Source organism: Heterocephalus glaber, unplaced genomic scaffold (genome assembly GCF_053883595.1).
Source record: "Heterocephalus glaber isolate CG9 unplaced genomic scaffold, H.glaber_assembly_v1.0 deba00001561, whole genome shotgun sequence".
In the NCBI taxonomy this organism is placed as follows: domain Eukaryota; kingdom Metazoa; phylum Chordata; class Mammalia; order Rodentia; family Bathyergidae; genus Heterocephalus; species Heterocephalus glaber.
In genome coordinates this window covers 1,852,840-2,119,905 of record NW_028258349.1, presented here as the reverse complement: position 1 = coordinate 2,119,905, position 267,066 = coordinate 1,852,840, and the positions used below count along the sequence as shown (strand labels likewise).

Below are 267,066 nucleotides of genomic sequence, written 5' to 3'. Positions count from 1 at the left end.
GCCTGTGAAATCTCAGAAGAAATCCTCCTTCTTTCCTCGACACATCAGTGACATTTAGGGTAACAATCTCGAATGTTTTAGACCTCACCTCACATCTTTGCACCTTTGACCTATTGCTCTCTATCTTCTTATTTCCATACCTTATCCCTCTTTTATTTTTAACAAAGGGGAAGATCCAATGCAAATGCCACCTACTCTGAAAACATTTCCCTGATTCTTCCAGCCAAAATAAATTCTTTCTTCAGCAGGGTCCCCAAAATACTTTTATAAAAATACTATACTGGGAATTGAGCCCAGGTCCATGGCCTTCACAGCTGAGCTATGGCCCTAGCCCTTTTAATTTTTTATTTTGAGACAGGGTCTTGTTTTGCTGCTGAATTGTACCAAGATGGGCTCAAACGTGTGATCTTCCTGCCTCAGCTTCCCACAGTGCTGGGATTATAGGTGTGTGCCACCATGGCCAGCTTGGTACTTTGTTTTGACTGTCAGTTTTGGGTTCAGAGTACCCCTGTGCACACTGTGGAAACCTGAGGCGGATGTCCTCTTAGTCTGTGCTGTATCTTCAGCACACTGAGCAAGAACTAAAAAACTGACATAAAATCAAAGGGGGTTTCCTTTAAATAATTTTTTAAAAGATTCATTGCTTTGCGATTGGGTAAAGGGGTTCTATTTTTTTTTTTTTTTTTTTTTTTTGGTGATACCAGGGATTGAACGCAGGACCTTGTGCTTGACAGGCAGGTGAGGCGCCAGTGAGCTAAATCCCTGGCCCAAAAGCTTCTATTCAACTTCCAAATTTAGGGGTTTGTTTTTCCTTCTTTGTTGGACAAATTTCAAATTCTGCATCTTGAATGTTTGTTAATGACTCATCTCTAATTTTTAATTCTCATTACTAGGGATCAGGGCAAGTAAATTATTAGCGGGAAGTGAGTCAGAAGGAACGAGAAAGAAAAACTTCTTGGAAGAGGCAAGGTAGTGAATATGAGGAAGAAGCGAGAAATAGATCGTTTTGAAGGATTTGGAAATAATCTGCAGATTGACCCATAGTTTAAAGGATTTCCAATTTGCATAGTTTAGTGTCCTTAGGAAATGTGAGAACAGACATTATTGGATGGGGACGCTGAAGGCCTGAGGGTTAGGGTTAGGCTTGGCCATGGTCATTCAACCAACACACAATAGAACCACAACTGAGGTCCAGGACTTGTGCATGTACGACCACAGCTCTTTCCACTACAACACGCTGGAGTCCGAGAGACAGTGGGAAAGTGGCCTGTGGCTATTCCCTGCATATTGTTTACGTGACAAAGCATGGAAGGAGAAGGGTTGTGCAAAAGGCAACCCAGCAAACCAGATACGGAATGGGCAACATCCATGGTCTCCCTAGCTCCACTCATCTGACTCCCTGTTTACCAGTTTCTCCTGTAGCCAAAAAAGGAACTGAGAGCACGACGTCCATGTCACCAGCGGGTTCCTGCTCCAGCAGTTCTCAGAAAGGCACAGCACGGTGTGATGAGTTTGCAAATATTGGGGGGTGGGGTGGAGTGGGGGGATGGAAATTAGGCAGGGAGAGGGGTCTGATTGCACTCTGGTCAGTCACCTCTGGTCCCAGGGTTCTGTGCCGCTGAAGCTATTTCCTCAGAATCTTGAGAACAGGTGCCCTTCCCGGGAAGGATGACACATCTTACAAACACAGGCCTCTGCATTAGTAAGTGGACTTGCAGATGTGGCCATGGCAAGCTAGATGGTTAAGATCTGCTCACCCTGGTTTTCACAGTTGTTGAGTCTTTGGACAGGTTGTACGCAGTGATTCATCTCCTTCACCAGCTTCTTCATTGAGTTATTTGAAGTTACCTCTCCGGGCCACTTCTACTCCTCTGCAATCGTTCTGAACTGCCTTTGGCACAGTGGTGTAGCTTGGAATTTCTTTCTCCCACTAACAAGTCACATTAATAAGCTACTTCTTATTCCAATCCCCCAATGGGGCCACACTTATTTTTCAGAAGAAGGAACTGAGACTTGGAGAAATCAATTAACTTGGTAAGAGCACACGATCACACAGTAGTAAGTAGCAGGGTCAGAAATGGACTGAGATTTAGGCCTAGTTTTTCTCTGGCTTCAGGTAATGTCCTTCAAAGACCATGCTAACTCTAACTAATCACCTTCCTAGGTACCTGCTGTTCACTCACAAACACATAAAATAATAGAATTACATTATGATCATCCATTTATGTTTTTCTTCAACATTGCTGTTTGGGAGCCTCACAGTACATTTTATGTGCATTTTCATTACTGTTCAAGATCTTAGGTTCCATTAAGAACAGAATCGTAGCTGGGTATGGTGGTGCACGCCTGTGATCCTAGCACTTGGGAAGCTAAAGCAAGAGGATCATGAGTTTGAGGCCAGCCTGGACTACATGGTGGAAACCCTGTCTTAAAAAATCAAAACCAAACCAAAGAGGGAAAGAAAGAAAGAAAGAAAGAAAGAAAGAAAGAAAGAAAGAAAGAAAGAGAAAGAAAGAAAGAAAAGAGGAACATAATTATGAAAATTGCCATTTACTGATACCTCTTGGATCAGGAGCAACAAGCTGGAAACAGAAAGAGGAACTTGCCTTCGGACCATGGAGGGGAGGTAATGGGACAAAAGAAGGGAATCTCCCTGCTCATTGTGCAAAAGAGATGTGCACTTACAGCAGATATTTTGAGAGGAGATAATTATAAATTGTACATGTGATTGTTCTCAAAACTAAAATAGTTTTGAGAAGTAACCAAAGAGAAGGTTGGATGAAGCCATCACACATTTGATCTCATAGTAGTTAAAGAAAAATTTTCTTAATCAGTATCTATCAACATTGCAGGTTCCAGGACATAAAGTCAATACATAAAAATCAATTGCATTCCTGTACATCAATAATGAACTCACCAGGAATGAAATCAAGAAGACAGTTTCATTCAGAATAGTTTAAAAAATTAAATACATAGGAATCAACCTAACAAAGGAGGTGAAGATTTCTTAAAAGAAGATTACATAACTCTGAAGTAACAAACTGAAGAAGATTTTAGAAAATGGGAAGATATCCCTTGTTCTTGGATTGGCAGAATTAATATTGTGAAAATGGTTATATTACCAAAAGCAATCTACAAATTCTTCGCAATCCTCTATGCAACAACATTCTTTAAAGAACTAGAAAAATCAACATTGAATTTCATCTGAATTAGAAAAAAACCAGAATAGCCAAGGCAACCCTGAGCACAACAGACCAGTGCTGGAGGCTGTACTATACTGGACTTTGAGCTGTACTATAAAGCCATAATAACAAAAACAACACGGTACTGACACGAAAAAAGAAATGTAGACCAATGGATCACTTCTTGGCCTTTTGGCTAAGATCAAGTGTAGAAATGTAGACCAATAGAATAGAAGACACAGAAACAATCCAAGTGCTAACAGTCATCTGATTTTTAACAAAGGGGCCAAAAAATATATGTTGGAAAAAAGACAGGTTCTTTTACAAACAGTGCTGTGAAGACTGGAGAGCCACATGCAGAGAAGTGAAACTAGATCCATATCTCATCCTGTATGAAAATAAAATCAAAACAGATCAAAGACCTGGATATAAAACCAGAAGCATTGAAACTGCTGGAAAATAACACAGGTGAAACACTTGAAGTCACTGAAGTCATAGGCACAGGCAAAGACTTTTTGAACAGGACCTCAAAAGCATAGGAAATAATTTCAAGAATCAACAAATGGAATTACATCAAATTAAAAATTTCTGCACAGTAAAGAAAACAACTGAGTGAAGAGACAACCTACTGAATGGGAAAAAACATTTGCCCGCTACTCTTTTGACAGAAGGTTAATATCTAGAATATACAAAAAACTTAAAGAAGTTAATCCCCACAAAACAATGAATCCAATAAAAAGTAGGCTAATGAACTGAATAGATACTTCTCAAAAGAAATTACAGTGGCAAAAAAGTACACAAAAACATGTTCAACATCTCTAGCCATTACAGAAATGCAAATTAAAACTACATTGAGATTCTACTCTTACTTGAGTCAGAATAGCTATCATCAAGGAAACAAAAACAATAAATGCTGATGAGGATGTAGGGGTATAGGGGTTCCTTCTTACATTGTTGGAATTGGTACACCGCTACGGAAATCAGTATGCAGATTTCTTAGAAGACAAAATGGAGAAATACCATTTGACCCAGTCATTCCATTTTTTTTTTTTTTTGGTACCGGGGATTGAGCTCCGGTCCTTGTGCTTGCCCGGCAGGCGGCGAAACCACTGAGCTAAATCCCCGGCCCGATTCCACTCTTGGACATACTCTTTTTTTGTTTTTGGGGGGTTTTTTTGGTACTGGGGATCGAATTGAGGACCTTGCACTTGCGAGGCAGACGGCAGAACCACTGAGCTAAATCCCCTGCCCTTCTTGGACATACTCTTGAAAGAATGAAGGTTGCATACTATTGATACATCCACGACCATGTTTACAGTAGCGCAATTCACAATAGCTAAGATGTGGAAATAGCCTGATCCCCGTAAACAAATGAATGGATAAAGAAAATGTAGTATATACACACAACAGAATATTACTTAGTCATGAAAAATACTGAAATCATCCCATTTGCAGTAAAAATGGATGGAACTAGAAACCATTACATTCAGTGAAATTAGCCAGAATCAGAAAGTTAAGTATCACATGATTTCTCTTGTATACAAAACCTAAAAATACATCAATTAATAAATAATGAAAATGAGGAGAGGAAGCCAGGAGGTAGAGTTCTGAAGATGGGGGAGAGCTTAAGAAGGAGGGGGGAAATGGGAAAGGGAGGTAATGGGATTGAAATTGATTAAGATACATTAAACACTTTAACTAACTTCCTCAAATAAACCCCATCATCATGTAATATTAACATACACTAATAAAAAAGGGCTATCACAAAAAAAATTAAGAAGAGAAGATTGCAAGCTCATAGCTGATGAGGGAAATTAAATTATGGCTGTGCATACATGTATGTGCGTGTACCTATCAAATCTAAGACTAGCGACCTCTTCTTTTTTCTTTTCTTGGCCTCTCTGAAGACAGTATTTCCTTCCTTGAGCCCAACATCTTGCTTTTCTTGCAGGATGACGTATTTTCATTTTTCCACAAGACAACAAATGTGCAGATAGCTTGCAAAAGGGCAAGTAGCGCCATCTAGTGACTAAGAACACAAATACAGAAGCTGTTCAATCCTCTTTTCCCTTTGGGAATTGGGGCACAACTCCTAAGCGGTGAATCAGCCTCTGCAGATAGTAACAATCCAGATGTACGGCTTCTCCCGCATCCATCCTCGAAGAAGCTTCCAGTTATTTAAGGGAGTTGAGGAAAGAAAGATCGCTTCCAGGAGAAGACTAATAAAGATAAGGAAATGATTAGGATAATAAAAAGGTCAGTACATGAACCCTTTTCTCTTCCCAGAATGTAAATACTTGTATCTGTAAGTGCTAACAGTGAATAACCTTAGTAAATAAAAATAAATAAAATATGCATATAAAGTGCATTATTTTTAATATGTAAGTGTCCCTCAAGTCCCAGAAGTAATCACTATTAACAGTTAGATATATATCTTTCAATAGTTTTTTATATATAAAGATATACATGTATATATACATTTCAAATAAATGAGCTCAGCTATAGTTGCTTTTGTAAAGCAGTCTTTTAAGAAACTTTATAATATAGGTAGCACAGATCACTTCCTTAATAAGTTTGTGTGTGTGTGGTACTTGAGATTGAACCCTGGGCTTTCGCTCTGAGCTACATCCCCCCAGCCCCTTTTATTTTTTATTTTGAGACACTGTTTTGCTAAGTCACTCAGCTGCCTGGACTGGACTCAAACTTGTGATCCTCCTGCTTCAATCTCCCAGAGTGCTGGGATTACGGGTGTGTACCACCACACCCAACTCTTCATAAATTCTTACTAGTTGGCTAATATTTCATTGAGAAGGAAAACAACCTTTTCAGCCAATTTATTACTTGCACTGTTTCCAGTTTTTCATTATTACAGACAAGTGATGCTGAACTGGTGGTTATCAAGATCATCCTCAAGCTCCCTCAGGCTCACTGATTCCCCAGAAGGACTCACAGCCCTCAAAAACGGTGTTTTACAAAGTTATGGTTTATTCTAGCAAAAGGACACATTAAGATCAGCAATGGGAACAGGTGGGGGTCTGGGATGTAGCTCAGTGGCGCACGCCTGCCTGGCAAGTGCAAAGTTCTGAGTTTGATCCCTGGTACCAAAAAAAAAAAAAAGGAAAATGTGCATGCTAAAGTCCAGGAGAAACCAGACACAAGCCCCCAGGTATCCCTTCTCAAAAAGAGTCATACAGGGAGTGCTGAATTCTCCCAGCAAGGATGTGTAACAGCATGTAATAGCACGTGTGAAGTACATACACAGGAAGTGCCCCACACCTGGTGCCCAGGGTTTCTACTGTGGGGTGGAGATACGGGCTTACATCACCTGCATGACTGCCTTAACTGCTTAATCTCCAGCCTCTCAGAGGTCAAACTGATACCAGGTGGCCCAGCATTTCAGCACGCAGGAGTAAGCCTTTACTGTAAGTCACATCATTAGCATACATGATCTAGTCAAACTGATACAGCCTGACCCAGGGCTTGAGCACAAAGAAATAGGCCTTAACCGTAAGCCAATTTATTAGCATAAACTATCTAGTCAAACTGATGGACTGTGGGCCAAGAGGCAGCCCAGGACCAGTCCCCCTGGACACAGGCCTCTCTTGGGAAGGTGCAGGCTTAAGTGACAGGAACCAGCAGAGTTGACCTTTTCCTGCGCAGATGCCCTTTGTGTCTGATCTGACACTGCGCAGGCCCTCAGCTGCCCGCTCCCACGGGTCAGCTTCCACGCATAATCTCCAGCGCCTTCTGGCAAGTTCTCCTCAATCTTCTAGCCTCATCCTGTGCATATAAACTAGGTTTTCCTTTCACTCAGAAAATGGAAACCATGAGAAAAGAATGTGTTTAACTTCTCAACACCAGAACAATGAGCTTCCCCGAAGCCCTGCCTGTTCTTTCTCCCTTCCTCTGGTTACCACGGAAAAGGCCAATCTTCTACCTGCTGGGGATCACACCCCTCCTCCATTTTATTCAAGGACCCCTGGGCTGGGGATGTGGTGGGAGAGCATGTGCCTAGCACGTGACAGACCCGGGTTTGATCCTCAGTACTGGAAAAAATTATTAAAAAGAAATTCCTTTTCTCTTGTATCTTTAAATTCACCCCCTCCCTGTTGTACTTCACCAGAACTTTGTTTTGTTGTTTTTTGAGACAGGGTCTCACTATGTAGCCCAAGCTGGCCTTGAATTCACCGATCTTTCTGCCTCAGCCTCTCAAGTGCTGGAAATACAAGGATGAGCCATCTGGCCTCACCAGAACTTATAAAAACCTTGTCTTTCATATCTGTATTTGTATCTACATCTATTTGAAAGAAACACCACCCTCAATTTCACATTTCCCTTTGACTTTGTCTCTCCTTTCTTCTTGAAGTACTAGTCCACTCTTGCTCCTCCTTTTTCTGCTTCCCACTTCTCCGTGTCCCCTGCAATCAACCCACCCCCAACAGCTCCACTGTATCTACTCTCACTCAGGATGCTTAGACCTTGCGATTAAGTCTAACAGCAGCTTTTAGTTCTCACTTTACATGACCTCTCTGTCGTATGACTTCACTTCTGAGATACCAGCTTTTCTTATTATCTCTTTGACTATGAGGCAGTTTCCTGATGTTTGGGGGGTTTTTTGTTTTGTTTTATTTTTTTGAGCCAGCATCTCATTATCTAGTCCAACTTGTAGATCCTCTTGCCTCAGCCTCCAAAGTGCTGGGATTACAGGTGTGTACAATTATGCTTAGCTTCTCGTAGGTTCCTTTTACTTACTTGTCCGTTAAATCTTATTTTTCTCCAGCAATCTCTTCATTCCTTTGCATTTTATACTCTCAACCCTGACAATCTCATCAATCCTAGTCTATTTATAAATATCACTGGCTTGGGTCTGTGGTCCCCAAGGCTGAAATAAAAAGCTAAACCCATCTTTTAAAAATAAATTTGTAGGTTCGCTGATTTTCATCGCTGAAAAAGAAATTTCAGGACACATCAGCAAAAGAAACACAAGTAGAGCAAAAATGTGTATCATGCAATGAAAGCAGAAATCAGCTTTTAGTGTAAAGCAAAGCCAAACAGCACCCAGGAGGCCTGAAAGGGACTCCCAGTTTAGGGCTTTTATACTAAAAAAAAAAATGACTACACTGCTAAAATTATCCATATAAACACAACAAGGACATTCTTTAGAAGGGTGAAGATATCTTGTTCCTGGGCAAGAAAATTCTCCCAATCTATGAGGCCTTTGGTTGTTGAGCCTCCAGGTGCCTGGCCCTGGTCATCGCCCATCTGTGTGAGCTTCACCGCACCTTTCTGACTCCTTCTTTGGCCCCTGTAACACCCTTTGCCAGGACCCTGCTCACATCCTCCACACATATGCAAGCTGCCAAGCTCCAAACCTTACTTTCTTAATCGAGTCAGTATGGCTTGGGCAACTTCAGCTGTATCCTGCAGGTTGCAGTCTTCTTACGAAGTACAATTGTTAGTTATGATATCCTTGTCTCCTTTCTACCTTTTATTTCTTCTATCCTACCTCATAATGACTGGACATCTTTCCTAAGTGTCACAGCTCAGTATCCAACCAGCCAATGGTCACCCTTACTTGAGAATTAGGATGTCCGAAAATGGGTTTGCTTTTCTTCATATGGACCCTCCTTTATTATTCCCAGTGTTGTGAATGAAACCATCATCTGCTTAATTACCCAAACCACAAACAGTCATTTTTTATTTCTCCCTCTTTCATCTCCCATATCTATCTGGCCTCAACATCTCTCTTCTGCTTTGTATAGTTCTTGAACACATTCCCTTTCTCTCTGTTACTTCTGCCAGTTCCCTAGCCTTTGTCATGAAGGACTCCATAACTGCCCAATCTCATAACTGGACCCTGCCTCCAGAACTGTCCTCCTCAATCCATCCCCACACACTGTGGTCAGGGATTTTTCTTAAAAAGCAAATCAAGTACAGTACGTTATTCTGCTATTTTAACTTCTTTAATAGTTTGCATAGTCTTTAAGAAAAAGGTAAAACTTCTTAAGAAGGCATCGTGTTGCCCTCATGATCTTGCCATGCCTATCTCTCCATTGTCCTATGGACAACGTGAATACCATCTGCGCCTCCTTCTTCCTCTCCAACAACACATTTATCTTTTGGTGGGGGCTTTCTGGCCATTGTAGGTAGATGCTGGTCCTTCTGCTTAGAATTTCTTTCCTCACCTCCCTCCTTTTTGCCTGACAAATTTCGATTCACTCTTCAAGATATAAATCAAGCATTACCTCCTCTGGAAAGCTATGCCTGATTACTCCCTTTCGTTAGGGTGGAGCCCTAATGTGTTCCCTTAGTACCTTGCTCTTATCTCCTTCCTGTTTTAGTCCAGGAACTATATATTTAAAAAAAATCTCTAACCCATTTTGAGTTTTTTTGGTGTATATGGTAAAAGGTAAAGATCTAACTTCATTCTTCTGGATATGGGTCTCCAATTTTCCGATCACTGTTGAGACTGTCCCTCTCTCTTGCTGTGGTCTCTGCATCCCTGTATAAGTTCATTTGCCCACGTATGTGTGAGAGTGTATTTCTGGGGTCCGTATTTTGTTTTTGGTCTGTATGTCTGTCTTTTTGCCAGTTAATTTGTGACCAATTACAGATTTAGTACCTCTCTAGCCTGCCCTCCCTGTAGATAATTTATTAAGACACCTGTCACAGAATGAAACCCATTTCCTGATAGCATCCTAGCTACAGCAAAGCCCTGATTTCATACACTTTTGTTCAAATTACCTACCGATTCAAATCACCCAAATCCTTCAACAGGCCCTTCCCGACATCTCTTACTAAGAGGGTCTTAAATTCTCCATAGCTCTCGACTGAATAATAAAACTAACTCGTTCAACTACATTCCTGGTGTTCTTTGGCTAGAGAGCAATGGCATACAAAAACATGAAATTAGTATACACAAACTACATAGAACAGTGAGCAGCAAGAAAAGAATTTACATCCCAGTAGAAAACGGGGGGGGCGGGGAGGGCAGTCAAGGGAGAAATACAAACGGCTTCTTAAGCACTGAAAGAATGCTTCACTCCAAATACATGAAATGATTCGGCTGACTACAAATTTGCAATTGTTCCTGCTGCCCCTATAAGCCTCATAATTCATGTACTTAGGGAAGCTTATCCTCTACCACGAAGTTTGGAGGGTCGAAGGGAACATGCGTAGACAGGCCGCTCTGAACCGGCTTAGCGTACCTCCCCAGCAAGCTCGCATTCCCGGGGTCGGGGTGGTCCTCCGAGGGCCAAGGCGGGCTGGCGCAGGGAAAGGACGTTCTAGCCAGCCGCTCACGCGGAAGGACGACGTTCTAGCCGGCCGCCCACTCGGTGGAAGGCCCGTGGCCGCCTCGCCTCCGGGCGCCGCCATGTTGGAGGCGCAGGGCCCGAGCCATGGCTGCCAGCGCCGGAACCCAGGCGGGGACCCAGCCAGCTCCACCGAGAGAATGCTGGAAGTGCGGCCGGGGCTGTACCTGGGTGGGGCGGCGGCCGTCGAGGAGCTGGATCATCTGAGGGAGGCTGGCATCACCGCCGTGCTGACGGTGGACTCGGAACCTGCTTTCAAGGCGGGGGCTGGGCTCGAGGGTCTGCGGAGCCTGTTCGTGCCGGCACTGGACAAACCCGAGACCGACCTGCTCAGCCACCTGGACCGGTGCGTGGCCTTCATCGGCCAGGCTCGCGCCGAGGGCCGTGCCGTGCTGGTGCACTGGTGAGTGCCGGGTTTGGGGGCGAGAGGTGGTGCCCCGCCTCGCTTGGAGCCTGCGGTGCTCGTCCTCGGTTTGTACCGCGGCCCCCCAGGACGTGACGAGGGGCAGTCACACCAGGGCCCCTTCCGCCCGCTCCCGCAGGGGGCCTGTGTCCCAAGGAGGGACAGTGCCTGGAGGCTGGCTCCTGCTTTCATTCGTTAATGTTTTGGTTGGTTCGCTCTGGAGCAGTTGGTTGGTTTTTGGGAGGCGTGGGCGGCCAACAGATGAAGGACAAGGTCTCTACCCCTTAGGTAGTTTACAGCTCTTTCGGAGAAGCCACCCACCCCAAAGACTGTACTGTAGATTAGATGCCTAGGAATGGAAAGCTAGACACCTTTCCTGTGATACTCCTGTAACAAAAGACAGGTTAGCAAGAGAAGAGCATGACAGATTGGATCAATCGAAGTTTTACATGATAGGGTAACCTTCAGCAATGAAGACCCATAGACTCAGGGAAAACCGCCCGTTTTTATGTTTGGATGCATTTAGCAATGGGCAGTTGTATAGAAATGTGGTCGGAGAAAAGGGGTAGGACCTGATGGAATGGATGGAGAGGGATAACCTAGGAAGGCCTGTATTCGGTTTCTTCTTGGCTTGTGTAGCATTCCTTCCTCCCAAGTGTAGTGCAGGACCCCTTCTGGAGCGAGGGTCTTAGCATCTATCAGACAAGATAGGTGAAAGAATGCCTTTATAGACAGCTCTTAAGACAGAAAGGTGAAGGAAGTTTGGAGTGGTATTTCTAGGTTTTATGACTGGTTTTGGAAGAGAGGGATTCTAGCTTCTGTGACCTGCCTTGGGGGAGAAAGGGAAGCAGGAGAAAAGATTGATTAGAAGACAATTTGTCCAAACGATTCTGTGCATGGAAGCAGTCACAAAGTAAAATCACCCCACTGGCTCAACATGACTCAAATATTTATATATCCCTTTTTTTATAGGGGAAGGGGCAAATGGGAAATGTAAAACAATTTTAAGGGACTAGTGAATGATTTTTTAGGAGAATTCACTGGGCTTGAAGAAACAGTGGCCTGTGCCAAAATCTGCTGGACCCACAGAACAGACTGTAAATTGTAAATGATTCTCTTTGGAATATTGAGTAGGACCAAATAGATGACAGGGTGTGTGACAAAAATCTCTCAGCTCATCCAGACAGACACTCAACAGTCTAGGTTTGTTGACGGACTAGGCTTTCTCCCTAGTGTATAAATTTAGTTAATGAGAAGTCAGAAAAGAGACCAGAGGTGGTTGTTTTCTTCTTTGGTGAGGCTGAACTTTAAGCAAACAAGAAGATACCAGAGTAAAGCCTCTTCTAGTATCTGCTGCTAAGTTCCTTTACTTAAAAATAATCAGCATGCCATACTTGGAGGTGATAGCCCTTGAATTCCTTCAGTGCTATAGTGGCCACCCATTGGCATCCAAAAGGATAAAACCCTTAAGAGCTAAGTGAATGCCCTTAAAGCTGTCCCAACAACAAAGCAACTCCAGTTAAAGAACAAGAGCCTCCTCTCAGTAGGTGGTCCCAAGATGCTCAGATCTTTTTTGTTGTTGTTAAATTCTTTTATTGGTACATTTTAGATATACAATACAATTACATTTCTCTTTACATAATGCATCTTGGTTCTTATTTTTCCCCATTCCCGGCCCTCCCTTCACCCCCTCCACCCTTCCCTATTTACAAAGACTTTATTTCCATTTTTCATCATTTTTCCTTTCCCTTCTTTCCTTTCCCCTGCCCCTCTCACTTCCCCTACCCCTTTGGACCTTTTCTTCCTATTTTGCATTATCGATTATTCATTCTAATCATTGGTACATTTTAGGTATACAATATAATGACATTCATCATTGGAAATTTGCACCTTTACATAGTCTCTCTTAGTTCTTATTTTTCACCCTTGCCCAGCCCTCCCTTCAACCCCTCCATTCCTCCCTATTGACAAAGATTTTGTTCCTATTTTTCCATTTTCTCATATTAATCCCATTCCCTTCTATCCTTTCCCCTAGTCCTCCCACTTCCTTCCCCTTTGCCCCTTTTCTTCCTATTTCACGTTACCTATTATACATTTTAGTCCTTATTTACACTTTCAGTTTCTTACACCAGAGAAACTATTCGGTATTTATACATGTGTATCCTATTTATTTCACTTAAGAGTATTGCCTCAATGTGCATCCACTTAGCTATAAATGTCTCCAATTTCTGATTTTTTATGGCTGAGTAGTATTCCATTTTATTAAAAAACCACATTTTCTTGATCCAGTCTCCAGTTGATGGGCATTTGGGCTGTTTCCAAGTTTTAGCTATCACAAACTGTGCTGCTATGAACATGGATGCACATATATCACTGTGGTATGATTCTTTTAATCCTTTGGGGAAGATCCCCAGCAGTGGAATAGTGGGGTCAGATGGGACTACCAGTCCTAGTTCTTTGAGGTATCTCCATACTGATTTCCACAGTGGTTGCACCAGTCTACACTCCCACCAGCAGTGGAGCAGGGTTCCTCTTTCCCCACAGCCCCGCCAGTATTTGTTATTGGTTGATTTCATGATAGCAGCCATTCTTTCTGGAGTGAGGTGGAATCTCAGCGTTGTTTTCATTTGCATCTCTTGAATGACTAGTGATGTTGAACATTTTTTCATGTATTTATTTGCTATTTCTACTTCTTTGTCTCAGAAATGTCTGTTCATTTCAGATGGCCATTTTCGGATTAGGTCTTTAAATTTGGGAGGTCTGATCTTTTTAAGTTCTTTATAGATTCGAGATAGTAGACCTTTGTCTGAGGAAGAGCAGGTGAAGATTTTTTCCCACATTGTGGGTTGTCTCTTCACACTGCTGGTGGTTTCTCTTGCTGTGCAGAAGCTTTTTAATAAGAAGAGATCCCACTTGTTGATTATTTGTGCTAGTTCATGGGCAACTGAGGTTTTGTTCATAAAATCTTTTCCTACACCGATGTCTTCAAGAGTTCTACCTAACCTCTGTTCCAACTGGTTCAGAGTTTCTATTTTAATATTTAGATCTTTAATCCATTTCGATTTTAGTTTAGTGCCTGGTGAGAGATACAGGTCTAGTTTTAAACTTTGGCAAGTTGAAGCCCAGTTTTTCCAGCACCATTTATTAAAGAGGCTATCTTTCTTCCAGTGAGGGTGTTTGGCTCCTTTATCAAAGATGAGATGGCTGAGTGTGTCTGGCATTGTTTCTGCATCTTCTAATCTGTTCCACTGGTCCTCAGGTCTGTTTCTTTGCCAGTACCATGCTGTTTTTATCACAGTAGCTTTATAGTATAGTTGCAGGTTGGGGATTGTGATACCCCTTGCCATGTCTCTGTTACCTAGAATTGCTTTTGCTATTCTGGGTCTCTTCTTGTTCCAAATGAATTTTTGGATTGTTTTCTCAAGGTCCATGAAGTATGCTGCTGGGATCTCAATTGGAATTGCATTAAATCTATATAGCAGTTTTGGAAGTATGGCCATTTTCACTATAGATAATCCTTCCTACCCGGGAGCAGGGGCTGTCTGTCCATTTTCTGATATCATCTTCAATCTCTCTTTTCAGAGTGCCATAGTTTTCAGAGAAGAGGTCTTTGATTTCTTTCGTTAGGTTGATTCCTAGGTATTTCAGTTTTTTGGATTCTATTGTGAAAGGAATTATTTGCCCTATTTCTCTCTCAGTGAGTCTCATTTGTGTGGAGGAAAGCTATTGATTTTTAAAAAATTTTTTTAAATTTTTTAATTTTTTTTGAAAGCTATTCATTTTTGTGTGTTGACCTTGTAACCAGCTACTTGAGTGAATTTGGTTATTAAGTCTAGAAGACTTTTGGTGGAGTTCTTGGGGTCTTCTATGTAGAGTATCATGTCATTGCTGTGGCCAATGTTTCCAGAACTATATTGAACAAGAGTGGTGATAGTGGACATCCTTGTCTTGTTCCTGATTTGAGTGTGCAGGATTTCAGTTTTTGACCATTTAGTATGCTATTGGCTGTTGGTTTTTCATAGATGGCTTTTATCAGTTTGAGGTAGAGACCATCTATTCCAATTTTTTCTAGGGTTTTTATCATAAATGCATGTTGGATTTTTTCAAATGCTTTTTCTGTGTCTATGGAGGTAATCATGTGATTTTTTTCCTTGGCCCTATTGATATAGTGTATTACATTGATTGATTTTCGTATATTGAACCATCCCTGCATCCCTGGGATGAATCCCACTTGATCAGGGTGTATGATCTTCTTGATGATCTTCTACATTCTGTTTGCCAGTATTTTATTAAGGATTTTTGCACCTATGTTCATTAGTGAGATTGGCCTGTAGTTCTCCTTTTTGTTTGGGTCTTTCTCTGCTTTGGGGATCAAGGTGATGCTTGCTTCCAGGAATGAATTTGGGAGTATTGCTTCCCTTTCAATTTCATTGAAGAGTTTAAACAGTAGTGGCAGTAGTTCCTCTCTAAATGTCTTGTAGAATTCAGCAATGAAGCCATCAGGGCCCGAGCTTTTCTTAGTTGATAAGTTTTTAATTACGTTTTCAATTTCATTGGTTGATATTGGGTTGTTCAGGATTTTTAGGTCTTCTTCATTCAACTTTGGTAATTCATATGTATCTAGGAATCTGTCCATTTCTTCTGTGTTGTCCATCTTATTGGCGTATAGGTTCTGGAAGTAGGTATTGATGATCCTCTGGATTTCTGCTGGGTCTGTTGTCATTTCACCCTTTTCATTCCTAATTGCATGGATTTGGGCCTTTTCTTTCCTTTTTCTGATAAGGTTGGGTAAGGGTTTGTCCATTTTGTTGATTCTTTCGAAGAACCAACTCTTAGCTTCATTGATTTTTTGTATCGTTCTCTTAGTCTCCATTGCATTGATTTCTTCTCTGATCTTTATAATTTCCTCCCTTGTATGAGCTCTGGGGTTGTCCTGCTCTTCTTTTTCTAGAAGCTTGAGGTCTGTTTTCCTAATATGCATATTCACTGCTATGAATTTCCCTCGTAAGACTGCTTTCATTGTGTCCCATAGATTCTGATATGTTGTATTGTCATTGTCATTTAATAGAAGGAACTGTCTGATTTCTTCTTTAATTTTCTCCATGACCCATTGGTTATTCAGAAGTGTGTTGTTCACTTTCCACGTGTTTATGGAAGTTTTTGAGTTTCTTTTGCTATGGATCTCCAATTTCATTGCACTATGGTCTGATAATATACAGGGGATAACTTCAATTCCTTTGCACTTACTTAAACATGTTCTATGTGTGAGTATGTGGTCTATTTTGGAGAATGACCCATGTGCAGCTGAGAAGAGCGTGTATTCTGATTTTGTGGGGTGGAAGACTCTGTAAACATCTGTTAAGTTCATTTTTTCAAGAGTTCGATTGAGTTCTAGTATTTCATTACTTATTTTTTGTCTAGTTGATCTATCTATTTGTGACAGTGGGGTGTTGAGGTCCCCCACTACAATTGTTTTAGTGCATATATGACTTTTCATGGCCGTTAGTATTTGTTTTATATAGTTGGGCACACTAGTGTTTGGTGCATAGATATTTATGATTGTCATCTCTTCCTCTTGGATTGTTCCCTTTACAAGGATGTAGTGTCCTTCTTCATCTCTCTTAATCAGTATTGGTTTGAAATCTACTTGATCTGCAAAGAGGATAGCTACTCCTGCTTTTTTTCGGGTTCCTGTCACATGCAGTATTGTTTTCCACCCTTTAACTTTCAGTCTATGAGTTTCCTTTTGAATTAAGTGTGTTTCTTGTATGCATCATATTGTTGGATTTTGCTTCTTGACCCATTCTTCCAGTCTATTTCTTTTGATTGGTGAATTGAGACCATTACCATTGATGGTTATAACTGAAATGTACTGACTTGTCATTGCCATGACTTTTTCTTTTAGTTGGGTTCTCCCCCTTTACATTTAACTTCTTGCCGTGCCAGATGGGTTCATTCTGCTTTGCTTCCTGGGGTTGTGATCCTCAATGTCTGTTCCTAGGATATTGTGTAAAATTCTTTGGAGTACTGGCTTGGTATTCACGAAGTTCCTAAGGTGCTCTTTGTCATGAAAGTATCTTAATTCTCCATCCATTTTGAAAGATAGTTTTGCAGGGTACATCAATCTGGGTTGGAGGCTGTTTTCTTTTAGGGCTTGGATTATGTCACTCCAAGCTCTTCTTGCCTTGATGGTTTGTGTTGAGAAGTCTGCTGTGATTCTGATGGGCTTTCCTTTGTATGTGATTTGTTTCTTTTCTCTAACTGCTTGTAGAACTTTGTTCTTCTGTTGAGTTTCTGGAATCTTTTTTTTTTCTTTTCTTTTTGGTACCAGGGATCGAACTCGGGACCTTGCGCTTGTGAGGCAGACGCTGGAACCACCGAGCTAAATCCCTGGCCCTAAGTTTCTGGAATCTTAACAATTATATGCCTATGTGTAGATTTTTTTTGATCAAGGCTATTTGGAGTCCTATATGCCTCACTTATCTGTATGTCAAGCTCTTTTCCCCTGCTTGGGAAGTTTTCTGCCATTACTTCTGTGAAGAATTTTTTTATGTCATCTGCACTCTCTCCTGTTTCTTCATTGACTCCAATCAGTCTTATGTTATTCTTCTTTGCATCATCTAGCAGCTGCTGGATTGATTTCTCATGTTTCCTTATAATTTAAAGCAGTTTTTCTTTTCCTGGTCATTAATTACAATCTTATCTTCTATATCTGAAATTCTGTCCTCACATTGGCTCATTCTGCAGTGTCAACTTTCAGTGGAGTTTTTCATGTCCTGGAAATCTATTTGCATCTGTTTTATGGATTCCATTTGCTTCCTATGTTGGGATTCCATCATGTTCCTCAGCTCCTCTCTAGATTTATTAATCATGTCTTGCACTAGGAGCACAATTTCTCCTGTTATCTGAGAAATTATTTCTGATTTCATTTTTTCCAGATCCCCTTTGGTTGCCAGTTCAGTGGGTCCAGGTGGTTGAGTATCAGAGTGTTCCATCTCATTTCCCTTTGGGGTTGCTGTAGGTGATCTGGAAGTCTGGTTTTGAGACTTAAGTGTTTTCTCATTTCGACCGGGGGGGGGGGGGAGGTGCTGTTGGCGCCTGCAAGGATTACTCTGAGCTGGGAGAGGTGGGACAGGGGCCAGGAACAGCGGTAGGGATGGTGGCCCAGAAGCCCTTTCCTCTGGGCTGGGAGCAGCTGGAGGGATGGTGGCCAGGAAGCCCCTTCCTCTGGACCAGGAGCAGTGGGATGGTGGCTCAGAGGCCCTTACCTCTGAGCCGGGAGCGGCGGGACTCAGTACTGTGGTCTGGTGGTCCGGTGTCCTCTGCGTCTTTGTAGTGTGGAACCAGGTGGCTGTACAGAGGAGCGGGGCGGGGCGGGGCCGGTGTCCAGTGGATTGTTGCCGGGGCACGGGCTGATTCGACGTGTTCCGTGAGACTCGCTACCTCGCTGGTCAGATCTTTTGATGTAAAGCCCCCATCTTCTCTAAAAGAGATATATAGGCTTTCCTGTCTAAAGCTGAGGAAATGATAATGTCAAAGTTGCAACTGTAAACATGTAATTTTAAACTCAATGCACGTGTTCCTGAAAGATCTGTAGGTTGCTGGATGATAGAGAAAAGACTTTCTTTGGTTACAATAATTTGTTGTCTAGACCTTTGTCAAAGTTATAAAGGCCCCAAAGGTTGAGGTTATTGAGATTGAAGGGTAAGAGCAGGTTATTTTTAATGTTTTGTTTAGGGTGAGGGAAGGTGGTTCAATGTAGTTGAGAATTAAGTTTGGATCTACAGGAGGTAAATGGGGTGTGTTGCAGCAAAGATGAAAAGATAGAAAATCTTGATAGGTATTTGGGAATCCCTGAGTAGTCATGAAACCCTGTTTGGTTAGATTGAAGTATAGTAATAATTTTAATAATTTTATGGTACAGTACTGGGAATTGAACCCTCCTTTTTTTTTTTTTTTGGTACCGGGGATCAAACTCGGGACCTGTGCTGGCAAGGCTGGGAGCGGCACCACTGAGCTAAATCCTCAGCCCTCTCACTCCTTCTTAATTCTGACACAGAGCCCTGCCAACTTGACCAAAGTGGCCTAGAACTTCTGATCCTCCTGTCTCAGCCTCTTCAGTAGTGAAGATTATAGGCATGTAGCACCATGCCCAGCGAGTATTTTAAATTTATAAGCACTTATTGTATACCAACACTTGTTCTAAATGTTTACATGAAGTAGAGAAGAAAACGATCAAGTCAAAAGAAGTGTGGTATTAGATCCAGAAGGGGTACTAAGAGCAATACTAAGAGCAAAAGAGCTTGGATTTGTTCTGGAGCCATTAGAAAAGTTTTAAAAATTAGTGTAATTACTTTTTTTTTTTTTTTTGGTACCGGGGATTGAACTCGGTCCTTGTGCTTGTGAGGCAGGTGGCAGAACCACTGAGCTAAATCGCCAGCCCCATGTAATTACTTTTGAGTAGGTAGTCCACTCATGGTTCAGAATTCAAAAGAAAGGAAATAAAGTAATAATTCTTTTGTACATTGGTAATATTTCAGACACAATAGGGTTATTTGAGTAGAAGTAGAGATGAAGTGGACTTAAACTTTACCATTAATAGGTGGCTGGGTTTTGTTTTATTTAATTGTTGGTATTTGCTGTTTTATTTTGAAGGTCTCTTTTTCAGTCACGCAGGAATCAGTCGAAGTGTTGCTATAGTGACTGCTTTTTTGATGAAGACTGACCAACTGACTTTTGAAAATGCATATGAGATCCTACAGACTCTCAAGCCAGAGGCTAAGTGAGTTCTTTGTTACAGTAATGATTCTGCTTGGGTGATGTGATTTTTATTTAAAGAAAACTGAACTTTATGTTTTGTCATTACAGGATGAATGAGGGGTTTGAGTCGCAGCTGAAATTATACCAGGCAATGGGATATGAAGTGGATATCTCTAGTGCAATTTATAAGCAGTATCGTTTACAAAAGGTTACAGAGAAGTATCCAGGTAAGAATAATAATTGTTAGTATGTACTGGACTTTTTCTAGATGTCACTTACACTAAATGCATTATGTCACTTTTCCTGTAACTGCCTCACACAAGTACAGTGGCTTCTCTCTCTTTTTTTTTGTGGCACTATGGATTGAACTCAGCTCTACCATTGAGCTATACCGACAGCCTTCTTTATTTTGAGACAGGGTCTCCATAAGTTGTCCAGGCTGGCCTTGAACTTAAGATTCTTGTGCCTCAGCTTCCCATGTATATGATTTCCTTTTGAAACTGTGGCTTAGTCAAAAATTTACTTAAGGTCACATGGTTTATAAATGGCTTTAATTTGGCAGTCTGTCTCAGAACCCAAGACTTACTCATTGTGCTCTCCTACCTCATCCTGATTTCTCATCACGGAGTTCTATTTTCTGTTTTTTAAATTTCTGAGTTTAGCACTTATTTCTTCCATTTGACATTACTTGAATTTTGTCTGAAAATGCAGAAAGGTGATTTTGAAAAATAGTTACATTTTAATTATATCATATAGAATTGCAGAATTTACCTCAAGAACTCTTTGCTGTTGACCCAACCACCGTTTCACAAGGAATGAAAGATGAAGTTCTCTACAAGTGTAGAAAGTGCAGGTAAAATATTTTGTATCTTCTGGAGATTTTTATCTTGTTTCAGTAACTGAAAAATACTTGACGTTCTATTTTCTTATATCTCTGTGGGAAAATCATTTAATTGAATAATATAGAAATTTCTGATTCAAATCTGCTTTCAAGAAGAATATAACATTTTAAAAGTAAAGGTAGCTGGCTGTGGGGTGTACACCTGTAATCCCAGCACTCTGGAAGTCTGCGGCAGGAGGATCCCAAGGTTGAGCCCAGCCTGGTTAACTAAGCAACTTAATGAGTCTGCCTGAAAGTTTATAAATGGCGGGCATGTAGCTTAGTGCAAAGGCCCTGGGTTCATCTCTAGTAAAGCCAAAAAGAAAAAATAAAATGATAGGGTAATTTAAGTAGCATAATCAACATTATCTTATCTGGTATCTAAGAAATATTGCACATTCCATATATTTTTTTCCATCCTCTTGAAAGTCAGTAATGTTTTTGTTTGTTTGGGAGTTGCAGGCGATCCTTATTTCGAAGTTCTAGCATACTGGATCATCATGAAGGAAGTGGGTCTGTAGCCTTTGCTCACAAGAGAATGACACCATCTCTCATGCTTAGCCCGGGGAGTCAGGCTCAGTGCACCTCCTACTTCATTGAGCCTGTGCAGTGGATGGAAGCCACGCTGCTGGGAGTAATGGATGGACAGGTGAGAATACATTTTATTTTCTATAGTTTCATTGTGTCATCTATATTTTGTTCATTTTTGCATTTTCAATCTTATTTTTTCTGGTATCAGGGATCGAACTCAGGACCTTGCACTTTCTAGGCAGGCAGTAGCACCACTGAGCTAAATCCCTGGCCCTATTTTAAATCATTTTAACCAGTGTTTTACTCCATCTTAAGTCCTTTCTTCCTGAAGATTATACTTTGCTTGTGTAAGTAAGGCTATCAAAACTAAAGATGTTTTAGAGCCGGGGATTTAGCTCAGTGGTTTCGTCGCCTGCTGCTCAAGTGCAAAGACCTGAGTTCAATCCCCGGTACCAAAAAAAAAATTAATAAATAAATAAAGATGTTTTTCGTTTTTTGGTGCTGGGGATTACATCCAGGGCGAAGTACACACTCTACCACTGAGCTATACTTTTAACCTGAAAATAAAATATTTTTAAAAGAATTAGCTGATCCCTAAATAATGAACTACATTTGGTTAAGAACCACTGGTCTAAATTAACACATTCCTTTTGATGCTTTTGTTATATTTTTTCAATGTATGACTACATTATGGGAGGCTAAGGCAGGAGGATTGCAAGTTTGAGGTCAGCCTGGGCAACTTAGTGACTTAATCAGACCCTATTTCAAAATAGAAGAGGTCAGGGATACAGTTCAATGCAAAGGTCCTGGGTTCAATCCCAAGTGCCACAAACAAACAAAAAAGACCAACATTATTTATTTTAAATTGATTAGAATATGTTGATAAATCAAAGAATCGAGAATTTTAAAATTAGGTTTAAAATTTGTCTGTTGGCTTCGTGTCTCTCTTTTTCCTGATCTGTCAGTTTAGTATGTTTGCTATGAAATTCTTTTTCATTTCTTGTTAATTTCTTGTTAACTAAGATAAACATCTTGTGGCAGCTCCTTTAGGTATAATCTGAAGGTATCCCATACATATATAAATACAGATTTTATTGTGGAGGTTGAACCCAGGGAAGGCCTCTAACATCATAGAATAATAATCTTAATGAATTTGAAGGTTCCTATGTGGTTTGAATAAAAGTTCGTGCAATAGATAATTTTGTGAAGCCCTTTCACTATATTATTTCATTTAAAGAATACAATAGCTTTATAAAGTAGAGACCAGAAATATTTGCAATTTATGCATGAGGAAATGTAGTTTACATTAGTTAGCCTGGAAAGTGTGACCTTATAGTCAAACCCATATGTTCAGATAAAGCTGCTTTTTGAAAAACAAGGTATAAAGCTGGTGTGGTGGTGCACACTTGTAATCTCTGCACTTGGGAGGCTGAGGCAGGAGATTGCTGTGAGTTGAGTTCAGAGGCAGCCTGGGCAACATAGTGAGTTCAAGGCCAGTGTGAACCACATAGTGAGACCCTATATCAGCAAAACAAAACAAAACAAAACAACAAAATAAAGTTGTGACAAAACAAGGTATAATGCAGATACCATATAGTTCAGCCACTGGGTGTGTATGCTTCAGTGGTTTCAGTATATTTACAGAGTTGTACATCCATCACCATTCTCATCATGCTCAAAATAATGAACCCAGGAGCAGTCATGCCCCTTTTATTTTTTCTGGTATTAGAGATTAAACCCAGGGCCTTCAAACTGAGCTATATCCCCATCCTTTTTTGTTTTTTATTTTGAGACAAGGTCTCACTGAGTTGCACAGACTGAACTTGAATTTGCAGTCCTCCTGCCTCAGCCTCCCAGAGTGCTGGGATTACAGGCATGTGTCCCCATGCCTGGCTGCTTCCCCTCCTTTGATGGTAGTATTTGAAGCAGTTGGAGTTTGTAATTTTGATGAAATCCAGTTTATCTTTTTCTCTTTTGTGCTTCTGGTATGCTGCCTTTTTAATCTGAAAAATACGTGTACACACAGGAAAGATTTTTTTTTTTAGGTACCAGGGATTGAACTCAGGACCTTGCGCTTGTGAGGCAAGTTGCAGAACCACTAAGCTAAATCCCTGGGCCCTGGAAAGATGTTTTTGTGAAAGATTCCAAATCATATTTGTATATACTTCTTTGTACACATAGTTGAATTTTTTTGTAGAGTCTGTATAATGTATATATTTAGTAGTAGAATTCCTGGTTTGAATATTAGTAATATTTCGAGTTGACATTCAAAATGCCCATGTAAACTTGCTTTCCACTAAGTGAATGCATGCACCCATTGATACTATAAAGCTGGTAAAGTTCAGGATGTCTGTAGGATGAAAAATGTTAATCCTAAAATGTATACTTGGTATTTTCATGATTACTACTGAGGAGCAGTATGTTTTTTAAAAAAAATTTAATTTTATCCCCCCTCCCAAGTTCCCTCTCCTCCATACGTACAAAAGCTTTGTTTTCATTTTTTCCTTCTATTTTCACTTTTTCTCTTGTCCCTTCCTTCCTTTCTCCCTCCCTCCTCCCTTGTTCCCCTCCCCATTTGAACACTTTCTTCCCATTTCCCAGCATCCATTATACATCTGAGGAGCAGTGTCTTTACTAGCCATGTATACTTCCGTTTTCTGTAAATTGATTTCATATTCTTGGCTCATTTTACTGTAGGTTTTTGTCTTCTTCTTATTGATTGGTAGGAGCTTTTTACATATTCTAGATGTTTCATTTAATATATTACAAATAGTTTTTCCAGTCTATTGCTTATCTCAAATTTGTGGAATATTTTATCAACCTAAAATTTAAGATATTTATATTATCAGATCTGTTAGTTTTTTCATTTATGTTTTCTCAGTTTTATCTCTACATTTTTTGTAGCTCAAGATTAAAAATAAAAAACCCTATCTTGTACCACACACAAATTAAAGTTTTAAAAGAATAATGCTGGAAGGCCAGGGATGTAGCTCAGTGGCACAGCGCCTCCCTGGGAAGTGTGAGGTCCTGAGTTCGATCCCTGGTACCAAAAAAAAAAAAGAAGAAATAATGCTGTAACTACATTAGGCAAAATACAGTGAACTTGTTAAGCATTTTTAGATTTACCTATTTTACTGGAACATCAGTTTGTTTTTAAATAGTCAGGAATCTCACATGTATGCTATCAATATCAATTAGTAATAGCACATGAAAATCTTAATATGCTTTTCTATCCTTTAGCCATGATGTTATTTGAAATCTTAAATTACAACCTGATTAAAAGCCATGTACATATGTCACATTCATAGAAGTTTCCTTAATTGAATTGTAAGCTTCAGCTTTTCTCCCTTCAACTTGGAATTCATCTTTTTCTCTTGAGTACAAAATGCCTGTTATGCAATAATTGTAGTCCATCATTGATTACAGTAAATTTCCAATGCATTTCTTATCACTTATTAGATTATAAGTTCCTTGAAAATATGAGCCATGTCCCATGTCTTACTATTTTTATATCCCATATTGTTAAAAATAGTTATTTGTTTTGAAGTGAATGAAGGAAGTAACACATTTGCTTTATTTCAGCTTCTTTGCCCAAAATGCAGTGCCAAGTTGGGTTCCTTCAATTGGTATGGTGAACAGTGTTCCTGTGGTAGATGGATAACACCAGCTTTTCAAATACATAAGAACAGAGTGGATGAAATGAAAATGCTACCAGCTTTGGGAACACAAACAAGAAAATGATGAACTTGTGACAGTTGGTAACTTGGAAAGAAACCTGTTGGTGATTCATGTTACCCTTACTTATCATCATTCATGGCCAAATAGCTAATTTTTAGGCCAATATTTCATTTGGAATTGAGAAGATAAAAATCACTTGATGTAATGTGGAAATTATTCTTCATTATATATATTATATAATATAAGTAGAATATATGACAAAGCTTTTTAATCATGTAAATTTTATTTGATATTAAAATCTTTTATAAACTAGATACTTTGTTTCATATATTTTTAAAAGTTCTGATTTTTGGCATGTTATGTTATTTTAAAGTCAGGGTGGACAAAATTGTATACTAAAAAATTTGAAATTTTGAAACTGTTATGTTTAGGTAGGTATTCTTTGATTTCCAGAAATGTAATGCAGGTTTACTTGAGCACAGTGTTTCTTTTTTTCTCTCTTTTAAGGGACATTAGTAAACCTACTTGGGTCTGGACTTTTCTTGGAAATGTGAAGGAAAGGCCATTGGTAAAACATGAGATTAAAATGTGTTTTTCTGATTACTGTTCAGAAATCCAGTTGTCTGCAGTTTTAGAAAAATGTGTTTGAGAGATCTTTTTTTTGTGGGGGAGTAACTAGGGATTGAACACAGGGCCTTTTCTCTGAGATGTATCCCAGCCCTTTTTATTTCTGAGACAGTTTCGCTTAGTCACTAAATTGCCCAGGTTGGGCTTAAACTTGTGATCCTTCTGCCACAGTGTCCCAGAGTGCTGCAATTACAGGTGTGCATTACCATACCCAGTGAGATACCTCTTGAAGTAATCTATGTGAAGAAATGTATTCATGCTAATATGTTTCTAGTGATGAAGAAAACATATGTAGAGTTGTTATGTATCAATTACTTTTTTAGCCTAATATATTTGAGTATTGAAAAACATAATATGCCTAGGTTAGCTTTTTAATCTGATCTCTAGAACTAGAACTAGAACTAGAACTTATTTTACCCAAGTATTAGAATTGGAGCCAGGCATGGTAGCAGATGTTTATAATCCTAGCACTCTGAGAGACTGAGGATTGCAAGTTTGAGTCTAGCCTGGGCAATTTAGTGACTTAGCAAGACCTTGTCTCAGAATAAACAATAAAGAGATGGGGGATGTAGCACAGTTTGAAGGCCCTGGGTTCAGTAACCTGAAATGAAAAAAAACCAACCAAACCGCAAACATGTTAGAATTGGACATGCTAATTAGCTGGGCAAACATGTTAGAATTGGACATGCTAATTAGCTGGGCATGGTGACATGCCTATGATTCAGCATTTAGGAAGCTCAGGCAGGAGGATCACAGGTTCAAGGCCAGCCTAGACTGCCTAGTGAGTTCAAAGCTACCCTGGACAATATAGCAGGACCCTGTCTCAAAAAAACAACAAAAAAAAGAATGAATTTGACCTAATTAGATGTTTGAGCATTTGCATGAAATCAGAATTAGCTAATAAAGAGAAAGATAGTCTGTGTGTCCTAAACACATTTTGCTTATTTACACATCTGCATATTATAATAATCACCAAAATGGAAATAATTTTAAAAAGCAAAAATATATATATACATAGTGATCTTTAAAAATTCCTCATTGATGTGGTGGAGCATGCTTTAATTTTGGCACTCTGGGAAGCTGAGGTAGGTGGATCACAAGTTGAAGCCCAGCTTGGGCAGTTTAGCAACTTGGGCTGGAGATGTAGTCCCATGCAGAGGCTCTGTGTTCAATTCCCAGTAGCACAAGAAGACAAAAAAACCTAGATGTTTTTGACTTATATGGGAGCTACTGTTGATTTTTTTTTTTTTTCTACTGGTGATTCTTGAATCTCAATATAGGGCTGGACGTCTTTGGCAAGTTATTTCATATCATATATATTTTTTTCTTCTGAGGAAAAGTTTTTTCATTTCTATCTTAGCTTTCACAAAATTTGTTAACTTTTTTTATACCATTCTTTTAAAAACAGGTTGATCCATCTGAAAGTGCCCCTTTTTGTAGGTGAAAAGTAGTTGAGCAGTTTTATATGGCTCAGTTTAATGCCTGCCCTTCCTGCACTGTAGCGTATACCACAGAGAAAACATTGATACTATATGAATTTAAGAGTTGTCAATTCAGTAAATATTTACTGAAAAGGTACCATGTGCATGGTTCTAGATGACACAGGGAAAAAACCACGTAAACCTCCTGCTTTTTTTTTTGCAACATATTCTAGCTGAGATAGACATAATAATTTTTTATGTAAATTTTGTGAAATATCCCTTGAGCAAAATTTTCACATTTAAAGTCCTTTAATGCTTTACTTGAGAAAAATCTATTACACCTTTGTTCTTTAGAGAAACACTAACAAATAGGGCCTTTTTTATATTTCACGTAGGAATAATTTAGGACATCTCGTTTTTCACATTTGTTGAAGGAGCAGTATTAGACTTCTGTCAGGGACAGGGTGACACCGAGGAGACTGGTGAAGTAGAAGTCGGTTTGCTCTAATAATGGCTCTGCCAGTCACATTACCACCTTCCAGAAAGTGAGCAGGTCTTTGGAAACTGTGAGTCAATTTTCTCCTGCACAAAATGGGATTAGTAAGTGCTTTGCCTTTCTGACAAGCTTGGTTTAAAGGTCATTTTTATTTACCTTAATTTGTTCTTATAGAAAATGGAGATAATAGTATCTATTTGATTTAAAATTAAGATTTTTGTGATAACAGTGCAGATAAAGAACTTGGTATAGTACCTAGCTAGTTTTTCCCTTAAAATAGCTCCAATTTATTGTTCACATACCATATGCTAGTCACTAAGCTTAGCACTTAATGTGTATTAGCTAGTTTAAATGTCCAACAGTCCTATGAGGTGGGCCCTGTTCTCTTTCAACACTCCTCCCCTCCCATTTGCTCGTGTTTGCCATGCTAGGGATTGAACCCAGGGCCTTAACACTGAGCTACATCACTAGCCACCGAGTCACTAACTAATCGTCCTACCTCAGCCTCCCAGAGTGCTGGGATTCCAGGCATGTGCCATCAGCCAGCTCTTACTCTTAATATTACAAGTGAATTGAAGTTTAGAAAGATTAAGTTACTTCCTCTGATTACAGTGCTAGCAAACGGTTGAACCTAGGGTAAAATCAAGACGTGACTGACTGAAAAATCCCTCTCTTAACCTCTGTATTCTAATGTTTGGGTTCACTGTTTAGGGTGCTATGTGTCTTAATAGATGTTACACTGTAAATGCTGACCAGATTATAAAATCTAATAGTACTGATGAAATACAATTTCAACTAAGTTCTAAATTCAGTAGTCAGGCGCCCAGCCAATATTTGTTTGGTTTCCACTAAAGTATAAATTGAAGCCCAACATACGATTTGCCTTATATTTGAAAGTTATAAATCAAGCTATCTGTTAAATAAATGGTTTTATTCTCTTACCTTGACAAACATACCTTCATAATAACCTGGGATGCCAGGTTTGAATTTGGAATTCTATACTAAAACATGGCAGTGGCAATGCAGGAAGAGTTGGTCTCTGACCCACAAGCTGCCCCTTTTCTCTCCCCATGTATTGATTTGCTCTGCATCATGAGGAACTGGTATATATGAACTCCCATCTCACACGTCTTAAGTTCTGCCTACACCTCTGATATATATTGTTGGCTCAGTTCACCTGTTAGGAAGTCTGGGGCCTAAGCAGGCCCTACTATTAGGGTTGCAGTTGTTTGGGCTATTTGGGTGTTAGAAATGTGTAGAAAGAGCCACCTATTCTATTTGGATATGTCACCTTGATGCAAGGATTCTTACACTGAATGGAGAGAGCCAGAGGTCAGAATAAAGTTTTCTGAAGTGTGAGTCCAGGGCAGGGGCTCCTCTTGTCTACATCAAAGAGTGGTATTGTCTCTACAAAAGTTCTCTTCAAATTTTATTTCCATTCCAAGGGTTTAAGTTGAAAACTAATGAGGAATAGATTGAAGAAAAAGGACTCAGTATCACTCAATTGTTAAAAGATTTTTTTTGTTTTAAAAGCTTGGTGTCCAGAATACTTAATTAGAATGCATATGAAAAATCTCCACACAAAAAAATTTAATGGTAAGACTTTTTAAATAGTCACATTAAAGTTAGGAACAAGTTAAAAGATACATATGCTTGCACATACCTTCATTTCATATTGTACCAGAGGTCCTAGACATTGCAATAAAACAAGGTGGGGTGGGTAGGAATCTAAACTCACTGATAAATCTTGTCTCTAAAACAGGGATAACATACTTCCTGTAAAAAAGTGCTGTGAAGTATTCTTGTAAAAACAAGCAAACAGAAAAGCAGAAGTTATCCAATCAAACCATTAGGTGGAACTGGCAATGTAAGGAACAAATTAAGCATCACTATGAAGATAAAATTACAAAGATAAAATTACAAATCACAAAGGGAAATTCTACAGGACAGATGACTTAGATTCTTTAACAAATGGCATGGAGACAAGAAAGAGAAAAGAAACTGTATGAACCAAATGAATGTGATGGTCTTGTTTGGATCCTGGTTTTTACAAACCAATAGTAGATTCCATTTTTGAGACAGAAAATTGAACATGGAACAGGTATTATGGTATTATGGAATTATTTTTGTTTGGTATTATATAGCACTATTGTGTTTTAAAATATAAGAAAAGGCTTTGTTTACGGCTACATTGGAGTATGTATGGGTAAAATTTGAAATAAAGAAAAAAAATTCCCCAGCAAAATGAAAAAAGTTGTAATGAGGATAGATAAAATAGGAACAGGAAATTGTTAGAGCTGGGTGCTAAAAACAAAGGGATTCACTATATTCTCTCTTTTTTAATAGCAAAACATTTATTGGTACATTTTAGACATACATAATGATAACACTCATCATAGGGAATTTGCACCTATACATGATACATCCCACCTTTTTTCCCCCTTTCCCTCTCCCCTCCCTATGTACAAAAGCTTTATTCCATTTTTCCTTTTATTTTCACGTTTTTTCTTGTCCCTTTCTTTCTCCCAACCTCCTCCCTTGTTCCCCTTCCCATTTGAACATTTTCTTCCCTATTGTCTCTTCGGTTTAAAAATTTCCATATTAAAGTTTTATCATTTTTAAAGATCAAAACAGTCAATAAAACAGAAAATGTTAGTGCTTTTCTAAATAGAAAATCCTAAAGGATTTAGACAATATTAGAATAACGGAATTTAGCAAGGTTTTTGGATGCAAGATTGCTGTACAAAAATCAATAGTGTACTATACTCAAATAACCAAACAGAAAAAATGTAAAAACAACTACAGAACTATGAAAAAAAATGAAAATCTTAATAACTGCAGGAAAGGGAAGGATTTCTTAAGATAAAAATAGCAGAAATCATAAAAGATTGATAAATTTGATTACATTAAAATTAGAACCTAGAGGACAAAGACAAGTGTCAATCTGGAAGAAAGTATAATATATATAACAGTTCAGTGAATAGAGTAGGCTATCAAAAGATCTATACATTGAGAGAAAGAAAATAGTAAACTTTATAAAAGTGGGTAGTTTACAGAAGAGGAAATAAGGTTTCATAAACACAGGGAAACATAAATTATAATCACACCCTTCACTGTAACAAAAATTGTAAACATCTGACCATATCTACTATTGGTGACAATGTGGAGAAAAGAACTCATCACTGCTATGAGGGTATATAAGTCAGTATAATTTGGCAAGTGACCCAACATACATATTAAAGACATTCTTTTATGTGGAGAAGAGATCTATATCTATATAAGGACACATTTTATGTAGTAATAAACAATTGAAAGAGCCCAAGTGTCCATCATTAGGAAAATGGAAAATGAAATTTTTATATATGTATTCAAGGAAAACATCATGTAACAGTTAAAACATGGGTAGATCCTCAAAAAATAATGGCAAATGAGAAAGTGGTTTGGAGAACTTTAGAGTATGATACAGTTATGTAAAAATAACACATAATGACACTAAATATATGTATCTACAAACACGGTAAAAGTATAAAAATGGACTAGATTGATGCCTATAAAATTCATGATAGAAGTTGCCCATATGGGGGGAAGGAAATGAAGTGGGGGGAAAGTGTTCAATTTATTTATAATGTTTTAATTTCTTTAAGAAAATGATACAAACATGAAAAATGTTAATATTTAATATTAACATCCGTTAATTCATGTTAATATTTTAAAATTCTTGATGATAGGTATACAAGCGTTTGTTTCATAATTATCTGATATTTTGGAACAAAAATCTTAATAAAACAATGTTCAATCATGATTTTCTTAAAAGACTTAAGATGTTTGGTGGATAGAGAAGACTGGCTGATTTTAGTTTTCATGTGAATTTTTGAATTTGTAGCTGGGCCAGAATTAAAGTTATAAATGTCCCCTTAAGTGAAAACTTGTTAGTAATTTGATGACAGAAGAAGGAGTCACATTTAATGTTAAGCGAATTTCATAAATTTTTTCCTCCGCTTCGGTCCCGATGCTGTTTGGTCTTGTGTAATCTGTAGTAAGATCCAGGCACGAGGAGTCTGGAGGATTCTGGGAAGCATTTTTGTTTTGTTTGTAACTATGGGAAAGATTTCACTCGGTCCTAGAGGGATACATGTTCTTAAGGCCGAGTATTTTAAATAGTCCCCGGCTGGGGACACCAAGGATGAAAAATCATTCTTTGAAGTAGCATTCTCGAAACTTTATTTTTATCAAACTCAGTTTACATCTTTCAGTTAGTTTCTGATATGTGTAAATTTCTTTAAAGTAAATCTGCACCTTAAAATTTCAGCAACAAAAAGATTGAGAACTTTATTATTGCTGGTTTTAGGGTAAGCTCGCTCGCACTTTAGTAGCTTTAGACATTCATCGTCAGGACAGAAGTATGGGCATGGGGAGTTTATCTTACATATTTGTTTTGTCTCAATTTGCTTCCATAAAGGTGAGGTTTCTAGAAAGCATAATTTTAAAAATTGCTTACCTCAGATAACTGTGCATGCCAATCAAGAGGCAATGCTAATGAATGTGGAAAAATAGTTTTCTTTCTTTCACTTGTTTATACGGAGAATTTTTACATCGCTGGGAAATTATTCGTAAAAATTATATCAAATTTACTGTTACTGTCTAATTTTGTTCTGAGATACCTTCACCGCGATATTAAGGAGAATCAGGGACCATACCAGGATGTTCAGAAAGAAGTTTTACTTTTCGTTTTTAACATTATCGATAAATTTTGTTTAACCTAATTGGTGTCTTTCTCAACCCACCTCCGCCCAGTTCCCTTTAAAAGAGCGAGTCAGAAAGTGCTGAACCTCCAGAAGGGAAATAATTACTCAGAGACCTGTTTAGTTTAGTCACTGAAGTTCTTTCGGCTGATTTTCACACGTTCCGCTTACGATAGAAAGTTTGTCTTCCTTCGGCCACCGTCGCGCTAGCGATTGGAGTATTTTGTCCGCCTAACGCCGCCGTCCCAGATACTGTATTACCGAGTTCCAGAGCACTGGGACGTGTATTTCGGGGAGCCGGCTGGCGTTGCCGGCAACATGGAGTCACCTTTTAGCCCCGGACTCTGTCACAGACCAGATGAAGGTTGGGGTGAGTAGGAGCTGCGAATGTACCTGGGAGGCTCGGGTCCGCTTCTACGGGTTTTTTCCTCCCTACTTCCGCCCATTTGTGGTGACAGGTGTGGGCAACCTGACCTCGGGAGTGAGGCCACTCGTCGCCCCAGTCCACGGTCCTGGAAGAGCCTAGTAAAACCGTTCAGCCTCTGTCCCGGCCACAGGAGAGTAAAATGTATTAATTAGAATTACTATCGTGTTTCACTGTTTTTCCTCTGGGGAAGTACCGTACCAGGTGACCTTTTTGTGGGGCGAAAGGAAGCGTGGGGAGGGTGACTGTGACTACGGAAAAGACCGCAAGCTATTTTCTCAGACTGTAGGATTTGAGCAGTGATCGTAGCGAGAGGTTGTGTGTGTGCGTGTGTGTGTGCGTGCGTGTTTGCGCGGCAAGGTTGATGTGTACAAAAACTCATCTCTCAGCTTTCACTATTAGTTTAACTCATTTTGGCGGAGAAGCAAAGTCCAAGAACTTGACCTCGCCTCTCTTATTACTTTGATCTAACATTTATAAACTGATTATGTTCCTGGCTGCTCTCCGGATACAGCTCTGAATTTTCTTGTCATAGATATTTTGGTTTTGGTGGTCAGGAAGGATAGAATAGAACAAAGCTTTGTCATCTAGGTGTTTATAGTGTTTTATTCCCTTCTTGATTGCAAGAGATGTTACTAACACATTTTTAGGTGCCAATATGAATTTGGGAATGTGTAGGTCCCTGAATGGGTCCTGTTGTAAGCCCATACCATTCTCCAGTTTTGGAATTTAGGGGGCCCTCAAACTGATATTTATTTTTTTCCACAGACCAACATTCTCATCCTGTTGGTGAAGTCTCAACTCCATTTATTGAACTGACATCCTTATTTAATATTTCAATAGCAGATGCTCTCTAAAAATTTATTCTATAAAAGGTTTTTTTCAGTCTTTAGATTTTTCTGGAAAAACTTCAGACTGTCTATTCCCAGTATATTTTTCATGCCAAATATATTAGTCATAGTGACAGTTACCATTTATTTATTTATTTATTATTTTTTTTTTTCTTTTAATGCTTGGCTTACATGTTTTGTTTTTTTAAATTCTTTTATTGGTACATTTTAGATATACAACACAATTACATTTCTCATTGGGAACTTGTACCTTTATATGATGCATCTTGGTTCTTATTTTTTCCCCATTAGTTACCATTTTTTTAGCACTCTATTTTTGTCTAGTACTCTGCTAAGCTCCTTACATCTGTCATTTTATCTAATCTTTTTTTTTTTTTTGGTACCAGGGATCGAACTTGGGACCTTGCGCTTGCGAGGCAGGTGCTGGAACCACTGAGCTAAATCTCTGGCCCATTTTATCTAATCTTAATAGCCCATAATATTGTTATTTTACAGATGAGGAGACTGAGGCTGAGAGTTTGTTCTCAGAGTCTTAGAACTATTAAGTGGCAGAAGGAGAACAGGTTTGTTTTTTCCCACAGCCTTTGCCTCTAGTCTTTATTCTGTGATGCTTTCCTAAAATAATTTCTACAGATGTGATTCTTCCTAAGAAACCTAGATTATTAATAAGACTATTTCAGTATGTCAGATAGTTATGATTTGCTTTCTCAGATAGTTGACTCTTGGGCTGGGGATTTAGCTCAGTGGCACTATGCCTGCCTTGAAAGCACGAGGTCCTGAGTTTGATCCCCAGTACGATAAAAAAAAAAAAAAGAATTCAGATAGTTGACTCTTAATATTTTCAATATATTTTGATATTCTTAAACTATAACTGTGCCACACTTCTAGGTAGCATTATTATATTTTGTTTTCTGATACCCATGCTGCATTTTCCTGACTTTTAATATTCTTTAACCAGTTTTTTGTAGTGCTTGATTGATTCTCGGGTATCCTGCCCTACCCGTCCCTGAATGTGCTCCATTCACACTGTTTTCCAGATTTCTCTTTTCAGTCTGTTAATCTTCTCTTAGTTGAACACTTTAATTTTTGTGTTCAGTAAGTAGGCTTTGCAAGCACTATAGTGTAACACTGTTGTATGCTAGTGTTTCTCAGTAAAATATGGATTCTTTCTTTGGGAGTTGCTGTTTAGGATATTCAGGTATTTTGCTGATGTATTTTATGTTTTAAAAAAAGATTAGAAGGTATCCAGTTAAATTTTAGAAATTATATTATGTAATTAATATTTCTTGTGACTCTAATAATTTAAAATAATTTAAATAAAGTGTTTAGCTCAGAACAGCCTAAGATGGGATGTGCTTTTTTAAAACTTGGGTTGTAAAATTTACATCAGGGCACTGCAAACATTTTTTGAAAAGATTCAAATAGTAAATATTTTAGACATTGTGATTGTGTATGTGGTTTCTGTTACAGCTCCTCAACTCTGTTGTAGTGTAAAAGCATCCATAGACCATATAAATGAGTAAGAATGGCTGTGTTCCAATAACAGTTTATATAAACTGAAATTTGAATGTCACATAATTATTTTTAATTCAGTACTTAATAGTCTTACTTTTTTGTTGTTGTTTTTGGTACCAGGGATCGAACTCGGGACCTTGCACTTGCGAGGCAGGAGGCGGCACCACTGAGCTAAATCCCCAGCCCTAAAACTATATTTTAAAAAGTAAGACTATTGGGCCAGAGATTTAGCTCAGTGGTGCCGCCACCTGCCTCGCAAGTGCAAGGTCCCGAGTTCGATCCCCGGTACCAAAAAAAAAAAAAGTAAAATATATTTTTAGATTTACAGAATAATTGAGCAGGTATAGTACATATAATTCCATATACTTCCTGGCTGTCCCTCACAATTCTTGCATTGGTAATGTCTTGCATTAATGTGGTACTTTTGTTACAATTGATGAGTTAGTATTGATAGATTAATGGCTAAAGTTCATAGTTTACATTAAGCTTCATCCTTAATGTAAATACTAAAGTAAAAGTTGTTTTTTTTTTTTTTTCCCCACCGGGGATCGAACTCAGGACCTTGCGCTTTCGAGGCAGGCGCTGGAACCACTGAACTAAATCCCTGGCCCAAGTAAAGGTTTTGATAACTGTAAAATTCTATAGGTTTTAACAAATATGTAAAGACATATATCCATCATTGCAGTATTGTACAGGGTAGTAGTTCCACTACCCTAAAAATTCCCTGTGCTCCACCTATGTATCCCTCCTTCCTCCTGAGTGCCCTCTCACCCTATACCCACTGATTTTTTTTTTTTTTTTTTTTTTTTTTAGTTTCTTTAGTTTTACAGACTGTCATATAATTTTTTTTTCCCGTACTGGGGATCGAACTCAGGACCTTGTGCTTGCAAGGCAGGTGTGACACCACTGAGCTAAATCCCCGGCCCTGACTGTCATATAATTGGAATCATATATAACCTTCTTAAACTGGCTTATTTCACTTAGCATTATGGATTTAGGATCCTCCTGTGTCTTTTTGTGGCTGTGATAGTTTATTACTTTTTAGCACTGAATAGTATTAAGTTGTATGGATGTTGCATAGTGTATTAGTATGCTCAAGCTGCCATAACAAAATACCATAGCCTGGATGGTTTAAACAACAGAAATTTAGTTTCTCACAGTTTTAGAGGCTGGAAGTTCAAGATGAGGATAGCAGCATGCTCTGATTTTGATGAAGGTTCTCTTCCTGGCCTGCAAATTACTTACTCCCTTTTACCTGTGTCCTCATGTGGCACTGAGAGAGAATCTTCATCTTTTTATAGGGCCACAATTTTATTAGATTAGGGTTCCATCTTTATGACACCATTTAACCTTAATTACCTGCTGCAGACCCTTTTTCTGGATGGTCATAGTGGAGGTTAGGGCTTCACATATGAATTTTGGATGAGGAGTACAGTTCAGTCTGTAGCACAGTTTGCTTATCTGTGTACCTATTGAAGGACACATTAATTGCTTCCAAGTTTTGGCAGTTATACATAAAGCTGCTATAAACATTTGTGTGCATATTTTTGTGTAGATATTCATTTTCAAATCATTTGAGGGGAATGGGACAAAAATAACCAAGATGGATTATGTAAAGGTGCAAATTTCCAATGATGAATGTCATTACATTGTATACCTTAGATGTACCAGTAAAATTAATAAAAGAATCATTTGGGCATATTGCTGGATCAAGTGGCAAGAGTATGTTTTGTTTTGTAAGAAGCTGCCATACTGTCTTCCATTGCAATCCTACCAGCATGAAAGAGTGTTCCTGTTGTTGCATGTCCTAGCTAGCATTTGGAATTGCCGGTGTTTTAGAGTTTAGCCATTCTAATGTGTGTGTGTTTAGTAGTATCTCATTGTTATTTGAGTTTTCAGTTTCTGATCACATGTGGTATTGAGCACCTTTTCATATGCTTGTATGCCTCTCCTTTCTCCATCTCCTTACTCCTCCCCTCCCCTTTTGCATTTATGCAAAAGCCACTTTTTAAAAAAAATCCACATTAGATGTATGTACCAAGATCAGAGGCTTCCTGCCACTGTGGTTTCTTTTTATGTCATCAGCCTTTTCTGTGAAGGTTCTCTTCCTTTTCTTTGCTCCCTTGATGACACAGCTTTCTTTAAATCCCTGGTAAGGGGTGACTATTTTCATTCTCAAAGCCTTTTTACCATCGGGCCTTTCAAGATGGCATGGGTGTCTTCTTTGTCCTGCTACTTTCAGATCATTTTTCTTGCCTCCTCCCTCAAAATACCCTAGGCATTAATTTCATTTTGTTGCAATTTTCCATCCTCTGCCACATCCTGTTGCAGTAATCTGCTGATTCCTGAGTCAATTTCACTCTTTTTCTGAAAATTGTAGCTATTACCTTACTGTCACTTTCTCCAATATTATTACCATAATGATTCTTAGATATTTCAGTATCCTTTGAGAAGATTCTTCAAATATGCTCATTTTCTGGACCTTCTCTCCACCAGCAATCCTGCTTTTTACTCTCTCTTGGCCGTTTGCTCCTCTGATCATAACTCCCTGCCTTATCATTTCCTACAACGTAATCTCACTTTTAACCATCCCACTCTGACCACTGTCTCCTGTCTTACTAGCTTACTCCCTTTAGCATTCTAATTCCAGCAATCCTTCAGTCCTACTGAGATTTTCCCATCTTTTCTTTCCCTTCATGTCATCACTTTTTAGACAATTATTGTAATGCTTCTCTTGCTATACCCTTAACATCCTTGTCAACTCTTGTGTTGTAGGTCTCTTGTGGAAAAACCACAACCTTAGTTAAGTCACATTGTCCATTCCATGACTGTAGCTGAATGTAGCTGAAAAAAAATTCAACCATGTTGTAGTGTCACTTTAACTTTATGATACTGATATAGGTGGAATAGATATAACTCTCAAACCTTCTAGATATCTGAAACGCGAGTTCGTGTTCTCTAAAATTGAAGAATGAATTTTAGGAACAATGGAGGTTAAGAGTAGGAAAATTTATTGAGAGAAAGATAGCTTCTGTCTAAGAGACACAGAAGGGGGACCAGAAAGTGGGTTGCCTGCTTACCCAACTTTTCGAAAGTGTTTTATGGGATAAAGCCACGAGGTGAGGCAGGTTTAAGGTGGGACAAAACTAAGACAACTGGTAAGATTGCAAGTACAATCGCTTCTCGGCCTTTTGGCTAAGATCAAGTGTAAGATTGCAAGTACCGTTGCTTAGGTAATACTGATCCAATGAGAAATCACAAGGTGGACAAAACTATGAACAACCAATAAGATTATGACAAGTATAGTTGCTTAGGTTATATTGATTAAATGGGGATCCAGTTAGCAAGCATATAAGGAATGAGCAAGGCTTTTTGGTGGTAAGGGGTGGGCCAGGGATCTTTCTTAGAAGATCTTGGTCCCCTACCCAGGTGATTGATACCTATTTAGAATACTAATCACTGTTATTTATCCTGTGTGGGTGTGGTAGTTTCTCTTCTTTTACAGTGCTGGCCTTCAGTGAATGTGTCTTGATTGGCCTCCATGTTGGCTCCTTGTGGGCTGGCCCTGTATAACTGCCTACAAGATATCTAATTAATTTACCTATCTATAATAGTACCAACCTGACATAGGCCAGGTTGACCATATTTCTGTGGTCTTCCCACTCTCCCATTCTGATGATTGATTTATAAAGTTTCTTCAAACTTATAGCACCTCCTCTCCCATTCTTCAAACGAGAACTTCTACAAGCTCCCACTAACTCATCTCTGCACCTCCCAGCATGTTTGCCTTCTCTTTTGTTGCTGAGAATGAATGGCCTCTTGCTCTTGGCTAGAGCCAGTCCTTCTTCGATGGGTTTAGACCCCTTCCTCCTTACTCAAAAATGTCATTCAAACTGTTCTTCCATTTCTTGCATCATCATTTCCCTCTGTCTGCCAGATCATATCTGTTGGTAAACATGTAGTTTACTTATCCTTTTAGAGAAGAAAAGCAAGAAAAAAAATGCCTAAGTCCTCCTTAGATGTTACTTCCCTTTTTGCTGCCACCACATTTCTCTTTATTTTACATAGAATTCCTTAAAAGTCCATAGTTAGTGACTCCAGTTTCTCTTCTTTCATGTCTTTTTTTAATGCTGGGGATTGAACCCAGGACCTTTACACTGAGCTATGTCCCCAGCCCCTTTTTGTTTTACTTTTTTTCGATGCCAGGGATTGAACTCAGGACCTTGTGCTTACCAGGCAGCCATGGGACCACTGAATTAAATCCTGGCCCCCATTTTGGTTTTTTATAAACAAAGCCCTTATAGAACAGGAAATATTACAAAGAGTCAACAGGAGGGATTCTAGAGTCTGACTTAGTTGCTAAACTGCCCAGACTGGGCTTGAATTTATGGTCTTCCTGCTTCAGCCTCCCCAAGTATTGGGATTACAAGCATATGCCACCACACCCAGCTCTCTCATGTCTATTAAACCCACTCTAGTCAGATTCTACCAGTTCACAAAGATTGCTATTTCTAAAGTTATCACTAATTTCCACATTGCTAAACCCAGTGGCCATTTCTCAGTACTCTTGAGGGAAGTCTGTAGTGGTGTGGAATTGGTGAAAACAATATGGAGTAGGCAATATGTTTTAGAAATACTTTAGAAGTAATCAGTGCCACAAGTTTCTTATGGATTCCTCTAGAATATTCTGTAAATATATATTTATCAACCACCCCCAGTTTTTTTAACCACAGTAAAGTTAAAAGATCAGTCAGTACATTGATAACCAGTATTTCCCTTATCTAGATTTATCAACTCTTAGAACCCTGCCACACTTAACTTGTCTCTCAGTATTACCCACATTTCCCTCTTCTTTCACCGCCTGAAAGTGGGTGGCAGATAATATGAAACCCCTAAACACTTCACCAAGTAGTTCCTAAGAACAGGAAATATTTATTTTTATGTATGTGTGTGTTTTTTGTTTTTTTTTTTGTACCAGGAATCGAACTCAGGACCTTGTGCTTGTGAGGCAGGTGGTGGAGCTAAATCACCGGCGGAAATGTTTATTTTTAAAAAGCATGAAATCGGGGCCAGGGATTTAGCTCAGTGGTGCCACGGCTGCCTGGCAAGCGCAAGGTCCTGAGTTCGATCCCCACACCAAAAAAAAAAAAAAAGCATGAAATCATTCTTAATGCAGTTCCAAGCAAAATCACTTTCCCCCCCCCACCATCTCTTATTAGATGCAGTCCTACACGGCTTAATAACAGGGACACAGTCTGAGAAGAGTGTTGTTGCAAACATCATAGAGGGTGCTTACACCTAGATTGTACAGCCTGTCACACACTTAGATTATATGGTATATGGGTGTATGGTGCAGCCTGTTGCCCCTAAGGCTGTAATGAACCAAACAACAGGACATTAAATCAAACACAAGAGAAAATAATACAGTTGAGACACAGTAAACGTGACATGTATGATGCAACTGCTGGTGTAACACTGATATTATTTTCCAGTACTTTTTTTTTTGTGAGGTGCTGGGACTCAAACCCAGGAACTCACGTGTTAGCTAAGTGTTCAACCACTCAACTACACCCCCCAGCCTTAAACTTTTTTTTTCATAAGTAGAAGTTTCACACCCTAATAATTAAAAATATAGTAAATACTAAACTAGTAGTATAGTTGATGATTGTCATTATCAAGTATTATGTATTTATTATCTCTAATTGTGTGTGCTGTATACTTTTAGGATTAGCAATACAGGTCTGTTTACAGCAGCATCACCATAAACACAATAATGGATCATGCTAAGATGTCACAATGACTATGCCATCCCTAAGTGTTAGGGATTTTCAGCTCCATTATAATCGGGTTTTTTTCCTTTTTTAAAAATTTTAAACAGTTTTGAGTTTTAATAAGTAGAACTGCAGCATACTTGTAAAAAGGAAAGGTTATTTGGAGGTTTAGTTAGTTACATTTTACCATACTTCTTCAGTTTTTAATTTTGATAACACATATTCAGGAGTTTTGTTTTTGTTGAAGTACCTGTGTTTGACAATGGCAAATCATAACTGCTTCTAAGTTATTAGAGCCTAAAACTACACTAAGACTTTTTGAATACCTTGTATGATTCCCAAGTCTGATTTCAGTTCTAGCTCATTTCACCTGACTACTGACACTTGAACTCTGAAATGGCCCATTTCCTTTAGAAGTGAGATCTTTTCTTTTGCTATATCCTTATGAGCAGAGCTGATCAAAAATTTCTCCGACTTAGTTTCTTAGCTGTGAGTGTGAGTAGTTTTGTGACAAATACAAAGACACATGAGTAACCCAACCTTTATGTCTGATGTCAGTTGAAAATGAATTGGGGCAGTACTGTGATAGCAAATATTCCAGTGGTCATATTTTAATAAATTTCCAGAGATTTATCCAGTTTAAAAAACCTGTCTTGACTCCAGGGGTTTTCTCTTCTCTCGGATTAATGTCATTTGAATTTTTTTTTTTTTTTGGTGCTGGGAATCGAACTTGGGACCTTGTGCTTGTGAGGCAGGTGGCAGAACCACCGAGCTAAATCCCCGGCCTTCATTTGAGTTTTTATCTGTGATTTGTTTTGTTAAGAGTCTCATGTATTTTCTGGGCCCTGATAATTTCTTTCTGTACATCAAAATGGACTTTTTGCCTGGTCAGGATGGGAACAATTAAATTAAAGTCATTAATTTGCTTGTTTAGTTTTCTGATGTTTTCTTCAAACTATTCACAAACTTGGTTCCACTGCCTCTGTTCTGTTGGCATCATTGGATTCCCAAGTTTTTTTCTAGACTCTAAAATTGCCTCTCGGAGTTGCTCAATAGTATCGTTTATTTCCTTTTGCATTAGGATCCATTCTGGTTGGTATCCGTCATCTGTCAATATTCTGTTGAGGTTGTGGGTCATGGGGTCAATATATGAACAGACAGAAAACTTTTTTAGAGGTCTTCTCTTCCCGCTGAGATTGTCAAAGTGTCCTTTTGCCATTGATTCCTGAATGAGGTCCTCCACTAAATGCTCTATTGCTTGAGTTATCTTTTGTTCTCTGCTGTGTCTTACATCTTTGACAGTTACGCTCTTAGCAAAATGCTGCTTTTGCAGTTTCTGCTTTTGATATTACATCACTTACGCCATTGCACGGTCTGCCCTGAATTGTCTGTATTGCTTCTTTTGCTGACTCAGAGTCCCAAAACCAACACCTTCAAAACTTAAATAGTGCCGGTGTTGGGGTGTGTTATATTTGAATTTTTCTTCGTCTTCCTCCTCCTCCTCCTCCTCCTCCTCCTCCTCCTCCTCCTCCTCCTCCTCCTCCTCCTCCTCCTCCTCCTCTTCTTCTTCTTCTTCTTCTTCTTCTTCTTCTTCTTCCTTCTTCTTCTTCCTCTTCCTCTTCTTCCTCTTCTTCCTCTTCTTCCTCTTCTTCCTCTTCTCCTTCCTCTTCCTCCTCTTCTTCTTCTTTCTTCTTCTTTCTTTCTTCTTTTTCTTCTTCATTCTGCCTGGCATTTCTTTGCTCCATCACATGGGAAAGCACATTCCTGTAGGCTTCTTCGATCCTTATAAATGTTGCAGAGTCTGCAGCACTAGAGCTGTGTCTGGGTGGTATTGCTTGGTAAGCTTACGAAAAGATTCCCGGACATCTTCTACAGAGCATCCTTCTTCTAGATTCAGCAGCCTATAATACTCTCTGATCTTCTTTTTGGATTTATGGGTCGATATTATTCTATTTCTAATGGCACCAGGACAGGAAATCATTTTCACTTGATCCATAATCAGTGAAGAATTTATCAGATGAGTTCTTAAGAGCCAAGCCATCATTGCACACATTGTGTTCATTATTATACCAGTATTTTTAATGATCTTAACCGACCCAGGAGAGGGGCTTGGTGGCTTCCGCCCCCATGCTTCGCTCTCAGCTCGATTATAATCTTATGGGACCATCATTGTATGTGTCTGTTGTGTGTGGGCTACTGAAATGTCACTGTGTGGCACATAACTGTACTTGTATTTCTCTTCTCTTCCCCTGAGAATCCTAGTTCTCAGTAACATCCTTTTTTCTGTAATCTTGCATTAGCTGCTCCATTGAACATAGTTGAAAAAAGTCAAGAGCAGAAGCAGGGAGACTGTCAGGAGGCTTCTGTAGCATCCCCATGAGTTATAATGGTAGCAGAGTGGTTGGATTATGGATATATACACCTACACATACACACATGCATACATAAACACATGTATACATAACATGCATACATATACACATATGTATATACACTTACGTTTTTTGAGACAGAGTATTGCCCATGCATTGCTGTATTGCCCATGCTGGTGTTGGACTCATGGGCTCAAGTGATCCTCTTGCCTCAGCCTCCCAAGTAGCTGGTTTCACAGGTGTGTGCCGGTGTACCCAGCTTGACACATACATTTTAAAATTCTGAAATAGTTTCAGACCTACAGAAGGATTGTAAGAACAATACAAATAACTTTTACATGCTTTTCACACAGATTGCTCAATTTTTAAATTTTACTGCATTTACTCTATTTTTCTCTTTCTTTAAAAAGGGAGGCAAAGAGAGGAGTTGATCTATCACCCTTAAGCACCTACAGTGTATACACCCTTCTGCCCATGGCCCAAAAGCAAACAGCAAACCAGAGATACTTTCTGTGGTACTATAATATATAGTACTTCTTCCAGTCAGGAAATAAATATTGATACAACACTCCCATCCAATTCATAGACAGCATTCAAATTTTGGCATCTACCTCAATAATGGCCCTTTTTTGTTTCTAGTTTAGGATCCTTCTTGTACTTACATGTTGCTTTTACTCATCATGTCTCATCAGTGTCCTTCTATCTGGAATAGTTCCTTAGTCTTTTCCTGTCTGTTGTGCCCTTGACAATCTTAAAGAGTGCAGATCTTTTATTCTAGAAGATGATTCTAAACCAGTGGATCTGTCCTCTGTTTCCTTGTGACCAGACTCAGGCCATGCATCCAGGGCAGGAATGCTGGATAAATTATGTGTGCTCTTCTTCATGCATCACATTTGGAGACACACTATGCTAACCTATCTCAGGGCGATGCTTAAGTTGCTAAATGCCACTGTAAAGTCACCATTTCTCCTTTTGTATTTTATTACAATTTGGGAGTAGGAAATATGACATGACACCAATATCCTGTTCTTATTAAACCTTCACCCACTACCCTTGCCCCATTGATAACTCCATCCTGTATCAACTACCACTCTAATGGCTGCCATTTAGGAATTATGTCACTATCATTTTGTATTCATTTATTAATTCACAGGAGAACTCTTTCACAAGAAAGAGTTCAATTTGTTTCTTTCATTATGGACTCACTGATTCCTTTTTGGTTCAGTGGGCTGTAATCTGATAATCTTATTTTGATTCCAGATTATACCACTGGGAGTCTACATTGGTGCTTTTGGTTTTTTGAAATGTTCCTATCATTTGCTGCAGATTTCCTTCATTTCGGATGCAAAATTTTCCAAGCTTATTTTGCACTTTCTCTGCTTCAGCTCTTGAATCAGCCATTTCTCCAAGGAGCATTTTAGTAAATTTCCATTTAGTGGAGGATGTTATTTGGTATTGAAGATCTGGGCACACAGTATTTTCATTGCTGTTGGGATGCCATTGCTGCTAAAACCTCTCAGCAGACAGAACTAAGAAATTTATCCATCCATCCATCCATCCACTTACTAACAATTCTAATTTAATACCTTTTTATTCTTTTAACCTCCTCCCTTGGTGTGTTTTTAAATCCTATATATTGTTAAAATTTAATCTCATAACTTCTCAGGCTGCCTCTCCCATCTGGCGCTCTGTTTTCCCTCCCACTAATCTCATTTCATTGGTGGCTGGGCATGCAGCCGTCTCCACCAGGCAAACCTTTCTTCCCTAGCATCCCATTTCTTTGGAATCCAAGTACATTGCTGCAGATGATTGCACTCTGAACACCAGCATCTTCATTGTTCTGCTTTCCCAGAAGCTGACCTCTCAGTGTGCTACCACACTGGCTATTATTTTAAGTTGGTAAAATGTATCTGTTATTGGCCAAGTTAGTAATAGACTGGCAATATAGTTCATGAACATGCGTAGTGAGGAAATGACCAAAGCAGTTTCAGTGGGATGGTACTGAAAAGTATTAAAGAAGACTGAGATTTAGAAAACTCTTGAAAGCCCTTGAATTTCTAAATGTGTTAGAGAAAAATAGAAACTTTACAGATTGTATGATAATCAGTAGAAGAAGTGAGCCTTGTCAGCACTGTGACCTTTCTTTACAAGAAGTATTTCACCTTGGGCCGGGGATTTAGCTCAGTGGTGTTGCTGCCTGTCTCGCAAGTGCAAGGTCCTTTGTTCGATCCCTGGTACCAAAAAAAAAAACCCAACAAATTATTTAACCTCGTTTACTGAAGAGTGTTCTTGTCTATGTTTTTCTTGGTTTCTAAGGAAATCTTATTAGGAAATTAGAATATAGTTTGATTTGTGGAACTGAATTTAGTAGTTTAGACGAGTAAGTCCTTTACTGTCTAGATAAAAAAAAATTATTTGTCCCCTTAATTTAAGACATGGATGGCAAATACTTGTACACAATACATGTATCTTCTCCATAGTCCTCTCTTTTCATTGTTGCTGATCAACCGTGTTACTTTTTTGTGTGGTGAGCACAGATGTGCCATCAACATTCTTGTTAGTGATATTCCAGAAAGTCACCACCAATGATTGCAACATGACATATAACATAAAACCTTTTAAATCCCTGGGGTAAGGATTTAGTTTGCAGGATAAAAATTATGTGGAAAACAACACATATATTAAAAAGCCACTTGAACTGCTTGTCATTCACACTGCCTGAGCTCATCAGTAGTACCAGTGGCTAATGAGAAACCCTGATGGAGCTGGCATAGGAATATAGTGCTTGTTCTTGTGTCATATCATTGAATTGACAGTTAACCTCTCTTCTTTTGTTCAAAGATTCTACACTCTTTGCTGAACTTGGTTATTTCACAGACATGGATGAGCTGCAATTGGATGCAGCAAGTGAAACCTTTGTAAGTACTTATGAGAGGAGAAAAACTGAATGAATACTGAATTTACCCTAGTTATTGTAAAGTTTCAGGACAATAGGTTTAGGCTAATAATTTAAGTTTAATTGGCTTTGAATATTAAGTATAAAAGGTAGTAGCCATTATGTGGTCAGTAAATGTAGCACCATAGAATTGCATTGGTCTTGGTGTGGGAAGACTTATATTCTAAGCCCATTTTTTTGCCTCCAGATGAGTGACCTTGGAAAAGTCACTAAACTGCCTACTTCTTGATTTTTATAGATATTTGCTGCATAAGGGAAATGGTGTGATAGTAAGGGGTATATGTGAGTCATGAGTTCAGTCAAATAGAACTTACCAACTTCCTTTTTGAAAAGTTATGTCTTCTTAATGTAGAAAACTCTGAAAATTAGGTTTATCCTTATATTTTTTGCTTTTTATTGTTTAGAGATCTATGTAAAAGCTGTTATTGTAACACTGATACCTCAAAAATATCTTAGATTTTCTTTTTGGTTTTTCCCTTTTGTTTGGTTAGTACGTGTGAAACTGATTGGTTTATAGAACTCTTAACTTTGTCTTATTCTCTAATAGATGAAGTACTGTTTCACATGGGAAGTAACTTAAGTGTGAGCAATTTATCAACCAAAGTAATTTATCAACCAGGTTGACAATTGCTTATTTTTAAAGCTCTTAGTAACTTGAGTGTAAAGATATATAACTTTGGCTTGAGATTCAGATATTCTCAAAGAATGATTTGGCAGCATTTTACTATGAATCAATAGAAGCTAGTGAAATCCATGTTGTAGTTTTTAGATCACCACATGGGATTTTAATGATTTCATTTACTCTGTGAGATGCTTTAGAATGTGACCTCTTGGTTAAATTGGCTTTTTTATATTGGCTGGTGTACTAAGCAACTGATATTCTTTCATAACCTCTAGATTGTACAAGAAACAGTATTTTTTTTAAAGTGTCAAAAAACAGTGTTAAATTTGTAAGACTCAGGAAAATATGGTCCTGGTTTTTTATCTGACGTTCTGTTACTTTTTATGTTACTCAGTCTTTTAGCGCCTTAGTTTTTCTATTATAACATGAAGGGGTGATGGTCCCTGAGGGCTCTGGTGTCTGTCTTCCTTCTTCTACATGTGGGAGAATTTCCCATAACACATCCTTGAAGAGCCACACTATACAAGAGCCACTGTGCTTCACTTTATATAAAATGGACCTGTTAAATTTCCAGCCAGATAAAATTCTTTAGTTGTAGAAGGTATTTGACTGGTTAGGCTGAGGATTGAGTCAGAAGCATCCTTGGAACAGATCACATCCACTGTTGTACATGTTTTAAAGTATCACTAGCCCTCAAGCAAGCAGCACTGTTAAGTTTACTTAGACAAAGAAAGTTAAAAGATTTTTTTGGTTGCTGAAAGTACAAGACTACTAAATTTTTTGAGGCATTGATTCAAACAGAAAAAAGAGATTGATTTTTAAAAGTGGTTCTTTTGTGATTTAAGTCTTTTTTTCCATGGGAACTTCTACACATTTTCTTTATGTACTTTGTACCTAAATTTACTTAAGAGCAGTTTGATAAGAAAAGTTTCTCTTCTCTCTGTTACATTCCCACTAAAAATAAACCATATAATAGATATTTTGAAACGAAAGTACTGTCCTAGAAATTATTAACAAATAGTTATTATCAATTATGAGATGAAGTTTTATGTTTCGACTAAGGCTTACTGTGTTGTTGCTGTTTTATAATCTGTCACATTAAATTATTATGGCCTGCCTTTTGACTTTATTGAATTGTTTACTTCTGTTCTTGTCTCTGTAACTCCAAACACTTTTACACAGTACTGTTTGAAGCTGGCTGTGGTGGCACACACCTGTAATCTCAGCTACTCAGGAGGCTGGGGCAGGATTGCAAGTTTGAGGCCAACCTGGGCAACTTATCAGAACCTGTCTCACAGTAACTAAAAAGGGCTGGGGATGTAGCTCAGTGGTAGAGTGCTTGCCTAACACGCATGAGGTCCTCGCTTGAATCCCCAGCCGAGTGTTGGAAAAAACAAAAAGCAGTAATGTTGGGAACTGTCTTGATGGCAAACCCACATGAAGGCTCTGAAATCATACATTAGTTCTGTATTTATGTACATAATAGAAGGTGGCCATCTGGATGAGCCACAATATGTTCTTTTTTTTTGAGACAGGGTCTCGCTATTAGTTCAGGCTGGCCTTGAACTCGTAGAGATCCTTCTGCCTCAGTCTCCTGAGTGCTAGGATTACAGGCATGCACCACCATACCCAGCTAGAATATGTTCATTTTTAAGTAAAAGAAATTAAAACCTAAATGAAAGGAAATTAATGAAGATCCTCTAAAGGAATTTTGTTGACCCTTCTTTGAGAAACTTAATTTTTATATTCTAGGACTAAAAAATGTTTTTAAAAAAATCATAAAAGTTTTAGAAATTTGAAAAGTATAGCACAGTAGAAAAAAAGGAAATTACCCTGTGCTAGTTACCCTTTTTATGACTCCTCCTACATTTTTATTTGGATATATCTGTATTTCTTTTGTATACAGAGATGATATTATGAATAGCTATTTGTTTGGACTTATTTTCCCTAATGGCAGTGGGAAAACCTATTTTGCTGGTGCTCCTCTATGGCAAAAGACACATTTTGTGACTCCTCTAGTGATCTATTCCCACAGAAAAGAATGAGCCCAGCTAAATCTTTTAGGTATTGACTTCATTACTTCCTTTCTTGTTACTGCTTTGCTTCAAGTAACTGAATTAGTTTATTTCTCAGTTCTCTGTGATGTATTCTGGAGATGAACCACTTGACAGAGATAATTCTTTTTACTTGTTTGGACCCTAGCAATTATTTATGGCAAATTGTGTCTGGCAGTTTGATTTCAAGATATATATATATGTATACATATATGTATATATATGTATACATATATATGTATATATATATGTATACATATATATGTATATATATAATTTTTAAAATCTTAATATTCTTTTGTCAATTTGAAACCTACAGGAAAGTAATTTTGATCATCTTGATTTTGATTTTGATTTGTTGCCTTGGGAGTCAGACGTGTGGAGCATAAACAGCCAGTTCTGTACAGGTAATAATATGCTTCATTGCTGAAAGCTTTAACCAGATTCATTTTATTTTGTAGTTTGGTAATACTCAGAATGAGGCTATTGGACTGTTTTGGTAGGTTAAAAGATTTCAGGAACTATATATCCCATTTCTGGAATAGCAAAGCATAAATAAATTTCTTGCCATAAGGAATATAAAGAATTTCATAGTTATGTTCAGAAGTATAACAAATGAATAGATCATATTAGATATAGAAATATTGATTTCAGATTATGAATAATACCTCTATAGGAGACTCACCTATCTGGGAACCCAATTGGGATTAGGGAACCAAAAGGAGGAGGTTGGGGTTACCAGAAGCTGGGAGCTTGGTAGAAGGGCTCACACATTTGCTGTGCATGCTTCTGAGGAGGGGCACTGTTGGCTGATGGTAACATCTTTAATGGAGCTTGATGAGGTGAAGTTTGGGTGTGCTGGAAGAAGCTGAAACCTGGAGAAATTACTGCTGCTGGGCTAAAGCTCATGGGAGGAAAAAGAAATCCTTTCTCTTGTCTTCTACCATCCTTCTAGTACTCCCAGTTGACAGGGCCTAAAAGGAAGCCAGCTAGGAAATAAGGTCATGATTTGCATCACAGAACATAGCAGAGAGGGTAAACAACCAGAACATTCCCTCATCTAAGTTCCTCTCTGTTCCCTTCGTATTCCCCTTCGTTTTATGTATTTAATTATCTTGCTCAATTCCTGTCTTCCCTTGTAGAATTTGGGATATACAAGGCCAGTGTCCTGGTTACTGTTGTGTAATAAACTACGTAATAAACCTGTGTAATAAGCCCACCTAAATTCAAGGCAAGGGAGAATAGACTCCACTTCTTGATTGGGAAGTGGCATCATAGAAAATCATGAGGGATGTGCCGGGGATTTAGCTCAGTGGTTCTGCTGCCTGCCTCGCAAGTGCAAGGTCCCAAGTTCAATCCCTGGTACCAAAAAAAAAAAAAAAAAAAGAGAAAGAAAAAAAAGAAAATCATGAGGGATGGCAGATATTCTGTGGCTTTGGAAAACACAGCCTGCTACTCCTGCTCAGTTACATCTTTGACAGGAATACTGCCTGGGCTGTAGTTGCTCATAAATTTTTATAGGATAAATTAATAGTTCAAAAGATATGAATGTTTTTTGTGGTTTTAATTATATCATTAGAAATGGTTTCCAGGATAATTCTTTTCCTGTTTCTTATATTTAAAAAAATTGGGATGAATCTGTAATTTTTTGCATATGGTATAATATTCAGAAGTCTCAGAAGTTTATGGAATAGAAAAATGTCTCTTTCTGCGCTTATTCCTCAGCCAACAAGTTCTCCTCCTCACAGTCAACAACCATTGTTACCATTTTCTTTTGTTTAAACCTCCTAAGAATCAGGGAAGATGTCAGCAGTTGTAGACACATACACAACTTATAACACAAATGGAAACTTAGCTAGATATACTGTTTTCTGCATCTTGCATGTCCACTGAATGATATATTTTGGTGACCTTAGCTCCCATAAGAGTAGTTCTTACCTTCTTTCTCATTCATTTTATTATGAGTTTATATTGTCCAGTGAGAAGAACCTTTATTCCATATTTTTCAGTTAAAGATATTAAGGCAGAACCTCAGCCACTTTCTCCAGCTTCAAGTTGTTCGGTCTCATCTCCTCAGTCAGTGGAGTCTTGTTCTTCAACTCAGCATGTCCCTGTAAGTAGCCAGTCTTTTCCAATGATTTGGGTTATAATGCTGCCTGGAAAGTATGTGCATGGGGAGGTAGTTACCTTTAATGAAGTAGGGTCCTCACTAGTATGTATCTCCTGAGGAAGCTGAGAAGTGAGGAAGGGCCTGTTGGGAGCTAGAAAGTTGTTAGTGTCTTTGGTTTTGACTTTTTTCCCCTATGCTCTTGCCTCCATAATTTTATTGTTCATTCTGTTTTACCACGATCTAGTTTTTTTTGCTGTTGTTGTTTACTAGCTTACTGCATTTTCTCTGTATCTTTTTCTTCTTCCTATTAGAATATACATTCTTTAAGGACTTGGAAGAATGATAAGATTGTTAGGTTTTTTGTTTTTTTGGTTTTTTTTGACAGAAGGTCTTACTTTGTAATGTAGGCTGGCCTTGAACTTGCTATGTAGCCCCAGTTGACCTCGAACTCTCAGCGATCTGCCCCAGCCTCCTGAGTGCTAGGATCACAGGAATATGCCACCATGCCCCGCTAACATTGTTAAGTTTTGTAACTCTTTAGCCGTAGAACCTAGAATGATCTCTTTAGTTCAGGAATGCCTAGCTCTATCTTTTGAGCATGCAGTTTTTAACTAAAGTCTGTTAGCTCCTTAAGAATGCTTCTGCTTTTCTTCTCTTTCTTTTTTTTTTTGTGGCACTGGGGATTGAACTCGGGACCTTGCACTTGCAAAACAGGCGTAGTATCTGCTTTTCATTAAGACAAATCCCTGAGGTCAAGAAAAGGAAATCCTGGGCCAGGGATTTAGCTCAGTGGTTTCGCCACCTGCTGCAGAAGTGCAAGGACCCGAGTTTGATCCCTGGTATCAAAAAAAACAAAAACAAAAAAGAAAAGGAAGTCCCTGATTTAGGTAATAGGGAAAGGGAAAATACAAGAAGAAAGTTCAAATTAGTGTTTCGACATATTTATATCTACTGCAAATTGAGACATCTTCATTCTCGTAGGCTCTACATTTAGTCAACTAAATCCTGGTGATTCTAGCTATTTAATGTCTCTATGATTCTTTTCTGCTCCTTCCAGGCCAACATTATCTCATCTGGATTAAGTCAATAGATTTTAACTGGTACTTAAGGAGCTATAAGACTTTAGTAAAACCTTAGCCCATCCATCATGGGGAGTTGGTACCTATATGTAACACATCTTAGTTCTTTTTACTGTCCCTTTCTCTCCACTCCCTCCCCCATCCCTTCATCTCTAGGTCTCCTTCCCATTTGCAAAAATCTATCTTCCTGTTTCCTATTATCTATCATTTACTTTGGTCTTTAAATTATTTATACTTTGGGTTTTTCTTATAAGAGAAACCATGCGATATTTAAGGTGATGTGTTTGATTTATTTCACTTAACATTATGGTTTTCAAGGTGCATCCATTTCCCCACAAATAACTCAAGTTTATCCTTTATGGTAGAGTAGTACTCTATTGTGTTAATTTATATTTTTTTTCTTTTTTTTTCGATACAAGGTCTCGCTATGTAATTCAGGCTGACCTTGAACTCAGGCTGGCCTGGAACTTGAGGCAATCTTCCTGCCTCAGTCTCCCGAGTGCTGGGATTACAGGGGTGTGCCACCATGCCTGGCTTAATTTGTATTTCTTTGATAACTAATTATTTTAAACATTTTTCTACAGTCTTGTTGGTTTCTTGGACTTTTTCTTCTATAAATTATTCTTGTTCTTTGATAATTTTTTCTGAGTTATCTTTTTCTTGTTTATTATATTTCCTGAGTAATATTAATACATTTTCATAGTCAGGTATTTTTTGAGTTGATTTTTGTGTGTATTCCAAGCAAGCAGCATATATCACCTTGCAGAAAGACACTTCTATCTCTTCTATTTTAATGTTTGTTCCATTCTTCATATTCTAGTACAGCTATATTTCCTAAAATTATAGGAAAAGCAAGTATCTTTCTTATCTTGACTTTAATGGTAATGATTTCAGTGTTTCACCAGTAAGTATGGCTTTCACAGTGTCATAATTACACATAGCATTTAAAAAAATTATGTTAAGAAATCATCCTCCTAATCTCTATATTCTAGGACTTTTATGAGGAATTCTTGCTAACTTTTATCAAATACCTGTTAAGCATTTAAGGCTGTGAAGATAATAGTCTCCTTCTGTGTTGTTGTCTTGTACTTTTTGGTTTCTTACAAATAAGTTACAAGTATTTTACAAGGTTCAAGTAGGACAGCTCCTGGCCACGTGCTGAGTAGATGTAAAGGATGGATGAATGAAGTAGTTCTCTTACCAGTGAGACTGAGTGGCCATTTCTCCCATATAATCTCTAGGTCATTTTTATTTTTTCCTATGATAACAAATAAACTTTTAAATTTCGCTTTGGCTGCCATTTGCATTTTTGTTCAGTAAAATGGCTGCTCCTATCCTTTGTCCATTTTTGCAAATATTTTCTTCCAGCATCTATCTTTTAACATTGGATCTAGTTTTTGCAGTTAAATATTTTGATTATTAGTTGTTAAAATCTGTTTTTTCTTTCTTTATGGCTTACGAGTGTTCTGATTTAATAGAGCCTACATCATTCTGAAACTAAACAAGTATTTTTATAAATTTTCTTTTAATAATCTTAGGGATTATTCTGAATATGATATGAAGAGTGTGCCTATTCTGTTATCACACATAGCATCTTTTTCTCTGTGGATTGAAAAACTACTTTTATCCTATGTTAAACTTCCTTATTCTAACAAAGTGAGACAGATCTACTGACTATGAAAAGACTTGGAAAATATTAAGGTTACTTTTATATATCTCTGTATTAGCAATTCACACATTAGAGAAAATAGCCCTGTTCCTTTCAGTGTTTGTCCTTCCTTTAAAACATTTGGGACAAAGATAGTGTTAATAGATAGGAAAGGATAAAAATAGTAAGAATTATTTTGTGCTTGAGATTCTTTTAAGAGTGAATAAAAGAGATTATGGAGAAAAGACTAGCATTTTAACTGTAGCCTTATAATGAGACTATATGTTTATATAATTAGGAATCAAGTAGATATGTTGATTAATCCAGTCATGTACTTAATCTATAGATTAATATATCACATAGATTTTCTAACATATGACATCTTTGCCTTGAAGCTGCCTTGAAGTATTTTTCTGTTTATATATGGGTTTTGTCATCTCTCTTTGTAAGTAATATGCTGCTCAAATATGTTTTTCTGCATTAATTAATTCATTAATTTTTTGTTATAGGAGGAGTTGGATTTGTCTTCTAGTTCCCAGATGTCTCCTCTTTCCTTGTATGGTGAAAACTGTAATAGTCCATCCTCAGGAGAGCCACTGAAGGAAGACAAACCTATTATTGGTCCTAGAAACAAAACTGGTATTACTCTGTGTCCTAATTTCTGTTGTTTCTATTTCAGACAGAGCTTAGGTTCTATTTCTTTAAATAAAATGTCAGTTTAAACAAGTTTATTAAACTGGTTTGCTGTTTTTAAATTAGTAGACCTTTTTTTTTCTTATGAGTGATTACTGTTGTGAGGTAAGGGAAGAAATAATTTGGTGGTTTCTGTCTTTATAGGTTAAAAATATTTGAAAATAGCCTTAGACTATCTCATTTTCAAGAGAGATTTCAAAGTTTCAGTTAAAGATACTGAATGTGAGGCCATTTGACTCTGATGTTTATTACCTCATTAATCTTCAGGCTTTATTCCATGATTTTAGCTCTTCTTCTTTACCAGTTCATGTGTCCCCTTCCCAGAACTGCAGCTTGATCAGAAAGATCTCAGTTAAGGAGCTTTTTTAGTCCATTTAGATATAGAGTAGCTATGCTTAAACTCCAGTTACCCAGAAGTCAAAATAACATATAAGAAAAGTGTGTAGCAGACTGTTTCCTAATTGTGTTCAGAATGATTTGTGGTGTATTTGTTTTTTTCTTTAGAAAATGGAATGACTCCAAAGAAAAAAATTACATTAAGTTCAAAACCTTCAATTCAGCCCAAGCCTTTATTACTTCCAGCAGCACCCAAGGCTCAAACAAACTCCAGTGTTCCAGCAAAAACCATCATTATTCAGACACTGCCAACACTTGTGCCACTGGCAAAGCAGCAGCCAGTTATCAGTATACAACCTGCACCCAGTAAAGGTACCTGCATAGAATGTGAAGCTGTTAATGTTCATTTGGAAGACAGTAAGGCTTATGTCACATGATTTGTTTTAATGCACGTTATAATTTCTGTGCATGTGCTGTGTGTCAAGAATTGTCCTTGGCTCTGAGGATCTTTCAGAGATGACTAATACATGGTTCTAGTTCTGACAGAGATAGCTCTCCAGATTAGTTACATCTGATACTGCTTTTTTTGAATTATGCCAACACCTGTCTTCAAATGTTTTACATAATGACTTTTGGTTTTGTAATGAAGAAGAAAATCTTGGTGCCATTTTATTCAGAGATTTTTGTGGCTATGAACTTTTTTTTTGTTTTTAAAGAATAGTCAGTATTTAAAATATGGCCCAGGGCTTGAAGGGGGGAATGGGATAAAATAAAGTTTATTTAAAAAAATAATGTCGTCCATTTCAGGTCAAATGGGTGTGTTTTAGCAATAGAATCTAGTAATTCTGTAATTTCTGAGGAGACCTCATATTTAGTATTGAACTGGGCATTAGGAGAACTGAACTCTGCCTTCAGCTAGCTGAGAATTTGTGTTTCTGTGTTTTATCCACTAGATGTCCTCATATACTTGTGATTCTGCAAGAATTTAGGTCATATTGAAAGAAGTTGAAGTTTGAGAATTTGCACTCTAGATATGGATTATTTGCTCATGGAGATCTCTCAGCAACTTAGCCATCATTTTGCTCATATTGACATATGTACATGTGAATATGAGAAAACTTGCATAGCATTTTTTTCTCTGCATTTAGCTTGTTGGTACCAGTAGTACTGGATGTTAATTAGGTATGAGTTATAAATAAACACCGATGTACCATTTGTTTTTATGATTCTATTTATAGTTGTGAATGGTTAGCTCATTTCTTTGAAGCATGGTTTTATTTATTCATTTGGTACCGGGGATTGAACTTGGGACCTTGCACTTGCAAGGCAGGCAGCAGAACCACTGAGCTAAATCCCCGGCCTCTGAAGCATGGTTTTAATGAGGACAGAGTCAATAATTGATTTCCTTTGTTATCTTTATTCTAGTACATGCGCATAGAAAATAGGACATTGATAAAAAGAACCAAATTAAAGAATGGATGGATAAGTGAAAATCCATTAATCAATGCCTAGCAACAAAAGAAAACAAATAAAAACAAAAACAATTTGAAATGCCTGTATAAGGTCAAAACTGCTACCTTTTTCTTATGAAGAATAGATACTCTTGTGACCTGTAAATGGGTGTTAAACATTCACAACCTCCTTGAAATAAATTGCATGATTTCGTGTATGTTCATATATGGATTTTTCTAGGGATAATCTCAAATACTGTCATCACGATCTCAGAAAGATCTGTGCCTTTCTAAAGATTAAAAATTTTAACTCATGAAGAACCTTATTATCATTCCCTCAAACAAAACACATCCATTAAAAATAAAAGTGATATTAATATGATAGTGTATAAAGGATGATAGGTATTTTGAAGTGACCATTAGCTATGAGTGAGTGATAGAAAATCTTACCTATGGCAAGAAAAATAATTGTTCTTTTCTGAGCAATTTATCATTTCCAGAAACCTAATCACACATTATTCCATACTTCACTGATTTCCCATGATCTGAAGACTGTACTTATTTTTTGTGAGCATGTGCTAATATGAGGCACTGAAAATTGTTTTTATAGTGCAATCTAGAGAGGTAGTATTTTTATAATATACAGATTGAAGTGTATGTCTTTCATTTATTTGAGAGTGGGACAGGAGGGAGAGGAGAAATATAGGCAAAGTACTTTACAGTTAATCAGTGTCTGTGTGAGTAGTAGTTTACCACTGAAAAAGAAGATGTAACTTGTAAAGGGTTAAAATTTTGTAGCATAGAATATAAAGTCCTTCACAATTTGGCTCTATTTTAGTTTTCTAACTTTATTTTATAATATCATTTTTTTTCTATAAGCCCCTTCTTCTAGTTCAACAAATCTGGTATTGTCATTTGAATTCTTTTGGTTTTTCTAGTTTCTTGATTCTTTCTTAGCTCTTACTATTCTACCAACCCAGAACATTTTCTACTTTTTTCTGCTTCTAAGTCCTGTATGTCCTTTAAGATTGTTATAAGCAGTGCAGGTAGGAGATAATACAAGCCTGGAACACCAGTGAAATGGAAGCCCAGGATGGACAGTAGAGGTCTTAAAAAGTATAAAAACACAGGACTTGCTAGTTGGATGGTATGATAGGAGGATGAAGGATAGAAAGGAAGAATTTCTGTCTTGGGCTTTTTAGATGATAATGCAAATCATTGAAATAGGAGATAGAGGTAAAACAACTCCTAATAAGAAATGGAGCCAACATTTGAGCCCAGGTGGTCTGGCTAAGTCTTTGTAATTAATCATTATTTTGCCTCTAAAAGAATGAAATGTGATTTTGTTCACAAGAATTCTGAGGAATTCTACCATTTAACTAGGAAGTTAAACTATATAAATAGTTAAATAATACTCAATGTAAGAACTAATGAATTGCCAGGTGTGACAGTGCACACCTGTGATCCCAGCACTTGGGAGGCCGAGGCAGGAGGATTGCCTTGAGTTCAAGGCCAGACGGGGCTACATAGTGAGTTCAAGGCCAGCCTGAGCTACAGAGTGAGACCCTGTCTCAAAACAAAAGAACTAATGAATTATTAGTACATGCAATGTCCTTATGGAAACTGCTGTTATGCAGAAATGTTAATGATGCAAGCCTGATATGGTGGTGCACAACTGTAATCCCAGCACTTGGGAGGCCAAGGCAGGAGGATCACTGGGAGTTTGAGGTCAACCTGGGCTATATACTAAGTTCAAGGCCAGTCTAAACTACATAGCAAGACTCTGTCTCAAAAAAAAAAATATTAATGGTGATAAATGGTATTTCAAACTCTTATGTGCTGGATACTCTTAAGTGCATTGTCTTATTTAATCCATATATCTGTGTGAGGATAGGTGCCAGTATTTCCACTTTATGGAGATAAAACTGGACACAAAGAATTTATTTGCCCAAAGTTTCAAACAGGAGTTCTATTTTAGACAAAGTAGGCATTCAGTAAATGTTTGATACATAGTTTGAAATCTTTGAAGAAAGTGGAAAAGAAAGAACTGACCATCAAAACCAGTGAGTCATACATAGCCACAAGTATCCAGCTGCCTTCCATTAAGGGGATTTGCATGTAATGCCAAAGAGGATTTTGAGCACGTTGAAATGGATAAACAGCCTTTTTGTATGTCCTTTTTATCTGTTCCTACACTAGAAACAGTAGTAACTATGTTCAGCTGCTAACTATTTGAGGCCCCAAACAGACCTTCACATTATATTTTATGGTCTGGTCAGCATTTAGCAAGTCACCACCAGAGCTTTTTGTTCTTGAACTTGTGGTAATAGAAATTTAGTTGTTTTCTCTCTACTCTGTCCTGAACTCAAATGTGGCTAGACTATTCAGGGGTTCCTTGATTTAAATGCTGAGTAATTTGAGGATAGTTGGGCATGTGGGGATGAAAGAGCTTGGTGTGTAGCATGGGAAAAAGGAAGTAGCAGCGGCCTGCTTGGACTTGAGCCACATTTGGTGCAGACCTTGCCTTGGTGACCCTCCATCTCCTCTTCATCATGAGCTTCTCTCAGCAAGGGGATGGTGATAGCTAGACAGAGCAGGCAGATTGAAGTATTTTTCTTAATTAGTTTAAAAATTCTATAAATCCATCTGCATGTGTTACCTAATGCTTTAAATTTATAACTGAAGCTAGAAGTCTGATCTTTTCTTTAAAGTGACTTAATTTTATGTGTTCACCATCTCCTCTGTTTTTTGAATATTCCCCAAATTTTGAACAGTGTTTATTTTAGGAATGGGGAAGAATATATTTGTATTGTAATTCTTAAGTTTAAAGGATATGGAACATTGCTTTCTATAATGTTCTTCTCCAAGTATTGGGTTAATTTAGTGGTTTTCAGTCTGTAAACTCTGGACCCTGAGAATGGATGAGGGGAGTAGTAGCCTATGGTATTTTGCAAGGCATCCTTAAATCCATATTTGTAGCAAGCATTTTCTGTAGAAAAAATAGTTTGTTTCATATATCATTTACAAACATTTTTCACATTTCTGTGGCTATACTTCAGATTAGTAAACTAAAGATTCACTTTAAGTTATTACTGAATAGCCTTTCCTCATTACATATTTTCTCAGTCTGTAGGACTGAAAGGTCAACCATGATCATTTTGGGTGACTGTGATATTTTTGATATTAGAGAAAAATTCTTACATTCAGGGTTGGTAACTCTTGGTTTAAGTTTTAAATTATGATGAGTATATCTTTTCATAATGCTAAATTGACTATAATTTCTTATTAATTAAAAGCCCAGACCATGATCATATGCTGTTTATTTTAGGTACTAATTCTTTTTTATTTGCATAGTTAGCCTAAAATATTTATATCTGCTTATGAGCTATTTCCACAGTCTATGTTTTTACTTTACAGTAGAAGTTAATATAAAGGAAAACGAGAAGGTAAAAATGTTTTCATTTATGCTCAAGTAAATTGTATGTATTTCAAAGCTTTGAAATTATTTTTAGATCTTCTTACTAACTTATCTGGAATAAACTTTTAATTGACTTCTACTTTTAGTATGCTTTTTGCGGTCATCTGAAACAAACACTTTGACTTCATAAAAGAGATTTTTTTTTAGCCAAGACAGATGTTTCCAACAAACAGGTGTTCTGAAGGATTATTTTAAATTTTAATTTTTCCCTAATCCTTTGAAATGCCAAGCTGAGTTTGATGTGAGTCATGTTAAGCTGTCTGAAAGTATAATGGTTCTTTTTGGTTAAAAAGAATTATAAATTTATATGGAATTTTAGTTCATGGTTACTATAGTACCTTTATTTTGCTAGATAGGGCCAGGAAGCTGTGGATATTGAAGGCTTTCAGCACCATATAAAATTGACCAGATTTGGAAAGAAACTCTTAGCAGGAAAGAAACATTTTTAATAGATCACTTCTTTGAATTGTGTAAGTCTTCAGGGTAATGATCTCAGTTGTCTTTGGATAAACATGTTTAAAATAATAATAAAAGACTAGAAGGGTATTTCTTTGGCAAGGGTTGGAAGGGTTGGTTATCAGAGGCTGATTTCCTCCAACTGCCTAGAAAGGGGGACTGCCTAGAAAGGAGGGTGGGGGCTAAAGAAAAAAAAAGACAATAGTATATGGGGGGGCCTGGGAGGCAGTGCCTCAGAGTGGGCAAAGACAAGGACTCTCTGAGCTAGCCAGTATTTATTGGGTACACACCATAATTGGAGGGAGTACTGATGCAAGGCTCATGTGATGAGGGTGAAAGGAGAGCGTTCCTAAATCCCTAGGTGGGATGAGCTGGGCTGATAAGGAACTCGCTCCTCCCCTCCCCAGGTGAAACCTTTCTCCTTTGTGTTACTACTGAGTTCTCAAGGAACCAGGATGTCTTCAGCTGGTGTCACCTTGCCGTTGAGCGCCACAGCTTCACAGACCATTGAGGCCTCAGCTGTGACCGGAGGCAAATGGAGTTATGTTTCCCCATGCCATAGCTGGCTCTCAGGCAAGGCAACATTGAGCCTTAGCTATAGTCATACTTTTAATTATGAAATGACTTTTCCCGAAAATTTATGTAGAAATGCTCCCGATAGTTGGTATTATCTAGAGGATGTTTAAATTTACATATTTATGTTTACTGTGCTTGTTAGCTAAAAAGTCATCTCAAATGGTTTTAAGATTTTTGGTATTTATAATCCCTTGTCCTTCCATTATTGAGTTACTGAGTGTTCACATATTTTTGGTATCATATGCCTTTGTTCAAGTTGTATTAATTTAAAGTATATATGCTTTCTCTCGAGGAATCTTAAAAATGATGACATTTAAAAGTAGTAGAGAGACTAACAGGAAAGGGAAAAGGGTAGGGGGGAAGGGAGGGGAGGCCAAGATACAGTATCAGGGAGGGTGGATTTGAACAAAGTACGATATATGTATGTATGGAAGTAACAGACCTATTAATCTGTACAGTTAATATGAATTAATAATAAAAATAAAATAGCTATTTCTGTATCCTAAAAAATACATATATATATATATATACATATATATATGGTTTTCTGTGTTTGGTATGAAAAATTTGTTATCTATAGTAAGCAAAATCCTTTTAGCAGAAATAAATTTAAGAGGAAATCTATGTATAACAGCAAATTTGATATGTGTGTAGTTGAGAAATATAAATATGGAGATATATTTTTTGTTATTGTTTTGTGAGATTGAATCTCACTGTGTTGTCCAGGCTGCGCTGAAACTACTTCAGTGCGTCAGCTTCCCTAGTAGTGGATCTACAGGCATGTGCTACTGCACCCAATCTGGAAATACATTGTTATTTATAATTCAGAGAGGATGAACTTAGTTGATCTCATTACAAAACAAAGCAGCAGAGTCACCATAATTAGGTGCTGCTGTGGTCATGTTTTACTTGAGGGTATAAAATCCCTCAGTTTTGATCTTACCTAGTTACAGCTGCAGAAGAGACTTAAATATTAAACTGCTTCCCCAGCCATAATTGTTGTGCACTCTCTGATCACTTTTCTTTTTTCTAATCCAGGTCAGACTGTTTTGCTCTCTCAGCCTGCTGTGGTACAACTTCAGGCTCCTGGAGTTCTGCCCTCTGCTCAGCCTGTCCTTGCTGTCTCTGGGGGAGCAGCACAGCTACCTAATCATGTGGTGAATGTGGTGCCAGCCCCTGTGGTGAGCAGCTCAGTGAATGGGAAACTTTCTGCGACGAGACCTGTCCTACAGAGTACCACGAGAAGTGTGGGTTCAGATGTAAGTCTGAACTGTAGTGCTTTTTTAATGCCTCATTTCAAAAAAACAAAAACCACCTTTTGCATTTGTTGCCCAGTTCATTTTTTTAAAGCTTGTCGTATTTTGTGAAATAAGAGTGTGTTGAAATTGCACATTCAGTTGTTGGTGGGAAATTAGGGTAAGTCTAATTACGTCAGAATCTAAGGTTTTTAAAAGTCTGCAGTGGCTTGCTGAGCAGTGAAGTATGCATACCTCCCATCTGTTTACTCCTTCTCTAGAACCTTCTTGTGCAGTCCGAATCCACCCTGTCAACCTGATCATCCACTGATATTTTACGGATTTTTTCGTATTTCCTGATTGAAAATCCTTTTAAGAATTCCTCAGATAAGAGTCTAAGGACTACTTTATAGGCACATTTTATATTTAGCTTCTCTCTTGAGCTTTTCAAGTTTTCAGCACTGTATAATGATGACTTGCTACCCTGAGGAATTCTGCCTCTTAAAAATTACTTGAAACTTTCTCATCTTTGTAAACCTTAAAATTTTCTAGCATGTTCTAGGGATTTCTTGTAACTTATAAATCACAGTTTCCTAAGATCTGTCACTTCCTAAGCCTATTTATAACACTTGCTAGCTAACTTTTGCTTTCTTTCAAAGTGATTAGAAATAGCTCACCTTGTTTATTTAACAGTAATTGAATATCAAGGTCCTAAAATTTAGTCAAAGTTAAGTATAATAATCTAAAGTGGACTGTTTAAAATTATGATTGTAGAAGCAAAGCCTATTTTTTTTAATTGAAATGGATATTACTTGTTGTTAGTATTGTTATTCCTTCCTTTCTTTAGATAAATTACTTTAAAAATATTTAATTATTAATATTTTCCAAATCCAAATATTTTTTTCCAAATCCAATGAGTTGTGGAAGGTTGTTTCTAAGACTACTGTCTGGTCTGCCTACCAGAATTTATTAACCAGCATATCAGCATACACCAATTTGTTGTGTATTTGCTCTGCTGTTCCATTAATGCAACCTAGTAATCTTAGTTGGCTATATTGTAGGAACAGATAGCAAAGAAATATTGCTGAGTGAGAGTAGAGCATCCAAGTTCTAACATAAGAGACCTATAATTTATGTAGGTATTGAAAACAATGCATGTCAAGACATTGAGAAAATTAATGCCATATGAGAATGGAGGATGTGACTAGTACAAAAATTAGGGTTGACTATTTTGTTATATTATTTTAAGGACTCAAAGAGCACAATACTTATGGCATAGTAGGCCCTAATGTACAGTATGTGTTTCAGATTGCTGTTTATTTTAAAATGGCCTCAAGGCACAAAGTGAAGACAGGATAGGGAAGCAAGATTAGAAAAATATTGATAGACATGGAAGCCAAGTGTTTAATCTGTCTCCTTTGGGTGCATGGGAAAATTTTTATCATAAGCAAAAGAATGATGGTAACAAAAATATTGCATGATATTTTCTTTTTTGTTTGTTTGTTTTTATTTTTGTTGTTTGGTATCAGGAATCGAACTCGGGACCTTGCGCGAACTCGGGACCTTGTGCTTGTGAGGCAGGCACTGGAACCACTGAGCTAAATCCCCGGTCCGATATTTTCAATTAAGAAGTTGTACAACCAACAAGAAAAGAGTATGTTTTTCACAGGAGACTAAGAAAGTTATGAATGGTGAAAGTGGATTTAAAAAGAAATTTAAAAGATCGCTTAAAATTTCCATTGAGTGGGCTGGCGATTTAGCTCAGTGCCACCATGCCTGCCTCGCAAGCACAAGGTCCTGAATTTGATCCCTGGTACAAAAAAAAAAAAAATTTCCTTTGAGTGCTCCTGAAGTTATGAACTTGAAGGTTTCTTGTGTAATGTTCCCAATGAAACTAACAATACAAAATATTCGAAGTTGCTTTTATGTAATATGTTAGAACATTTAAAATATTTTTCACAAATACTTTAGACATAAAAAAGATAAAAGTCTAATTACCTTTAAATATATATATATAGGTCAATAGTATGCCACAGTTTTAAAAAATATTGATGTAACCTAAGTCTGTATCATACAATTATGACATCGCAGTCCTGGAGAAATCCAGAGGAACATAGATAGGATGGGGAGGGTGTCTACAAACCATGTCATGGGTAGGAGAAAGGTTTAATGGTTGGAATGAAGAAAAGACTGAAAGACTTGGGATCCATCATCTAGGAAATGAAAGTTGTCATGTGGAAAATAAGAGAATTGTTCTGAATTATTCTAGAGGACTTACCTGGAGTAGGTACAGTTTAAGATATAGAAAGTTTTTGTCTAATCTTAAGATTTTTCTTTTAGACAGCTATTATATTAATTTATTAATTTTTTTTTTTTTTGAGCCAGGGTCTTGCTTTGTAGTTCAGTCTGGCTCTGAACTCACTATGTAGCCCAGGCTGGCCTTGAACTTGAGGCAATCCTCTTGCCTCAGTCTCTGGAGTGCCGGTGGGATTACAGGTGTGCACCACCATGCCTGGCTCGACAGCCATTATATTTAGAAAACAGAGGAAGTCAGTGTCTGAATACTGAGCACCTGAACATTGGTGATCATTGTATGCCACTGATGCATTTTATAATTTTGAAACATATTTCAGTTAATTATATGTTGGTCCATTAGCCAGACATCTTCTTTTATTGGTTCTTAGATGTGAAAGACTATGTCTCTTCTGCTTTTGTGTTCTTAAGAGGGCTCTGAAAATTTGTTGAGTAATTTGCTGACAAAATCTCAGTTATGACTGAGGAAGTGAGAGATGAGAAAATATAGTACTAATAAATATTAGCTTTGGGTTTTGGCAATACTTATTCTAGCATTCTTAATACTTTTCAAAATTTAGAGTTGACAGTATTATAAAAGATTCAAGTGCTCTGCATTTAGTACAAGAGACTTAAAGACTATTAGGATAATTTTCTAGTCAACCTGCATTGAGGTTTTTGTTCTTATTTTTACTTGGCAGGCACGTTAGGGAGTGAGCTAAGCCTTGTCAGTGTGAGTTTTTTGGTAGAGGTTTTGACTGAATATTTGTTTCAGCTAATGAAGCATTAGTCTGTCCTATCAGCTGGCCAACCCACTCAGGAACCCAAAATAAATCTGTTCCAGAAGGAGCTGCAGAAGAGAACTTTGATCTGCTCATACAGTCTTCTGTGTTAGTAACTTGGTTGACCTCAAATGTTATCCTTACATCTTGTTAAATTAAGATAAATTTGAATTAGTATAAATTCCTAATCAAATGGTCAAAAACCAAAACAAAAAATTTAATTATGTGCTTTTTGTGCTCCTAAACCAAAGTGTGGTGAAGAAGTTATAATTCAGCAAAAATATTGTATCAGTCTGTTGTGGTTTTATGATGCTGACATGGCTACATTTTTTCTACCTTTTTTTTAAGGTCTTTTTTTGGCTGGTTGCTCTCTCTCGAGGTCTGCTACTGCCATAAGTAGCGTTTTTAGCATACCGTATTCTGCAAACTGCATTAAGTGCCACATTTTTGTTATGAAACGATTTGCCTGTTTCAAATTATAATTTCACTCTTCCTGCCTTTTGCTGGTAAATCCGTTTTGTTTAACTCTTGGAAATCTTACCTCAGTTTTCAAGAAGTATGGTTTGCTTTTGGCTCTGATCCTGATGGAAAAAATGAACATAGTCTCTTATTTCAGTGTAGAAATTCTCTATGGACTTTGTTAATAAATGGAAATCTTCAGAACTATAAAGTGAACTTCGTAGGAGAGCCTCCTTATCTGTCTTTAAAGGGCAATTGAATGTTGCCAGATGTCAAACCGAGGGCTGGAGAACAAGGAATCTGTTTAAATCTACATTGCACTTAACTACTTCTGCCTACCCGCCATAATACCAAAAGTTTATGAAATGTTACTGCTCTGGTTTTAGGATTGTGGAATTACATTATTTGTGTTACTGGGATAAAGGGCCAGAAAAGAAGTGATGAAATTATATTCTGCATATTCTACCGTGGGCCAAGGGACAGCAAAAGACTCTGACAGTGATCAGAAACTGGTGTAGAACTAGAAGTAACCTCAGATGGGAGGTTGATTACGAGGTACTGACTGTGCTTCCAGGAGGTCGAAGGTATTCTTTCCTGCCTGTCCATTCACTCCAGTGAACATCTTTCAAACCCTTCATTGCCTTGTACCCTTTTCCTGCATCTCTAGTTAGAGGCCTTGACCTTCTCCATTCCCGGGGGACTACTCCTTGTAAGTCTCTTCATGGGAACCCTAGAGCTATCGTGAAAAGAGGTGCTGAGGGAGGGAGGGAAGGAATTCCTTTGCAAGGGCCGGCAGATATTAGAGATGGTGTGAGCGGCATTCCCCTGGCATGCCAAATTGGAACTTTGTATTTATTTTCCCTAGAAATAGTGTTGAACAGTTAAGTTAGAGATTTCAGTTGTTGTTAGTATTGTTAGCATGGGAGTGATGTAATACAGCCCCAGATGGATGTTCTGTACATAGCATTCTTTTTTGTTTTTGCAGTAAAGGAGCAGGAACTTGGAGAATCTACCATTTTTATAGCAAACAGGAAGCAAGCCTCCTCTTTGTCCAGAAGGAGACTTTTCCTCATCCCCTAAAGTTGCTTGCTGGAAACCCAACCCTGAGAAATGGCCTGGGTAAAGAGTGGTCAGGGCTTTGTATTCTTGCCTTATCCAGTAAGACATGTAGGAGCAAGAGATTCCCTAGTGATGTGTCTCTCAGAAAATATGTCTATGGTAATCTGTTTTCAGTGCAAACCAACTAAAAAAAAATGGAGAGTATTTGGGTTCTATTTTAGAAAAGAAGCAAAACTTGTATAGATGCATAAGCTGTTACTTTTATTTGTAACACCCAATAACTGGTTCTGTATGAGACCTACTGAAAATGTGAGCTGGATCTTCTTAAACTATGTGGCTAGTTTAGACCTGATGAGATAAATAATGAACAGACACATTTTAGTAAGTTCTTTAACAACAGAAACATTGAGATCACAGTATTTCTTTAGGCTGCAAGTAGAGGAATCTGTCAGAACAAATTCATAGGAAATATTTGGAGATGTAAAAAGTTATCCAGATTTTAGGGAAAAAAATTACTTCTGTGCTGACTACTTTTTGGCTTTGCTGCTACCAGAGACTGTGCAAATAAAAGAAAAGCATGCTTTGTTAAAATATTTGCAGTTTCTCTTTAATGGTGGTTTGGGGCTTCTAAAAATTTATCTTGAATAAAGATTTTGGCAGTTAAATTTCATTTGCGGTTGCAGTAGCTTTGGAAGAGGAAGTGAACTTTTTTTTCCCCTTTCCCCTCCCTTTTTGTTGTATTTCATTTGGATGGCTTTATGGTGTGGTAACTTTATCATTCTTTATATTTTTCAGTTTGGCATCTTGCTATGGTTAAAGATTACTTTTAAAGGATGCTGATTTATATCTTAAATTATTATATGCTTTTCTCTCCTTTTTCTGATTTCCTTTCCTGCATCCCTACTTTGAGGATTCATTCTTGGGAAACTTCAGTATAGCCAGTTGATTCCCAAGCCAGAAATAATCACTCTTACTAGTTTTGCATGCATCTTTTCTGAGGCAGTTTCTTGATGTGTACGTATTTACAGGTTTTACCTATTACACTTGACCTTAGCCAAAAGGCTGAGAAGCGATATGTTTTACCTATTGACTTGTTTTACAGAAATGCTAGCACGCTATACATGCTGTCCTGCAACAACTTGCTTTTCTCAGTTAATATATTTTAGAGGCCTTTCCATATCAGTACACCACAAAGATCTTATTTTTAAAATAACTGTGTGGCAGTCTGTTTCATAGAGGTACCATAGTTGAGGTTTATTTTTTTATTTTATTAAAGGTTTATTGAACTATTATATTCTAAAAGATGGCTGGATTGTGTTGAATTATCCAGGATTTTCTATGTTTTATCTATGAACAACTTCTAGGCTGTGGCTAGAGGAAAGCATTCTTTGTCCCTCCTATCCTGTCCCCAGCTACGGGGATTTCTATTTTTGTTGGACGTTTGATTAATCTTTTTGTTTTTCTTAATAATTTTATAAAGTACTGGGTTTTGATGCATATATTTTGATCATATCCATCCCCTGTTATCCACCTTTACACCTCCCTTGCTTCCCCTTGTTCCCTTCATCTTGTTCAGTAATAGTCTCTGTTCTACTTTCATATCATCTTTGTTTTTTTTTCTTTTTTTTTTTTGGTGTCAGGGATCAAATTCAGGACCTTGTGCTTGCCAGGCAGGCATGGTGCAACTGAGCTACATCTCTGGCCCTCATATCATCTCTTTTAGATTCCATATATAAGGGAGAACATACAATGCTTATCTTTTTGAGTCTAGCTTATTTTGCTTCATATGATGATTTTCATTTCCATCCATTTTTCTGAAAATGATATAATTTTGTTCTTCTCTATGGATGAATAATACTCCATTGTATATATATCCCCACATTTTCATCATGCATTCATCTGTTAGTGGGTACCTAGACTGGTTCCATATCTTGGCTGCCTTGAATTGTGCCACAATAAACATTGATATGCAGGTATCTCTATGGTATGCTGCCCTAAATTTCTTTGGGTATATAACAGAATGGAATTAAGTCAGAGGTAGCCCTTGAGCCAGTGCGATAGCATGCATCTCTAATCCTAGCACTGTGGAAGGCTGAGGCAGGGAGGATCATGAGTTCAAGGCCAGCCCGGATATAATGATACGCTGTTTCAAAAAAAAAAGTAATAGTTTAACAACAATAATGTAACAGAATATATAGTTTCTTACTTGGGGAGAAAGTAAAGGGTATGGCTATCCAAAACATATTTGTGTCTTAAACATTAGGCTTCCAAAAGTGGTAAAGATTTAGAAATTGTTAGGTACTAGCTCACTGACAAAACAAATGGTAGCTCTATTTTTATTTAATCTTATTTATTTATTTAGTACTGAGATTGAACCCAGGGCCTTTACACTGAGCTATATTCCTAGCCCTTTTTAAAAAAATTTTGAGACAGGGTCTTGTTAAATGGCTAAGTTCCCTAGGCTGGGTTCAAACTTGTGATTCTCCTTCCTCAGCTTCCCAGAGTGCTGGGATTATAGGTGTATGCCACCATGTGTGACTTATTTTTTATTTTTGACACAATATTTGGACATATTTAAATGATACAGAATGATTGATGCATGTATACAATGTATATGATTAAACCAGGATAATCAGTATATCTGTCACTGCAAATATTTAGCATTTCTTTGTGTAAAGAACATTGCTTTTAGCTGTTTTGAAATGTATAATTATTGTTAGCTATTATCACTGAACTATGCAATAGAGTACTATAACTTATTCTTCCTATTTAACTGTCTTTTTTGTGAGTAACTCTATTTTTGGTTTTTTGAGGACCTTCCATACTGATTTCCATAGTGGTTATACTAATTTACATTCCCACCACCAGTGTAGAAGGATTCCCATCTACCCCCCTGTCTTTGCCAGCATCTCTTTTATGTATTCTTGATAATAGCCACTGTGATGGGGGGGTGAGAGAGAATCTCACTGTAGTTTTGATTTCACATTTCCCTAATGGCTAAAGATGTTGAATAATTTTTCATGTCCTTATTGGTCATTTGTACTTTTTTTGAGAATTACCTGTTCAGTTCATTTGGCCATTTATTGATTGGACTATTTCAGTTTTTGGTGTTACATTTTTTTAGTTCTTAATATTTTATATATTAATCCTTTGTTAGATGAATACTGGTAAAGAATCCTTCTGATCTGTAGGGCTGCCTCATCACTCTGTTGGTTGCTTCCCTTGCTGTGAAGAAACTTTTTTAATTTGATATAGCCCCTTTTGTTAATTTTTGCTTTTATATTCTGTTTTGTTGATGCCATGTTCAGGAAGTCTTTGCCTTTGCCTATGGATTCAAGTGTTTTCCTTGTGTTTTCTTCTAGCAGTTTCAAAGTTTCAGGTCTTATACCTAGGTCTTTGATCTATTTTGAACTGATTTTAATACAGGGCAAGAGAGAGGGATCTGGTTTCAGTCTTCTATGTCTGGCCATTAATCCTGATATGTCAACTTCATTGGATTAAGAAATACCTAGCATATTAGTAAAGTACTCTCCTGGGTGTATCTGGGTTGGTTTTGGAGGTGTGGCCTTCAGGACTACATGTGATCCCGCCCCCATTATCCCCTGGTACTCTTCATTGCTCTGCAGCCTGGCCACCATGAACCTGGAGCCTTGCTCCATGGTGCCCTTCTACCATGAGGTTTTTTACCTTGAAACCAGTAGACCATATACTAAATCTCCTAAAACTGTGAGCTATATTAGACCTTTCCTCCTATAAGTTGTGGGTATCAGGTATTGTGTCTCAGTGATGGGAAAGCTATTTCAATGTGGATATTCAGTTTCCCCAGCCCTAGTTGCTAGAGACTCTGTCTTCCTCACCTTATGTTTTTGGCATCTTTGTGAAGAATCAGATGGCTGTAGTTGTGTAAGTTTGTTTCTGTGTCCTCTATGTAATCTGTGTCTATTTTTTGCCTGTACCATGCTGTTTTTATTACCATGGCTTTGTAGTGTAATTTGAAGTTGGGTATTCTGATGCCTCTAGGCTTGCTCATTTTGCTTCTGATTGCTTTGGCTTTTCTGGCTTTTTTGTGTTTCCGTATGAATTTTAGGATTGTTTTTTCTAGTTCTATGAAGAATATCATTGGAATTTTGATGGAGATTGCCCTGAATCTGTGGATTGCTTTTGGTAATATGGCTATTTTATGATATTGATTCTACCAATCCATGAACATGGAGGTCTTTCCATCTTCTAATGTCTTCTTCAACATCTTTTTTCAGTGTTCTTTGCATTGTAGAGATCTTTTACCTCCTTGGTTAGGATGATCCATCCCTAGGGGTTTTTTTTTTTTTTTTTTAAGGCTATTGTGAATGAAATTGTTTTCCTTGTTTCTTTCTCAGTTTGTATAGAATAGCTATTGACTTTTTAGTGTTGATTTTATATCCTGCATAGTTGACATTTTTGTAGTCCTTTTCTTTATGTACGTTCCTTCCTTGAATAACTTGATACTAATTTCATTTTGTTCTTGTGCAAGTATATCTGTAGGAGAAACTTGTAGTATTATAATTGCTGGTTCAGAAGATTGGTACTTTGTCAAGTTTGATAGATTTTTACCAAATGGCCCTCCATCTGGGTAGCTCTAATTCATTCTCCTACTTCATTATACGAGAGTGCCAGTCACAAACCTTCCTGGCGTCCAGGGATAGGTTTCAGTGTTTCTATCAGTAGCTCTCATTTTGTCTCACCTCTTTCCTCACACGAGTGTTTGTAATACTCAAAGTGCATGTCCATTTATCTGAGGAAAGAATCCATAACTTTCGGTGTGGAGAACAGGGAAAGGGGACGTTACTAGAACCTCTGCATTGTCCTAGTCTCCTGTGAGCCATGACTGCACAAGGTGAATTAATTAATATATAGACAGAAATGAGACTTAGAGAAGAGGCTGAGCTTTGGGCCTGATCAGTGCTGCTTTAGGCAGCAAAGACAAAAAGATAATACCCCCCTCCCCAGCTTGCCTCACCTTTATTTGGTACATCAGGAGAAACAAATGTAGCAGATGACTCAGAGGGCAGTCATTAGCTGTATAGAACAATGAGGAACTATGCAGATGAAGATTTTGTTCCTCCCAGGATGTCTTCAACTGGTGTAATCCTGCCCTGAGCATCACAGTGTCACTGGACCCTTGAGGTTTTAGCTGTGACCAGAGGTGAAAACAGAGTTATGTCTCATCATGCCATAACTGGCTTGTAGGCAGAAAGAATAGGCCCTAATCATGATTTAATTGTGAAATGATTTTTCCCTAAAATTATGTAGAATTGCACCCGACATTTTGGTGTTCCCTATTTTTTTATATTTTCATGGAAATAAAATTAATATACCATAAATTCATCCTGTTTTATAGCCAGCAAAACTGATTTATTTCAAATATAAAGGATATAAACTCAAAGATTACTAGCTCTTTGTATTAGTCACCTTTCTTTTTTTCCCCCAGTACATTTTAGATATGCATAATGATAACATTCATCATAGGGAATTTATATCTGTACATGATATATCTTGCTTCTTTTTTTCCCATTCCCCTCCCTTCAACCCCTCTTCCCCTCCTTATTTACAAAAGCTTTGTTTGCATTTTTTCCTTTTATTCTTTTTTTCTTTTGTCCCATATACCGTGGAGTACTACTCTGCCATAAAGATGATTAAGCTGGAGACATTTCTGGCCAAATGGTTGGACTTTGAGACCATACTCTTTTTTTTTTTTTTTTTTTTTTTGGTACCGGGGATTGAACTCGGGTTCTTGCGCTTGGGAGGCAGGTGGGAAACCATACTCTTAAGTGAAATAAATTGGACACACATATTTAAATAACGCATTGTTTCTCTGGTGTGAGAAACTGAAAGTGTAAATAAAGACCAAAATGTATGTTCAAAGGGGAAAGGAAGGAAATTCACCCCTTTGAAGTGTTACAGTTTTAGTGTTTTTTTGTATATTCACAAAGTTGTGAAATCATCACTGCAATCTAATTCCAGAATGTTTTCATTACTCTGAAAAGAAACCCCTTGGGTAGTCATTCCTCACAATTCCCTCCATGCAGTCTCTCCACTAATCTACTTTCTTTCGTCATTGTCTGTCCTAAACATTTCACATCAGTAGAGTCATATACTGTGTGGCCTGTTATGTGTGACTTTTTTTCACTTAGCATGTTTTTCAAGGTTCAGTCATGCTGAAGCATGCATGAATGCTCATTCCTCTTTATGGCTGAATAATATTCCATTGTATATACCAGATTTTTTTTTTTGATAATCCATATACAGCCTCTTTAACAAATGGTGCTGGGAAAACTGGATATCTATATATAGAAGATTGAAACTAGATCTCTTCCACTTTGTATAAAAATCCATTCAAAATGAATCTAGACTTGAAACTTTGAAACTGCTAGAAGGAAACATAGTAGAATGCTTGGTAGGCACAGGCAAAGAGGTGCTTCTGCTTTTTGGCTACTGTGAATAATGTTTTGAACATTCATGTGCAGGTTTTCATAGTTCTTCTAAAACCATTTTTAATATATGCATAGTATATAAGTCAGTGAGAAAAATACAGGTTAAGTCAGCAATCAGTGGACAAAATAAATAACTAGTTCATAAAGGAGAATGGTAAAATTTTAAAATGAAGGTATTAATGGCTATTTTCTTGAAGGGGTATGCCCTCTCAGAGATCACTATCTTACAGTTATGTGAAAGATTATTAATAGTTAACAGAAGGGCCAGGGATTTAGCTCAGTGGTCCCGCCGCCTGCCTCGCAGCTACAAGGTCCTGAGTTCAATCCCCGGTACTGAAAAACAAAAAAGAACAACAATAAAATAGTTAACAGAAGAGAATTTGGCTATAGGTGGTTAAAGAATGATATTCAGGGATCAAAAGTGTTAGATTAAAATTTTCTGTGGATTTTACTTCCCTTGATTCTGAGTTCTAAAGAGAAGTATTTTATGTCTTTCTTCCCCCTCTGCCCCTACTGGAGACCGTACCCAGAGGCACTCTTCACTGAGCTCTAGAGCTCTTATCTCCAGTTTTGTTTTGTTTAATTCTGAGACAGGGTCTTGCTAAGTTTTCCAAGTGAGACTTGAACGTGTGATCTTTCTGCCTCCTCTGCCCTCAGTGCTGGAATTACAGGAGTGTGCCGCTGTGCTTGGCTTTATGTCTTCCTTATAATTCCGCTGTGTGATGTGAACATGCAATGTGCACTCTCTCTCTCTGTGAAACTTTATGTTTGGTTATAATTTCAAGTGTTAAAAAGTTGCAAAACCAATTAAAACAACACTGAGATTCCATCTCACAGCAGAAAGAATGGCTGCTATCAAGAAATCAACCAATAACAAATGCTGGTGGGGCTGGGGGGAAGAAGGAACCCTTCTCCACTGTTGGTAGGAGTGTAGACTGGTGCGACCACTATGGAAATCAGTGTGGAGATTTCCCAAAAAACTAAAACTAGAGGTTCCATTTGACGCAGCTATTCCCCTTCTTGTTATCTTCCTGAAAGAATTAAAAGCATCATACCACATGGATATATGTGCACCCATGTCTGTAGCAGTACAGTTTGTAATAGCTAAAGCTTGAAAACAGCCCAAATGCCCATCAACCGATGAATGGATAAGGAAGATATGGGGTTTTTTATGCAGTGGAGTACTACTCTGCCATAAAGAAGGATGAACTTCAGACATTTATAGCTAAATGGATGAACCTTGAGACCATACTCAAGTGAAATAAATTGGACACAGATGTTTAAATACTGCAGTTTCTCTGGTGTGAGAAACTGAAGGTAGAAATAAGGACTAAAATGTATGATAGATATTGGGAAATGGGAAGAAAATATTCAAATGGAAAGGGGAACAAGGGAGGAGAGAGGGAGAAAGGAAAGCACAAGAAAGTAAGTGAAAATAGAAGGAAAAAATGGAAGCGAAGCTTTTGCACATAGGAAGGGGAGAGGGGGAATGGGATAAAGTAAAATAAAAATTTTTTAAAAGTTGCAAAACCAAAAATTGTGCTCTTTAGCTAGATTCATCTGTTGATATTTTACCTCATTTGCTTCCTATCCATTCATGGATTCACACAGACATAGACACACACATGCATGAGTACACACGCACACATGCACACGTGTGGACACATGCAGAAGGGTAGAGGTAGCATAAGTTTAAAATTTCTCGGGCCGGGAATTTAGCTCAGTGGTTCCAGTGCCTGCCTCACAAGTGCAAGGTCCCAAGTTTGATCCCCGGTACCAAAAAAAGGAATATAAAATTTCTCTTTTTCTGGTTTAAATAATTTTTGTGAGAAAAAAGGAATGTACTGAAGAGTCTTCAGAAAAATCAAATTAAATCAAATTAAAATATTTAATTTATTTTAATATTTAAGATTGCCACAAATTAAATTTGCCATTGATTTTAGCTATGTGGTTACTCTTATATGCAATTATATATGTTAACTTGTTATGTAACTTGGAAGAAATGTGCAAGGAAATTTGATTCTTTGACCTTTAAATCAATTTCAATTTGGCTTAAACTAAATTTATATATATTTTTGTCTGATGTGATGAAGAGGTTAGTGAATTTCTGCTTTATCAGTTTAGAGTGCAACATTCAGCTAAATGAAAATTAGGATTGATAGCAAGATATACAGCAAGTCAGTAATTACTAAGTGGTTCACCCATAGATTATCAGTATTGATCTGACTTGAATTTACATGAGATGTAGCCATGTATTTTGTAGCCAAAAAATCCTGCTTTAATATTATGTTAATTTATAGTCATTCAGGTCTTTAAAGCTCATTTCTTAGCATCATCTCAGAATCAAGGCTGTAAATCTAAACAGTCTATGTTGTTTTAAGAAAAGGGATTATAATATTTTACATTGTTTATCAGTTGTTAAAACTTTTAAAGTTAAAAACAAAATATAGCTAGGTGTGGTGACACACCCCTGAAATCCCAGCACTTAGGAGGCTGAGGCAGGAGGATCACTTCAAGTTAAAGGTCAGCCTGATGTATATGCTTAGACCCTGTCTCAAAAAACAAACAACAAACAAACAAACAAAATGAGGGGGCAGATTTGGAACTTTGACTTTTAAACTGATCCAGCCCTCAAAAGGAACTTACCCATTTGTGAAAGTCTTCCTTTTACATGTCTTTCTTACTTTCTTACTAGTAAATGTTTAGTAAGCAAAACACCACATTTTATGGTGCAGTGACACCAAAGGGAGAATGTTTTCCAGCTGTGAAGTTTTTTTCCTCTGTTCTTTTTTCTTTTTCCAAGGCACAATGCTTGGCCAGAGTGATGTCTGAAGGCAAGATGCTCAGAAACAGATTAGCCAGCTGTTTGCTCATTTCTGTGTTAAATCATCTGCTGTGCATATAGGGGACACGTGTCATTTGATTAATGGGCCAGATTTTATGTTTTCAGATTGCTAACAAAGGAGATTAAGCTCCCAGACAGAAATAGTTCCAAAGTCTGTTTGCAGACAGACACATAATTAAAGTAACCACACAGTTCACTGAGGTTAGAGTTCCATGCTGTGATTACAAGATTCCCTATTTGTTATTTAAAAGCAATTTGGAGCTATTGTATATGTACCACTGGACTTGGAATCAACTGACCTTAGTTCTAGGGGTGGCCCTTCTGCTCTGAAATAGTGGATCCAGTCATAATGCTTATTTTAAGGAATCTTGAAAAACTATACAAATTTTAGGAGGTACAGAGTTATATTGTGAAACATTAAAATAATCAAAATACTGTGCTGCCATTCTCACTACATGTTAAAGATGATTATGATACATTGTATGTGCAAAAATCAGTTTATCAACCAGAATTACAGAGTAATCCTTTTTCTCTTATAAATGTAAATACCCCCAATAAATACCAAATACCACACCATGTATGTATGTATTTTGTTTAAAATTGTACTTATATTTTTTGCCTAGGAAGTATAGACTAATTTAAATATTATGTATTTAGTAGCTAATGATAGATTGCTGAGATATAAAGTTAGAGCCCTGTGTTTTTGCTTCCTATGGGCTTTATTTATTTATACTGTATTTGCTCTATGTTTTTATTGGTAGTATTGGGTATTTTGAGAACTATTATAGTGGATCTTTTTATATGAGATGGCAATGAATATTTGACCACAGGTGGTTTTCATTCTTTTGGTGTGAGGTGTGTGGGTTGACAGCCTTTGAAACTTTAATGCTATGTAATATGCAGGTGCTTTTATTGTTTATAGATATGCTTAATCCTTGTTTGAAATGTATTAAATGGTGTACCATCTGTAAGCCTCCCCAAATTCCATAGATTAGTTACCCTTTAAAGAAAGATTGCCTTTTATCTAAGTTTTAGAGTAAACTCTTCCGTCTGGGAACCTTCTCTTTTATGTCCTTGTTCAGTGTTCAGCACTCCAGTATTAATCATGGACACTGGCATTCTCAGTAACAATGAGGATAACTGAAAATAACATTAGACTGAACAAAGTGGTATTGTCCAGAGAGTAGTTTGAAATCAGTGAATAATCAGTCCATCATAGCTTCACCACTGCTGCGTGTGTGTGTGTCTCTGTGTGTGTACCATTACTAAATAATGGGATAGTTGTTTTGCAGGGAAATTTTATAGATGGTAGTGATATAACATTGACCTTCTTGTGAAGTTTTAGTTAATAAAAGAAAAACCAGCCAGGTGTGGTGGTGCACACCTGTAATCCCAGCACTCTGGAAGGGTGAAGCAAAAAGATTGCAAGTGTGAGTCCAGCCCAGGCAATTTAGCAAGACCTTGACTCCAAATAAAAAATAAAAAGAGCTGAGTGCAAAGAGCTTGGTTTCGATCCCCCAATCTTTCCCAAAAAAGAAAAAGAAAGGGCGAGGATTTAGCTCAGTGGTGCTGCTTCTGGCCTCACAAGCACAATGTCCTGAGTTTGATCCCTGGTACCAAAAAAAAGAAAAGAAAAAGAAAAAAGACCCATAGTTTTTGTAACATCTTATATATAATTTCTTTTTCTTTTGGGTTGTGACTGAAAGACTGTTGACAGTACTTGGTGCTGAGAGCTTGCTTGATTGGTTTTGGCATCCCTCTTTGTAGAAATGTAGTATTTGAATAAGGATTATGGTGTTATTTTATTTTTATTTATTTTTTTGTTTTGTTTTTTGGTACTGGTCATCCAACTCAGGTCCTTGTGCTTGCAAGACCAGCGGCAGAACCACTGAGCTAAATCCCTGGCCCTGTGGTGTTATTTTAAAAGAAATTGATATGAAATTATTTAACTTTATGTACTGATTGATTATGTAATACCCTACAGTGAATGTTTATTTTGTAAAATTCCATTACAAAATATATAGAGGTCTTTAACTTGAAGCCATTTATGTACTTAATCAATTTTATATTATTGTTTGGTGCTTTTTATAGACTTACTTTTGGCATCTCTTCCCCTGCCTAAAAAAATTAGACTGATGCTATTATAGTGTGTTTTATAAGTTTAGAGAACTGAAAAATAATTTTGCTCACTGAGTTTGTTTTTTTTTTGGTACGGGGGATCAAACTTGGGTCCTTGCGCTTGTGAGGCAGGCGCCAGAACCACTGAGCTAAATCCCCGGCCCACACTGAGTGTTGATTATGGTAGATACTGTGAATATTAAACAAAAAGGTATTATCAGACATGGTTTTGGGTTCCAAGATCTAAGATCGAGGTGGAGAGAAAGTTAACATTCTTGAAACAATTGTGACCATTAGAGTATTCTGGTATATATTCCAAATTATAAGAGCATAAGGTGATCAGAGAAATAAAAATCAGGTAAGAACAATTAGAGTTTGGAGGGGCCTTAGAATGAGGTTAGTGAAGGAGATGGCATTCCAGTGGGGATAACCTTTATAAAAGAGAAATAAGTTAGACATTCAGAGATTATACAGGAGCCTTAAATAAGAAGGTAACAGAATATAACTTGAATAGTTGTGGAGTTAGGGCAGAAGTGTGGTGAGTAGGGTGTGGTCACAAGAAGAAAGACCTCGAAAGTTAAAAGTGGGTAGCTAGGATGTATGACCACCTTGTCTTTGCAGTAGAACATTAAGATAAAAAATTAGGGAAAGGAGTTATTTTAGAAATGGTAGATATAATGAGATGGAAAACAACTGGAACAGTTAGGAGTCTATTATAGTAGTCCTTAGATGAGTTAATGAGTGCTTATATTCAGAAGATAACAGTGAGAATAGAGAAAAAGGAATAATTGAGACATTTTCATTGAAGGAAACGGATGAAATCTATATATAGATAGGTAGATATATACATATATCTATATATACACATATTTAGTGAGGGAACAAGAGATTGAGAAAGGGAGTGAATATAGGGAATTAAAGAAAAACAATAATGATCACTTCCTTTCTTTTATATTCTGAGAGATACTAAGTACTGATAGATGTATAGATTTTTAAAAAATTAGGTGGAGGGAGATGTGTTCAATTTAGACATACTGAATTTGAAGTGATAAGTGCTTTACAAGCAGAAGTGGCCTATATAAGCAATTGGTTGGATATATGGTTCTGGAGCACAGTCAGTGTAGGGCCAGAGATGCTGATTAAAGGTGTATGTATAGTTGGCTTTCCATATCTGTGAGTTTTGCATTGGATTCAGCAACTGAATAGAAAATATTGCATCTGTACTATACATACATAGGCTATTTTCCTTGACATTCCCTAAACAATTCAGTATAACAAATATTTACATAGCATTTACATTGTATTAGATAGTATAAATAATCTGGAGATGAGTTAGTATATATGGGAAGATAGAGTAGATTATATGCAAATACTGGGCCAGGGATTTAGCTCAGTGGTTTCGCTGCCTGCTGCGCAAGCGCAAGGACCTGAGTTTGATCCCTGGTACCAATAAATAAATAAATAAATAAAATAAATAGAAAAAAGTTTTATATGCAAATACTAAGAAACCATTTGTAGATGGGGCCTGCATACCTGCAGATTTTAGTGTCTGTGGAAAGCCCTAGACATATTTCCTGTAAATACTGAGGGATGGCTCTGTATACAGATATTCTTTTTTTTCCCTTCCCCACACCCCCGGTACTGGGCATCGAACTCAGGACCTTACCAGGCAGGCGTGGCGCCACTGAGCTACATCCCAAGACCTATACAGATATTCTTAAAGGCACATTCTGAGGAAATTTCTAAGGGGAAAACTGGGAGATCAATAAATAAACTTCCGAAAACACCAGAAGAAAGGATTTAACAGGTTGATTTTAATGAATTTACTTAGCAGTATATTTTAAAACCTGTTTTGATACAGTTAGTAACCTGTTTGTTTAAAAATATTTGTGAAAGTCAGTATATTCTGATCACTTTTGATCTGATTCTACAGCCAGGGTATTCTGATTTATTGCATCTTTTCGTAGTTTGCTGTGCTAAGAAGACAGCAACGTATGATAAAAAATCGAGAGTCTGCTTGTCAGTCGCGCAAGAAGAAGAAAGAATATATGCTAGGGCTGGAGGCAAGATTAAAGGCTGCTCTTTCAGAGAATGAGCAACTGAAGAAAGAGAATGGATCATTGAAGCGGCAGCTAGACGAAATTGTATCAGAGGTGAGTGCTAGTGATGGAGCCAGCTGAGATGGGTTAGAGATTTTTTTCCTGATAAATAAATTGGTAAATTTGTACATCTTAAATTGCATAGAACAACAGTGCTAGGAAATTGAGGGTACAGTAAGTCCAAAAACATTTGTAGTAATGATAAATTTTGAAAGAACCTTTTGAAGTGTACCTCCCAATCTATACAAAAGACATCTTTTCTTGAGTTTCTCCCAGCTCTACTTTAGCACCTTCTTTTCTGACTGAGTCACATTAAGGCTCCTGAATAATCCTCAGGTCTTCCCTTTTATAAAAGAGTAATGCAAAAGAACAATGTGTTTTTACCTTTCCTCTGTCCACCTGTTCAGTGTTGTTTTTTGCATTCTGTTGCCAGTGCTGATCTTGAGAAGATTATTCTCAATTCTGTTCATGAACTCTTTGCTTTCAGCATTTCCACTGCAGTATAGTACTGAACCAAATGGATGCCAATAAAACACAGGGGAGTACTCCAGTGGGTTGTTGGAAACAGTGACTTCAAAGACAGTGAAATAACTCAGATACACATGCTTAACTATTGCATAGCTTCTCTTAGATGAGAAACCCAAAATATAAAAAAAGAGCAAAGTAGAAGATAATAGGAAGTAGGGAAATAGATCTTTCTCAAATGGGGAGGGGATCAACAGATGAAGGGAAGAAGGAGGCAGGGGAGGAGAAGGGGATGAAAAAAGAATTAAGATGTGTTATGTACAGGTACAAATTCCCCATGAGAAACATAAACATGTACTGCAAACATGTACTAATAAAAAATATGTAAACTGAAAAAAAAGGGAAACAAACTACAAAAGGGGTGATCAAAATATGTGATAGATGTTTAAATTTAAAACATTTATTACAGTTAAAGACACATTGCCATTAATTCCTCTCAGAATACTTCCCCTCACTTCCATCACAGATATCCCATCATTCTTGCCATTTTCTGAAGCAGTTCTGGAAGTACTCTTTCATGAGTAGCTTTACAAAGTGTGATAAAAAATATGGTGAATGCTGCTGCTGAGTACCATCCAACAGAAAGGCAGGCTTATAAAAGCATTATAGTGTGTTCTCATTTACCTCATTCATTGGATCTCGCATTGTATGAGTTCTGGCTCTTCCCCAAAGTCAAATGACTATAAAAGGTAAACATTTTTAATTGATTCAGGATATTGAGGTAGCTGCGTCAGCACAATGAAAGACACTCATGAAAGAGAGCTTTCAGAACTGCTTCAGAAAGTGGTAAGAATGATGGGATAAGTGTGTGTATTTTGAGGGAGATTAATGGCAATGTGTCTTTTAGTGTAATAATGTTTTTTAAACACTAACTTTATTTTTCAACCATATCTTGTGTTTCAAAATTCTTTAGAGATCCATAAAAATATAGAACTGTTAAATTGTGTGCTGTATATTTTTTTCTTCTTTTTTTTCCTTGTGCTTCTTTGTCTGGAAAGGAAAACTTGGAGGGCTCCTCTGTAGTCTTTTGAAAAGCACTACTTCTTCACCTTTGAGTTTTGTTTTTGTTTTAAAGAAAAGCTATTTATGTAATTGGTAACGAGAATTCTTAGATGCTGCTTTTTGTGAGATGTGTAGTTTAATCATATTTCATATGGTCATTTTCTTTAGAACCAGAGGCTTAAAGTTCCCAGTCCAAAGCGAAGAGCTGTCTGTGTGATGATAGTCTTGGCATTTATAATACTGAACTATGGACCCATGAGGTAAGTGTATAGCTATTTGTTTTGCATAGTAATGTTAAATATTTTAATACTCATTATTTATTATTCTTTAGCTCTGGTCATAAGCTAGAGGAAAAGTGATTTGTTTTGAACAGCATCAGCATCCTAGATATATAAAGAATAATTGGACAGGCCATACCTTCAAAGATTTCTTGATCCATCTGGGAAGAGGGACTATCATGTCTTTTTACATAAAGATAACCATGCTGTAATGTTCTAAGTGTGATAATAGCAATATGGACAAGGTACTGAAAGAATATAAGTGAGTGTATGAGTTCCTTAATGTAATAGTTCATGTCATATTGATAGGTGCACAACATATTTTTTCGCTGAATGAGTGATAAAATAATCCCCACTAAGGAATCTGAACCTTGAAGTAGTGTGTGTGTATGTGTGTGTGTGTGTGTGTGTGTGTGTGTGTTTATTATTGGGGATTGAATCCAGGGCTTTTTATTTTTTATTTTGAGACAAGGTCTCATTAAATTGCCCAGGCTGGGCTCAAACTTACAATTTTCCTGCCTCAGCCTCCCAGAATGTTGAGTTTACAGGTATGTACCACCATGTCCAGTTTGTGATATTAATTTTCCAGGTAGAAAGGATGTCAAGCAGAGGGAACAGCATGTTTAAAGGTGCTATTATAAAATGGCATGGCATTTTCAGAAAAAAAAGAAAGGTGCCATGTATCTTATACATGTGAGGAATGTGTACGAAGCTAAATATATGGCCAGAAGTATATGTGGGACTAGATAATGAAGGGCCTCAGCTGCTGTTTTATACAATGAGACATCCCTATGATTTTGGGCAGGGGTAATATAATTAGCTTTGTATGTTAGGAAGATGACTTTGAGGACTGTATTGAGGATGGACTGGAGTGAGGAAAGACTATTGGCAGAGACAGCATTAAAGTTCTTGATGTCTTTCAAGTAATAGATGATAGTCTCAAGTTGGCTTGTGGTTATCAAGGATGAGCTGTCTCAGGCTACATCTCTGATATAGAGTATGCCATTTGATTATCTAATACATTGTGGGGCATGAAAAATAGAGAGAAATTAAAGATAATTCTGAAATATCCACCTTGAGGGACTGATTGGTATTACTACGTATTTGAGGTAGCAAACAGAAATATGGATAGTTTTGTGATGAATGACAATAGTTTTTATTTTTATATGGAAAGTTTGTGACACTGACTAGTTACTGTGATTACCATTGTAGACAGACAGATGGACAGATGGATAACGGTAATGGATAGAAAAGGTTATCCAAGGAGAGCAAGAGGAGGGAGAGGATAAGAATCTGGAGAACACCAGCATGAACAATAGATTGACTCGTGAAAAGAAACCCAGAGCAAATAGGGGTAGGGTTGGAGCTGAAAGAATGGCTTTCTGAAGCCAAGGTCAAAATCATTTCAAGATGGTCTCAGACAGTGGTATTACAGGCTACTAAGAGCTTCAGAGAAGCAGAAAGCTGAGTTTGGTGATTAGCAGATCAGTGGTAAGTTTGAACAAACAGATCTATTAGGGATAGAAATGGGGTATATATTAGTTGGTTGAGAAAAAGAGGTTGTAAGTTGAATAATATCTTTTTTATTAATAAACTTTGTTGTATAGATTCTCAAGCCATGGAAAATGAAACAGAATACTATAGTGAACCTTCTTCTACCCATCAAACTGCTTCAGTAATTATCAACATTTTTCCAGTTTTGCTGAAGAGAGTTTAGGGAGTAGACACAGTGAGGATGGATTATTCTCATAAGGCTGTACGGAGAAATAGGTGGAAGAAAATGGGAGGATAAAGTTGATTCTTTTTTAGGATGTGATAAACTTCAGCAGATGATTATTTAGCTTTTGGTTAATTTTCAATGAAATGTACTTCTAACAATTTTTCACGTGTTTGAAAATAATTATATTCCTTTGTTTTTCTCTCTTTTTTCCCTGGCCCTACCTTCAGGCTTAACATCCAAATTTCTTCTCTTCTTTGTACAGTGGTGTGGTTTTCAGATACTCTCACTGGCTCCCTTCCTCTTTGTTGAACAGAGTTTCCTTCACTTCCTTCAACCTGAGCCTCTTCAGTGTTCCAGGCTTTATACACTCCTCAGTGTACAACGTCAGAAGGTGGTGTCTTGATCGGAACGTGTTTCCTCAGATACATTCTGACCTAACCAGGTTGCAGTGAAACTCTTACTTCCTAGAACAAGAGTTTTCATGCACCCTAAGATTTGTGTTAGCTCTCATTAAGTAAAATCCTCTCTGTCACGTTTGATGGCCACATTAGGCCACTCTCTCTCTCTCTCTCTTTTCTTTCTGCATAGGTGGTTTATTAAAAAAAAATTTTTTTTGCAGTACTGGGAATTGAACCGAGAACCTTTGCATTGAGTTACGTCCTCAGTTCTTTTCAATTTTTATTTTGAGATGGGGTCTCACTAATTTGCTAAGTTGCCCAGGCTGATCTTGAATGTATGATCCTTTGGCCTCAGTTTCCCAGAGTGGCAGCATGCACCACCACAGCCAGCTAAATATGTATAGATTTTATATGAAACTTTTGTTATCATTTGGTGTTAGCACAGCTCTCCAGAGCATATGATATTCTATCGTGAAGTCCCAGAGACCTGTATACCTTTATTTAGTATATTAAGAAAATTCAGGGCCAGGGATTTAGCTCAGTGGTTCTGCTACCTGCCTCGCAAGCACAAGGTCCCGAGTTTGATCCCCAGTACCAAAAAAAAGAAAATTCAGTGGAAAAAGGTTATAATCCTGAGTTCATCTGGTTTTGAAAGGTCACACTATTTTAGACATGTACATAAAATATGCAGAAGAGATAGCTGAATAAGCGTTTGAATTATTAAAATATTTTTACTACTTTTTAATTAAAAATAACACTTTGCCCATATTCATATTATTTTGACACTTCTATTATTCATGAAGGACTATCTTTTGATTAATAAAGGATAAAAGAGAAATGCTAATGTAAACTTTATTTTCCTTACTTAGGAACATGAAAATAATATTCATGAAACTGAGTCAGATTTCTTTTTTTGGGAGGGTGGTACTGGGGATTGAACCCAGAGCCTGGCACATATGGTAGACAGTGCTCTACCACTAAGGTACATCTTCAGCATATTTATTTTAAAATTTTATGTTGAAGCTAGGTCTCACTAAGTTGCCCAGGGTGGCCTTCAACTTACAGTCCTCCTGCCTCAGCCTCCCAAGTAGCTGGGATTGCAGTTTTGTGCCAGTACGCCATGCCTAGCAAATGCAGAGTCACCACCAAGGCTCAAAATGAAGTATCTTGTACTGGAATTCCCTAGTACCAGAGAAGACTGAATGGCTATAGGCCATTTGGTAGAATCTCTCCAGTTACACTCATGACTGCTTATCCAAGTTGTCTCTCCCTTAAAAAATTTATTAATGCACTTAGTTGACACATGATAACTATACATTTTTATGCAGTACAGTATGACATTTCTATACATGTATACAACATATAACAATCAGACCAGGGTAATTGGCATATCCATCACCTCAGACATTTATTGGTTCTTTGTGTTGAGAATATTCAGAATCATCTTTACTAGCTATCTTGAAATACTTAATTAATTGTTGTCAACCATAGTTTTATTACTGTGCTATAGAATGTTAGGTTATTCCTCTCCAGCTGCACCTCTGTACCTGTTAATTGTCCTCTCTTTGTCCCTTCTCTCTTCTTTATTTTGTTTTGTTTTGATTTTTGGTCTTGCTCTGCAGTCCAGGCTGGCCTTGAACTCACAGCCCAGGTTGGCTTCAAATCCATTGCAATCCTCCTGCCTCAGCCTCCCAAGTGTTGGGATCACAGGCATGAGCCATCGTCCTGATGCCTCTCTGTTTTCATAGCCTCTAGTGACTACTGTTTGACACTTTATTTCTACAAGATCAACTTTTTAGCTTCGAAGTCTCTCTTATATTATAGATGTTTTTTCAGTGACTTCTTTTCCTTGACTTTCTTCCATAGCCATTGTGGAAAATAGAGCTATAGTTTTTTAATTAGTATCTTTTTTCATGGTGACCATTAGAAATTCCACCCTGAAGAGTCTTTTTTTTCCCCCCAGGCACTGCTTCTTTTTCTTTTTAGTGTATCTTTACTTCTTTGCTTATTTTTAATTACCAGAGTAACAGATTAAAGTAGAATAATGATTACTGAGATTGGGAAGGGTGAGGGAGCAGAGTAGAAAAGGAGTGGGTGGATTTGATCAGTGCATACATATGCATGTATGGAAATATCTCCAAAAATTTTCAGAAAGTATAGAACTATATAGAGTAAAAAGTAAAAGACTCATAGCCCACCTTCTTCTTAGCCACCTCTCTACTTCTGTTGTGTGTGTGTGTGTGTGTGTGTGTGTTTGTGTGTGACAGGATCTCTTGGTATGTAGTTCCTATTGGTCTTGAACTCACTCTGTAGTCCAGGCTAGCCTCGAACTCACAGCAGTCCTCCTATTTCAACCTCCTGACTGCTGGGATTACAGGTGTGTGCCACCACGCCTGGTTCCTGCTGTTTTTTATAAGTAATTTTTCCAGATTTCTAAACATACTACTTTACTAATTCAGTCAAAATATATTTATTGAATTTTTATTGAGTATTCAATATAATGTGAGACCAATAATATGGCTAGCAAAACTAACCTAGCCCCTGCTCTGGTGGAAGTTATAATCTAGTATAAGTGAACCTGTATTAATCAAAATAATTATACAAATAAGTGCAGAATTATAACCATGTAGGTGCCATGAAGGAAAGGTATACATGATGGTGACACCATGTAATAGGCTCACTTGATCTAGTTAGGGAAGTAAAAGCAGGTTTCTCTGAGCAAGGGGTGATTAAGTTAAGATTTTGAAAAAAGAGATTAAGAATTATTTAGGCATGATAAAGCAAACAGTATAAATACATGTATGCTGACATTTATTTGTGTTTTATGTTAATATTAACAGTTTTAAAAATTTGTTTTTGCATAAGAGAGTCTATATATATCATTGAAAGTGCTTTGTCACTTTAAAACCTATCAGTATCATTCTTTTTAAAGATTTCATAGTTTTCTATAGTATAGATATACCATAATTTATCAGTTCTCAAATTATGATCTTGGCAACCCCTTCATACCCTGAAAAGTTAACTGATAGGCTGGAGCTAGAGGGTGTGAATATTGTGATAGATTCTGCCAAATTGACTTTCAAAAAAAGATACCAGTTTATGCATCCACCAGCAAGCCCTCCTTCACATGCTTTCTAATGCGGGATATTGTGAAGTTTTAAAAAATATTTACCTGTCTTCTGGATCAAAAGTTTATCATTACTCTTACCACACTTGCTTCCTTGCTTTTCTGCAAATATGCTAAGCACACTCTCATTTCAGTCTTTGCATTTTGTTCCCACTACCTGCAATGCTCTTTCCCTGGAGATTCTTCAGTCCTGTGTTAGTCCAGATGCGCCCCCGCCCCCCCCGGAGGCTCTCCTGGACCCCTTTCTCTTAATGACCTCCCCTGTTCTGCCATCACACTCCCGCATCCTCTTTCCTCCTTCATTTTCTACATTAGCACCTTTCATCATCTATATAACTTATTCACATTATTGTCTTTCTTTTCCTGTGAGGATTTTTATCCCTTTTGTTATCTTGTGCAGTAGAATAATGGCTTGCGCATAGTAGTCGCTCAAGAAGAATTTGTGCTATGAGTGAATTAATGCTCCTCCCCATTAATGGTTATTTATTTATTTATTTATGCCTCTTTAGCCAGATTGTATTTCCCTTTTAAATATTATAGTCTTGCTTAAAAAAATCTTTTTGTTGGAGTTGCTATAAACCTACCTGTGCATTAAATATGCATCTAGTATTTATATGCAATCTGCTTGCTATATTCTGGGTATATTTACTAATTCCCATTTTTTAATTTTTATATACACCATTCCTAAACTGAAAGAACTTCTTCTATCTTTCAGTTGGTTCTTAGTTTTATTTATTACTTTATTTCTTTTTGTTTGTTTGTTTGTTTGTTGGTACCAGAGATCGAACTCGGGACCTTGCACTTGCAAGGCAGGCAGCACAACCACTGAGCTAAATCCCTGGTCCTTATTTATGACTTTAAGAAGTTCTTCCGGTAACATTCTTGGTATTGTTTTCATTCATCTGCTTTTCATCAGTTGTACAATTTGTCATAGATATTTTCTTCCACTTGATGGAAGTCTTGTTTGGCTATTAAGTTTTATGCACACTTCATCCCTGCTGTAAGGTCTCAAATCACATTGTCTAATTTTCGGATTTTCTCCTTAGAGAAACTGCAGTATTCATCATAGGACACATATGCTTTCATATATGTTCTTTCACTTTTGCTGAAAAACTGCATGCTTTTTCTTCTTGGTACTGGTGATTGAACTCAGGGCTTTGGACATGCTAGGTAAACTCTCTGCCATGAGCTCCACCCTTAGCCCCTGTGTGTGCTTTTAGTCCCTCATTTCTTATCTGAGGCTGCGTGAGGTATATATTCAGTTAGACACAGAGTAAATATTTGTAGAGCACTTGTTGTTTGCAGGTGCTAAGCAAGGAATGAGGGATGCAAACGAATTAAAGTACAGTTTACTGAAAGAAGCAGGTATGTAAACAACTGTAGTATGAGGAAGAATCATGAAAACGGCAGAAAGATACAGAAAAAGAAAAAAGTATTTTCTTTATATAACACTTTTTACACCAAATGTGTTGGTTTTTCACACCAAGCAATTTTTCAATTTTCTGGATATCAATTGGGTGTCCTAAAATCTAACTAGTTCTGACACTACCTGGAGTTAGTGCAGACTCCCATAAGTTAAGGGCTCAGTGTCACAGACTGCCCTGCCACGAGTCACCAGTCACACATCTCGGTTTGTCACCTATAGCTTGTAACCTATAATTTGGCTATAAACTGGGGGTTCCCACAACAACCCCCCTCACCCTAAGGTTCAATAATTTTCTAGAATGGCTCATAAAATTTAGGGAAACACTTTACTTACTATTATTGGTTTACTGTAAAGGATACATAAGGGCAAGCCAAATGGAAGAGATACTTAGGATAATGTACAGTGGAAGGCAAGAAGCTTCCTTCCATGCCCTCTCCAGATCACAACTCACCCAGCACCTTCTTGTATTTGCCAGCTTGGAAGACCTCGTTATTTAGAGTTTTATGGAGACTTCATTATGTCAGTGTGAGTGATTAAACTATTGGCCTTTTGTGATTAAACTCAGTCTCTCTCTTCCCTCTCTGGAGTTTGGGAGATGAGACCCAAAATTTGAACTCATTTGAATGACGTAGTTGGCTCTTCTGGCAATCAGTCTCTGTCTTCCCAGAGTCATCTGATTAGCATAAACTCAAGTATGGTTGGAAGAGGCTTATAAATAACAAAAGATGCTCCTCTCACCTTGGAACTCCTAGGGCTCTGTGCCAGGATCCCTAGACAAAAACCAAATATATATTTCTTATTATATTACAGTATCACAGGCCTACTCTTTTTTTGAAATGTGTTTGCTGTATTGCCCAGGCTGGTTTCAAATTCCTGGGCTCAAGTGATCTTCCCACTTCAGCCTCCCAAGTAGCTGGGGCTATAGATACTGGCCACTATACCTGCACAGACTTTTCTTGAGGGAACATAGAAGTAACCAGTAACCCTAATAATGGCCAGGCTATCAAGCTTTATGCCATGAGACAGACAGGGGCCCTTATGGGGATGAGAGGTAGGATTCTTGAGCCTTAATCTATGATCTGTTATCCACTGAAGGTAAAGATATATCTCCCTATCCTCCCTTGCCAACAATGTGTAGAATGTGCCTTTCCAATACTCCGGACTTGTATTTCAAGGACCAAATCTACTGTGTTAGGGCAGGGAGTGGGATGGGGCACACTATGACGTCTTCCAGGAGAAGAGCTGTAAGATCCTTATCTTATACTGGAAGAGACCCTTTCAAACAGGAAGAAGGTTTCTAAAAAAATTTCATGCTTATGACCCAGTGGAAAATTACCAAACTCTAGGGATCTCCTAAAAGCTGACTGCTTCCTTTGTTAATGACTAGTCTTATTTTCTCCATCAGAGCTATGCCCCCTTTAGCTTTTCTTCTCAAGTTGAAGTCCATTCCCTATGTTCTCTTCCTTCTCAATTAAAGTTTTTGTCTCTAAGTTCAGATGCTCTTATTTCAGGTTTAATATACATTATCACTCAGACAAAAGTTCCCATGCCACTGGCGTCTGTAGCATTTATTCAGTGAACAAATTAGGAGAATTAGATTATGCTGCAGGAAGTAAGAAAAGGAGAGGGGAGGCTTGTTATGGAAACCCTTATGTGTAAACCAAAATCTGGTTGAAAAGAAGTTTTGAACGAATGATCTTTACAGCTGCTGTGGGGGTGGATCTCGTTTCCATGGTTGATCCAGCATAAAAGGAAGAGCTGATGATCCACATTTTATCAAGAAACTGAGTTAAAAAATAGAATCAGATGGACTCTCTAAAGTAGGGAATTAAGAACGGGAGAAAGTTTACATATTTGAAAATCCTGAGGATCAACTAGCTGAGATCTGTGTCTTTGGGTGAGGCTTTAGGAACAAAAAGTGAAGTAGTGGGAATGTTAGGAACCATTCAAACTTAAAAACATATTAAAGGGAAAGGAAAAATTATGAGAAAAGAAAAAAAATGGAAACGAAGTCTATGTAAATAGGGAAGGGTGCACAGGTAATGGGGAAAAAATAAGAACCACGATACATCATATACAGGTACAAGCACCCAATGATAAATGTAAATGTATTGTATACCTAAAATGTACCAATAAAAGAATTTAAGGGAAAAAAAATGCCTTAGAGTGAAGAAAAATAACAAAGAGAAGAGCTGGCAGGAATGAAGAAATGTAGAAGTATCTTAACAAGTTGGAATATCTCCAAACACCAAGAAGGAAATAAAGTATTTGGCTGCAAGGGGCTGGGGATTTAGCTCAGTGGTTTCACCGCCTGCTGCGCAAGTGTAAGAACCCGAGTTTGATCCCCAGTACTCAAAAAAAAAAAAGAATTTGGCTGCGAAAATCACAAAAACCAAGAACTATTTCTTCTAGACAAGATTTGGCATGAAGAGTAAAATATCAAAGCACAGCAAACAAAAATGATTTGAAAGACTGAAACTTATCCCTGAACCAAATGTTGAGGATCAAGATGTTTCATTGTATGTATTATTCAGAAGCATTCCTTGATTGGTTCCATCATTTTCAGTCTCTTCACTGCAAGATGGGATCTTCTTTGGTCTGGGTGTCTTCCAGGGGAGGAGGAAGTTCCCAGTTGAAGCTTATTCAACCTGGAAGATATTTTTTGAACAACTTCCACATCTGTGGTCTTGTGTATCTAGAAACCTTAAACGAGCATTATTATGTTTTAATTGGTACAGATTGTGAGTTCTAGCTGAACTTTTCTTAGATAGTACAAAATTAAGTTTAGCCAGACAAATAGACATTTTAATCAGAGATTTCCAAAGCATTTTAAATTGAGGAGCCGAAGCTCTTTTAGAACAGATCACATTACCATAATAATGTTAATTATGTTGTTTCACATGCTCAGTATAAAATTAACTTTTATTTTATTTTATTTTTTTTGGTTTTTTTGAGACAGGGTCTCACTGTGTAGTTCGGGCTGGCCTTGAACTCACTGTGTAGCCCAGGCTGACCTTGAACTCAATAATCCTCCTGCCTCAACCTCCTGAGTGCTGGGATTACAGGCATGTGACACCACACCTGGCTAAAATTAACTTTTGTGCCTTATTGGTCTGAGACCAAGTGAGAAAGAAATATATAGCACACACACATTATATATCAGTGGTGGTGAACCTATGGCATGTATGCTCCAACCGGCTGTTTGTTATCATTGAAAGCTCTGAAAGTTTCTCCATCATTTTTCCATATCATATATATATATATATATATATATATATACACACACACACACACACACACACATATATATGTATATATACACACACATATATATGTATATATATATTAAATAATTCCTGAAAGCATTTGGTATTGATATATAAATACATATTACATCTAAAGTAAATTTTGTCAAATGTAATATACAGCAGAACTCACTACAGTAGTTTCAAGGGTTTTGGTTTACTGAATAGTCATCACACACAAGAGAAAATAAACCGAACAATCTTAAAACGATTAACTTCTCAGGCCTTACTGATGTTTTAGAGATGGTAAAGAAGGCATGTAACTATTTTTGGCACAGGATTCAAGGAGCTATCCTGCTCTGGGTGGTCTATAAAAATAGTAAGACAGCGCGGAATGGCTAACTAGGACAAATATGAGTTGATAGGAAGCATCCGTCTCCTTTATTACTTATTGGGGTTAATTCTTTGATTATCAGTCATATTTTATAGTTGGAAAACTCGAAATTGAACCCATCTCTTGTTTTTGTTTTTTGGTACTGGGGATCGAATTCAGGACCTTGCGCTTGCGAGGCAGGCGCTGGAACCACTGAGCTAAATTCCCAGCCTTGAACCCATCTCTTAAAAAAACCATCATTACAAACCCTGTGTTTTCTACTATGGTATGAATTGTATTTTTCTCTATAGTAGTACAAAAGGTTCAGGAACCCTTAAAGACTTCTGTTTTTGACAGTGTGGTAGATAAAAAGATAGAGAAACTCACTATAGTTTAACATACAGAAAATACTGGATTAAAAACAAATCAAAACTTTTATTTCATGCCCCAACTAGAGCAAAGTAAAGACTTCACAGAGGCCAGAAATATTAAGATAAAATGAGTCCATAATGGCAAGCCAGTGGAAGTGGTGCTTTTTCTGCATTTATTTCTTGATCACTGGGGGCTAGAGTCTGGGGATAGGAAAGAAAGCTTTGGATCCAAAAAGGCTGGGAAGTTACAACTGAGGCCCTCTCTCCCCCTTCCCAAATACAGCTGGAGTTTCCAAAGAATGACATTCTTGGTTGGTATAGGAATTAAAAAAAAAAAAAAAAAAGGGTTGTCTATTACATGGGGTGGTTGTTGGTTAAGGACCTAACTTAATTTTGGCTTTGTGTAGAGTGGAAATAAAGACAAATTCTCTCTTAATAATTGTTTACCACAACCCTCTAACTTATGCTGGTTTGATTCTGTATGTATACTACTAGTACAGTCATGGTGAACCTTTTAGAGCTTTCAGTGCTACAAACAGCCTGCTTCAGCACATGTGCTCTAGGTTTGCCACCATTGTACTAGTGTGAGCCATCCCCTCCAAAAAATAAATAAATAATAGAAAAAAGTCTAGTTTATATGGCTCTGTGTTGGTAGTACTTCAGGTGCTTGGCAGAAGCAAATCAAAATCCTTCTGAGAAGATTTAAACACCATGTTAAAAATATTGCCACAGATAGAGAGTTAACTTGAGCATATATCCCCTCCTTCCCTTCCAAAATCATGAAAGATAATAGGAAATATGCCACCAAGAACAAGAGTTGAGGAAATAATCAGACTCTGAGAAATTACAAGTATTTGAATTATCACACAAAAAATATAAGATATTAAAGAAAAGGGATTAAAATATGGCCAAGGGACAAAACACTATCAGAACTGATCAGGTCTTTTTGAAAAGCACATTGGAAATAACCAAATTAACAAAGTAAGAAAAACAATGACCAGTTAAAATAACAAAATAGTCACATTTGAAGAAAGAAATTATATGAAGAAATTATACAAAACATAACAGAGCTAGAAAACCTGAAAGATGTTGAGAGACAAGAGGTTATACCAAGAAATCAAGGTAATGTCATCTGTAATAAGACATTTTACATCTTTTACCTCCTGATGTGATATATTGAAAAGATTAGGGCTGGGGGGATTTAGCTCAGAGGTGCCGTGCTGCCTGCCTGCAAGCGCAAGGTCCTGAGTTTGATCCCTGGTACCAAAAAAAAAATACAATGTCACTTTTGTGAAATTCTGCAAAAAATGCACACCCTGAATTCTATGAAGAAATATCATAAAAACCCTAAAGCAAGGTATTGTACAAAATAAATAGCTCCTAATCTTAAAAAATGTCAAGGTCATGAAAGTCAGGAAAGGGCTAATGAATATTCTGAGATTGGAGGAGTGTAAGGAGACATGCATGATGTTATGGTTTATTTCTAAATGTCCTCCTCCCCTGAACCTCATGTACTCAGAGCCAGGGCTTTTGATAGGTGATTGGATTATGGGGGATCATAGCTGACTTGCTGTTAGGAGGTAGGGTTTGGTGGGGAAGGCAGATCACTGGGGATCTCCTCCTTTAAATTGTGAGTGTGATGAGGAAGTGACTCAAGACACATGGGAAGGAAATGTAATATGTACTGTGGACCAGAAAAATGACATTAAGACAATTGATGAAATGTGAACTCTAAGACAATTATGGGAAGAAGATCTGTGGCTTAAAGTTAATGTCCTGTTTTTGTGCATTTTGTCACCATTATTTAAAATGCCAACATTTGCGGAAGCTGGAGAAAGGCACATAAAAACTGCTGCTATTTGTGCAACTCTTTTGTAAGTCTGAAATTATTCCATAAAGAAAATTTAATTTTCACTACATTGATTCTTCCTACCCAGGAGCAAGGGATGGTTTTCCATTTTCTGATATCCTCTTCAATCTCTTTTTTCAGAGTGCTATAGTTTTCAGAGTAGAGGTCTTTGATTTCTTTTGTTAGGTTGATTCCTAGGTATTTCAACTTTTTGGCTGCTATTATGAAAGGAATTGTTTGCCCATTTCTCTCTCAGTCTATTGTTCATGTACAGGAAAGCTATTGATTTTTGTGTTTTATTAAAAAGCTTCTACACAGCAAGAGAAACCACCAACAGTGTGAAGAGACAACCCACAATGTGGGAAAAAAGTTTCACCAGCTGTCCCTCAGACAAAGGTCTATTATCTAGAATCTATAAAGAACTTAAAGACCCAATCCAAAAATGAGCATCTGGAATGAACAGACATTTCTCAGACAAAGAAGTAGAAATAGCAAATAAACATATGAAAAAATGTTCAGCATCACTAGTCATTTGAGAGATACAAATGAAAACAATGCTGAGATTCCACCTCACCCCAGAAAGAATGGCTGCTATCATGAAATCCATAAGAAATGCTGGTGGGGCTGTGGGGAAAAAGGAACCCTTCTCCACTATTGGTGGGAGTGTAGACTGGTGCAACCACTATGGAAATCAGTATGGAGATACCTCAAAGAGCTAGGACTGGAAGTCCCATTTGACCAGCTATTCCCCTGCTGGGTATCTTCCCCAAAGAATTAAAAGAATTATATTACAGTGATATATGTGCACCCATGTTCATACCAGCACAATTTGTGATAGCTAAAACTTGGAAGCAACCCAATTGCCCATCAACTGGAGACTGGATAACGAAAATGTGTTGTTTTTTTTTTTTTTTTTTAAATAAAATGGAGTATTACTCAGCCATAAAGAATGAGAAACTAGAGACATTTATAGCTAAATGGATGAACATTGAGGGGATACTCTTAAGTGAAATAAATAGGACACACATGTGTAAATACCAAATAGTTTCCCTAGTGTGAGAAACTGAAAATGTAAATAAGGACTAAAAGATATAATGGATAATGTGAAATAGGAAGAAAAGGGGCAAAGGGGAGGGGGAACTGGAAGGGGTAGGGGAAAAGAAAGAAGGGAATGGAATTAATATGAGAAAATGAAAAAATGGAAACAAAGTCTTTGTAAATAAGGAGGGGTGGAGGGGTTGAAGGGAGGGCAGGGGAATGGGGAAAAAATAAGAACCAAGATGGATTATGTAAAGGTGCACATTTCCAATGATGAATGTTACTATATTGTATACCTTAAATATACTGATAAAATTAATTTAAAAAATTTTTTAAAAATTAAGATATGTTAAAAAAGAGTGAGACAGATAAACAATAGGATGGAATAGACAAAGCCCAGTATAGATCAAAATGGAATTCCAAAGGGAAGTAAGACAATGGGAGAAGGCACTATTTGAAGAGTAATAAACTGAGAAATTTTTGAGTTGATGAAAGACAATAATCTCAGATTTGACAGACTTGGAATAAATAAAGAAATACAGAAAAAACATAAAAATAATTAGGTAAATCAAAAGATAATCCACATCTAGACACTTGCTGGTAAGATTGCAGACCACCAGAGGCAAAGAGATCTTAGTAATAGCTGAAGCTGGGTGTGGGTGGCCTGTAGTCTCAGCTACTTGGGAGGATCACTCCAGTTCACAAGCTTGAGACCAGCCTGGGCGATGTAGTAAGGCCTCATCTCAAACATCAACAACAGCAATGACAACAACACAGCTGAAAGACAAGATACATTACTTACAAAATCATTTTTATTAAACTGGCAACTGACTTCTCAACAGTATCAATGTAAGCTAGAAATTAGTGGAATGACAGCCTCAAAGTTTTTTTAAAAAAGAACTCAACATAGGAGTCTGTGTCAAATGAAATTATCTTTAAAGAATTACAGTAGGCTAAGGGTATCTGATGACTGGTAACACTTAGAGTTTAGAAGCCCTCACTGAAAAGATTTCTGAAGGATGTACTTATTTTAGGAAGATGGAAAATGACCTGAAGAGGTTTAAATCTTTTTTTTTTTTCCTGGTACAGGGGATTGAACTTAGGACCTTGTGCTTACAAGGCAGGTGCAGTGCCACTGAGCTAAATTCCCAGCTATCAAGAGGTTTAAGATGTAGAAATGTCTACAACAACAAAAAAAATTAAAATGTAGGTAAAACTTTAAGAAAGTCAACCATCTAAGATATCAACCATGACTAGTTTATAGGGTTAAAACAAATCAAGATGAAAGCTGGTTTTGGATAATAATACTTGAGAGATTGGGAGTAGTGAGATTCATGTTAAAGTACTCAAACTTTCTATTTTGGGGGGGAGGGTAACTGTAGGTACTGATTATGTTTAGACTTGTTAAGTAGAGCATAACATTGGGTTACAAAAACCCATCCCATACTTTTCTACTGTAAAACTGTACTTTAGCATAATAGTAGCCAGCTGTGTGGCTAAGTAGCTGTGCCTGGGGCATACAGGAAGCAATCTTTGTGTTTACTCACTTGGTACAACAAATAGCAAATTGTGTGCACCTGTGCAAAAGTGTCAAACTGGGATTTTTTTCTCACGTAATACTCTGTCTAACAGTTTTTGGGTATGTTTATCTGAGTATCATGGGGCTTGGGTGGTGGGGCGGTGGTGGTAAAATATACCCACACCATTCTTCTGTTACTTAAATATGTACTTTACCATAATGGAATGTGGGTGTAGCTCACAGTAGCTGGGCATGAGGACATCAGGAACCCATCTGTGCATTCACTTAGCAGAGTGGCAAGGTGTGTACCTGGAACTCCAAAGCAGCAACAGGTGTGTATTTAGGATTTGTTTTAAAAAACATTTTCTTTTAATTTTTCTGGTAGAAGTAGCCCAATTCAGTACAATTGCACATGAAAAACCAGATTTGCAAGTTTTGGAGGATGTCAAAAGTGAGTTGTCAGGTGACTCATACATGGATTATGATGTTGGGCATATAAGCTAAAGTTCTTGTGACAGTGAAATGGAGCAAGAATTGACCAATATAGACCCCAGGAATGAAGATCTCCTTGATTCAGATGATGAAGAAAACAGCAATGTTAATACATATTTGACTAATTGAAATGGTACAAAATGGTCATGCAACCAAATGGAACGATCTAGTGTTAGAACAACATCCAAAAATATAGTGAGGATCTTGACAGGATTGAAACCTATTGGACAGAATGCCAGCACTGCCATTCAATGCTGGAAATTGTAATAGATGAAATGCCACAAGATGTTGTTAAATACACAAATGGTTGGGGGCCAGGGATTTAGCTCAGTGGTTTCCCTGCCTGCTGAGCAGGCGCAAGGGCCCAAGTTCAATCCCCGGCACCAAAAAAAAAATACACAAATGATGAAATAGAGATAAAATGTTCTGTATATACCAATACTCATACTCAAAAATGTTTATTGTGACACCTCATTAGCTCACCTGAAAGCATTCATAGGTCTACTGTACTTAGCAGGGCTTTCTCATGGTAATCAAAAGAATGTAAAAGACTTATGGATGTAAAAGACCTATGGGTGTGGCCCTATATAAACATTGCACTTATCAACACATAAATTTTTTCAACCATATATGGAAATGTTAAAAAATGCATCATGTAATGGGTCATATAAGAACTGTCAAGAAATTTCATAGACTAACATTAGCCATATATATTCTTTTTTTTTTTTTTTTTTTTTTTTTGGTACCAGCGATTGAACTCGGGTCCTTGCGCTTGCACAGCAGGCAGCGAAACCACTGAGCTAAATCCCTGAAATCACTGAGCCAAATTCCTGGCCCAGCCATATATATTCTTTGCCTAAAAAATCAATTTTTAAAAGATTGTAGTTAAGAACTCCTAAAAATTAAGAAGCACAATTGTAACTCCTAGATTAAAGAAGAAATCATAATAAAGTTATTACTGAATATTAAAAAAGTGCTATTTGTCTGAACTTGTAGGATGTTATTGTTTGGAAAAAGTAAATTTCAGAAGAATATATGCAAATATGCCAATATTATGATTAAAGTTCAAGTTCAAGCTACAAAAACTATGCAATACGAATGCATACATATGTGGTATAGCTATTTCTAAAAGCAAAAGAATTATTACCAAACTCAGAAATAGCATGAGCTAGTTTAATTCTCCCTTAGGCTGAGCTGAGTATTTATTCTTGTTCTGAAGTTATCCTGTTTACATATCATAGAAATTACCATATTATTTGTTGATGTATTTGTCTTCACTGCCACATATATGCACACACACACTTATTTTGTGTGTGTGTTTCTGGATGTATTTATATCATAAGCACAATAGAATTTTAAAAAGACTTATAACTGACTCCTACCTAAGGCCTGTAGAATCTGGTAGTATAGATCTAAGTATTTGTTTTTAAACAAAACATTTTCCCCAGGTGATTCTGAAATATGTCCAGGCCTGAAAATTTGTGTGTTTTGTGTTTCTATACAATAATTTGTATGGAAATTATACAAACACTTATCTATTAAATTAGAAGACAGTGTATAAAGGGAATTTTATTAAACCTCCAGATAGACACCTCTGTATTTATACATTTGGTTTATGTAATTGAGAAAATTCATGGACCTTTATTTTGATCAGAACAGTAGCCATGGCATAATCCTGTGAGAGGAGTGAGGAGTGTCTTCCTGGCACATAGCACTACAGTTATGGATTCTTTTTTTTTTCCTTTTCTCTTTTAAAGGTTACTATAATCATTTTTCATTTCTGCCAATAGTAAGTCAACATCCCAAGGAAGTTTTAAGTATATTAAGTCTTAAAAATAAATTAACTAGTGTTTGAAATTGAGGGTGCTTTTTCCCTTTTTTGTTCTTGGTTAGAAGATATGTCCTTACTAGGGCTGGAGTCTTTATGGTTTGAGACATCAGACATGGATGAGGAAGAATACATCGTACTACTAAAGGACCATCTACTCTGTGGGTTCTTTATGAGACTTTAAGGAAAAGGTGACCAGAGAGCACATAGCATTAAATTTGAGTCACTTGGAACTGGTTAGAAATAAAATGTCTTTATCCCAGCATTCTCTTAAGTTTGTCAGCATTTTCATTATTTTATAGGAAAAATCCTAGCTTCTTATCCTGAAATGAGCTTGTCCCCAAATCTGGTTCCACTTTTTTTCTCTATTTAATTGTTGAGCACATTTTGCTGTATGGTATCATTATTGGCTGTAGGTTAAAAGTTACTGTATAACTTAGATGTCAGAATTCAAACCACCAAGTGTACATGGTTTTGTTCAGCCAGATTTTGAAACAAAACCTAATTCAAGTTCTTGGCTAAAAGTACTTTCCACATTTATCAAAGTGACATATAACTGAAGAAATACAATACATTTAAGTATCAGGTATTACTAAATGTGGGATTGCAGAGGGTGATACAGCCAACTGCAATCCTTCTTCAAATGCTTAATTAAATCACATTCATCAAAAAATGAACAATCATCTGTACAAAGTAATTGGTTTTCTTTTCATGTAGCCTCTGTAGATTTTTGTTCTATGTTTTAAAAAGTGGCTTAGAGTCTATCAAGTGCAGAGCTAGGTTTGGAGGGTAAGAAAAATTCTGTTGATGATTTTCTCTAGACTTGGTTTTCAAGTCAATTGTATATTAGAGGGCTTCTAAAGAGTATGCTAGGAGCTTTATCATATATTGCTTAGCTACCTTTCTCCTCAGGCTTCAGTTACTATAGTGAGAAGAAAGGAAATTGAGATCAGAAACTACATTCCTTGCCAACTTCCTTCCTTACCTTGAGTAAGTTCCTGTGTATCACGTTCAAAGCTAAAAGGAGATAATGTGATAACTTCTGCTGCTTTCTATCTGGTGAGAGGGGATTAGTGAGAAACTAGGTCAGAGGAGAAAACTATTGTTAGAGCTTGAGTTGAATGAATCCTTTGATATTTTCTTCAGACCACACATCCTAGCATACAGCAAAGGACCGGCGGATGATTTGTCCAAAATAGCTTTCGCAACATCCAAGTTAAATTGTGCCTTTTAAACTCTGCAAAACACAAGTAACAAAAGAATAAATATCTTAGCTTTGTACTAAGTATAGATTTAGCTTAATACTAATAGAATAACCAAAACCTGAGAATATATGAAAGCATATATGTAATTATTATATCTTCCTTAGACTTCTAGGCAGTTTGCCATTAATTTTTTTGTCTCCAGACTTGAGGTGCTTTGTGATTTCAGTAAGCATTTGAAACCTTTCTTTTAGAAGTCATTCTACAGATTGTGCTTAATTGAGTTATGGCTAATGTCAGCATGAATCATAGGTATGTGCTGTTCATTTAGACTTTTTGACATTCAGTTTTCTGACCATAAACAGGCATTAATACGTCCAAAGTCAATTTATCATAATCCATGTCCTCTAAGGAGCTCGAATTAAGGAATGTACAGGTATCTGTATATTTTTAATGGCTTTCTATTTCAACCCCTTTGCCAGAATTCTGATTAAAACAGCATTACCTTCTTTCATTTTTCTTTCCTTTATTTTGGTAAATTAAAAAGTCAGAGATAAATGGATATAAGGTATTTGGAAGAAAGGAAGATGAATAAAATGGTGAAGATTATTATAGAATAATCTATGTTGACTGTATGTTGATACTATCTGTACTTGATTGATACAGATGGCTTGTTTTCTCTGGTGTATTAAGCTATTATTTACCAAACCCTCATGCACCAACTACTAGTCTAGGTACTTTATATGAGTTAATTCATTTATTCCTCATAGTGCTAGAATGTAGATGTTATTATCCCCTTTTTACAGATGAAGAAACTGAAGACAGCTAATATGTGGTAAAGCTAGCTTCACAGTCTGCCTTTGGAACTTTGTCTTAATCATTGATAGGGCAATAGTCACTCAGGCAGGGCAAAAAGGAAATTGACCTTTAGATAGAGGAAATGGAGCTTTATCTAGTCTCTCTGCCAGTTCTACAGTTTAGGACTGGCCGTGAAAAGGGAAAGTATTTGTCTTACAAACTGACTGGATTGATCTAAGTTTAACAGGAGAAAGAGATTGCATTCAGATTTATGACTGTATTTTTTGACATTTAGAATCAGAGGGCACCTTTCTCAAGAGAAAGATACCTTGCAGCTCCTCAGGAGAGCGTATGCTATCTGTAGTAGCTGTTTATGGACAAACTTGTCATGCTAAGCGTCGATCCATTGTTGTTGGCAGTCTAATAAATGTAGTGTATCAATTATCTATTGCTGCATAGCAAACCATTCCCAACCTTAAACAACAATAATCACCATTCTGCCAAAAAGTTTCTTGGAGTGGCTTGGGCTGGAGGGCCCACTTTCAAGATAGCTCACTCACATGGCCAGAAAGTTGATGCTGGCTTTCAGCTGGGACCTGAGCCAGGGCTAAGAGCCAGTATTCTTGATTTATCTACGTTGGGGCCTCTCCAGAGCTGCTTGGGCTTCCTCACTATATAGTGGTTGAATTTCAAGGAGCATCACCTCTTGGAATAATGCTTGCTTTATAATTGTTTATTGAACGAATTAAAAAATCTCTGGTGGTTTTCTTGCTCATGTTGGCTCACTTGGCAAATTGCCCCTGTAAAGTGCGTGTTTCTTCCCAGGTAACACCTGGCTCTAAGAACTGCTGTGTAGAGGGTTCTTTTATCTTCAGGTGAAGGTCCATTTCTTTATTCAGCCACATATCTCTTTCTAGTAAATCACTCTCAGCTATTGCTGGCCTGTAAAAATCATCAACCAGAGAAGAAAACCTTTTTAAAGTTTAGAGAACTCCCTTGAGACCTCTTTGTCCTTTCTTTAGCTTCAGCTGCAATAAAAATTAACATAATAACCTCTTCCTGGATATGGAAATAGTGTAATAATGAGTTCACATCCTGCTGTTTTTGAGTTGTGGATTAGTTTTTTTAAACTGAAAATATGTATGGTCTCTCTCGAGAAGAGGCAGAATGGTACATAAAGTTCATTTATTTTTATTTATTTATTTATTTTTAAATCTGGTCATGGTGGCACATGTGTGATCCCTGCACTCTGGGAAGCTGGGGTAGGAGAATCAAAAGTTTGAGCCCAGCCTGGGCAACTTGATGACTTAATAAGACCCTCTCTCACAATAAAAGGGCTGAAGATATAGCTCAATGTAAAGGCCCAAGGGTTCAGTCCTCAGTACCACACACACATGCACACAAACACACACGCACACGTACACGCACACACCACACACAATGAAAGGAAAAAAGAATGCCTCTTATGAGCTAGACACTGGCCTGGAATAAAACAGAGATTCCTGCACCCCTTAATTTATATAATGTAGTGAGAAGAGAGACCATAAACTTGTTATCTAAAATGATAACACTGTAACTTATTTGAACAAAGGAACAAAATATGGTAGGGTAAATGGCTTTGTAGGTGCCAGGAATTGTTGGAGTTGCAGTTTTAAATAGTGATCATTTAGCAGATTTTTGAACCAAAGCTTAAAGGAGATGAAAGGGTTAGCCATATGGATCTACTGGGGGAAGAGCATTCCTGGCAGAGGGAACAACTATTGCAAGGGTCCTAAGGTAGAAGTGTGCCTTGCCATTTCAAGGCAAAGTAAAGAGATCTGTGAGAATTGGACTTAACTGTGTGTGTGTAGGGGGGCAATAATAGCAGATAATGTCAGAGAGGCAAAGTAAAGGGAAGGGTAAAATGAAGTAAGGCTTTGATTGTTTTAAGGATTTGGGCTTTTATCATGATAGAAATGGGGAGCCATCTGAAGGATTTGAGCTGTGGAGTAGATATAAAATCTGAACTAGATTAAGAGGACCACTCTGCTTGCTGTGTTGTGAACAACTTGAACCAGGCGGGCAGGAAGGTAGCAGTAACACAGACTCTTCTGTGTCCTTTTTGGGCTTTATAACCACAAGCTCACATCTGTTATCTCATTTGAATCTCAGAAAATATTTTACTTGTGAGGAATTGGAGGTCTAGGGAAGTTAACGAACTTTCCCAAGGCTACTCAAACAGGGAGTCTCAGTCACATCTTGAGCACAAATCGTGTGTCTCCAAATTTTGTGCTCTTTCTACTTTGCCACAATAGAACCTGAAGGTTTCCATGCTCCTTTCAGCTTAAATTCAGTTTTTCATGTGTAGTTCTCAGAGCAACAGCAGCATATGGCTTCTTTTGAGGATGAGAAGCAGTATGATTCTTACCTGCTGAGAGAGCTTAAATTTAAAATTGACCTCCTTGTGTCAGAAGAAAGCAGGTTTGTAGGAGCAGAGTAGACTTGGAGATATGTCATTTTATGTTCAGTCACTTGGTATGAAGATTGGATAAATTATTCTAAGGATTAAGTGGCTTCATAAATAATCTAAAACAGTTGTTGGCTTTTAGAATTTCATAAATGAAAAGAGTAACAATTGTTATGATACTTTTTCCAGACTTTTGGGGAAATTGAAATCATTTGTGTTTTATTAATCCATGCTTTTTAGGGTCCTTGGCCCATAACATGGGCAAGGTTTTTGGTGTAATGATTATTTTGAGGCTTAAAACTATTATGACTCTTGTGGAGTAGTATGTTTCTGCTCATAAAGACAGAGATCACAGAGACTTCTATTTTCTTAATATTTATTAATCTAAAAATACTGAACAGAACCTGATTTAAGCTGATTATAAAAAGAGTTTAGTTAGATTACTTTATTAATATTATAAACTAGAAATAGTCATGGATACACAATCATTATACTAAATATTTACTGTGACTGAGTAATCTTTTTGTGTGCTTGGAAATTTAAATTTTCCAGAGTTAACAAAAAGAAACATTTGAATGATGCAAAAACACTCAGGCTAAGAATCTAAAAGTTCATATCAATAATAATTTTCTTGTACTCTTTTGTATATTTGACCATTACAAAAACTGTCAGATTTGTCTCAATATTTGTAGGTTACAATTATACTTAGTTAATCTTAAATTCTGGCATTGAAGTTCTCACAAGACTTTCAAGTAATAATAAAAAAAAGCAAATGTAACTTTGCAGTTATTTACATGATTAAATTTAGTTTTTGTAGGTCACTCCACAGAGTTTAAGTGTCTATATTTCTTTGGGGTTTTTTTTGTTTTTGTTGTTGGTACCAGGAATCAAACTCAGGGCCTCACACTTGCCAGGCAGGCGCTGTTGCTGCTGAGCTACATCCCCAGCCCATGTGTTTTTTTTTTTTTTTAATTAAGTTGGAGAGTCATCTTGCTCATATTTAAGCTTAAAATAATTTTTTTTTCATTTTTTAGAAATTTAATTTTAAGACTTAAAATCTACAGGGAATGAAAGCCACCCAACAGTAATAGCCAAAAACAAACAAGTGAAAAACCTTGAGAGATTCTTAACAAAATTTTTTAATATGCATATTATCCTTTCAAAATATGTTCTATATATTTCAAAATATATGTAAATAATAAAATTGAGACTCAGACTATCTGAACTCTAATTTTTGCCCTGTCACTCATTACCATGTTCAAAATATTTTGTTGAATCTGTGTAACATAGGTATTATAAAGATAATTTTTGTGAAGTCCATTAAGATCTAAGCTCTTTGGCTAAAAAAGGAGCAAAGTTACTAAAGTAGCTATGGCTAAGGATATGTTGTTATTACAGTGACAAAGTCATTACCAATGTGGACCATGGGAGAAATAGTGCCCATTTATAAGTCAACATCAAAGCTGATTTTCAACAAGTGTAGCTAAATGATTATAGCATAGTCTGGTTACAGATGAAATAGACTACACTAATAGTTAAATTCAAGGCATTTTCTTGAAACATCCATAAATTGTGGGTTGAAATACCACTGTTCATAGTGGTTTTCAAAACATTGGAAGAACAATGATCAGTAGAAGGCTCTTTAAAAACTTTAAAATGTTAATAATTCTGAACTAATTAACTTCTTCTTTCATGTTTTCTTAAATACTCACTAGGTTAGGTTTTCCTAAATTTGCTTAAATATGCCACTGGATCTTTTATCTCATTTGCAGCAAGGCTTATAGTTTTGTGTGACTGCTCAAGTGACCATTTAGTCTGAAATACACAATTATAATAAAAAATACAATAAAAATATAATGTAGCAAACTATACAATGGCCATCATTTGGCAATATACCTTTGAATAGTTTGCAGTATGCTAAAGTGCCACAGCATAGCATATGAGAATCACTGAGTCACAGTGTTTCTAGGGGTAAAGAGTTTGGGAGAATGAGGATGATAATAAGAGATCAGGAAAGTAGAGAGATATATCTGCTTCTTGTGTCCCTCCAACAACGCTTCCCCTGAAATTGGAGGAAAACTACTATATTCCAAAGAACTTTTCTGTTGAACCATGGGGTATTTACCTACCCCCTTTTTTTTTTGGTACTGGGGATCGAATTTGGGTTCTTGCACTTGTGGGGCAGGCACCAGAACCACTGAGCTAAATCCCTGGCCCCCTTACCCCCCCCCCTTTTTTTAATCAGCTTTTCTTTCCCATTTCATCCCTCTAAACAATCTTTTATGTTTCTCTAGGATGATTCCCTTTGCATTGAATTTCAAAATTGTGACTAGTGTAAATTATGTGTGATGTAATAAAATAAAACAGACATAAAAATCTTATTGATGAGTGATGTTTCTAAGCACATGATTAATAAGCTAAATTACTATTATATCTGGACTATATATAAAAATATATATTGAATCTGTCTTTTTTTCATTGTTGCTATTGATACCAAGGGTTGAACCCTGAGCTTTCATACTAAGCTACTTCCCCAGCCCTTTAAAAAAATTTGTTTTTGACACAAGGTCTTACTAAGTCACTGAGTTGTCTAAACTGAGCTCAAATTTGCAGTCTTCCTACCTCGGCCTCCAAGAATTACAGGCATATTCATTCATATATATATTTATTTTCCACAAATATTTATGCCTATCAAGAGGATGTATACTGATGAATGAAGATATTAGGGAGAGTGGGGAGAAAGAAGTAAACTGAAAATTTTTTTTTAAGAATAGGAAAAATTTGGGCCAGGGATTTAGCTCAGTAGTTCTGCTACCTGCCTTGCAAGTACAAGGTCCTGAGTTTGATCCCCGGTACAAAAAAAAACAAAAACAAAAAAGAGTAGGAAAAATTTATTGAGAGAAAGAAAGCTGTCTAAGAGAGACAAAAGGGGGACCAGAAAGTGGTTTGCCTGCCCACCCCACTTTTCAAAGTTGTTTTATACAGCAAAGCCATGTGGTGAGGCGAATACAAAGTGGGAAAAAACTATAAGACCCAATGGAAATTTACAAGGTGGCCATGAGGTGGGACAAAACCATGACCAACCAATAAGATTACAAGTACAGTCACCCAGATAATATTGATTAAATGGGGATCAAATGGGAAAACAAGTCACAAGGAATTTTCCATTTAGAATATCAATCTAAGAATTTAGAATATCAAGAGGAAGTAGTACCTCCTCCTTTTTTTTTATTGTAGGAAAAATTTACTGAGAGAAAGAAAGCTGTCTAAGAGAGACAGAAGGAGGACCAGAAAGCAAGTTGCCCTCGTACCTCCTCTTTTTATAATGCTGACCAGTGAATGTGCCTCAGTTGTTGTCCATGTTGGCTCCTGGAGGGCTGGCACCTTAAGGGAGGCCCTGTCTAACTGCCTACAAGATATAGAATTAAGTTACCTATCTACAGTATTCCCCCCCTCTGAAGAAGTACCCCTAACTGCTGTGAGGGGGCAAAGGGTGAAGACCGTTCTGGCTACTTCCAGCTGAAGAGGGTCGTAGTTGTGATCAGCAGTCAGAGCTACTCTACACAGGGTCTATCTAAAGGCCCTCGATAGGTGCCAGGCATTGTCATCTTGGTAGCCGTATAGCTGTGAGTCTGAAGAAGACAAAGCCAAAGAAATAGTTAAGAAAACATGGGCCAAATTATAAGGTCAGCAGGGTTGCTATGAATATAGCCAACAAGTGTTTCCACTGGGAGGAACTAGTAATAGCCTCTCAGAGGATAAGATGGTCCAGGGGACTTCAGAATCCAACATAGAAATCATATTGTGTAGTTTAGCAGTTGTGAGCTGTTTACAAGGTCGATCTGGTGGATCCCTGTAAAAGAATTCTAGCACATTTGTCATTGGTTCCATTCGTATGACTGCTTGGAGTTTGGCAGCCTCTAGGCAAGAATAAACAAAACTTTTAAGAAATTAGAGCATGTATAATCTAAGCATGAGCACACTAGAGTGGAAGGGCAGGTTGGGGAGAAAGTCACACTTAGAAATTGAAATAGTGATTGTAACCTGCTAGCTCTTAGATTCTTTCATTGATAAAGGTTATGTATTAGTCTGATACTTTGTCATAAATCTGTCTAGTTTTAGCTGTAAGAAGGTAAGAGAAAATTTGAAGAACAAATCTCGCTTAAGAAATTTAAAACTCTAGCTGAGTTCTTACAGATTTTACCATAGTTTTTTCCTAATGATCTATAACTGTGGTCAGCTACTGGTGTAGCTGGAAACTGCCAGAAGGGGTCAGTGACTAGAGTCCCTTTTTATATCTAGTTTTATTACTATGGCATTATTTTATATCTTTTGATTATTCTTTTCTGCTGGGTGTTCAAGACCAAGTTAAAGTGAGACCTGTGTCAATCAGTATGAACCTCTTGCTATCTATCAAGGTCAGTTAAGTCTCCTCAGGCATTGCTTTGGAACCATGCATAGAGCCTCTCAGCTCCTCTGTCAGTGTCAGCCGGTCAGGATGGGTCACGGCCTTGCTTGACCATGTTGCTTTCAGTGAAAGTGTGGGAGATTTTTTTCCTCTTTGTGACCCTCCTTTGGCACACTGTACATTTGTCCTCTGGTGCCCAGCAATTTCCCTGCTCAGGAGGTTGAGTGACTTACCAAAGATGTAGGATCCTGTAGGAGAGGTTCCTTTGTGTCCTGGATCTTTGTTGATCTTGAGGGGCCAGGGCCAAAATATTGACTGTCCTCATAGCCCAGTTACCTTTCTAGTTTTGGTCTCCAAACTCTAATGAGTAATCTTGGTGGAAGACCTCCAAAATGATATAGGGGGAAGAGATGTAACTCCTAAATCTACTAGATATCTGAAACATGAGTTCGTGTTCTCTAAAATCGAAAAAAGAATTCTAGGAACAATGGAGATTAAGAATAGGACAAATTTACTGAGAGAAAGAAAGCTTCTGTCTAAGAGAGACAGAGGGGCACCAGAAAGTGGGTTGCCTGCTGAAAATTTTACATGTAAATAAAAATAGAAGCATTTTTAAAATAAATTTTTGTTAGTTTTAGTTAATAGCCTGGCTCCTGGAATTGTGAAAGGCTAATAATGAATTTGACTGTCAAAAGAGAATAATCCATCCTTTATTTGAAATGTTCCCTCATTGCAAACATCAGTTTGCAGCATCTAGGAAGACTACTCGGTTTTTAGCTGAGTTTTAAATTTTTTAAAGGGAATGTTGTATGTTTATGTTTCTACTTTGTATACATATGGGTCAGTTAGCTGTTGCTATAACAAACATCTGGGATAAATCAATTTAAAAGAGGAAGGGTTTATTTTAGCTAATGAAGTCATAGCCTGTGGTCACTTGGCCTGTTGCTTTGGCTGTGGCAACACAGTGCATCATCATGCGAGCATGGGGCAGAGGAGGCCTATGCACCTCCTGGTGGCTGGGAAGAGAGAGGGATAGGAGGGTCTGCAGTCCCAATATCTTCTTTAAAGGCCACTCCCAGGGACCTCATTTCCTTCCATAAGGCCAGACCACCTAAAGGCTGGGACCTAGTCTTCAATACACAGGCCTTTGAGGGACATTTAAGATCCAAACTATAATAACTTACATAGCACCATTATAGAGTTTTTAAACATATTGAACACTGCTTTTTCTTTTTTTTTATACTGGGGATTGAACTTAGGACCTTGCGCCTGTGAGGCAGGCATGGTGCCACTGAGCTAAATCCCTGGTCCTGCTTTTGTTTAAACAGTTTAAAAATAAAGAGATTTATACTTATAAAATTTTCAGAATTGTTTTTAATATGTACAGGATGCCAGGCCTAGAGTATTTATGTATCAGTACATTGTTTTGACTTGGTTCTATGCCATTTGCTCTATGTATGGACCTATGAAGAAAATCTGGTTTGTTTTAGAGTACATGTAACATACACATGTGTGACATTTTTATTTCAATTACTGTTTTTTTTTTCCTTAGCATGCTGGAACAGGATCCCAGGAGAATGAACCCTAATGTGAGCCCTGCAAATCAAAGGAGGCATCTTTTAGGATTTTCTGCTAAAGAAGAACAAGGCACATCAAATGGTATCATCCAGCAAAACAGCTACAGGTAAGATGGCATGTTGACCTGATTGAGTTAGTGAAACTGAAACAGAATTCCATCTAGTATAACTTAAATACAGCTTTGACTAGGAGAACAGATGAATTGCTGAGGCCGTTAGTAAATTTTATTTTTAAGATCAATTCTAAGAATAAATTTATTTTGAAACCTTTCTTGAGACAATGAATTCTTGAGATGTGACCATAAAATCTCAATTTGTGTGCATTAATATACACTTATACTGAAACACGTAAAACTGAACCACAGGTAATATCTTCATTCATTTTGGCTAGTTTATTGTGTTTGTACATTTAATTTATCTAGTATTTGTTACTGTTTGATCTGTGGGTGGATATGCTATGTTAGAATGATGAATGAACCTATTCGTAGTCATTGGTTAAATTTATACTTATGGTGATCTTTGCTAAATTCCTCCCTTGTAATAATTTAATACTGACTTGATGAATTTCCCTATTGCTTGTCAATAGAAGTAGACTTACAAAAATAGAATTTCTGTATTCTGTTAACTCAAAGAAGGTTAGAGTGGACCTTTGCAAAGCTGTGTACTTTCTGATAAACATTTCTTTGTGTTTTTACAATTTTTATCAGAGTCAGATGGAGCTGGGGCCTTGACTAATAAGGCAAAGTGAGGTGACAGAATGGCAAGCATTGTACAGTATTATGCTTGAAAATTATTAAAGATTTTTCTACATTTATTTATTTATTTATTTATTTGGTACTGGGGATCAAACTTGGGACCTTGCGCTTGCAAGGCCGGCAACAGAACCACTGAGCTAAATCCCCAGCTGAGATTTTTTACTTTTAGTGTTGTAAGGTTTTATAAGCTGAGGGCCATAGAGGAATCATTCTTGATTATTACTTTGTTACATCCATCCTGCTGAATGCGAATATGACAGTAGTTCCAGGCTTGTCTCCATTTAGCCCACATGAGAAAAAAATTCTGTGAGGACATCAGGCATAAATCAGGACTGTTTTGGATAAATAGGAAAGGATTGTAACCTTCTGTAAAAGGCATCAATCATAACCTATCTTTTTCCAGGAAATCTCATTAACTAGCTCCCTAGTTCCTTTATTTTAATTATTTGCTAAACTTTTTTTCTTAAGTGGTTTTCGAGCAGCCTAGAACTCTGGGTTAGTGTGGATCTGATTGTCTCCGGGTTACATATTGGCTTAGATTCTCCCTTTCTTTTTTCTTTTAACTCCACCCAGTCTCTGTCCTGGCATTTCTCCTGTTGAACTTTTTTTCTTTTCTCAAAAATATTTTTGACTATTAAACAAATCTAGTCAGCACAGATGTGCAGAAATCATTACTAGATTTTATCACATGGAAAGAAAATTATAGATAAATATATTTTCAAAGCAGTTTTGGATTTTCTCATGGACCACAGTGTTTGTATTTTTCTAAGTGTACAGCATGATTTTTAAAATAATGTATGTGTGACAGATATTTGATCTTGAATTTTTTAGTGTATTACAGCAGCTTCTTCCTGTAGGCATTCTGAAGGGTATACCGAGCACAAGACAGTGTACCTTCATTCCCTGTGTACCAGTATGTCTGTTTTTAATCTAATTACCTAATGACAGAAAAGAGCACATTAAGAATGTTCCTGGTGCAAGGAAAGAATGTTCTCTGTATCCTCAGCTATTTGTTCTTTTTCTTTATGTGTGGCACACAGAGCATTCTCTGACTTTTATCTTGAAGTTAGTTTTGCACTCTGCCAAAATTATTTTTTTTAAAGGGGCCAGTGATTTTAGTGTTGCCAAACCCAATGGAAACTTCTGTCTTCGTGTTTCTTGACCTTCCCCAGCACTCAGCCATGTGGATGACTCCCTCCTTAAAAGTTTCCTTTTGTGTTGCTACAGTTTTAGTCTTCCTTCTTTTTCACTGGCCTGCTGGTTCATAGTCTTTTTTGTAGTATTCTCCTGTATCCAAATCTCAAGGTTTGGAACTGTGAACTTTTTTGTTTTCTTTTTTGATTCACCTATAATTTAGCACAGAATCTATGACTGTATATCCTGATGTCTTGACTTCTCTTCTGAGTTCCTAGACTCCTGTATCCAATAGTCTCCTTGACTTCTCTATTTTAGCATTTCAACCCTAACATATACATAGTAGAACTCAGTTCTTTTCTCTTTTTTTAACCTCTAAGCAGTAGTCTACAACAGTCTTCCTCATTTCTTTTGTTTAAGCTGGAAACCCTGATTCTTCTTTCAATGTATGCTATTAATATTCTTTCCAAAAATTGCTTTGCCTCTGTACTTGTCTCCATTTCCATTGCCACTGACCTAGTCCATGCTAATTCTTGCCTAGATTGCCATAGTTCTCTCCTAACTGGTTTCCAGGCTTTTCCTTTTGCCTCCCTCAAATCCATTTTATATCCAAGATATAAATTCACATATTTCACTTCTGTACTTAAGATAGTTTTAAGACTTCTCATTACATTTAGCAATTCCTTATCATAATTGGGCTTTTCTGTTTTTCAAGTTTCCTCTTGTGCCTGCTCCCTCCCACTTGCTCATAATTTTTCAGCCAGTGGTCTTCTTTTAGGTTCCTTGAGTGCTTTTTCCAAACTTGTGTCTAACTAGAATTCTCTCTCCCTGGTTTCTATGGGGCTGGCTTCCTCTTATCATTTAGGCCTTAACTTAAATACCATCTCTTTCTCAGACCATTTTACCTAAAGTAGTTACTGAGGGTAGAGACTTTTTTCCTGTTGGATTCCCAGGACCTAGAATAGAACCTGGCACAAAGTTGATATTCAGTTGAATGAAAAAATAAAAGTATGTATTTTGCTGTGTTCAGTTTTTATATATTCACATTTTTTTCTTTTGGTGTTTTAGCATATCTGATTTTATAAGTCTAGAGCATCTTATATAAAGAATTTCAGGACAAATTAAGATTTCTTAGTGACAACAATTAAAATACCAGAGTGAAGAGAATAAATAGCAATAATGTTCCCAGCTCAGATACTAATTTTCAACTCAGATTTCATTACGGTACATCATACCCTAGATATGAATTCATGTGATATAGATTAGCATGATGATTAGAAAAGCATTTTTTAAGTTAATAGAGTAATTAATGTCACCCTTGTGTATTAGTGATTCAGATCCATGGTTCTGAAATTTTTAGCCTTTTTACTCTTTCATTTTAATTCTGTCAAGTATTTTATGGATTACTCTACCCCCACCTCAGACATAGTTGTTTTAGGGAGGTTGTTCAGTTTTGTTATCACAGAACTATGAATGACCATAAGACTTTAGGCCTGGTCACATTATACCGTCCTTCTTATCAACTACTTGATCTTTATTTCAAATTCTCCCATTACCGTGTCACTTTAAGCTCATTGAAGTCATGAACCGTATGTTATCATTGTATCCCTTATTTTTGATGCACATTAACTGCTCAATAAATGGCAAACATGAATTACTATGCTCTCCTTTTCTATTACATTTACTTCTACTTTGCAGTGTGTTTTATTTACTGTATATTTCAATGAAAAGTTAATGCTAGTGATGAAAGAGATAAGGAAACAAATAATGTGCATATATGTTTCAGATATGATCATTCTGTTTCAAATGACAAAGCCCTAATGGTACTAACTGAAGAACCACTACTTTATATTCCTCCACCTCCTTGTCAACCTCTGATTAATACAACCGAGTCACTCAGGTGAGTGTTGTAGATTTTGGCAGAAATATCTAAGTGAGCTCCCATGGTTAGCCTTAGAACATTGAAAAGTATTAATTCAGATTTACTGAGTGGCTGAGAGAATCTGTGAATTATTTATTGGATAACCATGGGTGTATTCATTTTCCAGTTTCCCTATCAACCTGATAAGAGATGGTGATGGGTCTATTTGATGTGATGGTAGCGTACTTGAATATATCTTTATTTGAAAACTTTAAAATAATTAAAATTCATTGTAAGGGCTATGTTTGTGGATGGTAACATCCATAGCAAAAGGTACCTTTTTCTTGAAATTAGGAAGATAATAATTTGAGGCTATGTGATTCATACACATTTTCCTGTTATTGCACCCTTCCTTGTCAACTTTTCCCTTGAATTTTTCCTGTGATTTTGGAACGGGTCCCCGCACCTCAAAAACTGCCTTAGTTTTGTATGTCTGTGTATGTGTATTAAATAGTAATCAATTATAGTCAAACAAGCATAGCCTCACACTTTACAGCTTCTCTACAAAGTAAACAAAATAAAGAGAAGTTATATTGAACTAGTCTTTAATTTACACTATCGAAAAATGTGAACTTTTTCTTTCCTTTGGCACTTGTGTTGTTTTCCATCTCCTGAAAGAGAAGGATTTTCAAAAGTCTTAATGTATCCATTTGTTGGTAAGTGTCCTATGATGCCTGTTAGGATTTCTCTAGTGTCTTAGATGCTTGTATGTACTGTACATGGCTCAAGAGCAGAAATAGGAAATACTATTTTTGTGGAAAAACTTTTATAGCCAGTATTTATATTGGGCAGATATTTAACTATGGTTTTATTTGAATTTTGAACTCATGATTGAAGAGGCTAACATATAAAAATGCATGTTTTATTAAAAACAACATTAAATATCTTAGCTTTTTCAAGTTAAAAAGCAATATTGAGTAATTAGGCCCTTGGAAAATTCTTTGGAACCTACAGAATGATTAAATTCATTTTCAGCCAAGGGATGACACATCTATTTCTGTGAAATATGTGTAATTAATTTCGTTTTATAGGTTAAATCATGAACTTCGAGGTTGGGTTCACAGACATGAAGTGGAAAGGACCAAGTCAAGAAGAATGACAAATAATCAACAGAAGACCCGTATTCTTCAGGTTTGTTTTTGCTTGTCTTCAGACAATGGCTGGCACAGTTGGAAGGCTTCCCACAGCACAGTTACTCTCTTCTCTGGAAGATTTTGGAAGTTTAAGATTTATCTACTCCTACTGCCTCTTGCTGCTTCTGATGTAGCTGTCATTGACACTGAAAGCCCTCCTCTTAGGTTTTATGGCACTTAATTTAGCTTATATAGCACTAGTGTTTCCTGCTCAGCCCCATTCTATTTCTTGCTTTCTCCTTCAAATTTGCTTCAAGCCAGGAGTTCCTATGCAAAGATCTCTCTATTAAATGTTTTTGGCATATAACTGATATAATAAATAACATGTTTATTCAGTGAGCTTCTCAATAAGAATGTGTTAAAACACTGGGCAGTTTGGAGGACTTATCCATGGAGGGCATTTCTGAACTTGGACATGTACCACTATGGGTTAATGACAGTGTTTACTTAAAACTATTCAGAGAGCTTTTATCCAAATGTTGTTAGTCACAAAGCATCATTTATAGTCATTTCGTCATTCATCAGATATTTGTTACTACTTCTGAAGCACTTAAACTAGCAACTGGCACACTGGAAGCTCACAGCAAACATTATCCATGGAGATGATAACGAGCCAGGGACTATTCCAGGCCTGAGAATACAGTAGCGAATATGATAAAGTACCTGTTTTCTTGGAGCTTACAGTATAGTGGGAGAGCAAAGAATAAACAAGTAAATAAACACAAATACTCAAAGTTAGGGATGTTTGCAAGAAAGAAAGAAAGAAAAGAGAGAGGGAGGGAGGGAGAGAGAGAAAGAAAAAAAAGAAAGAGAAAGAAAGCAAGAAAGCATGCATGCATTGTGGAAAGTAACAATTAGAATTGAGAAATGAGTGGCTATTTGAGATTGAGTGGTCAGAAAAAGTTTCTGAAGAAATTTCAGGTACTGTAATTAATGCTAGCTGTTAGAACAGCCTCAAAATCTCTATAGCTTAATGGAATAAAAAATTGTTTCTTATTTAAAGTGTAACATAGCTCTCTAGGCTGCCTTCCTTCCAAGTAGTGTCTTAGGGATTCATGTTCCTTATGCTATGTAGCTCCAGCAATTTGAAGCTTTTGCTTCTGGCTTTAGATGTTGGGGAAGAGAGACTTTGGAAAATTACACCAAATGTTTTAGGATCAGACTTGGACTTTAGTTGGTTAAAACTATCACTTTTTCTAGTGTAATGCAAGAGAGACTGGAATATGTAGTTTTCCTGTGTACACAAGAAGAAAGGTTTGGTGAGGACACTGCTTTTGTCATAGGCAGAGAATGACAGAGAAAACAATGTAGTGATTTAGGGGGAAATATGGAGAAGAGCTTTCAGGCAAAGAGAACAGGAGGGAACAATTTGTATGTGGAGAAGCCCAAGAAGTTGAGCAAGGTTGGAATGTAGTGACTGAGGGGAGCATGGTAGGAAATGAGATTAGAGAGGTTGCAAAAGTGAGATCATAGGAAACTTCATCAGCTTGCAGCCTAGGCATGAGGGAGCACCATTGAAAAGTCACAGGGTAGTGACTTGATCTGATTTACACACACATACACACACACGTTTTTGGTGATACTAGGAACCAAACCCAGTGCTTCATACATGCTAGGCAAGTGCTCTACCACTGAACTACATCCCCAACTCCTGATTTGTATTTTTAAAAATCATTCTAGCTGCCACACAGAGTAGACCATGGCAGAGAGGAGTAGTACAAGTAGGGAGTCCAGTTAAGATGCCATGTCAGTAGCCTAGGTGAGATCTTTTGGGACCCATACTAATGTGATAGATGTGAAACTGAGGATGCCAAATATAGTTTGAAAGTAAAGCTATTTGAAATTGTTGCTGTGAAGTAAAAGTAATTAATTAATTGTAACTTCTGTGCTTTAACTACTGGATGAATAGTGATGCTATTTTCTGAGACCAAGATTGAGAAAGGAAGAGTTGGACACAGGAGTTGAGAATTTTAGGTATGTTGATTTGATAGAAGTATTAGACACTCAAGACGAGAAGTCTAGTGGGCAATCAGGTATCTAGTTCTGGAGTTAGTAAAGAGGTTGAAACTATAAGTTTCATTTGGGGGTGATATGTTTTAGTGAGAAACCAAAGAGGAAAGGAAGGAGAGTGAGGAACTGAGTCTTGGTGGGCCAACTCCAACATTAGAGGCTAAAGAGTACCACCACTTGCGAAGAAAGATGTGTAGCAGGCCAGTATGATAGCAAAAAGTGTGATGGTCCAAAGCCCAAGCAAAGAGTTGTTTTTTGTTTTTTTTTTAAAAAAAAGGAAGATAGGATTAACTGCAGGCTAAGACATATTGATGAATGATGACCGAGGGATGAACAAGAGGATTTTTTAAAAATGTTTCTCTCTTCTCTTATTTTTTTATGAAGTTTATTTATTGGTACATTTTAGGTATACAGTATAGTTACATTCATCATTGGTGTCTTGTACCTTTACATGATGTATCTTGGTTCTTATTTTTTCCCCGTTCCCCGGCCCTCCTGTCACCCCTTCCCTGTTTACAAATAATGTTTCCATTTTTTTCCTTTTCTCATATTTTTTCTTTTCCCTTCTTTCCTTTCCCCTACCCCTCTCATTTCCCCTATTCCTTTAGACCTTTTCTTCTTATTTCACAATATCAATTATACATTTTGATCCTTATTTACACTTTTAGTTTTTCACACCAGAGAAACTATTTGGTATTTACACGTGTCCTATTTATTTCACTTATGAGTATGGCCTCAGTGTGCATCTACTTAGCTATAAATGTCTCTAGTTTCTCATTCTTTATGGCTGAGTAGTACTCCATTTTATAAAAAGACCCCACATCTTCTTTATCAAGTCTCCAGTTGATGGGCAATTGGGCTGCTTCCAAGTTTTAGCTATTACAAGCTGTGCCCCTATAAACATGGGTAAGCATATATCACTGTGGTATGATTCTTTTAATTCTTTTGGGAAGATATGCAGCAGAGAAATAGCTGGGTTAAATGGGACTTTCAATCCTAGTTGTTTGAGGTATCTCCATACTGACTTCCACAGTGGTTGCACCAGTCTGCACTCCCGCCAGCAATGGAGAAGGGTTCCTTTCTCCCCACAACCCCGCCAGCATTTGTTATTAGTTGATTTCTTGATAGCGGCCATTCTTTCTGGGGTGAGGTGGAATCTCAGCATTGTTTTCATCTGCATCTCTCGAATGACCAGTGATGTTGAACATTTTTTCATGTTTATTTGCTGTTTTTACTTCTTTGTGTGAGAAATGTCTGTTCATTTCAGATACTCATTTTTGAATTGGGTCTTTATTTTGGGGGAGGTCTGATTTTTTTGAGTTCTTTATATATTCTAGATAGTAGACCTTTGCCTGAGGAACAGCTGGTAAAAATTTTTTCCCACATTGTAGGTTGTCTTTTAGCTCTGTTGATGGTTTCTCTTGCAGTGCAGAAGCTTTTTAATAAGATGAGATCCCAGTTGTTGATTCTTTGTGCTAGTTCCCATGCTACTGAGGATTTGTTCATAAAGTCTTTTCCTATGCCAGTGCCTTGGAGAGTTTTACTTAACTTATCTTCCAGCAAGTTTAGTGTTTCTGTCTTAATATTTAGATCTTTAATCCACTTGGATTTTAGTTTAGTGCATGGTGAGAGATAGGGGTCTAGTTTTTTTTTTTTTTTCACCCGAAGCAAGGCTTTATTGGGGAAGGAGCTGCCAGGCTATCTCAAATAATGGCAAGAGAGCTAGGGCTCTAGTTTTAATCTTTGGCAAGTTGAAGCCCAATTTTTCCAGCACCATTTATTAAAGAGGCTATCTTTTCTCCAGTGATGATGGTTGTCTCCTTTGTCAAAGATGAGGTAGCTGAGTATGTCTGGAGTTGTTTCTGCATCTTCTAATCTATTGCACTGATCCTTGGGTCTGTTTCTTTGCCAGTACCGTGCTGTTTTTATCACAGTGGCTTTGTAGTATAGTTTCAAGTTGGGAATTGTGATACTCCCTGCCATGGCTCTGTTGCCTAGAATTTTTTTTGTTATTCTAGGTCTCTTCTGGTTCCAGATGAATTTTTGGATTATTTTCTCTAGTTCCATGAAATATACTGTTGGGATTTCAATCGAGATTGCATTGAATCTGTATAGCAGTTTTGGAAATATGGCCATTTTCACTATATTGGTTCTTCCTACCCAGGAACAAGGGATATCTTTCCATTTCTTTTTTTTTCCTAAAATTCTTTTATTGGTACATTTTACGTATACAACACAATTACATTTCTCGTTGGGAACTTGTACCTTTACATGCATCTTGGTTCTTATTTTTCCCCTATTCCTAGCCCTCCCTTCACCCCTCCACCCTTCCCTATTTACAAAGACTTTATTTCCATTTTTTCCATTTCTCATCATTTTTCCTTTCCCTTCTTTCCTTTCCCCTGGCCCTCCCACTATCCCTACCCCTTTGGACATTTTCTTCCTATTTTGCATTATTGATTATTCATTCTAATCATTGGTACATTTTAGGTGTACAATATGATGACATTCATCATTGGAAATTTGTACCTTTACATAATCTATCTTGGTTCTTATTTTTCACCCTTGCCCAGCCCTCCCTTCAACCCCTCCATTCCTCCCTATTTACAAAGATTTTGTTCCTATTTTTCCATTTTCTCATATTAATCCCATACCCTTCTTTCCTTTCCCCTATCCCTCCCACTTCCTTCCCCTTTGCCCCTTTTCTTCCTATTTTACATTACATATTATACCCTTTAGTCCTTATTTACACTTTCAGTTTCTCACACCAGAGAAACTATTCGGTATTTATACGTATGTGTCCTGTTTATTTCACTTAAAGAGTATTGCCTCAGTGTTCATCCATTTAGCTATAAATGTCTCTAATTTCTCATTTTTTATGGCTGAGTAGTACTCCATTTTATTAAAAAACCACATTTTCTTTATCCAGTCTCCAGTTGATGGGCAATTGGGCTGTTTCCAAGTTTTAGCTGTCACAAACTGTGCTGCTATGAACATGGGTGCACATACATCACTGTGGTATGATTCTTTTAATTCTTTGGGGAAGATCCCCAGCAGTAGAATAATAGCCTGGTCAAATGGGACTTCCAGTCCTATTTCTTTGAGGTATCTCCATACTGATTTCCACAGTGGTTGCACCAGTCTACACTCCCACCAGCAGTGGAGCAGTGTTCCTCTTTCCCCACAGCCCCACCAGCATTTGCTACTGGTTGATTTCATGATAGCAGCCATTCTTTCTGGAGTGAGGTGGAATCTCAGCGTTGTTTTCATTTGCATCTCTTGAATCGAATGATTCCTATAAATGGGAATAGAGAAATAGAGTGGCTCCAGAAATCAAGAAAGAAGTTTTAATTTTGGGTGGAATATATTTCACTAGATTTGCATGTTTATATGCTAATGGAAACATCTTAATTATTTGATCATTTGTCAAGTAATTGGAAGAAACATGTGCTCAAAATATATTAAAATGCTCAAAATATATTAAAAGCATATCCAGAGACATGAACTTTTAACCATTATAGAATTTTATTAGCATTGGAATGCAGAGTTGGAATACAAAAACTTTAGTCTGCTAAATCTTACACATCAGCTGCCATGATAGCCACTGGGAAAATGGACTCTCTCCCATCTACTTTCTGAATCTGGAGCAAGCCCATCTCTAGTATCTTTTTCGGGGTGAGGGGTTACTAGGGATTGAACCCAGGGTCTTCATACCCAGTCCTTTAAAACTTTTTTAGTTTTAGACAGAGTCTTACTAAGTTGCCCATACTGGGCTCAAACTTTTGATCCTCCTGCCTCAGCCTCTGAGAGTGCTGGAATTACAGGCATGCACCACCACGCCCAACCAGAGCAAGCACATCTTATTGGCAGAACCTAAATTTTATCCAGAACCCCATCGTGGTGACAGAAGACTTCAGGTAGTGTAGTTTTCATGCTTCCATCTTTTGCAACATAGGAGAAGAACACAGGAAGCAGGACTAGTCATTGCCAGTAGATAATTCCACACAGCTGCTATAATGTTCTGTATGAAAAATTAGATTAAAATTCTCGACTTAAATGAGGATTTTTGGCTTTTCATCTTGAAGGAATTCTAATGCAAGGAAAATAATTTTGTTTTAATTTCATAGACAATTTCATTTATACAAGATTTATAGTTCAATCAAAAGTCTTATCTCTTTCTGTTCTTTTGGGAACTTGAATAATCGTCAGAAATCAGAGAATCTCAGCTTTCTGTAGGGAGCTTGGATAATGGTCAGAAATGTAAGAGTCTTAGCTTTTACCAAAAAAGAAATGACTGGATGCATCTGTATTTGTCCAAGTAAAAAAGTTTTTGATTAGAGGAAAGACAAGGATTATTACCAGAGTTTTGGGGCAGCAGTCACAACTCGAAGGGTCCTAACAGACTAGGTTCTGCCATTTGCTTCAAGATGCCAGTCCAAAGATGAACAGTAGTAAGGAGAGGGAAAACCTTGAATCATTATAACGATACTGGGAAGACAAGAGGCCTTGCTTCTTTTGCCCTGTCTTCAGCAGTTCTGGCACAAACTCCCAGGTTATATAGACAAGGGGACCAGAAGTATGGGTAGTCAAGCAATATTTGTCAAAAGGTGTTCTGGCTGATCATTATCTCAGGATTGGTCATTCGAGGCCATGTTGGCTGTGATAAGAAAGCTGCTGTTGCCTAGGGGGTAGTTTTATTTCCATAAGATGTTTGTAGATCAGACCTGATGTTCCTGGAATCCAAGGTGACTGCCAGAGAGAGTAACTCAGAGCAAAGGAGACTGATACAAAGTGGAGGCAGAGATGTCAAGTTTTTATCCTGCTTTGAGTTACCTGTTGGACATTTGTACGCCCAAGTGAAGAGTCAAGTGTTTTTAACAGAATCTTTCTGCTTATGCTGTTGTGGATTCTAAAGCATGTAAGAATTCCTTTGATTCTTAGTGTAGAGAGCCTGTGACTACTCTACTTTGTGTTCTTTTTTCTTTTTCACCTACTTTTCCCCAAGGTTACTTCTTTAAGATGCTAAAAGAATCCAAAAGTCTCATAAGATATTCTGTAAATTTGGTAATTTGACATTTCTTTGAAATTTCTATTGTTTCTAAGTAAAATTGGATTTGACCTGTCCTCTTTCATAATCTTCCCCTCTTCCTAAATTGTGTATTATTAGAAAAAGTAAAATCTCAAATTAGTGGATATATTCAGAATGAAGGCAAAATAAACGTAAAGCTAAGAGAATTATTTTCCAGAAGATCTGAACTATAAGAAATTTCAAAAGCTTTTAGACTAAGAAAAATGATACCAGGTTGAACCCCAGATTAACAGAGAAAGATTAGCAGATTAGCAAGGAAGGGCATCAGAATGGGTAAGTGTCTAGATAAAATGACAGGCCTTTAAAAAATATCTATATATTATGTTTATATATATTCCTTTCAAAGACTATTGTATTTTTAAAGTTAAAAAAAAGTGATTAGTTATTGAGTTTAAAGATTAAATAGAAGAACACAAAGGGAGGGAGAGATAAGTAGAAATATACTGCTAAGTTCTTATAGTGTTGAAATATTTCAAGGTACATTGTGATTAACTTGAAGTGGATGGTACCAAACTTTATATATACTGTTTTCCCTATACATAGGTATGTCCTACATACCTATGATAAAGGTTAACTTATGGACTAGGCACAATAAGAGATTAACAACAATAACTAGTAATAACATAGAACAGTTACAACCATATACTGTAATAAAACTGCTAGCATTACCACTGTTGTGTCAGAGCCCTTATTAAGTAAAACGAGGGCTACCTGAATGCAAGTGCTGCAATACCAGAACGGCTGATGTGACCAAGTGGCAACAGGCAAGCAGTGTTCACGATGTGGATATGCTAGACAAGGAGATGATTCATGTCCCAGGCAGTATGAAACAGGATGGTTAGAAATTTCACTGGACTGCTCAGGACAGCACACAGTTTAAACTGTATGAATTATGTATTTCTGGAATTTTCCATTTGATGTTTCTGGGCCACAGCTGACTATGAGTAACTGAAATCATGGTCAGCAAAACCATGGATGGTGGTGGTGGGGCACTGTATAGGTAAAAAAGCCAGTTCAAGAAAAATAGAACACAAAAACAGCAGTTCAGAAGAGGGGGGGCAGGAAAAGAGAAACAAAGAGCAAATAGAATAAATAGAAAAGGGCTGGGGATGTAGCTCAGTGGTGCCATGCCTGCCTGGCAAGTGCAAGGTTCTGAGTTCGATCCCTGTTACCAAAAAAAAAAAAAAAGAATAAATAGAAAATATATAACAAGTTAGTAGACCTAGCCAAGCCATATTAGTAATTAAATCCAATGGGATAAGATATCAATTAAAAGGCAGAGGTGGTCAAAGTAGATTTTTAAAGAAGAAAGATCCAAGTATCTGCAGTTTATAAGAAATAACATTTTAAATATAAAGATACAGACAGGAAATAAAAAGATAAAAATATATACACTATGAAAGTATAAGCATTAGAAAACTGACTGGTCATATTAATCACATAAAGTAGACTTCCAAATAAAGGTTATTATAACATTTAGCTCAGTGGCACCATGTTTGCCTCACAAGCACAAGATCCTGGGTTCAATCCCCAGTACCGGAAATAGAGTAAATAAATAAATAAAGGTTATTGTAACAGACAAGGAAAGAAATTTCATGATAAAAAGAGCATTAATGAAACAGACATAGTAATTCCTCATAATAAAAGTTTGAAATACACAAAACAAAATGACAGAACTAAAGGGAAAAGTAGACAAATCTGCAACATAACCAGAGGTTTTAACATCCTTCTTCTTTTTGTGTAGATGCTTACCTCATTTTTTTTGCTAATTATCACCTTTCATTAAATCTATGTAGCTAAAAATGTTTTTTAAAGTTTTCTTTGTTAATTGTGTAAATCTTAGATAATTTCTTTTTGCCTGATTTGTCTGTAAGTCAGTTTTCCTTAAAGCCTACCCAGTCATTTCTGAGAGTAAGAAATCAGGCTTCTTTCGCACTTCTGTGTTCATTTCCTATGTGCCAAAGTAGCAGAAATCATTTAAAATTCATCAGTGATTTCAACTGTTCATTTTAAACCTTATATTTATCAATGAGGTATAATTCAATTTTGGTCTTATTTTCTATTTGCTTGATAACCATGTCAATAAGTACAGTATTTTATTTGTTTCTCTTTTTCTTTTCTTTTTATTGGATGTCTTCCATTTTTGTTTAATAAGCATTTATTAAACATTTACTGTGTTCAAGAATGATGTTTGATTTTCATAAAACAGGACCCTTGACTTGTTACAGAACTAAAAGTTGGAAGCCCTATAGTCAGTCCTTTCATGTTGGTTCCATTCACCAAATAAAATTTTTTCTTTTCTCCCTTAAACTTTTTCATACATGCTTCTGTTTTAGCATTTATCATGATGTATTGCCCTTTTCTTTCTTCTTCTAGGGTGCTCTTGAACAGAGCTCCAATTCTCAGCTGATGCCTGTTCAATACACAGAAACCACTAGTATCAGGTAAGAAAGTGTAGAAGCTTGTAGCCACAGAATTTAAAATGGCATATATTTTAGTAAAGTTGAAATTCACACTTCCCTTTTCCTTACCTATGACTTTTATGTTACTTCATGCACATATGCTAATTTTGAATACATAATTTTGAATACTATGTAATTTTGAATACATAGTCAGTGCTGTTCAGGCATAATTTTGCTGAAAATCTTAAATAAGCTTAGGTGTCTTTTCCTTGATTTGCATCTATTTTCTAAGTATAGGAGAGGAGAATGTTGTTTTTTTAACTATTTTCTGCCAGGTGTTTTGCTGGGTGCTTTACATGCAATTTATCTTTAAATCCATATAATAATTTGAAGTATATTTTGTATTTGAAAAAACTGGGCAAATCATTAATCTGATGTAATAGAACCGAGCAGCAGAACCAGAAGTCAGACCCTAGCTGTTTGACTTAAAATTTACTTTTTACTACAAAATACTACTTAGGATTTTGAAAGATTGCAGAGTACTCAGAGGTTTAAATGTCTTCACTAAGACATATCCAAGTAAAAGGAAAGATAATGAGAGAGGTAATAATAGTGTCATGATTAAGAGGCTAGCTCTAAAGTTTATCAGAATTCAGATCATTATTCTGCCACTTAACTTGCTCTGTGGTTCAAGCAGTGTAATGTAATTGAAGTTTAGTCATCAACAATTCTTGCGGCATGAACTTACCATTATTGGAAAGTTAGATAATATATTTCAAGCACTTAGAATGGTACTTGACACATATTAAGTGCTCTCTCAAATGGTAAATGATGATGTGGCAATATTGACTACAGTATCTTGGAAGTAAAAGTGGAGAGTCTCAGGTTCTATCCGGTAGCTCTGCTACAGACTTACAGTTCACTCCGGACACTGAGAAAAATCTATATGTGTGTAAAACTGTAACTTGAAAGCTGTTTTATTCATTATCTTATTAATGGAGAATTCAATGGCAATGAGCAGCATATTGCTAATCATGAAAGTTTAAAATCCTCAGATTGTATTATCCTGTTGAAATGGGCAATTTAAATATATTTATATAGTAACTAGCAATTCTGTATTAACCAGACTTCAGTTACTATAAATATAATTTTTTAAAAATGTATAAATTTTTGCTCCATGATTATGATGGAATAGTGTTTGTACACTAGTTAAAAATGTTTTTAGTGATTTATAGTCAGTCTTCATTCATGGACTCAAATCCTATTCATAGATTCTGTATCTGCTAATCTGCTTACTTGCTAAAATGCATTTGTAACTCTAAAATCAATGCTTTCAATTTTTGTGCGCATTTGCAAGCATGCACAAATATGTGTGGAACACAACTGCCACAAATAATAACTGGTTATATATCTAAAATATTATAATTAGAAATGGCCTAGTGAGCAAATGGGATTACGTCAAAGGAAGGTTTTGTGTCTTATTTATCATTTCCTTTAGGCTGATCTTGTTCATCTCTTAAGTTAGTGTTGTTTGATTGGTACATGAACATTTTCTCTTTGGAGAAAAATGAAATATGATCTTTTTAATTCTTCTGGATGTTGATTTATTGTGCTTAACACTGACAGATTTAAAATTTAAGGAGTATATTTGTATCACTTGAGTCTATCTTTTTAGGTATGATATAGTTTGAGGTATTATAATTTTAGTTTTTAAGTTATGAAAGGACCTACATGGCTTTTTTCATATCAGTTGCTAACAGTTGTAGAGTGATACTTTTCACCTATAATATCTCTGACCTCAATAGCAATTCTACAAGGCTTATATAGTTATACTTTGTTGAGGTGGAAATGGAGTTTCCTCAGAGAGGTTACTGTCTCCAAGAATATCTACGTGAGAAGTGAAACAAGAATTCAAAGCCAGTTTGCAACCCCTAAGCTTTTTTCCACCTTTCACACATCCTCATAGGCAACCTTACCTTCACATATTTCACAGAGTGGTGAAAAATAAATTTTCCTCAGACTTAGTTTTATTGTGAACATTTAAAAAATCATATAAACTTATGCAGAATTTTTGTTTTCTAATTATTTTATATGTTTTGCAGTATACTTCATCATCTATTACATTTTAGAACCTTGATTCAGAAATGGGAATTTTGGTTTTAGCAAATTGAAGCTCATAAATGTCCTTGATCTTGGATTAAAATTTTATTTAAAAAAATTACTGCCGGACATCTGCACTTGCGTCTTTATTGAATCCCTATTTACAGTAGCCAGGAAATAGAAACTACCAAAATGTCCATCAACCTGATGAATGGATGAAAATGTGTGTGTGTGTGTGTGTGTGTGTGTGTGTATGTGTGTGTGTGTGTGTATCAGACACAATGGAATATTAAGAAAGATGAAATCCTGTCCTTTGTGTCAGGACTGGAGCTGGAGAATATATATCAGGCAGAGAAAGACAAATACTACATGATCTCCTTCATATGTGGGATCTTAAAGAGTTGATCTTGTACAGAGAGTAGAATAGTGGTTACCAAAGGCTGGGGAAAGTAGTGGGGAGGGGATGGTGGGGAAAGGTTGATCAGTAGGTTCTAAGTTACAGTTTGATAGAAGTGAGTTCTGATGTTCCTTTGCACAGTAGGGTCACCATACATAATGATAAGGCACTGCATATTTTGAATATTTTTGCTATAAATAAATTTTAAATGTTTGAAAAGATAAGCATGTGTACTCTGAGTTATACATTGCACAACATATACATGTATTGAAACATCATATGGTACCCCATAAATATATATGATCTTTTATGTATCAATGAAAGAATTAAATGAATTTAAAAATAAAGATTATTGCCAAATTTTTGGTTGAAAGAGATTCTTATAATTCAAACATAATCTTAGAATTGGAAGCATTTTGGGGGAATTGAAACTTTTTTAGTTATTAATGACACTTTACCTTTTTCTTACCTTAGTAGGAACTCGGGGAGTGAATTACAAGTATATTACGCTTCACCCAGAAGTTATCAAGACTTCTTTGAAGCTATTCGCAGAAAGGGAGACACATTTTATGTTGTGTCATTTCGAAGGGTAAGTTTATTTTGAAAGAATAAATATTTTTCAGTGCCTGATGTGTGCAAGACATTGGGCTGAATGCTGTAGAAGATACAAAGATGTGAGAGATAGGAAGCAACATGAAATACACTAAGCAACTGGAACAGTTTAAGTGCTATATTACATGCTTGACTTTGAGCTGCTCAGCATTATGACTCTGAACATGGAATTGATGTCAGGCTACTTTATATTTCGAAAATATAAACTATTTATTGATTTTTAGTCTTTGTTGTTTTTGTAGCCATATTCTTTATAACCAGACAAAAAGCAAAAACATCAAAATTTCTAATTTAAGCTTTTTTTTTTGGTACTGGGGATCGAACTCAGGTCCTTGCGCTTTCACAGCAGGCGGCAAAGCCACTGAGCTAAATCCCTGGCCTAATTTAGGCTTTTTAAAAAAACCAATTCCCATTTTGTTACTGAGAAAGAGACTTCTGAAATATAAATTTAAGATGAATCATTGGCTGATTAATACACTAATGTAGAATGTTGACATCTATCTTGCTAAGATTCTTTATTCTTCTTTCTTCTCTTCTTCATCAAATATTTACCTTTGTTGGTGAAGAATGCCAGTTAGTTCATGCAGATGTAAATGTTTATAATAGCACTTTTGATTGTTACAAGTATTAGACTAAGTGGAAAAATGCATAGCTATTTACATTCCATCTTCTTTTCCTATAAAATGACAATGTATTCTTCATAGGATTGCCATGTGTATATCTCTGTTATAGTTGTGTATATTAAACCAGGAACACATAAATGAGTTAGAATTTCTTCAGTGGCTTGTATCTTAAAAAAATAAATAAGGGGTATGTGACTAGAAATAAGCATATACTGATAATAGAATAAGTAACTCATTCTCGGATTACTGTTGCCACTCATTATCACTGAAATTCTCAGTTAACTACTTACTTCCTTTCCTAAATTATAAATATGTGTGGCAGATTAGGATTTCACAACCAAAGAACTTTGGCACTTTAATGTTTCTATATTTTCATTTATTAATCAAATATGGTAGAAAATTTTGAATACTTTAGCCATGGCATCTCATGATTTTCACCTTTTCACAAAGTCCTGTACTCACCTTTTTTTCTGAGACAATTGATGTGTTCCTGTACCACACCAACCTCAAAGTTCCTTTTTAGCAGCAAGGGGGCAGCTGAGAACCGGGTTTCAGAAAGCTTCAACTTTATTGTCTAATGAGAACTAAGCATTTGCTTTACTCTTGTAAAGTTGAAAGTGTGTGTGTGTGGAGAAGTAAACTGTTTGAAGTGTTTAAAGTGTGTGTGTGGGGGGGCAAGCGTAAACTTTAAAAAATGGGATCCTAGCCAGGTGTGGTGGTGCATGTCTGTAATCCCAGCACTCAGGAGGCTGAGACAGGAGAATCACCAAAAGTTTGAGGCTAGCCTGGGCTACCTAATGAGTTCAAGGCCAGCCTGAACTACATAGCAAGACCCTGTCTCAAAACAGACAAACAAACATACAAAAATGGGCTCAGTACTATGTAGAGACCTGATGCCTGTTAAAAAAAAATGTGTTGAGATATATGTTATAGAAGTTATTGCAGAAGAATATTTTTAAACACTGAAATAGCCAAATAGTTTTTCCTACTTTTTTTAATAGTTCAGAATACTTTATTATTTGATCAAAACAGTGTAATGTATATTAGAAGCAGCAGTTGTCAAACCATGGATTGAAGTCATGGTTAATAATTTTTTCTGGAAAGAGAACAAGTATTTTTTATAGAGAAAATAATCTTACCTTTAAAGAAACTATATTTTTATAAAAAGGATGAAAAGTAGTCTTTTCAAAAATATATGAATTGCATTTCTAAAAAGCTGTTTCTCATCAATTCACTATGAAAAATGCCACTGGAAGAGTACTGATTTCCTTTCTTTCCCTTTGGTATTCAGGCAGACTAAGACTGTCTCTCCCTCTCTCTCTCTCTCTCTCTCTCTCACACACACACACACACACACACACACACACACACACACACACATTCCGTTTGCATCTTTCATTTCCTAATTACTGATTTATCACTTACTGGCATTTTATATCAAGGAAGAGGAAGGATAAACCTGAACCTAAATAATAGTAGTTACTAGACAACATCCTTTTTTGTGTTTTAACAGTAGGGAAAAAGGAAGCTAGTTTTATTGCAGTGACTATAAACTATGTCATGCGACAGGAATTTGGTTTTTAAATACCTGGATTGTTCTTTCTGCTCTCACTAAAATGAAAATGAAAGAAGTAATGAATTACCTCATGCCCAGTCTCAAGCTTGGTCTTTTCTTCTGTATTCCAATGTTAAATACTCTCCTAACAGTTTCATCAAAAAGCAAGTGGTTTCATTTCTTGTGCAAGAGAATGTAGAATTCTTCTCTCAGTTAGGTTTTTAATTTTATTGACAGAAGTATTGCATTGGAAATTTAGAAATACAGAGCTTTTGAAATCTCAAGTTTCAGATTAGCATGAACTAGATAAGTATAAAAGAGCTCTCAATAAGCAAGTCATATTGTTTTCTTTTATAATTGGGCATACATTTAATAAAATGTTTTAATACCTGAAAATGGAAGAAGCCACTGACATTTGGTGTATAATTATTTAATAAACCAACTGTGTCCCAAACTTATTCTTTCCTAGTGCACATTCCTGCACCCTTGAAAACTCATTACATTTTAGCTGCTGACATTATTTTCTCTAAAGTAGACATACTAGGGCCGGGGATTTAGCTCAGAGGTTTCGCCGCCTGCTGCGCAAGCACGAGGACCCGGGTTCGATCCCGGGTACCCAAAAAAAAAAAAAAAAATGTTACGTTCATGTAGCAATTCTTTACAATAAATGTAACCATTATTTAAAAAAAGATAAAGTAGACATACTGTTGGATGACTACTGAGTTCCTGTTATAGGTCAGCAAGAAAGAATGCTTATGATTCCAGAACTTCTGACAAAATCTCTAAAGGTTTTTTGTTCTTTTGACTTGCCTTTAATAGTTCTTAACTTCAGCACAGTAACTTATTATCTCTTCATTGAGTTCCAGGTGTTATTTTAGTATGATTTGGATGGTAGGGGATGGAGAATAACTTTTTTTTCAAACTTCGAAGTCATTTTGAATGTGTTATAATTGATATGTAAGTAAGAAATAATCTAATTACATTTCATGTTTGGTTTATCTTCATGCATTTATATGACCCTATTTAGGGAGGGAGCGGTAAAAGAATATAACAAAATGAATCCAAGAGCATGGGACAGAAACAAATACACAGGAAAGCGCAAATAAAATTAGGTAAGAAACTGATTCCAAAGAGAGAGAGAGGAAAACATTGAGAAGGCTGGTGGGGAAATAATATTAGTTTATCTGTTATTCCAAAAAACACCAAAATACCATCCTTAGTAGCTTCTTTCTCATTCAGTAATATTATAGAGAAAGTATTTTAAAATCTCCTTGAGGCAGTTTCCCATTAAAAACAAGTTCTTTTTCCTTCGTTTGGCTATGAATGTCATAGCCATATTATCTCCACATATCTGATATGTCTTTTTCAAATAAGATGGATGCCTGCTTTTGGAATACTTTTATTTATTTTATAATATTTTCTATTTTCAGTACCTGTCCCTCAAATCAAAATAAACACTTTAAAGTGTCTCTTTATCTGTTTCAAATACATGTACAATGTAAGAGGAAAACCTAAGCAACAGTTATATACCTGATTCAGACATGTTTCTCCCTTTCTTTCCATGTATTTTATGTATTTGAGATATAGTATCATATCTGGGTATTTCACTCCTTCTTAGTCACTTATAAAATATTGACTAGCATACCATATATATGCTGTGGATTGAAGGATAACCGTAAGTAATAGAAACTCAAATTGAAGAAGCACAGGAGCAGGCTCAGCAGCTAAACAGTCCCTCTGTGCTTGTGCTCTGTAGACTGGAAGGTACACTGGTCCTCCTGGAGAGTTGAAATAATGTGTCATTCCTGATTCTGCAGCAGCGTCAGTGATCCACTTTAGTCTTTTCACACATTGCTGATTAAAACTCTCCAAACAGAAAAAGGATCTAGTTGGATAATTGGTCATTATCTTGTATGAGAACTGCTGTGACAGTCTTGGCTTATGATCCACAGCCCATCCAGCAGCTTTACACAAAAGGAAGTGCCTAGGCTACTCTTGTGAGAAAATGCTTGTGGTGGGCCCTTGAACATTCATAAATATTATATCACACAACATGTTTGATCTAAAAGGCTCATCTTATCTATATTACAAACCTTTTAAAGGTAAGAAGTGTCAGATGCCTTCTTCTTCTTTATTTTTTTGGTAACAGGAATTGAACTCAGGACCTTGTACTTGGCAGGCAGGCGCGGCACCACTGAGTTAAATCCCCAGCCCTCAGATGTTTTCTTATTACCACCCTTGACACTCAGCACAATGCCTGCCATGCAGTGCTTATTAAGAACAGAACCACTTTAAGTATGTTTCATTGGGGGAGGTCACAGAGATGGAAGTTCTTGATTTTTCATGATCAATAAAGGATATTTTTACATTGTTTTGCATAAAGACATTTGAATCTATTGCACTGATCCAAGAAATGACATAAGTAGAACTGAATCCAGCAGAAAATTAGTTAGTAATGACCTACCTCTCTTTTGTAATTTATGGTTGTGCTAGCCAGAGATACATCAGCTTTATTTATTGTCTTTGAATCTAAGCTTTAGAACTAAAGAAATCACTTGGGTGAAGTGTTTAAAAACTTTTTTAATGTCATTATAACTTTGAGGTACTCTCATTCTCATTTTTTAATACTTGGGAGAATCATTTTGGAATAGATTATTGTTACACCTGTTCTTCCCCCCTTGGAGAAGGGATGGTGTCTAGTGCCTGTACACATTCAAGCAACATGAGTCAGAATCTTGAAACATTGGACAAACTATGAGGAGTACTCTGATTATTAAAAAAAGGTTGACTGGTGATGTTATTTTTTCAAAATCTTTACAAAAGCTCTATTCCTATCGATGACCATAAGAATTTTTCACAAAATAGAAAAATACCCTAGTCTAAGAATGCCTAAGACCTGAAGAATTTTATATTTTCTAAATACATTTATTTCTTACAAATTTATTTTAGTTTACATACATAAAAATCATGCAAATTATTATATTGATTGCACGCAACAATTTTTATACATGTATCTACATAAAAATCTTCAGAGGTAAGAGGAATTTCAGTAGTAATCTAAGGAAATTAGTTTATAAAGTTTGCTTCAAAAAGGTAAAGCTCCAAGAGAAGCTGAGCTGGTCCAAGCACCCAGAAGGAAGCTTCCCTGCTGCCATCCCAAGCTCCTAGGGCAGAGAAGGTGAACCGGTCCCAGCACCCGGAAGGAAGCTCCCCCACCGCCATCCCAAGCCACATGGGCACCAAAGGCACCCCACCACCACATACACATGAGAAGACATGTAAGCAAGCCTCAAAAACAGACTTTTGGATCACCTACAGTAACCCCAAAGGGAAACGAGATGGAACAATCTGATACTCAACTACCTGGACTCCCTGAACTGGCAACAAAAGAGGATCTGGGAAAAATGAAATCAGAAATAATTACTCATATAACAGCAAAGATTGTACTCATAGTGCAAGACATGATTAATAAATCTAGAGAGGACACAGATAAAAAAATAGAGGATCTGAGGAACATGATGGAATCCCAACATAGGAAACAAATGGAATCCATAAAACAGATGCAAACAGATTTCCAGGAGATTAAAAACTCCATCAAAAGTCTGCGCAGCAGAATGAACCAATGTGAGGATAGAATTTCAGATATAGAAGAAAAGATTGCAATTAGTGAGGAGGAAAAGAAAAATGGCTTTAAAATTGTAAAGGAACATGAGAAATCAATCCAGCAGCCACTAGACGATGCAAAGAAGAATAACATAAGACTGATTGGAGTCAATGAAGAAAGAGGAGAGAGTGCAGATGACATAAAAAACTCTTCACAGAAGTGATGGCAGAAAACTTCCTAAGGAGGGGAAAAGAACTTGACATACAGATAAGTGAGGCATATAGGACTCCAGCTAGCCTTGATCAAAAAAAAATCTACACATAGGCATATAATAGTTAGGATTCCAGAAATCCAACAGAAAAATAAAATTCTACAAGCAGTGAGAGCAAAGAAACAAATCACATACAAAGAAAAGCCCATCAGAATCACAGCAGACTTCTCAATGCAAACTCTCAAGGCAAGAAGAGCTTGGAGTGATGTATTTCAAGCCCTAAAGGAAAACAGCCTCCAACCCAGATTGATGTACCTTGCAAAACTATCTTTCAAAATTGGTGGAGAAATAAGATACTTTCATGATAAAGAGCACCTCAGGAATTTCATGAATATCAAACCAGCACTCCAAAAAATTTTAGACAATACCCTAGGAAAAGACAATGAGGGTCACAAACCCAGGAAACCCAGCAGAATGAATCCATTGGGTGTGACAAATTAAACACAAAGGGGGGAGAATCCAACAAAAAGAAAAAGTCATGACAAGGCTTTTAAAACTTTTGACTTCATCTCTCTAGTGAGTGTATAATTCAATCTTGTTATTGTACTGATTAGAATTTTTCTGATTCTAGAGTTGAACACCTTTCTTTGTGCTATACTGGCTATTTATCATCTTATGTCTACTTTTTAATTGGGTTGTCTATTAATGAGCTCTAAGAATTCTTTATATATTCTGGTCATAGGTTATATGCATTGTAAATCTGGTCTGTTTAAGGACTACTTTTCATTTTAATGATGTCATTTAAAGTTCTAAATTTTGATGGAATCTCATTTATCAATTTGTTTCTTTTAAATATCATGTCTTTTGTATCCTAGGTAGTTCTTGCCTACCCTGAATTCATAAACTCTTTCCCTTAGAATTTCTTCTTAAAGTTTTATATTTTTAGGCTTTCTTATTTAGGTTCATAGATCCCTTCAAGTTATTTTCATGTATGGAAAAAAAGGGTTGAGGTTAATTTTTTATATACGGATACCAGGTGTTCTAGTGTCGTTTGCTGAAAACACTATCTCTTCCTCAGCTCTTGAATTGAGTTTACATTCTATAAAATGCTAATGTTAAATAATCTTTCAAAACTCAGTGGACCGTATATGTGTGGTTCTATTTCTAGATTCTCTGTTTTATTCCAATGATCCATATGTCTTTCCTTACACCAACACTGCCTTGATTACTGTAGCTTTAGAAGAAGTCTTAAAATTAGGTACTAAACGTCTTCCAACACTGTTTTTTTTTTTTTTTAACTCTTCTAGGTCCTTTGAACTCCTACATAACTTTTAAATTTCAATATCCAATTCTTCATTTATAACAAGTGTACACAGACCTGAATTTTTATATATACCTTGTGTTTTCTAATCCTGCTAAATTCAAGTACAAGTTCTAGGGGCTCCTAGAGATTTCTTAGTATTTTCTCTGTAGATGACCATTTCATCTACATATAAAGATTTTGCTTCTACCTTGCCAATCGTATCCTAATTGTGTCATTTTATTGCCAGACTATTTTTGTTGGGCCTAGGTTTCAAAGTTTAATGGACAGATAAAGAGTAAGCATATCTGCCCTTGTTCCCCACCTTAAGGAGAAAGCATTGTATCTTCTCCATTCATATAAGGCGTTCTCACTGGAAGTATGGAGTACATGTCTTTAATCTGTTGAGAAGGTTCTGTTCTACTTCTAGTCTCCTGATAGCTTTTACCATGAACAGCTGTAGAATTTAGTCCAATACTTTTTCTCCAACTAGTGACAGGATCATAGGGCTTTTTCTTTTTCTCTGTTAAAATGATGACTTCTGGGGGTGGATCTTCCAGTGCTGAACCAACACTGCCATCCCTTTAACAAAACCACTTTCTATGTACTGCTGTTACAACACTTGTAAAACAATAGTTGATTAATTGTTGTTTCTAAGAGACTCTAAGGGGAGGAGGTTTCTAAGCTTCCTCCTTTTGAGTTCATCTAAAGGGCAGGCAGGTGGGTCATTCAGCAGCAGTATGGAGTCTGTCTTACTAACTAGGGTCCTTCATTATCAATAAAACAAAAACAAACTCATGCATAATGTGAAGTTTTCAAAATTCTCAGAATGATGGGCAGATTCATCTGAGTCAGTATAATACTGTTTATTATTTGGGTGCTCTATTTAGTAGTTTGCCATTAATGTGAGCTAAGCATTTGTTTAATCTCAACTTTTTAGGTTGCATGCTTTCTCTGGGCAGGGATAAAGTATATTCACTGTGTTTTGTTTTGTTTTTTGGTACCGGAGATCAAACTTGGGACCTTGCGCGTGTGAGGCAGGCAGCGGAACCACTGAGCTAAATCCCCGGCCCATATAGTATATTTACTTATTGCAGACTGTGCAGAGAAATGCTAAATAAATGTTGACAGCTTTGACCACTGTTTATTTGTTCCCTTTAAACTTATGTTTTTATATCCTACTCTTCAAATAATTATCTGAGGTAGAGTTTGCAGAAACAAAAGACATTTTTCTACATTAATGCTTAAAATTATTTTTGTAATTTGGATGGTAATGGGCATTTTATTTTTTAATTTTAATTTTCATTAGTACATGTTTACAGTACCTAATGATTATATTTCATCCTGGGGAGGAGCAATGAAAAATTTAAAAACATAGCCTACTTTGATGTGCATGAATCTTTAGCTGTGGAAATCATATGTAAATCATGAAAGATTTCTAAAATTACACTGAATAAACATGGGATTTAATTATTGATATCTTAAAATTCTGGTAGCTTTCTTTACATCAAATTTCAGAATTTTTATAGAAGGGAAGAAAATATTTTCCCAAAGCAGAACTACATTCCAAGAAAGAATACCTTTTCATGTCATGAATATATAAGGAAAAATGCATTTCAAACAAACTCATAAGTACAGACCTGAGAGAATTGCATTTTAGCTTCAAATTTGCCACTCACTGACATGTGCTATGTCATTTGAATGTATCACTGTGAAATTAGATGAGGAAAATAAAAATTAGAATAGATTTTCATTTTTCTCTCCTAGGTAAAGAAAAGTAGACATTTATTTGTGTCTGTGGGTGTGTATACATGTGAACAAAGTCCTCTTCAAAAGCTGTAGTATTGCTTTAAACTTTAAAGATACTAAAGTGATTCAATCTAGCAGATTGAATATATTTTAAGAGTTTTAAAAAACAACTATAACAAAAACAACAAAATGTTAAGTTACAAGACTGCCCCCTAAATTAGTGATTTTGATTTTCTCATAGCTGGCAGTTTTGTAATTTATTTAATAATCACATGTACAGTGCATAATATATCAGTCTTTAATCCTAATAATATTCCTACCAGGTAGCTATGATGATTATCCTGTTGAGAAAATTGAAGAGCAGAGAGTTTAATCTATTGTGATATATTTAAAAATTTTTTTATTAGTACATTTGCAGTACATAATGTTTACACTCCGTATGTGCAGTTAGTGAATATAACACATCTTAATTCCTTTTTTTTAATCTCCTTCCCCTCCCTTCACTTCTTCCTCCCTCCATCTCTTAATTCCCTTCCCATTTGAGAAAGCTCTATTTCCCTACTTCCTATAATCTTTTATTTGTAATTTGGATTACTCATATAAGATAAACCATGCAATATTTAAACTTGTGTGTCTTATTTATTTCATTTAACATTAGAGTTTCAAGGTGCATCCATTTTCCCATAAATGACTCAAGTTTATCTTTCTTCATGGGAGAGTAGTACTACATTGTTTGTAAATACCACATTTTGTTTATCCATTCATCTGTTGATGGACATATGGACCATTTCCAAGATTTAACTTTTATGAATTGTGCTGCTATAAAATAAGTATGCATGTATCACTTATGATGTCTTTAACTCTTGGGACTATATCTAGAAGGAGAATAGCTGGTCAAATGGAATTTCTAGTTTCAGTTTTTTGAGAAATCTCTATATATTGATTTCCATAGTAGTTGTACTAGTTTATGTTCCTACCAACAGTGTAGAAGAGTTCTTTTCCCTCTGCAGCTTGGTCAGCATTTATCATCACATGATTTCTTGATGATGGCCATTCTTTCTGGAGTAAGATGGAATCTTGGTATTGTTTTAATTTGCATTTCTCTAATAGTCATTGATGTTGAACATTTCTTCATGTATTTGTTGGCCATTTGGACTTCTTTTGTGAAGTGTCTATTCATTTCATTTGTCCATTCTTTTATTGAGCCTTTTATTCTGGAGAGATCTAATTTTTTTGAGTTCTTTATATATTCTAGATATTACTTTTCTGTCTGGGGAATTGCTGACAAAATTTTTTCCCATTTTGTAGGTTGTATTTTCACTCTTATTGGTTGCTTCTTTTGCCATGCAGAAACTTTTTAATTTGATATGATCTCATTTGTTGATTCTTGCTAGTATTTGCTGTGCAACCAGTTTTTGCTCAGAAAGTCTTGAAGTCATACTTCAAGAGTTTTACCTATTTTAACTTCCAGCAGGTTAAGGGCTTCTATTTTATCATTTAGTTCTTTGATCTATTTTGATTTTAGTTTAGTACATGGTAAGAGATATAGGTCTAGATTCAATCTTCTGCATGTGATTAGTCAGTTTTTCCAATACCATTTATTAAAGAGGCTGTCTTTTCTCCAGTGTATGTTTTTGGCCCCCTTGTCAAAGATCAAATAGTTGAATGTGATTGGAGTTGTTTCTACATCCTCTGTTCTGTTCCATTGATTCTCATGTCTGTTTTTGTGCCTGTACCATGCAGTTTTTTTCACTATAGCTTTGTAGTATAACTTCAAGGCCAAGATTGTGATGCCTCCCAATTTGCTCTTGTTACTCACCATTCTTTTGCTATTTGGGGTCTTTTTTGGTTCCATATGAATTTTAAGATTTTTTTTCCAATTTGGTGAAAAATGTTGTTGGTATTGATTGGGATTGCATTAAATCTTTATATCAATTTTGGAAGTATGGCCTTTTTTGACTATATTAGTTTTGCCTATCCAGGAACAGGGGATATCTTTCCATTTTCTGATCTCCTCTTTGACTTCCTTCTTCAGAGCACTGTAGTTTTTGTGGTAGAGGCCTTTCACTTCCATAGTTAGGATAATACCTAAGTATTTAATTTTTCTTGGTACTATTGTGAATAGTATATTTTTCCTATTTTTTACTCAGTCAGTTCATTATCTCAATGCACAGGAACACTATTAATTTTTGTGTGTTGATTTCGTATCCTGCTACATTACTGAATTTTGTTAATCTGAGTCTTTTGGTGGAATTTTTTTTTTTTTTTGGTCTTTTATGTAGAGGATCATGTCATCTTCAAATAATGATAATTTGGTTTTCCTTTCCTATACATATCCTTTTTATTTATTTTTCTTGCCTCATTGCTCTAGTGGACATCTTTATCTTGTTCCTGATTTTAGAGGAAAAACTTGGAGTTTTTCCCCATTTAATATGATGTTGGCAGTAGATTTGTCATAAATGGCTTTTATCAGGTTGAGATAAGGTCCTTCTATACATATTTTCTTCAGTGTTTTTACCATGAAAGGATGTTGGATTTTTGTCAAAGGTTTTTTTCTGCATCTCTTGAGAAGATCATGTGATTTGTGCCTTTGCTTCTGATTATAAGTTGTATTACATTTATTGATTTGCATATATTGAACCATCTTTGAATCCCTGGGATAAAGCTTACTTGGTCATAATATATGACCTTTTTGATGATTTGTTATATTCTGTTTGCCAAAGTACTGTTGAGGATTTTTGTATCTGTATTCATTAAAAAGAGATTGGTCTATAGTTCTCTTTTTTGGTTGGATCCTTGTTTTTGGAATCAGGGTAATGGTAACTTCTGGGCATGACTTTGGCACTGCTTCTTCCCTTTCAGTTTCATTAAAGAGTTTGAGGAGTATTGGTATTAGGTCTTCCCTGAAGCTTTTGTAGAATTCAGCAATGAATCCATTTGGTAGGGTTTTTTATTAGTGTTTTAATTTCTTTGCCTATTATTGGATTATTCAGGGTTTTAAAATCTTCTTGGTTCAGTTTTGGAAATTCATCTAGAAACAGTTATTAATAATAAAGTTTTTTTTATTTCAGCAATGTCTATTGTGATTTCACCCTTTTCATTTCTAATTGCATTGGTTTGGGTTGCTCCTTTTTTTGGTTAAATTGGTTAATGGAACCAACTCTTTGATTCATTGATTCCTTGTGTTTGTTTTTATCTCAGTTTCAATATTTATGCTCTGATCTCTTAAATTTCCTTCATTGTACTAGCTTTGAGGGTGGATTGTTGTTGTTTCTCTAGGACCTTGAGATGCATCGTTAGGTTAGTTATTTGAGTTTCACTGTTTTTGTGGTGTGGGCATTCACAGCTATAAACTTCCCTCTCAGGACTGCTTTCATTGTGTCCCATAAAGTTCTGGTGAGTTTAACTGGCATTATTGTTAATTCTAGAAATGATCTTATTTCTTCTTTGATTTCTTTTGTAACTCATTGTTTAAGAGTGTATAGTTTTCGTGTGTTTGCATAATTTTTGTGTTTTCTTTTGTTTTTTTTTTCCTTCAAGTCCCTTTATTGCATTCATAGAGAATATATAGGTATTTAAACTTTGACAGTAATTTTAACTTGTACATCCAAGTTTGGCTTGCTTTTTAATATATTTATAGATATAAAATTAGGCCTCTAACAGTGATAGGGACAGGTAGATTGCTGCCACCAAATAATTTTTTTAAAAATAACATAAGAGGTAACATCCTTCCTATTCTTCCTCCATCCCTGCCCCTCCATCCACCTCTTCAGTCTCTCTCACCAGCCCTATTTAGGGGCTGATGGGATGATGAGAAGAGAGTGAAGGATACATAGTCAAGTGCAAAACACTGTGCTAAGTACAGAGGATGAAGTGGAGAGGACAGTGAAGAGTGTGGGATGGTAGGGGCTCTAAGGATTCTCAGAAAAACAGGATCCTGGGGTGGGGTTGCTGGTGTGTGGCGGGGAACCAATGAAACTCATAGACTTTTAAAAACAAAAAAAGGTCAAAACCTTAAAGCCAAAGAGAGAGTGGCAATCCTGCCCTCCACTCTGGCCCCTTGGTTCTGAACAATCAGTTGTTCCCCTCACACCCCCCGCAAAAGAAACAAGGGAGATTATAAAGAAAAAGAAGCCCCATTCCCCATCCTAAACCAGTTAACAAAATAGGCTCTCTCTCCCCCAGAAAAAAGGCTTCAGGGAGAGGCAATTTCTGCGAGTCCTTTGCATTTCGCCACAGAACCCCATTCCAGGGCTCAACTCCCACTTCTAGGTGCTCTCTGTTGGTTCATTTCTCCCAGGTCTGTCCTCCGGGGATGTCTTTCTTTTATCTAAATAAAAGGTCCAAAGTGCATTTCTGTTGAATGCAAGGGCCCGGGACAGGCAAGGGGTACCCAGGCAGGATTGGGTTGGCAGCCCCAACCCACTCTTCCTAGGGGTGAGGCCTCAGGATGGCATGCACTGGACCCAGTCCGGGCCCTCCTCCTCTTCCGAAGTGTCTGAGGAGCTGGGAGACTCATTAGAGACATCACTAGTGCCGGTGATGGCGTCTCTGTCTCAGGTGATGCATAAGGAACCAGAGCATGTGGCTATCGAACAGGTCAGTGTGGTGCAAACTGTCTTCATCACGCTCTCGCTTGTTCTTCTTAATTACATCCTTTAACCCTGTCAGCTCAGTGGAAGCTTCAGCTATGGGTCCCCAGATCTTCACATCATTGTCTAGGCCACTGGTTGCCAGCACAGGCAGATGTGCATGGGGCTCAAGACAGTTTACCACGCCTCTCTTGTCTCCCTCCATGAACTGAATGATCTGGCAGGATGATTTCTCCGAGGAAGATGTGCCCGCAGTCACTACCGCTCACCACAAACTCACTCTTGGGGCCATAGAAATTGACACCTTTTACTGTGGCATTATTTCTGTGGCCCTGGTATCTTTTAACATATTGGGCCCCATCACTGTGAGAGGAGTTGAAGAGGTAAATGGCTTCATCATTGTAACTGGCCAGGAGCTGTCTGCCATCGTGGCTGTACACAAGACAGGTGATGTTTGCTTTGGACTCACTGTTCACCAAGTGATGAGGACAGAATTTTTTGAGTACTCCATTATTCTCGTTCTCATCAATTTTCCTCTGATCATAAATTCTTACAAATTGATCTCGGCCACCCACTGCAAACTGATGGGTATTGGCGGGATTCACAAAGATTGTATACAATCCCACTTTCTTCTCTTTTTCTTTTGTCACCACCAGTTTCGAAGCTGGCCGATCTTGTCTCAGATCGATGGTAAAGACAACTGCATCTTCACCTGCAGACAGGAACGTACAGGGAGAGTCTGGTTCCAGGGCCAACTTGTGGAATGCTCCTTTGTGCTGCACCACATGCTTTGTATTCTTGCAGCACTGTGTGGCAGACAGTTCTGCTACCCAAACCTGTCCATCCCGGGCACACGTGGCCAGGGTGGAATCTCCACTGTTGGGAAGGAACTTGGCCTGGAAGACATTACTTTTGTGACCACTCTCAAAGTCAAGCACTGGCTGCCGCCGCACCCAGTCCCACACCACCACCTTCAGGTCATCGCTGCCACTGGCCTGACAGGTGCCGCGCTGGTTAAAGTGCAGGGTGTTGACACAACCGGTATGGCCCTCAAGCCCATGCTGCAAGCGGAAACGCTATACAAAGACTCTTGCTCCACAAGCCTCATACATAAAGCAAGCACTTGAACCCAGCGCCCGCTCCTGAAGGGCAGGAAGGGTTTGCCAGTGAGGTCTCGGCAGGGCTGTTGTCTCTGAGGACACCCAGTCTTCCAGGGCCTGCTCATCATCTGATGAGTCCTGGTCACGGATGGCTCGCTTGCACTGTACATGGCACCGAGGATGTTCTTCTTCCTCCTCTTCTTCCTCTTCCTCAGAGCGGTCATGAACTCAGCTTTCGTCATTGATGGAGTAATGACCAGTGTCCTCCATGCTGTCAGAGTCCTTTTCTTCACCTGAGCTCTCCATGTTTGTGCCATGACTTTCTGTGCTGGTACGGTTGGGGCCACCTTCATCCCCAGTCAAACTCAACCTTAAGTCTGAGGCTTCCAATTCAATGCCTGAGGATGTTTCCCTCCCCTCTTCTGCTCCAGACATCTCCTCTGGACTGCTAGATAGGCTTCTATTAGCTAAGTCTGTTCTATCATCTGTGCTGCTCCCTTTGCTGGACATCTTGAATGATGTTTACTGTAAGCAGCACTGGCCAGTGGCTGCCACCACCACCGCCTCCGCTTTCTGCACCTGCGCCTGCGCCTGCGCCACCACGCTTTCCGGCCCTGTTTGCGACTATCTGCCAAGAGCACCAAAGTAGTTTCATTATGCTACAATCGTGCCATAATTTTAATTCTTTTACATTTACTTAAGCTTCTTTATTGTCTAGTGTGCAGTCTATTTTGGATAAAGTTCCCTGTGCTGCTCAGAAGAATGTCTATTCTGTCTTTGGGTGGAACACTATAGACTTCTATTAAATTCATTTGTTTGAAGGTTTTATTCAACTCTGATATTTCTTTGTTGTATTTTCATCTAGTTGATCTGTTTATTTTTGATAAGATGGGGTATTGATGTTTATCTGGTCTTTTATGTCTAGTAATACTTGTTTTATGAAGTTGGGTGTGCTGTTATTTGGTGCATATATGTTAGTTATTATTATATCTTCCTGTTGGATTGTTTTCTTAACCAATATATAGTGACCTTTGCCTCTTTTGATCACTTTTGGCTTGAAATCCACTTCATCTGAATATAGAATAACTACACCTGCTTTTTCTCATTGCATGGAATATTTTTTCTATACTTTCATTTTTAGTCTATGAGCTTCTTTTTATGTAAATGTGTTTCTTGTATACACCATACTGTTGGATTTTATTTCTTGATACATTCTGCCAGTTGACTGTCTTTTTATTGGGGAATTGAGACCATTCACATTGAGACTTTTTATTGATAGATATTGACTTATTCCTGTCATTGCCTTATTTTCTTATTGCTGATTCCCTATCTTTTCCTTCTACTTAACTGCTCACCTACCAGGTTTATTCATTTTACTAGACTTTTTGTCATTGTTAGCTTGATTGCCTCTTTCAAGGATATCCTTGAAGAGATTTTGGAGTGCTGGTTTGGTGGTCATGAATTTCTTTAGGTGCTTTTTATCATGAAAATATCTTATTCGTCTATCAATTTTAAAAGATAGTTTTTCAGGATATATCACTCTGGGTTGGAAGTTGTTTTCTTTCAGGGCTTGAAACAGTTCAAAACTCTCCTGGCCTTTAAGGTTTGTGTTGACAAGTCTGCTATAATGGGTTTACTTTTTAAAGTGATTCACTGCTTTTCTTTATCTGCTTTTAAGGTTATGTTCTTGTGTTGGTCTTCCTGGATTTTGACTATGATGCATTGTGGAGAGGTTCTTTTCTGATTATGGCTATTTGGCATCCTTTATGCCTCATTTATCTAAATTCTTTTCCCTTATTTGGAAAGTTTTCTGCTATTATTACATTAAACAGGCCTTTAATGCCATTTGTGCTGTCTTCTGATATTTTTTGCTAATTTCATTTCATCTTGCGTTAGTCTTCTTTGCATTATCTAGCAGCTATTGGATCCATTTTTCATGTCTTGTTTTTAAGGTATTTCTCATTAATTGGTCATTGACAACAGCCCTAGACAACAGTATTCTAATCCTGACACTCTGTCTTCACATTGGTCACTGCTGATCTCCATGCTTTTGATAGAATTTTTAATCTCCTGAATTTCTATTGGAGGATTGTTATGGACTCTAATTCTTTACTGTGCTGGTCATTCATGTTTCACATCATTTTGTTTAGCTCTCCTAGCTTTTTATTAATGTCTTCTGTAGACTTATTGATCATTTTATTCATTTGGCCCAGTATCTGTTTACTTATATTTTCTGTGAGCTTGCCAAATATCTTACTGATCTGTTTTTCTATCTCTGCTGATATCATTTTGAATAATTTGAGTGGCTTTTGCTTCCCTCCTCTTCAGTGCCCCGTGGATGAGCTTTGGGGGAGTTGGGAGTTTTGGGAAGCATTTTGTTGACTTGTCCTCTCATGTTTCTATTTTTTAGTTTGTTTTTGTATTGAGGATTTATGGTTGATTGTGGTTGATTGTATTGGAAGACTTTTTTTCTAGTATGAAGGCCTTTATAGTTAATATCTACTTTTCATTGTACCCTCTGGGCATGGCTAACTACTGGCCTTTGCTTTTGTCCCAGAATCCAACCACCTCCATTTACTTGAGATGGGAGGTTGCAGCTTTGGTGGCCCAGTACTCAGTTCTCCAGGAATAGGCCACAGTATTTTTAATGACTCCAAGGCAATCCAAATATTGGCATCCCAAGAAAATCATTTAATAGTAACAAATGTGTTACTTTGGCCATAGTAATAAAATCAGCATCAGTTATAGCATCAAATACAAACTGAATATTGACATACACTAACAACCAACAATGTATCACCCTACCCATGAAAGAGAGATCTTTAATTATAGTATGCATATAAGACAAACCAAATATTGACCTACTATTAACCTAGAGTGAATATCTACTAAATAGGACAGGTTTACTTCTAATAACAGTAGAACAGTATGCAATAGCACAAAGTTAATTAGCTATCTAGATATTTTTAAAAACTTGGTAGTTACACTAGTAAAAATGGAGTATGTAACTGGAGAATGAAAAAACAAAATTTGAAAAATTAATGGGATGAGAAGGGGGAGATAAAAGTAAAATAGGGGATCTTGTTGAGTAAAAGGAAATTAGTAATATTAGAGAACAGTCATAGAAAAGAATGAACAAGAGAATGATAAAGCAAAATATGTAAATAAAGATAAGGAAGAGAAAAAAGTTGAAAGGGGAAAAGATAAAAGAAACTAAAAGAAGGAAAAAAGGAGAAAAAACTCCACCCCCCCAAAAAACCAATGAAAGAGAGATTAGAAAAGTTTAAAAAAATTGAGTCAAAGAAAAATTCCTGTTTTTGAATGAATGGTTTCTTTCTAAGATCTGCAGTCTCGGGATCCAGGCAGTTTGATTTTATCTACCTAGCTTTAGGGCTAATGGGTTTTTGAGGTGCCCTCCCTATACCAGAGACCCTTCTGTCCGTTTACCCCAGAATGTGGTTACCAAGTAAATGCTTGTTCTTGCTCCCCTTGGTAGATTATTTTCAATCAGGCTCCTGGTCTCTGCTGTGTGGGCTGTGGGGTGAGGGACTGTTGGACTTAGCAGGGTCTGTTTATTCCCTTCTCTCCCCAAGTGTGGTCCTTGTCCAGGATCAGTTTGTTGTTTAGTCCTTGCCTGTGCTGCCCTGTCCCCAGGGGAAGCAAAACGTAGAGCCAGCTTAGAATTTGTGGATAGTCATGCCCTTGTGTCTGGGGAGTGCCACGGGTCTGGTGTGGGCCTGCTTGTTTGCATCAGGAGGTACCCTGGTCCCTGTGAGGGCCTCCTTGCTCACATTGGGGGTGCCATGCATCCAGCCTGGGTCTTCTCGCTCATGTCAGGGGTATTGTGTGCCTAGAGTGGGTCTGCTTGCCTGCACCTATAAGTTGTAATTCTGTAGCTCATACCAAAACTTTTATGAATTTTCTTGGAACAGTATCTTCTAATGGACTTCTAAAGGTAATAGTTTCAGTCCATGGTTTTTATGGAACAGGGAAAGGGGACGTTACTAGAACCTCTGCATCAGGTCCTAGTCTCCTGCGAGCCACGACCACACAAGGCAAATTAATTAATATATAGACAGAAATGAGACTTAGAGAAGCTGAGCTTTGGCCTGATCAATGTTGCTCTGGGCAACAAAGACCCCAGACCCAGAGCTTGCCACACCTTTATTCAGTACATCAGGAGAAACCAAAGTATCAGATGAGGGCCAGGGATTTAGCTCAGTGGTTCCACCACTGCAAGGTCCTGAGTTCAATCCCCAGTACCAAAAAAAAAAAAAAAAGTAACAGATGACTCAGAGGGCAGCTGTGATAATCTTAGAATAATGAGGAACTATGCAGATGAAGATTTGGTTCCTCCCAGGATGTTTCCAGCTGGTATAATCCTTCCCTGGAGCATCACAGCATCGGACCTTTGAAGTCTAGCAGTGACCAGAGGTGAGAATGGAGTTATTTCTCCAAATGCCATAGCTGGCCTGTAGGCAGGAAAACTAGGCCCTAATCATGATTTAATTATGAAATGATTTTTCTCTAAAATCATGTAGAATTGCTCCCTACAATGGTTGGCTGGCTCCAAGGCAGAAACAGCATCGTGAAGGCAAGTTGTGATATAATTTGAAAGTGATAGCCAGAATTTAACCTAGAAAGTCTGGCTCCAGAGTCTGTATTTCTATTAATTTACTTATATTGCCTCTGTAAAGCTTTTATATCTAAATCTCTTAAAGGCATCAATTTGGAATTTATTTTCCTTGATCTCTGTTCAAAACATGTTCTGGGTTTCTTTTCCAAAGAGAACAAGACCAAGACAAAATCCTATGAAAACCAAGCCACGTGCTACCTAAGGTATACTGTGGGAGAAATGAGAGTCAGCAGGGAAACACAAGGAAATTATTAGAAATATTGAAGGAGAATTGGAAAAGTATAGTAGAGATGAAGAAAAAAATCAACTTATTTTATTTTAAAACATGGAGGTCAAGGGACAAGTGTTCAAAAAGGAGGTGGTCAGCAGTGTCAGATGTGACAGAGCTTGAGAATGAGAAATGACAAAGCCCATTTGGCTTGTCTAAACAGAAATCAGTTAAGATTACATTTGTGGTACCATAATCAGAATAGAATCCAGACTAGAGACAAAGAGAGAATGTGAAAGAAAATAAATGAAGGATTTGGTAAATTTGACACTGAAAGGAACCGGCAATATCCTAGACTTAGTTAAAGGGAAGGGAATTGAGAGGGAGAGAGGGACAGAGGAAGGGAGGGAAGAAGAGTGGGAGAGACAGGGGGGTGGGGGAGGCTGTGTTTCAAGGATAGAAGAGATACAAAGGTAGGGTATAAGATAAATAGAGACTATTATGCTTGGCTTATATACATATAAATGTAAGAATAGAGCCATGTTTTATGCTTGACAGATGTTCTGAAGGAAAATAAACAAGTCAGTGTTATTCGTCTGAATTAATATTTTTTTCATTTAAAGCAAAACACAGAGAATGTTGAACAATTTTTGTTTATTTGCAGTAGGGCTACAAAGAAAACTTAAAAAGCATATGGAATTAAAACCAGATCTTTAAAAATAAAATAATATTTAAAGTATTCCTCAAGATGTTAAAAGTTTTCCAAATCTTCAATAAGGAGAAGTTTTTTTTGTTTTGTTTTGTTTTGGTACCGGGGATCGAACTCGGGTCCTTGCGCTTGCGCAGCAGGTGGCGAAACCACTGAGCTAAATCCTTGGCCCAGGAGAAGGTTTTTAATAATGGTAAGGAGTTTTAAAAAATATAAAAGTTGATATAACTGTTTCTAATTAAATTTATATGTATTCTTAGAGTTTTTCCTGATATAAAATATTAGAAAACTAGTAAAGTGGCCTGTTAAATCATTTTATATCTAAACAGAATTTGGTGCAAGCTTTTTGATGATGTCATAAAACTTAATTATGGAGGAAGCAATTACTATAGTTAGGAAAAGTTGATGATTTATGATCTGACTCAAGATTAAGGTCTGAAACACTCATGTCATTTCCCCTTTCCCCCCTCATAGTGATTTGTTCCTTTTGGACTCTTAAGTTGGTTAACTTTTGACACTGACAGCAAAGTTGAGCACTAACACCTACTTGGTTTTTCCTGAAAAATTTTAAGGCCAATAATTGTGTGATATTTATTTTAACACATTACTGCTAATCTATGCTGAAGATAGGCTTTGAGGAGTTGTTCAGCCCATAGTTATAAATATCACACTGGAAGCCAGCAGGATGAATCATTAGTTGAAACTAGGAGCATAGTCTCTTAATTGAATAATTAATTTGATTGTTGCTTAAGGTCTGTTGACCCTACCAGGCTTAAGAACCCTGAGAGCAAGAAAGAACCCTCTTTGTCTTAGTCATCACCGTGTTCTTAGTGCACATCATAGGGGCAGGTATTCAATAAATAATGAATGAATGGACAAATGAACTGAAGGTAAAATTCATCAGTTTGATATTCTAAATTAGTTTATACCTATCACCATATTGTGATATTGAATTTGTGATAACTTTTTGAGTATTTTGTCAGGACTATCTGTGTCTCATAGTACGTATAGAAATTAATCTTCAAAGTGAATGAATTATAATGTATAGCCTAATATATAATAGCCTAATAATATATAATAGCCTACGTACTATTTTATGTGAAGGAAACCCAGTAAGATCACTGTGTCTCAGAGTTAAAACCCTTATCTTGGTAATACATGGACAGACAGATTGTTTTTCATTTAGGGTGGGTGCTGAACAGACTGTGGTATCATCTTAAGCTCCACAATAACTAAGCCTCAGACTGAATAAGCTCTAGTTCTGTAGAAACATAGCTATAATATATCTGTGATGTCCTAAAAGGATAGACTGTTATTTATTTTTTTTTTTTTTGGTACCAGGGATTGAACTCGGGTCCTTGTGCTTGTGGGGCAGGCGTCAATGTGTTATTTTATCCCCCATACTATACTTGTTTTGTATATAGAAGGTATTCCAGAAAAGCTTATTGAATTTTTCATAGACTATCATATGAATAATTTATAGTCATCTATGTCTGATTATAATATCCCTTGAAATAAATTTTGAAAAATTAAACTAAAAATCATACAAAATAAATAATCTCTGTTACTCACTTTAAGTTTTATAGATATTTCTTTCTGTTTCTTTTATTGAATACAAAGTCAGTAACTTTTATTCTGTTATGAATGAATCTGCCTTAGAGGGGACATCATCACGTTTATTTTGAAGTTCTTTAAACAGACTGATTGAATTGTCCTAAAATGTGCTTTGAATTAGCAGCTTTTGAATATCTATTTTGATAGAGGTACAAGATGTGCAAACAGAAGGGAATGATACATATTAAAAAATAATTTAACTTTGGAATGAAGAAAATATATCTCAGAGCTATGCAGGCAGACATCTGATATATGTATTTATACATATGTGTATGTATAAAATATTAGCACTTGTAAAGCAAGAGAAATAGCTTTCAACATAGCATTTCTTTGTTTCTTTGTGTTATCGTAGACTTTGTAAGTTTGTATGTTTTGCTAAAATGGTATCGTGTGATTGAACTTCAACCTCAAATTTCCAAATTTTATACTTAACCAATGAAATATTATTTTTATACTCTTTGGAAACATAACATATACTATAGGTAATTACAGCAATAGTGTAATGGGTAGCAGAAGATATTACCAAACCAAAATTCTGGAGCCCAGACACAAATGCCTGGATAGATCACAGTGCTTAGAAATACACAGAAAAGTGAAAGGGGAACTAAAAATAAGACTCTTATAAAAATTGTTTCCCACTTGTTACTTAATCTATTAGTGGTTTATTTCCCTTAATTTAGTGGAAAAAAAGCTTCATAATCAGACCTTAGAAAGAATCTTTTAGAAATATGTGTATTGCCAAATGTGATGCACACACCTCTAATCACAGGACTCTGGGAGGCTGAGGCAGGAAAATCAGAAGTTTGAGCCCAACCTGCGCCACTTAGAGATAAAATGGCTGAGGATGTGGCTTGGTGCAAAAGCCCTGGATTCAGTACTCAGTACTGCGAAAGAAAGAAAGGAAGGAAGGAAGGAAGGAAGGAAGGAAGGAAGGAAGGAAGGAAGGAAGGAAGGAAAAAAGCCCACATAAAAATATGTTATGTATGTATGCACACACACACATTTTCTGTGCATTGGTTTAGAGAGTAGAAAAATAGCAGAGTATAGTTTATCCTGTAGCATTGTGTAGCTTTATTTGGAAATAAGAAAAAAATATTTTTCCATTCAGCTGTGAGTCATTACTTTTTAGTGTAGTGAAAAAAAAAAGCTTTTAGGAGGCTGATATAACTTTTTTGTAGGCAATCATAAACATAGGTTTTGGAATCAGGTGGATCTGGGTTTTAACCAGTATTGTTGGGCTATTTACAAACTTAAAGACTCTAGAGAAATAATGTTCACAATCTCAGTGACCTCATCTCTAATATAGTAATATTAATAGTTACCCTTTCCTGGGTTGTTGAGAAGTTTAAATGAAACAAGTCAAACACTGGCACAGTTCTTAACATAGTAGGTATTCAGTGTATATTTATCTATCCCCAGGGCATTGACTTTTGGAGTATAGGGCTACAGTATGAAGAACTCATAAATGGCTTTCATTAGATTTAGCAAAATCATCCATGATCCTTACCCCCATCTCCCCAGAATTATTCATTTTTATGCTATTATTTTCTTAAAAACCTAGCATGTTTTGCAAGAGTATTAAAACTCCAAGATTTTTACAAGAGTGGCCTCCATTGTGTTATTATCCAGTATCTAACTGGATTTCTGAAGGTTTCATTTAGATAATTAATATCTACTGTTCTTCTGTTTTGGCAGGAAAGGGAATCAGAAATTTGTCAGAAATGGCTTTCCAAATAGAAAGACAGCGAGACTCTTCCTCAGTTGTCTAAAACTCTTTAAAAATGTGATTTTGGAGATTTTAAAAAATACTTCTTGCACTGACTTGAAATTCATTCCTCATTTCACATGATGTCTATAAAACTAGAGACTTAGATTGCAGAAAAAATGAGTAATAGGTATGTTTTCAGCTAGTTTTTAGGGTTTATTCAAATTGACTACATCATTCATTTGGAAATATTTAGTGACATCAGCTGATAATTGGAAAGAAACTTTTTTATCTCACCTTTTAATATTGACATTAGATAGGAGCCACATGACTCACGCATTGTAAGTTCACTCAGAAGATGTAATAAACACTAGTTTTAGCACACTGTGGGCCTTTATTGTCTTATTAGAAGTATTAATAACATGTACATATAATCATATATAGGTTTTTAAAAGTTACCTCAGCATAGGTTTAGTAATTGTTAATAGATGTAACTACACAAGGTTGTGATTCTTTTTTTGGTACTGGAGATTGCACTCAGGACCTTGTGCTTGCGAGGCAGGCACGGCACCACTGAGCTAAATCCCCGGCCCAAGGTTGTGATTCTTTGTTTCGAATTTTCAGATGAAGCTTATTACCTGACATATTTTATAAGTTCACAGGTTACTAAGAAGATTAAAAAAATTAGATAATTTGAATTCAGGTTATAAGACAGTCAAGTCTGTTCTGATGAAGTGGCTTCACTTAAACCTGAGGATTTGGGTCTGCTTTTTATTTACAAATTCTGTTCTTTGGCAGGGTAAAGTATATAAATATATATATAATACTCTATAATCCTGAAAGAAATAGCCACATTTCTCTTTATGGTTGCTAGTTATTAGAAAGCTACTGTCCTTGTAGCTAGTTTTTTGGGGGTTTTTTTGGTACTGGGGATCGAACTCTGGTCCTTCTGCTTACAAGGCAGGCAGCGGAACCACTGAGCTAAATCCCGGCCTGTAGCTAGTTATTTGAAACCTAGTATCTTCTAAGATGAATATAGTTTTGTAGATAAAGTATACTATGAGCTAAAATACTTAAAAGAACCACAAAAATCCAAAATAAATTGTTTTTGGCTTTTCAATTTTAATTAAATTTTGTACTGTTGACCTGGTTTTAAAATATAAAGCTAGGAAGGCATATTTTCCATTTACCAAAAATGTGAACTTTGTTTTTAAACAAACACCTTCATTTTAAGACGATGAATGGTAATGGTACGTATCAGAAGCCTCTAATTTTTTAAACTAGCAGTGCCTTTTTTGTTGCTTTTTAAGAGAATACATAAATGTGAGATAAGTTCAGAGCATAAAAGATTTCTTTCCTCAAACCTTATAAGAATTGATTTTATTTTAAAAACTTTAGTCTTACTAATTGTGACTATTTTGAATAATTGCATTACTTTTGTATACTTAAAAAATACTCTTTTACCTGCAGTTATCCTTATAGAATTATTATTCAATCAGATTTAATTAATTTTTAATGTCATTCAGCCAGCAAGATATTTATGAAAGGGCCGGGGATTTAGCTCAGTGGTTTCGCCACCTGCTGCGCAAACGCAAGGACCTGAGTTCGATCCCCAGTACCAAAAAAAAAAAAGATATTTATGAAACAGCTATTATATTCCTTGCTTTTTCTGGCAAAGAATTCAGCAGGGCACAAAAACAACCCCTGTTCTTCCAGACCTTACATTCTAGAGAGGGATACTAAACAAATACACAAATAAATATGTAATAAAATATCAGTTTGTGATGTGTTAAGAAAAATTAAAGAGGCCAGAGTAATTTTAAATGAACATTGAGAAATTACTTTTTTTTCAGTTTGAAACATATAGATTCTTTGGGTTGTCCTTTAAAATTTGCTTTTGACTGTTTCTGTTGCTGGTGAACAATTTTGAAAGATTAAGAATTCATCCTTAATATTTTATACACTGATCTAAAACTTTAGCTCCAACTAGTGAATTTAGCATTTATTAATTTAGGACATGTATAGAGGAATAAAGTATTTGGTTAATCACTACTTTACTTTTAGCAATAAAGTCTGCAGCTCATGAAATCTGTAATTCTCGAGTGGTTTCAGCCTGTACCAGCCCCTGGGGATCCTGTTGATATAGCACTGAGTTACAGATTATTACTCAGCTGTAGAAGTTTTATATGTAGGCATTTTTTTTACATCTTCCTCTCTCAGTCAGTCGCTGTCTTGTATTTGTGCCAAGTTAAACAAATCTCATACTAATAAGAAGCTATAAATACACAGTAGGAGCATGAGTCAGAGCTAGCGTCATCCGTATTCCTTGCGTGTGACTCTCTGGTGCTCCCCAATATGTCCGCTTTGCACAAACATGTAGTACTGCATGACTCCTGTTTTACAGACAAACTCAAATTTTTTAAGAGAGTTATTTTTCATAACTAAGTTATAACACTGTAACTAGTAGAGTTCTGGCATACTGCTAAAGCAAAAACTAAAATGTGAAACTTTGGATGCTGTTGATGAGGGAAGGAAGAATTTCTTACTTTTCCTATAGAAAGCCCCCAAAAGTTCAGTCCAGAAGACTGCTGTTAGATCTCCAAAATGGATTTTTATATGATGTAGCATAATCTAGCAGTTTTTCAGGGAAATAATGAAGAAGCTAGGTGTGGTACCATAAGCCTATAATCTTAGCACTCTGGAAGGCTGAGGCAGGAGGATTGTAGTTCAAGCCCAACCTGGGTAAGTTAGTGAGACCCTCCCTCGAAAAAAGGGCTGGGGTTGTAGCTCAATACAAAGGTCCTGGGTTCAATCCACACCACAAAACAAAACAAAACAAACAAAACAAAAATACATTGCTTTTTAACCCCCATTCTTCTGCTAGTGGAATCCTGTCTGATAAAATTTTATCCTATTTTACTTTATTATTCATTTAGTAAATTTTCATTTAACATTTTCTCTTGCCAGACACTGTGCTGCCATAAATGTATTAAAAGAAATAAGGTAAAATCTTTGTTCTCAAGGAATATATAATAGCAGAGAGAGGTGATTTTGTAAATCCAAAATTATAATATTTTGACAGGAACTATAAAAAAGATATGCAGAATATCCTGAGATTACATATAAAACTACTGTTTATGAAGCATTTACTGTCCTAGCTGCTTTATATAAATCATTTCATTTAATCTTCTCAACAGCTTTATGAGGTACTTGTGCTAGGAACATTAACTTCATTGGGGAAAAGGACGTTTATCAGGGAAGGTTTTTCAGAAAACAGTTCTTGAGTTGATTACAGAAGGATGAGTATGGTAGAGAGTGGGAGGAAGACGAGGCAGTCTAGCTTTTCACACAGAGAAGGACTCTTGAGAGAGCTGTTGTTGAAATGCAGAGGAGGTCCTGGGAAATAAAACATGGCAGGATCCAGATCATGAAGAGACTTGTAGGCCATGCTTAAGAAATTTGATTCTTACCCTATAGAAGGTAGAAGTATGATCACACTTGCATTTCAGGAAGAAAGTGTGTAAGTGTTTGCACAAGACATTTAGAGGAGTGTGTTTACCTTTAAAGAAGTAATTCTTTTTTTTTATGGCAGTACCAGAGTTTGAACCTAGGGCCTTGCACATGCTAGGCAAGCACTATACCACTGAGACATCTCTGCACTTTTTTTACTTTTGAGATAGGGTCTTGCTAAGTTGTTCAGGTTGACCTTGAACTTGCTATCTTCCTGTGTTAGCCTCCTGTGCAGGTGAGATTCCAGGGCTATGCGATCATACCTGGCAGGAAGTATCCTCTTAAAGAAATTCACCAGCATTGACTTGTTCATTAACACATACACAGTAAAAACAAAACTAAATTCTAGAAACATAGTTCTAGTTTTGTAATTATAAAACTAAAATAATTGTATAAATTAAATATAAATAAAATTATAAAGATAAATTTTATATCTATTAATTTAACATATCAAACTTTTGTGAAATAGTTATTACTCACAAGTGAAGATGATACTATTTTGGTACAGCTACTTCAAATTTTTAAACATTTCCATACTGTTAAGTACTCAGTGATAACTTAATTCTCCATCTGGCTTTTTTTTTGTACCAGGGATTGAACTCACATCCTTGTGCTTGCGAGGCAGGCGGTGGAACCACTGAGCTAAATCCCTGGCCTTCCATCTGGCTTTGATTGCTTGAACCACTTAAAACACTAACAAAAAACTAACCACTTTGTTCCATCTGATCATCAGTTGTTTAGAGGAAGGAGGGGGGGAAGGATAATCATACCTAATAGGTTTCTTTCTCTCATATCCATTAAAGAAATACTCTTGGTGTCATAATAGTCATGGAAAAAAACATTGTTGTTCCTGAAGTTGCATGGCAGTTATAATATGATCCAGATGTCCTATTATATCGCTTATTTTTATCATCAAAATATGAATACATACTGAAGTTAGGGAACTACTAGATTCCAATTTGAGAAGTATAGAACTGAGGATTCATTGTTTATCTAGTTCAAGAGTTTTTGTAACAAGGAAGTCAGTGCCATGGGTAAAGAGTCCTTAGCCAATCCTCTTAAAAAAATCAAGGATCCAGGAGCCAAAGATCAGAAGATTTTTGTTGAAATCAATGATCTTAAGGACCTGTGAGAGAAATCATTGTTTTCAAAGTAGACCAATTTTGTCATTTGTAAGCTGAAATAATGTGAACTGGATAAATACATGGCTTTTGTCTCTATATCATATGGCTCTTGTCAGAAGGGATTCTCTAGTCCTAAATGCACTTTTCATCCAAGGTACCTAGTACACTTTGTGCTTACTTCACCTGTGCCCTTTGTGATATGGCATCTAAATGTTATTGCAGAAATGTAAGCTAGATTTTTAAAACTTATTTATATTCAACTGTAGTAAAATTACCCATCACTGCTAAATATCAAGATAGTGAAAAAGTGTGTTACTTTTCTCTTGTTGCTGAGACAAAATACCAGACATCCAAAATTAAAGGGGGAAGAGATTATTTAGCTCACAGTTTATAGAGGTTTCAGTCCATAATCAGCTGGCTCCAAGGCAGAGTAGCACATGGCAGAGGGGCTTCCAAAAGGAGAAACAATTCATGGCTCCCACATGGTAGCAAAAAGCAACAAGGGAACCTTAACTGCATCATTCTGCTCCTTTTATACTCTATGTAGGCTATCTAGGATTAGAGAAGCACCAAACCAATCAGTGGACTGATTTAGTAATCACACACTCTTAATCCTAGCATTGCCACCATGAATCAGTCACACACTCTAGATCTAGCCATCTCTGAAAAAGACTGCACAAGGCTTTGAGAGGACGTCTAGACACAAGCCCTAACAATAAGAAAATTGTTTCTTGGTTAGTTTGTATGTAATTTATAGTTCTTCATTTCAAAAGATGAAGGGAGATTTTGGAACACTGATATAGAGACCTTCTGCTGTAGTGGTTAGCATGTATTAACCAATTATTGTGTTCAAGGCACTGCAGCAAATTGTTACATGTATTCTCAAAACAACTTTATGAAATAGTCTTTTTTTTTTTTTTTTTACAGGGATCGAACTCAGGTCCTTGTACTGAGGTAGTCATTTCTATAATGCTTATTTTATAGATGAGGAAAATGAAGCAGAGACTTTAAACAACTTAGCCAGGGTCACACAGCTACTAAATTAGCAGAGTCAGGATTTCAATTTGGCAGGCTAACTTCATAGCCTTACCCAGAGATGTATTACTGCTCTTTGTCATTTAAAGGCATGCAAGCACACATTAGATTTGAGCTCTACCGAATTCAGGTGACAAACTGCAGTTGACAAAAAGAGCCTGCAGCAACCACTTTTGCATTTTTGTTTCTCTACCTTTACTTGCAGCAATGTAGGAGAAAGAATGAAGGAAGGGGAGTACTATATTTGTCAACCCTAGAAATTAGCTCTGGCAGGGTTCTGAGTGACTACATTGTAAAACTAAGCATTTTATGATACTCACCAGAGGGTATTCCTAAGTGGTATATGAATCCATTGAGTTAGGTAACTTAAGGTCCATTGCAATCCAGAGATGAAGAATTCTGTAAATACAGTGGATCCTTGACTTACGATCTTGATCATTTCATGGGGACTGGTTGTAACTAAGTCAATACAACTGAGATCTGGATGTTTACCTGGGTACACACTATAGATAACAAGAGGCAGATGAATCTTCCATTAACCTAATTAACCCAAATTGTTCATATGTCAGGCTGGTCATAACTTGAGGGTCCATTGTATAAGGGAATAAATATTACCACCTACCAGAGCCTTAGGATTATCTACATTAAGCCCATTGATTGTATTTTTCCTAACTTTTATACAGAGAAATCAGTTAAAAAAATGTATTTTGGCAAGTGCAAGGACCCGAGTTCGATCCCTAGTACCAAAAAAAACCCAAAAAGTATTTTGAAGGATTAAATCTTAATCTGTCTCTCAAGTTCACATTATATCCAATGGTTGACACAATAACTTTATTTATTTATTTCCCCCATTAACTTTATTGGTACATTTTAGGTATACAATACAGTTTCATTCATCATTGGGATCTTGTACCATTACATGAGTCTCTTGGTTCTTATTTTTTTTCCCCTTCCCTTGCCCTCCCTTCACTCCCTCCACCCTTCCCTATTTAAAAAGACCTTATTTCCATTTTTTTCCTCTTCTCATATTTTTTTCCTTCCCTTTTATCCCTACCCCTACACCTCCCAATTCCTCTGCTCTTTTAGACCTTTTCTCCTGTTACACAATATCAGTTATATATTTTTAAAATTACAATATTAAGATCTAGGAGACATTACCACAGATTGTACAGAATTTAAAAGGATATAGAAAGCATATTACAAAAATCTTTTTTGAAATAAATTTGACAACTTCTAAGAAGTAACTTAGAAGACAAATTAATGAAACTAACTCTGGAGGAAATATAAAATTTGAATAGCACCTATTAAAGAAAGTATATTCCTAGCTTGAAAACCTACCTATATGACAACAGCAGGTTCATAAACATTTTAACTGATAAATTATATCAAACAATTAAAGCAGAAAAAAGAAGGAACACTTCTCCCCTCATTGTAGGAAATCAACATTGTGCTAATCCTAAAACTGGATAAAGATAATAGAAGAAAAAAGTATGAACATAGATAGAAATTTGTTAACAAAACAAACTCTTAGAAGTCAGATCTGGCAGGATGTAGAAAATGGTTTTGTTATAGGGATGGCAGTGTTGGTTCAGCATTGGAAGATCCACCCCCAAAAGTCATCATTTTAACAGAGGAAAGGAGAAAGCCATATGATCCTGTCACTAGTTGGAGAAAGAGTATTGGACTAAATTCTATAGCTGTTCATGGTAAAAGCTATCAGGAGACTAGAAGTAGAACAGAACCTTCTCAACAGATTAAAGACATGTACTCCATACTTCCAACAAAAACTCCTTCTATGAATGGAGACGATACAATGCTTTCTCCCTAAAGTGGGGAACAAGGGCATATATGCCTACTCTTCATCTGTCCATTAGACTTTGAAACATAGGTCTAAACCAAAATAGTCTGGCAATAAAATGACACAACTAGGATAGGATTGGCACGGCAGAAGCAAAATCTTTATATGTAGATGAAATGATCATCTACAGAGAAAATACTAAGAAACCTCTAGGAGCCCCTAGAACTTGTAATTGAATTTAGCAGGATTAGAAAACACAAGGTATATATAAAAATTCAGGTGTGTGTATACTTGCTATAAATGAAGAACAGGATATTGAAATTTAAAAGTTATGTAGGAGTACAAACAACCCAGAAAAGCCAAAAACAAAAGCAAAAACAGTGTTGGAAGACATTTAGCACCCAATTTTAAGACTTCTTCTAAAGCTACAGTAATCAAGGCAGTGTTAGTATAAGGAAAGACATATAGATCATTTGAATAAAACAGAATCTAGAAATCGAACCACACATATATGGTCCACTGAGTTTTGAAAGATTAACATTAGCATTTTATAGAATATAAACTCAATTCAAGAACGGAGGAAGAGATAGTGTTTTCAGCAAACGACACTAGAACACCTGGTATCCGTATATAAAAAATTAACCTCAACCCTTTTTTCCATACATGAAAATAACTTGAAGGGATCTATGAACCTAAATAAGAAAGCCTAAAAGTATAAAACTTTAAGAAGAAATTCTAAGGGAAAGAGTTTATGAATTCAGGGTAGGCAAGAGCTACCTAGGATACAAAAGACATAATGTTTAAAAGAAACAAATTGATAAATGAGATTCCATCAAAATTTAGAACTTTAAATGACATCATTAAAATGAAAAGTAGTCCTTAAACAGACCAGATTTACAATGCATATAACCTATGACCAGAATATATAAAGAATTCTTAGAGCTCATTAATAGACAACCCAATTAAAAAGTAGGCATAAGAAGATGATAAATAGTCAGTATAGCACAAGGAATGGTGTGCAATTCTAGAATCAGAAAAATACTAATCAGTACAATAATAAGATTGAATTATACACTCATTAGGGAGATGAAGTCAAAAGTTTTAAAAGCCTTGTCATGACTTTTCTTTATGTTGGATTCTCCCTCCTTGCATTTAATTTGTCACGCCCAATGGATTCATTCTGCTGAGTTTCCTGGGGTTGTGATCCTCATTGTCTTTTCCTAGGGTATTGTCTAAAAGTTTTTGGAGTGCCAGTTTGGTATTCATGAAGTTCCTGAGGTGCTCTTTATCATGAAAGTATCTTATTTCTCCATCAATTTTGAAAGATAGTTTTGCAGGGTACATCAATCTGGGTTGGAGGCTGCTTTCCTTTAGGACTTGAAATACATCACTCCAAGCTCTTCTTGCCTTGAGAGTTTGCATTGAGAAGTCTGCTGTGATTCTGATGGGTTTTCCTTTGTATGTGATTTGTTTCTTTGCTCTCACTGCTTGTAGAATTTTATTTTTCTGTTGGATTTCTGGAATCCTAACTATTATATGCCTATGTGTAGATTTTTTTTTATTAAGGTTAGCTGGAGTCCTATATGCCTCACTTATCTGTATGTCAAGTTCTTTTCCCCTCCTTGGGAAGTTTTCTGCCATCACTTGTGTGAACGGTTTTTTTATGTCATCTGCACTCTCTCCTCTTTCTTCATTGACTCCAATCAGTCTTATGTTATTCTTCTTTGCATCGTCTAGCAGCTGCTGGATTGATTTCTCATGTTCCTTTACAATTTTAAAGCAATTTTTCTTTTCCTCCTCACTAATTGCAATCTTATCTTCTATATGTGAAATTCTATCCTCACATTGGTTCATTCTGCTGCGCAGACTTTTGATGGAGTTTTTAATCTCTTGGAAATCTGTTTGTATCTGTTTTATGGATTCCATTTGTTTCCTATGTTGGGATTCCATCATGTTCCTCAGATCCTCTATTTTTTTATCTGTGTCCTCTCTAGATTTATTAATCATGTCTTGCACCATGAGCAAAATCTTTGCTGTTATCTGAGTAATTATTTCTGATTTCATTTTTCCCAGATCCTCTTTTGTTGCCAGTTCAGAGAGTCCCGGTGATTGAATATCAGAGTGTTCCATCTCATTTCCCTTTGGGGTTGCTGTAGGTGATCTGGAAGTCTGTTTTTGAGGCTTGTTTATTTGTCTTCTCATTTCCATGGGTTAGGGGGTGCTTCTGGCACCCACACAGCTCACCTTCTGTGCCCTAGGAGCTTGGGATGGCAGCAGGGGAGCTTCCTTCTGGGTGCTGGGATCGGCTGAGCCTCACTGCCCTAGGAGCCTGGGATGGAGGTGGGGAGCTTCTTTCCAGGTGCTGGGACCAGCTGAGCTTCACTGCCCTAGGAGCCTGGGATGGAGGCGGAGGAGCTTCCTTTTGGGTGCTGGGACTGGCTCACCTTCTTGGCCCCAGGAGCCTGGGATGGCAGCAGGGAAGCTTCCTTCCGGGTGCTGGGACCAGCTGAGCTTCACTGCCCTAGGAGCCTGGGATGGAGGCGGGGGAGCTTTCTTCAGGGTTCTGGGACTGGCCAAGCTTCACTGCCCTAGGAGCCTGGGATGGAGGCGGGGGAGCTTCCTTCCGGGTGCTGGGACTGGCTCACCTTCTTGGCCCTAGGAGCCTGGGATGGTGGCGGGGGAGCTTCCTTCCGGGTGCTGGGACTGGCTCACCTTCTTGGCCCTAGGAGCCTGGGATGGCAGCGGGGGAGCTTCCTTCCGGGTGCTGGGACCGGCTCACAATAACTTTAAAATAGTTCTGTAAATGGAATTCATGCATAAGACAATCTCTTCTTCAAAGGGCATAATTTCAGAAGTGAAGATCTATAAAGGACAAATCCACGCATCTATAGGCATTCCTAAAAAGAAGGGTGGTGTGACAGTTATTGGCACTGATAGGAAAGGAGGAACTGACCTGAATGGGACCACACTCTACACAGCTGTTCCCGGCATTCTTCCACCTGTTAGCGTTCAGTATTAATTTCATGAATCAAATCAAGACATGAAACTGTATTATAAGATTTTTTAAAAACAGCTGCTGATTGCTGATAATTGATAGGGAAGAAAAATGAGCTGTTATTTTCCTATCAGCTATTGTTCTCATTAACAAGGACAGGAAAAATATTATGAATAAATAAAATCTTACATCATACCAGAAGAAAAGACAGCTGAATCCCCTAAAGGATTTTCTGTTCTATCGTCAGACACCTAAAGAAAACAATTCTGTTTAAATGGCTGCATTGATCAGTGTTATAATGTAAGTAGAAAGAAACCCAGTCCTCTAAATGAGCAATAAGAAATATTTATATTTTAAAAATAGAATAACCATTTTTTAAACTATATATACCATTGAGAATACTTTGGGTATAAAAGAAAATTTCCATTATAATCTTATTGACTGAAGGTATGAAGAAAATCAAGATATGAGAAAATTGTGGTCATGTTTTGAGATGTTGTTTTCCTTCCGTTTGCTAGCCCTAGCTAAGTTCCCCTAGCATAAATGTCTAAAAAATATGTGGAAGATTTAAATATAAATGGGAATCTTCCCCAAAGCAAAAAAAAAGTTATCTAGTATTGAATTCTAATTTTTCTCCTCTCTCTACATCCAAACTACAGTAAGTACTATTCATTTAACTTTCTCAGGTTCCCTTTATGCTTCTTTTCAGCCTCATTACCACTTCATTAAATGAGACTGGTTTTATTATTTGGACCATGGCAGTCATCTCTCTTCCTTTAGTCTCTTTTTCAGATAAACCTCTAACTATCATATTGTCCATCTGAATGTATTTTTTCCCTGCCTAATTTACCTGATTGCCATTTATTAAAGCTTGTGTTTTTTTGTTTGTTTTTTGTGGTACGGGGGATTGAACTCTGGGCCTTGCGCTTGTAAGGCAGGCAGCAGAACCACTGAGCTAAATCCCTGGCTCTGTTAAAACTTCTTTAAGCATGACAGATAGGGACCTGCCTACATGGCCTGGTACTTACTTGCCTCATTTTTTTAAGCACTTCCCTGTGTAGCTTGGGATCCACCATCGCAATAGTTCCCCAGAACCTCACCCACATGAAACGTAATCCCCACTTATCTTCAGTGTCACTTTCCATGAGTTCAGTTACATGAGATTAACTGCAGTCTGAAAATATTCATTGGAAAATTCCAGAAATAAATAATTCATAAGTTGTAAACTACACACAATTCTGATAGCATGAAATTTCATGCTGTCCCATTATATCTGTGCTGCACATACTGTATTACTTACCTGTTAGTCACTTAGTAGCTGTCTAGGTTACTAGATCAACCATCTCTGTGTCACAGTACTTGTGTTCCAGTAACTGTATATCACAAGGCCTGTGTCATTCACTTCCCTTCGTCTACCTTACATCATCTCATCAAGTCGGCATTACATCATCTCATATCATAACAAGATGGCACATGTATAGCTGAAATTATGATGCACCTTCCAGATCCCCCTTCAGCAAAAAAGGATTATTTCCCAACACATGAAAGATCTGCTGCCAGACCACTCTCTTCAGGATTTGCCTTTTCTCCAACTCAGAATGATGGGGCCTTGAGAGTAAAGTCCATCTTCCCTTCCTGCCGCTTCTTCTCCACAGGTGTTTATCTCAAGACTCCCTAATAAACTCCCTGTAGGCAAACTCTCAAGTTAGATGGAAACCCAACCTGTAACATTTTGCTTTATTGATACTCTCCTCTTAAGAACTAGTTCATGTGAAGTTATGGTTAGCCAAAATCTCACTAATTCAAGATCATTTCATCAGACATATATTGAGCACTAATTCATGCCAGGCATTATGATAAGATACTTTGGAAACAGATTAAGATTCGGTTTTTGCCTTGAAGGAGTTTATGGTCTGAGGTGACAACTGCTTATGAAAATAACTGCACTAGCATCTTTAGAATAACCTTTTTGAATTAACTATAATAATTTTAGTATAAAAGTCAAAGTCATGGACTTTGTTTGTGGTATTGTGTAGACCAAAAGAAAACTATTTCAGAGGGCCAGGAATTTAGCTCAGTGGTTCTGGCACCTGCCTTGAAAGCACAAGGACCTGAGTTCGATCCCCAGTACCAAAAAAAAAAGAAAAAAAAGAAAACTATTTCAGGGAAAGAAAAAGGAATATAAGTAAGCAGTCTAAAATTTGAGAAGATTACAGAATTTGTCTTTATAATTCCAGAAACCTTTAGGGAAAAAGGTTTTAAAAAACTTTTTATTTTGAAATATTTGAGCTTAAAGAAAAACTATAAGAATAATATTAACTTATACATTCTTTATTGAGACTCTCAATTTTTATCATTTGCCATCAGTCTTTCTTTACACATGGACACACATACACACAATTGATCTGTACCATGTGAGAACAGACTAAATACATCATCTCCTTTTATTTTTTAATACAGCAGTGTTTGTCTCCTAAAAACAAAGATATTCATTTTAGAACTACAGTGCAGTTATCAATTCAGGAAACATAATCTGATACTTCAATCTAGCATCTGATTCAAATTTCATTAATTATCCCCGAAAAGGTGAGAATTTTTGTTTGGGGCTGGAGATTGAACCCAGGGTCTTACTCATCTACTTTTCCAGTGCACTACACTTCCAACCCTAAAAAGATGAGTTTTAAGAGGAATAATATAATTTTTGTAATTTAAACTAAAAATTGTAAGCCTTAGGAGAAAACCTTAGAAGTTTGCTAGTGATTTAAGTTCCACTTCTGAGTTAAGGAGAAAGCATAGGTAAGCCCAGATTACCTACAAAGATGGGGCTTAGGTCTCCCAAGAAGTGAGCCTTGTTACTGGACAGCCCATTTGGCGAAGTACATTTTCTAAGAGATTACGTATTCTGGGTGCAGGGATTGTGGGTTTCTTTGAGCTCCCATGAAAGTAGACCAATTTATCTAGGCCTGACGTCATTCTTTGGAAATGCCCTTTGTGTTCCGGCTTTCCCCCAGGGAGGCAAATAGGTAGGGGAGCGATGACTCTGGGAAACAGGTCCTGTGGGGTCTTACTGACTCGTGGTTCCACAGTGACTTGGTGGGCAAGGACCAAGAACCCTACAGCCTACCCAAGGCCCCGATGGGGGGCGTGGTTGGGCATGGGCAGCCGGAACTCTGCCCCCAAACGTCACTTCCGGCGAGTCTGTTGGGAGTTGGTGGTGGTAGCTGAGGCCTAAGTCCAGCGTGCCAAAGAGGGAGAACCCCAGGTCGTGCCTGCCCCAACTTCAACGCTTTTGGAAGTCATGGCTTCCCCTCTGAAGCTAGAGCAGGATATGCAAGGCAAGGTAGATTCGTTTCGGGCTCGTATCGCCCAGGAGGCCGAGAATCTGGTGTCTACCTTCTTCCCTCAGAAGCTGTTGGAGCTGGATAGCCAGGTCCAGGAGCTCTGGCTGCAGGATCTGTCCCGAATCCGTTTGGTGCCAGCTCCAGAGCCCCTGGCCACCCCAGACACCGCTGGAGATGGGCCCAACTGGGATCTCCTTCCTCTCCAGACCCAGGCCCCAGGCAAAGTACCTGCACTGCCCGGGGGGGAGGGATGCCTGCTGCGGAGCAACCAGCATCTGGTGGAATTGATTGAGCAGGTCAAACCTGAGATTGAGCTGCTGAGACAGAAGTGCAACACAGTGCGGATGTGGGTGCAGCTGCTCATCCCAAAGGTGGAGGACGGCAATAACTTTGGAGTGTCTATACAGGAGGACACCGTGGACCAACTATGGACAGTGGAGAGCACCGCGACCTCCTATCTGCGCCGCTTTTCCACCTACTATAATACCCGGGCCAAGTTGGTGTCCAAGACGGTGAAGTACCCCCAGGTGGAAGATTATCTCCGCACCATAGCAGAGGTCGACGAAAATGAGTACCTGAGTGTGCGCCAGATCTTGCTGCATGTCCGGAACCAGTATGCTACCTTGCATGACGTAATCCTCAAGAACATCGACAAGCTCAAGACCCCTCGGAGCACCAACACCGACAACCTATACTGAGGACCTTCCACTGCGCTTTTCTGTCGGAGCTGGCTGAGCTGTGTAGACAGCTAGCAGGCTGGTTATTAATAACTGCAGGTGGTGAAAGGACTGGAAAATGTGTTAGGTTTTAGTTAGAATTTCATGCAGCTTATGCTCATACTGAATCCTCTTAGTGTAATTTTTAATTTTCCTTTCAGGGGACAATTGAAACAAACCATCTGGTAGAATATAGTAAGATTAGCCAAAGAGAAAGGACTGCCATTTTTAAAAGCAGCTTTGTAAGTGAACGTTGGTCAGTTTCTTTATTATGTTGGTGACATTGAATGGTTTCAAGAGGTTACTTAAAACCCACAATTTAAAGAAAAGTTGAAGCTTTTCCTAAAATGTTCTGCTAAATGTTACTTTGTTCAAAACTAGTATGTTCCCTTTACACCATCATTGACTTTTTTGCAAGGAAAGGAGTTTAAAGCGATACGTTTAGCTTATTGTATACCTTCATTTTAGCAGATTGAAATAAAATGTGATCATAACATGTTATGGCCTTACTGTGCTTATCTGAACTTGAATTTTCAGAAATACAGCGTTTCCTTCCTCCTCAGACACATACCCTCGATATTTTTCAGCACTGATGTATGAGAATACATTTTAATTCTTCTAGAGAAATGGGTTTCCACCTCTCTGGAAGGAAACGAAATCTGTGAAAATGGCTTCTTTACATAAACTTCTACCATCTCAGCATCTTCCAGCTTCCTTTTCCTCACAATTTAGAATTTCTTCTCCATATCCATTTAGCTTATAAGTCCATGCTAAATCCTTCAAGATTTATGTCACATTTACTTTTTTCTCCCATAGTTGATTTTCATGTCTCTTCCCATCCCATTTTGTTTAAGATATTTCTGATAAGCCCTCATTAGAATTTCTCTTTTCCATCATATGGGTGATATGCAACATTTGCCTTTTCATTTTTATTATCTGTTTCACCTGAGGGAGTAAAAATACATTTATTTCTGAAAAAAAGTGAGTTAATTTGAATCACAGAAATTCTGTTTTGGGGATTTAGCTTAGCGGTACCCTGCCTGCTTTGCAAGTGCAAAGTCCTGAGTTTGATCCCTGGTACCAAAAAAAAAATCTGTTTTAAGTGCCATTTTTAACATTTTAGCTATAGTTATTTGGAAAATGTGCTTTGTCCTTACTAAAATGAACCTGTCCTTAATAATATGGATGTGAATATTTGATTATTCTAAGCTTTGTAAACTGGTTTAGTGAAAATTTTATTTTCAACATAAACTCCTGAAATATAACAAGAGAAAACAAATTTATTCCATTTTTATACTTAGGTTCAAATGTGCTCTTAAAAAGCAACAACAGAAGATATTGCCTAATAGACATCTGCTCCCATTATTCCTCCTCTCCCCAAGAGTTCTCGTATTTTCCTTATAAGGTGTCGTATTTGATGCAGAAAATCCAGGGCCCCTACGTCAGTTCATACCATTTGAGAGGCATTTAATTGTGCACAAGTGTTGTAATGGAGAATGTAAAGGAGTCCACGTGTTGCTTCAATTTTTCAACCAGTGCTAATCATGTAAATTTAAAATTTCTTTACATACTATAACCATCACTTTTTTGTGTTCCTTTTATTCTTAAACTGTCAAACCCTACGTCAGACTGAAATAAATTGTCTATAACCCCAGAAATGTTCATTTACTAAGAAAAGATACAAGTACTTTGCAGTTAAAGATTTCTGGCATTTGCATTTTGTTCTCTGCTCTAACGCTATATCACTAAATTGATGGTGGAATGTTTTTATACAGTTCCTACTTCTGGAAAAATTAATCCCTTTGTGATTTTCCCCTTTCTTGAAAATGGTTGGAAAAACTTTTATAGTAATAAACCTACTTTAGGAACTATGCTAAAACATTGTATCCAGTATGAATCATTTGCCTATTATTAGTACTAGAGAAGGAAAGCCCCATTTTTGTCCCTGTTGAAGAGATAGCTGGAAGAGAGAGAGAGAGACAGAGAGAGAGAGAGAGAGAGAGGGAGGGAGAAGGAGAGAATGAATATGCATATACTGAGTCTGCCAAAAAAATGTATACGCACTTCAGGAAAAGAAAAACTTGTATAAATATTTTAATACTAAATTGATTGAGACCTCATGAAATTAGTACAAGTACTTTTAGCCTCTACAACGACAAGAGGTGCTCAAAGTGGTGGCCATTAGCTTCCAGACATTTATTAGTATGACAAACTGCTGCTTGGGTAACCTTGGCTATTGAGATTACTGCACGTGTATTTTCAATTTCTTCTCTGAAGGTCAGTGGTGTAGTGGGTTTTCTGCAATACACAACATCTTTAGAGTCCCCCGTACGAGAGTAGCACCATCTGTTGTAAAAACAGCATACTATTTTTCTTTTCCTGAAGTGTGTATATATTTTTTGCAGTCTATGTGTTTTAAGAAGTAATGGAATTAAATAATTTTAGTTTTAAGTTCTTTCTGTAATTCATAAAAGCTACTGTGTAATATTTGATTGGAAGTTTCAAAGTTAGTAGAGCTGATGTTTTGGAACTCAGTAAAATACTTTTCTACACTTGCTCTTAGCCAACAGACTAAAAAGTGATGAAATAGCTTTCTTTTTTATTTTTATTTTTTGGTACCAGGGATCGAACTCAGGTCCTTGCGCTTGCGCAGCAGGCGGCGAAATCACTGAGCTAAATCCCCAGCCCTAGCTTTCTTTTTTTAAAAATTTTATTTTATTGGTACATTTTAGGTATACAATATAGTCACAGTCATCATTGGAAATTTGCATCTTTACATAATCTCTCTTGGTTCTTATTTTTCACCCTTCCCCTGCCCTCCCTTCAACCCCTCCACCCCTCCCTATTTACAAAGACTTCGTTTCCGTTTTTTCATTTTCTCATATTAATTCCATTCCCTTCTTTCCTTTTCCCCTACCCCTCCCACTTCCCCTTCCCCTTTGCCCCTTTTCTTCCTAGTTCACATTATCTGTTATACCTTTTAGTCCTTATTTACACTTTCAGTTTCTCACACTAGAGAAACTATTCAGTATTTATACATGTGTGTCCTATTTATTTCACTTAAGAGTAATGCCTCAATGTGCATCCATTCAGCAATAAATGTCTCTAATTTCTCGTTTTTTATGGCTGAATGGTACTCCATTTTCTTAAAAAACCCCACATTTTCTTTATCCAGTCTCCAGTTGATGGGGATTTGGGCTGTTTCCAAGTTTCAGCTATCACAAACTGTTCTGCTATGAACATGAGTGCACATATATCACTGTGGTATGATTCTTTTAATTCTTTGGGGAAGATCCTCAGCAGTGGAATAACTGGGTCAAATGGGACTTCCAGTCCTAGTTCTTTGAGGTATCTCCATACTGATTACCACAGTGGTTGCACCAGTCTACACTCCCACCAGCAGTGGACCAGTGCTCCTCTTTCCCCGCAGCCCCACCAGCATTTGTTATTGGTTGATTTCTTGATAGCAGCCATTCTTTCTGGGGTGAGGTGGAATCTCAGCTTGTTTTCATTTGCATCTCTCGAATGATCAGTGATGTTGAACATTTTTTCATGTATTTATTTGCTATTTCTACTTCTTTATCTGAGAAATGTCTGTTCATTTCAGAAGCCCATTTTCGGATTGGATCTTTAAATTTGGGAGGTCTGATCTTTTTAAGTTCTTTATAGATTCGAGATAGTAGACCTTTGTCTGAGGAAGAGCAGGTGAAGATTTTTTCCCACATTGTGGGTTGTCTCTTCACACTGCTGGTGGTTTCTCTTGCTGTGCAGAAGCTTTTTAATAAGAAGAGATCCCACTTGTTGATTGTTTGTGCTAGTTCATGGTGAACTGAGGTTTTGTTCATAAAATCTTTTCCTACACCGATGTCTTCAAGAGTTCTACCTAACCTCTGTTCCAACTGGTTCAGAGTTTCTATTTTAATATTTAGATCTTTAATCCATTTTGATTTTAGTTTAGTGCCTGGTGAGAGATACAGGTCTAGTTTTAATCTTTGGCAAGTTGAAGCCCAGTTTTTCCAGCACCATTTATTAAAGAGGCTATCTTTCTTCCAGTGAGGGTGTTTGGCTCCTTTATCGAAGATGAGATGGCTGAGTGTGTCTGGCATTGTTTCTGCATCTTCTAATCTGTTCCACTGGTCCTCAGGTCTGTTTCTTTGCCAGTACCATGCTGTTTTTATCACATTAGCTTTGTAGTATAGGTGCAGGTTGGGGATTGTGATACCCCTTGCCATGTCTCTGTTACCTAGAATTGCTTTTGCTATTCTGGGTCTCTTCTTGTTCCAAATGAATTTTTGGATTGTTTTCTCAAGGTCCATGAAGTATGCTGCTGGGATCTCAATTGGAATTACATTAAAAGTATATAGCAGTTTTGGAAGTATGGCCATTTTCACTATATTAATCCTTCCTACCGAGGAGCAGGGGATGTCTGTCCATTTTCTGATATCATTTTCAATCTCTCTTTTCAGAGTGCTGTAGTTTTCAGAGAAGAGGTCTTTGATTTCTTTCGTTAGGTTGATTCCTAGATATTTCAGGTTTTTTTGGATGCTATTGTGAAAGGAATTATTTGCCCTATTTCTCTCTCAGTGAGTCTGTCATTCGTGTAGAGGAAAGCTACTGATTTTTGTGTGTTGACCTTGTAACCAGCTACTTGAGTGAATTTGGTTATTAAGTCTAGAAGACTTTTGCTGGAGTTCTTGGGGTCTTCTATATAGAGTATCATGTCATCTGCAAATAATGACAATTTGACTTCTTCATTTCCTATCTTTATTCCTTTTATTTCTTTCTCTTGTCTAATTGCTGTGGCTAATGTTTCCAAAACTATATTGAACAAGAGTGGTGATAGTGGACATCCTTGTCTTGATCCTGATTTTAGTGTGAAGGATTTCAGTTTTTGACCATTTAGTATGGTATTGGCTGTTGGTTTTTCATAGATGGCTTTTATCAGTTTGAGGTAGAGACTATCTATTCCAATTTTTTGTAGGGTTTTTTTTTATCATAAATGCATGTTGGATTTTGTCAAATGCTTCTTCTGCGTCTATGGAGATAATCATATGGTTTTTGTCCTTGGCTCTATTGTTATAGTGTATTACATTGATTGATTTGCATACATTGAACCATCCCTGTGTCCCTGGGATGAATCCCACTTGGTCAGAGTGTATGATCTTCTTGATCATCTTCTGCATTCTATTTGCCAGTATCTTATTAAGGATTTTTGCATCTATGTTCATTAGTGAGATTGGCCTATGGTTCTCCTTTTTGGTTGGGTCTTTCTCTGCTTTGGGGATCAAGGTGATGCTTGTTTCCAGGAATGAATTTGGGAGTATTGCTTCCCTTTCAATTTCATTGAAGAGTTTAAACAGTAGTGGCAGTAGTTCCTTTCTAAATGTCTTTTAGAATTCAGCAGTGAAGCCATCAGGACCTGGGCTTTTCTTAGTTGATAAGTTTTTAATTACGTTTTCAATTTCATTGGTTGATATTGGGTTGTTTAGAATTTTTAGGTCTTCATTCAACTTTGGTAATTCATATGTATCTAGGAATCTGTCCATTTCTTCTGTGTTGTCCGTCTTATTGGCATATGGGTTCTGGAAGTAGGTATTGATGATCCTCTGGATTTCTGCTGGGTCTGTTGTCGTTTCACCATTTTCATTCCTAATTGCATGGATGTGGGCCTTTTCTTTCCTTTTTCTGATAGGGTTGGCTAAGGGTTTGTCCATTTTGTTGATTCTTTCGAAGAACCAACTCTTGGCTTTATTGATTTTTTGTATCGTTCTCTTAGTCTCCATTGCTTTGATTTATCCTCTGATCTTTATAATTTCCTCCCTTGTATGAGCTTTGGGTTTGTCCTGCTCTTCTTTTTCTAGAAGCTTGAGATTCAGCATCAGGTTGTTTAATTGGGCTTGTTCTGTTTTCCTAATATGCGTATTCACTACTATGAATTTCCCTCGTAAGACTGCTTTCATTGTGTCCCATAGATTCCGATATGTTGTATTGTCATTGTCATTTAATTGAAGGAACTGTCTGATTTCTTCCTTAATTTCCTCTGTGACCCATTGGTCATTCAGAAGTGTGTTGTTCAATTTCCATGTATTTATGAAATTTTTCGAGTTTCTTTTGCTATGGATCTCCAATTTCATCACACTATGGTCTGATAATATACAGGGGATAACTTCAGTTCCTTTGCACTTACTTAAACATGTTCTATGTGTGAGTATGTGGTCTGTTTTGGAGAATGACCCATGTGCAGCTGAGAAGAGTGTGTATTCTGATTTTGTGGGGTGGAAGACTCTGTAAACATCTGTTAAGTTCATTTGTTCAAGAGTTCGATTGAGTTCTAGTATTTCATTACTTATTTTTTGTCTAGTTGATCTATCTGTCTGTGACAGTGGGTTTGTTGAGGTCCCCGACTACAACTGTATTAGTGCATATATGATTTTTCATGTCCATTAGTATTTGTTTTATATAGTTGGGCTCACTAGTGTTTGGTGCATAGATATTTATGATTGTCATCTCTTCCTCTTGGAATCTTCCCTTTACAAGGATGTAGTGTCCTTCTTCATCTCTCTTCATCAGTGTTGGTTTGAAACCTACTTGATCTGCAAAGAGGATAGCTCCTCCTGCTTTTGCTCGGGTTCCCATCACATGGAGTATTGTTTTCCACCCTTTATCTTTCAGTCTATGAGTTTCTTTTTGAATTAAGTGTGTTTCTTGTATGCAGCATATTGTGTGATTTTGCTTCTTGACCCATTCTGCCAGTCTATTTCTTTTGATTGGTGAATTGAGACCATTAACATTGATGGTTATACTAAAACGTATTGACATATCATTTCCATGACTTTTTCTTTTTGTTGGTTTCTCCCCCTTTACATTTAATTTCTTGTCGTGCCAAATGGGTCCATTTTGCTTTGCTTCCTGGGGTTGTGATCCTCAATGTCTGTTCCTAGGATATTGTGTAAAATTCTTTGGAGTGCTGGTTTGGTATTCACGAAGTTCCTAAGGTGCTCTTGGTCATGAAAGTATCTTATTTCTCCATCAATTTTGAAAGATAGTTTTGCAGGGTACATCAATCTGGGTTGGAGGCTGTTTTTTTTTAGGGCTTGGAATATGTCACTCCAAGCTCTTCTTGCCTTGATGGTTTGTGTTAAGAAGTCTGCTGTGATTCTGATGGGTTTTCCTTTGTATGTGATTTGTTTCTTTTCTCTAACTGCTTGTAGAACTTTGTTCTTCTGTTGAGTTTCTGGAATCTTAACAATTATATGCCTATGTGTAGATTTTTTTTGATCAAGGCTATTTGGAGTCCTATATGCCTCACTTATCTGTATGTCAAGTTCTTTTCCCCTGCTTGGGAAGTTTTCTGCCATTACTTCTGTGAAGAGTTTTTTTATGTCATCTGCACACTCTCCTGTTTCTTCTTTGACCTCAGTCAGTCTTATGTTATTCCTCTTTGCGTCATCTAGCAGGTGCTGGATTGATTTCTCATGTTCCCTTATAATTTTGAAGTAATTTTTCTTTTCCTGGTCATTAATTGGAATCTTATCTTCTATATCTGAAATTCTGTCCTCACATTGGCTCATTCTGCTGTGTAGACTTTCGATGAAGTTTTTCATCTCCTGGAAATCTATTTGCATCTGTTTTATGGATTCCATTTGCTTCCTATGTTGTGATTCCATCATGTTCCTCAGCTCCTCTCTAAATTTATTAATCATGTCTTGCACTAGGAGCACAGTCTTTCTTGTTATCTGAGAAATTATTTCTGATTTCATTTTTTCCAGATCCCCTTTTGTTGCCAGTTCAGTGGGTCCAGGTGGTTGAGTATCAGAGTGTTCCATCTCGTTTCCCTTTGGGGTTGCTGTAGGTGATCTGGAAGTCTGGTTTTGAGACTTATTTACGTGTCTTCTCATTTCAACTGGGGGAGCAGGGGGTGCTGTTGGCGCCCACGCGGCTTACCTCCTCTGAGCTAGGAGAGGTGGGACAGGGGCCAGGAATGGCGGGAGGGATGGTGGCCCAGAAGCCCCTTCCTCTGGGCTGGGAGTGGTGGGACAGAGGGCAGCCCAAAAGCCCTTTCCTCTGGGCGGAGAGTCACTTAGGCTTTAAAGTCAGACAACTTGGATGTGCAGTCTAGCCTCCCTAAGTATTTGCTTTTTAATAAATCTCTTATTTTCTTGATCTGTTCCCAGCTTCTGCTCACCTTGGTGCGGCACAGTTGGACCATAGCCTACAGGTTTCCCACTTCCAAGGCAGACACCTGGGAGCGCGTCTAGCACCAGCGCCCCTCCTCCTTAGAGTGATTTTTATTTCTTCTCAAAGTTTTATATTATGAGAGCTGTCATCAGATCATACTCAGTCATTCTTTAATCAACCCATAGTGGAATGCCCTATATTTATGTTTTCTTTGTTAATATAGACAGTCTTTTAATTAACACTTTTGTTCATAGACAAGGCATTTTCTGGGAACCATGAAAACAATAGATTCAAAGATTTAGAAGAAAGTTCCCACTATTCCTAACTTAAAACATATTGGAATAATTACTGATATATAAGATTATCTATGTATTGATTATACCTATTTTTATTTTAACATGTGATTATTAAGATTGTTCATATAAGTCCATTTTAGGGTCCTGCTGCTAATATTGAAATAATTCTCCTTATTGACATGAAGTTACTTTAGTTCACTTTCATTTACAGTCATCCTTAGACCTTACTTTCTTACAATTAATTACTTGTTTGTCATTCATATAGACTATAGGCTATACAGATCATCTATGATAATATTTCTTTATTGTCCTGGTCTTTTGTGATTTAGAGTGATAAAAAGATAGTGTATCTTTCTGATCAGACGTACCCAAGAAAGAGAGCAGAAATGTGTTAAAATGTATTATCTGATAGATAATTATGTTTATTAAATTGTTGTTGTATATTGATTTCCTTTTATTTAAGGACATCTCAGAAATCTGATAGTGGGCAGAATCCAGTATTCTTAGCAATTTGATCAAATGCCTTTCATAAGTGAATTTTACTTTACACTTTTATAATCTCAGTGTGACTTGGTGATTTTAGAAATATTTACTTTGATTTGAGGGTTGTTGGTATATTGGAATAAAATTGTGTTTGATTCAGCTGGATCTAAATCTTCACTGGATTTGTTTTTGTTTTTGTTTTTTTAACAGGGGCAGGGGTTCCATGATTTCTGAGACCTCTGTGCTCTCTAATTCTGTCCTTTTGCCTAGTGTGATATCTGTCATATTTTGGTTGACTTTTTGAATGTAATAGGCCTGTAAGAAAATCTCCTATTTGACATCGAGAGCTGAGATTTTGGGTAGGGAGGAAAATGATAAGGCCTTTAAAAGTCAGAAATGCATGAACTAAATTATGTAAGCTAAAAAGATATTCCCAGCACAGAAAAAGAAAGAAAAAAGACATTCTAGACATAGCCTCCCTCCAAAGTTAAGTACAGAAAAGGATGTGGTGTCAAAGGCAGGAAGTAATTGGAGTTCATTAAAATTCAGGGAGTATTGTGCATTATAAAGTTGGCAAAGTTGGGACCAGATTTTCAGTTTATTGCCTGTTCTCATTTCAATATATTCTATATTTATATGGTTTTTGGATGTCACAGGTATAGCAAGAATTGGAAAGTAGAAAAGTTTTAGAGAAATTTTATACTTTGGATAGTTATGTTAACATTTTATTAAGCAGCAGCTTAGCATCTTCACTTTGCAGTTGTAGGCATGTTGAAACTAAGAAGGGATTAGAATTAGTCAGTTGAGTATCTTCACTTCCCTTTACTATCTAGCATTGGCTTACTAGACACTTTCCCTGGTGGGTTTTTTGAATATTTGTTCTCCTAATTAATAGGTTTTTGTTCCCCTTTTTAGTTTATCACTCCTCTTTATAATTAGCCTAATACTCTATTCAGTCACTCCAGATTTTCCTAATAGAAAACCAACTATTCTTTCTACTCTCAGTCACTCAACACAACATTTCACCCGTGGTCACCAAAATGTGTGTGGGTTCCTCACATACCAATCAAGCAGTTCTCCAGCAGACACTGACTATATGTCCTACAGTTTAACTCACTTCTGACACTTGTCTACCTGGAGTGTCAGATCCCACTGACTATGGCTCAGTCCCACAAGACTACCCCCACTTTAGGTGCCAGTCACATGCCCCAGGTTGTGACCTGTGCCTTCTCCCTGACTGGCTATAAATCAGGATTTCCACAACCCCTTACATGAGTTCAGTCAGTTTGCCATAGTGGCTCATGGGGAAATACATTTTAACCATGTACTATAAAGGATATTATGTATGATGCAGATGAATAGCAAGTTTGGATAGGTATCTAGGGCAAGGTATATGGGAAAGAGCTTTCCATGCCCTGTTTGGGCATGGAACCCTCCAGCCACCTTTTTATGTTTGGCAATTGGAAGTTCACGGAACCCCACAGCTCTGGAATTTTTATGGAGGCTTTATCATAGTATGATCAATTATTAACTTCATTTATAACCCTTTTCCCTCTCCAGAGAATGGGAAGTAGGGCAGAAAGCACCAAATTTAGGAATATGGCTTGGTCTTTCTGATGACCAGCCCTCATCTGGGAGCCTACCAAGAGTTGCCTCCACCCAGGAAATTCCAAGGGTTTTAGGAGCTCTGTGGCATACATTTCTGAGAGCTCAGAAAATTATAAGAGTTCTAAGAACTTTGTGCTAGGGACTAAGGGATGGATGATAGATAGATAGATAGCCTTATCATCTATATATGTATATAATTTCACATCATCCTATACATTATTTAAGTTCTATGTTTGTAGGTTATCTTTCAAGATCTTTTTTATGATCTCCCATGAATGTTAGAGCTCACAATCATTTGATAAATCTGAAGAGCTCACTAATAGTCATATTTCCCACTAAAAGTTGGAGCTTCTTGTAATAACAAAGATCAAAACTTCTTCCTCTACCAACAAGCAAGCAACCTCTTGAGTATGACCATAACCTTTGCATAGTATCTTGCTAAAAGCTTTCTGTCTACTCTGTCTATGTTTATGGGGAGCATTCATGTGTCACCTGGCATTCCAGTGCTTCACCATCAGTCAGTTGTTCCTATTAGCTACTTATGTAAAGCTCCCAGTGAGTGAAGTTCATCTCACATTTTGTTTTTTGAAAGTTTGCATAAGTTGAGCAGTATGTGAAAATTATGGTTTCTGTTTTGTTTTTAGAAACACCTGTTTAACAGCTGGGTTATGAGGAGGGTAAATGATTTCCAATTAGTGTGATTTCCACCAGTTGTACTCCTCATATTACTGTTTTTGATGAGTAACATATTTCTCAATTGAGTGATTTAAACTTTCTCCTTTTATCCTCTTATGTATGTGCATTTTGCTTTTGCCATCTTTTTAGCGAAGGAAGATTGTAAAAAGTGAATTTACCTAGATATATAACAATTTAAACCTCTTAAAATGATTATATGTCATGTTCCATTGACTTAAGACCTTCTTTAAGAAGAAAAAGCATAAAAAAAAAGAAGAAAAAGCATTCATTTATTCATTTTTAAAGGCAGTAATGTGCTTCTTTTACTTACTGTCTATATTCTAGGGCCACGGATACAAAGTCATCAAATTTCTTATCTTGGAAGTCATATTTATAGACCAGCCCTAAATTCCTTTCATTCCTAGTATATCTCATCATACTATGAAAACAGATTGCTAAATTATCTGTTGTGATAGCATTTGAGATGTGTTGGGAAATGAGTGTGTTTAATTGTGAGCAAGACTGTGAAGGTTAAAAGTAGTTTTTCTAATAATATGAGTGAATAATAACTATGATGATGGGTTAGCCACAAATTAGCCAGAGCAATTAGTAATCATTTTTAATAAATTATGCCTGAGATGTTGGAAAACAACAATCTGAAATGAAATGGTCACTGATTAGGAGAATCAGCTGTTTTTTGCTAAATGCTTTGTGTAAGATTTCTCACCATTATGCTGTGAATAGATGCTAATCATTTATGTTAGGAACATAAGTGAATCTTTTTGCTTGAAAGTAAATTAGTAGTTATTGTATGAAAGTCATCTGTCTGTAAGATATGAAGCAATTTTGAGTGAGATAACTTTTTTCACTAAAGAGCAATTTATATTAAGGTATATATTGTGTGGCTTTAGTCTGATATGCTTGTTGAAAGATGGCATTTTCCTTCTAATGCAGTGATTATTCACCTGTTTTCATCACTGACCCTTCTCTTTCCCAAGAAGTATGGATGTACATATTTAAACAGAAGGTCTTATGCAATTTCAGGAAGCCCATGGATCCTATTATAAATTTCACCCTGAAGGAATGCGGCCCTGTACAAACAGATACATAAATACAAATTATAATATGTTAATAGATTTAGTGGTGAAGGGTATAAGGGATATGAGAACATAAATGAGGGGCAATTAGCTTTGCTTGGGTTTAGGTGATAGTGAATGGAAATGGAAAGGAAATGAGTAGGGCTTGGTCCCAGAAAGTAAAGAATGGAGGTGACATTTAATTACATCTTACTAATTGACTAAAAAGAGAAAAGTACCAAACCAAGTGCTAAGTATTCAGAGAAGCTGGATTGCTCATATGTTGCTGGTGGGCATGTAGGATCATATAGCCATTTTAGAAAAGTTAATTACTGCTGTAGAAAGCTACACATGTGTTAGATATGACACAAGATGTATAACCAACAGTGATCTTTAAAAATTGAACTACTTCTCTAAACTTTCTCAGGCTGAGATGCTGCCATTCCCCACTTTTCCTCAGTTCACATGAAGGCACTGAAAACTAGCACATCTGCCTGAAGGGGATATGCAGATACTGGCCCTGGGAGGTTGGAGTGTATTTCATTTCCTCAAGGGAGAGAGGGGCCAGTGGACGGGGATGAAACTACACAGAAATTTCCTTGTGTGTTGTTTGATTGTACCCCCCTCCACTATAAAATAGCTTGCACACCTGAACAGGGTGAGATGGTGATTTGATGAAGTAAAAGACCCTTCCATCTCCTTTGACACTAACTTTATTTATTTATTTTTTTCAAGAGAAATCATTTATTGATTACACATGATAATGGATGATACATACCTTCAATCCCATCTATCATTTTATCTGGTACCATTATTCAATTTAGATATTGTACAGGATGTGCCAACAATCATTTTTATAACCAAATAACTGACTCTGCTTGCTTGGATGACCTTTTTAATGGTCAAATTCAGAGGTCACAACAGTAACTGTCAGTTCAACTACACCAAGGTTTCTGAAGACAATGGCTTCATTACCCAAGCAATTGTGAAGAAACTTTTAAATGGAACCTGGTATCACCCTGAAGGAATTCTAACTTTACACTTAAACATGTTGGGCATGTTTACCAAGATGGCTTCAGAGTAGACTAACTTTACACAGCACATGTAAGAAAAGACACATTTATTCAGCGTCATGATCAGACTATTATATTTAGCAATCAACAACATGGGTGCAAAAAAAAAGTCTACATTAAAACCCTTTGTTGGAATGCTTTACACTTTCCACAGAACAGAAACTAAAATAACCTGTTATTCAATTAGTCACAAATCCCAAGTTTTTTTCCCCATACACATGAGTATTGTCTAAAACATGTCTTCTTTGTACCAGCTAGGCCCTGCCACCACTGTGCTTGTCTGAGTTCACAAATCTGTTGTAACCTGTAGCTTCCCTGTCACTTCTCTGGCTCTCCTCTCCTGCTAAGCTTTGTTTCCTGGCAGTATTAAAACCTTCTGCCACTGCCATAGCTACTGCTGCTGCTGGAACCGCCATAGCCACCTTGATTTCGTGGTTTGGCAAAGTATTGGCCTCCACCACCATAGCTCCCAGAGCTTCTGCCTCCACAGTTTCCTCCCTTCATGGGTCCAAAATTTGAAGATTGATTGTTGTAATTGCCGAAATCATTGTAGCCTCCACCACCTCCAAAACTGCTTCTATCATTACCAAATCCATTGTAGCCATCCCCACTGCCACCATATCCACCTCCACCACGGCTGCCACTAAAGCCACCTCGACCACTGACCACTGAAGTTTCCTCCCCGACCAAAATTGTCATTGCCACCAAAACCACCGCCACGGCCACCACCAAAATTTCCAGAACCACTTCGACCTCTTTGGCTAGATGAAGCACTGGCCATCTCCTGTTTTGACAGGGCCTTCCTCACTTCACAGTTGTGGCCGTTCACAGTATGGTATTTCTGAATGACAGTCTTATCCACAGAATCATGGCCATCAAAGGTTACAAAAGCAAAGGCCCTCTTCTTCCCACTGCCTTTGTCAGTCCTGATTTCAGTCACTTCAATTTTTCCATACTGTTCAAAATAATCTCGTAGGTGATGTTCTTCAGTATCTTCTTTAATGCCACCAACAAAGATCTTCTTCACAGTTAAGTGGGCACCTGGTCTTTGAGAATCTTCTCTTGAGACAGCTCTCTTTGGTTCCCCAACTCTTCCATCCACCTTGTGTGGCCTTTCATTCATGGCTGCATCCACCTCTTCCACAGTGGCATAAGTGACAAACCCAAAGCCCCTGGAGCGCTTGGTGTTTGGATCTCTCATTACCACACAGTCCGTAAGTGTTCCCCATTGCTCAGAATGGCTTCTCAGACTCTCATCTGTTGTTTCAAAGCTCAGCTCTCTGATGAAGAGCTTCCGCAGCTGTTCGGGCTCCTTAGGAGACTGACTTAGACATGACGGCAGTTGGAAGAGACACTAAAGATGTTTCCTCGGTGGTGTCCATGAGCCCCTTTGGCACTAACTTTAAATAAAGCTATTTTCTTTTTCCACCAAAGATTGTTTCCCATGTTCTTGGGGAGCAGCAAGCAGTTCAAATCTGAGCAGTAACACAAACACAAGAAAAAAAAACATAAATTGGACTTCTTCAAAAGTAAAAACTTCTTCAAAAGTAAAAACTTTTGTGCTTCAAAGGCTATCATTAAGAAAGAGATAAGACACTTGTAGAATGGGAGAAATTATTTACAAATCATATATCTGATGAGGAACTTGTGTCCAGTCTATATAAAGAAATTTTATAACTCAATCATAAAAAGACAAATAACCCAATTTTAAAATGGGCAAGAAGGACCAGAGATTTAGCTCAGTGGTTCCACTGCCTGCCTCGTGAGTGTAAGGACCCGAGTTCAATCCCCAGTACCAAAATAAATAAATAAATAAAATGGGCAAGGAATTTGAGTGGATATTGATCCAAAGAACATAAACAAAAAGCCAATAGCACATAAAAAAATGCTGACTATCATTAGCCATTAGTAGAACTTAAAACTAAGGAATTACCAGAGACCTCTGCCAAGGACCCTGATCTCCTGCTCAGTGCTATGATGCAAGGCGAGAAGAAAGATGCAGGGGATGGGATTTAGCTCAGTGGCACTACACCTGCCTTGTAAGCTCAAGGTCCTGAGTTCAATTCCCAGTACCAAAAAAAAAAAAGGAAAAGATTCAGAGACAGAATTAAAAAGAAATAGGGAGCTAGAATGGTCAAAGCTTGTGGAAGTTAAGGCCCTGAGCAGCCAGAACCACTGATATTTGTTGGTGACACAATGATTGGTTAAATTGGGCTGAGGGGACTACATGTAGTTGCTAGGGATACATTGCTGATGCAGGGAAAGCATTCTTATGGTAGGAACAGAACAGACCAGATATAGGTTATGGTTAACAATTAACCTTGTCTTTTTAGTTAAAAAGGTTTTAATTTTGGGAACGGAATTTGGGTAAGAGTCACTCTGACATCTGCTGTTGTGTTATCTCATATTACACCCCACAGCTTCATGGGCCATTTCTCTCGCCTCTGTTGTGGCTGTTGGCTGAGAGGTTGTGCTGACTTGCATATCATCTGCAGTGCTCTTATGAGTCATGTAGGCTTTGGTCAGACTCCCTTCTTAAAAGAAGCCAATTATGGGGTTAACTCTTTACAGCCTGCACTGTTTACAGCCTGCTTTGGGCATAATCAACAGGATGGTCTCTAAATAAGAAATGTTTAAAGTATTTAATGCTTTATTAAAAATAACAGTAAGTTAACTGTGTTTAATGTAATTATAATTTTTAATCTAATTATATAATTCTATCCTCCAAAGCAAAACTAAATTTTTTAACTGAGAAAAGTGTCATTGTTTTTGTTTTGCAGGTTTTTTAGAAGTAGCCATAGTACTTTTTTCCTATTTATGTTTAATTGACACATAGTGATTGTACATATTTGTAGAGTACATACAATTTGACATTTCAATACATGTATACAATATGTGATGATCAGATCGGGTAATGCCATGTCCATAACCTCACACATTTATCATTTCATTGGAAATATGCAAAATTCTCTGCTACCTATTTTGAAATGCTCAGTTGTCAACCATATTTATCCTGCTGTGCTATAGAACAACTACTCTACTGAAAGTCTTAACCACACTCTCTGTTCTCCCCACCCCTACATCCTGCTCAGGCCCTATCAGCCACTCCTTTACTTTATCTCTATTCCTTTAAGATCAGCTTTTTGGCTTCACATATAAGTGAGAACATGCAGTATTTTTCTTTCTGATTAATATCTTATTTAATAGAAGATAGTGTAGTCTTCATGTGTTCTGCATTTACTGTGTTGCAATATGTTATTTTAGTTGAGATATGTGAAGAAAATTGCCCTTCATACAGATCAGTAACTGGGAAAGGAAAGAGTATTTTGATGGCCTTTTCAGATAAGTGTGAAGTTATTATTTTTTGATATTACATCACCTCAAAAAGTTGTGTTCATGGTAGCAGATACAAGGTTTCCTAAATTCTGATTTTTACTCAAAATCTCAAGTTTATTTGTAATATGTATTGTCGAGTGTTTTCTTTGAAATGACAGGCCTACTTTGTTTATTTTTAAGAAAGTATTTGATGAATACTCGTGCCTAAATAACAATACTTTGTCAGTCATTATTTCAAGTAAAAATCGTATTCTTTTTTTTTTTTTAAAGTGGGTGATTCAGCTTGCAGCAGTCACATAAGTGAATTTTTTTGAGGCAGTCATTATGTTTCACTAGTCAGCAGAACTCTATGTACTTACCATTTCATCACAGAGTACTTTAATAATTTTTAGTTCTTTAACAAGGATATTCTGTGTGTGCATGCATGCATAGGTGCAGTACTGGGGATTGAACCCAGGACCTTTGCACTAAGCTACATACCCAGCTTATTTTTATTTTGAGACAGGATCTTGCTAAGTTGTTCAGTCTGGGCTCCAACTTGTGATGTTCCTGACTTGTATTGCCACCATGCCTAGCTAACAAGGATATTCTTAATTGAAATTGCTTTAGATTTTTAAAAATTTATTGACTGACTCATTCATTGGTTTGTTTTTACTGTGAATATATATCAGTGAAAAATTCAGTGACTATGAGTTTATTTTGTGCCACTACATAGATTCATGCTAAGGTCCAGCAGTTTTGCATTATTTTTACCCTATCAACAGAATATACAAAGGCATATAATGAGCTAGTATTGTTGTGGAAATAATTTGACCTTGCAGATTCACTGAAAGTGTCTCTGGGACTTTTGCTTCCTTGAGGCAAGAAAACTATTGTAATAGCTCTCCTCTAGCTAATTTATTTATATCATAAATCATTTTTGGATGCATACTGCCTTAGTTACTTTTCTCATTGCTGAGACAAAATACCTGACACACAAAATTAAAGGAAGAAAGATTTATCTCAACTCACAGTTTGAAGAGGTTTCAGTCCATAATTGGCTGGCTGCAAGGCAGGGAGGCTTGGCACAGGGGCATCACAGAGCAGAAAGGAGGTAGCAGCAGCAATGGCAGCAGCAGAAGTAGCAGCAGGCCTGCCTTTTATCTGTCTCGTTATACTCCATCCAGTCTACAAACCTATTGATTGGTACCATCCATACCCAGGGTTAAGCACCCTTAACCCCAATATCACACCCTTAATCCAACATAACACACCCTACATCCAGCCAAAGCCCCACCTGTGACTGCATGCAGCTTTGGGGGGACATCTAGACACAAACCGTACCATGAAAGGCTGTAGTAGACCCTAGAGATTTGATAATAAATAAAACAGTTAAAAATATCTGCTCTTGGGAAGATTATTTGCAAAGAATAAAGATGGACAGTAAATATTAGGGAGAAAAGTTAAACAAAGAAAGGAAAGGTGGTGGGTGGGTTTGTTGAGGTTGTGTGCAGTTTAACTAGGTTGGCCAAGAAAGACTTCACTGAGAAATTGATGTGAAGACTTGAAGGGAGTCAAGGCGTGTACCATACATATATTTGTGGAAAGAATATTCCAGGGTGAACAGCCAGTGCAGACCATGATCAGTACAGGTAAAAAAACAAAAAAAAAGGAGGGCTGGGGATTTAGCTCAGTGGTTCCCGTCGCCTGCCTCAAAAGCGCAAGAACCCAAGTTCGATCCCCAGGGCCAACAAAACAAAACAAAACAAAACAAAACAAAAAACAAAAAAAGGAGGCTCCTGCAGCTGGAGAGAGTTAGAGAAAAAGTATGGGGCCAGAGGAGCTAATTGGTGGGTCATATCATATGTGGCCTTAGAGGCCAGTGTAGTGATTTTAATTTTACTCAGAAATTGGAAGCCACTGGAGAGCATTTTTATTTACATTTGGTCAGGATCATCCTGGTTACTGTAATGAGGGAAGACTTTAGGAGAAAAGATCAGAAGTAGGCAGACCATTTAGCATACTATTATAATTATAGATAATGACACTTTCAGCTGGTGGTTTCTGGATGTATTTGGAAAGGAGAACCACTGCATTACGTGTTAGGTTTTTTTTTTTTTTTTTTTTTTTTTTTTGGTACCAGGGATCGAACTCGGGTCCTTGCGCTTTCGAGGCTGGCAGCAGAACCACTGAGCTAAATCCCCAGCCCACTGCATTACATTATGGATTGGAAGTGGAGTATGATAAGAGTAGTATAAGGTCTTCGGTGTGAGCACCTGAGAAGGAACAGCATGGTTGCTGAGAAAGGGCCCCCTGCAGGAGAAGCACATTGGGAGCTACAAGAGGAGATTAGTTTTAGAGATCTTAAATTTGAGACATCAAGTGGATATTTTGATTAGGAAGCTAGATATAGCCTAGACATATAAATTTGTTTAATATGTAAAAGTTTGATACTAAATGAGATTACCAAGGAATGATTAGAGATATTTAAGAGGAGCTAATGGGGACAGATGCTCAGGAATAAGAAAGGAACATAAATAATGTTAAGAGTAAGAGAAATGGAGGAGTCTAAAATCACTCTAGTTTCTGTTTGGATAACAAAATAGAAACTGATGAATTTACCTAAATTGGGGGACATAAATTGGAGTTTAAAGACCTGTAAGGAGTTTAAGGGTGTGGTGGAGCACATGCTTAGCATGCACTAGGCCCTGGGTTCACTTTCCAGCACTCACCTGCAAATAAATGACCTGTAGAATATTCCAGTAGAGTTGTTTAGTAAAAAGAAGTGTACATAGGAGTCTTGAGATACGGTTTGAGTCAAACATATTTTAAGTTGTGGGACAAGATGAAAATGCCAAAAGAGGATATGCACTGAAAAAGATTCACCCTTAAGAAACACCAATATTTACCATGGGATGTGGAAGGGGAGAGAGTTGTAGGGAAATGAAAGTGAAGAGAGTTTGGGGAAGGAAAGTTCAAAGTGTCAAATGCCAAACAGAGAAGGTAAGAAGAGGACTAGAAAAAAGCAAGTGGATTTAACAGATTGTGATCTTTGTGGAGACAGAATGGTAGAAATGGCCTATTTTCATTAGTCTGGGAGTCAAATAGTAGATAAGAGCTGGGAGATCCATTAGTTAATGCCTGTATGAATTTATTATATTTTACTTATCTAAAATGATACCACAATCTAATAAAAATTAATTTTTGGCAGTTGTCAGGTCAGACATTAACCAGCAATACCAAATATATGAGAAATGAAGTTCCAGTGCTGTGCCAGTCACAGTTCTTGGTTATAGACAATGGAAACTACTGTAATGTTAGTTAAAGCAGAAACTTAACAGCTATTGTTAAGCAGAAAGGGAATTTATTGGAAAGGTCTTTGTTCACAGACTTCATAGAGGTCTGGAGAATTAGGCTGTACACACTGGGAGCAACCAAAGGGCACCACACAGCAAAGAACAGCCATTGTCTGACAGAGAAATCTGGGTTAGGCCAGCACACCAGTGGACACCCTCACTGCTGCCTGCGGCCTCCCCAGCACTGCTGTGAATAGCTGGATCTCTGAGTCTCTATGCTCTTATACCCAAGGCTTTTAATCTTAAGGAGTATCTCAGTGGCCAAGCTTTGGTCACATATCTATGCCCTAGTTGCCAGAAGCCCATCTGGTGGCACATGCCTGTAATCCCATCACTCTGGAAGGCTGAGGCAGATGGGTGACAAGTTCGAGCCCATCCTGGGCAATTTAGCAACTTAGCAAGACCCTATTTCAAAAAATGTTTTAGAAAGGGGGAGGGCTAGGGAGGTAGTTAAGTGTGAAGGCCTTGGGTTTAATCCTCAGCACAAAAAAAGAAAGGAAGGAGGGAGGGAAATCATCCCCTCCCCCTAATGTTTCTGTAGTTGGAGATATTTTGCCCATAAAACTTCCCTCAAAGACTATATCTGCTACAAGAAGATGAGATAATTGTGTTCTGGAGAGTCAAACTAAGAACTAGTATTATAGAAATTAAGTACCTAATCTTAAAGATTTGAGAAGACTGATTTGAAATTCACATGACCAAAATGAAAATTATTTAATAAAATCAGAAATATAACCTAAGATTTACTTGACCAATATCAAGTATCAGGACTATCAGATTTAAAACTTGGCTTAATTTTCTCTTAATTCATGCTTTATATTAGAGCCTCTTAAATATCTGCCTCTCTCCCCAAATCTTCTCTGGGCTCCTTTAACCCAAGTTAGTACTCAGGATGACAGCTTGGTAAAACTGTAAGAATCAAATGGAGGCAACGCTACTGAACCTCACAGTGGGGAGCACATGTCTAGGGGTAAACTTGGTCTCAGCTAGACCTGGGTAGCTATTAAAAGTCCCTGTGACCCTTCAGAGGGGAAGAGAAACACCACTGGCAGGAGAGCAGCCCGGTCTAAGCTAGGGGAGAAGTGCGACAGGCACCAATGGAGTCAGTGGGCCAGGCTGGGGATTAGGCCGGGTGGGAGCCCAGCCATGGAGGGGAGAGCAGTCAGGTGTGGTACAGGAGTAGCTGCCTAAATTCTTCAAATTGGTAGGCCTATGAAGTGTTTTTTATTTTTGTACTAGGATTAAATTTGATTTTTAGTTATGCTTCTCTGCCAAAAGACCACTATGAATTCTTCACAGAGGAAAAGACCTTTCTCTATGTAATTTAAATAAAAGTGAACTTTTTATACATGTTCTTTTTAAAGGCTGATTTTTGACATGGTGACATATCCAAAATAAATACAAATCCAATAAGTTAAACACTTGATAAGTATTAATGAAGGCTCTTGAAAATATTCCAAAAGGACTGTTAAACCAAAGACAGAAAAATGTCCAAAGATTTTTGTCTCCTATTCTTCATCTGTCCCCACTCCTACACATCACAAAGTTACTGTTTTAGTCTCTTCTGCCACACAAAGGCTGCAGCTCAGGCTGACTCTCTTTGTCCATTTCTTTTCTTTTCCTTCCAACTTCCAGAACATTTTTTTCTGCTGATAATTCATACTTTTTAACATTAGAAGCCAGGTGGAGTGGTACATTCCTATAATCCCAGCACTCAGTAGGTTGAGACAGGAGGGTCTCCACAAGTTTGAGGCCAGCCTGGGCTACAAAGTGAGTTCAAGGCCAGTTTAAACTACATTACGAGACCATGTCTCAAAAAACAAATTAGAATCAATTTAGCTTCTTTCTTCCACATCAGTTATCTTGCCCCTACCATGTATGCAATCTATCAGCATTTAAAAACAAAACAAAACAAAAACTCTCCTTGAAAGAGGTAGGATGGAGATTTTGAATACTTGTGTTTCAATTAGTTTTCCCCATCATCTTTTAAATTAAAGGAAGTGAAATATGAAGGGGTTTTTTTTTCCTGGTTGAATTCATGGAGAATGTTTATGATAGCTGGCACTGATGTGTATGGAAGGGAATAGTGAGAAGTTGTGATGGAAAGAGGCCAGGTCAGTAGAGGTCAGGTTACAAAGAGCTTTCCTTTCTAGGCTGGAGTTTGGATCAACTGTGGGTGCCTGCTATTCTTCAACAGCAGGACAATGGCTGCCACCTATGAGGTGGAGGGGAGTAAACCTAGATTTGTTGGTCCTCCCTGTTGCATTTCTCAAAGACTTCTCTGACCTCCAACTTGTTGGTCCTTTACCAAAAAGAAAAAATAAATTATCAGACACCTATGTACCAGTCACTGTACCAAATACTTTAAAATAATAACTTGTTTAATTTTTTGTTTGTTTTCTTTTTTGAGGCAGGGTCTCCATTTGTAGTTCAGGCTGGCCTTGAACTCACTCTGTAGCCAAGGCTGGCTTCAAACTAGCGGTGATCCTCCTGCCTCAGCCTCCCAAGTGCTGGGATTATAGGCATGCACCACCATGCCTGGCTAACTGGTTTAATCTTTCTAAATAATGTATCAGTTGTTTTACTGGCACAGTTTTATTGATAAGAAAGTGAGAGCACAGAGAGGCAAGGAATTTGCTCTGGATCCTGCAGGTAGAAATCAGATGGTAGAGAAGAATTCAAACCTGGCAGAGTCCTGGAAGTATCTGCACCAGAATCACCAAGGGAGTTTGTTAAAAAGACAGCATTTTGGCTCACCTCCGACTTAGCATCTTTATTTTTTTCAGGAGGCAGGGAACCTAGTTATTTACATTATGAAGTCCTGCAGGTGATGTTCCTAAGAAACTCTGTTTTAGAAAGACTAGTGCTGTCACCATGTTCACTCCTTCCTTTGACTATAAAGGCTAAATGTTTTCAGGATACCTAATGAGTACAGAACTTAAAATTAATTCTGCCGGACCGTAACTTGCCTTTTAAGCCTTTGCTACCTTAAATGTATCTGATGCCCTTTTTAGAACAATACTTGACCAAACAAGGAAAACAGAATTTTCATTTATTTCCTACACATGCATTATATGTCCTAAGTGCACTTTAAAACTGATTAGACTCTCCAAACTTGCTGTTGCATTTGTGATGAAAACTGTGTTAGGCTCTGGAAAGTACATGTTGTATAGTATAAAAAGAATTCTTCTGGGTTATAGAACAGGTCTGTGTTGTACTATAGCTCTATACTTACTGGCAATAAAATCTCAGCTTTCCCTTTGTGAGCAAGAGTTCAGTTTGACTGCTTTGCTAAGCCAAGACCCTGAGAGAAAATTTGTCTACTAAGGTAGTGGACAAATCAGATTGTTGCAGGTTATGGTTAAAATGTAAGGGCATTAAAAGAAATATAAGGTATATACTTTTTATTTTTACTCAGTAATTTGTCTTGTCACAATCAGTCTTTCCTAAAATGTACTCTAGGGATATTTTACAATCTTCCTTATTTGTTTGTTTGAAACCATAATCATATTGCCTTGAAAAGAAAAGGATCAAGATCTATAGAGAAGGCTGGGGGATTATCCAGACTCTGAGGATACTGCAAGGAGAAATACCTTTAGATATATAAATTAAGTAGGACTCCTTACTCCTTTTTTCTCCCCTTCCAGAAAGCTGTAGAATGATGAGCTCCCTTCCCACCCTGCCTGCTGCCTACATACCCACATGGCATTTGAGACTACCTTGAGTCTCTGTAGATCTTCAAGTTAATTTTTTAAAATCTCAACCCAACATTTTCCCCTTTTTCTCCAACAAAAGTAAAATAATTCTTTTATATATATATATATATATATATTTTTTTTTTTTTTTCTTGAAGTATTTCTTAGTAACTATTTTCTTGGGAAACTTGACTCAATTTGCTTTAGCCACGGGCCCTCCTCTGTACCCCTCTGTGTTATGCTTTGGTGGCATGTCTGTAGAATGCAATTTAACCTTCAGGAAATTCAGTTCCTACCAGTAGTGCTGGATAAAGTGAAATTTCTAAAATGAAACATCTTGCAAACATTATGTGTGACAAACTCAAATGATTAAACTCGTTATACATTTAGTGTTTGATCTTTTTCCTTAGTAAGACATTTTTTAAAATTGCCACACTGTGTTGGCACTCAACAAGTGATGATTGATAACCGGTTTTAAGGGTCCTAAATTTCCCTAAATCACACACTGCCCAGTTTTTGAAAAAGTTATTAGAGCTGACAATGTTTTGAACTTTGATTAGCTCACTTTTTTGAATGAAGTAATATGAAGTACTGGGTCAAAGATTTCCTGGTCCTGTACCTGTTCTAAGCAAGTAACTAACATTTTGTCTAATAGTTTTCTCAAGGAAAAATAACCCTGACTTGGTGTAGAAACACTTTCCCTGCAACTCTCATCAAGAGAGAATGATTCAGAAGCTACTGTCTATTCTTGGTAAAATATTTGCAAGAAACCATTTCGACCAAGAAACTAAACATTAATTCTGGTTATTAAAAAAGAGGAGTGTAACTTTTAGGTTTGAGCTTTCTATTTTACTGATAAAATTATACCCACAAAAACAACAATTTTATATAGTTTAACCTAATATTTTTTTGTATGTAAATAGAAGAAGAGGCCAAGGTCAATTGGTCAGGTTTAAGGAAGCTTCCTGCAGAGCTTAATGTGAGAACTATATTTTAAAGCAACACTTAAGTATGAATTTATTAAAATTTCAAGTTAGTTTTTCCTCTATTGACCTTGGCAACAGTTTGTATTGTCAAAGTTTTCCTCTTGTCAATATAAATGTTGACTCATTCTTGCGCATCTGTTGTACATTTATAGTTTTGATTTATTCCTCCCCTAACACACATACTAATGCTGCAGATGCAAGCCTTATATTTCCTTTTGATTTGTAGTTTTATTAAATATATTAGTGGCTCAAATATTGCATTCATATTCATTATTTATATTAACTATTTCTAGTTTTTGGGTGAGTAATGTACTTTGTTTTTACTATGATGGGAAGTTCTATGTCATGAGCATTTTAATAGACTTAAAATTATTATATTCCACTTAATTTTACTACCTCTTTTTTTTTTTACAATTTTTATTTTCAGGATATGTCACTGTGTCTGTATTTTAATTAGTTCATACTTTCTAACTGGTGTTGCTTTGGTGAATGGACACATTAGGTTTCTGATCAGCAATTAGTATAACTATAAGAAAACACTAGTTCCAAATGTTGTGAATTTAGATAAGCAACTTTAAAGGCCAACTTCTTTTTTTTTTTTTTTTTTTTTTTTGTACCAGGGATCGAACTTGGGACCTTACGCCTGTGAGGCAGGCGGTAGAACCACTGAGCTAAATCCCCGATCCCTTTTAATCTTTTTTTTTTTTTTTTTTTTTTTTTTAAGGCCAACTTCTAATTGCTGCCCTGGCCCTGTTTTTTTTGAGGTTTAATATTCTCTTCAATTTATTGGACAGTTTCAAAAGTACTTGGTAAAATAATTAAGGTATAGTGATAGTAGAAAACAAAAGCTCTCTCACATTGGAGCATGGGTGAAGGAAAATTCAATGGAAAGCTATTTTTTAAGTAAAGATAGATGCTTTTTAAATTTTTGATCTGATTTTAACCATTTCTGAACTTGAAAACCAACCCCATCTCAGGAATTCAGTGGATATGGGCCAAATATAAAATGTTAAGAGGCCATTGTTATTATTATTGGCCTGGTGTGCAAAGCTTTTTGACCCATAGGGCTGTGCTAATCCAGGTGAAAGCTGCTCAGTGTCACAATTGCAGCCTATTGCAGACTGAGTTTCCTTCATGCTCAGTGTGCCTCATTAGATATTAAGTGTATTCCTTTTTATCAAAAAAGGCCTTCAGCCATGAGCCAGATTCCTAATATAAGAGAAGCTGTTTTCTCTAATATAATAGGAACTAGTAGATGGTCTGTTAATTTTTGACAGGTTAATTTAAACGAGACTAGTTAAAGCAGGGAATTGTTTTTTTTTAAAGATATATCTTTATTCTATTTTACTTAATTATATGATGTATATTCATTTGCCAATATTTGATGGAGGATAAGTGCCTTTTCTTTCAGTCCAAATCCACTGTTTAGAAGTAAAAAGGAACAAGATGTGATATATATGTGTGCCAATTCCCCATGATGAATGTATTTAGTATATATCACAGACCTATAAAAAAGGGAAGAAAAAACAATTCCATTTTTTTCTTGCATAAACTACATTTACAATTTACCAACTATAACTTCCAGTTACTTTAATTTAAAATAATAATTGGAAGATACTTATTAAGCAGTCAGAATACAGACTTAGGATTTTTTCCCCCATTTTCTAATGGTTGTTTTGCAATTAGAAAAGCATTTTTTTAACCTATTCACTTTTATCAAGTCTTGCTCGCTTTTCACACTGTTTTTATCATTTTATGTAATATTCTATTAAATTACACAGTTACACTAACATATAGTTAGCAAAATTGGTTTTGGAAAAAAAACACAGCTCAAGTAGTTAGGAAAATTTAATACATATGCTGTAACAGTGAGTTTAATAGTGGGAGTAGAGAGTCATTAAATTCAATAAATCAGTTTCTGGACCTGACCTTTTTTTGTTGTTTGTTTACTTTTTGGTTCTTTTGAGACGGTCTCACTAAATAGTTCAGGCTAATCTTGAACTCATTATTCAGCCCAGGCTGACCTCAAATTCACAGTAATCCTCCTGCCTCAGCCTCCTGAGTGCTGGGGTTACAGACATGCTCCACCACACCTGGCTCAGGACCTTACTTTTGTTGTAAATTACCATAATAACCTTCAGCTAAGCAAAATGTGGCTCTATTCTTAAAAGCTTTGGTTTTCTTAAATAACTTTGAATACTCTTATGCACTAATATTTCATCTACTTCTAATGAAGGGCATGAAAAGGGAAATTGGAAAACTATATGAACATAGCTTTTTTTCTCATGTACAGTATTGTGTAACTTTGGAAAAATATTGCTTTTCTCACAGTGCAGTGTTTTGGTATTCCCCCCACCCTTGTTTCTTCAGCTTCTTCTGGGAATATGAGTAACAAAGCACTAATTTTTTTTTTTTCCATACTGGTGATCGAACTCAAGACCTTGGCATAGCACTAATTATAATTTTTTTTTTTTGGTACTGGGGATCGAACTCGGGACCTTACATTTGCGAGGTAGGTGGCAGAACCACTGAGCTAAATCCCTGGCCCAGCACTAATTATAATTTTTGACTACATAGTTTTATCCCTGAAGATATCCTATGGTTTTCTAAGGTTTATGAAGACTTTCAGGAGTCCATTTAAAAATGTCTTAAAATTAGTGACATAATTTGGAATGGCAGTTCCAAAGTATATTGTCTCTATAGCAACATCCTTTTTCTACATTTCCTTTTTAAATAGTTTACTTTGTTGCAATTTTATTATTTCAGGTGACTTAATAGGAAGAAAACAATTTTGTTCAAATTATACCTCCATTCCACTTTTCCAGGATTGAATTTCTTCCATTAGTTAGTTCATCTATAAGTAAAATAGGGGAGAGAGTTATATCAAGAAGGTTAAAAAGTAAATAATTTTTTCTATGCTGTTCTTACTTTATTATTTTAACCCTTATTACTTTACCTCTTATTACTTTAACCCTTATTAATAGTTCTCTTGACCAAATATCTCTGATTCTGTTTCACATCTTCATGGTTAACTAGTAATTAGATTAAGGTTTACACTTTGAATGATAGAAAATCCAAAATAATAGTGGCTTAGACAAATTAGAATTTTATTTCTCTTTCAAATATAAGTTCCAGAAATGTTATGGTAGGTCTTTGACCATCAGGATCCTTATCTCTTTCTTGTTGCTCTCTGTCATGATCCAACATGACTTCTAAAGATATAGCAGTCTGTATTGGTTTGCTTTCTTGTTGCTGAACAAAATACCTGATAACCTGCAATTAGGAGGAAGAGAGTTTTATTTGGCTTACAGTTTGAGGGTTTCACTCTATGGTTGTCTGGCTGCAAGGCAGAAACATCATGGTGGAAGGGCATGGCATAGCAAAGCTGCTTAGTTCATGGTAGATGGGAAGCAGAGAATGGGGGAAGGGCACCAGCAAGAGATACCTCCCAGAGGCATGCCCCTGTTGACCCACCCTCAACTGGGCCCCACTGCCTAACAGCACATTTAGCTATGAACATCAGTGGATTATTCTCCCAATGAGTATAGTGCCCCCATGGTCCAGTCACTTTTCCAGAAGTCTCTTAATCAGTCAAGTTGACCATGAAGCTTAACCATACCCCTTATCAACTTGACACTCAAACACATCTCCTTAAACCATACTTAATCTTCAGATACAGACAATACAAGGTCATAATTCTACCCAACATGGTGTATCTATCACGCGTACAGCCAAAACACACTAATCCTATCTCCAGAGCCTCCACAGTTCCAACATTTCTCAAATGTCAAAGTCTCCTCTGAGACTCAAGGGAACTCTTAACTATGAGCATCTGTAAAGTTCAAGAAGCAATTAATCCCAAAATACAATGACAGAGGGTAAACATTCTCATTCCATAAAAGGAGGAACGGGGAGAGAAGAGAATAGGACCAAAGTGATAAAAAACCTAGTAGGGCAAACATTAAAGTCCTGTAGCTCACTCTGTGGCATCTGGGTCACATGATGGTAAGGTGCGAGTTTCATGGGGCTTGAGCTACTCCGCTACTGTGGCTTTGCTGATTGCAACACACAAGGCTTTTTTCTTGGTGGACATTCCATGTTCCTGGCATCCCTGACTTCCTGGAGGCTCTATTGCGCCTTCTGCCTCATTCCCACAGCTTCACACACCTTCCTGTCAGGTACACATTGCCTAGCCTCCCAGGCTTTGCTTTGAAATCTAGGTAAAGACTTCCATCACCCCAAATCTCAGTGTTCTGTGTACCTAAGAAACCAGTATCACTTAGACAAGGCCAAGGTCTGCTGTCAGCAGGAGCAATAGCCAGGCCCCTGTGGACCATAGCTGCCAGAGTCTTTGAGGGTCTGAATGAGTGAGCATGGTGAAATAGACCCTGACAAATTCCTTAAACAGTCCTTCTTGAGTATGGGGCCCAGGGGCTCCCTTCTCAAATAAAAGTTTTATACTTTTGTGCCTCTGACCCTGCAATGGATGAGGTCTTGCTGATTCCTGAGATGTCCTCAAGGCATTTTTCTTCTTGTCCTAGTTCAAAGTACAGTAAAACCTTAGTTTGGTAAGCACAACTCCTTCTGGAAACATGCTTGTAATCTAAAACACTTGTATATCAAAGCAAATGTTACCATAGGAAATAATGGAAACTCAGATATTTTGATCCATAACCCCAAAATATTCATATAAAAATGATTACAACACTAATATAAAATAATAAAAACAATACAAAATATAAGGAAAAAATAAACAAATTAACCTGCGGTTACATTTGAAAAACTTCATGCCTGGTATGAGGGAGACAAGAGAGAGAAGGGTTATTATGTAGGATGACTTTTACTATCACTTACAGAATACCTGCTATCTATTGGCTCAGTGGAACCTTTTTTCCATGCAACTTTAACAAGAAACCTATCCAATGATACTTGCTTTTGCCTCCTTTTGAGGATTTTGTGGAAATGTGACATTGTATTGTCATTAAACATGTTCAATAACCACTCCTCTGTTGGCCTCAGTTTCATACATGGGTTTTTGAGCCAAAATTTTTCAATATCTTCCGCTCTATTTTTTGTTTCCAGTTCTCACTATACATCTGGCTAAAAAAGTAGCCAGCAGAGCCAGGGATTTAAAAATGCTCAGTGGCAATGTGCCTGCCTCTCAAGCGCAAGGTCCTAAGTTTGATCCCTGGTATTGGGGGAGAAAAAAAAGAATTGTTAAAAAGCAGCCAGCATTACCCATGCCATAGCCTGAATGATGGGTTGCCTTGAAATTTCCCACACTAGAGCAATTTGTCCACTGCCCTTAAACTCAGTCTCCCACAAAGTCTCAGGACATGGGCAAAATGTGGACTTTTTTTTTTTGGCCAGAGTATAACATGCATGGCCTCTAGTCCAATTCCCAATAGAGCTACTTTCTCATCATGAGCCTGGCTTTCAGTGTCCATCTTTTTATCAGCATTCTGTTCTCCTGAGCTCCAACCAGAACTGCCCATCAAGCTCAGCTTATGGCAGTCTAGGGCTTCCTTAGCCTACATCTTCAAATCTTTCCAAACTCTTCCCAGAAACCTGCTCCAAAGGCTTCTTATTCTCAGAGTACAGTGTTTTGGTATTCACAAACACCACATACAGTCAGGTATAGTCACAGCAACAAACCCACTTCTCTGGTACTAAATGTTCTGTATTAGTCAGCTTTCTTGTTGTTGGACAAAATACTTGATACCTGCAACTTTAAAAAGGAGGTATTTATTTTGAGTATGGTTTCAGCTCATGGTTGGTTGCCTCTAAGGCAGAAACACGATGGAAGGGTATGGCAGAGCAAAGCTGCTTAGTTAATGGCAGATGAGTAGCAGAGCACAAGGGAAGAGCACCAAGTCTCCAGAGGCATGCCCCCCACCACCACCAGGGATGCTCCTCTTTGGGCCACACTTCCTGACTGCACACTCAGCTGTAAATATTGGTAGATTAATTCACTGATGAGTATAGTGCCTCCATGGTCCAATCACCTTTTCAGGAGTCTCTTAATCAGTCAAGTTGACAATTAAGCTTAACAGTGACACAGTGATATCTGCCTTCTAGCTAGCAGGAAGGTGAGCTACCATTATTATCTTGAAGAAGTTGCAGGTACAACTTTCTTTTATATTTCTTCTTCTTCTTTATATTTCTTTTATATTCAATAGGAATTGACTAGAATTTGTGGCCTCACCTGGTTGTGTGGAGGCTGTGGAGTAGTTTTTATGCTGGATGGCTTTGTGCCCAAGTAAGTATTACATGTCTCTGTATAAAAGGGAGCACGTACTGGAGACAAATGGCTATTTCTGCCACAATTTACATTGTTCTCCCAACGAAATAAAAACTTAGATTTATATGCTTTCAAAGAAAGCATCCTCTGTAGCACAAGCTACATGGCAGTATACTCGACTTAGTAAATGTTTTGGGTTTTTTTGTGAATGGTAAGCAGTCAGTAAATATTTGTAGACTCATTAACTAAAGCTCCTTGGTTTCTGAAGTTGTGACTAATAGCATTAATGTTCTAAAACAGTGAGAAGAACACAGAAAAGTTCAAAGTTCGTTCAACTCAAGGTTCACTGTTGTGAGGTCCAAGGAACTTTTAGTTTGGGAAAATCAAAGTAAATGTTAAACAGCTGCCCTATCCTAGCTCTGTGTGTGTGGGGGGGGGGTGAGATTATTTTTTGGAATCATAGAAGCATTATTAGAATATGTAGTATACCAACTTTGGTCCTCAGCATTTTTGGTCTTTGGGGTTTTTAGTAAAGAAGCACTTTAAATTGTAGACTGTACCATGTGTGAGGTCTTGGGTTCAATCCCCAGCAGCACCAGAGAGAGAGAGAGAGAGAGAGAGAGAGAGAGAGAGAGAAGAGAGAATGCAGGCTGTTCTCTAGTTTGCAAACCTTTAGTGATGAGTGACAAGGCAGGTTAACTAATGATTTGTATATGTGTACTATGTGATGCTTATTTTTCATAAATAGTAAAAGAATTTTTGGCTTTCTGCTGCAAAAGTAAGGACTTTATTTGAAACTTAAAGAGAGACAGCAGGAGACATTGTGTTCTGAAAATCATATTTAAAAACAGCATTAGTATACAGCATGTAGCTCTTAACAGGAAATTCAGAATTAAGTCTGAGTCTGACCTTAACCCATGACCAATGGAATCTAAGTGTGTTTATTTTTATAGTAACCTTAATTTGGGGCTTGCAAGTTTTGGGGTTTGTGTTCTCATTCAATTTAGAGACCCTGAAGGCATATTTCAATTATAGGAACTAAACTATTTATAACTTTCATAGCAAGAAGATCAGCAAATTGTGGGCTTTTTTCCCTTGGTTATAATATGTTATCTTACACTCAGAAATGTGTGATGTTTGTGTCTAACAATGCACTTGAAAAACAAAACAAAAACCTTCTGTGCTGCAATTCTGGAATTGTAATTCTGGAATTCTAATAGACTGTCACTCTCCCTTCCCCTTTTCTAAAGTGTTCTCATGGAAATGTTGCCTTGAAATATACAAAGTACAAACAGTTACAGAAATGTTTTCTACACAGTTTTGTTCATGTACATCATTTTCAAGTTGTTTTTCACAGTCCAGTTATTTTTTTCCTTTTCTTTGCTGATACTGCGTTTCATAGTCACATTGATTTTGAACTAAGTAGCATTGAGTTTTTATCATTCTCAGTTATAGCAAATCCTACTTTTCTTTTTCTCCAATACTGGGGATTGAACCCAGGGCATTCACACGGAGATACATCCCCCCACACCCTCTAAAGTTCTGAGACAGAGTCTCAATAAGTTGCCCAGGCTGGGCTCAAACCTGTGATCTTCCTGCCTCAGCCTCCCAGAGTACTAGGATTACAAGCACGCACTACCACACCTGGCTTAAATCCTGCATTTTGAGTTCTCCCATGTAGCAAGTTTGTGGAATGAATAATGAAACAGTGAACATAGGAACAAGAAAACAAAACAAGATAGGTTAAACTTAGGTTCAGTTTTATTTCACTTTATTTTTTCTTGAATGCAAATCCTAACATACCTTTCTTTATTGGTAACAATTCTTGTGTTTTTGCTAAGAGGAAGAAGAGTTGTTGAAAATATTAGTTAATATCAAAGTCATTTTACAGTTACAGATATGCATACATTTTCCAAAATACTCAAAATTCCCCTTTTCTGAGGCCAAACTTCACTTGGCTTATTCTTACTTTTAGTAATTATGTGACTATAGATCAGAAACCTGAGATGCCCTGATTTACTTATACATTGTCAAAAGTTTGGTAGGTTATATGTAGAATTATGTAGTTGTGCTATGCATACATTTATAATTCCTCAAAACTCTTCTACTAAAGTTTTAAAGCCTATGCTTCTATACATCTTCTTTAGCATCTTCTTTAGCATGTACCTGTCACAAATAAATGTCTAATACTGTGGCCACTTCAGAGGAAACAGACAAAGCAGGCAAAACCCTAGGCTCAGACTCTGCTTTAATCAGAGTCTCTCTTTTATAAATTGATAATTTGAGATAAGAATTTTGGAGAAAAAAGTTTTTCTCCATTAAAAAAAGCTTGAAAATGACTGTTTGGTGAATAGCTATTTCAGATTCTTATAATATTATCTAGTCTATCTCCCATCATTTTACAACACTGGAAATTGACAACCAGAGGGGATATGTAGTCTTGTCCAGACCATACAGACATTTAGTCACAGAACTAAACTAAACACCCTTGTCCTGATTGCTTGACCAAAACTCTTTATATTATATTGCAGCATTTGTCAGAACCCAGGAGTATGCCAAGAATACTGCTTAGTGCCTGGCAATGCGAGATACCCAGTCAGTGTGTATAGTGTTGACAAATGAATGATGTTAATGATTTGCAGCTAATTACCTCTAATCTACCATTTCAAATAAAAATCACCATTTTTTCATCCAGATGAAATGTTGGCCTCTTAGAAACTCTAAATTTGGCCTGTTCTATCCAAGCCAGTTGCAATAAATAACAGATTATTCTTTATTAATTTTAGGATCACCTACTGTTACCAGCTACTACCCATAACAAGACCACAAGACCAAAAATGTCAATTGTATTACCAGCAATTAACATAAATGGTAAGTTGACATTTTGGTTTATAAACAATATCCTTTGCTTAACCAAGATTTTCTGGATTAAATGAAAGACATTTAAAATCTTCAGTTGGGTAAGTATGTGTTCATGCATTATTTTTGAAACATTTTACCACTGTTTCTACATACTGTGTTCTAATTGCATTATTCTTTTTTAAAGGTTACTATATTTTTAAAGGAAAATTAATTCTCTTATTATGGGATTGGGAAAACTAGTACAGTATTTGATTGTTCTATAGAGTTGCTGTCAGGGACTTTTCTAGTCCTACTGTATTAGAAGTCCCTGCTGTGTTCTGACAATAACTTTGTAAATTAGGATTTTTAGAAATTAAAGCAGTATCTTATGTTACCCAATATTGATATGATTCTAGACCAAGCCACAGAAGCCTATTTATGTGTAATTCATAATATTGATGAAATTGATATTAATAGTATCACTATTACATTTTATTCTACTACTAGTACTGGATATTAAACAAAATACAAGTAATACTCTGGTATGCTGAGGCTATCTGAAGATGTTAAGATGTAGTGTAGATGCCTAAAGTCTAGAAGGAAAAATATGACAAGCACAGAAGTCACTACTCCAAAGAGAAATTCCCATAAATAATATACAAAGTTCTAAAAATTTTTTAGTTAAGAGATTACTTCCAGCTGGATTTTTCATGGAGACAAGAAATAATTTTATCCCAGCTATGTGTAATAAATGAACACAGTATGTATTATTGACGAATTGCTTTCTCTGATATGACACATTAGCCTTATTGAAATAAGAGTATTGATTCGGCCCTGGAGTTGCTCTGTGCTCCCAGAATGCACCGCCAGTCCGTGAGAAACCAAAATGGCGAAGGGCTGTAGCGAAGTGGGCTGTGTTTGAGGCCAGTTTAAGAATGCTCACTGTTCCCGTAACATTTGTCCTCAAGGACCTCGGTTTGTGCCTGCATAAGTGTGGGGTTCCCGGTGGGGCGGGTGCCCAGTAAGTGCTTGGAGTCTCAGGGAAAGTGCCCACGGGGACATGATTGGTTATTTTTTTCCTGTATGAAGTGGTTGGCACCGCTGGAGTGACTGAATGAGTGACTGCTGACACCCATCTCTATTTGTGTGCTGGCAGTCTTGGATGGATGCATATATAAATTTCTAGCTTGACAAATGGTCGGATAAGAATGGCATTATCACAGGTTTGCACCAAGGAGAGTTGGACGGGATTTAAAATAAAAGGAGATTATTGATGAAGTGAGATGCTTGAGGATATGAAATCTCTCTCTAATACTGGAGAGAAGAGGCATACCCTTAGAGAAATGGCTGCAAAGTGGTACTTCGTGGGCTAACAAGAGGTGATAAATGTTGCCAAGGATATCATCAATTGTGTCATACACCTCACAGTGATTCCTGTGTGATTGATTCAGATGAATAATGGCTCTGTTGTGTGTTTTTGCAACAACAACAAAGAGGGGTGGTGCACTTAAGAAAGGACCAAATGCCAAAGCATTGCAAGTCATGAAACAGACATTACCCTATAATATGGCAGTCCTTGAATGGGACGCAGGTCGTAAAACCAATGTCCAGCAGTGTTAGGGTTATTGTGGAGGCCCTGGAAACTGGTATTTAAAGATGCTACAGTGCTGCAAATGTAAGCAGTGGTTTCATGAAGCTTGTGTGCAATTCCTTCAAAAGCCAATGCTATTTGGAGATAGATTTTATACATTTATTTGCTCTGTCTGCAGTTCTGGACTAGAATACCTCAAACATCTGCCATTACAGTGGTAGATATAGCACACCTTTGCCTTTACAACCTAAGTGTTATTCACAAGAAGAAATATTTTGATTTTGAACTTGAGCTTATGAAATATAATAATAAAAACTGGGATAGATTGCACCCTGGAGAGCTGGCAGACACACCAAAATCTGAAAGATATGAGTATGTTCTGGTGGCATTAAATGATTCCAAGACCATGTTTATGTCTGGGAAAGAAATAAAGAAGAAGAAGAAGCATTTGTTTGGGTTGCGAATTCGTGTTCCTCCTGTGCCACCAAATGTGGCTTTCAAAGCAGAGAAAAAACCAATTTAAAGTTAAAGGCAGGGACGAGGATTTAGCTCAGTGGTTCCGCTGCCTGCCTTGCAAGTGCGAGGACCTGAGTTCGATCCCCGGTACCAAAAAAAAAAAATTAATGGCAGAAAGGCCTTTATATCTGATCCAAGAGAAATAAGCAATGGAATAGAAAAAAAAGGAAACAAAACATCTGTAGGTTGTCCTCCTGGCTCATATACGAGAAAAATGATATAAAAAACTACTGAGCCGCCTTTGGATAAAGCACCAGTTTCTGAGAATCCTGCCTTGGATTTACCTTGTTCTATAGGGATAACTGAGGGAACTGCACATTCATCCAATACCTTGGATATGGATTTCACAGGTGCTTCCAGTACAGAAGAAACTACCTCATCTAGTATTTCCAGGCATTATGGCTTATCTGACTCCAGAAAAAGAACTCGCACAGGTAGATCTTGGCCTGCTGCAAACCACATTTGTGTAGAAGAAGAGGTCGTCTTCCGCGAAGAACACTCCAGACTCAGAACTCAGAAACTGTAAAAGATGATGAAGGCCAAGAAGATTAACAATTTGAACAACTCAACACAGAGATCTTGAATAACTTAGCAGATCAAGAGTTACAACTCAGTCATCTAAAAAACTCCATTACTAGTTATTTTGGTGCTGCAGGTAGAATAGCATGTGGTGAAAAGTACTGAGTTTTGGCTCATCGGGTAACACCTGATGGAAAGGTGCAGTATCTTGTGGAATGGGAAGGAGCAACTGCATCCTGACTGTAAGACTGAATATTATGTTCACTGCACTCATTTTCTGTAGGTACAGTTCAAAGCCCTAAAGGAGTCTGGCTTTTACTATCTTTCTTAAAAAGCAACGTCATCATCAAAAAAAACAATAGTCACAAAAGGAGATGTTACTAGCCTTAACATGTACTTGTCAATGTTATGGATATTGTTAAAAAAAAAAGACATCTTTTAAAAATCAGAACAGAGACTTAATTTTTTAAATCATAAGATTTGTAGAATGTTTCTAGGATAGGATATTAAAAAATGATTCAAACTCATGCATGGTGTTAGATAATTTTTCTAATTATTCCATTGAGTCAGTTTTTGTGATTAGTGGTTATCAGAGCAAACAGATCATTTAGATAGCACAAGTATTTAGAGAAACATTGTCTGTTTTGTTATACCAAAGTGTTGGGAAAAAATTTATGTTAATACCTTTTAGTTTTCATAAAGTGCAATGTATATAATGCCTACCAAAAGACTGTAAAATATTGAAATTTTCTTTCAAGCAAAGTGTAAAAAATATATTGAGCCTGTAAATTGCTCTGTGACTAGAAAAAAAAAAGAAATAAGAGTGTGGACCTTTCCGAGGTCAGTTTATCTGGTGTTATAGAACTACTGGTAATTTTCTGTCTAGTGAAAAATGCCTCAGTTTATAAAGAAGCTGGAAGTGAAAAGCCGTTTGAACTAACCTGCCATTAAACCAGTCAACATTTTGATTGATGATCATAATTAAACCATTAAATACAAATATGAATATAAGTTGAAGCACTGGATTTTGGGAGAGATTCTAGGTAAATTTCAGTAAAATTCAGTCTTTAGGGAACAGAGTTTTTCATTATATATATAAGGCCACAAAGGACTATAGAATTTCATGAGCTGAACACAGACAGCTTAATAGAAATACTTAGGAGACAACTTATGGTCTTTTTTGATAAAGCATTAAAAAATATGGCATTTACTTAGTCTTACAAAGATGTTCAGAACAAATTTAAAAGAAAAAGAATTCTTGACACTGGAAAGAACATCTCTTTTTCAGTAAAGGCATTCCTCTGAAGTTATTCATGGAATCATCATACTACTACTTGAAGAAGAACAGTTTAGTCCAAAATGTATTACATTATATTCCAAAGATTATCATTAAGAGATCTCGTTTACGCTCATTCCATAAGTATCTGGGTTTCTCTGCTTGAAATATAATAGTTAACTTTGGTCAGCTCATGCTCAGAGTTTATTTTCTAAGCTTTGTCAAGGCAGAGTTCACTTCATTTTGTTCTTCTGATATTGGGTTCTTATGTAAGAGAATGCCTGCATTTATTTCATAATAGTGACTTATCTGCTTATATTAAGCCAAAAACAATAAGATGCTGTTTGACTGTATTTATGTTGGCCAGGGGACTAATTTTTGAAGATAAATCTTTCATGGATTTGGAAAATACAATCATTAGAGGATATTTATTTCCTTTTAATCTATTCCAGATTCTTTTTAAATTTTTAAAAATTTATTTTTGAGACAGTTATAGAATTAGAGTTATAAAATTAGAAAAATTAAGATTAGAATTCAAGAAAGATTGAGAACATACCATGTGTCGGGTACTATGCTACATCCTCATCCTCTTTGAAAAGTCCCCTTACCCTCTTACTCTGAAGATACTTTCAAATTAGTCTTATTTTCCTTCTTACCTCATGCACCCCAGAGCTTGCAAGGAGGTGAGCGGCATCCTTACTACCCACCGCAGCTTCCAAACTATCTGTACTCTTTCTCCTTCTGTCCCCCAACATCTTTCAAGTGTACATCAGACTTTGCTTCTCTACCCTTCTTTGTTGTCATTTCTCCCACTGTCACCAAGAACTCTCTGCTGCTGCTTCTGTCATCTCCTTGCATAACTTCAACATCACGTAGAAGATTCATCCAGTGCTCTGTTTTTGATGCAGTCATCTTTTATTTTGTGCCACCATAGCCTTCCATCTACATCATTATAATCTAGGCTTTATCATCATCAATAATGGCATGCCCTTTGAAATCTACACCTCAAAGATCCTACTTCCTGTTAGTCTCTTACTTTACTATCACATTCTACCTATTCTTTCCTCTACAAATCTCCAGGCCTTTGACCCTGCCACCTTTTCTGTCTCTATCATATTCTGAATGTTCATACAGTCCTCTTCACTTAGCCTTGATTCTGTGGTTCCCTACTATCATCACTCTTGCAAACTTCCCTTACTCTTTGCCCCCCCCCCTTTTAAGCTCTCACTTGCTTGGAAAAAAAACCTACCCTAGTTAAATCTAAATATTTTTTTTGTGCCTACTCTCAAGCATCTGAAAATAACTAGAAAATATCCAATCAGGAAAAGTAGATTCATTTCAAATTCAATTCTGCTAGTCCTTGCTAATAAATTCACTTGCCTTCTCTCTGAAACATGAATTTCTCACCTGCTTTTCTAAAATCTCTAACATCCTTCCTCCCCAGCCCCTCAGCTGAACTCACCAAAATCTACATTAAGAAAATAGATGTCATGACACAAGAGCTACATCATGTTTCCATTACCACCAACTCAGCTGTATCTATAATCACAAACACTGCCTTCCCTCTTTTTGCCCTGAAAGAAAAGTTCTTCTTTTGGTTTCTAAATCCTGGCTGTGCCACTTACCAGATATGTATTGTTGGACAAGTAAATTAACTTCACTGTACCTCAGCTTCCTCATCTATAAAAGGAGATATTAGTAGCACCTTCCCCTTGCGGCTACTAAGAGAATTAAATGAGTAAAAGGGCTCTAAATAGTACCTATTTTCAGGTTAGCTGCTGTGTGCTACCATTGTCACTATGTCATCATCACCATCCTCTAAGGTGACTTCTTCCTTTTGAGGCCCTACTATCAGTTCTCACAGTTTCAACAACTTTTGCCTGCATTTATTTATTCCTTTTCTTTGCCATATGATCAACTTCTTCTCCTGCCTCAGTCTTATCTGCATAAGAAATGTCTTAGTAAAAAAAAAAAAAAAAAAAAAAAAAGAAATGTCTTAGTATTACTTTTGGTAAAGGGAAACTCCTTGACTCTGCATCCTATTTCTCTGCTAAACCTTCACAGCAGAACGCTTGAAAGAGTTACATGTATTTACTGACTGCACTTCCTTATTTTCCATTCTTGCTTATGTTTGCTCTTACCAAGCTGTTGCCCTTTCACTGCACTGAAAAGTTCTTGCAAGTCATCAATGACCAGAATCTTGCCAAAGTCAGAGATCATATCTCCATTCCCATCTTATCTGACCACTCAGCAATATTTGATGCACCTGGCTGGTGCCTCTTTATTGGCCAATTATTGTTTTCCAAAGCTGCAAATCTATAGAAAAATTAAAATATGAACACAGAATTACCAATTATTAACATTTTCCTACAGCTGTTTTATCTGTCCACATTCACTTTTTAAAAACCATTTGCCACTAAGTTGCAGACATCCTGACACTTTACCCTTAAATATATAAAAATACATTTTCTATAAAAAGGACATTCTCTCACATAACCAAAATAAAATGACTGCACTATGAAGTTTGTATTGAATGTTGATACAATACAGTTTGATATATAATCTATATTTGCCCCCACATGTTCTTTTTTTCCACTAAGTTTATTGGTACATTTTAGGTATAAAATACAGTTACATTCATCATTGGGATCTTGTACCTTTACATGAGTATCTTAGTTCTTATTTTTTTCCCTGTCCCCTTCCCCTGCCCTCCCTTCACCCCCTCCACCCTTCTCTATTTGCAAAGACTTTGTTTCCATTTTTTTCCTTTTCTCATATTTTTTCTTTTCCTTTCTTTCCTTTCCCCAACCCCTCCCGCTTCCCCTGCTCTTTTAGACCTTTACTTCCTATTATACAATATCAATTATATATTTTTAAAATTACAATATCAAAATTTAGAGGATATTACCACAGATTTTACAGAATGTAAAAGGATATAGAAAGCATATTTAAAAAATCCTTTTTGAAATTAATTTGACAGCTTCTATGAAGTACCTTGGAAGACAGATTAATGAAACTGACTCTGGAGGAAATACAAAATTTAAATAGCACCTATTAAAGAAAGTGTATTCCTAGTTGAAAACCTGACAACAACAGGCTCATATACATTTTAACTGATGAATTATATCAAACATTTAAAGCAGAAAAAGAAGGAACACTTCTCCCCTCATTTTAGGAAATCAACATTGTGCTAATCCTAAAACTGGATAAAGATAATAGAAAAAAAATGTATGAACATAGATAGAAATTTGTTTAAGAAAATAAACTCTTAGAAGTCAGATCTGGCAGGATGTAGAATGTGGTTTTATTATAGGGATGGCACCCCCAAAAATCATCATTTTAACAGAGGAAAGGAAAAAGCCATATGATCCTGTCAGTAGTTGCAGAAAAAGTATTGGACTAAATTCTACAGCTGTTCATGGTGAAAGCTATCAGGAGACTAGAAGTAGAACAGAACCTTCTCAACAGATAAGACATGTACTCCATACTTCAGCAAAAACACCTTATATAAATGGAAAAGATACAATGCCTTCTCCCTAAGGTGGGGAACAAGGGCAGATAGGTGTACTCTTCATCTGTCCATTAAACTTTGAAACATACGCCCAAACCAAAATAGTCTGGCAATAAAAAGAAACAATTGGCATAGGATTGGCAAGGTAGAATTAAAATCTTTATATGTAGATGAAATGATCATCTACAGAGAAAATACTAAAAAAATCTCTAGGAGCCCCTAGAACTTGTACTTGAATTTAGCAGGATTAGAAAACACAAGGTATATATAAAAATTCAGGTCTGTGTATACTTGCTATAAATGAAGAATTGGAAATTTAAAAGTTATGTAGGAGTACAAAGGACCTAGAAAAGTAAAAAGAAAAAGAAAACAGTGTTGGAAGACATTTAGTACCTAATTTTAAGACTTCCTCTAAAGCTACAGTAATCAAGGAAGTGTTGGCGTAAGGAAAAACATATAGATCATTGAAATAAAACAGAAAATCTGGAAGTAGAACCACACATATATGGTCCACTGAGTTTTGAAAGATCATTTAACATTAACATTTTATAGACTATAAACTCAAATTCAAGAGCAGAGGAAAAGATAGTGTTTTCAGCAAATGGTACTAGAACACCTGTTATCTGTATATACAAAATTAACCTCAACTCTTTATTTCCATACATAAAGATAACTTGAAAGGGTCTATGAACCTAAATATGAAAGACTAAAACTATAAAACTTTAAGAAGAAATTATAAGGGAAAATGTTTATGAATTTAGGGTAGGCAAGAATTTCCTAGGATTCAAAAAATATGATGTATAAAAGAAGAAAATTAATAAATGAGATTCCATCAAAATTTAGAACTTTAAATGACATCATTAAGAAAATGAAAAGTAGCCCTTAGACCATATTTGTAATACATATAACCTATGGCCAGAATATATACAGAACTCTTACAGCTCATTAATAGTCAACCCAATTAAAAAGTAGACATAAGAAGATGATAAATAGCCATTACAGCACAAGGAAATGTGTGCAACTCTAGAATCAGAAAAATACTAATCAGTACAATAACAAGATCATATTGTGCACTCATTAGGGAGATGAAGTTAAAAGTTTTAAAAGAACAGATGTCAGCTTAGGTGTGAACCAGTTAGAACTTTCAAATACTGCTAATGTGAATGTAAAATGATAAAACCATTTTGAAATACAATATAGAAATTACTTGTCTTACTGTTAAGAACCAACATTTCTGTTCTTTTTTTTCTCCCCATTAAGTTTATTGGTACACTTTAGGTATAAAATACAGTTACATACATCATTGGGATCTTATACCATTACATGAGTATCTTGGTTCTTATTTTTTTCCTCTTCCCCTGTGCTCCCTTCACCCCCTCCACCGTTCCCTATTTGCAAAGACTTTTGTTTCCATTTTTTTCCTTTTCTCATATTTTTTCTTTTCCCTTCTTTCCTTTCCCATACCCCTTCCACTTCCCCTGCTCCTTAGACCTTTACTTCCTATTACACAGTATCAATTATACATTTTTAAAATTTCAGTATCAAGATCTAAGAGACATTACCACAGATTTTACAGAATTTAAAAGGATATAGAAAGCATATTACAAAAATCTGTTTTGAGGGGCCGGGGATTTAGCTCAGTGGTTTCACCGCCGGCTGCACAAGCACAAGGACCCGAGTTCGATCTCCAGTACCAAACAAAACAAAACAAAACAAAACCCCCACAAAAATCTGTTTTGAAATAAATTTGACAACTTCTAAGAAGTACCTTGGAAGACAAAGTAATGAAACTAACTCTGGAGGAAATATAAAATTTAAATTTAAAAGTTATGTAGGAGTACAAAGGACCTAGAAAAGTAAAAAGAAAAAACAGTGTTGGAAGACATTTAGTACCTAATTTTAAGACTTCCTCTAAGGCTACAGTAATCAAAGCAGTGTTGGTGTAAGGAAAGACATATAGATCATTGGAATAAAACAGAGAATCTAGAAATAGAACCACACATATATGGTCCACTGAGTTTTGAAAGATCATTTAATATTAACATTTTATAGAATATAAACTCAACTCAAGAGCCAAGGAAAAGATAGTGTTTTCAGCAAATGGCACTAGAACACCTGGTATCCATATATTAAAAATTAACCTCAAACAAAAAGAAAAAAAGAAAAAAGATTAACCTCAACCCTTTATTTTTGTACATAAAAATAACTTGAAAGGATATATGAACCTAAATATGAAAGACTAAAACTGTAAAACTTTAAGAAGAAATTATAAGGGAAAATGTTCATGAATTTAGGGTAGGCAAGAATTTCCTAGGATACAAAAAACATGATGTATAAAAGAAAAAATTGATAAATGAGATTCCATCAAAATTTAAAACTTTAAATGACATTGTTAAAATGAAAAGTAGTCCTTCAACAGACCATATTTACAATGCATGTAACCTATGACCAGAATATATAAAGAACTCTTACAGCTCATTAATAGACAACCCAATTAAAAAGTAGACATAAGAAGATGATAAATAGCCAGTACAGCACAAGGAAAGGTGTGCAACACTAGAATGAGAAAAATACTAATCAGTACAGTACCAAGATTGAATTATACCCTCATTAGGGAGCTGAAGTTAAAAGTTTTAAAAGCCTTGTCATGACTTTTTCTTTTTGTTGGATTCTCCCCCTTTGCATTTAATTTGTCACGCCCAACAGATTCATTCTGCTGGGCTTCGTGGGATTGTGATCCTCATTGTCTTTTCTTAGGGTATTGTGTAAAATTTTTTGGAGTGCTGGTTTGATATTCATGAAGTTCCTGAGGTGCTCTTTATCATGAAAGTATCTTATTTCTCCATCAAGTTTGGAAGATAGTTTTGCAGGGTACATCATTCTGGGTTGGAGGCTGTTTTCCTTTAGGGCTTGAAATACATCACTCCAAGCTTGTCTTGCCTTAAGGGTTTGCATTGAGATGCCTGCTGTGATTCTGATGGGCTTTCCTTTGTATGAGATTTGTTTCTTTTCTCTCAATGCTTGTAGAGTTTTGTTCTTCTGTTGGGTTTCTGGAATCCTAACTACTATATGCCTATGTGTAGACTTTTTTTGATCAAGCTATTTGGAGTCCTATATGCCTCACTTATCTATATGTCAAGTTCTTTTCCCCTGCTTGGGAAGTTTTCTGCCATCACTTCTGTGAACAGTTTTTTTTATGTCATCTGCACTCTCTCCTCTTTCTTCATTGACTCCAGTCAGTCTTATGTTATTCTTTGCATCATCTAGCAGCTGCTGGATTGATTTCTCGTGGTTCCTTACAATTTTAAAGCAATTTTTCTTTTCCTGGTCACTAATTGCAACTTTATCTTCTGTATCTGAAATTCTGTCCTCACATTGGTTCATTCTGCTGCATAGACTTTCAGTGGAGTTTTTAATCTCCTGAAAATCTGTTTGCATCTGTTTTAATTTTAATTTTATTTATTTATTTTATTTGTTTAAGTTTTTGGTACTGGGGATTGAACTTGGGTCCTTACGCTTGCAAAGCAGGCGGCAAAACCACTGAGCTAAATCCCTGGTCCATGTTTGCATCTGTTTTATGGATTCCATTTGCTTCCTATGTTGGGATTCCATCATGTTCCTTGACTCCTCTATTTTTTTTATCTGAGTCCTCTCTAGATTTATTAATCATGTCTTGCACTATGGGCACAATCTCTGCTTTTTCCTGAGAAAGTATTTCTGATTTCTTTTTTTCCAGATCCTCTTTTGTTGCCAGTTCAGGGAGTCCAGGTGGTTGAGTATCAGATTGTTCCATCTTCTTGTCCTTTGGGGTTGCTGTAGGTGATGTGAAAGTCTGGTTTTGAGGCTTGTTTACATGTCTTCTCATTTCCCCAGGGGTGGGGGGGAGGGGTGTGCTTCTGGCACCTTCACAGCTCACCTCCTCTGCGCTGGGAGCGGTGCTGTGGTAGCCCAGGAGCCTCTTCCTGGGTGCTGGAGCCCCACTTATTCTTTATAGCTCTTTTTTTATTATTTAGGATCTAATGATTATAAAGTACATTCAGTTGTTATATCATTTTGGTTTCCTTTACTCTGGAACAGCTCCCCTGCCTTCTTTATTGTCTTTCATGACATTTACTTTTTTTTTTTTTTTTTTTTTTTGGTACTGGGGATCAAACCCAGGACCTTGTGCTTGGAGGCAGGCAGCAGCATTTACATTTTCTTTTTTTTTTTGGTTCCAGGGATTGAACTTGGGTCCTTCCACCTGCGAGGCAGGCAGTGGAACCACTGAGCTAAATCTCTGGCCCAGCATTCACATTTTTAAAAATTAGACTTATCATATATTTACAATAAAAGTTTTCATTTTTCACATGTACAATTTAGTGAGTTTTGCCAAATATAAACCATTGTGAAATCACCACTTCAATCATGATATAAACATTTTTACTTCCAAAAGTTCCTTCATACTCCTTTACAGTCAGTCCTCCCTGTATATTTTTGAGGTTCTATCTTTCTTAAAACACTTTATTTTCTAGATTTTCTTGATACAATGGCTTGTCTCATTTTCTTCCTGTTTCTCCTCATTTAGCTTCACCAGGTTCTCCTCTGAGAGGACAGGAATCTTATTTGTTATGTCTGCCACTTAGCAGCATCTCCTCAGCACCTGCAACAGTAGTGCCTGGCACAGGCCACATTGCAGAATGAGCCACTTTGATCCCTGCCATTCATGTGATGCTCAGCTGCTAGCTAAGTGCATCTTTGCTTTATGACTGGAGACAGTGAGCCTGAAGAAAGTAATTTGTATCATTTATGTAAGCCACTACATAGCAGAGCCAGAATGTAAATAAATTCTATAAAATACCTTCTGACTGGATATTATATTGTTGTTTTAGTATTAAAGAGAGATGTGCAAGTATGGGAAATATTTGAGATTCCAAAATTTAAGGTAGATTTTTTTATATCATTTTATCCCTTTGGTATAATGTTAAACACACTGAGAGTAGTACAATACAATATAATATAGTGTTTGGAATTTGATAGGAACATATTTGTTGAAAGATTAAGGTGAATGTTATTTGGTAATTACTTTGTGGCCTTTTGAAATATTTTACTATTTAATTCTTTATATAATTAGTAACTATTGGCAAGTATCATTTAGCCTGAACTTTTCAAATGTAAAATAATTAAAATGTATAGTAGGGTGCCTTTATACTACAATAACTGATATTTAGAATTCACAAAGAAGAGTGAACTGAAATTATTCAACCTCCTTTTCAGCAATTGTTCTACAAAGGAAAACATGTAAAAAGTTGACTTATAGGAAACCATAATCCTATGTACTCTTCAAGACCCAGAGAGAGATTTCTCTGACCAATGAATTTATTAGACAAATGAATTTGACAAGCTGTATTATAATTATATTATTCATAATATGGAGAATATAAGTTATAGAGGGACCAAAAGTTTGAGAACCTGTTTACTGAAAGAGCAGAAGCATTGTAAAGATATCCTTCATATCAGATTTTTTTCTTCCTGAGCAATATAAGAGTTTGAGAAAGTTGAATAAAATATATTTATGGTCACTTCTGAGTTTAGAAGTTACTTGTAACTTGGAAATAAAATGAGTTATGAATGACCCTTCTCTCTGACTTAATGGAGCCTTTAGAATTTTGGAAAAGATGGAAAAGAACAAAGTGGAGACAGAAAGTCAGATTTTATTGAGCACCTGGTTCCTGTAGTACAGTGGATGGCAATATTTGGGAAGAGGAATTTGATTTTCCAATTTCATCAAAGTAAATTACATTTCCAGGTCAACATTTGGTCCTAAACTATACTGTATGATGATTATACCTTGATTTTGAGCTGTGGAAAAAAGTTCAAGAAATAGCAAAAAAGAGTAGGACATGGGTATGAAGTTAATGCCACTTAGAAATTGCCAGCTATATCATTCTGTGGTCTCTGTGCCAGTTTTACTTTTATAAATTTTTTTGTTCTTGAGTTTGTATTCTCTTATTTAAATTCTTTTGTCTCATAAAAGAGTTGAAAACATGTTAGTTATGTTGTAAGAAGGAAAGTCTTTGAGGAAGTCTTTGCAAAATTATTGAAATAAAAGGCTGTGTATGTATTTTAAAGAGTTTTTAAAAATAATTGCATGGTTAGTATAGAAATGGATGATGAATTAAAAGCTATTGCTGATTTTTTTAAAAAGGAATTCTGGAAGTTCTGCTTCTCATCGTGTAAGTCAACATTACTGGCTTTTAAATTATGGCCACTTAGGATGTGGTAAAACTGCTCATTTTCTGTCTTTCACTATTGGTAAATAATTCAACAAGATAGAACATAGAAGAAGTTTTTTTTTTTTAATAATAGCTACTTTATAGACATCTTTCATCAGGGAACAAACTTCATATCAGCAGATACAGTGTGTCCCATAAATTTGACTAATTTTTTCACTGATTGGTTTTTACTATTCTCTTTCCCTTCAGTATAGCATGTAACTGTTAGTGTGGTGCATGATCGATAAAAATAAACAGTACTGTTACATTAATTCTACCATAACATTATTAAGGGCCTATGTAGATGAACAAATGACTACTATGATTATACTATGATTATATGATTACTATGATTATTTTGAATCTCAAAGGAGTTTTCATATAAAAGAAATCTAGAAGAATTTACCAGTAATAATATGCAAATACCAGATTCAGTTCATGAAACACATTTTTAATTGGGGAAGACATAACAGCAGGGCAGAAGCAAAACAACTAAATCAGTGTGTTGGTTTTAATAATCAGAGAACGTTGATACAAGTGCTTTTGATGATCACAGTTTTGTAGAAGTGGCTATCCCAAAGCAAATGTACTGTATTTGAAAACTATCCTATTTGTCCTGTGCAAATAGGCTGGTTGCCTAGCAGGTTGAGAGTTGTGCCTTTTACTGTTATAAATTCATTTCTCCATAGAGGGTTGCAAGTTATCTACTTTTTAAAAAGTACTTGCAGCCTTGCAGTTTCATTGCCATTGTTCCATTTCACAATTTCATCTAAAAAAAAAAATAAGTGGGCTGGGGATTTAGCTCAGTGGTGCCGGTGCCTGCCTCACAAGTGCAAGGGCCTGAGTTCAGTCCCCGGTACTAAAAAAAAAAAAAATTGCATCTAGAAAGTTGAATGGAGTCTTCTCTTAAAACCATGTTTATGCATTTGTCTTAAATGCATAATCATAGCTTCTCATACTTTTCATTTATTACTAAAACCAGTAGTAAAGTTCCACACTGAGAATTTCTGTTAAGAAAAGGAGAAAAATCACAATATTCACCTGAAAAAAAGAATTTATTTTTCTCTCAAAATGTAGATCGGAAAAAAAATATAGATCAGAATCCATTAGTTAAGTGTAGGAGGCAATTAACATGATGAAAGTTAACATTTACTATATAACTATAGTAGGCAAAATTTTATAAAGACCTATGCTTACATTTTGAGTCCTTGAACTGATTTTAGTTTTCTAAGGGAAGCAGAATATAACTCAGTTTGTTTTTAGAATTTGGGTACAATTTGGCCCAATTCCTCGATCTCTGTGGTTTCCCCCCACCATTGACAATAATATAGCCAGCCATGGTGTTGCACACCTGTAATTCCAGCACTTGGGATGCTGAGGCAGAAGGACTGCTGCAAGCTCAAGCCCAACTTGGGCTACGTAGTGAATTCAAGGCCAGACTGAACTGGAGTGAGACCCTGTCTCAAAAAACGAAACAAAACAAAACACAACAAAACAACAATATAACTAGCTAGGCCCAGACCAATATGGATACTTTAGATCAGTTCTAAATAAAAAATAATATACCAATTAATGTTTTAAAAGAGAGTTCAGTTAGGTACAAGGTAGTTTAAATTCCCAATGCCTATGGTATAGAATAAAAAATTTAAAAATATGATAGATAATAGAATTTTGATGGCTAACATCAGTTGGTACCTTGGGAGATACAGGAAACTTAGAATTTGGGTATAAGGCCAGGGAGAGTACAAGGCATTTATTTATTTAAGGATTGATTTAATCTACAGTTAACAAAACCTAACTAAACTTTAACTTAAATAGAGATTTTGTTTTTTAATATATTGAGATGTCCACAGCAAATAACCACAATGAACCAACCCAGTTGTTGGTGTTGATTCAACAGTTTAAGGATGCTAAATTAATCCTACCTTACCAAGACTACTGAAATTCTCCTGTCTTTTTTTAAGATGATCATAACATGATTGGTGCAGCTCAAGTATCAAATCTGTATTTCAGGCAGGAAAAAGGAGGAAAACACAGTGTCTGTCAGGAAAAAATTTTTTCAGAAATTTCTAGCAAACTTTTTGCCTGTGTCTCATTGGAAATAAACTGTGTCAGAGATTTAGGCCTAGCTTCATGGAAGCCTCAGAAATGTAATATTTTCACTGGGCACATTGTGATCTGAAAAAAATTTAAACTTCTTTTAGTAAAGAAGTAATGGATATTGGTGGAGAAAATAACAGCTGCTGCTTTACTACAATACTCCATCATGTGCTAAAGTGGGATCAAGTGAGGTATTTGGGAAGAGACAGTAAAAAAGAGAATGTTTTGGTTTTTTTTGTTTTTTGAGTCAGGGTCCTGCCATGTAGTTCAGGCTGGGCCCAGGATCTTGTGGTGATCCTCCTGCCTCAGCCTCCCAAGTGCTGGGATTGCAGGCGTGTGCCACTACACCTGGCTAAGAGAAAATTCATGTTGAAAAGCGAAGGAAACTAAATGTTTATTACAACTGCATGGGCTAAAGTCTGATGATTTAAGTCTTTAATGAATGAAGTGACTTTAGGCTATTAAACAAAAATAATATGATAAAGACTGTTAGACTATTAATCTGTTTGAGGTATATAAATAAAAAAAGCAAAGAGAAGATAAGCTGGGAAGAAGAGTAGGATACATTAAATCCATAGAGAAGATGAGCTAGCAGACATTGTAACACTCAGGGTGAGATAATTAAAGGGTTAGAATGGAAAGAAAAATTTTTAAGAAAGAAATTCTGAAGAAAACATCTATAATACTTGGTAACCAATGATATATGAGGTGTGATAGAAAAATACAGTAAATGTATAATTTTTCAAAATTTATTACAAGGCCAGGATGTGGCTCAGTGGCACAATACCTGCCTGGCAAGTGCAAGGGCCTGAGTTCAACTCCTGATACCAACAAATAAAAAAAAACACATAAATAAAATTTATTACAGTAAAAGACACATTGCCATTAATCCCCCTCAAAATTATCCCCCCCATTCAAACACACTTTATCCCGTTATTCTTGCCACTTCCTGAAGCAGTTCTAAGAGTCTTATTTCATTTATTTATTTACTTATTTATTTTTTTGCTGTAACAGGGATCGAACTCAGGATCTTGAGCTTGCAAGGCAGGTGGCAGCACCACTGAGCTAAATCCCTAGCCCATCTTATTTCATGTCTTTAGTTGCGCTGTCATGGCTGCCTTACTGTCCTGAATCAATTCAAAATATTTACTTTTCAGAGTCATTTTCACTTTGGAGGAGAGCCATGCGAGTAATAGATGAGGAAACATTGTAATGTTTTTATGAGCCTTGCTTTCCATTGGATGGCATTTGGCTGCAGCACTCACCGTATATTTTTTTAATCATACTTTGTAAAGACACAAAAGAGGACTGCCTCAGAAAATAGCAAGACAGCTAGGTGTGGTAATGCATGCCTATAATCCTAGCACTTGGGAGGCTGAGGCAGGAAGATTGCCACAAGTTCAAGGCCAGCCTGGGCTATCTAGTGAGTTCTAGGCCAGCCTGAACTACATAGAAAGACAAAATAAATAAGTAAATAAGAAAGAAAGAGGAAAGAACAGTGGGATAGACGTGTTGGAAGCAAGGGGGAATGTTTTGTTTTTTAATTCTTTTATCGGTACATTGTAGGTATACAACACAACTACATTCTCACTGGGAACTGTACCTTTACATAATGCATCTTGGTTCTTATTTTTTCCCCATTCCTAGCCCTCCCTTCACCCCCTCCACCCTTCCCTATTTACAAAGACTTTATTTCCATTTTTTCCATTTCTCAGCATTTTTCCTTTCCCTTCTTTCCTTTCCCCTGCCCCTCCCATTACCCCTACCCCTTTGGACCTTTTCTTCCTATTTTACATTATCGATTATTCATTCTAATCATTGGTACATTTTAGGTATACAATATAATGACATTCATCATTGGAAATTTGCACCTTTACATAATCTCTCTTGGTTCTTATTTTTCACCCTTGCCCAGCCCTCCCTTAAACCCCTCCATTCCTCCCTATTTACAAAGATTTTGTTCCTATTTTTCCATTTTCTCATATTAATCCCATTCCCTTCTATCCTTTCCCCTATCCCTCCCACTTCCTTCCCCTTTGCCCTTTTTCTTCCTATTTCACATTACCTATTATACATTTAGTCCTTATTTACACTTTCAGTTTCTCACACCAGAGAAACTATTTGGTATTTATACATGTGTGTCCTATTTATTTCACTTAAGAGTATCGCCTCGATGTGCATCCACTTAGGTATAAATGTCTCTAATTCTCATTTTTTATGGCTGAGTATACTCCATTCTATTAAAAAACCCTTATTTTCTTTATCCAGTCTCCAGTTGATGGGCACTTGGGCTGTTTCCAAGTTTTAGCTATCACAAACTGTGCTGCTTTGAACATGGGTGCACATATATCACTGTGGTATGATTCTTTTAATTCTTTGGGGAAGATCCAAGGGGGAATGTTTTAAGGAAAATTAATGGCAATATGTCTTTTACTGTAATAATTTTTTTAAATTTAAGCACACATATTTTGTTGGTCAGCCTTGTGTGAAGGAAAAAGAATTAAAGTTGATTTCTGTGATTTTGAGACCAGCACAGATACTGACCAACTAATACAGTACAGTTCAAAATTTGGGAGTAGGGGCAAAATGAGAAGGACTGGTATATTTAGGCATCTTGAATTTGAGATGGCATCGGTAGACATTTTTGTGTGACTTTTGTAAAAGAACAGCACTAATTCTTAACTGATAAGTTGAGTGTTTTCTTTCCTTTCTGCTTTTCTTTTAAAAACCAGACACTGTCAGCTAATGTCCCTTCCTCTCCCTTGTATTGTCAGTCTCCTTCTCATTTCGCCCTCAGGGCTTTTATAGGAGTCAGAGCTTAAGGAGATGGGGTTGGGCAGAAAGAAATGTAGAGTGGGGATCTGAGGTGAAAGGAAGGGGGCTGAGCTCCCTTGGTTTCTTTTTTTTTTTTTTTTTTTTGCTTCACTGTAGGCATGGTTGGTGTTGCTAAGATTAACCTCCTATCTGCATTGTTGTAGTAGTATCCCAACTGGTCTGCCGAATTCATTATTTTTCTATCTTAATCCCCAAATCCACCCAGCATATGCTATCAAGATAAGTTTTCCTAACATCCTGCGTTTATGATGCCATTGTCCTTCCCAAAAGCCAGCAGTGGACTTTCAGTGGCTGGAATAAAATCTAAATGCTGGCATTAAAGGCCCAAGCTACCTTCTGTACTTAGACCTAAGCAGTCTGCCCTGTGCCCCTAGTCCATTCAATCTGTATCCACTTGTTCATTCAAAAACACTTACTCACCAAGAACCTATTTTATGCCCAACACTGGGAATATCAACATTGAATAAGGTGTACCTGGTTCTCATGTGCTAGAACTTTTAAGTGGAAGAAACAGAAGAATGCAAATAATAACAAAATAATTGTAGCTTGTGGTAATTTGGAGGAAAGAAGCCTGGTGCCTTGGTGAAGTACAATGGGGAATGAGAGGTAAAGAAAGCCACTTTTGTTGGATGATAAGGAGATAGCAGTTAAACCAAGACGTGAAGGATGAAAAGACCCCACTGGGAGAAGATTCCAAGCAGAGGAGAAGCAGGAGAGCAGAAGTCCTGAGGCAGGAAAGAATGTGTTGGTTTTAGGGACTGTCAGAAGCTGGTGATACTTGAGTAGGAGATGAGTAGGAAGAGGTGACGTGGTACAAATAAGGTTGGGCAGGCGGGCAGGAGCTGGGTCAGGCAGGGGTTGTAAGGCCATGGTGAAGAGTGTAGATTTATCAGAACAGTGAAAGGTGCTAAGCAGTTTGAGATAGGGAAATGACTTGATCTGATGTATATTTAAAGAGATCACTCTGGGTACCCTTGCACATGTGGTGGCCATGTCCTGGATCGCTGCCTACTTCCCTCTATGCTGCTTGTGTCTGACCCACCCTTCAAGATCCAGCTGAAATTCTAGTGTTTCTGAACAACTTTTCCTCACTTCTGTAGGCCACTAGACTCCTTCTGTAGATCCTATAGTATCTTTCCTCCACTAAACACAACCATAACCTTCTCTCATTTATGATTCTAGCTAGCATTACTCAAAGATAATCACGAGTGTCTTATACTATCCATATGTATCTCAGTCTCCTCCTTCTCCTCATGCTCAAAGAAATGCTACATTACTTAATTTTTAACTTCTTGAAGTTGTTAGTGCATCTATTTTGAACTCTTCCCAAACTGTTAGGTTGCTGCTTCTCAATCTTCTTCCATAAAATAAACCTGAAAATAAATAGATATTTTAAATGGAAAAAACAGGATAATAGAGCTGTCTTTAGGTACTTGAAATGTTACCAGTTTGCTGAGAATGAATATTGATTTGATGATTTTTTTGGCTGTTGCACGGGTAATGTTTCCTATGAATAGTTTGTGTTTTTCAGTCAGTGTTTGATGTACTAATTAATTATTTAATGTATAGGAACTCTCACGAGTCCCAGAGGTTTAGATTAGAGCTGCCTGCTGTTGGTCTTCTAGGGTGTTAGTACTTACTTGGCCCTAAGAAGCCAATTGCTAAGCTCACTGTACCTGACTTTAGACTCGTTCTCCTTCAGTGAGATCACTTTCACTCTTTATTGTGGCAAGTCTGTTTCTACTCAAACAGATGATTTAGTTTTCAGTAAATAAAAACCAGAGATCAGCATCTATTTAAGCCAACAAAGTTCAAGCCTCCTAACTCGAAAATATGAATTTTTTAAATTTTGCACATATTAAGCTTCTCAGAGTGGATTTGTCTTTGTACTGGAAAATCAAGAACCTTGTACTTTGTTAGAGTAATAAACTATTTCACATAATATCAAATTTCTGTTTTTCAGAAGAACTGCTTAATAAGCACAGGTTCAACTCCTCTGTGTATTCTCTTTTGCACTGAGACCAAGCAGGGATCATAACATTTTGTGGAGTGTTATGTAGGTTTTTCAGCACTTGCATGATAATTTCTTTGTTATTTAAGACATCTGCAAGTTAAGGACAGGGCAGTAGGCCAGCATCACTTCACAGATGTATATGTCAAATTTTTGACTAATCATTTATTTCCCTTGCTGAACTCTAAGATTTAACTATCTTTTTTTTCCCCCATTAAGTTCATTGGTACATTTTAGGTATAAAATACATTTACATACATCATTGGGATCTTGTACCATTACATGAGTATCTTGGTTCTTTTTTTTTTCCCCTTCCCTTGCCCTCTGCTCACCGCCCCCACCACCCTTCCCTGTTTGCAAAGACTTTGTTTCCATTTTTTTCCTTTTCTCATATTTTTTCTTTTCCTTTCTTTCCTTTCCCCTACCCCTCCCACTTCCCCTGCTCCTTTAGACCTTTACTTCCTGTTACACAATATCAATTATACATTTTTAAAATTACACTATCAAGATCTAGGAGACATTACCACAGATTTTACAGAATTTAAAAGGATATAGAAAGCATATTTCAAAAATCTGTTTTGAAATAAATTTGACAACTTCTAAGAAGTACCTTGGAAGACAAATTAATGAAGCTAACTCTGGAGGAAATATAAAATTTAAATAGCACCTATTAAAGAAAGTATATTCCTAGCTTGAAAACCTACCTATATGACAACAGCAGGCTCATATACATTTTAACTGATAAATTATATCAAACAATTAAAGCAGAAAAAAGGAACACTTCTCCCCTCATTGTAGGAAATCAACATTGTGCTAATCCTAAAACTGGATAAAGATAATAGAAGAAAAAAGTATGAACATAGATAGAAATTTGTTTAAGAAAACAAACTCTTAGAAGTCAGATCTGGCAGGATGTAGAAAGTAGTTTTGTTATAGGGATGGCAGTGTTGGCTCAGCATTGGAAGATCCACCCCCAAAAGTCATCATTTTAACAGAGGAAAGGAAAAAGCTGTATGATCCTGTCACTAGTTGGAGAAAAAGTATTGGACTAAATTCTACAGCTGTTCATGGTAAAAGCTATCAGGAGACTAGAAGTAGAACAGAACCTTCTCAACAGATTAAAGACATGTACTCCATACTTCCAGCAAAAACGCCTTATATGAATGGTGAAGATAAAATGCTTTCTCCCTAAGGTGGGGAACAAGGGCAGATAGCCTTACTCTTTATCTGTCCATTAAACTTTGAAACCTAGGCCCAACCAAAATAGTCTGGCAATAAAATGACACAACTAGGATAGGATTGGCATAGAAGAAACAAAATCTTTATATGTAGATGAAATGATCATCTACAGAGAAAATACTAAGAAATCTCTAGGAGCCCCTAGAACTTGTACTTGAATTTAGCAGGATTAGAAAACACAAGGTATATATAAAAATTCAGGTGTGTGTATACTTGCTATAAATGAAGAATTGGATATTGAAATTTAAAAGTTATGTAGGAGTACAAAGGACCTAGAAAAGTAAAAAGAAAAAGAAAACAGTGTTGGAAGACATTTAGTACCTAATTTTAAGACTTCCTCTAAAGCTACAGTAATCAAAGCAGTGTTGGTGTAAGGAAAGACATATAGATCATTGGAATAAAACAGAGAATCTAGAAATAGAACCACATATATATGGTCCACTGAGTTTTGAAAGATTATTTAACATTAGCACTTTATAGAATGTAAACTGAATTCAAGAGCCGAGGAAGAGATAGTGTTTTCAGCAAACGACACTAGAACACCTGGTATCCATATATAAAAAGTTAACCTCAACCCTTTTTTTCCATACATGAAAATAACTTTAAGGGATCTATGAACATAAATATGAAAGCCTAAAAGTATAAAGCTTTAAGAAGAAATTCTAAGGGAAAGAGTTTATGAATTCAGGGTAGGCAAGAACTACCTAGGATACAAAAGACATGATGTTTAAAAGAAACAAATTGATAAATGAGATTTCATCAAAATTTAGAACTTTAAATGACATCATTAAAATGAAAAGTAGTCCCTAAACAGACCATATTTACAATGCATATAACCTATGAGCAGAATATATAAAGAATTCTTAGAGCTCATTAATAGACAACCCAATTAAAAAGTAGACATAAGATGATAAATAGCCAGTACAGCACAAGGAAATGTGTGCAACTCTAGAATCAGAAAAATGCTAATCAGTACAGTAATAAAATGGAATTATACACTCATTAGGGAGATGAAGTTAAAAGTTTTAAAAACCTTGCCATGACTTTTTCTTTTTGTTGGATTCTCCCCCTCTGCGTTTAATTTGTCATGCCTAATGGATTCATTGTGCTGGGTTTCCTGGGGTTGTGATCCTCATTGTCTTTTCCTAGGGTATTGTCTAAACTTTTTTGGAGTGCCGGTTTGATATTCATGAAGTTCCTGAGGTGCTCTTTATCATGAAAGTATCTTATTTCTCCATCAATTTTGAAAGATAGTTTTGCAGGGTACAGCAATCTGGGTTGGAGGCTGTTTTCTTTTAGGACTTGAAATACATCACTCCAAGCTTTTCTTTCCTTGAGGGTTTGCATTGAGAAGTCTGCTGTGATTCTGATGGGCTTTCCTTTGTATGTGATTTGTTTCTTTTCTCTCAATGCTTATAGAATTTTGTTCTTCTGTTGGGTTTCTGGAATCCTAACTATTATATGCCTATGTGTAGATTTTTTTTTTGATCAAGTCTATTTAGAGTCCTATATGCCTCACTTATCTGTATGTCAAGTTCTTTTCCCCTGCTTGGGAAGTTTTCTGCCATCACTTGTGTGAACGGTTTTTTTATGTCATCTGCACTCTCTCCTCTTTCTTCATTGACTCCAGTCAGTCTTACGTTACTCTTCTTTGTATCGTCTAGCAGTTGCTGGATTGATTTCTCATGTTCCTTTACAATTTTAAAGCAATTTTTATTTTCCTGGTCACTAATGGCAATCTTTTCTTCCATATCTGAAATTCTATCCTCACATTGGTTCGTTCTGCTGTGCAGACTTTCGATGGAGTTTTTAATCTCCTGGAAATCTGTTTGTATCTGTTTTATGGATTCCATTTGTTTCCTATGTTGGGATTCCATCATGTTCCTCAGATCCTCTATTTTTTTATCTGTGTCCTCTCTAGATTTATTAATCATGTCTTGCACCATGAGTACAATCTTTGCTGTTATCTGAGTAATTATTTCTGATTTCATTTTTCCCAGATCCTCTTTTGTTGCCAGTTCAGAGAGTCCAGGTGGTTGAGTATCATATTGTTCCATCTCGTTTCCCTTTGGGGTTGCTATAGGTGATCCAGAAGTCTGTTTTTGAGGCTTGGTTATGTGTCTTCTCATTTCCCAGGGGGTTGGGGGGGTGCTTCTGGCGCCCGCGCAGCTCACCTTCTCTGCCCTAGGAGCATGGAATGGCGGCACAGGAGCTTCCTTCTGGGTACTGGGACTGGCTCAGTTTCTCTGCCCTAGGAGTGTGGAATGGTGGTGGGGGAGCTTCCTTCCAGGTGCTGGGACTGGCTCAGCTTCTCTGCCCTAGGAGTGTTGAATGGAGGCAGGGGATATTCCTTCTGTGTGCTGGGACTGGCTCAGCTTTTCTCTCAAGCATGTATTCTTGAAGATCTCAAACTGATAAAAGCCCTTTATGACAAACCCACAGCCAACATACTAAGATGTCAAATTTGTAAAGTTAATTTTATTGGTACATTTTAGTTATACAATATGATGACATTCATCATTGGAAATTTGCACTTTACATGATCTCTCTTGGTTCTTATTTTTTTCCCCATTCCCCTCCCCTCCCTTCAATCCCTCGATCTCTCCTTATTTACAATGACTTTGTTTCCATTTTTTCATTTTCTCATATTAATTGCATTCCCTTCTTTCCTTTCCCCTACCCCTCCCACTTCCCCTTCCTCTTTGCCCCTTTTCTTCCTAGGTCACGTTATCTATTATACCTTTTAGTCCTTATTTACACTTTCCGTTTCTCACACTAGAGAAACTATTTGGTATTTACACATGTGTGTCCTATTTATTTCACTTAAGATTATCACCTCAAGGTGGTTCCAGGCTGCCAGGGCACCAGAGCAGATGTGGGCTGGGTGACTAGCTGGTTTTGCCCCAGGTGGTCCTACGGTGGCTGCCCCCTGGCCTCAGGAAGGAGCAGCTGGAGGAGCAGCTGCACTGGCTGCCTGCTCACGACTACTTTGAGGTGGCCGGCGTGGACTGCAGCCTTTTTCCTCATCTCTACTCAAGAGCATACATTAATTTTAGAAATCCTGATGACATCCTTCTGTTCAGAGATCGTTTTGATGGATATGTCTGCGTGAGCAGTAAAGGCCTGGAGTATCCTGCCTTGGTAGAGTTTGCCCCATTCCAGAAGATAGTCAGGAGGAAGCTGAAGAAGAGAGACACCAAGACGGGAGCATCAAAGACGATCCAGAGTATAAACATTTTTTCGAAACTTACAGCATGGAAGAAGGGAGAACCAGTGCCAACCCTGAAACTCTTCTGGGAGAGATAGACGCAAAGACGAGAGAACTTGTTGCTAGAAGAACCACACCTCTTTTGGACTATATTAAAAACAGAAAATTAGAAAAGCAGAGAATTCAAGAAGAGAAGCGAGAAGAACAAAGGAGGAGGGAGTTAGAAAAGAAATGCTTGCAGGAGGAAGAAAAAAGAAAAAGATGAGAAGAAGAAAGATACAGGAGGAAAGAGGCAGATAAAAGACAACCATTGAGACGGAAGTGAGGGTGAAGTTAATTTGGAAAAAAAAAGTATCGCCTCAATATGCATCCACTTAGCTATAAATGTCTCTAATTTCTCATTTTTTATGGCTGAGTAGTACTCCATTTTTTTTAAACCACATTTTCTTTATCCAGTCTCCAATTGATGGGCAATTGGGCTGCTTCCAAGTTTTAGCTATCACAAACTGTGCTGCTGTGAACATGGGTGCACATATATCACTGTGGTATGATTCTTTTAATTCTTTGGTGAAGATACCCAGCAGGGGAATAGCTGGGTCAAATGGAACTTTCAGCCCTAGTTCTTTGAGGTAGCTCCATACTGATTTCCACAGTGGTTGCACCAGTCTGCACTCCCACCAACAATGAAGAAAGGCTCCTTTCTCCCCACAACCCCGCCAGCATTTGTTATTGGTTGATTTCTTAATAGCAGGCATTCTTTCTGGGATAAGGTGGAATCTCAGCATTGTTTTCATTTCCATCTCTGAAATGACCAGTGATGTTGAACGTTTTTTCATGTTTATTTGCTGCTTTTACTTCTATGTCTGAGAAATGTCTGTTCATTTCAGATGCTCATTTTTCAATTGGGTCTTTATATTTGGGTGGTCTGATTTTTTAAAGTTCTTTATACATTCTAGATAGTAGACCTTTGTCTGAGGAACAGCTGGTAAAAATTTTTTCCCACATTGTAGGTTGTCTTTTAGCTCTGTTGGTGGTTTCTCTTGCAGTGCAGAAGCATTTTAATAAGATGAGATCCCAGTTGTTGATTCTTTGTGCTAGTTCCCATGCTACTGAGGATTTGTTCATAAAGTCTTTTCCTATGCCAGTGTCTTCAAGAGTTCTTCCTAACCTCTGTTCTAGCCGGTTCAGTGTTTCTGTTTTAATACTTACATCTTTAATCCATTTTGATTTTAGTTTAGTGCATGGTGAGAGATATCAGTCTAGTTTTAATCTTTGGCAAGTTGAAACCCAATTTTTCCAGCACCATTTATTAAAGAGGCTATCTTTCCTCCAGTGAGGGTGTTTGGCTCCTTTGTCAAAGATGATCAAATTTTTGTTCACATTAGGAAATACCCTTCCTCTTGAACTCTTATAATAAAAATTAGAGAGCCCTAAGAAATATACATTTTGATTTTTTGAAACCTAAAATCTTGAGAAATCATTGAGATATAGATTGTTAATAAATACTCACAAGTTGAAAGAGAATTTTGCTTTGGGAATCTTGAGGAAGTCAGGTAAGAGTTGCCTTTAACTCAACCAAATAGCCAAAGAAATATTTTCCTCCTTGTTTGTTATGTAGTTTACAGAAAAAAAATCATACCTTAAATATATGATTTAGATTAAATAATGAGACATGGTGTGAACTGTAAAATAGTTTGTTGCTTTGAAAGGAGTTGTTAGGAAGGCCATATAAGCAGCCTCTTTGAAGATACCAGAAACCTGTCCTATTCTTTCCCCTCTACTTACTATAAAGGAAAGCACCTTATGGGAGATGTGATCTACTTGACATCATTACAAGATAAATTGAGACATATATTCATTAACACTCATATAAGCAAGCCATAAAATGCCAGGATTGAAGTGGCTTTATTACAAAGTTATATCCATGTTGGAGGTTTGGATTCCTTTCTGTAACAGTTGCTCAGTGGCCAACCAGTTGAAATATAATCACCCCAAGGATAGAGACAGTCTGCTTTGAACAGCTCTGGCAATTTGAAAATTGTTCCTTTTCTGTGTCTTCCTTGCTAAATCCGTAAATCCACAGGAATATATGAGTATAATCCTTCTTCCACATGACTGCCCTTCAGCTATTTGTACATCATATACCTTCTGAATCTTCCATTGTTTATACCTTCTGAGTCTCTATTGTATCCCTTCCAGTTTGGAGAAGTTATTTTTCTTGTGGCCTGATTTCATGGTGTCCCACTTGTAGTCATTCTTTTCTGAAGGGGCTCTGCTTTTTTCCCACATCTCTTGAGAGTGTTTCCAAAGTCTGTCGAGTATATTTCTATTGGTAAAACCACAGTGTTGTCTTTCCTGTTAAATTGTTTATACATAGTGCTTTTCATCAAATAGAATCCATATAATATTCTCATATATAATACTATCAAGCCATATCTTTTTCATTTTGTTTGCTGATTTGGATTTTTTAGACCAAAGTTCTAGACTGCTTTTTTATCCTGATACGTTTTTCATTAAATATCTTGGCCAGCAAACATTCAGAGCAGGTTTCCCTAAGTCCATACAGTAAGTTAGACTGTCTCCCCTGCTTCATATGCCCAGAATTCTCTTAACTCCCTTATTTTTTAAATACTCATTTCACTTATAACCAGTAGTTCATTTTCTAACTTTTCTACTAAATTGTAGATGCCTTCAGGTTTGAGTATTGTTTGTTTAAATTCCTTTATTATTTCTAGTTCTTACAAAAATAAGTGCCTAATACACAGTAGCTGCTAAAAAAATTTTGTTGAATTAAATTAAATATATAAATAATTTATGTAAGCCAAGTATCATTCTTCATGTCCAAGAAAAAATATATAACTAATTAACACACACACTCACACACCCCACAACCCACACGGCATAGGGTCCGAAGCTGGGGAGAGTGGTGGGAGATGAAGAAAAATAAAGAACACCAAGATTGTGCTTGAAAGCTGGGACCAGGTGGAACGCTAGCCTGTCAGGAGCTAATGGCCGCCTGGAGTCCAGCATGCTCTTTATTTATAGTGTAAGACAGGGAGAGAAGGCAGAGTAACTAGTGCTACGCGGCCTACATGGCCTAGGCCGAACGTAGCTTGATTGTCTCATGATCAGGGTGTGCACAGAAAGGGAACAAGGAAGAACGATACATAATGTAACTGTCTCCTGGGGCTGTGCATCCAGGGTCCACATGCAGTCTGAGTCAAACAGACAGTCTGTGTGATTATCTAGTCTATGGAGGAGAAAGGGAGTAGGGAGGAGGTAAAGGGCCATGTTCAGGCTTGGCCCACGGCGTGCACGCGCGCGCGCACACACACACACACACACACACACATAGTCACACACTGATATTTGAACTGAATCTTGAAAGTTGGCCAACTAAATGAGAAATTCTAGGCATAGGAACAGTATTAGTAGGGATATCAGAGAAAAAAGAATTTGGAAAATTTAAAAGTAGAATTAATGTACATAGGCATTGAAATATATCTGAAGCTTGCTAGCCAAGCAGAAACCAGTTAATGGATGCTTTGTGACGTGGATTAGAGTTTGATTTATCCTATGAACAATGCGGATCTACTAAAATTTTTTGAAAAGCAATCTATAGATTAGAAGGAATGATGCTTTTACAAGGACAACAGTTGGGAAGTTATCATTTAGACAAAAATGTTGCGTACTTCATCTAAAAAAGAATTTTTTTGTGTATGTTATTTATTTCCTGCATAACAAATTATCCCAACACTTAGTAGTTTAAAAAAAATTATTTCATGCAATTTCTGGGAATCAAAAAGGTTAGCAAGATGGTTGTGGCTCTTGGTCTCTTTTGAGATTGCAGTGAAGATGCTGTCTAGGGCTGAAGACTGCACTGGATGTAAGCGATGTGCTTCTAAGTCACCCACATGACTCCTGGTAGGAGTTCTTCACCACATCCACCTCTCCTTGGGGTGCTCATGACATGGCTACCCTGAAGGCACCTGATCCATGAGAATGTGAAAGCAAATGAGAGACCTCCCCAGATAGTAGGAACCACAGTCTTTTAGAGTGTAGGCAGTCACATCCCACCACCTCTGCGTGCTTTTGTCTACACAGAGCAGCCTGGCACATTGTAGGAAGGGACTGAACAAGGGTGTGAATACCAGGAGGTAGGGATCATTTGAGGACATCTTAGAGGTTCCCTATCACATTAACTTGTTCTAAGATGTAAAATGTAAGTCCACAAGTCTGAAATGTTTTGATGGATTATGGAGGTAAGAGAACAGAATACTTCAGTAGAAACTATCTTAGTTACAATGGTCACTGTTCCCCACTTTCTCTTACCTAATGCAAGTAAATAAAGCATTTGCTTGACTGAAAGGTAAGATAGTTAAAATCCCACTGTAAATATTAAGTAATGGTTATTTAGCAATCACTGCATACCTTTCTACTATAAGATATGATAATTTGGCTCCATTTTTGTTTTTATAGTATAAAATAATTGCAACTCAGTTTTACAGACATTCAGCGCATAGCACTAAACTAAATAATGTACATGTTGCAAGAGAAAAATTAAGGTGTGATTCATGTCTTCAGATAGTTTGTAATCTTATTGGGAAGCAACATACATAGTGCATAGAGAATCTTAGAATTGGGAGAAAAGTTGGGGATTTAGCTCAGTGATGCCACTGCCTGCCTCACAAGCACAAAGTCCTGAGTTTGATCCCTGGTACCAAAAAAAAAAAAAAGCATTGGGAGAAAACTTGGGCAATCTAGCACAGCAGCCTCTTAATACACGCAAGAAAACTGGTTGAAAGGGGTGAATGGCTGATCCAGCCCAGCTACTAATAGAGCTGAGACATAGAGTTTTAGATCCCTAGAGTACTTTAGTTAACTGTGAAAAGGTATTTATGTCACGAAGAACATTCTTTGAAGACATCATTTTTATATTTGAAAGCAAAATGACTTAGTAGTTGACATGGGGAAAGGTGAGACACAAGTGTGTAGAAGACACTTTTGACTTCTGTTGGAAAATGAACTCACCCTGTACCTGATTGCTTTGACTTTGAGCTAAATTAAACTGCCTGGGTAAATAAATAATAATAAGGAAAAAATAATAAGCAGTGCCAAATCACTTACATTTTTAAAGCAAGGACTACCATAATTGGTAATAAGATATTTAGATAAAGTTTCCTATTTTAAAATAATATTCAATGAAAAAAGAATTATCAAGTAAATTGTGAGTAAAAATAGTATGTGAGTATATACTACATTGTTAGAACAATAAGCAAGTAGAGATAAATAAAATTAAGCCTTTATAAGGTTTAAAAATATTTGGGTGTTCTTTTTAAAGATTTTTTTTGACCATTTACTGCCTAAATAGTTACCAAATAATTTAGTAAACAGCTAAATAGTTTTAGGTTGCAAGGTCAGGTTCAGTTCCCCCCAATTGATCACCCTCTGTGTATATTGTGTATCTCTGGGTTCTGTAACACATATAATTTGCATTTGGCCTTCACAAAGCCTATGTGAGATATACATTATCTCATTTTACTAGGGAGGCAGCTGAGAAATTAAGAGAGCCATGGCCAAACTTTCTACATGGTCTTTGCAGTCCATTTGCTGTAGACTAAGCATAGCCTTTTAATAGTGTCTTCAGCCTGTTCCTTGAGTACAGTGTGTGACTAAGTGAAGACACAACCAAATGCCAGTTTGTCACTCTAACTTCAGAGTAACAGCTACTGTGTTAATGTTTATGGTCACCTATAAATATTTGATGTAAAGCACATAATTGGCATCATGGCCAACAAAAAGTTGAAGTCTTTTTGTTAGTAATAAGGTCAACTTGCTTACAGCTAGCTCCCTAGAGTTGCCATGATGAACCAGAAAGACATTCCTTCACCACTGTATTAAAATACAAAGAAAGAAATTAGGAAGCTGCAAGCTACAGCTTTCTTGGCATTTTAAGGATATCTAATTAAAGCACTTTTTTATAAACTTATTCCATCAGTTTAGCAAACATCAGTTTCAAAGTTTGCTTTCTTTTTCCATGGCATTTAAACATACAAAAGCCTCTTTGTAAAAATATTGTTTAATAAATATATGTCAGTCACTTCCATAAATTAACCTGGCCCAGACCAACAGACCAGTTTTATATTCAAAATAAAACATACCATTTAATAGTAAAAGTAAACAGCCTGTCTTCTCACTAATGAATTTACTGTCTACATTTCTGTAGATGTGGCTTTGTGCTTTCTCTTGAGAACTGGTTTGCATGGAGCTAGTAAGATCCCTTATTCTGAGGGTGGGTATTTTTGCTATTTTCACATTCTAGCAGGTGTGCTCTCCTATAGGTGCTACCTTCTCCTTTTTATGCCAGGGAGCTTTGTTTGGTAGACAGCCAATCCAATTCCACATTGATTAAGTGATAGTCATTGTTTTATGAATTTAGAGATACAAAGATTAAATAAATAAATATATATATACACACACATACATACATGACATTTATCTTCCCCAGAAAAACCTCATACTATAGTAGAGCATTTCAAGCTACTTTTTAGCCACTTGTATCAATTAGTTTTCTTAATTTCAAGTGACAGAAATTAACTCTGGATAACTTAAGCAGAATTTATACCAGGCCAAGGATCTGACTTGGAGGACCGTTAAACAAAAACAAAGCCCCAGATTACACTGCAGAGCTGGTCATAGACCACCATGTGCACCAAGGATATAACTCAGCTTCTGAACTAAAGCCACAACTGGCTCTTACATTTAGGTACCACTGCATCCAGGGCTGCTGTCCTCTCCAGAGGAGTCTTAATAGCCATGGTCTCTCTGCAGGCTACATACCTGCAGATTCAGAGTATCTGGTACTTCAATTTACAGAGTGGGAGATTTCCTAAATCTAGGAAGGAAGTCTGACACTAAGTGTTCCAAAACTTGTATTAGCTGCATTTTGAAAAAGCAGAGAAGGTTACACAGTGGGTGAGAAGCAACAAAAAATACCTAAAGGAAAAACACAGTCACTTTGTCCTTCATATCACCAAAGAAAGAAAAACATCTGTTTTCCTAACCATTTGACAAAACACGGTGAAGATCTGATAGTTTATATTCTCAGACGACAGAAAGTTCCTAAAGAATATTGCCTCGACTTGAGGCCCATTTGCTCTACGCAGATATAGACATTATCTTTCTCTCTGGAAGGGGTTGGACTCAGCATAATGTCTAGGAAAACAAACTACACTTAGAGGCAAAGCCCTTACTTCTTACCTTGTTCAGCCCTTAACAGATGTGTGACCTGTAAGCAAGCAGTTCAGTTAGAGTCCCCATCTGTGAAATGAAAAGATTGAGGAGGGCCGGAATGTAGCTCAGTGGTACTATGCCTGCCTGGCAAGCACAAGGTCCTGAGTTCTATCCCCATTACTGGGGAGGAGAGGGGGGGAGAAAAAGAAAAGAGAAGAAAAGATTGAGGTAGACAACCTTTAAAGTCAACTCTTGGCTCTCAAATTCTGACATGGACACGATCAGCTACTGACAATTACCATTTTTACTAAGTTGGTTGTGTATTTTAGAAGGCAGGTGAATCATGAGCTTACTTTTTAATGACAATAAATTTCCATGAACTTGAGAGAACTAAATCTCTACCTCCCACTTAGTTTAGTTGGGTTTTTTTTTTTCCTTTTTTGTTTGTTTGTTTGTTTGTTTTCCACACAGCACAGTTTAGGCATTCAAGTTGCAGCAAGGGAAATGCTCATTGAATTTGTCATCAATATTTTTGGCTTCTCTCTTTATGAGAGCCTTTTTCATCTCATTTCAATAATCTATTTCTCAAATTTTAAGCCACAGCATACTGTATTCAATATTGGAAGATTAAATCACCTTTATGGTAAAGAATTATGTTTCTTTGAAAAATAGTTTTATTTCATTATTGACATACAGGATTCTTTACATGTATTATAAAGTGAAAAATGTTTGAGACAGTTCTTATCCACTGGTCAGCTATTTCCCCGCTTTGATTCAGTTGATTCAGTGGTGGAAAATTGTAGCAAATTGTACATTTAAAATAAAGTGAAGGGCCAGGCCAGGAGTGATGGTGGACGCCTGTAATCCTAGCTGCTTGGGAGGCTGGGGCAGGAGAATTACAGGTTCAAGGCCAGCCTAGGCAACTTAGCAAGACCTTATCTCAAAATAAAATAAAAAGGGCTGGGGATATAGCTCCGTGCTGCCAGAGTTCAGTCCTCATGCTACCTGGGTTCAATCCTCAGTACTGCCAAAATAATAGTAATAATAGTAAAATAAAATAAAGTGATGATGTATTTGAAGGTGAAAGTATTTATTCCCTTGTGTTCAAGAATGATTGTACTTAAATGAAGCCATAAAAATTTAAATTATACCATACTTATTTTGATAGATTCATCCTAATGCAGAATTCTAGACCTAACATAAGAGGCTGTATTTCTCCAATAACCCAGAGCACTTTGTTATAAAAAGTATTCCAGGGCCAGGGATGTAGCTTAGTGGTGCCGTGGCTGCCTGGCAAGTGCAAAGTCCTGAGTTCAATTTCCAGTACCAAATAAATAAATAAATAATAAAAAGTAGTCCATCTAAAACATGTTCTTATAACATGGCCTCCACAAATAAGTTCCAGGAAAATCTAATGTTTGTTTTATTTTTATAGGGAAAAATTATTAAATAACTTATCTCTATAGTATAGCCCTTTACTAATAAACTCTCCTACTAAAAAATTTCCCATAGCTAACAAAACCTGTAATTAACATAATACATTTAATTATCATGACTTAAACTTAGAAGAAATCTTAAAAACTGGCTAATACCCCTTATGATTATATGTCTTTATATTATTGAACATCAGTATTAAATTGGTGTCTTTTTCAGACTAAATAATACATATTCAAATCTTGCAAGGCATATTCTTTTTCTACTTTTTAAAATAACAGCCTTAATCAGATATAATTCACATATATATTTCACCCATTTAAAATATACAGTGCAGTGTTTCTTAGTAAATTCATAGAGTTGTGCAACCATCACTGCAGTAAGTTTTAGAACATTTTATCACCTCTAAAAGAAACCTACTTCCATTAAGCAGTCTCTCCCCATTCGTATCCGATTTATATCTTCCCCCTCCTCCTAATCTACTTTCTGTTTCCACGGATTTACCTGTTCTGTATATTCCCTATCAATGAAATCGTGCAATATATGGCCATTTGTGTTTGGCTTCATTCATTTAGTAGTTTTCAGAGTTCGTTCATATTGTAGGATATATCAGTATTTCATTTTTTGGATGAATAATATTGTATTGTATTTCTTGGTCACATGGTAGTTGTATGTTTTTTTTTGAGTAACTGCCAAACAGTTTTTTCATAGCAGTTCTATCACTTTACATCCCAGTAGTTGTATATGAAGGTTTTGCTTTCTCCACATCCTTGACAGTACTTGTTATTATTCGTCATTTTTATTATAATAAACTAATGGGGCATAATAAACATGGTGTTTGAGAAAGCTTAATCTGCAGTGTATGTGATAACACAGAATGTGTTAGTTAACGTCCTGTTGCTACGACAAAATATCTGAGATAATCCCAGCTTAAAAGGAGAAAAAGTTTATGATGGCTCATTGTTTAAGTCCATGGTTGCTTGGCCTGTGGCAAAGCAGCATATTATTGAGGGGAGCGCATGGAGAAGGTTCCCACTCTGCCAGCAAAGAAACAATGAGAAAAAGGGGCTGGGATCCCAAGATCCCCTCCGGGGCACACCCGAGTCCTAACTTCCTTCCACTTGGCCCTCCTCCTAAAGGTCCCACAGGCTGGGACTAAGCTTTCAACATGTGGGCCTTTAGGGGACATTCCAGATTCAAACTCTTAACACAGGTTAGATTAGACGTGGGCAAACAGGGGTGAGCAAAAGTTCACCGTGAGAAACTTTCACATTCATTCAAAAGTGAATTGATAATGACCTAATGGAAGAAGAAAAGTAGGGATGGTGTACCCTTAAGCAGAACACAGACACTAGCAGAAGATGGCAGATAATTTGCCAAACCACATTACTTTTTTTTGAACATTGAATTGACCTTTTTTTTGAGACAAGGTCTTACTCTGTAGTTCAGGCTGGCCTTGACCTCACTGTGATCCTCCTGCCTCATCTCCCCCCTACCAATTCTGGGATTATAGGCCTGTGTCACCACACCCAGCTTGATTTCATTTTTAAAGACCTGATACAACTGTTTGCATAGAGTTTTGTCCATTGTATGCCTTTCCTTTGTAGACTTGCTCATAAGAAGTACTTCTGTCATGAATAAAACCCAAATTTCATGTTGATGAAGGACAGTGAAGTCTCCATGGTTACTCTGTGATTATCTCTACTTGGCACAGGGAAGTATCTCTCTGTTAGCTTAAATGGAAAACATCTGGGATTAGCCTTTCTGTTTACCTAACTATTATAAAGAAAGTAAGGGTCAGTCTTCCCTGAACTGGCAGTTTAGTTTTCTTTGTATTTTCAGTGAGATTTTTAAACCATTCTTTCTGCTTCTGTCTTTGGGTTCGAGAAGTCTCATGGATTTTTCAGAGTTCATGCAAGCACTCAGTGCTATTAGATGTGATTTTGGGGCACTCCCATACCCATCTCCATAGCCTACCCAAAGCATAGAGTTCTTTTAGACCCTTTCGGGGGGCAGTCATTCTGGTTTTTGTGTTTTCTGGAGTGTATTTGAGATTTTCTTCATACATGTTTTCTTCCCGCATCTGTGCTGACAGCATTTCTGAGACCATGGAGATATTATTGTGGGTAAGTCAGCCTGGTAAAGAATCTTTCACTCCTCTAGTCACTCTCAAGTTTAATTAAGTTGATCCTATCATTAAAATAAGTGTCAGAGAATAGAAAATTAGTGAATATGGTTTTAAAAAGGGAAATTACTGAAAACTTGATTCAGCCCCCCCCACCCCTTTTTTTGTCCCGGTGATTGAACTGAGGACCTTGCGCTTGCGAGGCAAGTACCAGAACCACGAGCTAAATCCCCGGCCCTCAGGCCCATTTTTATGTGAAGACTTTCCTGGCAAGTCCACAGTGATCTGGGTAAAACCTGTAAGACTATGATGTCACTTATCATCACAAGGAGAAGCAAAGTTTCCTTTTTAATTCACTCCACTATATTAAGGAGTAGCAGGATTGCTCATGCAAAACATACAGTGGTAAAAGAGCCATGGAAACCTGTGTGAAACAACCTGGAGAGCAATAGTTGATCAGGCCAGTGGGGGCGTGTTGGTGGCTAATTAATCTTCAGTTATTGTGAGGATAACACATGCTACTCTGTGAAGAAACTTTTAATCAGGACACAGTGGTTGAAGCCACATACATGTCCTGTGAATGTGTGAACCAGAGCCCCACCCAAGCAGGTCCTCCTGTTTCACATGAAATCTTCTTGCAAGCTGAGTCAACTCAGGTGAGCCACCTCTATTTCCTGAGTCATCATAGGGCTGTCCTAAAGAGCAAATAAAAACATTGTGCCAGTTTACTTCCTCTTTCAACAGCCTTTACCACCCCTCAAGACTCTGAACCACTGTTTCTTCCTCATAAAAGTATTTTATTACCATTGTATGGTTTAATTGTGCTAATTTCTGAGCAGAAAAAAATCACAGAATGTCTGTTCTTTAAAAATCAAAGTTAATTTAAATAGAAGCAATATGGAAATTGGAAGCAATGTAGGAAATATAGCAAATTCTTCAGTAATGCCTTATTTCTCCAGATCTTTTATGAACAACCTATTCCTAAAAATTCAAGTTAAGGAAATACTGCTGTAGATTGTATCACTTTATTACCAAAAAAGTGGGGAGGGGGCCTGAGAGCCATATTATACTTTCTGAGATTGTCCTTGTCTATCAGAGACAAACCAAACCTAATGAATCACACATCGAGCAGATATGTTTTAGAATCCCAGGCATATAAGAATATTTTTCTATACCTTTGGCAGATACAAGACAAAAATAATAGATCTCTCAGCCCCTGAGGAAATAAATCAAGATATATAAAATTTTAGATTCAATCATCTATTTATTGTTGTCTCCATCTTCCATCAGATCTGCCTTCCATATTACCACCAGAGTAATCTATCTCAATAAAATACATTTCGAATCTCACTTCCTTAAAACCCTTCAGTGGCTCCCCACTGCCATTGGAATGTATTCTAAACTCTTTGTGAATTGCTCTGTCTCATCTCTCTAGCCTCATTTTCTCACTTCCACTAAACACTCTGTTCTTCAACAGCACCTTGCCCTGTATGTTGCCTCATGACTTGATGTATTTCCTAATGCTTAGCCTTCTCTAGAATTTCCCCCACCTCAACCTGGCTAAAGAATCCTTCCAAGCTGAGCTCAGATGTCACCTCCTCCAGCAACCCTTCTTTGTCACCTCTCCACCCCTTGGCTAGGGCACTCTCTTCTTTGGTCTCTTCGTACCACACGCCTACCCACCACACTTCTGCCCTGTTATATGGGTTTACATAGCTGCCATTTTTACTAGATGACAAATGCCTTGACCAGGGGCCAGGTCTTAACTCATCTCTGTTTCTTCAGTACCCGGAGCATTGCCTGACACGTAACAGTTGCTAAGTAAATATTTATGTAATTGAATCATATTGATCATAGGAACAAATTCCCATTGGGAGAACATTAGCCATGCCTCCTTATATAGCTGAGAAAACACTTGTTTATGGTAACTCTATTAATTGAATCTGCTGTGTTATATATTAAATTGGGTGTTTTAGCCTCTTTTAAAAATAAAAGTTAAATTGAGCGTATTCATAGTTCTGTTAAGATTACATAATGCCTATTAGTGCAAAAACATAGGTGGTGGCTGCCCTTTACAGTTGTTTGGGGTGTGTGATACCCAGTTGCAGTCTAAGGTAACTTTGTGTGTTTGGGGGCATTTTGACTTAATGGACTAATAGTGTGAAAGTAAAAACTCACTATTGGTTTGTGGAATAAGTTAGGTGCACTTAAACTTGGCTTCTCTGCTTAGGTCTTGCTTTTTAAAAATTCAAAGAAAGATATGTTCTCTCAAGAAATTTATGGCCTACAGTTTTTAGGTCATAAATTAATCTAGTTTTTAGCCTTGAGTTTGGCTTCTGTGGAGACTAACAGTAACCCATATAAACTATGTGGTAGTTCTAGTTGCTTTTATTCAGGGAGGGCCCCAAGATTTTCATCAAAGAAACCTAGAAAGAAGAAATGTCAGGAATTCTGGTGAGAAGTACTAAATTACAAGAAACTGACTAGAATAACTTGTCTGAAAAATAAAAGATAGGAAATTTGCCAGATTTTCTGGTGCTTTCTTAACATTAAATGAGAACCTATAATTTTCAACCTTGCCACATTTTCTTCTCTGGAATTGTTTCCACTGTGTGATAGCAGTCTGCTGCTATGAGTCTGTCATCTACTCCTCTCCTCCAACTCCTCTTTCTTACACTAAGTCATAGAACTAAAAAGGCTTTGGATACTCTTTTCAGGATAAATAGATAAATCCCAAGTGTTTTCCAGTACAGCACTTTTCTCTGAATTTTTTGTTTGTTTATTTGTTGTTTGTTTTTTGAGATAATGTCTCACTATCAGCTCAGGCTGGCCTGGAACTCATTATGTATCCCAGGCTGGCCTCACATTTACAGTAATCCTCCTGCCTCAGCCTCTCAAGTGCTGGGATCACAGGTGTGTGCCACCACCATGCCCAGCTTCTCTGGATTTTTTTTTAAGCTGTCTGCTTAACGTAATTCTTAGTCACATTTATATTAACACTAGAAACACTTTGAAGTACAGTATTTCCTTTCATACCATGGTGTGATGTGCATTAACTCCTCAGCCCTAACACTATCACAGGAAAACAGCAGTCACTGTAACTTCCATCTGCAGGAGAGATGGAGAAAATGATTGAAATATGGATAATCCAGTTGATTTCTCCTGGTACAGAATGGGATGCTGCCTGTCTGTTCTTGCTGTATTAAAAGCTATATGTTATCTTCAGCCATTATAGAAATGCAAATCAAAACTACATTGAGATTCCATCTCATGCCAGTCAGAATGGCTATCATTAAGAATGTAATAAACAACAAATGCTGGCAAGGATTGTCGGGGTAGGAAGGAACTCTTCTACGTTGTTGGTGGGAATGTAAATTATTAACTCATACAACTGAGAAAGGGTGTTTGCCCAGGCACAACTGGATTCAGAGACCACAAAGACTAAAGCTTATTCTCATTCTTTTTTTTTTTTTTTGGTACTGGGGATCGAACTCAGGACCTTGTGCTTGCAAAGCAGGTGCCAGCACCACTGAGCTAAATCCCTGGGCCTGGGAATGTAAATTAATACAGCCATTATGGAAATCATTATAGTGATACCCTCAAAAAAACCAAAAAACTAAAATAGTTTTCCTCATGATAGCCTACCCTGCATCCTCCAGGGTGTACTTTTATTTTATTGTGCTCGTTCCTCTTTTACTCACCCCACACTCACTCTGCAGAGCCAGTTTCTTCCTCACTCTTCACTTACTTTTTCAAATAAACTTTGCCACTGCAAAAAAAAAATGTATATATACACAATGGAACATTATTAAGCCACAAAGAAAAGTGAAATTATGTAATTTGTAGAAAAATGGATAGAACTAGAGACATCATGTTAAGAAAAATAAGTAAACTCAGCTGAGCATGGTGGCATATGCCTATAATCCCAGCATTCTGGGAGGCTGAGGTAGGAGGATTGCAAGTTTGAGCCCAGCCTGGGCAATTTAGTGAGACCCTATTTCAAAGTAGTAGTAATAATAATGATAGGGATGGGAATGTAGCTCAGTGTAAAGGCCCTAAGTTCAGATCCCCTGTACTGGAAAGAAAGAAAAAAGCCAGGCTCAGAAAGTCAATGTCACATGTTTTCTTTCATGAGGAAATTAGAAAAAAAAAAAGAGATAATGTGAAAGTAGAAGGAAGGCTACTGGGGAAGAGGAAGGGAATGAGGGGAGGGAATGAGGCAAGGAGTAATGATGGGGGAATGATAAAGTATGCACAGATATGCCAAAAATGAAACCTACTAGTCTGTATAAGTAAAGTGCACTCAGAAAGACAGAGACAGAGAGAGAAAGGAAAGAAAAAATGTATGTTGCATGCTTTGAGAAGTATTTGACATAATTGCAGCCACCCTAGATGTTAAGTATTTGTTTCCTTATGTTCAGGTGAAGTGACAGAAACTTGCATGCTGGCAATCATAAGAGCTGACCTTCACACCCATGACTGCCTTTGATTCCCAAGCCTGACATCTCTAGTACCCTGTGCCACACCAACTCCACACAATAACAGTCACTCATATTTCATACCACTTGACATCCTGAAAGCCCCTTGCAAACATCATCACATTTGAGAAAATGTGAGTGGTTATCATACACCTTGAAATAAACAAGCCTCTAGTCAGGGTGATCTTATTAAAATATAGTCAGCTCATTGGGCTTCTGCTCAAATCCTCCATGCTTCCCATCTCACAAGAGTAAAAGCCCAAATCTGTATGACCTGTGTGGCTTGGTTCCCTGCTTCTCTTTCTGGCCTTATCTGCTTTTCTCCCTGACATTCTCTCTGCCCCAGCCCCACTGACCCTGTTATTGTTCCTCAGATACTCAGGGCACATTCTTGCCTCAGGGCTTTGATTCTGGCTGTTCCCTCTGCCTGTAATGCTCGTGCCCCAGATATCTGCATGATTAGCTCACTCAGTTCTGTCAATCTTGACCAAAAAGTGACGTTTTACAAAGAAAAAAAAATCAGCTTGCTGGTCAAGTCTTCCCAGAGGATTTTCTAAAATTCTAGTCTAGCCCCTAACGTTTCATATCCACTTTCCATGCTTTTATTTTATCCTCGGTTTTCTTCATTTTTAAACATACTATGTATTTATTTACTTTTCTTGTTTCCTGTATGCCCTCTCACTAGAAATATAAATGCTGTTGACAGTGGGCTTCTCTGTTTTGTTCCCTTCTCAACACCTAGAACAAGCTTGGTACACAGTAGTGGCTGAATAAATATTTGGTGAATGAAAACAGGCTAGAAAATGGAAGGTCAAAGAGACTGAGTTTCCTCAGAATGGTGCAGCCTAGAAATATCAGAGCTGAACCCGACCCTGGTCTTCTGGTCCACATCACATGCTTCTTCAGTTTCGAGCCTCACTAGGCCAAAATCCAGAAAAGTTTTTAAGTGATGTTATAAATAAAACACAGTTAATTGTGAATGCTATACTTTTATATAATTTGTATTTTTTAAATAACTGTTTCATTAGTTGCTATATCATAGTGGATATAGACCAGCCCTTCCTTTGGGATGTCTCCAAGAAGCAAGGATAATGAGAATAAATTACAGAATTTAAAGTAAACCTTATTATTTCTGAGTCTCAGATTCCTAAACATCTACAATGAGAAGCATTCCTTGAATGAAATAATTTCACATTGCAAAATATTTCTGGGTGAACTTTATTATAGTTTTAACCTCAGTAAGGTTCATCAATCTAATTGACAGTAAAAAAAATAAATAAAAGTAAAAAATAAAATAAAGTGAGGAGCATTTTAAGGTCCCAAACAGCTGTAACATACTATTTCTTGAATCTGTCATAAAAATGAGTGAAATGCCCAGTTTTCTTTATAATTTGTTCAATTCTGTACTTACAGCCTACGCAGTTTGTTCTGACTATTCCTTAACTTCTCTTTTGTTGAAGATTGCTGTATGTTTGATTCTTCCCCATACATTTGTGCAAAATGCAGTCTTTTCATCTCACTGCATTACCCTGCAGGATTAGCAAATACGCCACTGATCTCACTGTCCTCTGAGCTCATGCAGCCTCTGCTTCAGGGAAACTCCAACCACTGCTTCCTGCCAGTTATCCAAGGGCCAAACAAGCCACCAGGCAAGGCCACTCAAGGCCAAGAAAGTAAGTCAGTAACAGTGACATCTGGGTCAGGAAAGGAAGTTGTGTCTACAACATGGCCCTGTTGTAGACAGGGCTGCTCTGAATTAAGGACTCTGAATTGTCACTCTGAATTAACAGTGTGCAAATTTCAGCAAATAAAGGTAAATGCAATATTTGCCATTGTATCTCAGCCTGGTTCATTTCTTTGGCAAAATGCCCTCAGTAGACAGTAAAATCCAATCATTTGGAGGTGGCATATATATCCTTCTAAGCAGGAGACAGCTTCCCAAGCCCTTTCATGAACATTAGCTATTAAATGTGCTACTTAAATTGTGCTATTAAATGAACATTAGCTATTAAATGTACTTGAGTAAAGTTTATAATTCTCACTTATCATATTGCTGCACAGTGACTCACAACAAAGTGAACCTACAAGCCATGAAGAGAAGCCCAGCGAGTTAATTACCAAAGTTGGGATTTAATCAATAATTTAAACCAAAACTTGCTTAAAAATAAAACGAAACACTACCATCTTCAAGTCATCCTTCTCTTCATTTCCATTTGCTCCAGAAGAAATTAATTTTTCTTCTTATCCCTGACTTGAGCACTTTTTAAAAAAAATATCTGCAGATGGGTTGAAAGCAGCTCTGTGAATGTCTTTGTTTGGACAGAAGTTTCCCTAATTTATTATAACTATTACTCTTGTCACTGTACCAGATAATGTGTTTGGACTCACACATCAGTCTTGTAGTTTCCAAAATGTCATCTCATCCTTACTTTGTTTACTCTTGAGTGACTTTTCACTGGGAGATAATTTTAACCTTTACAACAGAGCTACAAATAGTTTCCTCTTTGTTAAATTCTAGTAGATATAGGCATACTGTTTTATATATTTGTTTACAATTTTTCATATCCCGTCTGGGAATTATTAGTTTTTCATATTTATTTTGCCTAACAACTTGATTGTAAACTTTATAAAGATAGAAACTTATGTAAACATTTGGAGCAGAATACATGCTAGTCTGAATGATCATAGATAACCTAGAATTCAGTTGGACATATCAGCCGAAACCAATGCCTGCCCTGATTCTACCCTGGGGCAATGAGCCCTAGTCGCTGGTTTTAGGAGCACATTTCCTATGTCTCCCACTTAAGGATTTCCATGAGATGCTTCAGGGTGTCTGGCTTCACTTAAACCTACAGTCATGGGCAAGATGGAGTGAATTTTAGGAGAAATCTAGGGCGGCGGGATTCTCATTCACTTTAACCCTCTGTTAACATTCCACGAGACAACTGTGAAGCCTCTAGAAAGATGATGTTTTTGCTGTGTCAGTGACACCTATTAAAAATTGTTCCACGAGAGAGCATGAGAAACTTTCTGGAGTTCAAAATATCAAATGACATCCTTGATAAAAAAAAAAACCTCTTTATGGTTTGAGTCCCATAGTCACAACCAAGAATCTCTGGGAATTTGGTCTCCAAGCTGTTCTCAGACCTCTTGTCTCATACATTCCACGAGGGCCTTGGGGTGGAGCAGGCCTAGCTTTTTGTTTTTAGCGGTCATCTTCACAGCTAAATGGAACACTGAAAGGTGACATTTCAGTGCTCATTTCAGTGTGTCAGGTCTTATCCTAAAAAACAAACAAAAAAACCTCTTTGATTTTGTTAGTTGGTAAAACAAAGAAAACTCTCTCCACTGGACTTCATCCCTGGGCATTATCCTTCACTTTCTGTTCTTACTCTCTCCTCCACAAGTCAGATATGAATATGACATTTATTGATGAGAGGATGTTATCATTAATTTACCTTTTAATTTTCTAAAATGTCATTTGGCTTCTTGCCTGCAAAGTTACAAGGATTTAGTTTTATAAACATGACTGCTTCCATTTTCTGAGATAAATAGAGATAGGACTGAAAGTAATTATTCCTTCCCTGTTAAAGAAAAAACTATTTATGGCCCTTGCCAAAGTAGATTAGGAAGACTTTATTCTAGGGGGACCCATGGCAACAGGTACAGAGAACACTGCAAAGGGATCTTGCAGTGGTGGAATGAGAACCAACCATGGGGAATTCAACCAGGACTCCAACCATGGCAGGTGAAGATTTGTAGTCAAGGAGCAAGGTGAGGGTCAGGAGATGAAAAATTGCTAAGAGGAAGCATCAGAAGTAAGGAGGAGTCTTGCTTGGCTGACTCAACAGAATTCTTACTTAAAACAGGTTAGGATTGTCAGACACCAAATCAGATAGGATTTTCACTAAACTCAGCAGGATTCTTGCTCAAATTGGATTCTACAGAGACAGAGAGAAGCCAAAGGTTGAGCCCAGTTGAACAGAGGACCCAGCTTGGTTAAAGTTAAGGAGAAGGTATTTGTTACCTGCTAAAAAGAGAAATTGCTTTTTATGGCTTAGAAAATAATAGCATCACATACCAAGAGAAATAGTGTATTTATAATTGATTTAATAATAATTCAAAAAACATAATTTGAGAAAACAACATTTATTCTGAGTCATGAGTGGTGCTATTTGTAAGTTTTTATAGTATGTGTCAGAATTCAGAGAATAGAAAAATTATTCCATGTGTAAAACAGTATAGTCCAAATTGTTTTATGTTATGGAAATTATAAAGAATTCCATAGTCCTTAAGCTACTTCTTTTGAGATTCTGAAAGTTAATAGCCAGGTTTTTTTTCTTTTTTGATTTGGGACATCAGATCACAACAGAGCAGTGCCTCAGTTGCTATTCAGTCATGTTTCCTCCACCACTACTTATCTGAATAATATGGAGTTACTTTCTTTGGTTCTTCATTAGACAGCTGATTGGTTTCCAATAAGTAGTAAGAAAAATCCTTTATTCAGTCTTTTCCCAAATAAATATTTTCTGCTTACTTCATCTGCAAGACTAAAGTGAATACTGAAAATGCGAAAGTGAGCTTCAGTCATAGGGATATCTAAGTAAGGACAGTCATCATTTATTTCTTTTCTGTGATTATATTGTCTGAAGCATTATCTGCATTAGTCTTTTAACATTTATGATTTTTTTGTTGTTTTTTTGTTTGGCTGTTTGTTTGGTTTTTGGTACTGGGGATCGAACTTGGGACCTTGCACTTTTGAGGCAGGTGGTGGTACCACTGAGCTAAATCCCCAGCCTACATTTATGATTTTTAAGCCTTACTTGTTATCAGAGATCTTTATTCCAAATGATAATTTTAAATTTAACTTTTTTAATTTGTAAAAAGTAAAATCTTAAATGACTCAACACTTGATTAGATTTCAGCCAGGGATGAGAGTGAATTAGCCATCTGAGATGCTGGGCACATGTTTGGCCTCACCTATTGTGAGTGAGACTTGGCCTGCACAGCAGGGCTGCATGTGGCAGAGCTGGAATATGGAGCAATAAAGCTACTTATAAACCCGGACACCTTTATGAGGACCTATTTCCTTAGTTTCACTTATGTAAACCCTCAAAACTCTGAGGTGTAAGGAAGTGAGGGAAGTAAACACGTGAATGTACTCAAAGGCCTTTCTGAACATGGAAAGGCATCCAGATATAATGCAGACTAGAATTGTTGACACAGCAGTGGAGAAAACGATATCCAGAACAGCAGTGTTCCAGACACTGCCTGTAAGGCTGGTCTCTACCTTGCTCCCAACCCTACTCCCACCTTTTTTTGAGAGAGAGAAGGTACTCTGGTTAAAAATTGAATCTGAGTCAGGATTCGTGGCACATGTCTGTAATCTGAGCAATCTGTGAGGCTGAGGCAGGAGGATTGCAAGTTGAAGACCAATCTGGACAACTTAGTCTGGCCCTATCTCAAAATATTTGATAGATGATAGATATATAGATAGGGAGGGAGGGCGGGAGGGAGGGCAGGCAGGCTGGGATGTAGCTCAATGTGAAGGCCCTGGATTCAGTCCCCAGTACTGCAAAAGAGAAAGAGAGACTGGATCTGTAAGCACATGTCCCTCCTGAGGCAGCTGCCTTTCTCTGATTCTTAGCTCAGTTCCCTGAGTGTCTCCTAGAATGCTTCAACTCACACCCTCTCAAGTCAACATGCTGTGGGGCCATTTCTATACAACCAATGCCTCATTCATCCATTTATTCCAAAAACGACTTTGAATGCCTTGTGCGTGCTAAACGGGGAATTCAGCAGGGAACAAATAGAAACGCCTGCCCATGGGAAGCTATGGAGCAAGAGTGATTCCTCCTAGAGTGTGTCTCCTGGGATTGACCTTCAAGAGCCTGTGCGTCTACAGGGGCCCCAAACCTGTTTCTGTGCCCTCCGACAGCCTTTATACCTGAGCAGGTATGAAAGGGAAGAGACACACTCTTCTATTAAAAAATGCAGAACAGGGCTGGGGATTTAGCTCAGTGGTTTCGCCGCCTTCTGCACAAGCGCAAGGATCTGAGTTCGATCCCCGGCACCAAAAAAAAAAAAAAAAAAAAATGCAGAACGGTTACCTTCAGTATTGTACAAACCGCTTTCTGCCTGTAGATGTATTATAAGAAAATTCAGTGTATTGGTATATTTTTATTTTTGTTTTTCCAATACTGGGGATTGAACTAAGAACCTTCACACTGAGCTACGTGTCCAGCCCACCCTCGTTTTTTGGACCAGTGATTTAGAGCCAAGAAGGTTATTATCCATTCTTAGCATTGGCCCTTGGCCTCAGGCTACTCTGAACTGTGTTTCAGGACAGTAAGTCAGGTTCCAGGTCCAGTTCACCCAGTGTTCCAAATGAATTTCTGCCACAACAGAATCTTCTCCTGGGTCCCTTTGTTGCTGCATATTCCTAAAGTTCTTTTGTCTTGTGTTTCTTTTAGGAACTAATTGTAATTACATAATCAGGTATCAACTGGATAGTTCAAGAACCCAATCTGAAGAAAATGAGTCATAATTTTGTTACTCATGTTCTTTCTAATCATGTTTTGGGAGCTATTTGAGGTCAGTAAAATGATACTCTTTTCTGTGTTGTACTGAAGAAACTTCCCGCTGTGGGCAGCGTTCTTAGGTTCAGAGATTAGCAAATCTAACACTTTGAACAGCTATGGAATTAGCCAGTATTCCTGAAACAATCCTTGAAGACTATCAAAAGCTGGAGGAGAGCTGAACTTGAGAGGAAGCAAGAACTTGACCATATGTATTCTAGACCTCTGTAACATAGGCCTCTACATTTCCCAAGGGATGCATCTGGTCACCTTTACAAGACCATTGTTGGTGCTTATGAATTCAAAAGATAAACTGAGTTTGGCTGTATTTCAGAGATAAGACAATCAAAAATTATATTTGAAGGGCCAGGAATTTAGCTCAGTGATGCCGTGCCTGCCTGGCAAGTGCAAAGTGCAAAGTCCTGAGTTTGATTCCCGGTATAAATAACTATATATATAATATTATATTATATTATATTTGAGGATATTAGAAATCTTTTGCTGCTACAACCATTTCTGGAACTATATGGAATGGCATTTCCTCAAATTGGAGCCAAGAAAGGTAGAATCTTCAGAAAGCAAAGAAATTTCTTTCTTTCTTTCTTTCTTTCTTTCTTTCTTTCTTTCTTTCTCTTTCTCTCTGTCTTTCTCTCTCTCTCCTTCCTTCCTTCCTTTCTTCCTTTCTTTCTTTCTTTCTTTCTCTCTTTTCTTTCTTTCTTTTCTTTCTTTCTTTTGCGGTACCAGGGATTGAACTCAGAAGCTTGGGCTTGTGAAGCAAGCGTGGTGCCACTGAACTAAATCCCTGGCCCTCAACGAATTTCTTGATGACATGACCAGCAAGAATGAGAGGCCAGACTGCCTTCTTAGCACTGCAAATTGTGTTCTACTTGTCACCGTCTTTGAGGGTGCCAGGTACCAGCTGGCTCTGAGTGTGTAGTAATGGACGAGAGACTCACTGTCTGACATTATGGAGGCAGTGGTCTAGTGGGGGAGACACCTATTTAAATAAACATGCCAGCATTTAAGTACACGTTGCAATAGGTGTTGGGAAGGAAAATAGCTGATGTGAATTTGGGAAAATAGCTGATATGATATGATTTAGGAAGGAAAGTAGCTGAAACTCAGTAGTAAGTGAGTTCTCTCTGAGGGAATGCATTTGATTGATATTTTACCAGTCAAACTGCATATGTAACTGTGGTGCCTTCAGAGGACTTCAGTAAGATGTGGAAAGGAAGAAACCTAATTTTCTTCTATACTTTGTCATAGTTTCTTAAGGTGCTCAGTAAATGTTGATTGACAGGTTTGTGGATGTGTCATACAGTGTACATTTTCCTTTAGACAGTGCTGTAATTTAGATACAGAAGATGGGATCTAAATTCTTCTGGGAGTCTGACAGTGCCTGGTATATGTCAGTGCTCACATAAGTGCTCAGTGAATGAATGAATGAACAAATGAATGAATGAATGAATGAATCTTACAAGTTGAGTTCAGTTTCTGTTAAAAGTGTTCTCTCAGGGATGGGGGTGTAGCTCATTGATAGCATGTACAGTGCCTTGGGTTTGATCCCCAGCATTTTACACACACACACACACACACACACACACACACACACACACACACAAATTCTTTGGATGATCTGAGGGAATCACAAACCTCTTTACCATACATGCCCATCCTTCCTAAAACAGGTGTTCCCAGCCTTCTCTCCCCAAAAGTGATACCCTTGGGGCTCCACATCTCCTCTTTTAGATAACTCCCAAATCTACAGGTTCTAACCCTGTTTTTTCCTTCTGAGTGTCATTTCTCACCCATATTTCCTGTTGCTTGATAGGTCTCTCCACTAAAATGTCCCCTGGAATCTCAGACCCATGCCTCCAGCCCTGTGTCATCAGCAGTCTGGTGTCCCCACCCCTTGGCCTCCTTAGGTCTTTGTTCCAAGGTCATCTTCTAGAGTGGCCTCCCCTGGACCTGCATCTAACACTGCAGCCACTTCCCACCCCACATGCTTGCTCCTGAACCTCTTTCTGTGCTTTGTTTTCTCCATAGTGCCTGCCCAACATTGTATATGCTCTACTTACTCATTCTGTTTCTCTTTTGCCTTTGCCCTCTCTCTTCTTTTAAGAATTGGGCTCAAGGAGGATAGGGATTTTGTTTGTTTGTTTGTTTTGTTCATAACTGTATCCTCGGTGCCTGGCACATGGTAGGAAATAGAAAAATGTGTGCTGAATTAATGAATTTTTAAAGTTCAAGCATTATAATAATAATAGCATCATATTTCTATTGCATCAGAAGATGTAGTGAGCAAGTTGGTGTTGGCACTCATATGTGTTATCACTTTGAGGGCAGCAGCTACAAGATCCAAGGACACCTTGACAATGAATCCAATAGTAAGAGTGTATTTGCCATAGGTCAGTAATGGCGAACCTTTTAGAGACCTAGTGCCAAACTGCAACCCAAAAAACCCAAAGCCCACTTATTTATCACAAAATGCTGACACTTCAATTAAACCTGAATACTGAGGATTTAGTTTAGGAAAAACAACTCATACATTAACATCTGTTGTCTTAAAAGAAAAACACAATAACATGTATGCCATAGGTTTGCCACCTCTGCCATAGGTGATGTGATTTTCTGAAATGAACAATTCTTGGTTGAGTTCAGAAAAAACATTCCCAGTGTTGTGGAACGGTTATAAGAATGGTTTCCAAAGTCACACTTGTAGTTTGCCATTTGCCAACTGAGTGGTTAACCATATGATGTATGCTTCAGTTTCCTTATCTATAAAATGGGAGTAATAATAATAATACCTGAATTAGGAGGTGGCTACAAGAATTAGATGAGCAGTTCTTAGCTCACAGAACCATTAATGTCTATTAAGTATATTATTTTTGAGTAATTTCATTCCTGGAAATTTAGTATTTTTTTAAAACTTAATTTATTTTTATTTTATTTTATTTTTTGTACTGGGGATCAAACTTGGGACCCTGTGCTTGTGAGGCAGGCGGCGGAACCACTGAGCTAAATCCCCAGCAAGTATATTTTAAACCTATGTAAGAGTGCTTTATATTGAATTATAAAACAATGAGGTTCTAGACTAATATACTAACAATCAGGGTTTTTAAAATGTACTCAAATATCACAGGATAGTTGTTGCATTCCCAAATGTCCAGGATCCCTGGCTCCTGGTCACTGGATTCTAGCAACACCCCTCAGTCATCATGGCCACCAAAGGCGCCCCTGGAGGGTCTGTAGTTCTTTATATATTCTGTTCCAGGCCTACACACGTTTTGTGACATCATTATAGATCCAGCAGGATAAGCTCTCTTCAGTGGTCCTAGCATCCTTAAGGTATTTAACCAGTTTTGATCATAGCTGAATGTGTGATGTCCCTCCCTCATTCTTTCTCTGTCTTTGAATATTTCCCATCCTAAATTTGTCCCATTAAATTGGTTTTGCTGTCTTTCAGCCAAGGGCATGTGTGGTGGTTGCTAGGACTGCTTTGCTCCTGCATGTGTTCTTATGTCTCTCAATTCTTGAAGTTGGCAGCACTGTCCTTGTTTCCATCTACAGAGTGACAGTTGTTATTCACTCCATGTTCTTCCCCACTGATGAGTGAGGTTCTAGTTTCACTACCCTCACCCTTTCAATTTCACGCCCCCCCCAATTTTGCCAAGGAAGCCAAAACTCATTTCTATAACTATTTTAACTCTATTCAATAAAATAGAGCATTAGATATTGGTTACAAAGGAAAATTTCAATCCTAGAATTTTTATGAAAGATTGCTTAGAAGTGAAATTCAAAATGGGCTTAAGAGATTAATAGAGTTGGACTGGATAGAGAATTTGGGAAGAAAAGGATTTTTTTCCTAATGGTGGGAAACTATTGTACTAACAATGACTGGTATGCTGGAATGATCAACACCTGGCTTCATGCTGAAAGTTAGAGATAAGATCAGCTACAGTAGAAATGTGGCATTTTGCCACTTCCTTGTTCATTGCATTCCCACCTCCCTTTTCTGTTTGCTTTAGCTGAAAATGTCTCTTGCAGCTTACAGGTGGATGGGTAGTTATCTACCTTCAAGCTCCCTCACAGGCCCACCCCACACCTGAATTAGATTCAGGTACAGAGACCAACATACTGCCTGTCACCACCCAGGCTGGAGCAGAGCAAACATTAGGATGTTGTCTGATTCTGAATAGAAATCTATTCAGTTATTTATGCTTCTTTGCAAAGCACTGGTGAAGTCTTGTTACTTTTTAAAACTAAACTTTATGTAAAATAGTTGGATATTTCACTCTGTTTATGGTCAAGGTTCTGGTTTCTGTGTTAGTCATCTCCCAGCTCCCAGCCTCCTGGCAGCCATGCTTAATTCAGTTATTGTGTATTTGCAGGCTTCACAGAATTCCACATTGCCTAGAGTTTTTCCACCTCCAATGTCCAGACAGTTTTTTTGGCTTTCCAACCCTTCTCAGCGTTCAGAATCACATTTGAGTGCTCATATTTGAAGCCATTCATCTGTCTTCTTTTTTATTTGCCTGATTAGTTTTGAACTTGAGTATGCCTAACGGACACCTTTGTCCCAACTCAGATCACTGTTTTATCTCATTCTGTCACTTCAGAAGGCCTAGGACACACGCTGTCCTCCACTTGTGCAGCACCCACATGCTGGGAGAAGAGAAAAGTGACTTTTCGACACTCACTCCAGGACCATTCCTTTTGTTTCTATGTTTACTCCACAGTCATTTTTTAAAATTAAGAGTACATTTGCAAAAAATGGTTTGGTAGTCTTTTCACATATTTTGTCTCTCAGCTCCCTAATCTAATATTTACCATGTTCCCTCTTGTCAGAAAACCCACAACTTTAGTGGTTTCTCTTTCCTGGAGCCCTGTGACTGACAATGAAGACCTGGTCCTTCAAATGTGCAGTGCATCCGTAGCCCCTCACATCCTTGTCTGTGTTCCCCCTCAGGGGCCCTTTCTCCCCTCCCCATCTAAGCCACCGGAGTCTTCAGGTTCTTAATCCCTAATTAGAACTCACTCTGGTATATTTTTTATTCAAACCAAGGGGCAAATTGTAGGGAACAGTTGAAGATGTTGTCCTTTTCAAAATGTCCACCTATTAACAGAACTTAAAGTCTTAAAAGATAATGGGCCTCATGTGCCACTGGTAAAGAGGAGTTTTGGAGCCTCTCTTGTTGCTCCCAGTGGATAGTGTGTACACTCATGCCATGCAGCCCAGGCGAGGGAACTCACAAAGGGCAGGAGTTATCATGAGCTGTTCCCAGTTTGTCCTTTAATTGAAATAGTTCTAATCTTGTCAGTAATGGTGAGACTGACTCACTAACTGTTCAGAGTGCTTAGTACAGAGGCCCCAAAGAACTCTTTCTCAAGAGCAAACAGTGGACCAGACAGTGTTGCGCTAGTCCCTTTAATGGTCCTTTAGAGGTGATGTGTATCTTGGAACTCCTAAAGATTCATCACTGCAAACTTTAAAGCACTCAGAAGGGGCTTCCTGAACTCAGCTTCAGAGTTTCACATACTGGTTGGCAGAGTCTTCTTCTAGCAATACTGATAGTTTCCTTGGCTCGGAATTTGATACCTACAGAAGAAGGGAGTGAAGGACAGAACCTACTTCAAAGCCACCTAGACCAATCTTACCTTGAGGTCTCCTGGTTGGGTTTAAGATGACAGTGCCATTTCAACCATGGCTAGAATTTCTAGATTTCAGAATCAAATTGCACTTTCAGCTGTACCTCAAAGCCTCAGAGCTTATGTTTCCAAGTTTTCCATCTCCTTGATATTGAAGGTATTAAAGAACTTCACTTATCAGTTTCAACTATAGAAGCACATGGGCTCTAATGACTTCTGCAGGTGGTTTGGGCTATATTAGAGAACCTAGTCTTGATCTTCGTCCGTCATCTGGATTCTGAGTTAATCCAGGAAAGCAGTAAAAATTAGTAATGTGAATTGCATGTCTCTGATGCATGTGTTTTTCATTATTTGGTCATCTACACTACAGTGTATGCACATACACATATATACATGCACACACAGGAGGGACTATGGTTCCAAAAGGAAATGACTGGTGTGGTGCCTTGAAATCTGAACTTGATCACATGTCCTGAATGAAATGACTCCAAATGACATGAGCAGAATGCCTTTTCTTCCATCCCCTACAGTTTGGAAAATACTTTGATGAGAAACATTGACTAATTTACAGGCATTCAAATTTAATTTTCTAAAGATAAGCAAATGATTTGATAGCCATTGCAAAGAGACAGGACTTGTGAAAATGGAGTTACACTTCCATAACAGTAGTCTTAAAGAATAGCTAGAGCTAGTTAACATGCAGCAGCAGCAACCAGCTGTTCTTCATTTCTGGCCAGGCTGGGAAAGGAATAAATTAGCTTCGACTATAATAGAAAGATTTATAAGACTTGTAATGGGAAATTTATCATAAATGGAGACTATTTTAAATGTTGGAACAGATCCCCAACCAATAGAAGTGGAGGAATGATGTTTTTCATTGGATTTTAAATAGATGGTATCATCTATTCAATGTACTTAAAATTGATAGATTATTAGATATGTCTAGTAATTTTTAAGTCTTGGGGCGGGGTATCACATTCAGAATATGATGGACTCTGTCTCCAAAAAATGCACACACAAATGAAACTTTTTATATAATTTCAGGGAAACAAGACTCCCTGAAGTCTGTAAATTAAACTCCAATTTAAGACACCCCAGTCTAGATGACCTTCCAAAGGCCTTCTTTACTTTCTGAGTGACATGCTGTATGGCTTAGTTTTTCCAAACATAACAATGAAATCTGAAGAACAAATGTCAAACTTTGTGATTTCTTCCTCTAGATTTATAATGTTCAACTTGTACTGTGTCAAGTAAAAAGAAAAGATATTAGAATAGAAAGCATTCTACTTTTGAATTCAACTCTTTGTCATAGAGAAGTCAAATATTTAGTTTTTTAAAATCACTGGCTGAAGGCTGGGGATTTGACTTCATATCATCATGAGAGAAAGGTTGTACAGGACTGGACCATCTGCACATGCAGCCCCAGATTCATGGATGAAAATACAAAATCTTATGCCACGTTGACTCTCCAGCATTTTTCGAAGTTCATAGCTTCTAACTGTATTGCTGTGATTATTCAGCTGGGCTTGGAAAATATTATATGTTTGTAATTGTCTCATCAGTTCTATGCCCTAGTTTCATTGACAGAAAATTGAAAAATGACCACCCAGAATTATAAATCAGGGCATAATTTGGCCTTCTCCCTAAATAGAAAGCTCTCATCCTCTTGGGAAGTAAGAAGGGAGTATAGTATGTATCTCTATCTAGCTCCATTTATGTTAAGCATGACTATGCATGGCTTCCCTGTTTCCTCCCACAGATGCCAGTCCTGTAGCACTTCCTTTAATCTCATATTGGAAATCTACCAGTACCTGTCATTTTGTACTAGATATAATAGTGATCTCTGGGAAAGAACATAATTGTCAGATGTCTGTGACTTCTTGTCACATCACTGTACCCAGTGCCCCTAAGGCCTTACAAGTGGAGTGTCCTACTGAAGTTAGAAATTTTACTGATGAATAGGAGCTAAGCAGTATAGGCCAAGGTCTCCTCACTATCCACATGGTTGGTCCTTTAAACATTGTTCCTTCCCATTGTTGAAGGGAAGGAAGGGGGCTTAAGTATTCTTACCTCTGCTGGGCACTAAAATCCCTTTCTGTTTCAGTTGCTCGTATCATGGCAATTCACTGTATGAAAAACATACAAGAAACACAATGTCTGTGGACAGATGTTCTGTGGCATGAACTATGGTAGTGGCTCCATCTCTTATGAGCCAGCAAAGGTAGTCAGGGAACTAGAACTGAGGAGAAGACAGGCCATCTTGGGCCCCAGTCCTGCTGCAGCTCTGCATAGTGATTGATAAAGTTCCTCCTCACCCTTGAAAGTGTACCAACCATTCACACCCTTAGATGACACTCGTGTCCTTCTGGAATTGAAGCTTATAACAGAGATGTACGTGCTGTTGAATATTTATTTATTCCCATGTATATTCCCCTCTGCAGAAAATGTGATCAATGGGCAGGATTATGAAGTGATGATGCAGATTGACTGCCAGGTGATGGACACCCGGATCCTCCACATCAAAAGCTCCTCTGTTCCTCCTTACCTCCGAGATCAGCAGAGGAATCAAACCAGCACCTTCTTTGGTTCCCCTCCAGCAGCCACAGAGGCTACCCACGTTGTCAGCACCATCCCTGAGTCGTTACAGTGATTCTGTGCAGCTAGGTGGGAGAAGAGAATGGGATCTGCTGGGCAAGAGAAATGCTGCCTTCTGTCTCCATTGCAGCAGGCAGAGAAGTGCTTCCTACTCCAGGGAGTAGAGAAGGAAGAAGCTGCTACTCTTCCAAACTGCCCGAATTTAGATGTGAGAGAACATTTCTCCAGTGGCAAATGTAGCCTGCATCCTCCAGTGTTACCTGGTGTAGATTTTTTCCCCCATACCTTTCTAAACTGCTTTTCATTCTGTATTTGTGTTTACTCTTGCTTTCAAATAAGATCCACTCCCCTTTCTGCCATTTCATTTGTTGATAAAGTGGTTTTTATTTAGAGCTGTAGCCCTCAGTTACACAGATGGTTTCCACTGATTGGTTTTCTCATTCTTTTACTGCAAACCCTCTCTGGATATTGTGCTTGAGAAAACAAATTTGAAAACCAGAACAGCCAAAAAAACATCCCACAAAGAGTCAAAACTATTTGGAGCTTTGGGTAAAACAGAATATTCCTGGTTGGCAAAGTTTACTTTTACTTGGGATTTGTGGTTCATATCTAAACAAGTAACTGTGGTGGGCATCTGAGGGTGGGCCACAAATTTGAGAGAATGGAAGGGAAGAGGAAGCTCAGTGGTGGGCCTTGAAAGGTAAGGTAGCTCCATTAATATATGTTTAAAATGCTGAAAGTTTGATGCTATTGCAATTTAAGATTAAAGCCACAGCTACTGTTTATTGTCAGGATTCTAGGCTGCGGAGTGTAGCTTGTAGACTGATGTCTTCTCTCTCTCTCTTTTTTTTTTTTCTTTTGGTACGGGGATTGAACTCTGGACCTTGCACTTGCGAGGCAGGCAGTGGAACCACTGAGCTAAACCCCCGGCCCTGATGTCTTCTCTTGACTGATCTGGTGTAGATCCTCGAGAACAGCAGGGCAAATCCCTCATTTTCGTTAGGAATCCTCATGGTACCAGATTCAGCTAAGGAATGTGGAGGTGGCTTTAGATTTAAGCACAAGAGCATTTTCTCTTGCGAATTGACAGGTATTTTTTCTTAAGATGATCCAGACTGGCAAGGTTAGATTCCTGCCAAGGAAGAGTATCCTATAATACGGCAATAATTTTCAGTTTCTCCTGTGAAAAGACAATACAAGGATGAACTTTTTTGTTGTTCAAAGAAGAGCTGTGTTCACTTACAGTTCAGTGAACTTTGTCTACTTCCTTTGCCACAGTAGAGTTAAATTGTAGTTCACTTGGTGAATTCACAAACATGGATCTCAGGCAATGACGTCCTCTCTGCCAGTCTACCTTCAGTTTCTAAAGTGAGCCCTTTTCCCTCTCCATTCTGAACGCTTTCAGTCTCTTGATTGAACTCATTCTGCAAATGCTTCTTTTCACCCCAATTAACTTGCCTTGTCAGATTTCTTCCCCCTGGTAAGAAAAGGAAAGAAAAGTTATATCAACTCCTAAAAGGACTACATGTAGTTAGTTCACTTTCCACCTGTGAACCGATCAGGCCTGGCTTCTAAATAATTGTAAACAACCACCAACATTTCTAACTCTGGACAGTGGTGCCTCTCAAACTACTCACTTGCTTTCCAAGGAAATCAGTTTAACTTGGGGGTGGAAGGCTATGCTTTATTACCTGCTAACCTGGAGTCTGAGTTAGCCTTCCTCTTTGTCCACATCACAGGCTGTCTTAATTCAGTGCAGCACTCCCCTCTGATCTGGCTCCTGGGTGATTTTCAGAAAGGAACTATTTTCCCTGCTGATTGTTCTTTTTTTTTTTTTTTTTTTGGTACTGGGTATCAAACTCGGGTCCTTGCGCTTGCAAGCAGGCGGCGAAACCACTAAGCTAAATCCCCGGCCCAAGGTGATTGTTCTTTTAATGGGTGCCAAAGAACAGACGGCAAAGACTGTTAGGTTACTGGGCAGTCTTCTAGTGGGATGTCCTATGGCCCTGCTCCTTCCTGTCCTGTAATATGAATTAACCCAACAAGAGACTGTAACTGACGAGCAGGCAGTAATGTCATGGTCATTCCCAGGCCACTAATCTGCCGGAAGTGTCGTGTGTTAGGGTAGATGCCCAGGATGTCTGGAGTGACCGCAAGTGGAGCTGCTCTCCCCTCCTTTGCACTGAATCACACAAGAAGAAACCAGCCGCCACATGGTCTTTTTGTCTTGAGCACTTTGCTTTTCCTCAATCCCTCTATTCCTAGCTTTTCCTGTCCTCGTTCTACCAACTCCTCAGACAGAAGACTTCAGTTATGTCACGTTCACCAACATCACTGCCTCTGTGATGGGTGAGAATGTGGGTGATGGTTGGCACCCCATCATGGAGCCGAGTGCCCGGGAAGTGACTGATGCGTGGGAGCAGCAGGGACCTTTGCCTTCTCATTCACTGACTCCACAGCTCCTTGTTCTTGAACTGATCTTTTTTGGGATGAGGGAATAGGAGCCGCCTCAGGGTAGAATTTCAGGAAACAAATGGCAACTGATAAGTTGCAAAGAAGAAATTGCTGGCAGAGTTACTATTAATTCCTAGGCACAATAGTAGTTGTTATTTTAGTATTTGTTTCCCAGCTCAAGGCCCTTTAGGAAATGGAGAGCTGCTATGACAGATTAGTAAGTTAAGCAAGCATTTGAGCTTCAGTTTTTGGTGGCATTGTCTTTGAGGGTGTTGTAGCTGGGAAGTGTGGGAGATATGTGTGTACATATATATATTTTTTAATTTATTAAGTTTCAAAGTGGGATTATTGCAAGTCTGTGAGAAAATTAGATAACTCATGGAGAAAGGAAGTCCACCTGATATTAGATGCTTTCATGCTCTTGGGCAAACACTACTACAGTGTTGGGGAGAGGCGGTGGAGACTGACAGGAGCAGTCATTCCACCTGTTTGCAAGTCCCAAATTGTTAGGCCTAATGTAAATTAAGCAGGTGTTTCCTCCTGCTAACTACTGAGTCAGGTGTGGGGAATCTCTGGGGTTATCTCATGTACCAGGAGCATGGGAACACAGCTTTGTTAGGATGCCAGTACACTCAAGTCAGGAGTTAATGGGAAAGGGTCGCTCTTGAGGTAAATGCATTGTTTACAGTGCTTGTAGTATAGCAACTTTACATTAGACTATTGGGTGGGGTTTACTTTTTCAGAAATAAAAAGTCTTCCATGGTTATAAAAGCTCAGAGTAGCTTCTAATTTTTTTTTTTACATGACTAAAATTTCCAGGACAAAGCTGGCACCTCTTTGTCTTTTCTTGTTAACAACAAATAGACATGGAGGTATTTGAAATGTTACATGTTACATGAGTCATTCTTCAATGTTCCCAGTAAACATTACTTAGAAACATACGAGGAAGTTGGAACTCAAACTGATTTTTCTAGCACATTTAAAGAAACACTACCCTGATTAAATCTTGTTAGGCTGACTCCCCCCAGGCATATATTCCTCAGTAGTCCCCACAGCTGAGGCAGCCCAGCAAGACGCTGTTAGACACTGCCGCTGTGGCATTTAGAGTGTTTAAAACTGAAGAACTCTCAAGTTCTTCACGACTTTCAGACTACTTGTCGATTCTTGCCATTTTACTAAACTCAGGTTGTGAAAATTGAAAGAAATGTACCACAGGAAAACACTTATAATTGTATTTGACTCTCTAACACATGGAAAAGTTTCAGAGCAACTTCCACTTTCAATGACATATTAAAAGTAACCACTTTTACTTTCATAACCTGCAACACCAGAGTCTGATCCAGTATTCCCTTTGAGTCTGACCTCATGGAAAGTTTTCATCCTCGAAGCCTTCTTTCTACTGCATACTGATGGGCTGACTCATATGCCTTCAGCAGACCCACATTAACTGCTTACTGCTGGCTGTGTCGAATAAGATTGCTTATTGCCAGACTCGATAGAGCTCTCTACCATCTCCGGACCCCATATTCCTTACCAAAATCTTGTTTTCATCTGTCCTAGGTCATTTTAATTTACATAAATCAGGATCCTTGCTGCTAATAAGAATCCAGTTATAACTTTTACCATAAAAACACAGAGAATGAAATATAAGAATTTTTCACTCCTACCCTCACAATATTTGGAAGGGGAAATTCCTGCTTTCCCCTTACCTGCAGGGATTGTGGCCAATATTTAAGGAAACAGAGACTGGACTACCAAAAAAGATATTACCAGAGTCCAGAAGGAACTATGCACAAAAAAGAAATGCAATTTCCTCCTACCTGAAAAAATCGAGCATTTTCTGCTGACTTATATTTTTAATGACTAATCTTAAAGTTTATTTTGGATAGAACTAGAACTTTCCAGTTTATTCTAATATCTGTGTTATCTGTCATGTGCAATAGAATTTATGGGAAAAATGATAAAAGTGTATGGTTAGAAACTTTGATTTTATGTATGAATCATCTCAAGGCTAGCCAGTGTCACGTAGTAGACATAATTCTCAGCTAACTTTAAGTATTGGGGATTTAGCACATTAAAAGACTTAATTATATTCGGCTTGAGAATTAAGAATAAATATAGTTTATCATTTGTCAGGGCTAATAAACACAATATTATGTTGTTTGTCCCCAAAGAAGTTGGTGACCATTAGTTAAATAAATTTCAAGGCTTGGTGTATTGCCTGGTGTGCTAATCACAGAAAGAGATTAGCAGATTGACTTTCACAGCAAATGTTTACTGACTGAAATACTTTCCATATTGAGCCCTAATTTCTGGGCCAGTCACTAGGATGGAGGAGATGATGGGGAAGAAGTGCTTTCGATGGAAACTATGAAGTGATCCTAGCCTTAGAGATACCAATTTCTTTTTCCCATCATGTTAGCAAATATGGCTGGACTAAGACCAGTAATGCTGTACCCATGTAGCCACTGGAACCTGAGGAGCCGTTTCACCAGGACTTTCCTCCTTAGCCTGTGTCCATGCTAATTTAATAATGTGCTGAGAATGAAGAGGAGAGGTATCATTCTCTCCTTTATTATGTCAGTTTACAATACATAAAGAAATAATGACAATAAACTATTTAATATTTTGAAGCAACTCTTTATAATGCAATACCTGTTCTTTCTCTAAGATTCAAATAAAGAATTTTTAAACTTGCTTTGTTTCATTCTGTATATAGAAAGAGAAAAACAAACAAATGTCTCTAGTGTTAAGTGGTTAATATGGGAAAGGAAGCCTCAAAAGGTTTTGCCTCTTGTGTTATTCTTTAGATGAAATTGTTGAACTAATTCTGCTTTTCTTCCAAGGCTGGTTAAGTAAAAATTTCCTTTATTGTGTCCAGATATTTGAACTATAATCTCATTGAGGGAAAAAATTATCTAAAACCCATACTGTATCCTTCTGTGTCATCCGGAAGCTGGGTTACTCAGTTTCACATCCAGTCCTCACCAAAGGCCTCTCTCCAGCTTGGAATGGCAAATGCCACCGTGTACAAGGCTCATCAACGCGAGCCAACAGCAGCAGATGCATCCTGGAGTAATTAATGCAGCCATTTCCTGACCATCCAGTGAGTGCTTCAGATGCAGTTTAAGCTCATTAACTGTTATTTTAATCTTCCCTAAAATCTATTTCCTAAGAAAGTAGTTGAGCCAATAGTTAGATCTAGGCAATTTAGCTCCAGCACACATAGATTATTAACTACTATGTTGTCCCACTTCCTGAGTTATAGACCTGCCACAGGTTCCTACCCTAAACCAGCTCAGATAGCTTATGTAACCTGATATGTAAACATACAAAATTATAATTACAACAGGGTTCCCATAGAGGCTGTATTAGTCAGCTTTACATCATTGTGACAAAATACCTTATAAAGAGGAAAGGTTTGTTTTGGCTTATGGCTTCAGAGGTTTCAGTGTTTGATTGCTTGGTTCTGTTGCCTTTGGGTCTGTGGTGAACACCACATCATGATGGGAGTATATGGTGGAGGAGCTGTTCATCTCATGGCCATCAGGAAACAGAGAGGAAAGGGCTGGCGTCCCAATATCCTCTTCAGGGCCTTCCCCCCATCATCTAATGTCCTCCCACTAGACCCTATCTTTTAAAGTTTCCACCAACTCCCGAAGTGCCACAGGCTGGTGGCCAACCCTTCAATACATGGCTTTGTGGGACATTCTAGACCCAAACTGTAGCAGAGGCAAAACTACATTTGTTTCAAAATATACCTTCATGAACTTATTTAAAAAGCGAAGCCCCACATGCACTAGAAAGAGGCTGACCTCAGGTCACCTCTTCTGCAGAGACTTGGAGAGTCAAGGGTTGAACAGCAGAAAAGAGAAGTTAGGACCCAGCAACAAGGCTAGAGACTGGCGTCTCTAGAGGGCACACTTCTTGATAGAGAGCTAAAGACCTTTACAAACTGATGCAACACTGTAACTGCAACTCTGTTGTCCTAACTCTTCAGTAAAAGCTGATCACACCTTTGTAGCAGGGCTCTGGGGAGTAGAAAATAAGGGCAGGGTTCAATGTGGTATCATGAATGAAGAAAAAGCAGGCAGATAGCAAGACAAGCCATTCACTGAGGAGTTGGAGGAAGCAACAGAGGTGAATAAGGGAACTAGGACTCCCTCCTCCCACCCCTCCACCACCACCAAGTCTTGATGGGATTGTCCTCAGAGACTTCCCATTTGTAAGTCCAGCCAATTTTTCAATCACAAAGAATAACCACAAATGATACTTGGTTACACAATACATGGTGTCGTAAACAGGGCTCTCCTTGTACATACCCTGCAATTTATCTAACTGTTCCTCTTTGGGTAGACAGTCAGATCATTTCCAGTGTTTTGCTTACCACAGGAAATCTGTATCATATTTCACTCCATCGTTTTCATTTGCTGTGATCAGTATAAATGTCTACAGACACTCCTTCCCTTAGTTCATTTGATGGTAATGATTGATGCTTATTGAAGATTTAACCTTCTGCCAGACATTGTGCTAAGCCCTTCCAAGCATTAACTCACTCACACTTCACACCAAACTTTATAGCTGTAGATACCATTATCTACATGTTACAGATAAGTAGGCACAAGAGATCAAGTAACTTGCCCAAGATCTCATGACTAGTATATATAGCATAGTTAGAATTAGAGATTGAGTCTATCGCGATTTTAAAGACACATGGCTCCTATTACAATACATTGCCATTGATGCTTTGAAGCCATAAAATGACAATAGGAGAGAGTAAGAAATCAAGCTACACAAGGGCAGCCACAATGTTGAAGCATGTTCAGGAAAGAGGACATAGCTATGAAGTCCAGCAGTGCCAGAGAGCTTACTAGGCATGATTCATGCCCCCAAAAGGCACATAATGAAAGCTTGTGAGCTCACCTGGCTACTGCATGGCTTCCCCTGGACCTTTAGTAATTGAAACCCTTGGCTCTGCCAACCTCCACTCTGCTCACATCCAAGGGACCGAATTGGGATCCCAAGTTCTGTCTTTGGAGAGCTTTCCCTTTAGAAGTGTGCCCTCACTGGACTATGAGATGGTGGGAGACACTTGTGAAAGATCATTAATCTCCACATCCAAACTTGAAATCCACTGGTCTAAAAGTCAAGGACATACCTTTAAACAACACATACCATATCAATAAATGAATCATCTTGTAAGATTGACTATTTCTTGCACTGTCATTCCTAAAACCTATGCTCAGCTACATGGAGTGGGGGCTTGTAAGATTAGCAACAACAAAAATACTGTTTCAAATTGCTTATAGATATAACCCATATTTCTGTGAACAATCAACTAGGTGTAAAGGAAGAGTTGAGAGCCTCAGTTGCCATCTCTGATTCCCATTTCCTAGGTGTCCTGATTGACTTCCAAAGCCTCCAGGGCGCCGGGGATTTAGCTCAGGGGTTCTGGCACCTGCCTTGCAAGCACAAGGTCCCGAGTTCAATCCCCAGTACCAGACAGACAAAGCCTCCAGGGTCTTCCCATTGCCTGAGCACCCAGTGATCCTTGGATTCTTGGGCTGCATTTCTTCACAGCCAGTGGGCTAGAAGCAACAGGCCTAGAATTTAAGCCTTTGCCACAGTTCCTAAGTGCTGTACCAACCTCAGACATCTACCCAGGAGCTGTGGGAACCAGCAGATGATCCCTAGACAATGTTCATGTCCTCAAAGACTTTTAAGTAATGTCTTTTCCCTGCGTCTGTGTGGTCACCCTCTGTCCCACTGGAAGAGTACAGATAACTTCCAGAAGAGGATAAGATTTCTGGTCAGCCTGAGAAAATATAGTTAGACACCAGCTGCTCTCAGGGGAGCTTTGGGATGGGAAGCTCATGGGGCAGTGTCTTTGTCGCAGCCACAGAGCTCACCCACTCTCTTGGCTCCTGGATCCAGCGCATAAAATGATGCATTTCACCACTTTGTCTTTGGTTTCCTGGAGTTGCAGGAATTCTCTGCTAAGCGACTCATTAACATCAGACCAGCACATTGCCCCCTCCAGCCTGGCAGCCCCTAGGAAGAGAGAATTACAACAACCCCCACATAACCAGCCAGGCTGTTTCCATCAAATCACCAGCTGGAGAGGAACTGCAAATTCATCTTAATTCAAACAGTCTGGGCAGGAAAGATGCTGAAACATTTAGCTGCTTGTTGTAAATGGCTATCTGGGTCACACCCAGGTAAGCAGGACTAGAAGCACATTGCAATGGGCAGCCTGGTGGGGCTCAGTTCCCCACGATTTACAATCTGGTGCAGGTCTGTAGGGCAGAAACAAGGTAAGGAAGCAAAAGCCTACTCACAAAAAGTAGGTTTTTCTTTTCTCCCACAGGAGTGTCTTGTGCTTCTCTGTTCCTAACTCTCATCGCCTCTGTGGAACACTAATCTCCAGAAGGGCAGGAACCAGGTCAGTGCCACACTCACCATTTAGCACCAGTGATGCTGTGGACAGTGTGCCTTGGACGTGATGCTGTGGGGATGAGGCTACATCAGTATTTTGGGTTGAATTTGTTGAGCATTTAGAAAGCTAAAAATATATCTTATTTTTCCAGAAGTATATACAATAGACTAGCATTTCTCACATTCACCATGTGCAAATACTGAGCGCTAGTGATGAGGGTGCACTGCTCCCGGTTCAGAGGGAAGACTGTACAGAAACAGGAGACTGGCCCTGCTTTCAACAGAGGAGGCTTCCTCAGCTCTCCCTTCTCTTTCCCTTCTTCTTACTGGGAAAGCCTCACTCTGAGGCAAGTTAGCAGTGGATCTGGGAGTCTGCAAGCATGGCCCCCAGACTGTGGCAGCACCTCAGGCTGTGCTAGAAATGCAACTTCCCTGGACCCAACCCAGACCTCCTGAGTCATACTCTGAGGCTGAACCCAGCAATCTATTTCAACAAGATCCCCAGAGGATTCTCACGAGAAGCAACCGAGTAGGTGCCTGTCAGAGAGGCTGGAAGGTGGGACTGTCCAGTCTCCTGCAGAAGTGAACTTTCCTATGGCTCCTGTCATGGTTTGCGGGGGGGGGGGGGGGGGGCAGATATGCCAATTGGTAGGCATTAGCTGGCCTAAGAGACAAGGAGGGGGGTGGCCCAAAATAGTATGTGTTGCCAGTCAGGTTAAGGAACAAAGACATCAGTATATAATACACCTATAATCATTTGTTAGGCCTCAGACCTAAGTGATCCCACAAAGCACAATGATATTGTACGGTTACACATGGTGCACAGTTCTTCTGGCTGTCTAATTCCAAGACAAGGCACACAGCCTTCCTTTCTGCCATAGCCTACATATCCCAGGATAGCAGGAAAGGAAATGTTCTTTAAAGACTTTCCTGCCCTGGGCTGGGGCCTGGTTTAAATGAAAAACTTATCTTTCCTAAAGTTCTCCTGTAGGTTTCTTACATTACAGTCCCTGAAGAAACACTATCTGAAAAGGACATGAAGAAATTTTACAATTCCAAAGTAACTTCTAAGTAGAATCTTGATACGCATCATAATTACCTTAGTTCCCTGAACTCCAGGAATCACTCTTGTGTGCATAAACAGATGCCCAGACTCGTACGTGGTGCTGATGCCATCATGGCACTGCCTGCCTTCTCATTTGAAGATGTAAATCCCACTATATCTACTTCACAAAAAAATTCTACCTATACCTCTGGATGGCTGCCTCTATGTCTTGACTGAATTTTTTCATCAAGGGCACAAAACTGAGGACCAAGGAGATGCCAATTCCTAGCTACCAGCTTCCTGTTGACACCAATGACAAATTTTCTTTTTGTGACTGCCTTTTTGAAAGCCCACAAGGGTCACACACTGAGCATACCTGACCTTGTGTGGCTGCGCTCCCAGCTGAGGCCAGGAGTCAGGGCTGGGCCCTCAAGGAGACAGTGCTGGCTACTGCTTGCCCTGGGCTCCTGAGAGGCCCTGCCAGGAACCAGTGCCCTCTGCCGTGAGGGGGGCTGTCTTCTGAGCCAGCCTCCGAAGACCACCGCATCGCTGCTGTGTGGCTGGGAGAGCCTGGGCACCTCTGGGGCTCCTGGGCCTCCTCTTCTTCCCAGCTCTGAAGGCAGGGCTGGACCCACCCTCCACGGAGTTTGTTCCATCTGCCACAGGCTCTCATTCCTATCAACCCAGCTCTGTATTGGTGATTCTCGATCTTTACTGTAAGTTAGAATCACCTGGGGATCATTAAAAACTCTGGGTGCCTGGCCCCCACCCGAAGACATTCTGACTTAATTGGCATAGGGCGTGACCTGACCATAAGAGAGCTAAAATTTCCCAGGTGATTCTAATGTGCAGAAAAGTTTGGGAACTGATGTCTTTTGAGGCCTACTTCTGATGTTTACGGAGCAACACAATCCTAGAGGCTGAGGGTGGAGAAGGGTTCCAGGGACAAGAAAAGCTGTGTTTAAATAATCAGGCAGAGTCCAGACCTAGCAAGTAGCTGGTAAAGAAAGGAGAGCAGGAGAGGTGGGGACTGGTGCCCACTGGACCGCCTTGTGGAGATGATGTCAGGCATTCCTCTGCGATGTTAGAACAGAGGACTGGGGAAACGCATGAAAATAACCATGGCTGTGAGCATGGAACTTTCTGTGGAATGGCATATTCCTGGAAGAGGGAGCAGAAAGGGGGCAGGGGAAAGAAGGAAAGGGAGAGGAGCCTGGAGCACAGAGGAGGGAGATGCAACTCCCAGGCCTCTGGAGAACTGGGGGGAACAGGATGATGTGAAAAGATGTGCAGAGGAGAGGTTTGGGTTGGCACAAGGAATGGGTGAAAGAGGACAATTGCTGACCGAAAGAAGCCTGAAAAGATAAGCCAGATGGGAGAGAAGGAAAGGAAAACACACAAGCAAAGTAGGGGCCAAACCCACCCAGCCTCAGGCTCCCCGGCCAGTTGGAAGGTTTCCCAGGAGAAGGCTGAGTGTGCTTCTGGCTATGTCAGGTCTGGAGGGAAAGGACAGACTACAAAGTGCCTTCATTCTCTTCCCATTCTCCTCCCTGAGGAAGTGGCTCGGACCTCAGGCTGGAAAGGCAAATCGTCCCTCCTAGAAATCCATGAAATGGTGACTGAGGGTATTGCCCCAAAGGACAGGCAAGTGGGCCACGGTGCAGGCCTCTGGGTTTCCTGTGTGCTTTCTAGGGTGAGAGGAGCCGATTCCCCTCTCTTAAGCTGGCACGGGCCCTGGTTCTTAGATTGTACCCTAATGGTTTCTCTCACAGACCACCTTCAAATACAGAGTCGGGGGAGAGAAAAAACCTTGAAGACAAACCCAAGAAACATTTCACAGGCTCTGAAGTTCCTGGAGGGCAGATTTTATACCCACTTGGTGCAAAAATCAGGATTCTCCTGGAGATGGGGTGTACTTGTAGCCCATCTGCTGTGACAAGCCATTGCCAAGTAGAAATATCAACTGTATCACATTCAGAGGGCTGTCTGATTCTCAGCACTGGCCCCCTCCCCCTGGCAGGAGTGAGCACGACACCTCTACTGCCCATCCCACTGCAGGCGTACTGCTCTCTGCTGTTGGAGCTGCTTTTCACAAGTGTCAAGAGAGATGTGGTCGAGTTCCAGAAACCATGTGGGGTTGCTGGAAACTCAGTGTCAAGTGCTTCAAGATGTGGAAAGTATCTACCAGCCAGTGTCACTGCCTGAGTGGCTTTGCACAGGCTCCATTGGCCTGGTCTGCCAGCTGGGTTTGAGGTGGTTGGGGATTCACACAAGAATACTCGCCTATGGCCCCTCAGCCTTTCCAGTGCAGTTTTCTGTGGGAGAGCAGCCCAGCCTCATACTCCACTTCCTGACAGCCCTCCCTGCTTCTGCTTTGCCTGTCTGCCCTGACCACTGGCCTGGTATCACAGGAGAACAAAAAGTGGACGGGCTTCCTCAGAGTTACAAAGGCAGCAAAGCTGGGAGATATCACCAGCCCTTGCATTTCAGGAGAGTACGGAAGGGAGGGGCTGGGGCAGGGGGCACCCTGGCACAGGTCAAGGCTTGTGCCCTGTAGAGGCTCAGAGGGTAGGACCATCTGTCCTATGGGAATGCTGTAAACATTGGGGCATCCCTATGAAGAAAGCCCTTTCTGTTCTGCAGTACAGAAAGTGGGGGAAATTGCACCTCTATGACAGAAGGGGCCATTGTGGGGTGAGGGAGTCCACATGAAGTCTGTGGGGGTGGAGGGGAATTACACTACGGGCAGAGAGGCTAGAAGGGGAGGGTGGCTGAGGGCCATCTGAGCCTTAGGGGCTCCCAAGGTTGTTGGGAGAGTCAAACATCCTTCTGTGTGAGTAGAACCAGAGGTCTCACCTACACGTCAGCACATTGGGCAACCTGCTGTCCTGGCTGAGCTCCAACAGAGACACAGAGATTTTCTCCAGGACAAGCTACTGAGGAATACACACAGAATGAGAAGCTGAGGTGGCCAAATGTGGTATATGCCGAGACACAGCTGAAGAGGGCTGAAGGGGGGCAGAAATTGGGGGGAGGGGTCTCTCCTGTGGGAGGTGGGCTTTGGTGAGGTCTTTAA

The 267,066-nt window shown here is 37.5% G+C and overlaps 2 protein-coding genes, 1 long non-coding RNA gene and 6 pseudogenes across 9 annotated transcripts; 5 read left to right on the top strand and 4 right to left on the bottom strand.

Annotated features, from left to right (window-relative positions):
- Nucleotides 1-4,471: 4,471 nt before the first annotated feature.
- LOC110345849 (uncharacterized) lies at nucleotides 4,472-10,557 on the bottom strand. The gene is made up of 2 exons (XR_002389464.2): nucleotides 10,391-10,557; nucleotides 4,472-5,401 (listed from the first exon to the last, which is right to left on the bottom strand). It is a non-coding gene; the product is annotated as an uncharacterized LOC110345849 (long non-coding RNA).
- Dusp12 (dual specificity phosphatase 12) lies at nucleotides 10,159-25,361 on the top strand. 2 transcript variants are annotated; one of them, XM_004865154.4, is made up of 6 exons: nucleotides 10,169-10,898; nucleotides 19,567-19,680; nucleotides 19,767-19,885; nucleotides 20,415-20,511; nucleotides 21,001-21,187; nucleotides 24,652-25,361. In XM_004865154.4, the coding sequence occupies exons 1-6, from the start codon at nucleotides 10,300-10,302 to the stop codon at nucleotides 24,808-24,810; spliced, it is 1,275 nt and encodes a 424-aa protein (XP_004865211.3). In that variant the 5' UTR covers nucleotides 10,169-10,299; the 3' UTR covers nucleotides 24,811-25,361. The 2 variants fall into 2 exon arrangements, with proteins under 2 accessions (XP_087047003.1, XP_004865211.3); XM_087190877.1 differs by lacking the exon at nucleotides 21,001-21,187 and having other exon boundaries at nucleotides 10,159-10,898.
- Nucleotides 25,362-32,152: 6,791 nt separating this feature from the next.
- Atf6 (activating transcription factor 6) lies at nucleotides 32,153-259,207 on the top strand. Of its 5 annotated transcripts, XM_004865155.3 has the most exons (16): nucleotides 32,187-32,403; nucleotides 45,808-45,884; nucleotides 48,918-49,005; nucleotides 50,608-50,711; nucleotides 53,945-54,074; nucleotides 54,633-54,836; nucleotides 61,464-61,684; nucleotides 79,653-79,838; nucleotides 81,480-81,571; nucleotides 109,382-109,513; nucleotides 113,082-113,195; nucleotides 114,248-114,347; nucleotides 123,825-123,892; nucleotides 126,822-126,936; nucleotides 198,853-198,937; nucleotides 253,903-259,207. In XM_004865155.3, the coding sequence occupies exons 1-16, from the start codon at nucleotides 32,352-32,354 to the stop codon at nucleotides 254,109-254,111; spliced, it is 1,977 nt and encodes a 658-aa protein (XP_004865212.1). In that variant the 5' UTR covers nucleotides 32,187-32,351; the 3' UTR covers nucleotides 254,112-259,207. The 5 variants fall into 5 exon arrangements, with proteins under 5 accessions (XP_021100405.1, XP_012921215.1, XP_021100406.1 ...); XM_021244746.2 differs by lacking the exons at nucleotides 198,853-198,937; nucleotides 253,903-259,207 and adding an exon at nucleotides 164,437-165,580 and having other exon boundaries at nucleotides 32,153-32,403; XM_013065761.3 differs by lacking the exons at nucleotides 198,853-198,937; nucleotides 253,903-259,207 and adding an exon at nucleotides 164,434-165,580 and having other exon boundaries at nucleotides 32,154-32,403.
- Nucleotides 41,110-42,656, bottom strand: LOC101706226 (dnaJ homolog subfamily C member 28-like; annotated as a pseudogene).
- LOC101705874 (DDB1- and CUL4-associated factor 8 pseudogene) lies at nucleotides 140,442-142,262 on the bottom strand (annotated as a pseudogene).
- Nucleotides 178,664-180,984, bottom strand: LOC106007802 (heterogeneous nuclear ribonucleoprotein A1-like; annotated as a pseudogene).
- LOC147823936 (metal-response element-binding transcription factor 2 pseudogene) lies at nucleotides 198,968-201,029 on the top strand (annotated as a pseudogene).
- LOC106007803 (metal-response element-binding transcription factor 2 pseudogene) lies at nucleotides 201,028-201,773 on the top strand (annotated as a pseudogene).
- Nucleotides 215,855-244,709, top strand: LOC147823935 (regulator of nonsense transcripts 3A pseudogene; annotated as a pseudogene). The gene is made up of 2 exons (XR_015443004.1): nucleotides 215,855-215,860; nucleotides 223,649-244,709. The product of XR_015443004.1 is annotated as a regulator of nonsense transcripts 3A pseudogene (transcript).
- Nucleotides 259,208-267,066: the final 7,859 nt, after the last annotated feature.

Excerpts from the sequence above, each read along its gene's own strand:
- Dusp12 (XM_004865154.4), top strand. The coding sequence starts at position 10,300 with ATGTACTTAGGGAAGCTTATCCTCTACCACGAAGTTTGGAGGGTCGAA. Across the intron at positions 10,899-19,566 it reads CGTGCCGTGCTGGTGCACTG|TCACGCAGGAATCAGTCGAA; the intron begins GTGAGTGCCGGG and ends TCTCTTTTTCAG. Across the intron at positions 19,681-19,766 it reads ACTCTCAAGCCAGAGGCTAA|GATGAATGAGGGGTTTGAGT; the intron begins GTGAGTTCTTTG and ends TTGTCATTACAG.
- Atf6 (XM_013065761.3), top strand. The coding sequence starts at position 32,352 with ATGGAGTCACCTTTTAGCCCCGGACTCTGTCACAGACCAGATGAAGGT. Across the intron at positions 54,075-54,632 it reads TGGTCCTAGAAACAAAACTG|AAAATGGAATGACTCCAAAG; the intron begins GTATTACTCTGT and ends TTTTTTCTTTAG. Across the intron at positions 61,685-79,652 it reads CGAGAAGTGTGGGTTCAGAT|TTTGCTGTGCTAAGAAGACA; the intron begins GTAAGTCTGAAC and ends ATCTTTTCGTAG.